The sequence below is a fragment of the Pinus tabuliformis genome, chromosome 5_2, assembly GCF_031772625.1.
Source record: "Pinus tabuliformis cultivar Carrire ecotype Pingquan chromosome 5_2, CPIR1, whole genome shotgun sequence".
Lineage (NCBI taxonomy): Eukaryota > Viridiplantae > Streptophyta > Pinopsida > Pinales > Pinaceae > Pinus > Pinus tabuliformis.
The window spans coordinates 754,870,651-755,159,008 of NC_142306.1; the positions used below are offsets into that span (position 1 = coordinate 754,870,651).

The 288,358-nt window shown below is 38.2% G+C and overlaps 1 protein-coding gene across 1 annotated transcript; it reads left to right on the forward strand.

The window, feature by feature from the left end:
• Positions 1-60,752: 60,752 nt before the first annotated feature.
• On the forward strand, positions 60,753-169,475 carry LOC149161451 (uncharacterized). The gene is made up of 4 exons (XM_089436997.1): positions 60,753-61,330; positions 61,828-62,057; positions 168,571-168,674; positions 168,985-169,475. The coding sequence occupies exons 1-4, from the start codon at positions 60,869-60,871 to the stop codon at positions 169,140-169,142; spliced, it is 954 nt and encodes a 317-aa protein (XP_089293123.1). The 5' UTR covers positions 60,753-60,868; the 3' UTR covers positions 169,143-169,475.
• The last annotated feature ends 118,883 nt before the right edge of the window (positions 169,476-288,358 follow it).

Consider the following 288,358-nt stretch of genomic DNA (forward strand, 5'->3'; position numbering starts at 1 on the left):
GTAAGTGCCACCCAAGCCAAGAAATTGATTAGTTCCAACAAGAAGTATGTTTTATTGTTTTTAAGAGAAAATCAGTCTGTAAAGGAGTCAATAAGAGGCAAGGCATCCCTAAAGGGGTGTAATAAGAAACAAAAACAACAATTGGAGGAGTTTTTATAGACATACAAGGACGTGTTCCGAGAGCCTAAAGCGTTACCTCCTAAGAGAGAAGTGGAGCACAAGATCTAGCTATTGCCAGACTCCCCATTGCCAAATATTGGGTTGTACAGGTAGTCTGCAATAGAAGCAAGTGAGGTGCTGGAACAAGGTGTCATTCGACCGAGTACATCACAGTGTGCGTCACCCATCATCATTGTGCCAAAGAAGGATGGGACTTGGCATATGTGTATAGATTACAGGTCGTTGAATAAAATCACGCTAAAAAACAAATACCCCCTGCCCAGGGTAGACAATTTTCTAGATCAATTGCAACAAGCAAAGTATTTCACCAAGTTGGACTTGAAGTCTGGATATCACCAGGTTCGAGTCAAAGAAGAAGATACATGGAAGACTGCTTTCAAAACCACGCAAGGTTTGTATGAGTGGTTAGTTATACCATTTGGCATATGTAATTCACCAACTACATTTATGATATTAATGAAGATGTATTGCGACCTATTATAGATTCATTTGTTATTGTCTATTTGGATGATATATTGGTATATAGGGTTACCTGGGAGGAGCATATTTCACATTTGACGAAGGTGTTGGAAACATTGAAGAAGCACTAGCTACTAGCACAACAGTCCTTTGTGTATTCGAGATATGCGGTTGGTGGAGGAGAATTGAAGATAGATCTTTCCATGATGGAAGCCATCATGAAATGGCTGGTGCCTACTAATGTTAAGGAGGTTAGGAGTTTCATTGGAGCAACACAATACCAGAAGAAATTCATAGCCTCGTTTTCAGTGGTAGCAACACCGCTTCACTCCATAACAGCAAGTGGCAAGAGTTTCCAGTGGGGAAAATGGTAGCAGAAGGCTTTCGATGAGTTAAAGAAGAAGATTAGTGAAGCACCAGTTCTATCATTACCAAACTTGCAACGAATCTTTGAAGTGGAGATAGATGCGAGTGGGTATGTTATGGGAGTTGTCTTGATGCAAGAAGGAAGGCATGTTTGCTACCATTCTGAAGTATTTCATGGGGCAGTTCTTAACTACCCTACCTACGATAAGGAGCTCTATGCCATGATGCAAGTTGTGAAGAAGTGGAAGCACTATCTAATGGGAAAGGAGACAATAATCCACATGGATCACCAACCATTACAATACTTGCAAGCCCAGAATAAGCTACAATAGACTAGGAATTACAAGTGGATGGGGTTTTTACAACAATTTCATTTGGTGATCAATTATAAGAAGAGCAGCACAAACAAGTTGGTTGATATTATTTCAAGGCCACCCACATCAAAGATTACAAATTTTGGGGGACTCTTATGCACATGGAGCCATTCCTCCATGGTGCACACAGATAGGCATATTTAGAAGATGGGGACTTCAAGGAGGTGTATCAGCAGTTGCAGAGTAAGAGTCATGTTCACGATGGCGACAACACCATTGACTACCATCTCCAAGATGGGTTACTCTACATGTTGGATAAGTTATGTGTTCCTAAAGTTGAGCATTTGTAGCTGATTAGAGAGGCTCACACCTCCAAGGTTACAGGGCACTTTGGTGTAGGGAAGACCATGGCTAACTTGAAAAGTTATGTGTATTGGCCCAAGATGCAAGAACAAGTAAATAGGTTCATAAAAGGATGCATGCTTTGTTGTACCAGCAAGCCTAACAACAGGAAACATGGTCTGTATCATCCCTTACCTGTACCTACTCGTCCTTGGGAAATCTTTTCCATGGACTTTGTGGGAGGTTTACCGACAACCAGGAAGGGACATGACTATTTATTCATGTTAGTTAACAGGTTCAACAAGATGTGTGTTCTGATGCCCTGTAAAAATACCTTCAACAGACAAGAAGTAGTAAACTTGTTCTTTGGACAGGTATGGGTGCACTTTGGGATACCAAGGAGCATCATTTCAGATAGGGACACAATATTTCTCAGTGCATTTTGGACTACATTGTGGGAGAAGATGAACACGAAGTTGAAGAGATCTACAACGTTCCATCCACAAATAGATGAGCAGACATAAGTAGTCAACAGGACTTTGGTGCAACTTATGAGGGGTTACAACCAGAGGCATCCAAAGACATGGGATGGAAATATGGTATATATACAACATTCTTATACTAGAGCAGTCCACACTTCTACAGGAAAGTCCCCATTTGAGACTTGTTTTGGATATTTTCCACCTTCACCATTGGATATTGCATTATGGACAACAAGGAGGAGTGAGGGAAGATCTTACAAGAGATGCTTTAAGCGTTGAAAATTTTATAGAGAAGATCAAACAGATCCATATAAAGGTACAAGAAACACTGCAAAAGTCGCAAGAGAAGTATAAGGCTAGACATGATTAGCACAGAATAGAGAAATCATTCAAGGTGGAAGAAAAACTATGGCTATAGTTGAACAAGGAAAGGCTACAGGGGTCTGGTAAGAAAAATCAAGGCTCATGGTCCCTTTGAGATACTGGAATAGGTGGGTGATAGTGGCTATCGACTGAGTTTACCACCATATATGTGCATTTACTCAGTTGTAAATGTAGAGAATTTGAAACTCTATGAGCCTTCCATGCTAGATCAGGAAAAGGAATAAGTCCCACCTTTTGTGGAGGATTTGGCACCAGACGCTCAGGCAGAGTTGACAGAAGATACAGTTTTGTAGAATAATTCCAGAACTACAATACAAGGGCAACAAGACCTTTGGCAGATTGGGTCAAAGGGACAACTTCCAGGCAAAGCTAAATGGTACACCAGAGAGAAGGTGGAGGAAAAATTTCCTCACCTCATTCAATAAAAACTTTTAGGGAGTAAAAGCCTCCCAAAATGGGGAGGTGTGATCCGAGTTGGATCATTATATTGTTTTTCATCCATCTCGATGCATTTGGAGTGGAAAAAGTGGAGGACTAAGCTCACGAGACCATTTTTACCGGCGGGATCCAGTTTGGTGAAACGTGGTCTAAAACCTTCTAGGAGCGTTTTGAGGCATCAAAACATGTTTTTTGGGGGGTAAAACTTTGTCTCTTAAGCATAGCACCCCTTTATGCTATTCTATACACATAAATCTTTTCAATGGCACAAGAATCACGTCAATCGGAGTCTGTATGCAAAATTGATGCCACTGAGAAGTTTACCATCCTGTTTTCATACCTATAGTTCGAGAGGATGTCGCGTGAGCCCCCATTATTCATGAAAAAGGGGCTAGCCACATGTTTTTGATGTAGAAGACTCTAGAAGAGTATTTTGTAACTCTAGTTAAGAGTTGATGTAGTCAAACTTAACCACTAGTAGGCTATTGGGCTATGTTATAACCGAGAAACTAGGACGAAGAGGCATTCAATTATTTTGAGAGAATTTGTTCCATAGATGAGAAAAGATAGATGGGAGAAATAGGAGGTAGAGAAAACATGTGCACTGTAGCAGCCCACGGGCCACAAACATTAATTCTTTTTATCTGTAGCCATATTTCCAGGTAAAGAAAGAGAGCGAAGCGGCCTCGCCTTACAGCTGGGTTTTCTCTTGAAAGGGTTTCCCAGAGAGCATATATTGTGTCTTATGTGTGTGTGATATTGTTTTATTCATTCTCTACTTTTCTGCATAATTTATATTCGCATGCATGAACTAATTACAGTGAAATCTACAAATCTATAAATTAAATGAAACTATAATAGTGTAGAATGTCATATTTTTAATATTATATTATCAGATCTATTGTGACAAATTGTCCAGTGGAATATCCACGACAGTTTACGGATCAATGAATGTCAATGTCATGGATTGGGTATTCCTTGTAAAGCCATAGAGACCCTCCATGCATCTTGTTGATGAGGAATTTTGTGCATTGCATCGTTGCTCCCACAATGTTGAATACTGGAAGACCCCGTAAATTTAGGAATGTCAACCTATGTAGTCCTCTCAAGTCCTCTCTAACTTTCATTGATTGGCTTCCATCAGGTTTGGTGAAAACTTTTGTGTAGAATTATCACTTGTGTTGGAAAATGGAACGAGTCTGAGAGATCATTTTCTAAAAACACAACCTTATCATACTTTCCATAGAGATTCTTAGTTTTTGTAATTCTTGAGTCTAGTTCAATGTCTAGAACAGAGATTACGCTCTTCGTCATGGTTGCAATGTGACAGGGATACACAAGGAACATTGGAGGCTTGGGCTTGGGCTAGAATCAGGGGAAATTTGATACAAACTCTAGATTTGGTAATTTGACCACCTTGGCTTTTGATACTGAGAGGCGTATTGTTGGCATGCAAATTAAATATAAAGGCTCGACACGATTTTTTTTAATTTGAGCACTTAGCTAATTAATACAACAACTTTCCCTACTCAATCCCAACTGTGGCATCAATAATTATGGCTAGCCGAACCTGACTCGGATGACACAAAAATTGGAAATAGAGGGTGGGAATGATGGGTAATTATGGTGCTATGATGGTAGGCACCTAGAAGTTGATGGGCGGATCGTGCCAGGGATATTATGGGAGAGATTTAGCCCAAATTCAAACTGACACAGGGAATTATTACTAATTATTATGGATACGACGACTAACACATGCAACTCCCCGACCACAAACGGCTGCAGAGGGGTGAAGCTACTTATGCAAGTGGAAGAACTAATGGAAATTTATTTGAGTTGTGGAAATATTTCAGGCGTGCACCATTCATCCATCCAGGCAGTAGGACTCCATCCAACTGTGCAAGCTTGACCACTCCTGATTCTTTGACTTCTGCAATTATGAATGGTCCCAACCAATGCATTTTCAGCTTTTCAGGGAACTTTAAGAACTTACTGTCGTATAGCAGAACATGTCCTCCAACTGTAAAAGATTTTCACTTGATGTGTCTATCATGCCATGCCTTCTGCATCTGCTTTTAAACAATTTGGTGGAAATCTTCCAGAAACCTAGCCTCGTCCAATTGCCATAGTTCCTCCAATCATTTTGGAATTGATTCATCCTCTGTCATGCAAGTGGCTTGCGCAATACAAATCTTCGATATCGTAAACTCGACAGGTACTACAACATATCATCCATACATTAGATAGAAGGGCGTATACTTGTGTAAGCGCTTGTCGATTATACAATAAGCCCAAAGTGTAGCTAGCATCCGTTCGTTCCAATCATCTATATTTGTCGAGCATATCTTGGTGAGTCTCCTCTCTAAGCTTTTGTTAAAAGCTTCCACCGTACCATTTGCTCGAGGGTGATACATAATTGTTTTATAGTGTTGTATCATAAAGTTTTGTAGTAATCAAACAATCATCTCATTATTGAAATGGGTCCCCTGGTCACTGGTGAGGCTTCAGAGGCACCCAAATCAAGTGATACTCTTCTCAAAGATGAATGTGGCGATAGTGTTTGCAATGCAATCTTTGACTAGTGAAACTTTAACCCATCTAGTAAGGTACTCTGTGGCGGTAATAGTATATTTGGCATGTGAGTGATGTGTTGGTGGGTTAATAGGTACCACAAAGTCGATTGCCCATTTCTCAAAGACTTTCAATGCTCATACTAGTTGTAAAGGCAATTCATCTTAATGTGATGTCTTTCCAACCCTTTGACAAATGTCACATTCCTTGGCATACTACTTTGCATCTCGAAAGAGTGTGGGCCATCGGATTCCTTACTGGAACATTTCCCTCATTGTGCCCTTCCCACAAACATGCCCACCCACAACTCCTGAATGAAATTCCCACAATACATCATGTCTCTCATGATCAAGAACACACCTTTGCAATATTTGATCAAGGCCCAACTTGTATAGTTGTCCTGCGATCAACTGGTAATCTGCAGCATGAACCACCATGTGCCTTCATTGTGTTGTTGTGTACCCCTCCAGGTATTTACCTGTGGCTATAAATGCTACAGTGTCCTCCAAGTAGTCTGGTATGGCTTCGACTTGAAATAGGTCGACATCTGGCAATTGATCATCCACTGACCCTCCAGCTTCACCTGACTCTAACCTCGAAAGGTGATCGGGGCCCATGTTCAATTTTCTTGACTTGATGATTACTTCAAATTTTGACTCTTGGAATAGAAGAATCCTTATACAAATCCTTCCTTTTGTTGATTTTTTAGTAGCTTGGGAGGTACTCCAAGCCCTAAGGTTTGTGGATTGGAGGACAAAGTGCCACAAGAGTCACTTGTGGGCCTAGAACCTAAGGTAAGGGTTTTTTAGCATGAGAAAATTTAAGGTTATAATGCTTGGCGTGCCGATTCCAACGCTCCAAAGATCATTCAAATCGGAGCTCTAGAAATGAAGTTATGATGTTTTTAAGTTGTCATTAATATTTGGACAAGACAAGTCATGTAGGCTTGAGGAATTCGTCCAATAGACATGACCCTTAATAAATTCATGGAGCCCTTCTATTAGTGTATAAATAGAAGGTGATGGAGGAGTCATTTTCTCATCCATTTGTGCAACTCACACCCACAAGAAGAGCTCAGATTCTCTCCCTTAGATGCAACAAGAGAACAAGAGGTCGAAATCTGTTTTAGGGCACCTTTTACAGGAGGTTGAAGTGCAGAAAGGAGGCTGCAACAAAGGAAGGGATAACATGGGAGTTTTGAGGACTGTTTGATGGAGGAGGAACCTTGTGCGAGGCACCCACAACCCCTAAGGGTTACTGTGAGTAGGTTGCAAGCCCTACCTGTTGTTTGTAGGGCAACGTAGGCATAGGTGGGGATTATTCTTGCCCATAACATTAGCAGCTAGCCAGGGAATTTTGTGAGGGTATGCAACGAGGTAATTTTAGGTACATTGAAGGATTGTAAGGGACTCTGGTGTGTTCCCGAACCAAACCCAAAATTGTAGCAAACTCAAATCAATAGCGTCGGTGTGTGTTGGGTTAAGGATATTGACTAGATTTGGATCAGAGTATTGCAACCCATCGAAGGAATGTATTGGAGTTGACTTGGGTGGCGAGAAGACTTAAATTAAGAGCATATTTCACAATGAAGAATTTGGCATCATTGGTTTCATGGAGGGAAACATGTTGATAGCCTAAAGTAGCCCTAGACGAGCTATCTTGAAGTGACAAAGAGGAGCTGAAGGTTCGGTGAAGTTTGGTGCTGAATTGCAGTGATTTGATGGAAAAAGGTGACTACTAGCCTGGCAATTTGGAGCTCAAGTATTGACCAACCTAGAAGAGTAGATTGGACCAGCCCGTGTACATGTAGTAGAAGTGACTTACAACAATGTTAGGTGGCAACCCTCCTAGAGTCTCGATGTGTTGTCCTTTGAAGGACTAAGGGGCACTTAGTGAGCAGTATGAGAGTGAAGGATGGGTAGGACAAGATAAGACATCAAAGTTGCAATGAAGTTTGTCATTGTATCTTGTATACCATAGACTATTGTATTATTCAGATTTCATTTAATATAACGAAGATTGGGTTGTACATTATTGTACAAAATTTGTTAAAAAATGTGCATACTTGTGTACATGTGATATACTGCTTTATATTTTCTGCTATGCAAAGTAGTTCTTGTTGAGATTCATGGTTTGGTGGAGTCAGAGATTTTAAGACTCTAACCTAGGCCCAAGATCGTGGAAATTCAACACCTTCAAGTACATGCTTCTTCACCAAGTACTTCATGGCAGAAATATCAATGAAGAATTTGAACGGACCCCTAAGAAGAAAATGCCAAAACTTTTGTAGCAAATACACCATCACAAGCATTTCATGCTCAATTGTGGTATAATTCGTTTTTGTTGTGGACAATTTTTTGTTAGCAAAGTAGATGGGGTGATCAAGATTTCCATCTTCGGGCTGAGCCATGACAAACCCAAGGCGACACCTGACGCGTTAATGTGAACATGGAATTGCTTGTTCCAATTTTGATAAACCATGATTGGTGCACTTGCTAGTTTTTCCTTTAGCACATTGAAACTAACTTCACATTCATTCGACCACACGAACTTCTCGACTTTCCTAAATAACTTCTCCAAAGGGGCAGTGATCGAGGCATAGTTGTAGATGTACCTCCTGTAATATCCTTTGTGTTCAAAGGTGGATCCCAGTTGTTTAACGCTTCTTGGCGAGGCCATATTCAGGATCATTGTGACCTTAGCGGGATCAACACATACTTCCTCTTTGCAGAGTACATGGCCCAAAAGTGTTTTAAAAGGGACAACAAATATGCACTTTTCTCAGGTTTAGGGAGATATACAACTGTCTACAATGGTCAAACATCACTTGGAGCAAACTAGAATGCTTCTTTTAGCAAACCGTAGATGGTCCAGTCATCCACGTAAAGTTCTAGAAACCTGTGAATATAATCCCTAAAGGAAACAATTACAATTCTTCAGAATACTCCTAGCATGTTCTTGAGTCCAAAAGGCATAACATGGTACGCATAAGATCCCCTATCAATGGTAAATGTGGTTTCATTCTTGTCTTCCTCCACAACCCAAACTTAATGGTAACCAAAGAATCCATCTATAAAAGAAGAAGCTTCGTTTCCTACCACATTGTCTAGAACTCCATCGTTGAATGTGGTGGGGAAGGGATCATGGACAGAGGCATTGTTCAAACTTTGGTAATCCACACAAACCCGAATTTCTTCAACATCCTTTTTGTTTTGTATAACAATTGGACTGAGCTGCTCAACCTCTTCAACTAGGAAGATAAGTCGTGTTGCCAACATCTTGTCTATCTCTTTCTTCGCCTTCTCTTTGACTATTAGATTTAGCCTATATGGTCACTGTTTCATTGGATTTGCATCAAGTTTAAGCACAATATTCATTTCCCCTAACTCTCGCTTAATCCCTTTAAGCTCCACAATAGACAAAGAGAACAAGTCTTCGTATTCTCTTAGGAGATCGAAGATTTCCTTGGTACTCTGCTCATCCTAGTAATCTCCAATTGAGGCTAATTTTGGCTTCTCATCAGTGCCAATGTTATGTTTCCACAACTTCAGAGGTAGTAGTTGTGGACCATCGGTTACAGGCCCATCTTCAACACTTTGTTCCCCCTCAATTTCCTTGAATGTCAGATGTCTCAATTCCTCCAAATCATCCTTAGCAAACTCTCGTTCTATCTTTCCACAAGCTACAACTTCATGGAATTTGGATTCATATATATGCTCAAAGGTGCTATGATCTATACATCCCTTAGTCAATTGTCCTGGCGTGAGAAAAACCCTTTTAACGACTTGCAAATTAGTTGTGATCTTTTCGTCACTATCTGCGAAGGAAAAGTCCTTGATAAATTGAGTTGCCATACAGTCCTAATCGCCATTCTGTCTTCTTTTCTCTTCCTTTACGTACCATGCCTTCAGAAATGTCCCAAGGTTGTGTACAAATTTGTGCGTCCACAAATCCTCTGGAAAACCTTCTCTTGTCCATTTGGCCTTACAATATTAACAATCTAAACTTTGAAACATGAACTATAAACTCAAAACGGGAACTCTCGCCCAAAAACCTCGAAAAAACATGAAAAACAGTGCTAAAAACGAAAAGTGCATATATTGGAACGATGGTTTTTTTTTAGGGTCAATTTTGAACATGTTTTAAAAATGGTAGTGAAAGCAATTTTTTTGTGGAAAAATTGTGCAAAAAACAGCCTGAAAATGAAAAGTGTTGATACTGGAATGATGGCTTTTTTTCTAGGGTCAATTTTCAACATTTATTTATTTATTATATCTATATATATACATACATATATATATATATATATATATATATATATATATATATATATATATATATATATATATATATATATATATATATATATATATATATATATATATATATATATATATATATGTATTAACTGAAACAGGTATGATTTATTTATTTGGAGAAAAGATTGGACTTACGCCATGGCAGCCATCATTACATTGCTTCTGTTTCTGTTTCTTGTGCTGTTACAATATGCAAGTTCCTCATGGATTACAGGGATGGAATGAGCTTTCGTCATTTATGAGGAGTTGTCCTTTCCCAAGAGTGCAGCCTTTGTTCGCCATCAGATCTGCTTCACTGTTCAAGTTTCTGAGGATATGGAGGAATTTGTAGGAGTCGAAGTCGAGCAGGACTCTCTTTAATCTGTTCAGAGTTTTGTTGAGACTTGCATTGTTGAACAATTTGCCCGTATTTAAATTTTTTATTAAGATCTCTGAGTCTCCAAAAGCTTGGAATTCTTTGTCTCCTCTGTCTCTGGCTATTTGACAAGCTTTGAGGAGGCCTAGGATCTCTGCTTGATTGTTGGTTTTCTGCCCGATGCCCCAGCAAAAGCTGTCCCTTCTTGATCCGTCTGGGGCATAGATGACCCCTCCAGCTCCTGCTGTCCCAGGATTGCCTTTGGAGGCTCCATCGAAGAAAATCGTGGTTATTTTTTGTTTTCGCCACCATTCTTGAATGGTGGCTTCGGAATCTCTTTTGCGCCATTCCGGATTCACTGCATGAGGGGCTGATAACTGCTTCCGAGGGTAGGGGGAGAGGGGGCCCAACCACCTCTCTTCTTCAGGGAGAAGCAAAGAGTCATCTGAAAAATATTGTTGTTGGGCTGCTTCCAGGAGGAAGGATTTGGCCTTTACCGCTGCCGAGAAAGGAGCTTGCAACTTTTCATTGAATATCAGGTCATTCCGGGTCAACCAGATCTGCCAGCATACAAATTTGGGGATAGCGTTCCAGACTTTTCTCCAAAAGGATTTGCTGGGGATTTTGTTGGGATAGCATTGATTCCATGAGTCAAATAGATCAGCAACAGAGTTAAAAGGGGGGATTGTGATTTGTACCTCATGAAGTATGAGTCATTTTTCTGTTCACTGGGGCCGCTTCTTCCAACAATTCTTCAACGGCGCGCTTCTACTGGTTTAGTCGATCTAGAACTCCAAAAAATTCCCAACCTTGCCAATCGTCGTGACAATCCCAATTGGACAATTCATAAACGCTATTTATCCCTGTGCGTTCCAGCCAGTTTTTTAGCTCTGCGATTTCTTCAATTTCCGCGAGGGGGTCTCGGTCCATTATTCTATCATGCCACAGGTTTGTTTGTTTGCCGTTCCCTGGAATCTTGTATGCCTTGCTTTTGAAGAAATTCAGACTTTTACTGCATAATTTCCAAACCTGAGTGCTGTTGCTTGTTTGAGCTGCCTGTAGATTTATGAGCGGCATCTCATGGGCGTACTTTGATTTTAGCGTGTCACAGACAGGATGCTTGGGGTCTTTGAATAGCTTTGTTGGGCTAATTTATGTTCCTAAATTAACACAAGTATTTAATATCAATCCGGGTTGTTTTATTCTTGGAGGCAAACCACTATTTGTGAAGATCTAATATAATCAATGCTTGAAAGATAAATGATTACAAACTAAGAAGAACTATATCTTAAAAACTCTTGATTCAATCAGCTTAAAAGAGGTAACATTGGAAGAGTTCTTGACTCAAGAAATCTACTTCCACCTCAAGTATTACTTCAATGAATTAGAGATTACAATCAAAGACTCAAGATGCATAAATCATACATGAAAAAGGCTCTTAACTTAAGAGACACTCAAAGCTTTCCATAGTAACTCATTCATCTCAAGATATAAATCTAAATGAAAACAAACCACTTGCATGTAAATGAAAGAGACTAATTCTAATTCACCATTTCATAGAGAGAATGCCCAACTTGAACATTTGTTTCCCAACTCAATTAGATGATGAATAAACCATTAACAAATGAAATCAATCACTATTCATAACCATGATACAATCTGAAATAAGACTTTGAAAAACTAAAGCTATCATCAACCAGATTTGCAATGAAATAAAACTAGTCTAACTTGGAAGTGTACTTAGCTTGGAGTGGGGGCCCTCCACCCTTGCCTTGCACACTTATGATGAAGATATCAGAAGCTTTAGATCAGAAAAACATCCATATATTGATCAGCAAAATGAAAGTAACATAAGTCTCCAACTCAAGTCTTCACACCAAAAATATTACAGCATAATAGTATCATATGTCAAGTGTGTTGAGCCATCAAAGTGTGGCTCTTAAATAAGGAATTCATGAAACCAACTGATCTAAAATCACTCTAACAATCATATCTACTTTAGTCCACCTATCCAAGTCGAATCCACCTTCCTCATCCCAAGAAATATGACTAATATCTTGGAATCCCAAAACAGCCCTATTTAGATGGGATTTCTGGATGACTAGTCATGATTGACTAGCTCCAAAAAGGCATAATAAAGCTCGATCTGTTGGAACCAAGCATAGGTGGCTTGGTCCTAGTTCCCAAGCTTTCTATTCATGCATCCCATTCGTGCTGAAGTGGCCTGCATCCATATCAACCATGAAGTGATTACGGGAATTTCTGAAATTGCCAAAATTGCACTTAAAATCAAACTTTAATAAAAACTTTAGTATTTGACAAATTAAAGTTAAATACCTGTTTAGACATCAAATATTCATTAAAATGGAATGAATGGAGTGGAAATAAAGGATAAATAGGTGTTTAGGTAAGTTTCTCAAAGCAAAAAGAAGATCAAAACTAAGGCCCAACATCTCTCCCTTGCTTATGTTCAAGCATGTCCCCATGCTTGCTTGCTCCTTTTGGAACTCCTGCCCTCTGAAGTTGATGTTGTACCTGTAGCTGCACCTCTGTTCACACAATCAAAATCTGTTCCCTGCTCAACCTTTAACATTGCCGTTTTTACCTTCTGTTTTTCATATTTGGCTTTCCACATATTTTTGTCTTTCAACCAATTGAATGCCTGTTTAGAAAGTAATTCATTTCTTCTTTTCAACCTGCTTATTTCTTCTTGCAACTTTTCATTTGTTTTGACCAACTGAGCATGGTCCTTTTTATGTGCCTTATTCTTTGTTTAGATTCCCTGTGTAAGGCAAACAATCAGCTGAATATGCTTTACTAACACATTATCCTCTGTTTTGTTTTTGAAGAAAATATATATATCTTAAGTAATAATCATGTTTCCTTGAATCAATTAACATGTATTACAAAAAAAAAATTTGCTCTCTGCCTCTCAACAAATCTTCAAAAACATATCTCTGCTCTCTGCCTCTCAACAAATCTTTTAAAAACATATCCCTGCTCTCTGCCTCTCAACAAATTTCCAAAAACATATGGACAAATGACTGTATATAATGTACAAATTCCTCTCGGCCTCTCATGAAAATTTAATTATATCACAGCAAAGTGTTCTGGCCTCTCACTGATTTCAAAAATAATGACTGTATGCAAGCAAATAGCTCTCGGCCTCACCGAATTCTTCAAAAACGATGACTGTATACACATAATACTCTCAGCCTCAAACGAATTCTCAAAAGAATGATGACTATATAAACAACTAATTGTTCTCGGCCTTGTGAACTTTCATCGTTTTTTTTCAAACAAGATCACTGTGTAAACAAAAAAAATGCTTGCGGCCTCAAATAAATTCTCATCGTTTTTTTCAAATACTTTGACTGTGTAAATAAAATGCTCGCGGCCTCAACAAATTCTCATTGTTTTTCAAACAAATTCACTGTGTAAATGCAGGGTCATAACCTAGAGGTCTCATCACAATCGCTCACCTCATATTCCTCACTGTTTATACCACACAAATGCTCAAACAAATAAAACACAGAGTCTATGAATCCTTGGTCTCAAGTGACAAACAATGCAAAGTCGATTTTCAACTAAGATTTACAGTCAATACAACATATTTGCAGACAATCCCACGCATTTCAATGGCACAAATATATGTATATATAGGCGCACAGTGAAGCATGAATGCGTTTGACTTGTTTTGACATGCACCCTACAGCATTCCTCTGTTCTATTTGACTGTCCTCACGGCATATACCAATGCGCATCTGTTACAGCTCATACATATATACAACAGCCTTCAAAATCTAATTTAATGCATTCTACAACGCATATCACAACACTCTGTTTGGTGGCAACTATGTATTCGTGTGCGCATATATGACAACCATGACCTCGGCGTTTTCTGTGACTACCACTATGATCTTTGCATACCAAACAATTGCATTTATGCCGACGGCTTAAAACCTAGCGCGCAGGTCAACAAATGTAAATGCAACGAGTGCAAGTGGCAGTTTCAACTAGCAACGGGTATGGCACTCCTTATTGCACTCGACGTTCAACAACCTCCGCACTATATGCATCGAATCACTGGACTGCCACCGTGTTATGCATGCATATTAACCTTTCTAAATGCCGGCGATTTTTACCATTAATTTACACCATAATCTACGCATTACAAACTGGTCAATCCATCCATACACGCAGTAGACTTGGGGTTATCCCGGATTTGGTGCTTACCTGATCTTTTGTGGCTGCGTGGGATGCAAACAGCGCTCCAATCCCTCCTTCTCCGGTCTCTCGAACTGGTGTCAAGGCAACCACTACCCGTGGGTTTAATGGCACTCACCCTATCTACAGTTCTAAGCGGATTTAGCTCAATTACTCACCTTATCTGCCTTTAGCACTCGGCTCTTTGCTCACACGATTCAGTTTTCTCCTTAAAAACTCTCTCCACACACTTCTTTCCCTCTTTGCTACGTCTCGGCTTCACACAACTTCTCTGAGCTCTTGGCAATGAAGACTGTGTTTTGAATCAACGCCGGGCGGTTTCTTTTGACCGTTTTTCACTTGTACCCAGCGCTCATTACTTGACAGCCGTGTTCTCATGGTTGTACCTCCGCCGTTTCATTACCCAATGGTCAAACGATGCCTTACCACCGTGTCCTCCTCGTACCTGTATGCTGTCCATCGTGGCACTCATGGCCGATCATTCCATGTAGCGTTGCACTGGTTATTGGTTGCCGTCGTCGTGCGTTCTCATTGCACTGACCTCTGCATATCATATTTCATTACGTGGCTGTTTGCATGGCTGTATGGTTATTACCATATTCGTTATGTAATAATATGCCAAACAGTTGTTATGATATTCGGTGAAGGTTTAAGGTTATGGTTGTATCATTTAAATGTTATACCATGTATACGACCGTCAAACCATATCATTACTCCTTACCTCTTACGGCTTCACTTGATTGCTGTGTTTGTTCATCATAACCCGCGGCCTTTTCATCACCATGTTGTATGCCTTTGTTTGTTGAATAATGCGCATTAGGTTATAGCATTAGGTTATAATATATATATCCGCTTCACTTGTTATTGCATACGCAATATGTTATACCATTTCGTTGATATATATATATATATTATATGTGCATACCTTATTTATTTTGCAATGTATTAGGTTATGCACAAAGTTTGAGCGCTCATATAGTTATAATATATGAACCTTAGCGCTCTTATAACCCTTGATATTTATGCTCAATACTTTGATATTCTCTTAGCGCATTTCTTTATATCAACTTTATAATTTTAAAATGACCATTGGGGTCATGTTTAAAATTATAACCATTCTAATGCTTTTGGGTTCATGTGCAGGTATAAAGATGTTGGTTTAGCTTGATTTCTTTTGCATTTAAGGAAAATACCTAGGGAAGTTTATGTATATGGAATGGAATGAAAAAGGGAATGTAAATGGTATTTGAATAGGGAATATAGATGGAATATGAATATGGAATGTAGATGAATATAGATGGAATATGAATATGAATGAATATTTGCAGGTACTAACGTCAATCAATACTAGAAGTTTCTAAAAAAATTTGAATTTCAAGCACAAAAATGGCTTATGAATATACTCCCTTGCTGTTGTTTGTACAGGTGGAATGTTGAATGTTGTTTGTACAGGTGGAATGTTGAATGTTGTGGATAAATGAAAAGTAGACTTTTATTGCTTCCTTGTTTACTCTGCTCCCTTTCTTGAATTTATTCAGGTCCCTTCAAATAATATTTCTCTTTTCAGGTCCCTTTTCAATGCCTTTGATAGATCATGTCGGCTCTGCTCTGGTTCTGCTGCAACTAAGTTTGCTTCAGGTCCCACTGAATAATGTTTCATCTCAGGTCCCTTCTGGTTCTAAAGTGGACAACACAATCCTTTAGCTGTGACAGCTAAAAGCTTGCTACAAAACTCTCCCTTGCTGAATGTTTGACTTGTCCTCAAGTCATGTGTGGAGAGGTCCTGCATTGAAAGTGTGAGAATAGTAAAGCATGGTTTTTTTTAGAATTCATAGAGTCCAAGTTGCCCTGGTTTTCCCCTATGAATTCGTGTTTGCCTAGTGCTAGTTTCCTAGTTTTCACCGGCAAACAGTTTATTTTTCATGTTTTGTTTTTTTTTTTTTCATATATATATATATATATATATTTTTTTTATTCTTTTTCTGAACTGGAAGATGGCATAGCCATGAATTCCAGTTCTGCTTCTTCTGTCAGTTGTTTCATGAATGTCTCTTTACTAATCGGCTGATGATAAACTTTCAGCCTATGACCATTTACAACAAATGAGGTGGGGTGTAATGAGTAGGGATGTATGAAAAGCTTATGGAAATAGGTTATATTGAAGTCATGATGTAGTAGTAAGTCTAGACTTCAACATGCTTGGTCATGGAGCTTAACATACAGTATGGATGATGAACAATATGAATCGAAATCATGAACAAATGATGATGATCAAATCATGAACAATATGAATTCAATATGAAAGGCTTCTTTGAAGATTGATGTGACTTGACATAGTACTGAACTTGACTGCTTCTTCTAATGATTGTCTTCTTGTCGTTTTGCCTTGATCTAGATCATGTTGTAGGGTAAAGTGGATGTTGTTGGTCAACATTGAAGAGCAATCTTCAAGAGTTTGAGTTTCATTGAATGAACTCAAGATCAGGTGTATCTTCACTTTTCTTTGACTTGAACATTTGTATTCATATTCTGAAATATGAATTTGATTTTGGAAAATTACTTCATCCATGGAGTTCACTCTTTCATTCTTCCTATGACCTGCAAAAACATAGCTCTTGCCTGCAATTCAACATTAGATGATGGAGGAAGAGAGGTGTACAGTCTCTCTTCTTCCAATAAACATGTAAATCATTACAAGCATTGCTTAGAAAACAAGTCCAAATATGATAGACAAACATAATGCATTTATTTACCCCTTTGAGGAATGGTGGCCAGCCTAGACCTCCTAGTGGTATTTTGTTTACAAAATATTTGTTTTATATCGAATTAGAGTGATTCCAAAGCCAAGTTTAAGTGAATTCATATGGCTAACTCCAGTATAAACAGGTTTTCAAAATGATTTCAAATGATATGGTAAAAATTATAAGGAGTGCCATGTTTGATAGAGCTGTTTGTTAATTTTTAACTAGACCAACAATCATTATTTGAAGCGTAACTTCTTTGATAAAGATCAGATCAATGTGATTCTACTTGGATATTAAAGTAGATTCATTTTTTTATTTCCAGTAGAAACAGATTTTAAAAATTTCTTAGGCTTGATATCACAAAATTGGTGATGAACAGACCTAGGAGGCAGAGTTTTACTATGCTGGTTTAAAGACATACAGTCACTAAATGTGGCATAACTTTTTCATTTCACCTCCAAATGGGATGATTCAAATTGTGTGTTAAACTAGACTTAAAGATATATCTCCCATATAAACAGGTTTTGAAAAGAAGATGATTTGGTATGTCAAATATGCCAATGAACAGTCAAGACCTAGAATTGTCACCATGCAGATTTTTCGACAAACAGTTAGTATTTCAAGAATAACTTTTTCATATGATACCTGATTGAAGTGATTCAAATTGATTTTGAAACTAGATTCAAAGGGCTATCTTCCCTATGAATTTCAGATAAAAATGTTTCCATTAGACACTTCAAATATAGGCTGTACTAACTCTGTTTTCAACATTTCACTTGAGACCTAGTTTTGATTTTGATCACATTTTTATTTATGATATGAATTGAGAACTTCAAAATGGATTTCAAAACTATATTTCAAGAGATATGTAAATAAACCATGATTTCAAAATGATCCTATATGGTTACCCAAAATAGGCTTGGTCTTACTGCATTTTACCATGTAGTCCTTTCAAATGAATATTGATCAATGATTTGAAGAAATTGTTTGAAACAAATTTATTATGGAAGTTTTATTGTGAATTCATTCTACTTGTTTATTTATTCTATTCTATCCTATTCTATTTTAACAAACTAATTCATTCTCTCAAGTATAAGAGAATTTCCAGTGCATCCATTTTCGTAACAAGATCATAAGTAAACTCATATCCAAATTTGAAAAATATACTTCAATGAAATTTTGGACATGAAAATTTGTTTGATCATAAAGATTTGATGAGAAAGAATGTTCAAGAATGGAGTAGTGTTGTAGCCTATTCTTTAACATCATCTTTTAGATCTTGTTGTTGAAAATGGATTTTATAGTTATTTTTTTTTTTTTGATTTTATGTTTTTGTTGGGGGGTTTTTTTTTGGAAACCTAATTTTAAGATTTCTAATTCTAGGCATAAAGAAACATAACTGAAAAGAAAGATGTAACTAATGTTTTTGTTTGTTTTGAATTTTATCTTTCTAATGACTATGCCGATTTTTGCCTCCCCGGCAACGGCGCCAAAATGTTGAGCTAATTTATGTTCCTAAATTAACACAAGTATTTAATATCAATCCGGGTTGTTTTATTCTTGGAGGCAAACCACTATTTGTGAAGATCTAATATAATCAATGCTTGAAAGATAAATGATTACAAACTAAGAAGAACTATATCTTAAAAACTCTTGATTCAATCAGCTTAAAAGAGGTAACATTGGAAGAGTTCTTGACTCAAGAAATCTACTTCCACCTCAAGTATTACTTCAATGAATTAGAGATTACAATCAAAGACTCAAGATGCATAAATCATACATGAAAAAGGCTCTTAACTTAAGAGACACTCAAAGCTTTCCATAGTAACTCATTCATCTCAAGATATAAATCTAAATGAAAACAAACCACTTGCATGTAAATGAAAGAGACTAATTCTAATTCACCATTTCATAGAGAGAATGCCCAACTTGAACATTTGTTTCCCAACTCAATTAGATGATGAATAAACCATTAACAAATGAAATCAATCACTATTCATAACCATGATACAATCTGAAATAAGACTTTGAAAAACTAAAGCTATCATCAACCAGATTTGCAATGAAATAAAACTAGTCTAACTTGGAAGTGTACTTAGCTTGGAGTGGGGGCCCTCCACCCTTGCCTTGCACACTTATGATGAAGATATCAGAAGCTTTAGATCAGCAAAACATCCATATATTGATCAGCAAAATGAAAGTAACATAAGTCTCCAACTCAAGTCTTCACACCAAAAATATTACAGCATAATAGTATCATATGTCAAGTGTGTTGAGCCATCAAAGTGTGGCTCTTAAATAAGGAATTCATGAAACCAACTGATCTAAAATCACTCTAACAATCATATCTACTTTAGTCCACCTATCCAAGTCGAATCCACCTTCCTCATCCCAAGAAATATGACTAATATCTTGGAATCCCAAAACAGCCCTATTTAGATGGGATTTCTGGATGACTAGTCATGATTGACTAGCTCCAAAAAGGCATAATAAAGCTCGATCTGTTGGAACCAAGCATAGGTGGCTTGGTCCTAGTTCCCAAGATTTCTATTCATGCATCCCATTCGTGCTGAAGTGGCCTGCATCCATATCAACCATGAAGTGATTACGGGAATTTCTGAAATTGCCAAAATTGCACTTAAAATCAAACTTTAATAAAAACTTTAGTATTTGACAAATTAAAGTTAAATACCTGTTTAGACATCAAATATTCATTAAAATGGAATGAATGGAGTGGAAATAAAGGATAAATAGGTGTTTAGGTAAGTTTCTCAAAGCAAAAAGAAGATCAAAACTAAGGCCCAACAAGCTTCCACATGATTTTGCCTCCCAACGCCAAGTTGACTGATGCAGGATCGTGGATTTGTAGTCCTCCCTCAGAAATTGAACGTTTGACCACGTCCCATTTCACTAAGTGAAATTTATTTTGATTTCCTTTCCCCCCTGCCAGAGGAAGTCACGGAGGATTTTGGAGATTTGATCCGTCAAACTTTTTGGGGTGAGTAGGAAGGCTGCTTGATAAATTGGGAGCGCAGATAACACACAATTGATCAGGATGACCTTGCCTCCTTTTGTGAGCCAATATCCTCCCCAGGCTGTGATTTTTGTTTTAATTTTGCTGATAATTTCGGACCACAGCGACCTCTTATTGAAGCCATTTGTGATGGGGAGGCCAAGGTATTTTATCTTCTCCCAATGGGCATGTCCGTTAAAGCCAAGAAGGTTAGAGATACTTGTGAGCTCTTGCTGCCCAATGTTCCAACCGTAGACTTCACTTTTTCTTTCATTGATAGAGGCTCCTGAAACCCTACAATAGCATTTAAGGACAGAGTCAAAGGCTTTGGCTATTCTAACAGAGGCACCTCCCAGGAGGAGAGAGTCATCCGCAAAGAGAGCGTGGTTCTGAGCTGGAGAGGTATTGGAGGGTTTGAGGCCAGGAAGGGAGCCTAAAACTTTTTCAGCTAATAGCTTTCTACTGAGGGAATCCGCCATCAGGATGTACAGGAAGGGAGAGAGCGGGCATCCTTGCCTGAGGCCTCTCTGGGCTTGGAAAAAAGAGGTAGGACGACCGTTTACAAGAGGGGAAATCCAGGGGTTGTGAGTACAGGCAGCGATGAGATTGACAAAATGGGGGGAGAAGCCATAGGAATGGAGGACTTTGTAAAGGAAGGAGCGATTGACTCGGTCAAAAGCATTGGCCATGTCAAGTTTTATCAGCATACCTTTTTCTTTTCGCTGTTTGCTTGAGTGAATTATCTCCTGCACTTGGATGACATTATCCAGGATGTGCCTGCCTTCTACAAAGCCACCTTGATTGCTGGAGATCAGCCTGTTGAGCAGTGGCTTGATCCTGTTTGCTAGAAGCTTTGCCAGAATTTTATAGGAGGCATTACAAAGCGATATTGGCCTAAATCTAGTGAAGGTTTCGGGGTTGGTTTCTTTAGGAATAAGGGCGAGGTAGGTGGAATTAGTTCCTCCTCCTACCTTGGCTTTTTTCATGAATCCTTTTATCATCTTTAAAAGATCCGCTTTGATGATGTCCCAGCAAGTCTTATAAAAGTGTATAGTGAATCCATCAGGCCCAGGGGCCTTATCTGAATCCATAGACCAGATGACTTTAATGATTTCTTCTTCAGTGATGGGATTAATGAGAGCGGAATTGTCTTCAAGGCTGACCAGGAGAGGAATGTTGGAGAGGAGATCAGCAGTTTCCTCCTCGTTGGCTTGATTACCTGCAGTGTAGAGATGTCTGAAATGTCTTTCAGCTGCCTCTTTTATCTAGCTGAACCCTTTACAGATCTGCCCCTCTGTTGTTGTTATTTCAAAGATATGGTTTCTAGAGAGTCTTGCTCGATATTGGCGATGGAAGAAGGAGGTGTTCCAGTCGCCAGCCTTCAGCGACAGATTTCGAGATTTGATTCTCTAGTACTCTTCCTCCATTCGGAAAGATCGAAATGATAACATTGAATTTTAACTTCTTTGTCAAGCAACGTTGGTGTGATATCTCTGCTTTCCATATCGACTTGCAGAGCCTCTAAAGACTGAACGATTTCTTTTCTTTGGCTGGTTGGATTTGGGGCAGGTTTCTTTATCCATTCCTTCAAGGCTTGCTTTGTGGCTTTGAGCTTCTATTCCCACACATAACTAGAGGACCCTGTAACAGATTTGGCCCATGTTGTTTTCACTATATCTATGAAGTCGTCCCTTTCTGTCCAAAGAGGGCTTAATCGAAAGGGGATTGGACCTAGGTCTTCTTCATTTTCCAGAATGAGCTGGACTGGTTTATGATCTGAGGTCAATTTGGGTAGGATTTTGGTGATAATTATCTTCTTGTTCATCATCAGAGCACCTTGGACTAGAAATTGGTCCAGACGAGCAGAAATATGATCCTCTCCCACTCTGTTGTTGGACCATGTGTAGAGCCCTTTGACCGGAATGAAATCGAGAAGATCCCACTATTGTATGAGGTCTTCCACCATGGGGAGCATGGGGTCTCTGCCGTTAGTTCCTCCCCTTTTTTCTTTGGATTTTAAAACAATGTTTAGATCCCCAGCAAGAATGATATTTCTTGGGGAGTGCTGCTCTAGGAATTCAAAAAGGGAGTTCCAACAGTCTCTCTTTTCAGAATATAGGACAGGTACATAAAGATTGAAGAGGGAGATGGTTAACTTACTTGTACAATGCATTAGTTCCGTGAAGATCCAGTGTTGGGTCTCATGGTATTTGTTCAGCTGGAAGAGATCTTCTGTCCAAAGAGTTGCGAGCCCTTCGGATGAGCCTCTTGAGCTGACTGCTCTTCCTGTGCTTTTCTTCCATTTCTTCTTGCTGATGTCTAGGAGGGCTTTCCCCTCTATCTTAGTCTCTTGGAGCATGAGAATGTCTAAGGGTTCTATTTTGAGAAGATCCTTGACCACTTCTGCTTTCGAGGGGTTACCCAGACCTCTACAGTTCCAAGAGACAAGGCGCATTATTTACCAGGGGTGGGGTGGGAGCCTCCCTTAGGGGGCCTGTTCTTGGAGTTTCTCCCGATAGACATCTTTATTCTGGGCTGGCTTCCTTGGGTTTTGAGCCTTTCCGCCTTCTCTTCCCTTGCTTCTCTACGGGATTTCCTGCCGCGTTTTCTTGTGGGTTGCTCGTAGGTTTCTTCCTCCGAGGAGTTGGAGCTATCAGCTGGTTTTTTCCTTGCTACATCTGCATATGAGGGATTGGAAGGGCTTCCTTGCGAGGCTTCCAGATGAGCCATTTCCTCATCTTCTTTGTTAGTGATAGGAGGAACAGTTTGATCCAAATTTTCCGGGACTATTGTGGCTGGCTTGCTCTGACTGTTTTCTTTGCCGTTTGAGTTCTTTTCTTGGGTGGGGTTGGAGCTGCTTGGTGTCTCTTTTGGAGTGCCTTTCCCGTTGCCTTTTTTATGATTGGTGGTTTTTTGTATTTGAGTCCATTGCTCGCCATTCTGTTTGTCTGGCTGTTCTTCCGCCTTTTTCTTGCAATGTTTGGCGAAGTGCCCGTAGCCATGGCAGTGTCTGCATTTAAATGGAAGTTGTTCATAATCCAACTCTTGGACATGCGTCCATCCCGAGACTGTAAGTTTAATGGCTTCCGACAAACCCTCCTCCAGGTCAACTTCAACACAGATGCGTGCACAAGAATATTGATCTTTTCTTGCAGCTTGATCTATATATTTTCCTAAGCCGTTGTCGATGATCTGAAGAGACTTCTGATTCCAGCAGTGGAGGGGGAGATGGGGAAGCCGCACCCACACCGGTACGGCAGATGGGACATCCTAAGCTGGATCGAAATCTAGTGACCATTTGTTGAGATATAGACCTTGGGGGCCCATAAAATAAGGTTCGTTTCTGAAGATTAGGCTTCTATCCTCTGCACTTTCAAAGACGAAGATGAAAAAACCTTTGCCTACGAAGTAGCTTTTTATTCCTTCTTTGATTACCGGCTTCCAATTCCTTCGTGTCCACTCCTCTACCGACTTGGGAGAGGGCCAGAGGCCCGTGAACTGACCTATGAGACCTCTCTCAGCAAGATTTAGAGCTGCTTTGTAGGTTTCTTCTTCGGGAAGGGCTACCGAGGGAATGAATTCCATCTTCTTGACGAACTTCTATTGAATGGCTGAGGGCGGACGCTTGCAGCTTGAGGCAATTATTGCTTTGAAAGCGATCACCTCTGGGGGAGGGGGTAGGGGAGGGTCCACTGAATCCGGGCCCCTAGAGGGCGGCATGGCTGGGCGCAGCAGGTCCGAAGCCTGATCCAACACTGGCAAAAGTGCTCAGCAAGGGAGATTTCTTCGCACAGTAAGAGAGGGCTGCCGAGAGGGTGGAGGCGGCCTAGATCGAGGGGATCAAGAGTGAGCAGGCCCAGCAGCAGGAGGCTGTTAGGCGGGGAGGCCATAGGAGGCAGCACCGGGGAGCTAGTCGGGCCGGCTAGGTCGAGCCAGCGCTAAGAGCGAAAAATAGATAAACATTAGTCCCAATTTTCAACATTTTTAAAAAATTGCATATAAAACCGAATTTAAAATTTAAAATTTCGATTTTTTTTTTTTTTTTTTTTAAGATTGTTAAAAAAAAAAAGAAAAAAAAAAGAAAGAAGAAGAAGAAGAAAAGAAAAGAAAAAGATTCACACTACCCTATAAAAATAAAAATATGATTTTGATTCAAATCATTTTTTTTATAAGGCTCATAAGATATTTCATTAAAAATACTTAAATATATATATATATATTTTATTTATTTATTTTATTTTATTTTATTTTTATTTATTTATTTATTTTTATTTTTTTTCTTTTTGAGTAAAACTAATTCTATTAATAAAAAGGAAAAATATTTACAATGTGACCGAAGTCATTACAACCCTGTGATAGCCAGAGTTTCCAGGACAAAACAGGTAAGAAAAACCAGAGCAGAACCCACGCAGGGGATCTTCATAGTGGAAAAAAACTACACAAAAAACATAAGAAATCTGAAGTAGCGTTAACATGGTGAACTTGCCCGATGATAGCCATGGCTTAACCCAAAAAACTATCGCCAGCAAGAGCATGCTACTCATCCTGTGGTTCTTCCACAACTCGACACCATTCGAATTCTGGCTCACCCATAGTTGGAGCAGCGACTTGATCAGAGGGACCAGGATCAACAGGCAGCATCTCTACATCCTGAGTGCTGCAACCCGGATCGTTCTGAACATGCTGCGACGGCACACCAATACCAAGCTGAATCGAAGGAGTAGGACCAGAGACTGCCCCAGAGCCCCCCGGATGAGAGTCTGAGTCCTCCATCTGAGTGGTCTCATAGAAAACCACTGTTATGTGAGCCGTTATCCGAGGCCGATGCAGGGAACTGTTGAAGGAGAAGATTGCAGAGCCGGTCGAGGAAGGAGGCCCACGGTAGTGACTGGAAGCACAACGCCGCCCTCTCCCGCTTCGAGTGCCTGGGTAACGACCAGTGAACAATTCACTAGAGGGGGCGGGTGAATCCGAAGACGAGCCTGTCGGAGCGCGCCAGGGTTGGCCTCTATGGCATCCCATACGTTGACAAAGTCGAGCCATCTTTGAGGGAGCAGTATAACAGATGTAGACAGGCTGAGCAATTGACCAAGACAATGACAGTGGCGCGCGGAGTTATAAAGACACAGAGTCCCGGGAGACACCCTACGAAGTCCTATTGCAAACGGGAGCCAATTGAGCATAGGGCAAAAAATTCCAGAGTGAGGATGAACAATCGGTGAATTGTTAGGACCAATCTTCCACCCCCCTGTAACAGTGACCAGGCCTAAGACCAGACGCTTGAACGAAGGGACATAGGCTGAGAGGAAACTACACAGAGACCACCCGCGAAAACCAAAGGCAAGAACAGAGACCCGGAGATGATAAACAGACACGAAAACCGCCAGACTATGATCCAGGACCCCCCAGAGGAGAGGGAGGAACAACAGGAGCTGCCTCTGGGGCCAAGAGACATCAGAGAGAGTTGTAAATTGAGCTAGAGCGAGGGGATGAGCCCAAAGAGACAACTCGCAAGACATCACCGCAAACTCAGAGCAGTGCCTCGCCTTATACTTGCTCGATCTTTCTCGAAAAGCCACTTCCATTACTACTGCATTGATGATCACCGTCATCTTTTGCAGGTTGTAGCGTGTGGGGGGAGGAGTCGTTGCAGAAGACAGGGAGAATGAGCCAGGGCCACCTGAAGGGGAGCTGCTATAACCTGCCTTACGCGCATGCCAAGCGCTCACACGATTGCCAATATTTAACGCGGCGTACTGGGTGGGCAGGTGTCGAGCTGCCTCACCCCACCCGAGTCTTTTCATATTGATTGCCGCCTCAGTTACCCGTATCCGGGGAAAAATACTTAAAAATATTAACATTATGTGTATGTCTTTTTAAATTGAATGTTTTAGTTTATATCCATACATCATACCCAGATATCTATATATATATATATATATATATATAACCAGTTTATTAATAGATGAAGGAACAATATACAAATATAAATATAATTTTGATTAAACTAAACAAATTAAATTTAAATTATTTTGTTTTAAATTTAAATTTAGAATATTTTATTTCAAATTTATTATAATATAATAGTAAGTGTTAGAAATTATTTTCATAAATATAATATAGTAATCGTAATATTTTATAATCTCCTAATTAATTTTATAACATTATTTTTTATTTTGATTTTGGTTAATAGGGATATGTTATTTTTTATGGAAAATATAATACATATAATTTTAAATTAATTTATAATTTAAATTTATGTTGTTAAATTATCAAACTCATTATACCTTTTATATTCTTAAAGTTTTTTAATTAATAATATTTAAAAATATTAACATTTTTATTTTTATTTTTATTTCTTTTTTTCTTCTTTTTTTTTTTTCTTCGGTTTTTTTTTTCTTTCTAAATTAGATATTTTAAATTATACTAATACATCATATAATTATTTTTATGCAATTAACACAAAATTAAAAACAAATATATTTTAAAATATATATAATATCACTTTAAGAAAAATTTCAATTATGTATTTGAGAAAACCTAGTGTTTATATTCACTTTTTCTTTAATATATGAATTTCACACCTTCGTATAATTATTATTATTATTTTATAAAATATTCGTGTTTTTTTTTAATGGGCCAGTGTTGCCCCGCCCAGGGCCGCGCCCCCATGGACGGTCAGGGGATAAAAAAACAAACAAACAAACTAGATTTCAAAAAAAAAAAAAAAAAATTAAAAACTACTAAAATAAAGATTAAAAACATTCTTAAAAACCTATATATATATATATTCCAAAAAAAAAACATTTAGAATTTAAAAAAAAATATAAGTATTTAAAAAAAAACAACAACAACAACAACAACCTTTTTTCTTAAAAAAAAAAAAACATTTTTATATTAAAAAAAATTAAAATTTCCATGATTTATTTTAACATTATTAAAAAAAAAAAACATTTTTTTTTTTTTAAATAAATATTATTTGTTTGAAAAAATTAAATGCATTTTTTTAATATCAATTTTCTTTTTGGATGGGCTAGGCTTACAGCCACGACACCCAGGGCTGCACCCCCACGAGCGGCCAAGCGGTTGCAGTCGCATCCCCACACAGGCAGTCGAGCGGCAGTTGGGCGATTCAAGGAATCGCTCGACCACCCATGGCGGCACGGCCCTGGGTGGCGCAGCGGAGGTTGGGCAATTCTAGGAATTGTGGCGGCCGAGCAGCGGTTGGGCAATTCTAGGAATTGCTCGGACGCCCGTGGCGGCATGACCCTGGGCGGCGCAGCTGCTTGCAACAGCGCCGCCCGTGGAGGAACGACCCTGGGCGGGGCAGCTGCTTGCAACGGCGCCGCCCGTGGCGACACGACACTGGGCAATGGCGCCGCCCGTGGTGGCACAACCCTGGGCGACGCAACTGCTTGCAGCGGCGCCGCCCAGGGTTGCACCCCCACTGGCAACCGAGCGGCGGTTGGGTGATTCCGAGAATCGCCCGGCTGCCCGTGGGGGTGCGGCCCTGGGCGACGTAGTTGCGGGAATCGCCAAGCCACCGCCCAGGGCCGCTCCCCCACGGGCGGCCAAGCAGTGGCCAGTTAGGGGAATCGCCCAACCGCCGCCCAGCCGCCCATGGGGGCGCGGCTGTAAACCCGACCCATTTAAAAAAAATTAAAAAACAAAAAAAAACAAAAAAACGAATATTTTATTAAAAATATGCATTAATTTTTTCAAACAAATAATATTTATTTAAAAAAAAAAATTAAATGTTTTTCTTTGTTATTAAAATATTTTTTTTTAATAATGTTAAAAAAAAATTAAATCCAAATTTTAAATTTTAAATTTTTTAATATAAAATTTAAAATGTTTTTTTTAATAAGATAATTTTTTTTTAAATGTTTTTAATCTTTATTTGTTTATTTATTTTTTTTGTAAGTTTTTTTTTTTTTAGTTTTTGTTAATGTTTTTTAAATTATTTTCTATTTTTACTTATTTAATTTTAGAGGTTTTTTTTTAATATATATATATTTATGTAAAAAAATTTGACATAAAAAAAATTTAACGTGTCAAAAATCATTAAATTTAGAAAATAATTATTCACATTTTATACATTAGAAAATTTAAAGTAAAAAAAGGTCTTTTAAAAAAGGGCATGATGCAGAATCACCGCTTTTTAAAATCAGCGTGCAAACCACTAACATTCTAAAACGTAATGTACATAAAAAAAATTTGAAGTGCCAAAAATCATGCTTAAAAAAAAGTATGTGTGTTCTGCATTGCCCCTTTTCAAAATCGGGTCACTTTTTCGCTATCTCTACGAAATGGGTAACAGTATCAGTTCTCGTTTCAAAGTTTACATTGTTTATTGCAGGTGTTGCCATGGTTCACAGCTTCCTCGGTTCTTAATGAAGTTTTTTGGGTAGCCCTCTTAATACTCAAATCTGACTCTCATCATTGTCTTAATCTCCTGCCATTCTCTAAGATGGTTGCGGTAAGACCCCCACCACCTCGCTGGTGTCACTTGTAAGGCAACATCTAGTTAGGGCACTTTGTGTTCTTCAGAGACGGTTGCATCAACTTCATTAAGAAAATCATTAACAGAGCCCATGTCATTGAAAATAAGGAATTCTTGTACCTCAGCACCAACCTAGTTGATGGGATGGATCGTGGCATAATGCCTAGTATTTATCTCGTGTTTGCCCTGCTGCCAGTTATCCCATGCAACCTCAGATTCGACCTTCGAGCTCTAAATGCTCCTCTAGCTGATTGATCCTTTTGTCATTAGATTAATATATTCTTCTCTTCTTCCCGTCGTTTGCTGGTATAGCTGATCCAACAACTCGGGTTATTCCCTATCATCTGTCGGTTGAGTGAACCTTAGTCCTTGGTATGGGTCTAGGGGCTAGATCACTCTAACTCCCTCCACTTCAAAGGTCATCAACTCCTTCTTTAGGTCAATTATCGCGTAATTCTCAAAGGCCCAGTCTATTCCAAGTAATGTCGGATAAGGGTCTTTGTCCCCCATAATATCTATTACTTCAAAGTCAGCATAAGTTTTCACCCTTGCTATGTCAAATTCTACATCTTCTAGCCTTCCAACTAAGAGTATACAATATTGATTTGCTATGTGTAGCTGAATTGGAGAGAACACCAACTTTGGCCTTCCCAAGGCTTCCCAGGTTTTCCTCAATAGGATAATTTGAGCCTAGGGCCAACATTGTATCCTTGATCTGAAAACCTGCAATCTGGGCATTAATCCAGAACTTCGTTTCTGTTCTCTTCTTGCTCTTGCACACCCTCGTGGAGATTTTGTTTTGGGTAAGTTAGCAGCTATGAATCCTTCCTCGACCGCCACATCCTTAACAACAACTTTAAGACTTTCCCATAACTGTGTGAGCATCTGATAGTCATTCACAATCTGCAAAAACAACCTGAACCATTTTGTTATGGGTTGAGAATTGGGTTGTGATAGGTCCAGGCTCCTAGCTTTTGAAAACCCGCAATCTGAGTAAAACTAATTCTATTAATAAAAAGGAAAAATATTTACAATGTGACCGAAGTCATTACAACCTTGTGATAGGCAGAGTTTCCAGGACAAAACAGGTAAGAAAAACCAGAGCAGAACCCACGTAAGGGATCTTCATAGTGGACAAAAACTACACAAAAAACATAAGAAATCCGTAGTAGCGTTAACATGGTGAACTTGCCCGATGATAGCCATGGCTTAACCCAAAAAATTGTCGCCAGCAAGAGCATGGTACTCATCCTGTGGTTCTTCCACAACCCGACACCATCCGAATTCTAGCTCACCCATAGTTGGAGCCGCGACCTGATCAGAGGGACCAGGATCGACAGGCAGCATCTCTGCATCCTGAGTGCTGCAACCCAGATCGTTCTGAACATGCTGCGACGCCACATCAATACTAAGCTGAATCGAAGGAGTAGGACCAGAGACTGCCCCAGAGCCCCCCGGATGAGAGTCTGAGTCCTCCATCTGAGTGGTCTCATAGAAAACCACTGTTATGTAAGCCGTTATCCGAGGCCGATGCAGGGAACTGTTGAAGGAGAAGATTGCAGAGCCGGTCGAGGAAGGAGACCCACGGTAGTGACTGGAAGCACAATGCCGCCCTCTCCCGCTTCGAGTGCCTGGGTAACGACCAATGAACAATTCACTAGAGGGGGCGGGTGAATTCGAAGACGAGCCTGTCGGAGCGCGCCAGGGTTGGCCTCTATGGCATCCCATACGTTGACAAAGTCGAGCCATCTTTGAGGGAGTAGTATAACAAATGTAGACAGGCTGAGCAATTGACCAAGACAATGACAGTGGCGCGTGGAGCTACAAAGACACAGAGTCCTAGGAGAGACCCTACGAAGTCTTATCGCCAACAGGAGCCAATTGAGCATAGGGCAAAAAATTCCAGAGTGAGGATGAGCAATCGGTGAAATGTTAAGACCAATCTTCCACCCCCCTGTAACAGTGACCAGGCCTAAGACCAGACGCTTGAACGAAGGGACATAGGCTGAGAGGAAACTACACAGATACCACCCGCGAAAACCAAAGGCAAGAACAGAGACCTGGAGATGATAAATAGACACGAAAACCGCCATACTATGATCCAGGACCCCCCAGAGGAGAGGGAGGAACAGCAGGAGCTGCCTCTGGGGCCAAGGGACTGCAGAGAGAGCTGTAAATTGAGCTGGAGCGATGGGATGAACCCAAAGAGACAACTCGCAAGACATCACCGCAAACTCAGAGCAGTGCCTCGCCTTATACTTGCTCGATCTTTCTCGAAAAGCCACTTCCATTACTACTGCATTGATGATCGCCGTCATCTTTTGCAAGTTGTAGCGTGCGGGGGGAGGAGCTGTTGCAGAGGACAGGGAGAATGAGCCAGGGCCACCTGAAGGGGAGCTGCTATAACCTGCCTTACGCGCATGCCAAGCGCTCACCCGATTGCCAATATTTAACGCGGCGTACTGGGTGGGCAGGTGTCGAGCTGCCTCGCCCCACCCCAGTCTTTTCATATTGATTGCTGCCTCAGTCACCCGCATCCGGGGAAAAATACTTAAAAATATTAACATTATGTGTATGTTTTTTTAAATTGAATGTTTTAGTTTATATCCATACATCATACACACACACATATATATATATAACCAGTTTATTAATAGATGAAGGAACAATATACAAATATAAATATAATTTTGATTAAACTAAACAAATTAAATTTAAATTATTTTGTTTTAAATTTAAATTTAAAATATTTTATTTCAAATTTATTATAATATAATAGTAAGTGTTAGAAATTGTTATTATAATCAATATAATTATTTTCATAAATATAATATAGTAATCGTAATATTTTATAATCTCCTAATTAATTTTATAAAATTAATTTTTATTTTGATTTTGGTTAATAAGGATATGTTATTTTTTATGGAAAATATAATACATATAATTTTAAATTAATTTATAATTTAAATTTATTTTGTTAAATTATCAAACTCATTATACTTTTTATATTCTTAAAGTTTTTTAATTAATAATATTTAAAAATATTAACATTTTTAATTTTAATTTTTTTTTATTTAATTTTTCTTTTTCTTTTTTTTCTAAATTAGATATTTTAAATTATACTAATACATCATATAATTATTTTTATGCAATTAACACAAAATTAAAAACAAATATATTTTAAAATATATATAATATCACTTTAATAAAAATTTCAATTATGTATTTAGAATTTGAGAAAACCTAGTGTTTATATTCACTTTTTCTTTAATATATGAATTTCACACCTTTGTATAATTATTATTATTATTTTATAAAATATTTGTGTTTTTTTTTTTTTAATGGGCCAGTGTTGCCCCACCCAGGGCCGCGCCCCCATGGACGGTGAGGGGATAAATGAAAACTTAAAAAAAAAACAAACAAACAAACAAACTAGATTTCAAAAAAAAAAAAAAAGGAAAAAAAGGTAGAAAATTAACCCAAAAAAAAAAAAAAAACTACTAAAATAAAGATTAGAAACATTTTTAAAAACCTAAATATATATATATATATATATTCAAAAAAAAAAAAACATTTAGAATTTTAAAAAAATATAAGTATTTTCAACAAAAAAACAACAACAACAACAACTTTTTTCTTAAAAAAAAAAACATTTTTATATTAAAAAAAAATTAAAATTTCCATTATTTTTTTTTAACATTATTAAAAAAAAAAACATTTGTGAGAGATTTTTCGGCGAAAATCACATGGAAAATCATTTGTCGACGTGTTTCGAACCAACTAGTGTGGTTCATCGTCAGGACAAGATGAAGAAACAGATCCAGCCTAGCAAGTTAAATAGTCTAAGCAGAGCCTCCAATGGCTAACTTGACCAACGGCTAGTTTGACTTTAGGACCCGGGTCAAAATTATTATTATATCATTTTTATAATAATAATTTTGACCCCGGTCCTAGAGTCAAACTAGCTGTTGGTCAAGTTAGCCGTTGGAGGCTCTGCTCAGACTATTTAACTTGCTAGGCTGGATCTGTTTCTTCATCTTGTCCTGACGATGAACCACACTAGTTGGTTCGAAACGCCTCGACGAATGATTTTCCATGTGTCTTTCGCCCAAAAATCTCTCACAAACTTGATATGGATCACAGAAGTCTGAACTCTATAATAAAAAACATTTAATTTTTTTTTTAAATAAATATTATTTGTTTGAAAAAATTAAATGAATTTTTTTAATATCAATTTTTTTTTGGATGGGCCAGGCTTACAGCCACGACACCCAGGGCTGCACCCCCACGAGCGGCCAAGCGGTTGCAGTCGCATCCCCACAGGCAGTCGAGCGGCAATTGGGCGATTCCAGGAATCGCTCGACCACCCATGGCGACACGGCCCTAGGTGGCGCAGCGACGGTTGGGCAATTCCAGGAATTGTGGCGGCCGAGCGGCGATTGGGCAATTCTAGGAATTGCTCGGCCGCCCGTGGCGGCACGACCCTGGGCAGCGCACGTGCTTGCAGCGGTGCCGTCCACGGTTGCACCCCCACTGGCAGCCAAGCGGCAGTTGGGCGATTCCGAGAATTGCCCGACCGCCAGTGGGGTTGCGGCCCTAGGCGGCCTAGTTGCGGGAATTGCCAAGCCACCGCCCAGGGCCGCTCCCCCACGGGCAGCCGAGCAGTGGCCAGTTAGGGGAATCGCCCAGCCGCCGCCCATGGGGGCGCCGCTGTAAGCCTGACCCATTAAAAAAAACAAAAAAAAAAACAAAACAAAATAAAAAAAACAAAACAAAATAAAAAAAACAAAACAAAACAAAACAAAAAATAAAAAAAAAAAAAAACGAATATTTTATTAAAAATATGCATTTAATTTTTTCAAACAAATAATATTTATTTAAAAAAAAAAAATTAAATGTTTTTCTTTGTTTTTAAAATATTTTTTTTTAATAATGTTAAAAAAAAATTAAATCCAAATTTTAAATTTTAAATTTTTTAATATGAAATTTAAAATGTTTTTTTAATAAAAAGATAACTTTTTTTAAAAATGTTTTTAATCTTCTTCTTCTTTTTTTTTTAATTATTTTCTATTTTTACTTATTTAATCTTAGAGTTTTTTTTTTTTTTTAATATCTATATATATATATATATGTTTATGTTTATGTAAAAAAAAAATTAACGTGTCAAAAATCATTAAATTTAGAAAATAATTATTTACATTTTATACATTAGAAAATTTAAATTCAAAAATAGGTCTTTTAAAAAAAGGGCATGATGCAGAATCACCACTTTTTAAAATGAGCGTGCAAACCACTAACATTCTAAAACGTAATGTACATAAAAAAATTTAAAGTGCCAAAAACCATGCTTAAAAAAATATGTGTGTTCTGCATTGCCCCTTTTCAAAATCGGGTCACTTTTTCGCTATCTCTACGAAATGGGTCAGGGGATAAACAAAAACTTAAAAAAGAAAAACAAACAAACTAGATTTCAAAAAAAAAAAGAGGAAAAAAAGGTAAAAAATTAACCAAAAAATAAATAAAAAATTAATAAAAGAAAGATTAAAAACATTTTTAAAAACCTAAATATATATATATTAAAAAAAAAAACATTTAGAATTTAAAAAAAATATAAGTATTTTCAAAAAAAACAACAACAACCTTTTTTCTTAAAAAAAAAACATTTTTATATTAAAAAAATTTAAAATTTCCATTTTTTTTAACATTATTTAAAAAAAACCTTTAATTTTTTTTTAAATAAATATTATTTGTTTGAAAAAATTAAATGCATTTTTTAATATCAATTTTTTTTTGGATGGGCCAGGGTTACAGCCACGACACCCAGGGCTGCACCCCCACGAGCGGCCAAGCGGTTGCAGTCGCATCCCCACAGGCAGTCGAGCGGCAGTTGGGCGATTCCAGGAATCGCTCGACCACCCATGGCGGCACGGCCCTGGGTGGCGCAATAGCAATTGGGCAATTCCAGGAATTGTGGCGGCCGAGCGGCGGTTGGGCAATTCTAGGAATTGCTCGGCCGCCCGTGGCGGCACGTCCCTGGGCGGCACAGCTGCTTGCAGCGGCGCCGCCCAAGGTTGCACCCCCACTGGTAGCCGAGTGGCGGTTGGGCGATTCCGAGAATCGCCTGGCCGCCCGTGGGGGTGCGGCCCTGGGCGGCGTAGTTGTGGGAATCGCCAAGCCACCGCCCAGGACCGCTCCCCCACGGGCGGCCGAGCAGTGGCCAGTTAGGGGAATCGCCCAACCGCCACCCAGCCACCCATGGGGGCGCGGCTGTAAGCCCAACCCATTTAAAAAAAAAAAAAAAAAAACAAAAAACAAAACAAAACAAACAAACAAAAAATAAAAAAACAAACAAACAAAAATACAAAAAAACGAATATTTTATTAAAAATATGCATTTAATTTTTTCAAACAAATAATATTTTTATTTTTTTTAAATTTAAATGTTTTTCTTTGTTTTTAAAATATTTTTTTTTAATAATGTTAAAAAAAATTAAATCCAAATTTTAAATTTTTTAATATAAAATTTAAAATGTTTTTTTTTAATAAAAAGATAATTATTTTTTTAATGTTTTTTTGTTTTGTTTTGTTTTTTTTTTTTACTTATTTAATTTTAGAGTTTTTTTTTAATATACATCTATATATATATTTATGTAAAAAAAATTGACATAAAAAAAATTTAACGTGTCAAAAATCATTAAATTTAGAAAATAATTATTTACATTTTATACATTAGAAAATTTAAAGTCAAAAATAGGTCTTTTAAAAAAAGGGCATGATGCAGAATCACCACTTTTTAAAATCAGTGTGCAAACCACTAACATTCTAAAATGTAATGTACATAAAAATTTAAAGTGCCAAAAACCATGCTTAAAAAAAATATGTGTGTTCTACATTGCCCCTTTTCAAAATCGGGTCACTTTTTCGCTATCTCTACAAAATGGGTAACAGTATCAGTTCTCGTTTCAAATTTTACAATGTTTATTGCAGGTGTTGCCAAGGTTCAAAGCTTCCCCAGTTCTTAATGAAGTTTTTTGGGTAGCCCTCTTAATACTCAAATCTGACTCTCATCATTGTCTTAATCTCCTGCCATTCTTTAAGATGGTTGCGGTAAGACCCCCACCACCTCGTTGGTGTCACTTGTAAGGCAACATCTAGTCAGGGCACTTTGTGTTCTTCAGAGACAGTTGCATCAACTTCATTAAGAAAATCATTAACAGAGCCCATGTCATTGAAAATAGGGAATTCTTGTACCTCAGTACCAACCTAGTTGATGGGATGGATCGTGGCATAATGCCTGGTATTTATCTCGTGTTTGCCCCGCTGCCAGTTATCCCATGCAACCTCAGATTCAACCTCCGAGCTCTAAATGCTCCTCTAGCTGATTGATCCTTTTGTCATTAGATTAATATATTCTTCTCTTCTTCCCGTCGTTCGCTGGTATAGCTGATCCAACAACTCGGCTTATTCCCTGTCATCTGTCGGTTGAGTGAACCTTAGTCCTTGGTATGGGTCTAGGGGCTAGATCACTCTAACTCCCTCCACTTCAAAGTTCATCAACTCCTTCTTTAGATCAATTATCGCGTAATTCTCAAAGGCCCAGTTTATTCCAAGTAATGTTGGATAAGGGTCTTTGTCCCCCATAATATCTATTACTTCAAAGTCAGCATAAGTTTTCACCCCTACTATGTCAAATTCTACATCTTCTAGCCTTCCAACTAAGAGTATACAATATTGATTTGCTATGTGTAGCTGAATTGGAGAGAACACCAACTTTGGCCTTCCCAAGGCTTCCCAGGTTTTCCTCAATAGGATAATTTGAGCCTAGGTCCAACATCGTATCCTTGATCTGAAAACCCACAATCTGGGCATTAATCCAGAACTTCGTTTCTGTTCTCTTCTTGTTCTTGCGCACCCTCATGGAGATTTTGTTTTGGGTAAGTTAGCAGCTACGAATCCTTCCTCGACCGCCACATCCTTAACAACAACTTTAAGACTTTCCCATAACTGTGTGAGCATCTGATAGTCATTCACAATCTGCAAAAACAACCTAAACCATTTTGTTATGGGTTGAGAATTGGGTTGTGATAGGTTAAGGCTCCTAGCTTTTGAAAACCCTGGTTGTTCTCCTTGGAGCTCACTTCTTAGCATCAATTTGTTAAAAGTCTATGCAGCTTCTTTGCAGTACTACTTCTGTCATCAAAATCATATGAGCTCTTTGGTGAGGCCAATTTTATGATCCTTGGATGTTCAGCTGCTCCGAAGTTAGTTGTGGTCTTCTTCCCTCCTCAGGTGACTATGTTAATGTTTGAGAGGGGAGCTGTATTAGGCGCACTTGTTTCAACATTGATTAAAGTTGCTCCCCTTCAACGGTTTCACTCTTCCCATCTGGAAATAAGTTTTGGACAATTTTCCGTCGCATTTGTGTTGACCCTGACCTGACAACACCAAGTTCTTCTGGGTAGCAGGTAGTCTCTTATGGCATACCCCTCCTAATCATAGTTGTAGCAACAGATTAGAACTCTACCTCATGTTCTTCCCCTACTTGTTCCTCCACCTCCTCGTCCTCAAGGAGTCTCATTGAACTGATAAGCAGATTGATCCAATCGATCATCTAGGGTGTCTAACGCTCTACACTGATCAATATGGTGAGTTGGTGAGTCACATAATTCACCAAAAGTGTTGTTTGGAACATTGGAATATTTCTGCATAATTGGACAAAATCAAGGTAGATGTCCATACGTTATGTATATTTCACAGTACTTCATTGGTGTTGCACTTTGTTGGTTCATAAATGCATGGAACTGAGTGCGCCCTGTGTATAGACCTTGCGTACCAATCTGTGCAACTCCAACAACGAGTAAAGGTGTGGACGACCTACCGGTACGGAGTGAGTGCTCGAGCCTCGCAACCTTGGGCACTTCGTGGTGTGGTGCCCATTGATATAACAATTTGTACACCATAAATGTGGTCGCGCAGGTCGTGTCGATTGCAGGTCCCTTAACTTCTCTCTAAGATCTAGAATCTAGCGTTGTAGTCCTGGGATAGAGGGGTCGTGCAAGGCTTCCCCCCACCCCCCTCTAGTCCTCATCTGGGTATCGAACCATAGCCTCAATTTGAGTTGCTTGCTCCAGGGTATCAATATTTTGTTGAGTCAACGACGTGCGAGTAAATGGTAACAACACTTTAATGAACCAATCTCGTTGATGATTGAGGTTAATCAGGCAGATCAACTTACCAGTTACATCTTTAAACCTTTGCATTAGCTCCCAGGTGGTTTCTCCTTCCCGCTACTTGATTTCCCATAACTCAAACAACCCCTGTTGGTTGGTTTGGGGAAGCTTAAACTCCATAACAAACTCGTGTCTGACTTCATCTACTGCTGGATTCCATTGTAATGCAGACCATTTGATGGACCATCTCAATGTTATCTCTCCAATGGTGGTTTGAAATTCAATCATCTTTGTAGCATCTGGAGTTTGGCGAGCCCTCCAGATAACTTCACATAGGTACCAATGTTTCTCTATGTCCTCATTTCCCCTACTAGAGAACTCAAGATATTGGGTAAAGGATCCCGCCATGTTTGATTGACCTTGTGGGATGAGTATAAATCCTTGAGAATTGGGTTGTGATGATCCTTGGAGACCTGTACTATTGTTACTATTTCTACTTCTAATGGTACTAACCTTGTAGGTAGCGTGCACACTATGAACCTTTATGACTTTGATCAGCTTAGATAAACATTGATCAGGGTTGTGATGAAGTACAAGGGGAAGGTTAGGGAGGTACTATTTGAGCTGTTGAGCAGGGAATCGCTACTCATGTGGGACACATAATTCTCGGAAAACAACCTTATCATGCTGAAGTGCATGTCATCATTCGGGCCTTCCTTGGGACCTATGAATCCCATTCCATCTAACATTCCCATCTTCGTTAACGGGGTGGAATCTATACTACTTCTCTGACCCTCTATCACTATGTCTCTCTCAACCTCTCTTGATAGACGAGCTTCCACACTAGCGTTATCCCCACCACTCTGCAACTTCTGTTGACTTCTTTCTCTTTCTTGTTCCTCTTGACTACCTAACACCGCTTTTGCTTGGTGTAGCTCTCTCCACCTTCTATAGATCTCCTATAGAGATCTATCTCACCATTCTTCAGTTATATGAACTCTCCTTTGTGCCCTCAAATCTTTGGCCTTTCAGAAGTCATTCATGTCCATTTCCTCAATATTTTCATAGCTCCTAGTTAGGTAGCATCCCTCCCCTTAGGTCCTTCCCCTAGTACCAGGGCTTTAAGTTTCCATGGGTGGGTTCTGGAATACCAACAAGTTCTCTTCTACCATCAAAACCTTAACCCATAGTGGAATTTCCTTCAGTAGTCTTCCCCGCAACCCTAACTTGAGCACGACCTCGGCCTAGGGAAGGATTGATGACCCTCCACAAAAAAACTCAATAATATATCCCTCTCATGTGGTTTGCACCCATAAATCAATAGCTCGCATGAGATGTATGTCAAGCCAATGTAGTTCAACAATATCTACTTGAGTCCAGGTACGAAGGGATTGACTCTATCCGCTGGTCTTTTTCTTTTATTTGTAATCTCCGCAGCTCCTCTGGGAACTTGCACGAGAAGATCTCGTATTGATCGCTTGCAAGTTTCACGTACAAGATTTATTCCTTTAGCTACTTCTCACCTTGACAACGGAGTTAAGCTTGTTGAGAAGCAAACCGATCTACTTGTTCATGCCACCAATCTTGCAGCTCTTAAAGATTATTGGCACCATATTCTAGACCCCTTTTGAAATTTTTAGTTCCTGCCAATGAAACCATTTGTTGGAGAAAAAATGATGGATGGGTTGAGACCCTCAGTTCAGAAACAAGGGCCAACAAAAACTCCATCATAGTTTAGCGTAACACCGACATTTTCACTCTATTAAGGAAGAATAAGGTATCTCACCTGAGGCGTGTCGTAACCTTACTTAGTTAAGGGGGTTGGAATTCAGTATCGAGAGAAATCGCATGGAGACTATAACACCCATTAAACCCAAGGCTAGAACATCAAAGGTGAAATCATGACAACTCAAGCATTCGAGAAGAAAATATACTCTACATATGTAGTCATAATAAAAATCTTAAAAGGCCACATCCAATCACACATGAAGATTCTTATATAACCTTGTAACTCCTTCTTCCATTAAATTCAATAAAATTACAACAATACATCAGGATTGAAGGCCTTCTTGACAGAACATAAACTAACATAACAAGATATTACATGAGCATGATAAGAGATAGTTCAGTAGGCTCCACAACAACATTTCGATGCAGTCCTTTTTTCTCCCCTCTGGCTTTGCCTTTTCCCTCTTTTGGCTGCCTCTGTTGCCCAACTATGTCTGGTTCCTTGGCTATCTGCATTCCTTTCAACTTGGCTACTACTGCTTGAGTCTTGGTTTCCCTGGTTGGTCCTCTACAACTGCTAGTCTTTGGCAGGTCTCTTCCCCTTCTTTGCATGTCCCCTCCATGACTTCCTAATGGTCACCTCTGGTCAAAATGTGGTCAATATTCAAACACATGTCACAACTTAGCTTTCAAAACGAATGACCCAACACTTTGGCATACATTAGATTTGGAGGAAGAAGGAAAAAGAAAGCATGAGAGAGCAAAGGAACAAGTGGATCATCGACTATAGTTGAATTTCTTTATAGGTATCAAGTTGCATGTATGGTTTCCTTTCTAGTTTTGGCATGCATGGTATATGTATGTCATTATTTGGTTATGATCTGTCATTGACATGGAGGATTGTCTGGATTAACAATGGGTTGCCTAGCCTTACCATTTCTTGGATCGCCATGTTGTTGTGGGTTTTTCCCCCTGTTGTTTATGATTGGTGCTCTGGTTCCTTATGGTTGTGGGTTGAGTCATTAGATCATGGAGCCGTTCATTGGAACAAATGCTTTGGAGCCCTGAGACAACTTGGGTTGAGTTACTACTCATGGAGCCTTGGTTGGACAAACGCTCTGGAGCCCTTGGTGGGTTGAGTTACTAGTTGTAGACCCTTGGTTGGACAAATGCTTTGGAGCCCTAGAACGTTGTGGGTTGAGTTATTAGTTTCTAGGGCCATGGTTGGGACAAATGCTCTTGAGCCCTAGATAACCTAGGCATAGACCAATTTTGTGGTGGTTAGTGATGTTCGACTGTGAGGTAGAATAACTGGTTGAGGTGAGGTTGTTTTTCCTTTGGAAGCCCTAGTTTGGTTTTTGTTGGTTTATTCCATGAGATCCCACATTCATGCTTGGAATATGGCACGAGCGTGATTGGCTGAAAGAGATATTTGGTTCATCCCAATCTATGGTCAAGTGGTAAGTGGAAGTCCCTAATATGGTTGGATTTGCATATGCTAATAAGAGCTCCTTTCCTCTTGCATTTCATAAGCATTTATACTTGTTAGTACGTGGCTTTGATGTATGTTCTATCATTGTTATTGTTTTGGTTATATGCTGGTTATAAGCATGGTTTCATGACATATTCTAGTTATGGCTCTTAACATGTTTTGATTGGTAAACGAATGGTTATTGAATGCATGACTTAATAGATGCTCTTGCAGCTATTGTGAGAGGGCATTAAACCTTCTCAACGATTCTCAGATAAGTATCAGACCCTTATGTTCAGATATGCATTCATGACCTATAGATTACATTTCCTCAAAGTGCTTGACAAAATGTTTGTCATGGTTAGGCCTGGTTAGGTCAAGTCCTTGTCTAAGGTTTGTGTTAATGGCTTTGTTCTAGTGTCATTTGTCATTTTTGAAAGTCTCATTAAGTTTTGGGCATTCATTGAGATTTGTGTTAATGGATCTGTTCTAGTGTCATTTGTCATTTCTAAAAGTCTCATTAAGTTTTGGGCATTCATTGAGATTTGTGTTAATGGCTTTGTTCTAGTGTCATTTGTCATTTCTAAAAGTCTCATTAAGTTTTGGGCATTCATTGAGATTCAAGCCCTAAAAAGGTGGCTCGGATTTAGAGGTCGCAGGCTCAGAACTGGGTAATCTAGACTGTAGTCGCTAGGAAGTAGGGTCATCAGAGCGACTAGAAGGTTACAATAGCCAGATTTCCTTGTTATCATAGTGACTCGAAGGTTATAGTCACTGGATTGCCTTGTCATCATAGTGACTGGGGCTCTAGATCGCTGAAAAAGAAAGTTAACTCAAGGTTTGGGCACCTCGAGTGGTTGTTTAGCTCCTCGGGGTCTTGTATCACTTAAGGGAAGTCAATAATTTTATAGTTGTCGATTCCACTTCCTTAAGTGTACTTGTGGAGTTGAGTCATGTCATAGTAGCTCCTCCTCTCATGTTTACCCTGGCAGGTTAGTGAAACTGGGTAGAGAAGGGAGGGGTGGTTATAAGGAGGATTAATCTAATTTGTTGTGCTTGTTATGACGGGTTTCAAATGTAATTGTTTTTTTATAAATTTTGTCGAATTTACACAACTCGACAGATAATAGTATCGGTAGGATGAGTATTTTTTGCTGATATCTGTGATTGGGTTCTTAGAAGAAAACTATCATTCCAGATGCTTTTGGAAAAATTGTTCATGTAACTCTCTCAAGTATTTCCTTGACGAGGCAAGGATTTAATGAAATCTAGTACTCTTAAGCAAAGTCTTTTGGTAGAAATCACATAAGATAAATTTTTGGCCGACGCGTTTCGAACCAACAAGTGTGGTTCAGCATCAGGACGAGATGAAGAGGCAGACCATGGAAAAGGTTTAAATAGAGAGCAATGTAGAGACATAATTTCGTGTAACGACTATATTTGAACAATAATATTTAAATTAATTGACTAATATATTAAAAACAAATATTATTAAGTAACGACTATATTAAATGGCTAGTTTTTGAAAAAAATAAATAAATAATGATATTAGTTTATTAAATATATTAATAGGTAACAACTATATTAAACGGCTAGTTTTTGAAAAATAATATTTAAATAATGATATTAGTTTATTAATTTATTAAAAAATATTAATAAGTAACGGCTATATTAAACGACTATATTAAATCTAGTACTTTTTTTGTTAAAAAAAAATTAATGTTCATGAAATATTACGTGAAAATATTTAAAGAAGAAATAATATGAGGAGGAAGTGCGATGTACCATCGTCAAGCGTCACCTTTTAGGGAGAACATGAACAACTGCATTTGAATGTCTTTCACATAAACTACGATGTTGTGTATACATTCATGGAAATCAGTCAAATGTCGAGCATGGTCGTCATCATCATCTTCACAAAATCAAGGGAGATAGTTGCCCAATACTATAGGTTTTAACCTTGTACAAAAATTACTTGCAAACAAATTCTTAAAACATAAAAATATACAATGGTGAGAACATAAAACAAATATACAACAATATTTTCCCCTGGACCCCAAAACCAAGAATACCAGATTGATTTTTCATTATATTCCTTTCAATGTTATAATACATATATGTACATGCTGAAGCATTCATAAGCCCCAATCCACTAACCCTCGATTAGAACATAACTGGGTTCCCTTGATCTAATCTATAAAATATCATGGTTAAAAAATTGTCATACCCAAAACCATGGGTAGGTATGCCCACCATCTTTGGCTCCGCACCCCATTCATGGTCTGCCCAACTATTATTGGGTCTGCATAAAATAAATAAAAAAATCTAGGGCACTGCCTTGGACCCTATGATGTGTGGAAAGAATATAACACACACCCAACATTCTCCCACTTGTTGTTTTCTTTACACATAGGGGATCGCAGGGGAACTTAGTCATTGGTCTATGGTTGCAATGCCCATTGTTTTTCTACACCAAGAAAACTTCTCAGTGCTCACATAATTTTTCAATGCATCTGCAACTTTCTTCAAAGTGTCCACCTTTACTAGCAACACCTTTTTGTCTTCAATCATATCCCTCACAAAATGATACTGAACATCAATGTGCTTTGTCTTTGAACGATAAGCAAGGTTCTTTGTCAAGAAAATTGCACTTTGGTTGTCGAAGTCTATCCTATAGCTCACTGTACCAACCCCATACTTGAACACAATCTCTGAAAACAAACTACTTCCTTGCTTGCATGAGTGGCTGCCACGTATTCAACCTCTGTAGTTGAAAGTGCCACTACAGACTATCTCTTGCTCATCCAATTGATTTCTCCTCCAAACAGGTTAAACACATCCCCACTTGTAGATCTTCTCCGATCTAGATCTCTAATATGCACCAACAAAGCCACGGATGTCCAAAACTTTGTCCAATCCTAGTCTTCCTTAGTAGCACAAACCATAATAACTACTGCCCTGCAAATACCTGAAAACCTGCTTCGTTGCTCTCCAATGCCCATTTCTTGGTTTTGACATAAACTTGCTCAATACTCCCACTACATGTGCAATGTTTGGTCTGGTACAGACCATTGCATACATCAAGCTACCAACTGTACTCGCATATGGAACATGGGTCACGTCCTCTTCCTTTTCTTGTGTCTTTGGACACTGTTCAATAGATAATTTTACACCTACATGAATAAGAACCTTAACCGGTCTACTATCTTTCATATTAAACCTCTGCAATATTGTCTCGACTTACTTTCTCTGGTTTAACCAGAGCTTCTTATTTTCTCGATCTTTTTTAATTTCCATGCCCAAACTATAGTTTGCAGCATGAAGATCCTTCTTGTCAAATTTGGAGGACAATTGGGTCTTCAAATCCTGGATAATTTCTTTGTCATTTCCAATCAACGACATATCATCCACATACAATACCAAGTAAAAAGCCCGGTCACCAATTAATTTAAAATACACACAATGATCCATTTTTCTCCTTATGAGGCCAAGTCCCTGTATATATGTATCAAATTTTTGATACCACATCCTTGGTGACTGCTTTAACCCATACAAAGACTTTTTCAATGTATAAACTAGTTCTTTCTCACCCTTCACTGCAAAGCCTTATGGTTGCTTCAAATAGATCTCTTCTTCTAGATTGCCATGAAGAAATATTGTCTTTACATCCATCTTTTCTGCCTCAAAATAAAAAGCAAAATCAACAAATAAGGGTAATATAATAGAAGATAATTTGGCAGTTTGGCAACAGGAGAAAAAATATCACCAAAATCAATTCCCAACACCTGGGAATAATCGTTTGCTACCAACCGAGCTTTGTATTTCTCCACCTTGCCGTCTACATTCATATTTTTCTTAAACACCCATTTGTTTCCAATGGGTTTCTTTACTGTCGGCAACTCCACCAGATCCCAAGACTCATTTTTGTCCAAAGATGCCATTTTATCAACCATGGCCTCTTTCCAGAGTTTTCCATCCTCTAAATTCACTACCTCCCTGATAATTCTTGGACCATCATCAATGATAGATAAAGCAAAATTTGAATAGAAAGCAAAAGAACTATACCTCTCTGGTTTCCTTCTCTCTCAAACTTATCTCCTCGATACTGGAGTTTGCGGCTCTCCCTCTTATGATTCTTCTTCTATTGTAGAGTATGATTCTTCCTCGTTCAACTCAAACTCTATATTGTCATGTTTATTTGGTAGGACTTCATGTTTAATAACATCTTTCACCTCTCTAAACACCACATCACGATTGTACACAACCTTCCTTGTTTATGGGTTCTAAAGATTATAACCTTTTAAACCATCCTTATACCCAATAAAGACACACCTTTCAGATTTATTATCCAACGTGGTTCTTTTCTCCTTTGGAACATGTAAATATGCATCACAACCAAATACCATTAGATGTGAAAGAGAAGATTTATTACTAGCCCATACCTCATATGGAGTCTTATCCTCCAATGTTGATGACGGTGATCAGTTAACCAGGTAACATGCAGTATCCACTGCCTTTGCCTAGAATTATTGTCCTAACCCAACACCACTAAGCATGCTTCTTGCCTTTTCCATCAATGTCATATTCATTATTTTTGCAACTCCATTTTGTTGAGGGGTGTATGGAGTAGTCTTCTATCGTGGTATACCATGCTTCTTACATAAATCTTCAAATTCCTTCTTGTAAAACTCTCCACCATTATATGTCCTCAACTAATCTTTTTCTTTGTCTGATTTTCCACTAGAGCCTTAAATTCTTTAAACCTTTCAAAGACTTCAGATTTATTCTTGAGGAAATATATGCACGTATTCCTCAAGAAGTCATATATAAATGATACATAGTACACATACTTCCCCAGTGATCGAACAGACATAGTTCTAATATCCCTTTCTTCCTCTTAGCACTAGAGGGGAAACTCACCTGATTCTGCTTCCCAGATACATAATATTCACAAAAATTGAAATCCAGAGATCAATTAGACATACCTTCTGCCATACCATTACCATGCAGTGTTTGATGGCCCTTCTCTCTAATGTATCCAAGTCTTTGATGCCATAGCATGGTCTTTTCTCCAGAGACCACTGGATTTTCAACTCCACTTTCAAGAACCACAAAACTGTTGCACCCATCAATAACAATGCTACCCATAAGCTTGTATAGAGTTCCAATTTGATATCCCACATCAATACCATTGCTCCCTAAACCATCTTGCAGGTATCTTTCTCGAATGTTATTTTTACACCTGCATCATCCATCTTGCTTATATAAATCATATTTTTGGCCAATGCAGGAATATGCAGAACATCATGAAGTGTTATAATCCTTCCACCTTGCAACTTCAACTTAACTTTTCTGCATCCCATGATTTTTGCCTTCCTGTCATCACATAGTAAGACATCACCACCATCATATTTCTCGTACTCACAAAACCACTCCCTGTGGGGAGTAAAGTGAAAGGATGCACATGAGTCAATCAACCATGCCTCACGATCTACATGTATACTTTAAGAATAATCCGAGTACACATCCCCACCTTCATTTAAGGTGGTTTTCACCTCTGCAAAAGGAGCATCATCAGATCCCTTTCCTTTTTCATAAACTTTAGATCTATAGTCCTTTTTGTAGTGCCCTTCCTTTCCTCATTTCCAGCATACCTTCACAGATTTTCCTAGAGATTTAGATCTCCCTCTAGATTTAGATCTCCCACTTGAGGACTTATTTTTGTTTCTATTATGTGACAATCATATCACAGATAAGGCATCTCCATTTTGGCTCTCCATATTTTTTCGTCTCATCTCCTCCACAAATAAGGATGAGACTATTTCATCAAACACCAAGGTAGTTGTATTACTACTTATAGCAGCAACTAAATTATCCCACAAATCTAGTAGAGAACATAATAGACTGATGCACTTATATTTGTCTGAAATTTTAATATCAACATATAACAACTAGCTTACCACAATATTAAAGATGTTCAAATGCTTTGTCACCTAGTCTCCATCATTCATTCTCAGGTTGTGCAACTTTTTATATATGAACAACTTGTTCACCGGAGACTTAGATTGATACAAAGTCCCTAACTTGTCCCACAAAGCCTTTGTCGTAGCTTCCCTCGATACATTCAACAATATTGAATCTATGAGACACAATCATATTGTGCTTTTTTCCTTCCGATCTAACTTCACCTAGTCTTCTGTGGACATTCCTGTTGATGGCATACCTGGATCTACAATGATCCACTGATCTCTATCCACCAACAGATCCTCCATCTTGAGCTTCCACAACTTAAAACTTTGTCCATTGAATTTCTCGATCTCTACCTTTCCACTATTCGTCATCTCCTTTTACCATAAGAATTGATCTCATATGTCTCCCACTGTAACAGGGTCTACCACATTCCGCACTTTAGCAGCATGATGTATGCAAAGGGTGTACTTTGGGGAAGTACACAAAATCCACTTTCCATGACTGCGGCAACAAAGCACATGTAGTCCTTGAAAGGATCCACTCTGATGTCTGTGGACCTTTCTCAATAGCCTCCACTACCAGGTACAAATATTTTGTCATTTTTATTTAAGACTTCTCACGAAAATGTTGGATCTTCTTCACGTGGAATAAAGATGGGACATTCTCCAATTTCGTAGAATTTAAGGCACTAGTTGAGAAAGAAAATGATAAGAAGGTGAAGGCTCTCATGAGCGATAATGGAGGTGAGTACGTGTTGAATGAATTTAATTTTTTGTGTGTGTAGGAGAAGGCATTCGACGAGAGTTTACAACACCACACAACCCACAACAAGATGGGGTTTCTGAGAGAAAGAACCATAACATTGTGGGAGCAACGAGGGCGATGTTGCATGACCAAGGTCTACCTCTACACTTGTGGGTCGAGGCATGCGATGCAAAAGTATATTTTCAAAACTAGAGTCCTCATCGGATTCTGGGCATGGTTACACCAAAGGAGGCATTCTCGGGGAGAAAGTTATATGTGTCACACTTCAGGATTTTTGGAGCCTCTATTTACTGCCATGTCTCCAAAGAATCAAGGAAGAAGCTAGAGTCATTAGCATAATTGGGGGTATTTATGGGTTACACATAATCTCCCCACAACTATCGTGTGTACTTGCCATCCCTCGGAATGATAGTTGTGCGAAGGGATGTAAAATTTTATGAGGAGAAAGTGATGCGGTGCTCTCTAGAGAGGGAGCTTCAGATCCTACCAGAAGAGGAGCTTGTAGCTCCAAAGGAGGAACCTCAAGAAGTTGTGGAGCAGCCACAAATTGAGGAGCGGAAAGTGGAGACAATCGCTCAAGCAGAACCATTGGCTCTAATGACTAATATTGTAGAGACTAAGCCATCCTCTTTCGAGGAAGCAATAGAGCAACATGTATGGGTTGATGCAATGGTGAAGGAATGCAAATGCATTGCAAAAGAACATTGTTTGGGAAGTGGTCCCAAGACTAATAGATAAATTAGTTGTGGGTTTGTGATGGATCTTCAAGGTAAAGCAGGCATCAAATGAAAGCATAGAGAAGTACAAGGCCATATTTTTGGCCAAAGAATACTCTCAAGTTAAAGGAATTGACTATGAGGAGACCTTTGCTCCAGTATCAAGGTACTCATCGATTAGATCAATTCTTGCTATGGTTGCACAAATGGGGTGGAAGATCCAGCAGATGGATGTAAAAACAACATTTCTCTATGGAGTTATTGAGGAGGAGGTGTACATTGAGCAACCAAAAGGCTTCGAGACTTTTGATCGAGAGTCTCATGTGTGCTGACTCAAGCAAGCATTGTACGGTCTTAAGCATGCACCTACTGCATGTGATGTAGGAGCATCCATATGTTCACATGTTGTGGCTAACAATAGATGAATTTCATTGACCTGAGTAGTCAAAGTCAGTTTTAATAGAGAGGGTTGGACCTCTCGAAGATTATCTTTACTTCATTATTGTAATAATTAGAATATTGTGTTATTTTTAGACTAAGAGATAAGTTGTTAGTATAGCTGTGTAATAGAGCTTGAGAATAGAGATTTAATTGTTAGATTGATTAAAATAGGGATCGAGTTGTTAATGCATTTAGGATAGGATTTTATTCATAAAAGAGAAAAGAATGTAATGATAGAGAGATTAGATGATTGAGAGATAGAGTGTGTAAGCGAGAGTTTGAGTGACAGAGATAGGGTTTGAGATTGAACAGAGGTCATACAAACTGTTGTAATCGAGCCTATTGAGTAATTGATTGAAGTGTGGTGTTGCGTGTTAATCCTGGTGTAGAAGTTCATTCATATCTATGTATCGGCGTTCTGGACTATAATCGGGTATTTTCCTTTGTTGAAACATTTTATTCATAAATCACAGTTGATTAAGTGTTAAAGGTTAATATTGTGGTTAAGTGTTAAACTTTCCTTAAGCACCTTATTAAAAGGTTTAATTTAAACACGTGGTTAGTATTTGATAAGCGGGAAATAATATATCGCGCGCTCAAGAAGTGGTAAGTGGTATTGTTACAAGTCTGTGCGATTAGCCTTAGAGGTCGACACATAGCACGTCAAAACTACTTTTCTTGCATGCTTCTGAAATGATAACGACCGTGCTAGAGTCCGCGCGAGATTGCGCGACGACCGTTAGATCAAGCGAGGTCAATCGACGGTGGTGATCGTTCAACCAGTTAGCGCGTGATACGACGCAATAACCATTGGATCTGAAGGAGAGAAACCGATAGTGCAGATTGAAGCGCTCGGTCAAAGGAAGAGTTAAAGTGGGATTGACGTTGATAGTAGAGCAAAGCAGGACCCTTAGGGGAAATTCCACGTAAAGAACATTTGTTTGCACGTAGTTGATTGGTTATAAAGTTAACCATTAGCCTATTTTAAGACTACCACCTCATTTCGTCAACCTCCTGCATCAGCATGGTACACCAATATCAATAGCTATCTCACCGGTTTGGGCTTCACCAAAAGTGAAGCGGATGCAAACCTCTATAATATTTTGGTAGAAGGTAAATTATTGATTATTGTCTTATATGTTGATGACTTAATTTTAACTAGTGATGAATAACTGATCAGATCTTGCAAGGAGGACCTTTCCAAAGAATTTGAAATGAAGGACATGGGTCTCATACACTACTTCCTCAGATTGGAAGTATAGTAAGGTGACAGGGAGTTGTTTGTATCTCAAGGAAAGTATGCAAATGAGATACTACATGGGTTCTGCATGGAGAGTTGCAAACCCATGGAGACACCTGTAGTGACCAAATGAATGAAGAAATATGCCACTTCAGGTGAGGAAGTGGATGCTACCATTTATCGGCATCTAGTGGGTGCACTGACATACCTTGTGAAAACACGACCAGATATATGGTTAGGCCAAACAATTAATTTTGGAGGGCAGCTAAGCATGTTCTACGATACCTCAGAGGCACTGCCCAGTTTAGACTATGGTACAAACAGGCAAAGGGAGTGATGTTGTGTGGATTCATAGATGCAGATTAGGCAGGGAGTCCATCAGGTCGAAAGAGTACATCACGTGGAATTTTCAGCGTTGGGTTCGCAACTATTTCATGGTACAACATGAAGCAAAGATATGTGGTGCTCAGCTCGACAGAAGCAGAATACATGGTTGCAAGTCAAGCAACACGTGAGGCGATTTGGATGAAAAATATACTTGTTGGATTGTTTGATCAGATGATGGATCCAACTATGATCTACTATGATAATCAGAGTTGCATCAAACACTCTCAGAATCTTGTTTTTCACGATAGATCCAAGCATATAGATATCTAGTATCACCATTGACGGTTGCGGTACATTCCGACAGAGGAACAAGATGTTGACATTTTGGCAAAGGACTCGTCAAGAGGGAAGTTTGAGTTCCACAGGTGCAGCATAGGGGTGGTAGATAATCCCTTTCTTAGTGAGAGGGAGTGTTGAAAAATGCAGAGAAAATTCTCAATTTGATTTTGCCTTTATTAAATTGAGAAAATTCAAATTTCCACATCAATAGACAACTTAAATGATGTTAGCTTATGTGACATGGCGTGTGTCACCCAATTTACTCAGTAAATTTGAGTTGGAGGAGCTAGAGTTCAGTTTTGCATGTGTGATTGCTAATTTGTAGCAATCAAGGTCAGTTATCTTAGGGTGATTTCAATTAAACTAGTTCCAACTTTTCGAGGAACTAGTGGAAGGTCAGTTAAGCAGTGGGACTTCAATGAAACTCGGTGATCATCTAGTTAATTGATCAATAAACCCAAAATAGCTAGTGCATGCAGAGAATTCAAGTTCCCTGGGCTTGACAGAGATTCCAAGGCAATGTATCATCAGTTGTAGACTAGTCTTTAGTGTATAGGCGTTGCATGCAGTTAGAGGACCAACCTAAAGGAATTGCACAATCAATTTGAGGAATTTCCTAAATAATTGGGGCCTAATTCCTCAAGGAACAACGCAAGGAAATAAGAGCTCAAGCAGAGGCAAATTTTGACTAAGCTTGAGTCAGAGCCTTTTAGTGAGCATAGAGATAGGTTATACACTTGCAAGTTGTGCTCAATTGAGCAAAGCATTTGTAATACATCTCTATTATTATGATTTAATGCAAGTAGGAATTGGGGTTTTTAATAGTTTTCTTTCCTCGGGAGAAATAGTTATTGCAAGTGTATGATTTCTTATTGTATGTCTAAAATTTTTGTTCTAGATTGTGATTTACTTTTCATAGAGCAGTTGAGTAGGCTTGTGTCTTGTGATCTTGATTAAAATTTCATGGGCAGTTGCAGATCTACATCATAATTTCTACACCTCTAGCCAATGATTTGTCCATAAATGCATCAACACATAGGGTCTTTTGTTGATTTATTCACAACTTCGTTTGTGAACAACTCTATACTGCCCACTCCCACTCCTCAAATCCTTTAGGACTTCTTCCCTTTATTGCCTTCCCACGCTGCTCCAATGAAGACAAACTTTGGCCCAAAGGGCTGCCACCTATCATTGCAAGATGTCCTTCTACAACAATGAACTTGGGGTGATCCAACTACTCACTTAGTTGTCCTTAGTCTTTCAAGGTGTCAACACTTGAGCTCTCCAAACTTACCCTCCTTACAACTATTAATGTCCTTCTTGCTAACTAATCTAAGGCTACTTTAAGAACCTACTTGTTTCCCTCCAAAAACCTTAAGATGCCCAACAACAATCTGTCCAACCTGGACCTTCTATCCATTAGCAATAAGACAACTTATACACATCAAACAACATACATTTTCCTTACTTATGGGATGGTGTATGCTACTATAGATGTTGATTCCTAGTTGCGACTTTTAACAGTCCCTGATAGCCCTCTCCTTATGCTCCAATAGTACTCCAATAGTTGTGACCTTGCCTCCACAATACTTCTGTACCTTTAGCCTTCCAAAACAAGGCTCTCGACCCTTTAGAAGCTGCCCAAAGAAGGCTCAACCTCCCTGTAAAACAACATATTCCCTGCGGTCCCAAACCAGAGATAAATATGCCACAAAACCACACCGAAAACCACCTAGATCTATATTTGTAGCCTCTACTTGCACTCTTGATCTACTCAGCCCTCAAATAGTAGTGAAAAAGTCACTAATCCAAGTACTTTTCCCCTTCGCTAGGGTCTCCTTAGATCTGCGACCACTTCAGATGTGTATCACATGAATTGTTTCTCTTTGGATGTGCTCTTCTAGCCTCAATGTCACCTTCTATTTATATGTCTTCCTTGGGCTTCAACAAACTGTCCTTGAGGGCACATTCTAAGCCTAGCTGACTTGTTCTTTGTGCCACAAGCCCACTTGAAACACATAAAAAAAATTATCTCATGATCCACATGGCCTATCTCGGTGCTACAAGTGGCTCCTTGCTCCTTTAAGGATGCCCTACAATCTCCAAGTGCTAAGTGTCTAAAACTCCTTGTGGTTTCACACTCGTAATCTTGGGTGCAAAGCCCACATGCTTGGGTTCTTAGCCCACAAGTCGATTTGTGGTGCCAATTCCTCCAAAATGTTGAACCATAAGGCTTGAAGTAACTCCCAAGCTACAAATCACAACATAGCCCACGAACCAGAGCCCTTAATAGCCAAAAGGAATCGACAAAGAATTATAGGAGGCATTGATAAATGGGCTTCGACCACCATGATGCTCATAGCTGGTGGGGAGTAGGCAAGATCCAAATTGGGAGGATTGAGCCAATGAAGGGTCCATTGAAGAGCCACAAGAGTTGAGCAACACAAAGGAGTGCCACAAAAGAACTTTGAATAACAGAAACCCATGAACTAGAGCCCATGACAACCCATGGGAGACAACGATGAATGGTAGGAGGCTTTGATGAATGACCTTTGTTCATTGTGATGCTCAAACCAACGATATGGAGTCGAGTCTTGAATTGTGAGTAAGGAACCATTAAAGCCTAGCAAGAAAAGTACTATTAGACTGAAGCTTGATCAAACCATCCCGCTGATCGAGAGGAAACATAATACTCTGAGTGAGAGCTGAAACATCAATGAGAAACTTGGGGTCCAACTGAGACCCCAAAACCACCATGCAAAAACGACAGTTTGTGGACTACCAATGGAGAGGAGGGTGGTTACACTGACCCTCTCGTTTTGAGAAATCCACTATAGATTGAGATATGGGCCAACCAAAGAATGCATGGAGGCTATCAAAATTGTAGGCATAATGGCCATTATCAGGCAGGATAAAGACACGAGGCATTGCTCACATCGATAACAAATTTACATAACTACCCACTAGGTTCAGAGACAAGATTGAAGAAGGATGCCAATGATCCATGACACGACCTCTAACCATAATTGAGGTAAGCCTCTTCACACAATAATTAGGCGACATGATGAACTAGGGAGCCGAGTGAGGGATGATGTACGATGACCATGGACAAGTTAATGCAAGCATCACTCGAGAATTAATCAAAATGTGCCAACCTATAGGAGAATATGAATGATGGGTCAAGTGGAAACCTGCTCCATGTGTCATCGTCATGGCATCAACGGGCATCGAGTTCAAGCACCCTCCATGAGGAAATAACAATAACATTATTTTTTGTTTGTCAAGTGGTCTGAATTCATCAGAGATTACATCAGGCTTGACCAATGGCTTGAGAAACCGTGACCCAGGGGCATCATTGGATTTTTGTCCATGAAGTTTCGAACTGGTGACCTTCACATCACAAAGTGACTTAACAGTATAGCCCATCATTGTCTCTTTTATACCTTGTGGGCAAAATAACAATAATATTTTAAAACAAAGTTATAATTAAATTAAATTCTATGATTTTATTTATTTATTTAAATTTTGGTAATGTAATATGTATAATGAGGTAATTGTTTACCAACCATTTAGTTTATATGGTTGCACTATCAATAAAGTTATAATTTAGTTGATTTTTATGATTATTTTATTTTATTTTAAGAACGTGAGATGTATCATGAAATAAGCGTTTTGATGCTTATCATGAATTGATGCTTATCAATGTACACTAGCCATTTAATTTATATGGTTGATCTAAATTCATAACCACGGAAATCCAACCACACATTACCATGAATATTCTTAACTTATAAATAGACTTTGTTACAATGGCTTAATAACACGACTTATTAATACCACATGCGCAAAAAACCATACCTTATGTCCATATGAGTTTTTGTTGTTGTTGTTCAATTAATCGATTTAATTAAAAGATCATAACTACTTTGAAAATAAATCTAACTTTTAATTTATGAATACTACTAAGAATATTCTAACATTTTTTGTGGAGGTTAAATCCCTATCATCTTTTTAATAATTGTTGATAATTGAATTAAAATTTTAGAAGCTTATTTCGAAATAAGCACTCCTTTTTGATTTCCTAAAAAGACACAATCCTTTTGACATAATTAAATATACGTGCTCTACCTACTATATCTATCTCATTTTAAACTCGAATTGAATCCACTACACATAAATCAAAACCCACTATGATGTACCTTCACAATTTAGATCATTTAAACTATCACTTAGTTGCAAAAGGGTAACTTCCATAACAAATGTGATCATTATTCTACTTAATTCGTACTCATTCCACTTTGTAGGTTTTGAATCCCTAACTCTCCAACTATGTTGGATGGACAAAAAAGGGGAACTCGGAAAAGCGAACAGTCTTCCTTGGCACCAAAGGTCCTTTCATGACTATGGCTATCTCTGCAACTCGTCTCCTTCAAATCTGTCATTCTTGTCTCTGACTTTCTACCTACCCTCTCATTGCTTTTGCTATTTCATTACTCTGAAGTGGTGCGAGTGATTGAGGTATATAAGATATGTACGTTGAAGTAGGTTGAAACTTTCTGAGGCAGGCCTTTGGTAATTCTGTTGACTATGTTCTGGTTGAATTTTGAAACTGTGCAATTAATCTTTGTGGTCTCGTGGACAATTTTTGAGTAGTCCACAGAAATTCTGAAGTCACTTTCCGAAGCAGATAGACCACCAGTTTGTAATATTATTAGGTTGATTAAATTAGAGTTAGGTTATTCTTCGTGGATGCAATCCAAAATAGCTCCAAAATATTGGAGCAGTCATAAGTAAAACAAAAATCCGTTGGGCAGTAGCAGCTGGACTTTTTGAGCAGACAACAAATATCCGTGGTCGAAAAGGATAGTGGAAGACAAACTTAGAGGACCCATTGGGAGGGAATAAAGCCCAACATTTTTCGGAGACATTTGATAAGTACATTGTATGAGAAATGCATTCAAACATGACAACAAGACAAGAAATTTCAGAACCTCTTGAAACAAATGATCTAGGATAAGTGAAAATTTCCTCATCAACCAAAGTTGGGAAGTGGGTTTAGGTCAATGCCAAATGAAGAATAACTTGTCTAAAGTGGGAGCAGAGAAGGAAAAAAGGGTCTCAAAGGGAAAGTACTCATATTGTTCGCAATAAGAAATATTCAAACAAGTCCCCTTTGCAAGCATGTGGCAACAACAGGTCCAGAGGACAATTCATTAATGATTTTGCCCTCTATAGTCCCACATCCACACCTCTCACCTGGTCATTTGATTTTTATGTGAAATAATTGTTAAGTGAAAAAAAGAGGTTGGATTTTTTAGAAGCTAAAGAGTAGGGAATAAATCATACAATTCATGTAACAACAGCTGAAAACAAGGATTTAACAGAAAGTAAAAAAGTTTTGAAGGAGCAAGTGGCATTGCTACAGGAAGATCTCCTGATAGGGAAGACATAATGGCAACGCATGAAGGCGGATGTGCAAAACATGAAGAAAGTTGTAGTTGAGAGCATAGAGGTAGTGAATGCGAAACCATCCTAGGATAAAGGGAAAGTGGTTGCCCAAATAGACAACCATGAAGAGATAGCAAGAGAATAAATGAAAGGAGGTCCCACAAAAGTTTCCAAAACTTGGGTGCAAGTTATTAGCAATTATGCTAATAGGGGAGGAGAAACAAACATTCGAGTTGGCAACATGCAAGATAGAGAAAGCAAGGAAAGGCAAGATACAACAACAAACATAATTATCAAAGGGGTGAAAGGCTATGGGAAAAATGAATGTACTCTTAACCTTGCAAGGGACTTCTTGAAAGACAAGCTGCTATGGCAAGGAAAAATATGCCAAGCATGGAGGGTAAGTGAGTTTAACGATGAGAGAGCTAGGCTCATAAAAGTCATCATGCCTAGCTTGTGTGATAAATATATCACTCTAAGCAAGAAGCAACCCTTGGGGGGTTCTTGCTTTTTTTTAGAAGAAGAATTAACTGTAGGACAACAAGAGGAAAGGAGTGGGGAAATGTCAAAGGTTCGGGCAACAAGAGACGATGGAAAGAGAACATGGATTTATAAAGGTAAAGTTGTGATAAAACGATTTGGACCTCCTTCCAAAAGAGGGCAGCAAGATGATAATAAAGAAGAGGCAATGAACTCTTTAGCAGGAAATCGGGAAGTAAGGTCAGTATGGGCAAGCAGGGACAAAAACTCAACTGTGAGTCTTGCATGTCAAAACAGATAGCAATCAAGTCACACCTAGGTTTCCTTAAGATTAGCATGTTGAAACTGTAGAGGTTGTCCATGGAGACGAGGAGTTGGGTTCAGGCCTATTGCGGAAGATAGAGACATAATTTGCCTCAGAGAAACACATGAGCATGAAGGGTGCAAGACACTTTTGTTTGAAGGGTACTAGAAGATGGCAGTGTGGAACAAGGCAACCAGGAATGGAAAAGGACACACGAAGTATTTGGCTAGAAAAAAGAAGGTCGTTTTATTTGGCTAGAAAAAAGAAGACTCAAATAAACAATTCTTTTGGTTTAAAATATAAGAAAATGGAAATCACATCAGAATTGCAACATGCTATTTTGCGACACAAATTTAAAAAATCTATAGAAGTAGAGGGCTTGACCACAAAGATCCCTTTGCACCCTTAAAAGCAGATATTGCAACATATTCTCAACTAGGTGAAGTCCTTATAGTGTGTGATTTCAATGCTAGGACTGCAAGTGAGCAAGCTAACATTCTTTGTTGTAAAGAAGACTATGACCCTATTTGGCTTCTAGAAGAGAGTAATCATCAATGTGAATGAATTTTAGAGGACAAGGGTTGCAATCTCTTTGGTGAACAATTGTTAACTCTATGTGGGGCTTTCGATTTAGTCATTTGTAATGGTTTGAATAGATGGAAAAAGTCCAGTAATTTCACTTGTAATACTTATAATGGAGCAAGTGTAGTAGATTATGTAATTTCCTTGCACAGTTTGTGTGAGAAAATGGAGGAAGTTTGGTTGGAGATTAATTTTGGGACTTAAAATTAGATCACAAGCCAATTTATTTAAGTTTCTCTTGGATCAGAAAGAAGCAGTTAGGGTAAAAAACTCAATGTGTTCAACAGAATCTCCCAAAGGGTAGAATTCTTTTGACTCTATAAAATTGTAATACCTTCAAAATAACGCTAGAGAGGCTCTTCGAGAAGGAGAAAATTGCATTTCATGACCTTCATAGTCACGAATTAACACATTTAATTTGAAGTGCACTTGCAGAGTGCAAAAGAGCAAACATTAAGAAGTCTGAAACAAATTGCTTCCCAATTAATGTTTGGTTTGATGAGGAATGCAAAAAGGCAAGGAGAATGTGGAAAGAGTCAAACAATGGTAACATAAAGCTCAAAGCTTACAAGCAGATATTAAGAAAGAAAAAGGTTGATTTCATGGTTTCGAGGAGAGAAGAACAAATCTTCCTTGGGTTAAATAACCCCAAATTATTTCAAAAGGAGCTTCAACTGAGAAAGTTGCAAACTGAAAACAATATTACAACTTCTAAATGGTTTGACTATGCAAGACAACTTTATGAGCAGGATCCCAAGGTTGACCCTCCTCCCTTGGGCAACATTGATACAAAACTCTTCACGATGCAAGAGGTAGAGATGGGTATCAAGAAGTTGGGTGCTGGAAAAGTAAAAGGCTTAGCTGAACTCCAAGCTAAGTATCTAAAGTGGGGCTTAAAAATGCTTACACCTCACGTTACAATTTTTTTCGATAACATCATACAACAAGGGTTCCCCGCGAATTGGACAACTAGTTTGGCAATACCTCCTTTCAAGAGTGGTGACGTCAATAATCCTTCCAATTATAAGACCATAATGATAAACCCCTCGTTTGCAAAGTTAGTTGGAAGCATGTTAGAAAATAAAATCAACAAGTGGGTAGAAGAAAGCGATAAACGTGCTAAAGGGAAAACAAGTTCTAGACCTAAACATTACACAGTTGATCATGGCATAACTTTAAGGCACATCGTTGAAAAAGTTTGGGAGAAAAAGGAAGAATCCTTTTGTTGCTTTGTTGATTTCAGAAAAGCCTTTGTTAGAGTTCCTAGGGATAAGTTTTGGCACAAAATGAAGGAAATTGGGGTTCCCAGGCATTTGAGAACAATGGTGCATATGTTGTATGAAGAGGTGAAAGTCAAAATTAGAACTTCAGTAGGCATTTTTGAAAGTTTTAGAAGCAATATCGGGGTCAAGCAAGGTTGCCCATTGTCTCCTACCTTTTTGGTTTATATATCGACAAGCTTGAAGAGTGGCTAAATTCGCAAGGGGGTGACGATATACATTTGGGCAAGTGTGTTATAAGGCTCCTTTTGTACGCAGATGACCTTATTTTGATTGCTAAATCTACTCTTGGTTTGAAAGAGCACTTACTTTTCCTTGAGCATTTTTGCAGAAGAGTGGGGATGCAAGTCAATATTAGCAAAACGAAAGTATTGGTTTTCTTTAACAAAGGAAATAAGTTCTTATTTGAAGGCAACATTATGGAAGAAGTTGTGGATTGTAAATACCTCATAATTGATTTCAACAGAAATCTAAATTGGGATGATTATGGAAAGAAAAGAACTTTGGGGGGTTGGAAAGCATTTTATGCTTTTCAAAATAGGTGTAGAGAGGCAAAGTCACGGGACTGGAAAACCACTCTAACTCTTTTTGGGCTTTTAGTGATTTCGGTGATTCTCTACCATTGTGAACTGTGCCAACAGTACATCCGACATGTAGTGGAAACAAATTGAGAAAATTCAGAAGCGTTTGACTACAAACAAATTCAAGATTAAGAGTGCAGTTCCTTGTTAAGTTAAACAGGGGGTGCTCCTATTGAAGCAATTGCTATGGTGCGAATCGTAAGATATTTAAAAAAAATGAGCAAATGGAAAATGGCAGATGGCCTAAGGTTGTGTTTAATGACATATTGTGCAAAAGAAAGAAGACTTAGATGTGGCATAATAAGAAATGATTTAGTAATGGGGTATTTGCTTGAGCATGTGTCCCACAAACAATAAAGAGATACAAGCCTTTGTTATGGATAAGTTCCACAAACGTACTTGGGAGAAGGAGAAAGAAGAAGTACTATCCTGAAGAGTTTAATCCCACTCATAATCATCAACAAAAAGTGTGCATAGGGGCCAATATTTATTGGAGAGCCAAAATTCTTATTGCTCAACTACCGACCAATTCTCATAAACTCCATTGTGAAACAGGGCACTGGAAAAGGCCAAAAGAAGTGCAGGAGGAAAGAGTATGTATTTTTTGCTCTTCTGAAAAAGTGGAAACATAAAAGAATTTCATTTTAGAATGCGAGGCCTTCAAAGACAACAGGGTAAGTTATGCAAATATTCTGGCAGCTAGCTCTTGGGATAATCTATTCAGCGAGCAGTTTGTCAAGAAGCTGAGAACGTTTATTGTGAGACTTCACAGGAAAATGGCTGAATACAAGAGCGAGATGGAGAAACAATTTGTCCCATAAGTTATCTAGCCTCATGGACGTTAAAATATTTTCTTTCCTTCTTTTTGTCATACAACTTTGTAAATGATCCATATCAACAATCTATTGAATGCAATTCCAATAGATACGTATAAGAAAAAATCCATATGTTAAGATATAAAAAAACATGTAATTTAACTAATAATTAATAAATAAAATGGTCCTTTTTCTAGACATTTTTGCACAAAATAAATTGGAGAGATTTTTCAGAATTTGTAATTTAAATAGTTCAATTTGCAAAGTGTAAATGCCTATGCATTCGTAAAAAGAGAAAGAAAGAAAAAAGAAAATAGAAAAAAAGTGTATTAAAAAAAAACAAAAAAAAAATATATAGTTTTGGTCCGTAGACAGAACATTCATTAAACAGCCCAATTCCATAGCGGAACACACAATAGGGTTAGACTGCGCCTAATAATAAGCGGCTAATAATAATAATGCCCCCTACTCGTTTTGGTGAGTAGACGGAACGTTTCCTTGCAACGCCCAAATCTATGGCGGAACACACAGCTTCATATCATGGACCCACCAACTCCTCCGAACCAGGCAGCCATGAGCACTTCACATTTCCCAACGGAAGGAACCACAGGCCCAATGGTGCTATTGCTCATACCCACTACAAAATACCAGCCGAAGATAACGATACAGGAAATGGGCCATGGATATCACCTTATGCCCAAGACAGCGAGAAAGTCCTAGGACTTCGTTTGGTCGATGCACTGGCTGGGGCTGTGGCTTCGTTGTTGAGAGCTTCACAGACAGTTCTTCGACTGGATTTCTGTAGGTCTGTTGCCCGGGAAAGCCCAAGTTTGTGGAGCAGACAAAGGAGAGAGCAGTTTTCTACCCGCCCCCCGTTACACGGGGATTCAAGAAACAGTGAACGGGAACCAGAAAAGCCAACTAGTAGATGGGTTCAAGGAATTGAGGGTGCTGGTGTTCGAATGAAACTCATGCAGGTATCCCATCTTGTGATTGTGTATTGTGTTGTCGAATACACTGTGACTGCAAATTTTCAATTATCCTTTTGCTGTTGTTGTATTTGGTTGTGCGCAATGCTGCATTGGGTGAATTGAATATGGACACTAGCCCGGTTCTGATATGTCTCAGGGTTGCCAAGCTCGAGGATGTATATCTTGAATTCACACAAATGATTAAAAAACGAAAATTGAACCTGGAGATATGTAACCTGAGCTTTGCAACCTCGATGTGCATATAAGACATGTTTTAGATGGTTTTGGGCTAGTACATAAATTGTGTGATTGCGCGTGTTTGCTCGATAACCATGTTTATTATATGCACATTAGGCTTGTGTCGATTGGGTGGGTGATTGAGATAGGGTAGCAAAGCAATGAAAAAAATGGTAAAAACATGCTTCAATCAAGAGGAAATTTTTTCAATGTAGGGAGAGGATAACAGTAATAAGAGAAATTGAGTGGCTATTCTTCGATTCCAGATATGGTACTTTCCTAAGGAGGAAACTGGAGAATCAAGTCTTCCTTGGGGATTGAATGTTGGATTCGGAGCCTGTATAAACATGGATAGATCTGGCTATCTTGCACTCAAAGCAAGGTTGCAGACTAAGTATGCAACTCTTCATATCTTGCCCTCACCATGTCTTGAGCTGCGGAGTAAGTTTCCAATTCCACTAGGCAGCGCGCCACTTGCTGTTAATATCAGATACAGGTATTGATTGGACAAGACTTGCTTTTGCATTTATGTTGTATTTTACCATTTTGAAAATTTTCAGCACTGGTAATAAATAAATTTATTGCACTGAAGTTGGGACATTGTACCAGTACATAGTTAGTATTCATCTAAGTCAGGCATACTGCAATCGGTTTCTTTGTTTTTCCTTTCTGATGGAATCAGTAGGATTTCTTGTTGCATGCATACTTGGAAAGTTATTGCTAGACAGTCGTTGTGACTCAAAATATAGTCTTTTAGATGAAGTTGTTTTTGCAAAACTTGGTTTACTAGCTGAAAATATTGCAGTACGTGAATAACTTTGGCCAATAAAAAAGCAAAACATGGCATATAGAATCCAAAACATCTTATTGTAAGGTAGTGAGGGACCATAGCTGAATCATTTCTTGTAGCAGATAGTAGTAATAGCATGACTCTCTGGCATTGCTGCACTGAAAAGTGATTTGTTTCTGTCAACATAGATATATTTGATTTACTGAAGAAATCTGAAAATTCCCTTATTACGATGGCAGAAGGCCAAAACCTTCCACCGCAAAATGTTGTATGAGAGATTGTAGTGGCCTAGGGCAATTTTTGACTAGGGTTCTCAAATAACTAGAGTTTGTATTCTGATTGGGGTATCTTAACCATTCAACAATTTTACTTTTATTTACAAACTAACCAGTCATTCCAGCACAAAGAACGTTTCTAGTATCACATTCATCAATATAATATATTATTAAACTTCAATTAGTCAAAGATGCAATAGCAGTCATATAACCCAATTCCACTGATAAATGAGTTCAATACGAATTTCAATTACTCTTGAGTTCTACCAATTTAATTATTACACAAATCCAACTATACAACGTTGACTTGACCAGCTTTGAATATATATTCGACTATTCTGAAATTCAATAGTTTCAACAATAAACAAACCTGACTACACTATGCGAATTTGAGAGAATCTTGTTAATATTATAACAATTCCTTGGCTCGAGATATTGTACCTCAATCTCACTTCGTAATTCCTGACTTTGCAGGCTCCTATCTGCCTTTAGGGAACTCCGACTCTTTGGAGACTGCAAAATAGTTCCTACCGAAACTTCCAGGATGTTCGGCCTCACTTCTTGTTACAAGATGCCCCACACGGAAGTTTTCAATCTTATCCTATTTACCTTATCATACAAAATTCAGTGTTGAATCATAATTTAATCATTGGATTCCCTTGCCCTTCGCTGCCCTTATGGAGTGGTTTTCCTGCGGCCAAGACAAGAAAATAGAACAGAGAACCTTCGCTGCAATTAACCACGGATCCCTTTGCCCTTTGCTGCTTCTATGGAGTGGGTTTCTTACGACCAAGTCAAAAATGGAATAGAGAACCTTCGTTTTAATTAATCACGGATCCCTTTGCCCTTAGCTATTTCTATGGAGTGGTTTTCCTGCAGCCAAGACAAGAGACAAAACAAAGAATCTTCACTGCCTTCCCAAAAGTAATTTTGTGCCGCAAAGGATCAAGGACAAACAAATATTCGCTGCTTCTCCAAATGGCACTCCTATGCTAGAATAAGAACCATGACCAAACAACACTTCATTGTCTCTCCAAAGCAGAATAAAGGACAAATAGAGAGGAGTCAACTAGGGTGGAACCTTTCACCACCAAAATTGACAAGAAGAAAGAGGTCTCAAAACCCTCAGAGCTAATGCTTAAGAAAGAAATGAATTGATCCACACTTGATGATCCAAATTGAATTCAATCCTCCTATATTTATAGATTTCCAAGAGGGGTCTCTTCTACTTAATTAATTGAGTAAATTTTACTCCAAACCTCAAATTTGGGTTTCTTTTCCCAACTACCCCAAAACTCGTGCAAAATTGGATATTTTGGGGTTTTGCCCTCTATTAAGGATTGTAGCGCACAGGGATCGATAGGCTATTACATCTTTCATTCATCCTCAATTCGTAGAGGACATTATAGTCCCCCCCGACTAAAATTGCTTGCCCTTAAGCAATTGCGGATTCGGGTGTTGCGAAACTCATTCTCCTTCCCATGTTGCGTCCTCCTTCGGTAGATTCTTCCATTTGATAAGGTTTTTTTGAATTGCTCTTCCTCTTAACTTCTTTTTTCGCATGGCCATGACTATTGCCGAAATCGGTTTTAGTTGTCCTACTTTGTCTAATGGTGGCAATTTGATAGAGGTGGTGATGTACTGTCCCACAACGTTCTTGAGGCACAACACATGGAATACATTATGGATTCTGCTGTCCCTCGGTAGTTCTAACTCATATGCTACTTCGGCAATCTTCCAGAGAACTTTGTAAGGCTCATAAAACTTAGGTTTCAGTTTTTCTGCGATGCTTTTCTTGAGTGTAGACTGCCTATAAGGCTGCAATCTCAAGAAACTAGGTCTCCTACCTCAAAGTTGCGTTCTATTCGATGTTGATTTGCGTACATTTTCTGCTGATTTTGAGCAACCTGCATATTTTCTTTGAGTACCCTGAGAATGTCCTGGCTCTCATGTATCCATGTTTTAGGAATAGGTGCCTTGTTGTCTCCAAAAATCTTCTTGATAAAGGCTAGTGCATTATAGCCACATAGTGCTTTGAAAGGTGTCATCCCAATGGATAAATGGTTGGTGGTATTATAACAATGCTCCCCAAGGTACAACCATTTGAGCCATGCTTTTTGCTGTCTGGTCACATAATTATGCCAGTACCCTTCAATCCACTTATTTACGATCTCTGTTTGCCCATCTGTTTGTGGGTGATAACTAGTGCCAGGGGTGAATTCTGTCCCCACTAGCCTAAAGAGCTCCTGCTAGGATCCTCTGATCCAAGTGGATGTTGGTGGCCACCCACCTATCCCATTTGGACCCCCACAACTATCTCTTTCAGTGTTTTTAGTTTCCTAAATTGCAGCACAATTTACTATTTTTAGCAGTTTTTTCGGGTCCTGAACTTCCGGAGCCGTTTTGAGGCCCTAAACGACGTTTTTTTGGGAATCTAATGTTGCCTCCCAAAGTGGTAGTACTCGGATAGATCTTTCTAACGAGCTATCGTATGCGTCAAACGGAGATCGTATGCCAAAGTTACGACCCCGGGAAATTGATGTACCAATTTACCCAAATGGGGCCCACAATTTGGCGTTTCATCTTCTAGGGTTAGGTTTTGGGATGTGAAGGGTTTTCCATTGTTTCTCAACAATAAATAGGCCTTTGAGCCTCATTGTAACACAGTTCAGAACAGTTCAGAGGCATGTAGCCGACACATCTCTTCTCAGAGATAAGCTACCATCGCCCTAGCTGGTTTATTTCCATTTCTGGTTGTAAGCATATTTCGGTATTTTCCGTTAATGAAATGAAGTAGTATTTCCGCTGCATCTCTGTATTTATGATTATCGCACCTCTGTATTTATGGTTATCTCTGTAATCTATTGCGTTCCTATTTAAATCCGGATCAGTGGTATCAGAGCGGTCTGCTTTTTCTCTGTTTTTCTTTGCATGTCCCCAACGAGGTCGGGATATAAGGAGTTAGGGCTTGAACTGGTTGAACCTTTGCAAGGCCAGCCTCGCAAATCCCGACGGCCTCCCATGGCGGATGAGAAGAAAGACGAGGGGGCAGGAGATGCTATCAAAATCTTGCTCGAAGAAGCGCTCAAGCGGCAAAGGAACGCGATGATGGATAGCTTTGCGCAGATCCTTCAGTGGCTACCCAGAGGCGACGCATTGGCTTCCAACAGCGACTCTGGAAACGCCACGCCATTTAAGGTACAAGTTAATTTTGAAATCCCCATCTTCGAGGGTCAAATAGATGCAGATGCCGTAGATAAATGGTTAAATCTGCTAGATGGGTATTTTTCTGTTCATGAATTTTCAAGTCAGGAAAAGATTGTTTTCGCTCTTGAGTCTTCTCAAAGCAGCCCCCCACGTCAAAGACTGGTGGGAAACCTACTGCGAGCAGAAGGATGAAAGTACAGACTCACTATTTTCAGCCGCACCCACTTGGAATGACTTCCGGGATGCCATCAAGGAGCAGTACTACCCTGTCAGAAGCTATGAGGACAAATACATCAAATGGACCACACTGCGTCAGGGACGAGACCAAGATGTGTCGGAGTTCACAGACATTTTTCATACCCTTCGCACATAGTTGGGTATCAAAGATTCTGAGCTGCATCTGGTACTGAAATACTGCGGCTGCCTACATAGATACATCCAGGAAGAGATGGGGTTCTTGAACATCTCCTCACTCGGCACAACATATTGATACGCTGTCAAAATCGAGCAAAAGTTCAAACAGAAGAAGCGCGACTTTGGATCTGCAAATCCGAAGCCCAAAGGACAAAGCCAAGGCGGGGTGACCCAAGACAACTCGTCAAAGCCGCAAGAAAAGAACAACACCATGAAGCCGAAGAAGGACACAGGGAAGTGGTGTGAGTTCCACAAGAGTCCCACTCATAACACAAGTGAGTGTCGGACCAAGCAGTCGTTGGTGGCTGAGTTGAAGGCTTCCTAATCAGATGCATGTTCCGACCCTGAGCCAGAACCCGACAAGGGGAATGGCAAAGGGAAGCAGATCATTGATGCGGATCCCAGCGCCACTGTTGCCACCACCAAGATCCAGAAAGATGAGCCCGAACATCTAGAGGAAGGGGAGCGTCTTTTCCACTCACAGATGTGGGTGAAGGGTTCGCCGCTACAATTCATTGTCGACAGTGGCAGCCAAAAGAACCTCGTTTCAGCAGAGGTCGTGAAGCAGTTGGGCCTATCGACTACACCACACCCACAGCCGTACAGTATCGGGTGGCTTCATGAAGGACGAGATCTCAAAGTTCGCCAGCAGTGTCGCCTTCCCTACAGCATCAAGCCCTTCACAGACGAGGTATTGTGTGATGTTACACCTCTGGATGTTTGTGATGTATTATTAGGCCAACCATACTTGTGGAGGCGACATGCTGTGTATGAGTCAAGGCCTCGTGCTGTCATTATTTCTTTAAATAATTCATTATACAGGATACCGGAGGTAGCCCCACCTACTGCCACATCTTTGATCACTGCTAAGAAAGGCAGCAAGCTCATCTCCCAGACCAGGAAATTTATCTGTCTGGTTCACTCCCAAAGTAAGGGGAAGATCGTTGCTACATCCATGACCCCTGCAAAGGGTTCCTCCATGCAGCAACAACAGCAAAGGGATACAGTCATGATAGAACACAGGAACAACTTCTCCTCACCCACAGAGATACCACACAAGTTTCAGGTGGGCAACAAAATCTCGTTGCATCTGCAGAGAGAACGCCTTACCAGAACCCATCAAAAGCTCAGACCACTCCGACATGGTCCTTACACCACTACCAAGGCTACGGGCAACAATGCTTTGAAGCACAACATTCCTTCATTCCTTTGCTTGCACCGAGTGTTCAATGTAGACCATTGTCGACCATGCTTTCCACCATTTCTGGACACATCAGAGATTGCAGAACAGCTCACCAGAGACCCAGCTCACCAGAGACCCAGCTCAGCAGAAGCTTCCTCATCTCAGGGAGGAACTCAACGCAATGGGGACTTCCTAAGTGGGGAGGAATGATCCAAGTGGATGTTGGTGGCCACCCACCTATCCCATTTGGACCCCCACATCTGTCTCTTTCAGTCTTTTCAGTTTCCTAAATTGCAGCACAATTTACTATTTTTAGCAGTTTTTCAGGTCCTGAACTTCCGGAGCCGTTTTGAGGCCCTAAACGACGTTTTTTTGGGAATCTGGGCCATTGCCTCCCAAAGTGGTAGTACTCGGATAGATCTTTCTAACGAGCTATCGCACGCGTCAAACGGAGATCGTATGCCAAAGTTACGACCCCGGGAAATTGATGTACCAATTTACCCAAACGGGGCCCACAATTTGGCGTTTCATCTTCTAGGGTTAGGTTTTGGGATGTGAAGGGTTTTCCATTGTTTCTCAACAATAAATAGGCCTTCGAGCCTCATTGTAACACAGTTCAGAACAGTTCAGAGGCATGTAGCCGACACATCTCTTCTCAGAGATAAGCTACCATTGCCCTAGCTGGTTTATTTCCATTTCTGGTTGTAAGCATATTTCGGTATTTTCCATTAATGAAATGAAGTATTATTTCCGCTGCATCTCTGTATTTATGATTATCACACCTCTGTATTTATGGTTATCTCTGTAATCTATTGCGGTCCTGTTTAAATCCGGATCATCCTCCCATAAACCTGCGTTCTTGATTGTTGACAATATTTTTAGGCAATCTGTGGAGTTTGAAGACTTCTTTGAAGAAGAGTTCCGCTACTTGTTTGGCTGAGTAGTCAGCTAAGATTGCAAAGAAGTGTGTGAATTGCGTCAATGTATCCACCACAATATAGATACAATCTTTTCCTTGCGTTTTGGGTAGCCTTGTGATGAAGTCCATTGAGATGCTCTCTTAGTGTTGTTTTGGAATTGGTAGAGGTTGGAGAGGCCCTGCAGGATGCGTGTGCTCGTCCTTATTCTACTGGCATGTCACACATTCCTCTTGACGTATTTCATCACATCTTCCTTGAGACCTTTCCATGAAAACCATTCCCTAACCTATCGATAGGTTTTGAAGAACCCTTGATGTCCAACTGATGGAATGTCATGCATAACCTTCAAAATCTTCTCCTTGAGGGCGGATTCAGGAACTAGGTATATCCTGTCTTTGTAGTAAATAATATTATTGTCTGTTTTGTACTTGTCATCTTGAATGATTCTATTGGTTAGTGCACATGCAAACTGGTGCTTGGTGTATTCTGCTAAAAGATGAGCCTTCCAATCTTCTGCGAGTTCTATGAGGGAACATGCTGACGATTTTATGGAAAGTGCATCGGCCACAACATTCCTCTTCCCCTTCACATACTCAATATCAAAATCATAGGCTTGGACTTTACTTACCCACTTTTGTTGCCGTTCGTTCAAGTCCTTCTACTCCAAGAAATGACGTAAGCCATTGTGGTCTGTCCTGACTATGAACCCATTTCCTATCAAATATTGTCTGAACTTTGCCAGAGCGTGCATGATAACGAGCATCTCTTTGTCGTATATGGAGTAAGGTCTCTCTGCTTCCTAAAGCATCCAACTTTCAAATGCAATGCAATGGCCCTTTTGCATTAAAACAACCCCTATTCCTTCCCTTGATGCATCACATTCTAATACAAAGGGTTGACTGAAATCGGGAAGGGCCAAGACTGGACATGAGTTCATCATTTCTTTGAGCTTGTTGAACATTTTGTCTACTACTTCTGTCCACATAAATGGTCCTTCCTTTGTCAAATTGGTTAATGGTGCATTTAATTGAGAGAACCCTTTGACAAATCACTAATAATAGCTGCAAATTCTGAAAAATCCTCGCAACTCTGTCAGATTCTTAGGTGTGGGCCAATCTAGTATTGCTTGAATCTTCTCTTGATGAACTTGTACTCCCTTTGCGCTAATTATATGTCCCAAATAGAAGACTTTTGTCATTCCAAATTTGCATTTTGACGCTTTGGCATAGAGTGACTGTTCTTGCATGATGCTCAAGATTTTATCAAAATGTTCCAAGTGGTCATCCCATGTCTTGCTGTAAATGAGAAGGTTGTCAAAAAATACTAATAAAACTTCCTTAGCTACTTGTTGAAGATGCTGTTCATGCAAGTTTGGAAAGTGGTGGGAGCATCGGTTAGTCCAAATGACATGACCAAAAACTCAAAGTGTCTGTAGTGGCGTTGGAATGTTGTTTTCAACGTCTTGATCTCAAACTCGGATTTGATGATACCTTGATCGTAAGTCAATCCTTGAAAAATATTCTGCTCCATGAAGCTTGTCTAGTAATTCATCGATCCTGGGAATAGGATACCTATTTTTGATGGTTTTCTTGTTAAGAGTTTGGTAATCAATACACATCCTCCACATGCTATCCTTCTTTTTCTCCAAAACCACGGATGAGGCGAATGGACTCGAACTAGGTCTGATACCATATCTAATAATTCTTGGATGGTCTTCTCTATCTCGTCTTTGAATTTCTTTAGATGTCGATATGGTATGGTGATTATGGGCATGGTCCCTTCTTCTAGTTCTATAGTTTGTTCAAGTCCTTTTTTAGGTGGCTCTCAAGGGAATATCACCAAATACCTGACCATGCTTGTCCAACACTCATTGAATGTTTGCTCTGTATTGTGTTTTGTCATCGCTGGGAGTCTTTTGGCTCGTAATCCTGCATTTTGCTGCATATGCTACATCTCCATGCCTAAAAATGGCCTTCATCCCGTTGAAAAATGTAACTAGGTTTGGTCTTCATAAATGTATTTGAGTCACAATGAAATGTATTTATTAAAAGAATGAAGAAAATATTATTATTATTATTATTATGACTTATTAAAGCATGGGTTTCATGCTTGGGTCATCTTGTTTTAGGTCAAAGTCCCCATTGAGGACTTCTAGGATTTATTCTGAGTCATTAGAGTCATTGTCCATTTAAAGAGACCCTTCTTGGGCTTTTGAATCATGTAAAAAGAATTAATATTGAGTCAAATATGCTATTTGTCCCCTCCACACCAAGTCGGCCTCAAGGAGATCAAGTCGGCTTCAAGAAGGGTAATTCGACCTCACTAGAAGGCTATATATACAGTGCAGTGCAATTCATTTGAGACACACAAGTTCGACTTACAAGCCAAGGCAACTAAAAAGTGCGAAGTTGGAAAAGAGTTGGAAAAAGGGTACGAAATTTGGAAGGAAGGAAGAAGACATCAAAATTGAAGTTTTTGGCCATCTATCTCTCACACGAGTGGAGTATCTAGGAAGATCAAAGTCTTTATTGCCAAGTCGAAGTTGTCGTTGTTACCTGTTGTTGGGTCGAAGTTGCTGCTAGGTCGAAGTTGTTGTTGAAGGGTTATCATTTGCAAGAGGGAAGAGAGCGCTGACTTGGTGTGGAGGAAGTCTTTGTTTAGGTCAAGAGTCTTGGATTATCTCGTGAAACTATTGAAGGAAGAATTGCTGACTAGGTTTTCCCCTAGATAGGGGTTTTGCCTTAGCTGTCCGCTTACATCTGGTGTCTTTGTGCTATTGTTTTGTTAATTGCTTGATGAACTAAAAGATAAAGGAAGAACATACAAATAAAAGAATCACAAGTAATTATCTATATAAGAAAATCTTTCTGCCTTTCTGATTTTCTAACATGGTATCAGAACTAAGGTGAAGAAGGAAAAAGGCAGTTTGAGGATCTACTAAAAGGAGTCTAAGAAACCTCAAAAGGATTGAGCAAGGGATCATATAAGGAGAGTTTACAAGGAAAGAAGCTTACTACCTTCAAGCACAACGTCTAACACAATAAAGGGAGAGAACAAATTAGAAGTAGCATCAAATTACAGGTCATGGAAAAAGAGAATTGACCTCATTCTTGAAAAGAACAAAGCCTTGGACTTGGTCAAAGGAAAAGTAAAGAAACCTACCGAAGGATCTAGTGATGCAGATAAAGTGAAGTTTAGAGAGTTAGAAATATTGGCTATGACACTGATGGTAGAAAATATAAAGGACAATCTTGTCCCATACATTTCCAACATAGACCATGCTCAAGAAATGTATGAAGCCTTATCAAAATTGTTCACTATCAAGAACATTGGTCAAGTGGCAAGTCTGAAGAATGAATTAAGGACCACAAAAATGACAAAAGATGACACTGTGGCTTCCTTCTTTGTAATGATAGCTAGGATTAGAGATGACCTTCAAGCCATAGATGAGATTGTACCAGAAAAAGAGCTAGTGATTACTGCATTATTGGGATTGCCACCTGTGAGAATTTCTGAATCTACACAACAGAAATCCTATTGCAATCACTGGTTTATCATCTCCTACTTGTTTTTACATTCAACAAATTGATGAAAAACACTACTGTAGACTACATTGACATACAGATCATAAACTAAAATAGATATGAGACAAAGACACAAGGGACATCATTATTTTTGGACAAACATCCCCAGAAAAATCAATGCAGGAAAACTGGTGCAACAACTTTGAGGGTTTGCTATTATTAAGTAGTAGTTCTGAATACAACTCTGTATGCCCTCTCGGCTACCCAGTTACAGAGATAAAATATACTGGCAGAAACCTAAGTGAGATTACCTCACTTCACTTGGCAAAATCCCTCTGATCCGACAACTAGACTAACTATCCCCGGCTACAACTGTGCTGCCCCTTCGCAGTAGCTGCGTGGGCCTACGTGGAGCACTCCGAGACACTGCTGTTGGAAATACTGAGAGGGGGGGGGAATCAATATTCCTTTTCAATTGTTACTTTTACCCGTTAGATCACTTATAATTGGAACACAAAATGAACAATAAGAATGAATACTTTTATTAATCTTAATAAATCAAGTACAATATTTGTGTAGGACTCCAACCCTAATTGAAGACACCAATATTCAATCTCCCAGGGTCCAACCTGTGTTTTGCCAAGCACCAACTTGGACTTCCCAAGGCTCCAACCTTGTCACTTTGAGGCACCAACCTCTAGGGCTCCAACCCTATCTCTGGTACAGGCACCAACCTGGTCTATTGAGGACTCATATCCTCTAGGGCTCCAACCCTATCTTCTTCTTTAGGCATCGACTTGGATTCTTGAGGACTCCGATCCTCTAGGGCTCCAACCCTATCCTTCAAGGCACCAACCTTGTTAATTCTGAGGCACCAACCCCAAGGGCTCCAACCCTATAGCTTTACTTTGTCAAGGTATGTTTGGTTGTACTTCACGGCTCCCTAGGTCTTCTTCACCGAGCCTTGTCAATCTTCAGCTTCACTGTAATCTTCACCCTACACCTGCATTTAGTCTCCACATGAAATTATCAATGACAACTGTGTCTTCACATGAAGGAGTCTCCACTATTCTTCATGTTACCTAAACTGAGTTTGCAAAGTTACCTCATGATGATTTCAACAATGCATCATGATCTTCAATAATGTCTCCAAGATCTGCTGAAGCTTTTCAACAAGATATCTTTAATAGACTGCACTAAGCCTCAATGTTTGCACAAAACAATTCTCTGTTTCGAGCCTCTGTTCTTACTATCGTGGTAACTGCGTCAGGAGTGACTGCTTCATGAGTAACTGCTTCAGGAGTGACTGCTTCAGGAGTAACTGCATCAGGAGTGACTGCTTCAGAGGAGTGACTGTCGCGGTTTGCACTTCTATGGATTAATTCATTACATGTCCAAGACTTTCAAAGATTAACCCAGTCAAAAGAATTTCTTTTCCTGCTCGACCTTTGGCTTCCTTCTGTTCCCGCTCGACCTTCGGCTTCCTTCTTTTCCACTTGACCTTCGGCTTCCTTCTTTTCTGTTCCTTCAAGTTCATGAGTTGTGAACTGTCACTTCTTCTCTGTGATAGATGCCCGATTCACCTACTTGAAGTGAAGCGTTTTAACTTGTATTTATATGAGTCTCACCAATAACCAAAAGACACGTTCATTGGGAGGAGAGGCCGACTTATGAGGTCGCATATTAAGAAAATATATCGGAGGGGCCTTTTGTTAATATTCATCAATTATAACATAAACTTTGTTATTTACGGAAATCACATAAGAGAGGCTATACCCATATTGGAGGTCCCACATGCCACGTCATTCCTTTAATCCCGCAATCACAACTTTCATGAAAATCAGAGGTTTTACAAGTTGTGCACATGCTCTGTCTTCCGATATTACATTGTCGATGCCCCTACTTCCGACGGAGCGGATGCGATATTATATTAAACCCATTTTGATAAATCGTCGTGTCCACAACCTTATCGCAATCGGAGGTTTTACACGTCATTCCTTTAAAACTCACGATATTGCGGATGCGATATTACATTAAGTCATGTTATAATGGTGCAGCGGGTCCACAATGCTATCGCAATTGGAGGATTTGAATGTAACATCCCTTTATGAATTGTGATATGAAAGTTTCGATATGTGGATGTGATATTACATTAGGGTTGTTACCATAAACTGTTCGGGTCCACATATCATATCACAATCAGAGTTTTAATGTGACAAGCCTTCATAACTTACAAAGGTTCCGATACGACGGATGCGATATTAATTAGGGCGTGTTATAATGGGACCATCGGGTCTGCAACTCATATCGCAATCGGGGATTTCAGTGTAATAAGGCTTCAAGATTCGTGATGCAATGGATGCAATATTTCAATAAAGGCGTATTGTAACAGAACCATCGGGTCCACAATGCTCCTCCGCTGTTTCTTCCTTTCGACTCTTACTCTTGGCTTGGCTTTCTTATGGATTTCAATGGCTATTCTTTAATGGCTTTCGATAGCTTTTCTTTGACTTCCGATAGCTCTTCTTTGATGGCCCTGTTCTTGACTTCCAATGGCTTCCCTAATGGCTTTTCTCCTTGGGTCTATTTCTTCTATTTTGTTTGTATATATATATATATTCAATCCACTTGGGTCCTCCATCTTATAATATCATCATATATCAAACTTTCATCACTATGAGTATTATGATTAATGGGCATCAGTGGGCAACATCACGTATCACAAGAATTTTGCATCACAAACACTGCCATATTGACATCAATGACAACCTTGATTAACAACTGCGTCAACTTTGCACTGCCTCCTCTGCTTCCTGGAGCTTTGACGTCAGCCTTCTCGACTGATCTGCTGCCCCACAGCTAGAATTTAGACTTTTGCAGGAGGGCAACTCTTCCCTTGTGCTGGCACTGCGTCAAGCAATGCGTGGGCCCACCTGGCCCAACGTCAACCTCCCTTGGTTCGCGCTGCCTCCTCTGGTGTATCTTTGCCTCTCTGCTGAGTATTCGGGGTCTCGGAGAAGATCTTCCAACCCCAACTATCCCTGCCCCTCTGCTGCAACTCAGATCACCTGTTCGACTTTCTTAGCAAACCTCGCCCCAGAAAAATCGAATTGACTGATCAACTTGGTGTATCTCCAACTGAACCTCAAGCCTCCTCTTATACTTTTCCTATTGATGAATCAACGACCGAGATTAAGTCTCTAATCAACGACTAAGATTAAAACAGACTTGATCCTCGTCTCTTAGAAGCTTCTCACCCATATTTTTATTGATACCCATCAATATTATTCTCTTCCTAAGTTTAGACTTAGGAACCCCATTAAAAATATTAATTATTTTAATAACTCAAAATCTGAGTGGAATTTCTCCAAACGAATTCTGGGTCTTGGAGATCTTATGTATTCTAGTCCCTCCACAAAATTTCGGAGCTAGAGCACATTCGATGCTACCCAAAATCAACACTCCCTCTTAGCGAGAAATGTGCTCTAGCAATACTTCCAATAGAAGCATCACCTTGATCCACAACATCGGTCCTCTGTGCTACTCATGCTTGGCTTGCTGCCCTTCATCCGCTGTACTGCTGCCCATGACACTGTCACTGCCACTGCTGCATCTGTTCTGCAACTCCCTCTCAATATGTTGCATCATGCTGCCCATAGCACTGCCACTGCTAACTGCTGCACTGCAACTCAGTTACTGAGAAGTAAGCAACTGAAAAAGCCACCCAAAAATTGACATGTGGGCAGTCTGGATACGTAATGATGCTGAAGCTACCTCTGCTGCTACTGCGTTGCTGCAATTTGCTCTGTGCTGACCCTTTGCTGCTGCAATTTGCTCTGTGCTGACCCTCTACTGCTACTACGCTGCTGCAATCTGCTCTGTTTTTCCCGCATTGTTGCAACCTCCACTTTGCTGCTTCAGATTCTGGCACTCTAGCTCTGCCACTATTGCTCCATCATCCCTCACACCAACTGACTCTCGTCATTCTGCTACTATCGTTAAGGGCTCCTGTAGCCGTATGTGATCAAAAAGTTTGGGCACCTCAAGAATCTTGCCCCTTTTGTAGTCCTCCTGACTACAACTCGATGTCGCCCCACCTCTTCCCCAGAGGTGCATGAGCACTCATGGCACAATCCTTGTCATCATCCTCCTTGTCAGCTTTCGCTGGAGCAACCTTCGAGTCAAAAGCCTCTTCTTGCTCTTCTTCCGGGGGCACTGAGTGGCGAAATGTCCTAGTTCCCCACACCTGAAGTATCTGACCTTGGATATATCCTCGGCTACAACTGCGCTGCCCCTTCGCAGTAGCTGCGTGGGCCTGCGTGGAGCACTTTGAGACACTGCGTCAGCTCTGCGCTGCCTCCTCTGCCTTTTGGAGCTCTGATGTCAGCGTTCTCGGCTGATCCTGCTGCTTCTCGGCTAGAATTCAGACTTCTGCAGGAGGGCAGCTCTTCCCCTGTGTTGGCACTGCGTCAAGAAATGCGTGGGCCCTCCTGGCCCAGCGTAAACCTCCCTTGGCTCGCGTTGCTTCCTCTGGTGTGCCTCTGCCTCTCTCTGCTGAGTATTCGGGGTCCCAAAGAAGATCCTCCAACCCCAATTATGCCTGCCTCTCCGTTGCAACTCAAGTCACCTGTTCGACTTTCTCAGCAAACTTTGCCCCAGAAAAATCGAACTGATTGATCAACTTGGTATATCTCCAATTAACCCTCAAGCCTCCTCTTAAACTTTTCCTGTTGATGAATCAACGACCGAGATTAAGTCCCTAATCAACGGCTAAGATTAAAACAGACTTGATCCTCGTCTCTTAGAAGCTTCTCATCCATATTTTTATTAATACCCATTAATATTTTTATTTTCCTAAGTTTAGACTTAGGAACCCCATTAAAAATATTAATTATTTTAATAACTCATAATCCGGGTGGAATTTCTGGGTCTTGGAGATGTTATGTATTCTAGCCCCTCCACAAAATTTCAGAGCTAGAGCACATCTGATGCTACCCAAAATCAGCACCACCTACTTGGAGTACTTTTGCTTTAGGACTCAATAGCTGTATATAAACTCCATCATTTGAACAATTATGGAATGCCTGCAGCCAAGAACAGATGAGAATCTCTTTAGTAACCAACAATGAAGAAGAGAAAGTTTCAAATGCATACTTCGCTTATCACAAGAAAGGAAACTTCAAGAAGTCAGAAGGGCCGAGAAGGAAGGTAGACATGTCCAAAATAGAATGCTACCAATGTCATAAACTAGGTCACTATAAAAGTGTCTATCCTGACAATCCAAAGAATAAGAAGAGGAATAGGGACCAAGCTAATGTTGTTGAAGAAGGATCTCCAAAGTCGAATAAAGCTGAAGAACTAGATATAAGGGACTTACACTACTAAGTCCTTTGCTCTAAGCTTTAGCTATTTCATTTTTTGATTTGTAGTATTTGTAGGTATAACATATTTTGGAAAAACATTTTTGAATTGTTTTTGTAAGGTTATAAGTATCCCTCAAGCTTGGAGGGAGCCCTCACCAACTTCCAAACATAAGTATGTTATTACCTTTTCATTTTTAGTTTTCCTTACTTATCTAAGTTTGTTTGCATAAAATACTAATCACATTTCTATTCATATTTTCCTTGTTTAGGAAAAACTAGCCGAAGACTCAAGGATTATGGAAGAAGGCCTCACAAAGACAAAGCATTGGAGTTACAAGGTTTGTTAAGAATCAAAAGGTATGCCTTAGACGATAAGATTTTACTCTTTTCATGATATTCATTCTTGATAAACTATTCTACATTACTAACATTATTGTGTGTAGCTCTCTTGAATCATAAAGATTCTTGATCAGGTGATTCATCATTAGATAAGTCTACCCTCCTTGTATCTTTGATTGTTCATATGGAACCCTAAAAAGGTTCTTTGTAAAAACCCTAACTTAAGGGTATGTCGATGATAATGTGTGAAATCCTAGCCTACTTAGGGTTATTGGTAAAGTTTAAAAGAATGCTATTCTTAATGTTTGAAGTTTTTAATAATGTCATGTTTGGGTTTTGGTATGATTATGAAAACCCTAACTTGTTAAGGTTGAATGGTGATGTCTGAAATTCTAACTTTTGAAGTATTGATAAATTAGGGTTTGTTGTGTTATGTATTGAAACCCTAGATCATTAGGGTTTGGTAGGTGTATAAATAAGACCCTTATACTGTCCTAGAAATGAAATTCTAGGTATATGTGTGTTTGTCTTATCAAAACCCTAGTCTGATCAAATTTGTTATATGTCTAACTTTGTGTCATTGGGTTTGACTAACACATGTTATGAGATACTTATGCATGATGATGGAATCTTAGATATATTTGTTGATCTAATTGTTGATGGTCATAAGTCCTAGGGTTTGGAACTAAGTCCTAGTCAAAGGTTGATTCTCTAGGATGATAGTTTTTTGTGAATTCTAGGGTTTTGTAACTAAACCTTTGTAGAAGCTCAATCCTCTAATATGTGATGACTAGTGTGATAATATGAGATTTGTGAAAGATTTTTGAAATCTGAAAATGTTAAAATTTGGGTACTAGAGGACAAGTGGTTCCCTAAGGCTTTGATCTTTGGCCTAGGGAAAAGTGTCCAAATTTATTTGTACTTTTCTCCTAAAGTGACTTTATAAGTGGTAAAGTCAATTTAATTTAAAAGTGACTTTATAAGTGGTAAAGTTACATTCTAATTTAAAGGTGACTTTATTAAAGTCAATGAAGAATTAGAAAGTGAAAAAGTGACTGTGGAAATAAAAGGCTAAGAGGATCTTTATTTAAGTGGGTGAGTTAAAAAATAGAAAGTGAGAATTAAATGCACATTTATTCTCATCCCTAGATCTAAATGAATCTCAACCATTAGATCTTAGGGTAACCCAAAAGGTCATTTAGAGAGTAAAAGGAGAAGAGGAGAAAAAGATAAATTCATTCTTTCATGAGCATTTGAGAGAAAGAGAAGAGAGAGCAAGGAGAAAATTTCTGAGTAGTGAGGAAGTGAAGGAGAGCAGCAAGAAGACATTTCAACAAATCTGGGCAGCAACATTTATTGGCATGCATCCCAAGGCAAAACTGTACAGCAGGAGAAAGGCACAAAAATCGAGGAAGAGGGACATCAACAAGGGCACGAATTTCGAGGCAGCTATATTGCTGAAATCCGTATAGTCCATACAACAGGTTTTAGGCACAATTTTCGAGGCAGGCCGTACAACATTTAATGCTGTTTTATTGCTGGAAAATTTTCTGTTTTGGCAGTTTGCTAATTGGTATGATTTTCGAGTCGGAGTTCAAGCACGAAAATCGAGATAAGTTGTAATTTGTGGTTGCTGGAATCTTCACTGTGTATTTCAGTTTCTCTGTAAAAGCATTTTCAAAAATAAAGAAGAGCTCTAAGGGGGTTTTTCCAGGGTCACATTGACCAAAAATCACTGTGTTATTTTCTATGTGGTTGTCATAATTTCACCGTGTTTTATTTCTGCAATTTCCACAGTTGTGAAATCTCTAAATTTGTGTTTTCAGAAAATATTGTCATTTCCAGATTTTAGAATTTTTATCATGCTTGGATTTAAAACTAAATGCATGGAGTGATAAGGAAAACTGATAATTGGAGTGGGGGTTGAAATTTTTCATTTTATCAGAGCTTGGTTGGTTGAAAAGTGCAGTTTGGGACAACAAAGTGAAAATTACAGCACGCTGATTTTTACACAAAACAAAAACGTGTACCACAAATGTGAAAATTTTAGTTTGGTAGGACAGTGAAACACGTCTTTGGGTTTGAGAGTTGAAGACAGGTTGGATGGGCCGAACAACTACAATGGATGGAAAGAGAGAATCCAGAGCATCTTTGAGGAAGTAGAAGTCAGGCATTATGGTAAATACCACACAGAATCTAGTAGCAGTACCTGCTGACCCTATACAGTTGGCAGAATTTAACAAAAAGAATGCTAAGGCAAAAAGATTGATTATGGAAGGAGTCAAAGATCATGTCATTCCTCATGTGGGAGGAAAGACTTATGCACATGAGATGTGGATAGCTTTGACTAGTCTTTACCAGAGCTCAAATGAAAACATAAAAACGGTCTTAAAGGGGAAACTGAAGGCCATTAAAATGACTAAGACTGACAGTGCTACATCATACCTCACAAAGATCACTTCAGTGAAAGATGAATTCGTAGTCGTAGGTGAGATCATTGCACCCACTGAGTTGGTGACGATTGCTTTGAATGGTCTTCCCAAGACTTGGGAGAATTTTGTGGATGGCATTATTGCACGGGGTAATCTTCCGAGATGGGAGAGGTTGTGGGATGATTGCATTCAGAATGAGATCAGAAAGAACCATCTTGGAGCAGCCAAACAGGTGGAGGAGGCTGACAATGTGGCATTGTTAGCAAAAGGCAAGAAGGGCAGAGCAAAGAAGCAAGCTTCCAACAGTGGAGGCAAAGGCAAAGGTAAGGGCAAGCAACAGAACAAGGAGAAGGACTATTCCAAAGTCAAATGTTGGAATTGTCAAAAGCTGGGACACTATGCTGTTGTGTTTCCGGAGAAGAAGAACAAGGAAGGGAGAGACAAACCCATGGCAGCTTCTGCAGAGATAGAGAGCTTCTCAGAGAGCTTTGATCGGGAGTTTGGGTTCATAGCTTGTGAGGCCACTAGTGCAGGATCACTGCCATACAGGTTCAGAGGGAGTGTGCACTCTCCACTACTAGCAGAGCATCTTTTAGCATTTGGTATGTTGACAGTGGCGCTTCCGCCATATGACAGGAGTCAGAGAGTACTTCTTAGAGCTTTCAGGGGATGATACTGATATGGAGGTAGTACTTGGTGGTGACAACATGGTTAGAGTAGTTGATGTGTGGACATTGACATTTGATGGGTGACCCAAACCTCCCTTGAAAGTGTCAGATGTTCTATATTTGCTTGGAATGAAGAAGAACCTGATATCCGTCTCAGCACTTGAGGATAGAGGGTATGATGTGTTGTTCAGGAGAGGGCAGGTGCTTATATATCCTAGGGGAACTCCAGCTTCTTCAGCTAGAGTGATTGGTGTGCGCCAGTGTACAAGTTCCCCTTCTAGCCCCTGATGGCATTGAGTAGCAGCACCCGAGACAGGACCAACATCAGATCTAACAGTTCAGAGTTGTGTGAAATTTGTTACCACAGGATGGGGCACATGTATCATGGGGCCTTGAGTACATTGCGGGAGATCACCACTGGTGTGCCAGATTTCAGTTCTGATCACCTTGATGTATGCAGAGGATGTGCTATGGGGAAGTTTGCCAGATCCCCTTTTCCCAGCAGTGACAACAGAGTGACCGAGATCCTTGACTTGATTCATACCGATGTGAGTGGTTAGATGTCTCATGTACCCTTGAGTGGCTATGAGTACTATGTTTTATTCATTGATGACCACTCGAGGAAGACCTGGATTTATTTCTTGAAGATCAAGAGCGAGGTCTTCAAGCGGTTTCAAGAGTTCAAAGCTCTTTTGGAGACCCAGACAGGTAGGAAGATCAAGGTCCTCAGGTCGGACAATGGAGGGGAGTATACCCTTGGTGAGTTTGTTGATTTTTGTGCTGAGGCAGGCATTAGGAGGGAGTTCACAGTTCCTTACAACCCCCAACAGAATGGGGTTGCGGAGAGGAAGAACAGATCCATTGTAGGGGCTGCCAAAGCCATGCTTCATGATCAAGGGTTACCTTTATTTTTGTGGGCAAAGGCTTGCAACACTGCTGTGTACTTGCAGAATAGGAGCCCACATCGTGCCTTGGGGAATGTGATTTCGGAGGAGGATTTTTCTGGGAAGAAGCCTGATGTTGGGCACTTTCGTATCTTTGGTGCCTTACATATTCCTATGTCCCCAAGGAGAACAGGACCAAGCTAGAGCCCACTGCAGACAAGGGCATCTTTGTGGGTTATAGCGAGACCTCGAAAGCTTATTGGATTTATATTCCTGTGCAGAGGAAAGTGATTGTCAGGTGGGATGTGAAGTTCGAGGAGGTGAGAGCTTTTAGGAGGTCACGAGAGTTAGAGTATCCAAAGTCACCAGCCCCTTAGGAGCAACTGAGTTAGTCACCAGGGTCCAGTGGTCAGGGATCAGGAGGTACATTGATTACAATGTCAGGTCCATCAGCGAGCAGTGGCTCTCAGATTCAGGTGGGTGGTTCTTTGGGCAGCATGCAGGGTAGTCCGCAGAGCAGTTCACAGGGTAGTTCACTAATGGACAGTTCGCATAGTACTTCAGCATCTACAGGCACAGATTCAGGCATGAGGTCAGTTAGCAGGCCTTCAGGAGTTCAGGCTTCTGATGATGATGAGGATTCTTTCACTCCGGTGGGAGAAGTGTGCTCAAGGAAGTGGAAGCCCAAGTGGCTTCAAGATACTTTGCGCGAGGCCACATCAGTTGCTGGGCCAAAGAGACAGGTTAGAGAGAGTAAACCACCTGAGTGGTTTTGTAGTTACATGGCATTGGTAACAAGCATTGTTGACTCCGAGCCTTCTAGTTATGAGGAGACAGCTAGCCAGCAGGTCTGGAGAGGCCATGATGGAGGAGTATTCTTCTATTATGAAGAACGATGTTTGGGAGGTAGTGCCGAGGCCTGGAGGTAAATCAATTGTTACTTCTAGATGGCTCTACAAGATAAAGCATGCTGCAGATGGCAGCATCGAGAAGTTCAAGGCTCGATTTGTGGCGAGAGCGTTCTCATAGGTAAAGGGAGTTGACTATGAGTAGACCTTCGCTCCCGTAGCTCGGTATACATCTATTCGCTCCATTATATCGATTGCAGCAGAGATGGGTTGGAAGATCCACCAAATGGATGTGAAGACTGCATTTCTCAATGGCTTCATTCAGGAGGAGGTTTATATTGAGCAGCGGCAGGGCTTTGAGGTGCATGGGAAGTAGTACCATGTATGTAGATTGAAAACGACACTCTATGGCCTGAGGCAAGCTCCTAGAGCTTGGTACTCGAGGATTGATACATACTTGCAAGAGTTGGGTTTCACAAAGATTGAGGCTGATCCGAACCTATACTTCATTGTGGTGGGTGAGGAGCCTCTCATTCTGGTGTTGTATGTTGATGACTTGATCATCATTGGTGCAGAAAGACTCATTGAGGGCTGCAAGAGAGATCTTGCTTCAGAGTTTGAGATGAAGGATATCGGCTTGATGCATTATTTTCTGGGATTGGAGGTGTGGCAGGAGGAGGGGCATTTCTTCCTGGGACAAGGGAAGTACATTGTGGATATTCTTAGCAGATTTCACATGGAACCCATGTCTACACCTATGATCACTAACTGGAAGAAGCTTCACGCTTCTGATTCCGAGTTGGTGGATCCTACTCTATACAGGCAACTAATTGGTAAATTGATGTATTTGGTCAACACTCGATCATATATATGTTTTGCAGTTAACACTATGAGTTACGTCATGTGTGAGCCTAGGAGAGTGCACTAGGTGGCTGCAAAACACATTCTTCGTTACTTGCAGGGCACTGTGGATTTTGGTCTGGATTATAGACAAGGTGATGGAGTGAGACTGGCAGGGTACACGGATTCAGATTGGGCAAGTTGTGCTTCAAATAGGAAGAGTACTTCCGGGTGCTGTTTTGGGTTGGGTTCGACAGTTGTGTTGTGGATCAGCCGGAAACAACAATCAGTTGCATTGAGCTCAGCTGAGGCAGAGTATATGGTTGCTAGTTTGGCTAATTGTGAGGCCATATGGCTTCGCAAGATGTTGTTTGGTTTATTTGGTTAGGCATTGAGACCTTCAGTAATTTACTGTGATAATCAGAGTTGCATAAAACTCACAGAGAATCCAGTTTTTCATGACAGGTCAAAGCATATTGAGATCAAGTATCACTTCATTAGAGACTATGTCCAAAAGGGAGCTATCAAGCTTGAGTATATTTCCACAAATGAGCAGGTAGCAGACATTTTCACCAAAGCCTTACCACGGGGTAAGCATGTCTACTTCAGAGACAAGATGGGAGTGGCGAGGAACACTTTCCTCGGTAAGAGGGAGTGTTAAAAATTTGTGTACCAGAGGACAAGTGGTTCCCTAAGGCTTTGATCTTTGGCTTAGGGAAAAGTGTCCAAATTTATTCGTACTTTTCTTCTAAAGTGACTTTATAAGTGGTAAAGTCAATTTAATTTAAAAGTGACTTTATAAGTGGTAAAGTTACATTCTAATTTAAAGGTGACTTTATTAAAGTCAATGAAGAATTAGAAAGTGAAAAAGTGACTATGGAAATAAAAGGCTAAGTGGGTCTTTATTTAAGTGGGTGAGTTAAAAAATAGAAAGTGAGAATTAAATGCACATTTATTCTCATCCCTAGATCTAAATGAATCTCAGCCATTAGATCTTAGGGTAACCCAAAAGGTCATTTAAAGAGTAAAAGGAGAAGAGAAGAGAAAAAGATAAATTCATTCTTTCATGAGCATTTGAGAGAAAGAGAAGAGAGAGCAAGGAGAAAATTTTTGAGCAGTGAGGAAGTGAAGGAGAGCAGCAAGAAGACATTTCAACAAATCTGGGTAGCAACATTTATTGGCACGCATCCCAAGGCAAAACCGTACAGCAAGAGAAAGGCACAGAAATCGAGGAGGGACAGCAACAAGGGCACAGATTTCGAGGCAAGTTTTGGGCACAAATTTCAAGGCAGTCATACTGCTGAAGTTTGTATGGTCTGTACAATAGGTTTTAGGCACAATTTTCGAGGTAGGTCGTACAACATTTAATGCTGTTTTATTGTTGGAAAAATTTCTGTTTTGGCAGTTCGCTGACTGGGATGATTTTTGAGGCAGAGTTCAAGCACGAAAATCGAGATAAGTTGTAATTTGTGGTTGATGGAATCTTTACTGTGTATTTTAGCGTCTTTGTAAAAGCATTTCCAGAAATAAAGAAGAGCTCTCAAACTGGTTTTCCTCAATAATTGTAGGGGGTTTTTCCAGGGTCACATTGACAAAAAATCACCGTGTTATTTTCTGTGTGTGGTTGTCATAATTTTACTGTGTTTTATATCTGCAATTTCAGCAGTTGTGAAATCTCTAAATTTGTGTTTTCAGAAAATATTGTCATTTCTAAATTTTAGAATTTTTATCATGCTTGGATTTAAAACTAAATGCATAGAGTGATAAGGAAAACTGATAACCAGAGTGGGGGTTGAAATTCTTCAAAAATTGAGCTGTGATTGGTTTTTGATTATTGAAGCTTACTGGCTCATGTATGCAATCTAGGATCTTGCACTAAATCCTAGTGGAAGTCTAACATTTAGTTTCTATAGTTGTTGGATGCATTGAACAACTATATTCATTTGAATTGCTTCTAGGGTTAGCAATATATTATAGTAGAGTATGTCATATTTCTGGAAGAAATTTTGAAGCCCTAAATATAATGAAGGTTGTTATCTTGTTTGAGATGCTCAAAGTCTTGATGATAAAGACTAGTGCTTATGACAAAAACACTAGCAAGAAGTTGAAAAGTATGTGTCTCTTGTTTGTGAACCTAACTAAATTTGGGTATTTGATGTTTAATGTCGAATGCTTCCTTTATTATATGATTCTGATATGGTTAACTTCATGCTTCTATAGATTTGGTTGTACTTGCTATCTAAGTTGTGTAGATAAATAATTTTCAAGATGGGGAAGATGCTCATAAATAAAGTTGATATGATAAGCATGATAAAGAAAGTTATATGAATGATGATGGTTATGATAACTTTGATGAGATGGATGGAAGGCAAGAAAGATCTCCAATTTCATAAGAAGAAGTTGATCTCCCTAAGTTAAGAGGGAGCCTGGATAAAATAAATCTCCGTAGTTAAGAGGGAGGGCATATCATAGTCATGGTGGACACCTTGAAAGAAAAAAGTGGAGAATGCACTTTGAGAGGCCGTTGAGATAGGAAAAGTAGGACCTATTTGTAGAATATTATGTTACATGTGAAGTAGGAAAGGAAGATGTATGATTGAGGAATCTTCTGTCAAGATTTGTTTAAAAGTCTTATTGTGATAAGTTGAGAAGCAACATCTAGTTGTTTGAAAGACCCCAGAGGTTTATGTTTACTTATGTACATTTGAAAGTTTGTTACTAATTGGGGATGTGTTTGTATAGGTAAATCTCTCATAGGTTTGATAGTGTGCTGGTTATAAGAGAGAGATTTGTTATCGATCTGTTTGATCTGGGAGGATTTGCTACAAATTAATCGGGAGTGTTGAGGCTTTGTGTTTGAGATACATTGCCTAGGAGGACATCCGACCGACACTACGTGTTGATGTCTAGATCCCGAAGTAGGGAGGGTGGCGTTGGTCATAGAGCTCTGACCTTGAATATGCACCTGGATTCTTGGGTTGATGGTTCGCAAATAAGCCTGATTGTACCTAGACCGATTGAAAGCTTTAGTCCATCTTAGTCCCACTCAGATAGATTGCCTTAGTCAGGAATCTAGTCTATGGCACCGTGAGTGCTTAAACTGTTGGAGGACCTTGGATAGATTGCCCTGGTCAGAAATCTAGTCCATGGCATTGCGGTGCCTAAACTCTTCATAGTTCATATGTTTTGAGATCTTCCATGTACTTGTATATGTAAGTATGAATACCTCCCTAGTTAAGAGGGAGTGTTGAAAAATGTAACTAGGTCCGACCTTCATAAATGTATTTGAGTCATAATGAAATGTATTTATTAAAAGAATGAAGAAAATATTATTATTATTATTATTATGACTTATTAAAGCACAGGTTTCATGCTTGGGACATTTGTTTTAGGTCAAAGTCCCCATTGAGGACTTCTAGGATTTATTCTAAGTCATTAGAGTCATTGTCCATTTAAAGAGACCCTTCTTGGGCTTTTGAATCTTGTAAAAAGAATTAATATTGAGTCAAATATGCTATTTGCACCCTCCACACCAAGTCGACCTCAAGGAGATCAAGTCGGCTTCAAAAAGGGTAATTTGATAGAAGGCTATATATACAGTCCAACGCAATTCATTTGAGACACACAAGTTTGACTTACAAGCTAAGGTAGCTAAAAGGTGCAAAGTTGGAAAAGAGCTCGAAAATGGGTACGAAATTTGGAAGGAAGGAAGAAGACATCAAAATTGAAGTTTTTGGCCATCTATCTCTCACATGAGTGGAGTATCTAGGAAGATCGAAGTCTTTATTGCTAAGTCGAAGTTGTTGCTGCTGCTAGTTGCTGGGTCAAAGTTGCTACTACAAGTTGTTGCTGCTAGGTTGAAGTTGCTGCTACAAGTTGTTGCTGCTAGGTTGAAGTTGCTGCTACAAGTTGTTGCTCCGAGGTTGAAGTCACCGTTGAAGGGTTATCATTTGCAAGAGGGAAGAGAGGGCTGACTTGGTGTGGAGGAAGTCTTTGTCTAGGTCAATAGTCTTGGATTATCTCGTGAAACTATTGAAGGAAAAATTGTTGACTGGGTTTTCTCCTAGATAGCGGTTTTGCTGTGGCTACCTGCCTAAATCTGGTGTCTTTGTGCTATTGTTTTGGTAATTGCTTGATGAACTAAAAGATAAAGAAGAACATAAAAATTAAAAAATGACAAGTAATTATCTATATAAGAAAATCTTTCTGCCTTTCTGATTTTCTAACATGGTACTAGAGTTAAGGTGAAGAAGGAAAAAGGTAGCTTGATGATCTATTGAAAGGAGTCTAAGAAACCTCAAAAGGATTGAGCAAGGGATCATATAAGGAGAGTTTATAAGGAAAGACCCTTACTACCTTCAAGGACAATGTCTAACACAATAAAGGGAGAGAACAAATTAGAAGGAGCATCAAATTACAGGTCATGGAAAAAGAGAATTGACCTCATTCTTGAAAAGAACAAAGTCTTGGATTTGGTCAAAGGAAAAGTAAAGAAACCTACCGAAGGATCTAGTGATGCAGATAAAGTGAAGTTTAGAGAGTCAAAAATACTGGCTATGACATTAATGGTAGAAAGTATAAAGGACAATCTTGTCCTGTACATTTCCAACATAGACCATGCTCAAGAGACGTATGAAGCCTTATCAAAATTGTTCGCTATCAAGAACATTGGTCAAGTAGCAAGTTTGAAGAATGAATTAAGGACCACAAAAATGACAAAAGATGACACTGTGGCCTTCTTCTTTGTAAGGATAGCTAAGATTAGAGATGACCTTCAAGCCTTAGATGAGATTATACCAGAGAAAGAGCTAGTGATTACTGCATTATCGGAATTGCCACCTGTTGTCGCACAAAATGTCTAGGCACTGCGACAACGGCTCAAATCGAGTGCTGTCACCTTGATCCCCAATCTCTCCGTTTAAGCTGTCTTCCTACAACAGGCTAAGGGTGGTAGACCCTATGGAAAAGTGGAATGAAAAAGAACTAGTTGGGAACCAGCCAGTTTGGGAGACACAGTGAAGCGATCAAGTACTTGATTTAGCAAGACCTATAGGATTTGATTAGATTATAAACGATTGATACCAGTGCCTTATGGAGTCAACGATCTTGCTAGGGAAATTAAGACCAAGTAATCGATTAGCAACTACTGCTTAGATGAATGACTATTTTATATGATATGCAGATCCTAAAATTAATGTGAGATGCAAGAATCTTGGTTAATTTTAGTTGAATGCCTATTTAAATGTGAATACTTCAATCCTTTCTGTGTTGAGCTTGATTTCGCAGTAATTGGCAGAGAGAAGATCAAGAGAAGCACACTAAGGTGTGATTAACGATACCTCTCCTGAAATTCTAACATACCCGATGCTTCCGACGCTGTAGAGAACTGTGGCTCTGACGACTGCAAGGTCACCGTTTTAAGTACTATTAAAACAGGCTTCTCAAGAAAAGACAGATGGAGATCTATCTGTCTATCGACCAAGCTTATGCTTGAAAGTAAATTTTATCTGTGAAAAATTAACTTATATGCAAATGCACCGGAAGATGAAATGAAGTTAGACTCAAGAATGGGAAAACACTTATGCCGCAAAAGCCCTCAATTACCCAAATGAAATGCTCGCCTTTTTTTAGATGAAGACTTGGAAAATAAACTCTTGAAGATACTATAGTTAAAATACTAGCTTATTTCAAATCTTCTTGATACAATTTAGCTCAAAGAGAACAAAAACAACTTTGCAATTCGATATTAATGTCAACAGATGCTAAAAAAATACTCAATTTATGAAACAAAGGATATGCAATTTATCACAATTCCATGACAGAGTACTTAATTTTCAGAAATTAATTTTCAGGACAACAGTAAGAAAAACCTTTATGACAGCAACAATATGACAATGAAAACAATAAGCTATCAATGATATCTTTATGCCAAAAATTTACCGAAATTTTTCTGAACTTGCTCACATGAATTATAAAAAATTTTCAGCTTGTTGTGATGTGATTTCTGGAATTATATAAGATCTGATATACTTATTACAATTAAAATATGAAATAAGCCTAATGATGAATGCCCAACTCAAGAAATTAATTTCTTAATGTATTAGACAACTTAGGAATTGATTTTAAGCTAACCCACATGAAATTTTTCCGCTGTTATATTTCAGACTTCAGAAACAGAATTATTCAGAGATAACAGTCACCCAAAATGTAGATTTAGGCCAAATTCTTGATACACATCAAACATAAATGACTTATTAATGTATTTAGCAATTTTTTAGTTAATTTCAAATCACTTAGATGTGTTTTTCACCACTATTAGATTTTAGAAAGGTATATCACTGTTGTAGCAAACAGTGAGGAAAATGGTAGTTTAGAGATCAAACCCTTAGGCCCTAGGCCTTGAAGATCACTTGCCCAAGTTGCCAAAAAAATTTCAATATCTGAAACACAAATTTGTACCAAATTTTCTGCAAAAACCCATCAATGGTTAGCTTCAGAAAATAAAATATTCAAATTAGAAATGGAGCAAGGGAATCTAGGGCAAATGAGAGCTAGCACTAGGCCCAATAGAACTAGCGTTGGGTTAGGAGAAGGCAGATTTGGGCCTAGGAGCCCCAAAACTTGAAACCCTTGTTCTGGAAAAAATTATTTTGCTTCAGATCTTCAGATTTATTGCAAAATCTTTAATGGATGACCTTGTAAAAAGATTTGGGATAAGATATTGCCCACCAGGGCCTAGATCTGTGTCAAAACCCCCAGATCTGCTTGAAAAACCTCAGATCTAAAGATTACTTGGCTGATTTCTCAGATCTATTCCTGCAAACAATCTTTGAGCCCAGATCTTGCCCTCCAGAGTCTAGATCTAGCTCAGATCTGAAGATTTTCTTGGCTGATTTTTCAGATCTATTCTTGCACACAATCTTTGAGCCCAGATCTTGCCCTCCAGGTTCTAGATCTAGCTCAGATTTGAAGTTTTACTTCGCTGATTTCTCAGATCTATTTCTGCACAAGTGAAGAGAAAAACCCAATACCCAATATGTACAAAAATAGAGAAAATTCCAAAACCCAAGTGTTAAAATTCAAAATTATGTTACAAAATTTCAGATTTACACAAGTAAATAACAGATCTATGCAAATAATTTATAGATCTATACAAATAATTTACAGATCTATCAGATCTGAGGAGTATGAGTCCAACTCCGCTCCCATATTTGATAATCTAAAGCTCTTAATAGCTAGATCTATCAAAATTTCCACAAAATATTTAAAAGATTTTGAAATTTTAGAGAGGTACTAGCCCAAAAATACCCTGCAGAAAAAGAATTATCGTTAGATAAATCCCGAGGCTTATATGAAGTAGGCTCTTCAGAAAATATGTGTTGAGAGTTGGCTGGTCCAACCAAGAACTATCCCCAAACGCTCAATGAGAACCTGAGAGATCTTTTGCAAACACTAGATCAACCATCAAATCAAGTAGAGAAATAGAACAATAATAAAATTATGAAGAAATAGAGATCCCTGCTACTTCAATCAAAATTAAAAATGTTACCCTAGATCCAACAAACTTAATAAGATACCTGTATTCGGATTATTCTAAGAGAGCTATTGATTGAAGAGGAACACTACATCACGTTGAAACCCCAAAGGCTTTTGCATTAATTCAAAAAAGTATACAAAAGAGCTTGAGAGCTTAGTACATGATCCAGAGATCGGATGACACTGACTGACAAATGACCTCCTATTTAAAGATAAATCCTCCAACGGCTAGTTCGAGCTGTTGGACACCTAATCCTAAATGGGTTCGTGTGGAAGCTGAATAGACTAAGTAGTCCAAGAGACCTTGGGATGTGAAACTCAACGGTCACAACAATGTACTATAAATGTATATCATTTGTCAATAAAATTGTACTCTCATGTTTTATCTTTCATATTTTCTCTTACTGCCCATGTGTGTTTAACATGGTATCAGAGCGGGCGAATTCTGGCCCTGCTCATATTTGAGTCACTGTTTACTTGTGGCCTTTTGTTGTGTTTCTCTCACCAGACCTATGCAGTGACCATTAATGTTATGTGGGTCGTGAACTCTCGGTGTAGTGATATTGCTAGTTGATTAATTCATGCGCTGGTGTTGAATTCGTTGTATATATTTGTGCTGGCATATGATAATTTTTGGTGCGTTGAATGAATGGTTGATTAATTCATGCGCTGGTGTTGAAGGCCGTGCAAAAACGTTGAGAGTTAAGAGTCCTGGCGTGTTGGCTCTGCCATCCCTGACATTCCTGACCTCTGAAATATGCAGGTCTCTATTTTTGGTCTCTGGCTATCCCGTTTGTCTATAAAACGTTTGCTGTTCATAAACGTTTGCTCTCTGAACATACATTGAATTAGAGCCTGGGCGCCCAAAGCCTGTCAGCGCTACTCATCCTCACCGGATTAAAAGTTGTCAGACCTGTCACTCTATCATTGTTTAAACTCTAACGCTCCACTGCTAGTGACTGAGACCCATTTCGCTGTTCTGGACCTGCATTGTTATCACAGCCGTCTGCAATAAATAAATGTGTTGAACGCTGCCCAGAATGGTAGCAGAGCCGTTTGATGAATGTCCGTTTGATGAACGCCCAGAATGGTACGTTACGCTGCCCGTTAATGCTGTCCCATCGGTATATGTTGAATGCTAATGGTAGCAGAGGCAAAGTCAAAGACAACCTCCACTCAAAGGTCGGATTTCTGCTGTTTAATTATTTTATTCCAGCGCAAAACGCTGATAAATAAAGAGGTCGATACTCCAGAAGCTGTTCCCACTTCTTAATTTATTGTGTATGGTGCATATTAGTTTTCTGATGCAATTGCCAATCGATTCTCAGAAGAATTGCCCGTTTTCATCTTTGAAATTCTCTAAAACGTCTGTTTCATCAGTGCATGACATTCTATAAGTATCAAATATATTTGTTAAAGTTATCTCAGCTCACTTATTTAACTGTCAAACGACATCAAGGGTATATTTTAGTCTCTCTGACCCGAAGAGACATTATATCGATGCATTCTGAGTGCCCGAAATCCCAACGCTGTAGAGTTGAGATCTTTAATGCCGGAATTTCTTGATCCGAGCCCGATGCCCGTTTCGTTCCAATATCTGCTAATCATCAATGAATGAGGTTTTAATGATCAATGTAATGGTTATGTAACGTATAACTGAAGAAAACGTTCGTTGAAAGACCAAAGAATACAACATAAGACGCATTTTAATGCAGAACAAACGACTTGCTCTTCGTGATTGGTAACCGAGAAATGTTATTCCATGTTAGAGTTCGTGTTGCGTTCTTCCCGGAAATGCATGGAGTCTACCCACAAATTTAAACGCTTTGAAGGTTGGTCAACCGTTACATTTCATCCTCTGCATGTGGTTCTGGACAACCGTTACATTGCCTCAAAGGTTTGGATCGTCGGATAGCTGGTAGCCTGATAGCCTGGTAGCCATATACCGATTAGATTGCGCACTGTGGAGGCTGTAGCAGCAGATACATTACATTCCCTGTCGAATTATAGTGCCCAAAGGAGACCGGATCATTTCTATTACAGAGATCGATCACTAAAATAAGAAGTCGCACTTCTCTTCCAATAACGTGGGTTCCAGTGTCTCTGCTCCACGTATTTTCCAGAATCCATCCAAGGAGAAATACGCATCAGAGAGGCCGAAGTTGGAGATTCGTGGTGTCAGCTTGAGAACAAAATCCATCTTGAGACAAATCACGGGTTTAGGGTTCCATCAATAAAGGCCGAGTGCATACTTTGGTGGCTGATAAATTACTGTTGGAAGGTCGAATGCATCAAACAATGAGTTGTATTTTCCACAAGTCCATATTATCTTTGCTGTAGCAGACTCTTTTAGAGATGCCAAGTTGAATTGGTTAAATGATTTTGGTGATTGAAGTCGAGGAGTTCTTGCATATTCATTTTCAGAAACTTCGTTTCAGTCCCGTGGCTTTAATTTGAGAAGACAGTTGGTTCCAGGCCTGAAGCAATCTTTCTAGAGTTGGTTCGTGACCTGCATAGGCCAACTTTGTATTTTCTACAGCGGCTCATCGCTGCCCGAGTCCACAATGAAGTTTGAATCTGCCATGGCGCATTGAATTTTTATGTGGTACACTGGATATCAAAGTCTTTTTAATGATTTTTGGTAGCATTTCTCATATTATACTGAAGGCAAAGCGACCAAGAGCTTTTAATATCATTACCACAAGACGGGTTTGTTTTCTAGTATGTGCGTTGAGCAGTGAGTCAAGTGTCTTTAGTCGGTAGTTATATCAGCAGGTGGTGAATTTATACTATGAAACCCTTGAAATTGCAACGTTGACCTGGTTTATATATCTGCATTGTTCCACATAAGATTATGAGATTATGTACAATTCTTTCTCTGGGAATCTGTAATCCCACAATTGTAGCTATTCCACATGTTATCATGAATGGTTACAGTCGCTATTGAACTTGACTATTCTTTTCCACTGGCCGAGAAAGTGAAGGAGTATTTGAAGGATTCAAGCAAGTTTGCAGTTGCTGCTGCCCCAGTGTGGCTTTGTATTTAAAATTCATTATAGTGCATTAATTCCTTGCTTCAACTGCTGCATAAAGAGTTTGGTGGGCTGATTGTAATCTTTTATGGAGAAAAGTTTTGTCGGTTGTTTTGTCAGAACATAATGCTGGTCATGAGTAAACTCTTATTTTCATGTAATGGATTGTAATCGGTGCTTGCTGGTTGAACTCTGATCATTTGCTGCACATGTATAAAGGATATTGCTGTGTACTGTGAGTAGGTATTACTTTTCTGCACTGAGTAGTAGTTGTAAGGTGTAAATCTGACATTGAAGGAAAAAAAATGGCTAGAATCAGTGAAGTATTAGAGTTCCTCAAAACTCTAATGTCGTCTACTACTCATGATACATTAAAAGTCAGCAAAGTTTCTCTCACAGATATTCAGGTCTGTCTACAAAATGCACAGGAAAAGATTGATTTTTTGCAGCTTGAATCACAGCTACAGCAAGAAGAGCTACATCAAAATAGACATCATTCTGAACCTGTTTTTGTTCAGAACATTGAGACAACCACCCATCAGCAGCAAGTCAATAATGTTACAGTTCATTCAAATAAAGCAGCAGTTGTAAATGCAGATGCAGAAACTCAGTCTGCACTTCCCAAGCCCATCATCAGACCTTGGGAACAGCTTGTCCACAACAAGCACAGAACTGGTCTTGGATATGACAAGGACTTGTCCTTTCATATTCCAGACTACTCCAAGCCCATTCAGTTTCAGAGTGCTGGATTTATTCATGACAGTTCACCTGCTCCTCATGACAGTTCACCTCCAGCTGTTCCAGATTCTACCCCTCTTCCACAACAACAACAACAACAACAAAAACAATAGATCGTGAAATGCCAACACTGTGACCGAGTTGGCCATATGAAAGATCACTGTTTTGATCTTCATCCATGTAAGCACTGTCATAAAACTAGCCATTCTTCACACAGATGCTTCAAAAACAAACGTCCTGCAAGAACAAAGATTCATCTTGGATGGATTGCTTCTTGGCAATGGGCATCAACAGCCAAGAAGATATTCCAAACACATGTCAGAACTTGTTCCAGAGTATTGAACAATCTTGCAGTTGAGTTTTCTCCATCATCTCACCTTGTATCTGACAGGGGGGGAAATGATGGTCATCTACAAGCTTCAAAGCCACATCAAGCGAGCATGAGCCACAACCCGCCACACTAGTTTCAGAGTTGTAGCCAGAAACAAAGATGCCCCTGAACATGCCTTCAGTTGGCAATCTGGGACACTTCCTCTAGCAGAAGACTTTAGCTTCTTGCCAGTTTTGGAAGAATTCCAGAAACAAAATTGAGAACACTTCCTCTAGCAGAAGACTCCAGCGTCTTGCCAGTTTTTGGAAGAGTTCCAGGAATTGCATTAAGCATTCTAGAGTTGTTGGTTATCCTTAAACCATCACAGGTTGAGACTTCCCTTTTCAGGTTGAAGTTCTCCCTTTTATGTGGGGTGAGACCTCCCTTTATTGGTTGAAGGTTTCCCTCTTCAAAACAATAGGAGCACTTCCTCTAGCAGAAAACTTCAGTTTCTTGCCAGTTTTGGAAGAGTTCCGGGAACTGCACTAAGCGTTCCAGTGTTGGTGGTCATCCTTAAACCACCGCCTTTTATACCAACATTTCATAGAGCACATTCAGCCTAGTGCTGCCATGCATTTTTTGCACATTTTGTATTACAACTCTCTTCTTGGACTCATACATAACCCTTCGGATTAAGGGGGGGAATGTTGGACACCTAATCCTAAATGGGTTCGTGTGGAAGCTGAATAGACTAAGTAGTCCAAGAGACCTTGGGATGTGAAACCCAACGGTCACAACAATATACTATAAATGTATATCATTTGTCAATAAAATTGTACTCTCATGTTTTATCTTTCATATTTTCTCTTACTGCTCATGTGTGTTTAACACGAGTGATTCTTGTCAAAGTGATCTCGATCGTTGATGAGGATCAAAATTTCTTTTAATCTCATTCGTCGAAATTTTAAATGTTGAGGAAATTTTGAATTTTTCAATTAAATGCATTTTAATAAATTCAAAAATTAAAATTTTGGATTTATTTCCTCAAAATTTTGACTTTGACTTAACCCCAGGGACCCAAGGCATAAAATTTAGCAAAATAATCAATTAACCTTAGTCCCTGGACCTGTTAAGATTTAATTTTTTAAAAGATCAACGAATTTTACCTCTAGAAAATTTAAATTTACCTAGGACCTAGGACCTATGAGGGGATAAATTATTTTTCTAACACTCAAGACATTTTATATCATGATTTTTTCATTTTTACATCTCAAGGGGGAGATCCCATTTGCAAAAGACCCTCACAGACTACCCAGTTTTGCGACACAAATATAATCTAGCAGATCAACTTTGTAATAAAATAACCTAACCAAATAGCTAGGATTATTCCCAAATTACTTTTACATAGACTCGATCTAAAACACTAGGACTCCCCTAAGATTCCAGTGACAAAATCCATTCCGGCTTTGGTGTAAGGCTGAAGAAAAACTTTGTCGACCATCCGAGAATGGATTGGTGAGACAAAAAAACCTTCCGAAATGTAGATCGTTACTAGAAAACTAGGTTTACCTAGGTGATTACATACACGACACAGATCTGTTGAGATTATTTACATTATACACATGCAAACTGGGTTTACATTATAAGATGATCCTCAGACTGATGATGATAGCTGGATGGCAGGAACACGTCAATCAGGCGCTATCCCTTTTGCGAAAAAGGGGGTGTACTGCTATGGGTTGTTGACACGTAGTGGTCAACACCACCTACTTGGAGTGCTTTTGCTTTAGGACTCAACAACTGGAAAGAAACTCCATCATTTGAACAATTATGGAATGCTGGTAGCCAAGAAGAGATGAGAATCTCTTTATTAACCAACAATGAAGAAGAGAAAGTTCTAAATGCATACTCCGCTTATCACAAGAAAGGAAACTTCGAGAAGTCATAAGGGCCAAGAAGGAAGGTAGATACGTCCAAAATAGAATGCTACCATTGTCAGAAAATGGGTCACTATAAAAGTCACTGTCTTGACAATCCAAAGAATAAGAAGAGGAACAAGGACCAAGTCAATGTTGCTAAAGAAGGATCTCCAAAGAAGACTAAAGCTGAAGAACTAGATATAAGGGACTTACACTACTAAGTCCTTTGCTCTAAGCTTTAGCTATTTCATTTTTAGATTTCTATTATTTGTAGGTTTAACATATTTTGGAAAAACATTTTTGAATTGTTTTTGTAAAGTTATAGGTATCCCTCAAGCTTGGAGGGAGCCCTCACCAACTTCCAAAGATAATTATCTTATTACCTTTTGATTTTTAGTTTTCCTTACTTATCTAAGTTTGTTTGCGTTAAATACTAATCATACTTCTATTCATATTTTCCTTGTTTAGGAAAAACTTGCTGAAGACTCAAGGATTATGGAAGAAGGCCTCATAAAGACAAAGCATTGGAGTTACAAGGTTTGTTAAGAAACAAAAGGTATGCCTTAGAAGATAAGATTTTACTCTTTTCATGATATTCATTCTTGATAAACTATTCTACATTACTAACATTATTGTGTCTTGCTTTCTTGTTAAAATTGGCAACCAGGGCAAAACTTCATGTGGGTCATCTTATTCATGGTTGATAATATTTTTATTAGATTCCTCTCGTCGAGAGGTGTAGAATTGATATAAAGATCATCCAATTCTGATAAGTATTCATGGAGATATGAATTTATTTTGATTATGGAATTATTATCAAGCCGACCTACAACTCATGTAGGCTCAGAAGCCCAACAGTCGCATCTATTCAAACACCAACGTTGTGTACAAATATAGGAGGATTTTTCCTCATTTGGACTCATCTCATCACATCTCTCTCTCTCTACTGCGCAGAAAAGAGTCTCTTCTCTATTGCGCAAAAAAGGGTCTCTCACACATGTGAAGCCGGAAGTTGTTGAACCTGAAGCTGCAACTGCAGATCCAATGTTTGACTAGCGTTGACCATCAAATCTCCTCCTTAGAACTGCGCTGTAGGTCCGTCTGGATCTCCTCTGAAAGCCGTAACTTTTGGTGGTGGAATCAAGTCAATCCGATGGACGGTTTGCAAGATATCGACTGCCTTAGTTTGAAGGACGCTGCTGAAACTGAAGCTGCAACTGCAGAAGTAAAGTTTGACCTGCGTGGACTAGAAGATCTCCTCATCTGAACTGCGCTGTAGGTTCATCTGAACCTCCTATGAAAATGACAACTTTTGGCGGTGGATCAAGTCAATCCAATGGACGGTTTGCAAGATATCGACTGCCCTAGTTTGAAGGGAGTTGCTGAAACTGAAGCTGCAACTGCAGAAGTAAAGTTTGACGTGTGTGGACTAGAAGATCTCCTCATCCGAACTGCACTGTAGGTTCATCTGAACCTCCTCTGGAAGCCGCAACTTTTGGTGGTGGAATCATGCCAATCCGACGGTCGGTTTGTGAGATATTGTCTACCCTAGTTTGATGATGAAGCTGCTCATGCTGATGCTGTTGATCTAGGGTTTGCTACTGCTGATATAAATCAGATTTATTGTACTATTTCTCTCTGCTGAATTATTGAAGATAAAAGAAGATTTGATCAAAGGGTTTCCCCACACATTGTGGGGTTTGTCCATGGCTAGCGACCACATCTTGTGTCTCTTGTCTTGGCTTGTTTTCTGTCGATCGTTTAATGTTTTATCTGCACTTTACTTTATGTACATGTGATTGCTAATTCGTGGAATATAATAAGAAAAAGAAGTAAATTGTTACAAGCATAGAACATACCATAACTTAACATGGTATCAGAGCTGAGGTGAAGACAAAGCCCGAGCAAGAGCAAGAGCAATCACTGAAGAGAAGATTGGCGAGGCTATCCTAAAAGAACTATGGGGTCCTCAACATTCTGCTGAAGGCAAGCTTCGTAAGAAAGATGACTATCACGGATGGAAGATGTCTATCGATCTAACACTAGAAGATCCGAGAGTGCTGGACCATGTAAGAGGCAATATTGTTGAACCTCCATCAAATGCATCCGCTGCTGCATGGAACAAATGGAAAACCGAAGTAGTCAAAATAGAAGATCATCTGGGATTTTATCGACAAGCACTTGGTGGCCTACATCTCTGAACTGGACACCTCCAAGGAAATCTACGATAGACTGGTGAGTTTATTTAAAGTTAATGATGCAAATTAAGTTTTGTTTCTTAGAAATAAACTGAGGGAAATCAAGAAGGGTAAATATGAGAGTATGAAAGCATACTTCTTAAGAATAACTGAGATCAAGAACGATCTCCTATTTATTGGGGAGGCTATTACTGACAGGGAAATGGCACTCATGACTCTTGGAGGATTACCATCCGAATGGTACGTGTTCAGGACTACTCTTCTGAACTATAATGTAATTCCTGGTTTCGAGGAATTAATGGCTAGATGCATTCAAGAAGAAACAAGGGAAGAAGAGCAAGAAATGCCCATGCCTAAAGGTCCTCCTGTTGCCTTTTATTCTCATGCTAAGAAAAGAAATATTTTCGGGACTAAATCAAAAGGAAAGGCTGGACCTAAGGGTGGAAGAAAATGACGATGTTACATCTGCGATAAAGCAGGTCACTATGCAAGGGAGTGCCCTGATAGAAAGGTCTCACATCAGGACGATGATCAAAATCCCTCTGATGGCAATCAAAGGAATGACAAATTCAATAGCAAAGGTAAGAGGAGAGCTGGGAATCGAGGAAGAGGACAACCATTCAAGAAGGCTAGAAATTCCAGGATGTATTAAATGCACTTGACCTCAAAAAGAACCTAGTGTCCATCTCGGCAATGGAAGACAAAGGCTACAAGGTAACCTTCAGCAATGGCAAGGTACGTGTATCGAAAAATAATGTTAAAGATGCCTTTACTCTTGGGTTTCGTGTTGATTCATTATATCAGGTCGATGGAAGTCCGCTAGGTATCATGTCTTATGACACATCTCTTTAGTCCGAACTTTGGCATCGGAGGTTTGCCCCCCTTCATTATAAAGCTATACTCGGTGTAAGACAAATGGTGACAGGGATGCCCGAATTCCGAGTAGAGAAAGAAGGTGTATGTCCAGGATGTGCCGAAGGAAAGCTCAAAAGGGGACCATTCCCCTCAAGCCAAAGCAAGACCTCCGATATATTACAGTTGGTTCACTCAGGCATATCTGAGGCTGGCATTAAGAGGGAGACTACTACACCACATACTCCTGAGCAGAATGGTGTGGCGGGAAGGAAGAACCGTATGATTGTGGAAGCTGTCCGGGCCATGCTACATGATCAAAGACTTCCGAAGTTTCTATGGGCTGAAACTACAAACACCGCCATATATGTACAAAATCGATGCCCTCATCAAGCATTGGGTTCTAAGACTCCTGAAGAAATGTTCACTGTCAGTCAAAGGGAAGTCGTGATTAGTCATGATGTCACTTTTGACGAAGATATGGCTCTCAGCAAGGTGGACAATCTTCCAACTTTGAGGAGCTCTCAAGAAGTCGACACCAGGGAACCGAAAGCAAAGGATGGTGAATCAATGCCTGATGTAGAAGAATTCATGGATCCAATTGATCCTCATCCACATGAGCCTTCCTCTTCTAGGAAGAGGTCTTCATGGCTTAGGGGGATACTTGATGATGCTGAAGGACATGTTGCACCCCAAGGAACCTTTTGTGAAAGTAAGAAACCTAACAGGTATCAGGGATACTTGACCATCATGAGCATGATCATACAAAATGAGCCTTCATCATTCTCAAATGTCATCAAGCATCAAGTATGTAAGGATGCTATGACCAAAGAATATGAGTCTATTATGAAGAATGATGTTTGAGAAGTAGTTCCCAACCCCAGGACAAAACAATTGTTACTTCCAAATGGCTTTACAAGATAAAGCATGCAACGGATGGAAGTACGGAAAAGTATAAGGCTTGTTTTGTTGCTCGTGGTTTCTCCCAGAAGGAAGGTATAGACTATGATATTTGCACCTTTTGCCAGATATACGACCATCTGCTTGATCAAAGCCCTTGTGGCTTCACAAGGATGGAACCTACATTAGATGGATAGACCGCGTTTTTGCCCGGTTCGATCAAAGAAGAGGTCTATGTGGAGCAACCTGAAGGATTTGAGATTTATGATTGAAAATCTCATGTATGCAGGTTGAAGAAGGCTCTCTATGGGCTGAAGCAAGCACCTCGAGCATGGTATGAGAGGATCGATAGCTACTTGATGAAGTTGGGATTCACTAGGAGTGAAGCCGATCCTAACCTTTACTTTAAGATTGAAGATGACAAACCTCTCAGACTGGTGCTGTACGTGGATGACCTCTTTCTAACAGGTGCATACCCTCTCATTCACAAATGTAAGAGGGAGTTGGCTTCTGAATTTGAAATGAAGAACCAAGGACTTGAAGTGTGGCAGAAGCCAAGGGAAATTTTCCTATCTCAAGTAAAATATGTGGTGAAGATTCTGAAAAGATTTGGTATGATGGACTGCAAGCTTGTGACTACCTCGAGGATCTTAACTTTCAGAAGTTATATGGTAGTGATGTCGAACCAGATTTGGGAAATGCCTCTGAGTTTCAAAAAAACTCATTCGCGTTGATGTTCTTGGTGAACCTCCGTCCGAACATATGTTTTGCAGTTAGCATTGTGAGCTCATATTTAGTTGAGCTTCACTAGATTGGTGCCAAGAATCTTCTGAGATGTCTTTAGGACACAATCTCTCATGGATTGAGATACACTGCATGATTATTCGAATGCTGATTAGGCAAGTAGTGTGGAGGATCACTGGAGCACTTTTAGTGTTGTTTCTCTTTGGATTCTGCTTCGATATAATGGATGAGCAGGAAGCAGAAGTCGGTTGCCATAAGCATCACTGAGACTAGATACATATCTACGAGTATGATCTCGTATGAAGCTGCCTGGTTGGGAAAGCTCTTCAATGAGCTGTTTGAACACATACCACTGTGATTCTCTGTAACAACTAGAGGTGGGATTCGATTACTGAGGAATCCCGTATTCGTCGATTGCTCCAGCAGATAGACATCATCTGGGATATGGTAAGTCAATGAGCAAGGAGGCTCCATTGCATTAAGATGATGTACAAGTCGATACACCTTGTCAAAGCCCCGAGGAAAGATCTAATCTGTGATTTTCCCCAACGACTTGGAGTCGTCAAGGAACCCTTGTACAAGGGTCCTGCATGTTGCATACATTGAGCTTTGGGAGCTCTGAGGACTTGCGGTTCTTACTGGAGCAACATACGACCACAGGGTGACTCACCCTCCCCTGGTGGTGTGCACTGGAACAAGATGATTCGCTCTCTTGTGGTACAAGATGATTCGCTCTCTTGTGGAATAGGATGATTTGCTCTCCTGTGTAGCAGGATGATGTGTTCTCTTGTGAGGCCTGGATTGATGTGTTCTCCATGGCGACTGTAGCAGGATTGATGTGTTCTCTTGTGAGGCCTGGATTGATGTGTTCTCCATGGCGACTGTAGCAGGATTGATGTGTTCTCCTGTGAGGCCCGGATTGATGTGTTCTCCATGGCAACTGTAGCAGAATTGATGTGTTCTCCTGTGAGGCCTGGATTGATGTGTTCTCCATGGCGGCTTGGATTGATGTGTTCTCCATGCCGATTGTAGCAGGATTGATGTGTTCTCCTGTGAGGACAGGATTGATTAGTTCTCCTCTCAAGGCATCCTACCCATGCAGTCTGGGACTCATGGGAAGTACCTCTCATCTGATCAATGAGCAGGGAAATGAAGTAAGGGACCATAGTAGTATCGATGGATGCATCGTTGTATCTACCGTACTCCCTATGCTAGGATGACCTCCATTGATCTGGGATCAATGATACTGGTTTGGGACTAGTGGTAGGAGTTGTACCATACTATGGCACTGACTTCAGGTCGGTTGAGACTGGTCTGGGACCAGTGGTACATACTCTTAGACTGACTTTGTGACAGTGCAGTACTGGTCTGGGACCAGTACATGGACTTTGTGACAGTGCAGTACTGGTCTGGGACCAGTGAGAGTGGTACATACTATGACGCTGACTTCGGGTCGGTTGAGACTGGTCTGGGACCAGTGGTACACTCTTTGAGACTGCGATACTGGTCTGGGACCAGTGGTAGGAGTGGTACTTACTATGAAGCTGACTTCGGGTTGGTTGAGACTGGTCTGGGACCAGTGGTATGCACTCTGAGACTGACTTTGAGTCAGTGGAGGATGATACTGGTCTGGGACCAGTGGAGTTGTACTCACTATGACGCTGACTTCGGGTTGGTTGAGACTGGTCTGCGACCAGTGGTACATACTCTGAGACTGACTTTGAGTCAGTATGATACATCCTCGATCATTTCTTCTTCTTCATAATTCGGACAAAAGCAGAGTAGAACAGAACAATGTAAGAGTAGAGCCGAATAGAGCAGAACAATACAGATCAGTACAAGGTAGAACAAGACAAAGCAGAACAGGCAGAATAGAGCAGAGCAGGGCAAGGGTCAGGCTGTACAGGGCAGTGCATTTGATGGATGAATAATAACGACCGATAGACAGATTGCAGATGAAGTTCTCCCTAGTTGAGAGGGAGTGTTAAAATTGGCAACCAGGGCAAAACTTCATGTGGGTCATCTTATTCATGGTTGATAATATTTTTATTAGATTCCTCTCGTCGAGAGGTGTAGGATTGATATAAAGATCATCCAATTCCGATAAGTATTCATGGAGATATGAATTTATTTTGATTATGGAATTATTATCAAGCCGACCTACAACTCATGTAGGCTCAGAAGCCCAACAGTGGCATCTATTCAAACACCAACGTTGTGTATAAATATAGGAGGACTTTTCCTCATTTGGACTCACTCATCTCATCACATCTCTTTCTTTATTTCGTAGAAAAGAGTCTCTTCTCTATTGCGCAAAAAAGGGTCTCTCTCTCACACATGTGAAGCCGAAAGCTGTTGAACCCGACGCTGCAACTGCAGATCCAAAGTTTGACCAGCATTGACCGTCAGATCTCCTCCTTAGAACTGTGCTGTACGTCCATCTGGATCTCTTTTGAAAGCCGCAACTTTTGGTGGTGGAATCAAGTCAATCCGATGGACGGTTTGCAAGATATCGACTGCCCTAGTTTGAAGGAAGCTGCTGAAACTGAAGCTGCAACTGCAGAAGTAAAGTTTGACCTGCGTGGACTAGAAGATCTCCTCATTTGAACTGCGCTGTAGGTTCATCTGAACCTCCTCTGAAAGCGACAACTTTTGGTGGTGGAATGAAGTCAATCCGATGGACGGTTTGCAAGATATCGACTGCCTTAGTTTGAAGGAAGCTGCTGAAACTGAAGCTGCAACTGCAGAAGTAAAGTTTGATCTGCGTGGACTAGAAGATCTCCTCATCCGAACCGCATTGTAGCTTCATCTGAACCTCCTCTGAAAGCCGCAACTTTTGGTGGTGGAATCATGCTGATCCGACGATCAGTTTGTGAGATATCATTTGCCCTAGTTTGATGATGAAGCCGCTCATGCTGATGTTGTTGATCTAGGGTTTTCTATTGCTGATATAAATCAGATTTATTGTACTATTTCTCTCTGCTGAATTATTGAAGATAAAAGAAGATTTGATCAAAGGGTTTCCCCACACATTGTGGGGTTTGTCCCTGGCTAGCGGCCACATCTTGTGTCTCTTGTCTTGGCTTGTTTTCTGTCGATCGTTTAATGTTCTATCTACACTTTACTTTATGTACATGTGAGTGCTGATCCGTGGAATATAATAAGAAAAAGAAGTAAACTGTTATAAGCATAAAACATACCATAACTTAACATTGAATCATAAAGATTATTGATCAGGCGATTCATCATTAGATAAATCTACCCTCCTCATATCTTTGATTGTTCTTATGGAACCCTAAAAAGGTTCTTTGTAAAAACCCTAACTTAAGGGTATGTCAATGATAATGTGTGAAACCCTACCCTACTTAGGGTTATTGGTAAAGTTTAAAAGAATGCTATTCTTAATGTGTCAAGTTTTTAATGATGTCATGTTTGGGTTTTGGTATGATTATGAAAACCCTAACTTGTTAAGGTTGGATTGTGATGTCTGAAATTCCAAACTTTTGAAGTATTGATAAATTAGGGTGAGCTGTGTTATGTATTGAAACTCTAGATCATTAGGGTTTGGTAGGGTGTGTAAGCAAGACCCTTATAATGTCATAGAAATGAAATCCTAGGTATATGTGTGTTTGTCCGATCAAAACCCTAGTCTGATCAAGTTTGTTATATGTCTAACTTTAACATATTGATATTTGTGTCATTGGGTTTGACTAATACATGTTATGAGATACTTATGCATGATGATGGAATCCTAGATATATGTATTGACCTAATTGTTGATGGTCATAAGTCCTATGGTTTGGAACTAAGTCCTAGTCAAAGGTTGATTCTCTAGGATGATAGTTTTTTGTGAATTCTAGGGTTTTGTAACTAAACCATAGTAGAAGCTCAATTCTCTAATATGTGATGAATAGTGTGATAATATGAGATTTATGAAAGATTGTTGAAATCTGAAATTGAGTTGTGATTGGTTTTTGATTATTGAAGCGTAATGGCTCATGTATGAAATCTAAGATCTTGTACTAAATCGTAGTGGAAGCATAACATATAAGTTCTTTAGTTGTTGGATGCATTGGACAACTATATTCATTTGAGTTTCTTCTAGGGTTTGCAATATATTATAGTAGAGTATGTCATACTTCTGGAAGAAATATTGAAGCCCTAAATATAATGAAGGTTGTTATCTTGTTTGATATGCTCAAAGTCTTGATGATAAAGTCTAGGGTTTATGACAAAAACCCTAGCAAGAAGTTGAAAAGTATGTGTCTCTTGTTTGTGAACCTAACTAAGTTTGGGTATTTGATGTTTAATGTCGAATGCTTCTTTTATTATATGATTCTAATATGGTTAACTTCATGCTTATATAGATTTGGTTGTACTTGCTATCTAAGTTGTGCGGGGACATGATCTTCAAGATGGTGAAAATGCTCATAAATAAAGTTGATATGATAAGCATGATAAAGAAAGTTATATGAATGATGATGGTCATGATAACTCTGATGAGAAGGATGGAAGGCATGAAAGATTCTCCAATGTCATAAGAAGAAGTTATAATATGGTTAACTTCATGCTTCTATAGATTTGGTTGTACTTGCTATCTAAGTTGTGCGGTGACATAATCTTCAAGATGGTGAAAATGCTCATAAATAAAGTTGATATGATAAGCATGATAAAGAAAGTTATATGAATGATGATGGTCATGATAACTTTGATGAGAAGGATGGAAGCCATGAAAGATTCTCCAATGTCATAAGAAGAAGTTGATCTCCCTAAGTTAAGAGGGAGCTTGGATAAAAGAAATCTCCCTAGTTAAGAGGGAGGGCATATCATAGTCATGATGGATACCTTGAAAGAAGAAATTGGAGAATGCACTTTGAGAGGCCGCTGAGATAAGAAAAGCAAGATCTGTTTGTAGAATATGTTGCTGCATGTGAAATAGGAAAGGAAGATGTATGATTGAGGAATCTTCTATAAAGATTCGTTTGAAAGTCCTATTGTGATAAATTGAGAAGCAACATCTAGTTGTTTGAAAGACCCCGAAGGCTTGTGTTTACTTATATACATCGAAAAGTTTGTTACTTATCGGGGTTGTGTTTGTAAAGGTAAATCACTCGTAAGTTTGATAACGTGCTGGTTACATGGGAGAGATTTGTTACCGATCTGTTTAATCGGGAGGATTTGCTACCGATTAATCAAGACTGTTGAGGCTTTGTGTGTGAGACTCATTGCCTGGGAGGACATTCGACTGACACTATGTGTTGATGTCTAGATCCAGAAGTAGGGAGGGTGACGTTGGTCATATAGCTCTGACCTCAGATACGCCCCTAGATCCTTGGGTTGATGGTTAATAAGTAAGCCTGATTGTACCTAGACTGGCTGAAAGCTTTAGTCCATCTTAGTCCCATTTGGATAGATTGCCCTAGTCAGGAATCTAGTCCATGGCACCATAAGTGCCTAAACGGTTGGAGGACCTTGGATAGATTGCCCTTGTCAGGAATGTAGTCCATGGCATTGCGCTATCTAAACTCTTCATAGTTCATATGCTTTGAGATCTTCCATGTACTTGTATATGTAAGTATGAATACCTCCCTCGTTAAGAGGGAGTGTTGAAAAATGTAACTAGGTTCAATTTTCATAAATGTATTTAAGTCACATTGAAATGTATTTATTAAAAGAATGAAAATATTTTTATTATTATTGTTATGACTTATTAAAGCCTGGGTTTCATGCTTGGGTCATCTTGTTTTAGGTCAAAGTCCCCATTGAGGACTTTAGGATTTATTCATAGTCATTAGAGTCATTGTTCATATAAGGGACCCTTCTTGGGCTTTTGAATAATGTAAAAATAATTAATATTGAGTCAAATATGCTATTTGTCCCCTGCACACCAAGTCGGCTTCAAGAATGGTAATTCACCCTCACTAGAAGGCTATATATACAATGAATTGCAATTCATTTGAGACACACAAGTTCGACTTACAAGCCAAAGTAGCTAAAAAGTGCGAAGTCGGAAAAGGGTTGGAAAAAGGGTATGAAATTTGGAAGGAAGGAAGAAGACATAAAAATCGAATTTTTTGGGCCATCTATCTCTCACAAGAGTGGAGTATCTAGGAATATCGAAGTCTTTATTGCCAAGTCAAAGTTGTTGCTGCTACCAGTCGCTGGGTTGAAGTTGCTGCTACAAGTTGTTGTTGCTAGGTTGAAGTTGCTGTTGAAGGGTTATCATTTGCAAGAGGGAAGAGAGGATTGACTTGGCGTGGAGGAAGTCTTTGTCTAGGTCAAGAGTCTTGGATTATCTAGTGAAACTATTGAAAGAAGAATTGTTGACTGGGTTTTCCCCTGGCTGTCTTCCTACATCTGGTGTCTTTGTACTATTGTTTTGGTAATTGCTTGATGAACTAAAAGATAAAAGAAGAACATAAAAATAAAAGAATCACAAGTAATTATCTATATAAGAAAATCTTTCTGTCTTTCTGATTTTCTAACACATCCTTTTGGCAGAAACAACGTGTGGTCCATCATTTGACATACCCCTCAAAACTCCTGTACGACCATTCAGTGCTTTAAATTCCATTTCCAATACTTGGTAGTCCATAGTGTGCTTTCCCAACAAATACAACCATTGAACCCTAATACTATATTAATATCTGCCAAATCAATTGCATAAATGTCACTAGTGAAAGTATAATTACCAAGTGTTATACTCAAACCTGGGATCATTCGTGTGCAATCCAAGTTTTACCCATCCACTACTATTACATCAAGGCCTTCAAACTCTTTTATGGGAACCCCTCTCTTTGCTACTAGAGCTGCATCAATGAAATTATGTGTAGCTCCCCCATCAATCAAAGCTATGATACGTTGTCCCTTGACGACTCCTTTGACCCTAAAGGTGTAATACCTGGGTGTTTCTGAAAGAGTCATAATCTTAACTTGTGGTCGAGATTTTTTTTTCTTCGCGTGGTTTTTCCTCCTGTTTAGCTTATTCCCGTGGGTGTTCTTCCTTGGTAATGTTAGGTTCAGTGGGTTCATCATTGCTAGGTGTGGATTCTTCTCCTTCTTCTTCGTCGTCAGAGAGCACTTCGAAGTAGTTAATCTTGCCCTTTTCTAAACAACAATGTCTAGGTTCCCATGGTTCCTTGCAAGTAAAACCTAACTTTTTCTTTTGTAGTTTGCTTTGGGTTTCCTCATCTAACCTATCCCTTTTTGGCAATCATGTTGAGGGGCCTTTTTCTCTTTACCTTTTGGGGGAATGAAAGGTTTGGGAGGGGCTTTAGATTTGTCTATTGCATTTCCCATATCACAGGTCTTCTCAATAGCCTCTTGAAGGGTTGTGGGATTGAATGCTTTTACCCAGCCTTGTAGTGGCTCAGATAAGTCCTTCGTAAAAAGCATGACTAATCTTTCTTCGGATATATTTGTTACCATGACAACGATACATTCAAATTCTGCAATGAACTCTTCATGCAATCCCATCTACTTGAGAAGTGTCAATCTCTGAAGTGGATGTTTAGGTTCTTTTCATCAAATCTTTCTATCAACCTTTGTGTAAAATCTTCATAAGAAGTAATGTTGGCATGCCCCAATGTTACTAGACCATGATACCACCATTCATGCACTTCCCCTTCTAGATGCAATGTGGCAAATTGGATTGTGTTTGCTTCTGCCATAGGGTTGAGCTTGAAGTAGGTGTCCAATTTTTGCACCCAAGCTCTTGCTGTACATTTAGATGACCCATCAAATGAGGGAAGGGAAAGTTTACTCACCTTGTGTATTAGATCAAAATTAGGTTGTCCCTTGGGTTTGTTTTTGAATCTGAAATTATTGTATTCATTGAAGGTCATGGTTGCTCACATGTTTTCTTCTAGCGCTGCATATTCCCGAAAGTAACTGTCCAACAATCTATTTGGTTCAACAACTTCTTGGTTTGCCACGACTTGATTATTCGTGAATTGAGGAAGCAACAGTTAGTGACTTCTTCTATTGGTTTCCCTGGTGTTAGGAGGACCAGGGTTATGATTCCCACTCCCTTCCATGTTAGATTTGTTGCCGCAAGCAACATTTTCATTTCTTATGAGATGAGTCACCAACTGAGCAAGTTGTTGCAGTCCTTGGGTCAATGTTTGCATTAACTGTTGTCCTCGCCGTTGCCCTTGTAATATCAAGTTTGATATTTCTGTCTATCCATGTATCAATACATGTAAGAGATCCTTGGTGTCGAGATTTCCTTGTTTCTCCTTACCCTCCATGGCTTCCTTGCGATTAACCTTATTCTTCCTTACTGTAGCATTACTTGTATATCCCGAAAACATACAAAGCACATAGGTTGGTAGGACTCCAACACTCTGATACCACTGTAGTGGCCTAGGGCGATTTTTGACTAGGGTTCTCAAATAACTAGAGTTTGTGTTCTGATTAGGGTTTCTTAACCATTCAACAATTTTCCTTTTATTTACAATCTAATCAACCATTCCAACACAAAGATCGTTGGCAGTGTCACATTCATCAATATAATATACTATTAAACTTTAATCAGCCAAATATGCAATAGTAGTCATCCAACCCAATTCCATTGTTAAATGAGTTCAATACGGATTTCAATTACTCTTGAGTTCTGTTGTCATACAAAATGTCTAGGCACCGCAACAAGGGCTCAGATCGGGGGCTGTCACCCTGATCCCCAATCTCTCTGTTTAAGTTGTCTCCCAACAACAAACTAAGGGGGGTGGACCCTATAGAAATGAAATGAAGGGGGACTATTTGGGAACCAACCAGTCTAAGAGACATAGTTGAGCGACCAAATATTTGTTTAGATCTAGCAAGACTTAAATGATTCAATTTAGACAATTGACACCAGTGCCTTGTAGAGTCAACTATCTTGCTAGGAAAATTAGGACCAAGTATAGGATGGACAACTGCTGCTAAGGAAAATGATATTATGATGAAAAGGATGCAAGATGCGATTATCTAAGGGATGAGTGAGTAGTCTTGAGTTAAGATTGCTTAAGGCTCAATTACTTAGTATTGATTAACTTTATGACAAGAGTACTTAATGAAATAAAGAGACAATCTTATACAAGACAAAATGCCAAATTTTAAAGTGCCAACAAGATATACAAGATAACCAAGATGCGATTGCTCGCTTATAAGATCTATGCTTTCAAGAGTGAACTGCCAATATGTCCAAAGGAAAGATTACCATCCACAATAGATACCCAATTAATGACAATAATGGCGATAAGAAAAGTTATTTACTTAGGACAATAGAGGCAATGATCTCTTAAAGGCAATGTAAGATACCAATGTCAATTATGAGATGGCCAATGAGGACAATTTGGATTTCCAACAAAGATGCCAATATGCTCATATCCAATTCAACAAGCTATTATGCAATCGACGTCAAATGAATTACTTAATGTAATCTTCAGATTATAAAACTCACAAGAAACAAAGATTTAGAGTTATAACAATGTTCTTGTAGAATTCAAAAGATAAATGGTGAGAGAAATATACTTCAGTCAATATATTTCTTACCCAATGTAGACAAATTATTTAGAGTACTTAAAATGACTTTACCATTCAGATCTTGAGAATTTAGGACAACAACAAATTAATTATATTTCAGTGAATTTCTTTTGATGCAAAGGAGCCAATTCAGTGCCTAAAATCACTATTTGCCACCAATGTACTTCTTATCCAACACTAATATTGAAATCTCAATTGCACACTCGGATTTGAGACAGCAGAAAAGCACTTATATTTCAGCAAACGGGTATGTTCAGAACAACAGTGAGGAATAAGGCAGTGACAAACAAGCCTGATCATAACAGTGATTTTAATACCAAGTCTTCAAAACAGTCTTAAAATTATCACTCCTTTTAAGGCTAGATTGGAAGCAAGCAAGCAATAAAAAAGCCTAGAGATTAATGATGACAACAGTCCTCCAAATCAATGAGATTACTAGCAATGCATGGACCCAGAAATGCAAATGATTTCCTAGTAAGGCATGTTGTTTGTTGATTACTTATTATGCCACTATATTAAGTATTTTATTTACCAATGGACTGTTGTAAGCTTCAACTCCAGATCTCAAGAAACCACTGCTAATCAAAAGATGAGCTTGTAAACTCAAAAAATACAACTATCTTACCTTGCTGTGGTTAGGCAGTAAGTAAATGAAGAGTTTAGAAGGCAAGAACTCATAAATCTTCCCAAATTTCTTCAAACTTCAACACTCCTGCAACCACTACAAACTATGCAAGAATTTCTGAAATAATAATCCAGAAGTTGAATTTTTGACCAAATTGAAGTGGAAATGATGGCTTGAAGGCTTGAGAGAAGGCTGCGTTAAGGAAATTAGGGACAACGTTGAGGTATGGAGGGAGTGTTGAGACTTTGAAGGGCCTAGAGGCCACACCAAGGGAGGAGTGAAGGCCGAGAGGAGCGGAGAAGAGTTTGAAGTCTGATAGAGGGCCGAGAGGAGAAGGGATAAAGGGTTAAGGGCTGAGTGAAGGAGATGGGAGCAACGACAAAGGAAAGGAGGCTACGAAGGAGGAGAAATGGTGAGGAAAGGCTGCAGTGAGCCTACAGAGGAGAAGAGACTGCAACACGGGAATTTGAGGGCAACCCAACCCAGAAAGGGGACTGCGTCAAGGTTAAGAGAGGCAGTGGAGGCTTGGGAGGAAAGGGGAAGATATGGAGAAGGGAATGAGGGCTGTCGCAAGCCTAATTTTTTTTTGAAATTTTGCCCAAAAAATTCTGAATTCCGATCTGAGATACTTCTGCCTTCAATCGTTCTCCAATAATTATTATCAAAATCCCAGATCTGAATGCTTCAATGAAAGATCTAATTGTTTTTTAACCCTGCAAACAAACTTTGAACTTAGATCTTGCCCTCGTGGGTCTAGATATGGATCAGATCTGAAGATATCCTTGGATAAATTTTTAGATGTATATCTGCACAAGAAAAAATGAAATACCCAATACCCAATATGTACAAAAATAGAGAAAATCTCAAAAACCCAAGTGTTAAAATTCAAAATTATGTTACAAAACTTTAGATCGACACAAGTAAATTACAAATCTATACAAACAATCTACAAATCTATTAGAGTTGAGGAGTATGAGTCCAATTCCGTTCCTAGATCTGTAGATTTATTGCTCTTTTTAGGCAGATCTAGCTATTTAGCACAATTTTTAAGAGAAATAATTTTAAAAGAGGTATTAGCCCAAAAAATCTTGCAAGAGAAGCTTCATTAGATAAATCCCGGGGTTTCAATCAAGAAGGCTCTTCACATCTTATGCCTTAGGAGTCGGTTGGTCCAACTGAGGACTTCCCCAAACACCCAGTTTTTAGAGTACGAATGATTTATGCAAACACTAGATCAAATTGTCAGATCGATAGAGATATAAATTAACAATATAATCTTCAAGAATTAGAGATACCTGCTAATTCAATCAAATTAAAATTGCTACCTTAGATCCAATAACCTTAAGCAAGATACCTGTGCAATAGATTATTCCACGAAAGCTATAAATTGACAATTTATAAATAATATTCAACAGAATATTAAAAACAATGTTACCATAAAATATCAGAGAGAAACACTATTATCAATAAAACCCCAAAGACTTTGCGTTGTTATTATTCTAGAAATATTTACAAGAGAGCTTCGAGAGTTAGTGCATGATCTAAAATATCAGATCATTTGAATGACAAATGACTTCTAATTTATAGATTAATTCTCCAACGATTAGTTGGTTTGATCTCCATCAAAGTAATCTCGATCGTTGAAAGATATTTAATTATCTTTAAATCTCCTCCGTCGAATTATTTTATTTTTGAGGAAATTCAAAATTTTCATTTAATTCAATTTTAATCAACTCAAAATTATTTTGAGTTGATTTCATCAAACCATTGACCTTTGACTTAACTACCAAGGTCCAAGGGTCCAAAATCTCTTGAAATTTTCAATATTCCCGTGGTCAGGGACCTCCAAAAATTAATTGCTCTAAGACCCACGAATTTTACCTTTTGGAGAATTAAATTTTCCTAGGACATAAAATTAAGTAAATTTCTGGCTTAGGATTTTGAGTTGATTTCGTCAAAAAATTGACCTTTGACTTAACTACCAAGGCCCAAGGGTCCAAAATCTCTTGAAATTTTCAATATTTCCTTGGTCAGGGACTTCCAAAATTAATTGCTCTAAGACCCACGAATTTTACCTTTTGGAGAATTAAATTTTCCTAGGACATAAAATTAATTAAATTTCTGGCTTAGGATTTAATTTATTTTTGCCAGGAAATTTAATTAATTGGCTCATGAGGGGATTAATAATTTTTCCAACTCTTATATAATTTAGCCATGGTGTCTGAATATGAGGGACCATGCACTAAAATATTTTTTACACCAGGATATTACAATTTAATACATGAAGGGGGAACATCCGTTCATTATAGATCCTCAATTATTTACCTAATTCTGCGACTCAAATATGATCTAGTAGACCAAGTGATTTGCAATAAAATAATTTAGCCAATTAGTTAAAATTATTCCCAAATCACTTTAAGAAAGATTCGACTAGAACACTAGGACTTACCTAAGATCTTGACGACAAAATCCACCCTAGATTTGGGGTGAGGTTGGAGGGAAAAACTCTGCCAATCATTCGTGTTTAGAAACACATGAATCAGTGAGACGAAAAACCTTTTAGGATAGAAATCGTCATCAAAAAAGTAGGATTACCTAGGTTGTTACATACATAAATGGTCTTACTAGGATCATTTATATTAGAAACTTGCAGAAGGGGTACAACTTATACAAAATAATGATCGAAGATGATGATGAAATCTGGATAATCTCATTGCTCGATCATGATGGAGTCTTCTTGCGAAAATGTACACTGCTATAGGGTAGTGGACGCGGAGTGGTCAACAAATTCAGCTAATTTAATTATTACACCAATCCAACTATACAATGTTGACTTGACCAACTTTGAATATATATTTGACTATTATGAAATTCAATAGGTTCAACAATTCAATAGACCTGACTATACTATGCGAATTTGAGAGAACCCTATTGATATTATAACAATTCCTTGGCTTAGGATATTGCACCTCGATCTCACTTTTCAATTCCTAACTTCGACAACTCCACTTGTGTTGGCTCCTGTCTGCGTTTAGGGAAATCCGACTCTTTGGAGATTGCATAATAGTGCCTACTAAAACTTTTAGGATGTTCAACCTCACTTCTCATTAGAAGATGCCTCACGCAGAAGTTTTCCAACCTTATCCTATTCATCTTATCATAGAGAATTCAACATTGAATCGTAAATTAATCACTAGATGATCTTGCCCTTCGCTGCCCTTATGGAGTGGTTTTCTTGCGGCCAAGACAAGAAAACAGAACAAAGAACCTTTCTATCAATTAATCATGGATCCCTTTGCCCTTCGCTGCTTCTATGGAGTAGGTTTCTTGTGGCCAAGACAAAAATGGAATAAAGAACCTTTGATGCAATTAATCTTCGCTGCCTTTCCAATAGTTCTGTGCTAGAACAAAGGATCAAGGACAAACAAATCTTCGCTGCCTTTCCAATAGTTCTGTGCTAGAACAAAGGATCAAGGACAAACAAATCTTCGTTGCTTCTCCAAACAATACTACTATGCCAAAATAAGAACGACGACCAAATAAAACTTCCTTTTTCTCTCCAGAGCATAATAAAGGACAAATAGAGAGGAGTCAACTAGGGTGGAGTCTTTCACCACCGAAGTTAACAAGAAGAAAGGGGTCTCAAAGCCCTTAGAGCTAATGCTTAAGAAAGAAATGAATTGATCCACACTTGATGATCCAAATTGAATTCAATCCTCCTATATTTATAGATTTCAAAGAGGGGTCTATTCAGCTTAATTGATTGAGTAAATTTTACTACAACTGTTGGCATTATGGCTAATGTGTTTCCCTTGATGGCAACTTGCTTGTCAAGTATATCCTTGATGTCAACTTGGTCACAATATGATGGTTACGGAACTAATGCAGACAACAGGTATTATGGTACAAATGTTACAGATGATATGGACAAAGAAATGGTAGTTCAGTGACAAACGGGTGACAAATGTAAAGTTTGAGAAAGTACACACAGTTCCTGTGAAGAAGGGTCGCGTACATACGCAGGTCTTGTGAGCAAAAGTTGCGCACATAATCTGAACCATGGAAATTTAGATACCATGGGTCATTACCATGGTACTTGGGGGTGATAATGTTTATTTGATCCCGTCAAAGAATATTGACGACTTTACCAAGGGATTTACTTGAGGTATTGGCTAAGGCAAAAACTATATAAGGAGATGGAGATCAAGGTGTTGAGTGTGCAAGTAATGGATTGTTTATGTGTTATCTGATTTGTGACCGGTGTGCACCAAGAACCAAGGAGATGGCTCCGATATGATAGATCCGAAAGTATAGTGAAGACTAATGAATGCACTTGCTTGATCTACTTGTGGTTGTGTAGTTAATAATGCTAGATCCGCGGTTATAATGATGGCATGATCTGAATGTGCTTACAGTAATATTTGATCTTGACAATGAAGGTTGTGGATTGTGAGTTGTGTTTGCAGCGAAGGTATGCTTCAATAATTTAAGATTTGTACACTGGGTTGCTTTTGAATAGTTGCGTACATACGTGGATCTGTTTTTGTTGAGTCGCGTATATATTTTGAGATTTGGTTTTCAGTATGTTGAGATCTGTACGCAGGTGTTGCACATTATAAGAGCGTATATACGCAGGTCTACTGAATAACAATCGCGTATATATTATGAAATAGATCTGATCAGGTTTTGCAGTGGTGCTTGATGATGATTGTTGATGAGTTCTGTTATATTTGCTAATGTCTGTCAATGATGTCTTGATTTGGATGGTTTATATTTGCTGTAGTTTGTTTGTGCATTGATCTGATCTAGTTGCACTGGTTGATTCAGTATATAGTGGGATGATGTTACAATGATACAGTTGGCTCAGTGATTGTATTTTAGATTCAGTATTCAATTTGGTATTGAGCATAATGTTGGGTGTGGGTCCAGTTTGAAAATATGATGAAAGGTGGCCTACAGTTTGTTTGATGTTTGAAAGGTGGATCCAGTATGAAATATTATGAAACGTGGTCCATGAAGGGATTTGAAGAACTTTACTCTTGAACAACTCCATGGGATCTTGACAACCTTTGAGATGAGGAGGGTACATCAGGTATGAGAGAAGCAACCGTCAAGGCCACATACAAAGTGAAAGGAAAGGAAAAGCCTAAAGTTACAAGCTACATTTTAAATGGGGAAGAAGTAATTTTCATGAGAAAGTTGCAAGTGGGAACTGGTAAATTCAAAGATAAGCTTCCCTTTAAATGTTTTGCTTATGGAAGAGTAGGTCACTATGCATCCAAATGTCCATATTAAGAAAATCATGATAAGAAAAAAAAATGAAAGGATGTTGACATGAATGCCAAAAAGAAGTTTTCTGTCAAGAAAAGCTTTTATTCTAATGAAGATAGTCAAAGCACATCTAATGATCAAGAAGATTCATATTCATATTCTAACACTTGCTATCAAATACTTATGGCTCTTGAAGATCAATCAACTAGTGAATCAGATAGTTGTGAAGAAGATGATTTAATGAAAACATTGAAAGAAAATGATAGATTCAGGAATGCAAACAAAGAACTGAAACAAAAGAGAGTAGTATGTTCGAGGAATTAAACATGTTGAGAATGCACTTGGAAGCAATCAATAGAAGAACAAAAGTCTTAGCAAAACAACTTCAAGAAAAGGAAAGGCATTGTGAAAAATTAGAATAAGAAGTTGTGTCTCTAAAGAAAGATTATGAGAAAATCAACAAATGGGTAAAGGCATCTGAATCACTAGAGAAGATTATCAATGAACAACGCTCTCCTCTAATAAAGACAGACATTGGATACAACCACATGGCTCCAGATTCACAATGTAATGATAAGAACAACCAACATAAGGTTTTTCAAAAGAAAATTGAATCAAATCACACATCTTAAACGAAATCACCTACATCAAAGTCAAGATTAGTCCCTAGGCATAAATGATGGTCTCATGGATACTGTTTTTCTTGTAACCTATTTGGGCATAATGCCACTGATTTTAGGTGAAGTCAACATTTTACATTCTTTACGCAGTTTTTATGAAAGACAGTCGCGTGTATACGCGATATTTGATCTAGACAGTCGCGTGTATACGCGATATTTTATCTAGACAGTCACGTATTCTTCTATGTGATGAAAAACAAGTGGCACATATTAAGGGAGAGCTTCTCATATGCTTCCATCAGAGTTCATTATTGGCATTTTGGTTCTAGCATTGATTTGTTACAATCTATTGATGATGCCCATATGCAGCTTAGGAATGTGTTGGTTTATGATGAGGTTATGATTTGTTGCAAAATGATATCGCTGCTGTTGAAATGGTTCTTTGGTGCATTTGCTGACTGATGGATATGATGTGATCAAAATTATTGGTGAAAAGTTGGCATAGGTTTAGGGGAGCATCTACTATGCTTCTAATGATTCATTGTTGGCATTATGGTCTTCTTTAGTACTCCTTGTTTGCATGGTGTTGTCTATGATGAGTACATGGTTATTGCTACTATCTATTTAAAACACATGTTGCTGTCACTATGTCATGAGCTATTAATGATGCATTAATTGAATGTGGTGAAGTTATGGATGATGTCTATATGTTGCTTGAGTTGCACTACTTGGTGAAGTTGTTAATGGTGTGTTAATCCTACTCTATACACTTACTCATGAAGATTTGTATCTTGAAGATGTTGGTGATGCTACCAATCAGTTCTATGATTTGTGATGCTTGAGATACTCTTTGTTTGCACATTGATGCATGTATATGCTACCTATCGTGTTGTGGTTCAAGAGATTGATATTGCTGCTTGAGGATTGTGGCTCTTCCTATATATGGAGAGAGTGTGTTGACCTTGATGACATGAGGTTAAGGGGATGAGTTGCTGACAATGCTTTATTGTACTATCTTATGCTTTTGTTATATTTGCTTGATGATGCTTTGAAGCATTGTACATTTGGTCACATATTGATGATATTGGAGAAATTGATGCTACACTGTCTTATCTTACATGTTGAGGATATTCATGTTGTCGTCTATGTTGCTGCTATCAGATGTTTATATTGCAGATTCCTATATGGTGCATGGTGGTTGCTGATGACTATCATGATTTTGCAATCTCATTGTCGAGATCCCTGTTTTTGGTTATAAGTGTCATATATGTTTCTTGATGTAAAGGTTATGTAAAGACCCATGTTGTAAATCATTGTAAAATTCAATCATGTATGGGCCATTAGGATCAAGTCATGCTATGTATGTAATCCCATTATTTTGGGACATTGATGTAAAATTTGGGTCCAATATGTAAACCTAATATGTTGGGTGTCTGATGTCATCATAAGTCATTGGTGATAGGAAAGGTCATATTTGGTTGAGTCATAAAGTCTTGTACTCTATTGAATATCTTCAGAAGGTTCAGCATATGCTTAGGGGAGCATGGTCAATATGTAGATTTCATTATTCATATTCAGCAGATCAGACCTACAACAGTGAACACTACAAGGGAAATGCTTCATTCTGCCCTTGATGTCAAAAGGGGAGAGAAGCTTGGTGTTTGGAGAGAGTGTTTGGAAATAATACTTTGTGTTTGCAGGTGGTGTCCAAACACCAAAGTGGTTGCCATCAAGTCTAAAGGGGGAGATTGGTGGCATTATGGCTAATGTGTTGTCCTTGATGGCAATCTGCTTGTCAAATATATTCTTGATGTCAACTTGGTTACAATATGATGGTTATGGAACTAATGCAGATAACATGTATTATGGTACAAATGTTACAGAGGATATGGACAGAGAAATGGCAGTTTAGTGACAGATGGATGACAAAAGTAAAGTTTGAGAAAGTAGAAGGGTCACATACATACGTAGGCCTTGTGAGCAAAAGTTGCGTACATAATTCGAACAATGGGAATATGGATAACAGGAGTCATTACCATGGTACTTGGCCATAGTAATTGAGGCGAGAACATTTATTTGATCTCGTCAAAGAATACTAACGACTATACCAAGGGATTTGCCTGAGGTATTGGCTAACGAAAAAACTATATAAGGAGATGGAGATCAAGGCGTGTGCAAGTAATGGATTGTTTATGTGTTATTTGATCTAAAACTGTTGTGCACCAGGAAGCAAGGAGATGGAGATCAAGGTGTGTGCAAGTAATTGATTGTTTATGTGTTATTTGATCTGAAACCGTTGTGCACCAGGAAGCAAGGAGATGGCTCAGATCTGATAGATCTGAAAGGATAGTGAAGACTAATGAATACACTTGCTTGATCTACTTATGGTTGTGTAGTTAATAATGCTAGATTTGTGGTTATGATGATGGTATGATCTGAATGTGTTTATAGTAATATGTGATCTTGACAGTGAAGGTCGCGGAATGTGAGTTGTGTTTGCAACGAAGGTATGCTTTAGTAATTTAAGATTTGTATGCTAGGTTGCTTGTGAATAGTCGTGTGCATACGCGAATATGTTTTTGTTGAGTCGCGTATATATTCTGAGATTTATTTTTCAGTATGTTGAGATATGTACGTAGGTGTTACACATTATAAGAGCGTATATACACAGGTCTACTGAATATGAGTCGTGTATATATTCTGAGATATATCTGGTCAGGGTTTGCAGTGTTGCTTGATGATGACCGTTGATGACTTCTGTTATATCTGCGGATGTCTGTTAATGATGTCTTGATCTGGATGGTTTACATATGCTATAGTTTGGTTATGCGTTGATTTGATCTAGTTGCAATGGTTGATTCAGTATATTGTGAGATAATGTTACAGTGATATAGTTTTTTTAGTGATTGTATTTCAAATTCAGTGTTTAGTTTGGTATTGAGCATAATGTTGGGTGTGGGTCCAGTTTGAAAATATGATGAAAGGTAGCCTACAGGTTGTATGATGTTTGAAAAGTGGATCCAGTATGAAATATTATGAAACGTGGTCCACGAAGGGTGCTGAGGGTTGGAGCCTTCAATAAGGGAGTCAGAGCTTCCTTCCAGTGGTAGCTGGTAAATTTGTTCAGGGAGTAGGTGCTCCCTTCCGGTAGGAGCCGGTAAACAAGATTAGGGGGTTGTAGCTCCCTTCCAGTGGGTGTTGGAGAATAAGTGGAGGTTGTAGCCTCCTGTAGGTGGGTGCCTGCATGCTGGTAAGAGTCTGCCCCAATACAATATTGTTGTAGCGGCTACAACCACCCTCCAAAATTTTGGCCTACACCCAATTTCAGAGCCTCCCTTGAGAGTTTCCCTTGATGACTGCACACACTCGGGTTCACTCCGTGAGCTCGTGTGAGTCTTCGCATCCACCCTGCTTGTTCTTTTTACCCAAGTTTTGCATGTTGTTGTCAAAGTCATGCTTGCGACCATGTTCTGGTCATGCTCAAGGTCTTCGCTTCGTGTGTACTTGTTGTGTTTGCTATGAAAACATCTGTCGCACTCACACACAGAGTCACATTCACTGTCGCGCAAGCGTCGTCACGGTCGACCAACAATCAATCACAAGTGTTGCGCTTGTCGCTTGTGTCGTCGGTTAGTCATGTTGAACATGTGTGTCTGGATAGTTTGAGTTGTCTCGTCGTCGAGTCATGTAAGCGTGTGTTTGCAGGATCACATATGCATCTTTCACTCGTTCACACACTTGGTCATTTTGCTGAAGTTCTGACGACCGGACTCCCCTCTGATAGTCGAACGCATCACCCTACCATCGACTCGATCGACTGTCACCTAGAACAACGCAGAAGCACCGAGCAAGTCATTTCAAGCTGTGTTGCCCGCAAGCAAATCAATCCAACTTTATGCTGGTCAACTGGAGAGTTTGACCCGACAGCGACCTCGGGACTCACTCCCCTCAAAAATTGCGCAGAGGCTACAAACCTTGCCCGCTCTGTTGACTGAAAATTGCGCAGACAAACCGGATAGACACCCAGTGCCCGTCCTTGTCTCCCTCAGAAAATTGCGCAGTTTTTCTAGCCAGGCCTCTCGACAGTTGACCGATTGCTCACCCAGAAAATTGCGTAGTTTCATGAGCAAGCTCTCTGCTACCTAGCAATCTGCTCAGCTCAAAAACTGCGCAGAGGTGATCAGTAGGTTAGCCTCCCAACACCAACGCAGTTTTTCTCGGCAACAGACTGCTAGTTCCCTCCAGGAATTGCGCAGTTTTTGTTGTCAAGCACCAACGATTGACTGCCAGTTCCCCTCAGGAATTGCGCAGTTTTTGTTGCCAGTGACCCAGCAACAAATTGCTAGTTCCTCCAGGAATTGCGCAGTTTTTGCTCCCAGTGTCCCAGTTGCCAGTTCCCTCCAGGAATTGTGCAGCTTTGGCTGCCAAGCTCCCTCTGCCCGCTCGTTCCAGAAACTGTGCAGATTTTGCTTGCCCAACCTTCCTATAGCCCAAACTGTCCCCCTAAAAAACTGCGCAGTTTTGTCCTCCAACTGAGCCAGACCTCGCGGACAGTCACTGTCGATATGGATTTCCCATCTTCATCACCCAGTGACTCTTGCGCAGTTTACATCAGCAATGCTCGGAGCCTCCATCCCGCCTCGCAACCTTGTTGCCTCTCCCGGTCACCTGCATCCGAAATGATCACGTATCATGGTAGACTAGGACGTTTTTGGATTTGATGTTGTCTCGGCATGAGTGACCGTAGCAGCAGGTACACAGACAAACATGGCATGACGACAAATGAGATGAACGAAGGGAGCACATGTAGAGGGACATGTTCACCAACGGACGAACAAATGATGGATGCAAAGAGATGCACTCGTGAACGGATGATCATGCAAAGATGTGTTCGCGGATGGACGGACGAGCAAACATGCAAGATGTGCTCATGGACGAACGAATGAACGAACGTGTACCTTTCGCGAATAGATGAACTTGCCAAGCCTTCCAACATACAAGCAATGAGCAACGTGCAAAAGCAACATCAAGCGAACCAACGATTGTCGAAGACTTCGCGCACTTTGCCATGTGGAGGTGAAGCTGTGACACACCACGAGGACATCCATCACCCAACAACACTGTAGCTCGACATGCACACTAGTAGCAACACGAATGTACCAGCACTGTCATGTCGAGTCAAGTCATGAGTCATGTTGTCCACATTTCTTCTGTGGTCCATACTGTCTATCAATGTAATGAACGTGGAAGTCCAAGAGACCCACTTGTTGTAAAAAGAGTCATGTAAAGTCGAAGAGTCTTGGAAGTCAAACAGTCATGAGGGTAGTCGAACAGCCACAAGGGTCAGTTTCACCGTTGGTTATAAATACCCCCTCATTTGTACGTGCAAAGGACTTTTCACCTCAGTTCCTCCCACATAGCCAAGAGAGTTTGTAATCTTTTCTTTGAGGAGTAAGTAGTGGCTCCAACGCCCCGCCCACGGGGTTAGTGATGTATGGTGTAATGATGTGTCTTGGAACTTTCGCTTAATTCAGAAGCCTGCTAACATGCGAACACGTTTTCACACATGTATTGTAACTGTTGAATTTTAAACACTTGTGATGCATGTTGCTTTAAACTGTGTTTCACATTTGAACTAATTCACTTGTTGTAATACATAATCTATTAATGAAAATGTGCTGTATATTTTGTTAACGTTGTCCTGCCCATGGTGGCTATCTCCCCTGACATCCGTGTGGACTGTTCCTCTGGAAGTTGTGGATGCCTTGTTGTGTTGTGTGTTCCTAGCAGAGTTGGGACTTCCTCCCAACTGACTTGGGACTCACTCTCACCCTTTCCCTCTACAGTAAAAGAACCATTGACACAAGTAACACTTACAATCACCAGGCACGCGAACCTCACTTCTCGAAGACAAAGCAGATCACTCTCCTGTGCTGACAAGCAAGAGTTGAGACAAATATTTAAGATAATGGCAACCAGGCCATCATACCGGATGGGACTTCCACACCAAACGGTGTGAGGTCTAGTCGGGACTTCATACCGGGGTGATCCCCTGAATGTTGGCGGGTCCAGTGCCGTCAACAAATATGTAATGCTGATTTTCTTTATAAGAAAGAAGACAGAGACGACGACAACGGTGGATTTGTCCCACATTGGGTTTCCACCGAAAATCCTGGTGTTTATATGTGTTGATGTGTTGCTTATATGTTGTGATTTATTTGCTCTTTACTGCATACTAAATGACTGATGAAATTAATAATGCAATGGTAAAGTTAAACATCAGATGGAAAGTATGAAAAATAAGTAAACTGGATATACGCTGTTTTCCTTCACCGAGGTCGCGTACACATGCTGGTTGCATAAAGAACAATAGTGTATAGAATTCAGAGTATGAAATGAAAATCAGGAATCACAAGTATGAAAATTACTTGCTGAAATAAACACAAATATGAAATTGTCCTCTAAAATCTTATTTCTAAATTGACCTCCATGCCTGATTAATGATTGCAACCCAAAAAAGATGAATATGTTAGGGTCTCACAAATCGTAACTCTTCCTCCGAAACACACCCTTCAGACTCGGGGGAGCCCATATGTCTCTCTGCTGTAATATCCCTTAGGGGAAATTTACCTTTAGAGTTTGGAAAGAGCACATGACAAGATTCAAATTCTAGCTGTTATCACAATATACTTCCAATTTTTGCAACCAAAGACAATATTGAATGCAATAAGATAGTGTGACCAGTAATTAGCAACTTATCCACATGGAGATTAATCCAGCAGATACATAATGAGTTTAAGTTCACAGTCCTCACAATTTTCACGTCATAGAATAAGTCTCAATATTTTCTATTACATTAGCTATTGTCCTAATGCTTCTAGGTGTTGTTGAGAAATCTAGGGGTAGCTAGATTAAGTGATTTCCCTTACTTTGATAACTGCTTGTTATATCTTTTTACTTATCTTGATTAACTTCTTTTATTATGGTGTTCTTATCATCAAACAACTATCAAACAATAAAGAACAATGAGAGAAGAGGACACAAGATATACACTATAAGCCAGGGCCAAAACCTCTCTTTTTGAGAGGAAAACCCACAAGAATTATTCTCTTCTTATAGAACTTCAATGGACGAATTCCAAGACGTATGACACTTGACCAAGACTCCTCCAAGACCAAGTCAACCTTCCTTCTCGATTTGCACAAATTCGAACAACAAACTTCGACCTTCCAACACCTTTTTTAGCAACTTCAAACCCTAGCAACAATTTTTGCAACTTCGACCTAGTAGATCACAACTTTGGCCTTGATGCAGCTTCATAGCTTCGACCTTGCAGCTTCACAACTTCATAGCTTCGACATTGCAGCTTCATAGTTTCGACCTAGAAGCAACTTCACAACTTCGACCTTGCAGCTTCACAACTTCAAAATTGTCTTGCCTAGTAACTGTAGAAACCTTAACACAAGAGAGAGAGGGAGGCCCAAAACTTTCATCTTGTTCTTCTTCTTCTTTTTTCGTCCCTTTTCCATCTTCTATCTTAGTTGATCGAACTTGCTTGAGTGTGTATCCAAATAAGGTCTAGTTCCTTCTTATTTATAGACTTTTGAGGGGTATAAATTGCTATCTTTAGGCCAACTTGTCCCTTCATGTAGGCCGAGTTGATCTTTGTGCCATGGCGAGGTCTTGGAGGGCCTTTTGACTTTCTTTTGACTCAAATAAATTTCCTTCACAATATGTAACATGCCCAAAAGGGTCTTTCATACATGACAATGACTTAATTGACTTGTAGACTCAATGACAAGCCCTAGAAGCACTTAATGGGTGTTTGACCTAAATATAAATTTCCCTTGAGCATGAGACCCATGCCTTAAGAAATACAATAATAAATTTATTTTTTTCTTTTCATTAAATACGTAAAAATCATAATTACATATGTCATTATGAAGATTGAATCTAGTTACATATTTCAACACTCCCTCTTAACTAGGGAGGTATTCATAATCCATACAAGGTACTTGGACATTCACGATCTGAAGAATTCTCATAAGAAGAGTTGGATTGGTAACCCATTTGTTTAACATCATACCAAGCAACGTTGTCACATAGCAAGGCCTTGACTAACAACTCTATCTCTCCACAAGATCAGAGCACAATGCTGGCAAGACCAATGACTGATAGACACCATCGTCATTGTCTCTCAAGGCACATACCCCACCCGGGTGTTCACAGGGTATGTCCTTCTAGGGCTATTCTTATCTTGGATGCCCTACCACATCCTCAAAGAGTGTTGGATGCCAGATGGTTACCCAATCCTCCATTCTTTCTTCACAATATGAAGACAAGAATGATGTGTCTATCTCTCCCTCTTAACCAGGGACTTGCTTCCAAGCGCCCTCTTAACTAGGGACTTGTTTCCAACAACAACTTTCTGCCTTTGGTGGAGATCATGGGACCTTTAGCTACTTGTAGAGGTCGTCCATTCGATGTCATGACTTTCATCTTCATCTTGTAGGGTATTGACCATCCATCACTTTCCTTCATGAGCCATGTCAATCATGTCATCCTTTTCTTCATCAGAAATTGATCTTCTAATCCACATTTGGCTTTTCTTCATACAACTACCTCTTCCAAGTCATGTTTCCTTTAGGATCTTTCATCCAACCACATGAGTGCTAGTTGTAGATAACATCTACAACTCTCTTTCGATTGCCCTGTATCAATCCATTCAGATGTTGTTCAAAAATAAAAAATGAACATCAAATCAAAGTTACCTTTTGTGATGGCCTTTCATCATGACATCTTGCTTGCAACATCAACGCCCTGCATACATATTGACACATCTCCAAGATATTCAGTGTCAAGGGTCTCCTTCCTTTCGAGATTTCGTCAGTCTTCATACCTTTTCCATGGAGATATCATGGTCAATTATTCTAGTCATCGGATGTTGATTTCCTTTTCTATGTGACCATAGTGCATCTTTCATGGTCTCTTCTTTCTTTCTTCACATATTGCTCCCCAGGAAATTCTATCCATAGTTCCTTCATCTTTGTCAACCACCTCATATTCCATATGAGGACATATTGTGTTGATTTCATCTTTTCAATATATGAATCATGCCTTCATGCATATTTTCAATGGAAGAGATCCCTTTCCTTTGATCATACTCATTAGGTAGAGCATTCAACCATGCTATCTGCAACTATATGATGACATGACTTAATCTATCAAACATATGCATACATACCTCTTTTCTTCTTTTGGTCATCTAGCCTTCCTTCGACAACTTTCTTTCCTTGATTGAGAGTACTTCAACCATCTTGACACTCTGCACTCTTTTGTTACCATACCATCATTCTTGCACACAATGAATCCCATACAAGGTGGAATTCTCAATGAGACACTTGCTGCTTAAGAGAGGTGAACCTTCTAATGAAGATTCCAACGGAGGAACTTGATTATCCTCATCCTGCAAATTCTCCTTCCCAACGATGATGATGTATGGTGAACCCTATGCTAGATGACTTTCTTCTACCCATAAGTACTATTTATGCTTTCAATGAGTCTACCAAGAGCTCCTTTGATGATTGCTATAGACTTCTACTTCAACTATCTTTCAAGCTTCTTATAGTGATGTCATGAGCTCTTGCTTCAATCGTATGCTATTATGATGCCACTCCTAAGAATGATGCATCCTATCATGCTTCTAATGTTTCCTACCATGATAGCTATACTAAAAAGAACTTAGTGGGGGATATTATCTCAATCATAGTAGAGATCTTTTACTTCCTCTTTCTTTGACTTCTTTTCAGCTTCTTCCACTTCTTTGGTGATATGAGCTTCTTCCCTTCCTCTTTTGTTGTCCTTCTTAAATTTAGGATAATTTCTGTTGTAGTGCCCATATTCATGACAACCATAACATTGGATTTTCGACATATCCTTCTTGTTCTTTTTCTGAGGACCAAACCTTCCTTTCTTCTTAGCCATGGCAGCAAATGCTTGTGCTTGCTAGTTTGATCCTACATCGCTTTTTTCCTTTAACCCAGTTTCTTCAATTTTACATAATGACCAAAGTTCATTGAATGGGGTAGCTTCCTTCTTTTCATAAATGATTGATGTAAAGTTGCCCCATTCCTCGGGTAGTAAGCACTATGGTGGTGATTTCTTTATCATACATTATTTCTCCCAAGTCTTGTAGTTTGTCTCTTATTTCTGATACCCTCATAAAGTATGAGGCTATTCCATCTTCATTTGATATCTTCATCTTGTAGAGTTCTTGTCTTAATGATATCACTTTTCCAACAGTACTTACGAAGAATAATTTTACTAGTTTATCGTATATATCTTTTGATGTCTCCAACTTCGAGACATAGGGTATGAGGGGATCTTTGATGGATTCTATAAGGATCCTTTGAGCCCTTACTTCCCCTTTCATGTACTTTGCTAGAGCATGAGCTTCTTCCTTTGGAGGCTTAATAATTGATCCCTTAACATGTTCAACGACTTCATTTTCTATGAGGATCAAATTTGTTCTCTTCTTTCATGCAAGAAAGTTTGATGACCCAACCAACTTGTTGCTTTCCTTGCAAAATGAAGTCATTTTGATAGTAGATTCAATCATAAATATAAAGGTACGTACTTGTCAAATGAAGATGCTCCTTCATGATAATATCTTCAACTTGATGCCTTCTTGATTTTGATGATGATGTTGATAATAAAAGATGTATTCCTTCAAAGGTGATCTTTCAAAGAGAGGGAGACCACCTTGATTCCTTGATGATGATGACAACGCCTCTTCTTGCTTCCCTTGAATGTAGAGACTTCAAGATGCTTCAATGTGTAGTCCTTCTAAGTAGGGTCCTTGAGATCTTCTTTGATGATGATGTGCGAGCTTCCCAACAATGCTTCAAGTGAGAAACCCTTCTTTTGATAAACTAGGGTTTTGAGGTCTTCTTTGCTTGTACTCTGTTCTTGTGAATGTCTTCTTGATGGTACGATGTCAATGTATTGATCTTCCTTGATAATCCTTTCGATAGTCCTTCTAGTGCTTCGACCTTTGAGTGTCCTTTTAGCTGCCTTCCTTTGTCTTGTCACCTTAGCTCTCTAACCATGTTGAGAAATCTAGGGGCAGCTAGATTAGGTGATTTTTCTTACTTTGATAATTGCTTGTGATATCTTTTTACTTATCTTGATTAGCTACTTTAATTGTTGTGTTCTTATCATCAAACAACTCTCAAACAATAAAGAACAATGAGACAAGAGGACACAAAATATAGGCCATCAACTAGGGCCAAAACCTCTCCTTTTGAGAGGAAAACCCACAAGAATTATTCTCCTTATAGAACTTCAATTGACGAATTCCAAGACCTATGACATTTGACCAAGACTCCTCCAAGACCAAGTCAACCTTCCTTCTTGATTGCACAACTTCCAACAACAAACTTTGACCTTCCAACACCTTCTTCAACAACTTCGAACTCCAACAACAATTTCTGCAACTTCGACCTAGTAGATTCACAACTTCGGCCTTGATGCAACTTCACAACTTCGACCTTGTAGCTTCACAACTTCAACCTAGAAGCAACTTCACAACGTCGACCTTGCAGCTTCACAACTTCGACCTAGAAGCAACTTTATAGCTTCTACCTTGCAACTTCATAGCTTCGGCCTGGAAGAAACTTCACAGTTTCAATATTTTGTCTTTCTCACTAACTGTAGAAACTCTAACACAAGAGAGAGACAGAGGCCCAAAACTTTGATCTTGCTCTTCTTCTTTTTTCACCCCTTTTTCAGCTTCTATCTTAGGAGATCGAACTTGCTTGAGTGTGTATCCAAATGAGGTTGAGTTCTTTCTTATTTATAGGTTTTTGAGGGGTACAAATTGCTATCTTTAGGCCGACTTATTCCTTCATGTTGGCTGACTTGGTCTTTGTGCCATGACGAGGTCTTGAAGGCCCTTTTGACTTTATTTTGACTCAAATAATTTTTCTTTACAATATGTAATATGCCCAAAAGGGTCTTTCATACATGACAATGACCCAATTGACTTGTAGACTCAATGACAAGCCCTAGAAGCACTCAATGGGTGCTTGACCTAAAAATAATTTTCCCTTAAGCATGAAACCCATGCCTAAAGAATAACAATAATAAATTTATTTTTCTCTTTTCATTAAATACATAAAAGTCATAATTACATGTCATTATGAAGACCGAATGTAGTTATTTTAACAGGTGGGACCTTCATCCAACCTTTTGTTACCTCTAGACTTCATTTATCACAATATGCTGCTGCATACCTGCACAGAAGCAATCCAATGCCTAACCCCCAGTTGCTGCCACAAAACTCTTTGGGAAGGGTTACTGGTAATGATGTTTCTGTTCTTGAATTAACCTGGATTTCCCTAAACAAATCCTTACTCAAATATGACACAAAAACCCTCACTGCTTCAAAGGAAGTCTGGCCGATGATTTGCTGTTCAAACAGACGCCCAAAGCCCATGTTTCAACCAACCTTTGATAACTCTTTGTTGCCAACCAGTTAGAGTTTGTTGGCCACAATAGTTAGACATTGTTGGCCAAGCTGCCTCAGAACTCCTTGAATCAGCCCGAATTTGCCCAAGTAGATTCTCCCTGCATCGGTCAGCATCAAGAGACTACACAGTTGCCCTGACCACAAGAAGATGTCCTACACTGCCTCAGGAAATGCCATTGGATGGGTCATAACCTCAGGGAGAAGGAATGATAGTTATTTGCTGCCAATGAGAGTCTTAGACCCATAGAAAACACTTTGCTGCCTCAGATAGGGTTTAGTGTCCTATTGGTGGTCCATTGTCACATAAACCACTTCAAGTTTGCTGCTGCCTTAGTTAGGGCTTCAAGTGTCCAATGCTGCCACAAAAGTGTGGCTTCAGGGCCCCCGTGTTGAAATTTTGTAGTTATGGTTGGTATTCATAATTAATGTTTTAGCCCTTCAAATATATGTAATAATAAATTCCAAACATGTTCTTCATGTTGACCTCAAAAGGGAAAATTTTAAATTTGTGAAATTTGAGTTTTTGGCTTCAAGAAAGTCAAGTCGGTCCTCCAAGGCGGCCTACCCCATGTCACACCTATTCGGCGTCCCAGGATCACTAATATAAAGACATTCGACCTCCTCCCTTGGACACAATTTGGATCACACAAGAATAAGAACATCTGCTCATCTAAGCGAAGAAGAAACAAGATAAGAAGGCTGAAGTTGATCTATCAAGTTGACCAAACTCTCTTTCTCTCTCGGTTTGACCTCGCACATGTCGCATTTATCTCTGTTTTGATTGCACTTTAAGTTCGCATGTGTGGAGAAGGACCGAATTTCTTTTGATCAGTTTGTTATGCAATGGACTGAGTTTTTTTATGGTGACAGAAGAGGTCGAAATTTGACCTATTTGATCAAGGGCAGACTGAATCTCTTTAGTAGAAGTTCAACACTCAACTTGTGAATAAGTTTAACCAAGTTTGACCTGGGTTGTTTTGCTGGTCAGTTTGACTAGAAGGATGACTGTACCCAAGTCCGAATTTAAAACAGTGCCACAGCACTAAATTACAGTTACAGGCCTGAGTTGCAGTGTTGCAGGATTGAGTTGCAGAGCTATAAGTCCGAATTCTTCAGGGTAAGCTCTGTAACGAACTCCAGAAAATAGGTGCAGCTACAGGACCGAGATGTATAGGACTTTTTCTGAGATCTTTCAGCCCTTAAAATAGAATTAGCTTTTCACTGTCAACTATCAAAGCTCCTTCAAGAAGACTGTCTACACCTGTTACTGGTCAAAGGTTTAATGATAAGGGATATCTGCCCCCGAACAGTGATCTTTTAGTCCTTCTCGGCCTCTGTCCTGCTTCTCTGTGTTTTGTTCGAATTCTGTATCTTCTTCACCGAAATTTATATCCAAGAAATGAGGTCCGAACCTCTATAAATAGTGTTTTTGCAAGGCAAAACGAAAAGGCACGTCCAAGTATGGAGGCCGACTTGAATCCTTGAGCATAGGTCGGCTCAATATCAGAAATATATTTTTTAACTTGAAAATTCAATATCTCACAAACTACTAGGAGTTTCAAGACAAATAAGGGCTCATTAGAAAGGAAAAAATATACTCTACAAGATGGTATAGGATTCATGTTGATAGGATGCCTCCAAGATGTCCAATTTTATTTTTCTTTGCAACTGTCCTTGAATTTTTATGTACAAAATGTGATTTGGACAGCAAGGGCTTCTTCATTGTCATATGTCACCAAGTGTTTTTAAGTGAGGTCTCCACTTGTTATGTCTTTAATCATCACATGTCATCAAGTGATCTCCAATTCCTTCATTGTCCATGTCATCAAATGTAATGTCACCATATACATCATCATGTGTGCCATTAATGTCACCATGTCATCAAGATAGTGCAGTGATATGTTATAGTGCAGCATCATTAGGAAAGTTCCAAACTAGTCTTCCAACCATCAAATGAGATCTTCCACGTCATCATATAGTCTTCCAATCATGTCATCAAGACCATCATCAAGTGTGGTCATTCATCAAGTGTATGACATCATCATCTAGAACCAGGCATCTCAAGAATATTTGCCATCTTGGTCAATGCCATATTGACATCAATGACAACCTTGATTAACAAACAATATGTGGTATATTGATTCAAAAGCTTCCTTCCACATGGCCGGGAACATGAAGAGTTTCAACCACTTGAAGGAGAAGGACATGTGGGGTCAGATTGATCTAGGAGATGATGGTCAATACGCAGCTAGAGGAGTTGGTACTGTCAACTTTCAGAGGGAGTCGGGTAACTCCTTTCATCTCAGGGATGTTCTCTATGGTCCAGGATTGAGGCAAAATCTTGTTTCGGTAGCTACCCTTGAGAACAAGGGTTATGATATCATCTTCAACAGAGGTAAGGTGTACCTCCAACACTTAGCTTTTGGATGGAAGAAGCTTCTGGATGGAAGAAGCAGATAGGTGTGAGGGTGAAGAATCTCTACAAGTTGCAGGTAGAGACAGGTGCAGCCTGGAGCAGCAAGGCAGGTAGTGCATAGAGTAGAGATGTGGTGGTTGAGCGAGAGCATGATAAATCTCGGAAGATGGAGCCTCAACCAATATCTTGGTTTCAGTCTAAGCTAGTTGGCAATTGGGTTGACCAAGAGGATGATGATGATGAGGACAATAGCCCAGGGTGAGTGGAGGCAACCACTCAGTCAAAGACTCCCAGTATAGGGAGAGTTTGAGTCAAGTCGGCAAAGGATTTTGTTAAGGGAGCTCAAAAGGGAGTTGAGTCTTGTAGCATCAAGTAGCAGACACCCAAGTACACATGGTACATGGCACTTATGAGAGCTAGGAGATGATGGTCAGTATGCAGCTAGAGGAGTTGGTACTGTTAGCTTTCAGAGGGAGTTGGGTAATTCCCTTCATCTCAGGGATGTTCTCTATGTTCTAGGATTGAGGCAGAATCTTGTTTTGGTAGCTACCCTTGAGGACAAGGGTTATGATATCATCTTCAACAAAGGTAAGGTGTACCTCCAACACTTAGCTTCTGGATGTAAGAAGCAGATAGGTGTGAGGGTGAAGAATCTCTACAAGTTGCAGGTAGAGACAGGTGCAACCTTGAGCAGCAAGGCATATAGGGAATAGAGTAGAGATGTGGTGGTTGAGCGAGAGCATGATAAAGCTCTGAAGATGGAGCCTCAACCAATATCTTGGTTTCAGCCTAAGCTAGTTGGCAGTGGGGCTGACCAACAGGATGATAATGAGGAGGACAATAGCCCAGGGCGAGTGGAGGGAACCACTTAGTCAAAGACTCCCAGTATAAGGAGAGTTCGAGCCAAGTGGGCAAAGGATTTTGTTAAGGGAGCTCAAAAGAGAGTTGAGTCTCCTAGAGTCAAGAAGCAGACACCCAAGTACACATGGTACATGGCACTTATGAGAGCTAGGAGATGATGGTTAGTATGCAACTAGAGGAGTTGGTACTGCCAGCTTTCAGAGGGAGTTGGGTAATTCCCTTCATCTCAGGGATGTTCTCTATGTTCTAGGATTGAGGCAGAATCTTGTTTTGGTAGCTACCCTTAAGGACAAGGGTTATGATATCATTTTCAACAGAGGTAAGGTGTACCTCCAACACTTAGCTTCTGGATGTAAGAAGCAGATAGGTGTGAGGGTGAAGAATCTCTATAAGTTGCAAGTAGAGACAGGTGCAACCTTGAGCAGCAAGGCAGTTAGTGCATAGAGTAGAGATGTGGTGGTTTAGTGAGAGCATGATAAAGCTCTGTAGATGGAGCCTTAGCCAATACCTTGGTTTTAGTCTAAGCTAGTTGGCAGTTGGGCTGACTAGCAGGATGATGAGGATGAGGTCCATAACCCAGTGTGAGTGGAGGCAACCACCCAGTGAAAGACTCCCAGAGAGTTCGAGCCAAGTGGGCAAAGGATTTTGTTAAGGGAGTTCAAAAGAGAGTTGAGTCTCCTTGCATCAAGAAGCAGACACCCAGGTACATATGGTACATGGCACTCATGACTAAAGTGTTGGACTTGCAGAGCATGGTGGGAAATAACGGGTCTTTAAAGTAGTAACTGTAGAAGAAAGCAAGGAAGTCTTCTAGTTCAAAGGGAGGAGCTGCAACAACGAAGAACTTGGTAGAGTTGAAGACAGATCCAAGTGGACGAGGTTCTTCCAGGGACAACTTCCTCGCTAAGAGGGAGTGTTGAAAATATTAGCAAGAAAAGGGTTCCTTGATTTGTGCCTTAATAATAGGAGCCAAAACAAGTTCCTTCTTGTCCATTGCTCGAGTTCTTTAAAATTAGGAGATTCCCTATAAATTAGGATGCATTCCTATAATTTAGGAATCAGTGCCTAAAAACTAGGACAAGTTAGGATGTAGTTAATTGATATGTCGAAATTGAAAGTCGAGTTCTTGATTTTCTATTGTGAATTGAATGAGGAAAAATACAAGTGATTGTGTTTCAAGTGGTTGACTTGAAATAGGACGAGTTACATGAGCAGTTAACTCATGCTAACTCATAGGAGCCAAAACAAGTTCCTTCTTGTGCATGTCTCGAGTTCTTAAAAATGAGGAGATTCCCTATAAATTAGGATGCTTTCCTATAATTTAGGAATTAGTCCCTAAAAACTAGGACGAGTTAGGATGTAGTTAATTAATGTGTCGAAATTGAAAGTCAAGTTCTTGATTTTCTAGTGTGAATTGAATGAGGAAAAATACAAGTGATTGAGTTTCAAGTGGTTGACTTGAAATAGGACGAGTTGCATGAGCAGTTAACTCATGCTAACTCAATCATTAACAAAATCATTCCTTTTAGAAAACTCACTAATTTTAACCATTCAAATTGCCTTTAAAAGTAGGAACGAAGACACAAGTTTAATCATTGTTTTGGTGAGCATGAGTTGGTGAGACCCAGCAATAAGAAGCACGAGTTTGTGCATGGAGCTTGTGAGAGAAGAGTGTGCAAGAGAAGTTTGTGCACAAATTGGTAGAGGGAAGCAGAGATCAACAATCTTGCAGGTGTTTCAAGCTTAGTTATAGCAAAGAAATTAGATTGGTTTCTATTGAGACAAAGTTATTTTGTAAGGGATTTATTGGTCAATTTTTCTATCCCTTACAAAGTTATTTTGTAAGGGATTTATTGGTTTTCCCGGTTGGGTTCCCTAGTAAAAAAAATTGTCTTGAATTGTGTGACTGTGTTTTATTCTCTGTTCCTATTCCGCTGCACTCTAGAAGAGAAATTTTGTGTTTATGTGAGAAGAAGTTTAATTTCAGATTGCTCATATTAGCAGATCAAAATTTCATGGATTTTCTACATCCCACACATTGTTCTTCATAATGGACTCATATTCTTCGGCCACAATATCCTTCCATACTTGTTCTTTCATTGCTTTTTCAAAAGTGCGTGGTTCAACCTGTATCATGTTGCTCATTGCTACAACATATCCCTCATATCAATGTGGCTTCTTGCTCTCCCTGAAGGTTCCTTTTGCAATAACATGTCTCTCAACATCTTGTAAAGTGTCATGAAGCCGTAGTGGTCTCTTTTGGGAAGGAGGATCACACGAAGGGGGATTCAAGGGGTCCATGGGTTCCATGGGATCATCAACAACACCAGTCTTTGGCTTAGGCATACGAGAGTCTTCTTGTACATCCATGGCATCATCCCTTCTTCCAACATTGGCAGGGGGAGGAGTGCCCCTTGCTTTCCCAAGGGAAACATCTTCATCAAATATCACATCCTTGCTAAACTCTATATTTCTTTGACTAGGTACATATATTCCATAAGCTTTAAAATTTTCACAATAACCTATAAAAGTAGCTTTCTTTCCTGAAGCTTCTAGCTTGTTCCTCTTGTCCTTTGGCACATGAAAGTAAATGGGGCAACGAAAGATCCTCTAGTGTCCAACATCAAGCTTTACACTTGTGAAACTTCTTCGAGAGTCTTGTCACCCAAGGCATGATGAGGAATCCTATTTTGAACATAGACGACAATGTTAGTAACTTCTCCCCATAAAAACTTCGACAACTTTTAATCATGCAACATAGCTCGGGCAAATTCCATGATAGTCCCGTTTTTCTTTTCAGCTACTTCATTTTGCTCAGGGTAATAAGGTACGATGGTCTTCTTCTTGATTCTTGCTAAAGTCAATGAACTCATTTGAAATGAATTCTCCTCCATTATTAGACCTGAAGATTTTGATCCTCTTCCCTGTTTGATTCTCCAGTAGGGCCTTGTAGTCCTTAAACATGTCTAATCCTTGGTCCTTGTTATTCAAGAAGAAAATCCATGTCTTGCGGGAGAAGTCATCGACAATGATTATATAGTATTGGTAGCCACCAAGAGAGGTTACCGACATGGGTCCCCACAAATCCGAATGTATGAGTTTCCATTGGTCTTGCTTCTGCCTAAAGGGAATGGTCCCCTTACATGTTTTCCATTGACACATCCTTGACAAACTCCATCATGATGTGCGTGAATCTCAGCATCCCTGAAACCATGCTTCTCACATGAGGCAAGGCTTTGTAGTGAAGGTGTGCAAATCTTCGGTGCCACAGTTCACATTGATGATTACTATCATGGACCAATGCTCAAATTGATCTTCCATTGACTTTATAAAGGCCTTCGATTCTTGATCCCAAAGTGAAGGCATCCCTTAAGCGAGATTCTATTGGCCAAGTAAGGACCTTTCCATTTATAAAAGAAACTTTCATTCCTTTATCCTTCGAGGCAGATATAGACATAAGATGCTTTTTCAATCTCGGTACATTCAAAACATCCTGTAGATGTATAGTTTGACGATGATCCAAATGAAATGAAACAGAGCCAAACCCCTTCACAAGATAAGTAGAATTGTCCCCAAGAATGATCTTCAAATTTGTCTCCCTCTCAACCATGTTTGGGAGGACTTCACAATAACTAGTGAAGTGTCTAGTAGCCTCACTATCTACTGACCAGCTATCAAATGAATCTAGAGGAGAGGAACTAGAAAGAGTAGAAATAATAAAATATTTGGATTGAGTTCCAGATGTATTATTATCACACTTTGAATTCCTTGATCTCCTTGGAGGATGGTGACCTTCTTCATGAGTAATAGGAGCTTCTCTTCTTCTTTTATTCTTAAACCTGTTGTTGTTGAAGCCACAATTGTTGTTGTAGGACCTTGGAGCATTTTATTTCCTGGATAGTGTCAGTAGTGACCATGCTTGTGGCAATTGTAGCATTGAACTTGTGGTCTCTCCTTTCTATATCTTCTATTAAAGTCCTTGGATGCCGGAGCAGGATTTCTCGAGCTAGATGGTCCTCCTCTTTCTTTCCTTTTCTTGGCTTGAACAACAAATGCAGTGGGTTCCTTTTTTTCATGCTTTTGAATTCTCCCTCTAGAGATCATCCTAGTTTCCTCTTGAGTGCACTTGCCCAATAGCTCATCAAATGAAGGAAACCTGTCATTGTTGCTAATGGTTGTAATAAATGTTTCCCAAATCGTAGGAAGACCTCCAAGGGTGATTAGAACCAACTCTCTATCAGATGTAATCTCTCCAATAGACAAAAGTTGATCCTTGAGTTGAGATATCCTCATGAAGTATGATTGAATGGTCTCCCCCTTATTCATCTTGATGTCCTTGAGTTGATTCTTCAAAGAAAGAATATGGCTCAAGTTGTTGACCTCATACATCCCAACTAGCTTATCATACATTTCCTTAGACTTCTTCAACTTTGAAACATAAGTGATCAAATGATCTCTCAAAGAATCAATAATGATTTTCTTAGCTTTGACCTCACCTTTCTTGTACTTGGACTTGACAACAATAGAAGCATTCTTCGGAGGCTCAAGTACCTTTCCTTCAACATATTCCAAAACATCATTCTCCTCCAAAGTCAAATCCATCCTGGCTCTCTAGACAACATAGTTAGATGAGTCATTTAGCTTCTCTTCAATCTTGAAGTATGAGGTAGTCATCTTGACCAAGTCAAATGTTCTTCAACAACAAATAAGATATCATCAAAGGGTGATTGCTCTTTTCTCCTTGGGCTTGTCTTCACCTTAACTCTGTTTCCATGTTAATTTTCCAATGTTCTATGTCACAATCACTTAGACAATTTCTTCTTTCAATAGCAATCACTTTTCCAATTAATTTCAATCACCCAATGACAATAAGTAATTGCAATAAACAATATGCACAATAGAAGACAATTTAGATTAATAGAGACAAAGATTTTTGGTGAAAGACCAGGGAAAAGACCCAAGGGGGAAAACCCTAACTAGATTCTTCTTCTATTAGATGTTCATCAAATGTTCAACAAAGAGATACATAGTCCAAGTCATCAACAAATATTCAAAGTTCAAAGCCTTGATTTTCAAGTCTACTAATCCAATATCCAATCAATATGAGCAATATAGTCAAATTTGGTCAAACAATAATTTTGCAATTTTCTGTCAAAGTCAATGTTACCGCTCAAACTAGCAGAGGTCCTATGAGGGGATCCTAAAAGGGAAACTACTAGGTCAAGGGCAACAATGGAGCGATAGCCCATTGTCACCTCAGCTAAGGCTCCTTGCTCTTTATAGACTTTCACTGATGGGAGGAGACCCGGTATAAAGGGAATCACAAGATGAGTAGGTCAATGAAAGGATAAGGAGTGATTCCTAAGGCCTATTCACAAGAGAGACTCAATTGTATGGTTTGCTTGCTCGGGAAGCAAGGTGATAGGCTCTCTAGGAAGGGCTAAGAGGGTCTTTGAGGTTAGGGTTTGAGAGTATATCTTATCAAGGAAGCCCCTAGACTCAAAAGGCCCTATGAATGCTTGGCTTCTAAGTGATCTTTGTGGAATTGGAGTCAACAAGTTGCGGGACCACAAAGGGCCAAGTGGACCCAAAATTAGGTCAAGGGTATGGAGTTGATCAACTAAGGATGTACTTGACCTAATTAGGGAAGGGAAGAGGATCAAGGAAATAATCTTCTTTTGATGATTTAATGCAATGATCCTAATGAGGACACTAGCCAAGGGAAAACTAGGGCAAGAAATGGTCCTTGAGCTAGGGCTTGCTATATCTCAAGATCCCACTGTCGGATTTGCTTCAAATTTGGAGGGCCTCCAAAGCAACCTAGCGCAGTTGTGGACGAAAAATCAAAGTGTTTGGATGGCTAGATTGTGAGATAATTGATGTCCTAGGTGACCTATGTAGGCTAGGCTAGGCTAGGCTCATATCAAGCTAGTTCGATATCTCTAAGGAAGTTGGAGAAGTGCAAAGTGGGTCTAAGGAAGCCAAATGAATTGCGAGTTGGGTGGAGTCTAAGGAGAAGAAGAAAAATGAAATTTTGGTGCCTCTCTCTCTGTTTCATTCCCTAGTTTGGGAGATCAAAGTCTTCCAAGTTTTCCTAATTTCGAAAGTTGCTACATAGTCGAAGTTGCTGGAAGAGAGGTCGAAGATCTGGGATGCGGACTTGGTGTGGAGGGAAGGTTTGGTCTTTGTCTAGGGTGAAGAGTCTCAAAGAATACTATTGAAAGGAAGAGAATTTTGATTGGGTTTTCCCTTCGAGGGGGGTTTTGCCTTGGCATAGTGCCTACATCTGGTGTCCATTGTTTTATGTGCTATTGCTTTGGTAATTGCTTGATGAACTAAAAGAAAGAAGATATAAAGAATTGTAATAACAAATCAAGAACATCACAAGTAATTATCAAGAATAAGAAAATCTTTCTGCCTTTCTGATTTTCTAACATGGTATCAGAGTTTTGGTAAAGAAAGAAGAAAAAGGCAGCCTCAAGCACTTGATCAAGAAACCATTCAAAAGGATTATGTAAGGGAAAGAGTCTACTATATTCAAAGAAGATGTCTAACACAATCAAGGGAGAGAATAAACTTGAAGGTGCCTCAAATTATAAGTCTTGGAAAAAGAGGATTGACCTCATCCTTCAAAAGAACAAAGTAGTTGACTTGGTCAAAGGAAAAGTTAAGAAGACTACAGATGACTCTAATGATGTCGACAAAGTAAAATTCAAAGAATTAGAATTGGTGGCCATGACTCTAATGGTAGAAGGAATAAAGGACAATCTTGTCCCATTTATAGCCAACATCAATCATGCTCAGGAAATGTATGAATCCTTGTCAAAGTTATTCACTATTAAGAACATTGGTCAAGTGACAAGCTCGAAGAATGAATTAAGGACCACAAAGATGACTAAAGAAGATACAATGGCCTCCTTCTTTGTGAAGATAGCAAGAATCAGAGCTGATCTTTTAGCCATTGATGAAATTGTTCCAGACAAAGAACTCATGATCACTGCTCTATTAGGATTGCCACCTACTTGGGGTGCATTTGTTGCAGGTCTTAATAGTTGGAAGGAAGCTCCCACTTTTGAAGAACTATGGACTGCCTGCAGTCAGGAAGAATTGAGGATCTCATTCGTTGCCAATTCTGAAGATGTTTCAAATGTCTACACTAAATACAAAGGAAAGAAATCGAAAGGGCCAAGGAAGAAAGTAGACATGTCCAAAGTAGAATGCTATCAATGTCATAAGAAGGGTCACTACAGGAGTGACTGTCCCGACAATCCAAGAAACAAGAAGAGAGAAAGAGATCAAGCTAATGTTGCTGAAGAGGAAGACCTAAAGAAAGCCAAATGCGAAAAATCTGAGATAAGGGACTTACACTACTAAGTCCTTTTCTTGTAGCCTTAGATATCTTATTTTGTATTTTTGATGTTTAAAATTTATAGGTTTTAACATGTTTTTGGAAAATACTTTTTCTTTTGTTTATATAAGTTTATAGGTATCCCTCAAGCTTTGGAGGGAGCCCCCAATGACTCCCAAAGATAAGTATCTCATATCTTTTTAGTTTTTGGTTTCATGTACTCAGTTGGTTTTGATTGTATTAAATGCTAATCACCATTTTCCCTATATTGTTTTGATTGAGAAGACATTTGCTATATCCTCAAGGAGTATGGAAGAAAGCCACTCAAGATAAGGTTTTTCAAGAAACAAAGGTATGCCTTAAACTTTAAAACGTTGATTTCTTTATAGTAAATCTTTATTCATTTGACAATCTATTACTAACATTGTTGTGTCTAGCTGTATTGAATCATATTGATTCTTTTTCTGGGTGGTTCATCAATTGATAAATCTACCCCACTCCTATTCTTAACTGATTTTATAGAACCCTAGACAAGTTCTCTGGAAAACCCTAATCTAAGGGTACACTGACAATGTGTGAAACCCTAACTTGCTTAGGGTTATTGTGAAATGCTATTTGAAGTTCTTGTTGATGATCTCATGTCTAGGATTTCGGTATGACCATGAAATCTTAACTTCTTAGGGTTGAATGATATTTGTCTGAGATCTTGAACCTTTGAAATTTTGGAATAGTAGGGTTTGCTTTGCTAAGTTATGAAACCTTAGATCTTTAGGGTTTGATTGAGCCTATAAGCAAAACCTTTGTTGTGTGTTTAAAGTAAGACCCTAGGAATGAAGCCCTAGTTATATATGTGTAAATTTGGTCGAAACCCTAGCTTGGTCTAGTTCAGTATATGTCTAATGTATTAATGTTATCTGACATATGATATGCTTATGCATGATAACGAATTCCTAGATATCTGTGTTGACCTATTTATTGATGGTCATAAGTCTCAGGGTTTAATACAAGTCGTCTGAACATTCTAGGATGATGATATTTGGAAATCTAGGGTTTTGCAGTTAAACCCTAGTAGTAGTTAAATTCTCTAGTATGTGTCATATAATAATTTGAGATCGATTTATATAATGATTGTTGAGATTGTGAAAATGAAATTCTTGGGTTTTGGAGTTAAACCTTAGTTGTAGTGAAAATATCTGATGACAATGTGATAATTTGAGATTTGTGTAAGATTGTTGAAATATGAGTTTTAGTAGTAATTGATGGTTGATTGCAAAATCTAGGGCTTGTAACTAATTGTAGTGGAAGCTGGTCATGTTAATGACTAAGCTGTGATTGGTTTTGATTGATTCTTTTGTATAAATTCTATGATTTGTATGAATCCCTAGTGGAGAGTCTAACATATGAATTCTAAAAGTTGTTAGATGCCTTGTAGATCTATATTTTTTTGAATTAGGGTTTGCTATATGTTGTAGTAGGGTGTCACATCTTTGAAAGAAACATTGGAACCCTAGATGGAATGAAAATTGTTATGAAGGAGTCTAGGGTTTATGACAAAGTCCCTAACAAGATGTTGAAGAGTATGTGTCTCTTCTTTAAGTCTGGGTATCTAATATATGTAAGGTTGAAATGCTTTCGTAATTCTGATATGACTAACCTCATGCTTCTATAGAATTGGTTGTACTTGCAATCTATGTCATGCAGGTACACAAACTTCAATATGGTGAAGATCTTCGTTGATGTAATAAGCATGATGTGGATGATGATAACTGCATTGAATTGGTTGGAAGCCACAAAAGATTCTTCGATGTCGAAGAAAAGAAGTTGATCTCCCTGGGTTAAGAAGGAGTCTGAGTAAGAAAGATCTCCCTGAGATTAAGAGGGAGTCTGGATAAAAAGATGCTCCCTGGTTGAGAGGGAGGGCATAACATAGTTATGATGGGAGAATGAATTTTGAAGGATATGTTGTTGCATGAGAAGTAGGAAAGGAAAGTGTATGAAGAAGGAATCTTCTGTCAAAGATTGGGTCGATAGTCCTACTATGTTGAGAAGCAACATCTGAAAGACCCCGAAGGTTTGTATTTGATTATGTACATGTGAAAGTATATTATTGATTGGCGTTGTGTTTGTACAGATGAATCTCTCGAAGGTGTTTGATAGCATGCTAGTTACCAATCAACTTGATTGGGAGAGATTGGTTATCCTTAGTCTGCTGGATCAAGGAGTGTTGAGGCTTTGTGAGTGAAGCATTGCCTGGGAGGACATCTGGCCAACACTTTGTGTTGATATCTAGGTCTAGAAGATGGAAAAGGTGGTGGAATCTAGTCCGTGGCATTGCGATGCCTAAATTGTTGAGAGACCAATGGATAGATTGCCTTGGTCAGGAATCTAGTCCATGGCATTGCGGGGCCTAAAGTTCTTCATGGTTCATATAGTCGAGATCTTCCTTTTACTTGTATATGTGAATACCTCCCTGGTTAAGAGGGAGTGTTGGAAACTGTAACTAGGTTCGGTTTTCATTAAATGTATTTGAGTTATTTTGTAATGTACTTGTCAAAAGAATAAAGAAAATAATTATTTAATTATTATTGTGACTTATTAAAGCATGAGTTTCATGCTTGGGTCACCATGTTTTAGGTCAAAGTTCCCATTGAGGACTTCTAGGATTTATTCCGGGTCAGTAGAGTCATTGTAGTTTTAAAGAGACCCTTCTTGGGCTTTTGAATCATGTAAAAAGGTTTAGTATTGAGTCAAATATAATTTATGTATCCTCCACATCAAGTCGGCCTACAAGAGAGCAAGGCGGCCTAAGGACATCAATTTGATCTCCCTTGAAGCCCATAAATATAAGCAAGTTGAATTCATTTGGAGTATCTCATCTCAAGCTAGTTCGATATCTCTAAGGAAGCTGGAGAAGTGCAAAGTGGGTCTAGGGAAGCCAAAAGAAGTGCAAGTTGGGTGGAGTCTAAGGAGAAGAAGAAAAATGAAATTTTGGTGCCTCTCTCTCTATTTCGTGCCCTAGTTTTGGAGATCGAAGTCTTCCAAGTTTTCTTGATGTAGGACGCTGCTTGATGCCGGAAGCTGCTACATAGTCGAAGTTGCTAGAAGAGAGGTCGAAACTCTGGGAGGTTGACTTGGTGTGGAGGGAAGGTTTGGTCTTTGTCTAGGGTGAAGAGTCTCGAAGAATACTATTGAAAGGAAGAGAATTTTCATTGGGTTTTCCCCTCGAGGGGCGGTTTTCCCTGACATAGTGCCTACACCTGGTGTCCATTGTTTTATGTGGTATTGCTTTGGTAATTGCTTGATGAACTAAAAGAAAGAAGACGTAAAGAATCGTAATAACAAATCAAGAACATCACAAGTAATTATCAAGAATAAGAAAATCTTTCTGTCTTTCTGATTTTCTAACAACCTTAGGGATTGTAGGCTTCTCCAAGGATGGAATTTCTCCCTCAGCTGCCAAATTTCAACACTGCAAACTCATCCCATGATCTAGGTAGTCCATTAAGTGCAGTAGTTACAAGTTCATTCTCAGAGATGTCTTCATCAATTGCTTGAAGTTGGTATCTTAGTTGAGAGATTCTTACAAAATATGAAGCGACAGTGGCATCATTTGTCATCCTCACATTGCGAAGTTGATTCTTCAAACTCATGACTTGACCAATGTTGTTGATTGTTAATAAATTAGTTAGGACATCATACATTGCCTTTGAAGATTCAAGCTTTCCAATATAGGGAATTTGGTGATCTCTAATGGAATCAATAATGAGGCTCATGGTAGTGATGTCATCCTCGAATTTCTCTTTTCCAACATTATCCATTGATTCTACAATCTTGCCCTTCACAATATCCAAAACTTTGTTCTTTACATGAATAAGATCGATTCTAGTTTTCCAAGCTCTGAAATTTGAAGCCCCTTTTAACTTGTTCTATGATTTCTTAGAAGAAGCCATGGATAGAGATCAACAAGAAGGACTCAACAATAGTGATCTCAATCTTCAAGAGTGATCTCAGTGTTCCTTTCTTCGCCAAAGCTATGATACCATGTTGATTTTTCCAGTATATCATTAAGCGATTATACTTTATAAATTTAACCATATAAAAGTAGTATAACGATGGAGATCACATTTCACAAAGAGAGCACAAGATTTAACTTGGGAAAACCCACTAAGGGGAAAAACCCAACAATCTTTTCAACACCTAGAATTTGAGTCAACAACTAGGTCAAACTGACCTTCAACAAATCTATGGTTAAACCTGGTCAAACCCTTCAAGTCAAGCCTTCCAAATTTGATCCAACGACTCGCCTTCTTGTTCCACCCTAGGCCAAATTTCGACCTCCCAGAAATTGCTATAAACCTAGAATTTCGGCCACCTGCAACTATCTTGAAAATTTGGCCCTGCCACGACGACTATCCAAAAAATAGTGCAAACTGGAGAGAGAGAATACTTCCGCATGTCCAAGCTAGATAGAAAGAGAAAGAGATGAATTCATCCACCTTTTTCATCCTCCTTGTCCTTATCCTTCACTTGGATGCTCAAAAGATTCTTGCTTGAGAGAAGTGGAATTACTGCCCTGTGGAGGAGGTCAAACTGCCTTTATATAGTGTTCTGCTGGGTCGAATGGTTGTCTTTTGCTTGGCCAACTTGATTTGGAGGGAGTCTGCTTTGACAAATTTTGGAGCCAAAAATTCAATTTCGAAAATTGTTTTTTTTTTCTTTCAAGTCCAAATGGACATGACTCAAAAATATATTTTTCTTTTGACTCTAGCATGAAGAACATGTTTTACAATAATCATATAAATACATCAAGGGCTAAAATATACATTATGAAGACCGACCATAGTTACAAAATTTAACACACACTTCCATTGGTAGGTCCCCATTTGAAACTTGTTTTGGATATTTGCCGCCTTCACCTTTGGATCTTGCATATGGACAACAAGGAGTGGGGGAGGATCTTATGGGGATGCCTTGAGGGCTAAAGAATTTGTAGAGAAGAGCAAACAAATACATATACAAGTGCAAGAGATACTGGAGAAGTTACAAGAAAAATACAAGGCTAGGCATGATCAGCACAAAGCAAAGGAATTGTTCAAGATGAGAGAGAGAATATGGCTATAGTTGAACAAGGAGAGGCTACATGGTCCTGGTAAGAAAATCAAGGCTTTGCGGTATGGTCTCTTTGAAATACTAGAAAAGGTGGGTGATAATGCCTATTGACTCAATTTACTACCATATATGTGAATTTACTCAAGTGTGAATGTAGAGAATTTGAAGCTTTATGAGCCTTCCATGCTAGATCAAGAAGAGGAATAGGTCCTACCTTCTGCAGAGGATTTGGCAACAGATGCTCAAGCAGAGTTGGTAGAAGATACCCTTTTGCAAAAGAGGTCCATAACTACAAGACAGGGGTAGCATGACCTTTGGTAGATTGGGTTGAAAGGAAAACTTCTAGGCAAAACTAAATGGTACATCGAGAGGTGGAGGAAAAATTTCCTCACTTTATTCAGTAGAATCTATTGGGCACCAAAAGCCTCCCAAAATGGGGAGTTGTGATCCGGATTGGATCATTATATTGTTTTTCATCCATATTGACACTTTAAGAGTGGAAAAAGTGGATGAATTAGTTCATAGGACCATTTTTACCGATGGGAACAGGTTTGGCAAATTGAGTTCTGAAAACTTGCAGGGGCATTTTGAGGCATCAAATGACATTTTGGGGGGTAAAATTTTGCCACTTTAGCGTAGCACCCTTTTGTCATATTCTACACATAGAGACCTTTCCAACGACACAAGAATTGCCTCAATCTCTAAGTTACTAGGAAACAAAAACAAATATGGAAACAAATTCACTAGAATTTTGAAAAGCTAGGATCTGGATACAGTGGGGAAACACCACGTATACAAAATAAGGTAATATTTTTTTTTTAAATTTTAAAAAAACCATTCATGAATGGCAACATTAGAACTGAAATCATTAGTTAATTCATAAATTTGAAGATTGAAATCACGATGCACTGTGCTTTATACAAAAAGGATAAATGTTTATACAAAATTGAGTGTCTCATCAATGAATCACTCTATTGATATGATATACACTAGGTCTAACTACATGTCAAAAAATGGCTCTATATGCTTATCAATTTAATATTTCAACTCTATATCTTAACCAACCTGTCATCTTTCTTGACATTCCCATCTAAAAGTTCCCGTCTAGTTATAATGGTAAATGAATATTGTACATTGTTTGAGAATATGTTATAGTTTGTGTATCATATTGTTCAAAGAGGACTCTTCACCTAGAGTTGGATGGGATTGATCTACTTAAATTATTAATAACACAACCATCCTTTGCATGCTATATAGCTCCATATGCTTATCAATTTAATATTTCAACTCTATATCTTAACCAACCTGTCATCTTTCTTGACATTCCCATCTAAAAGTTCCCGTCTAGTTATAATGGTAAATGAATATTGTACATTGTTTGAGAATATGTTATAGTTTGTGTATCATATTGTTCAAAGAGGACTCTTCACCTAGAGTTGGATGGGATTGATCTACTTAAATTATTAATAACACAACCATCCTTTGCATGCTATATATTATTATCTATGTATTGTCTTAAAGCTTGTTAGCATTATCAAAAATTGAAATTAACATTTTGATATGTCAAACCTTTCCTAGTAGTAGTGTCATGTGCTACACAACCTATAGGTATTTAATAACTTATACAACTATACAACATACATATTACTAATAAGTGATCTAATTAAAAATCTAAATAGAATATTAAAAAAAAAGACCAAAATCTCTAATGTTATTGGGATTTGGAGTGTGAGAGCTAATTGACATAGGATCCATTTCATTAGCATGGGATTTGTTTTCGGGTTTGAAGGATCCGTTTATGTGATGGATCCTACGTGGATTTGGGTGTATTCGTAATCGTATCCAAAAAGCGGATCCGCTAATCTAACGTCAAGACCTCGAGGATTTGGTAACATAGCTCAATCGGAATTCATATGCAAAAGTGATGCCACTCAGAAGTTGACCTTCCTATTTTCACTACCATAATTTGAGAGGATGCCACGTCAACCTCCATTATTCATGGAAAACTGGCTATCCACATGATTATGATAAAGAAGACTCTAAAAGAGTTCATATTGTAATTCTGGTTAAGAGTTGAGGTAGTCAAACCTAACCACTGGTAGCCTATCAGGCTGTGTTATAAACCAAGTCACTAGGAGGAAAAGGGTTTCCTTTCTTTCGAGTGCATTTGTTCCATAAATGAGAAAAAATAGCCGAGAGGGATATGAGATAGAGCACATAGAGAGGATTTGTGCACTGTATTAGCCCACAAGCCATAGGCCAAATGTCTTTGTACTCTCAACAATTTTCTATTCAGGGAAAGAGAGCTGAGCGCCCTCACCTTCCAATTGGATTTTCTCTCGAAAGGGTTTCCCAGGTCATATCTTATGTCAAATCGTGGGTTGTGAGTTTTTATTTCACCATTGTCTATATTCTGCATAATTTAAATTTGCATGCTTACACAATTAACAATTATCTACAAATCCATAAATCTAAAGAGAAATAAACCCTAATAGTGTAGATTTCAGATATTTAAATATAATTTTATCATATTTGTTGTGATGAAATGTCCAGTGGAATATCCATAGCAGTTTACTGATCAATAGCCAATGAATGTAAAATATTAGTTTTCATATATTCTAATAAACTTCTCATTTCATTTTTTAGTGAGATTTGTTGTTGTAGGTTTTGAAGATTGTAGGGCAAAACTTTTGCCATCCTGCCATCCTTATTCCTTTGCTAGCAAATCTGGAGAAGTTTTTGAACACTTGATTTATGTCATCATATTTTTAATAAAAGATATCTCCATTAGCAAGGAGTTTCAAAGTCTTCATAAACCCTTCTCCTACTCTTTCTCACTAGACAACACCTTTTCCCACTAGGTCTATAGGAAGAAAGCTCAGACCGATATATATCTACATGCCAACTCATTGTACCACCTGTCCCACAAAAGTGTTGTCCTAAACAACTTAGTTACATAGGCTTTTTGTATTTCTGACAATAACTATTTAGAACAAGAAAAAACTTATCTTGGAGAAGTGCTCCAAGATGGCAGTTGTTCTATCACCTGAATATAGAACCTTTCTCAATGCCAACCATTGCCAGTGCTTACCTTCCCTTTATTGCCAAATCCTCCAAAAAGGTAACATGAAAATATTTTCAAACTCAAAAAAAAAAACACATTTCATTCTGTCAAGGACAAAAGTGATCCCCTCCAACTCTAAGGTGTGTAATATGTATAAAATCCCTTGTTTCTGTGTTTCCTACAATGGTCAAATTGCCTGTGCTGTCCAAGCTAGACTTAAAGAACACATCACTGTCAGTAACCACAAATTCGTTAACAATTCTACCATAGTTGAACACTCCCATTGCACAAAACACCACATTTTTTTTGACAAAACCAAAATTTTAACCAAAACCCAATGTTAATCCACTAGACTTTCTAGAGAGGCTTTGAAATGGAAAATCACCCTAACAACATTGGTAGAGAATATGGTTACAAAATAGCCAATCATGGAATCCTATCATAAGATCTTATTTCGCATCTCATCTTTTTTATCCCACCTCTTCCACTTCATTATCTTTATGCCTTTAACTTTTCCACTTATAGCGTTTCTTATCCTTTCCACTCAGTCTAATTGAAGGATTTTATGGATAGTGACTTTGGTTAATCCATCGGAAAATATTTAAGATAATTTATTTGGAGATAGAGGTAATGTTTGAAGTGGCCCGTGTTGGAAAATGTAACTAGGTTCGATCTTCATTAATGTATTTGAGTCATCATGTAATGTACTTGTCAAAAGAATAAAGAAAAGAATTATTATTATTATTATTATTATTATGACCTTTTAAAGCATGGGTTTCATGCTTGGGTCATCATGTTTTAGGTCAAAGTCCCCATTGAGGACTTGTAGGATTTATTCTGAGTTAATAGAGTCATTGTACTTTTGAAGAGACCCTTCTTGGGCTTTTAGATCATGTGAAAGGTTTAGTATTGAGTCAAAAATGAAATATGTTGCCTCCACACCAAGTTGGCATCAAGGAGGCTATTTGACCTCACCTAAAGGCTATAAAAGAAGAGGTTCGAATCCATTTGGAGGAGAACATCTCAAGCAAGTTCGATATCTCCCTGGAAGCCGAAAAGTGCGAAGTGAAGGAAGAGGGCTAAATAAGTGCAGGTTTGGTCAAGGTGAAAGAAGAAATGAAAATCAAAATGTTGGTTCATCTCTCTCTCCCTCGTGCCCTAGATTGGAAGATCGAAGTTCTCTTGTTGATGCCACTACCAGTTGCTGCATGTTGTTGCTGCTAGAACAAGTATAGGTTGAAGTTGCTGTTGTTGGGTGTTGCTGCATGAGGAAGTTGTATTGGGCCAAGATCGAAGTCTCCAAAGCAAGGTCGAAGTTACTGGGTCCAAGAAAGTGCTACATAGTGCTACTATTGCTGCTGCTGCTGCCAGGTCAAACATGATCATCTGCAAAGGAAGAAGAAGGCTGACTTGGTGTGGAGGAAAGTTTGTATCAAGGTCTAGAGTCTTGGATTATCTCAAGAAAACTATTGAAGGAAGAATTATTGATTGGGTTTTCCCCTAGAGAGGGGTTTTTCCGTCGCTGTGTGCCTATATCTGGTGTTGATTGATTTATGTGCTATGGCTTTGGTAATTGCTTAATGAACTAAAAGGAAAGAGGATATAAAGGAAATCTAATAAGAAATCAAGAACATCACAAGTAATTATCAAGTATAAGAAAATCATTTTGCCTTTCTAATTTTCTAACAGCCTGAAGCTACTGGAAATGCTAACAATGCCCTAAATAGGAACCACTGTAGTAAGACTATATGAAATGGGTATTTCATATACCGAAGTACATTTTCACGTAGGCAACTTCTTGCTGAAATTTTGATGTTCTATGTTGTTACAATCACTTAAATCCAAAACTTCTTTATGCTGCAAAATATGGTAGATAAAACATAAACCATATAAACCATATGCACAATGGAAGACAGTCAAGAACTCAATGAGACACAGAGAAGTTAGGTCAATGACCAGGGCAAAACCCACAAGGAGAAAACCCAACCAGATTCTTTTTCTATTAGTATTCAATTGTTCAACAAAGATACAAAGTACAATGAGGGAATGAAGGTGGTCACCCAAATTTGAAGAAAATCTCTGATATCAGTAGCTGATGCAAACACCGAATCACTTTGGTTCTCCAAGGTCTGCTCTTGCTCTTCAAGACTCTCTTTCTCTCTCAATCTTCCACTAGACTCTCAAACTCTCTCTTTTTCAAGTTTGAATTCTCCTTTCACAAGCACAAGTAAGTGTGTCAAGTGAGGAGGAGAGGCACAAATATATAGGAAGAGCAAGGAGGTCGAATTCATGAAGGAGTAACTCCTATGCCTTGAGGAGGAGTTACATATGCCAAAATAGGAGTGTAAATTATGCCATAAAGAAGAGGAGTGTAACTTATGGATTTAGGAGAGAAGTGTAACTTATGCATTAAAGAGGTGTAAAAGGAATCTTTTTATGACGAGTCATTAAAGTGTGTAAGAGAGTGTAAGAGGTGCCTAAGAGCATTAAAGAGAGAGAGGACATAATCCATTGAGAGAGAGAGAGAGAGGAATGAATCCATTAAGAGAGAGAGAGAGTAACATATGCATTAATTGAGGGGAGTTACATATGACATGATTGAGAGACTTGAATTTTTTTCTAATAATAATATAATAATATCATAAAGATGTTGAAATTTGGTACCGGAGGACAGGGGGTTCCCTTAGGCTTTGATCTTTGGCCTAGGGAAAAGTGTCCAAAAGAATTTAATTTTTCTCCTAAAGTAACTTTATAATTTTTATAAAGTTAAATCTAATTTAAAAGTGACTTGAAGTGATAAAGTTACTAAGTCTAATTTTAAAGTGACTTTTATAAAGTCAATGAAAAATTAGAAAGGAAAAGTGACTTTGGAAATAAATGACTAAGTGGGTCTTTATTAAAGTGGGGTGAATTAAAAAATAAAAAGTGAGATTTAAATGAGCATTTAATCTCAGCCATTGATCTAAATCTATTTCAGCCATTGGATTTAGGGATCACCCAAAAGTCACTTAGGGTTGGGTTAAGGGAGGAAAAAGAGAAAAAGATCATTCATTCTTTCATGAGCAGATTGGGAGAAGGAGAGCAAGAGAGCAAGGGAGATTTCTGGACAGGAAGGAGAAGGAGGCAGCAGTTTGGCACACATACCAAGGCAGCACTTCAGCAAATCTGTACAGCTTAAAGAGCAAGCAGTAAAAGACAGATTTTTGTGTGCAAACAGGGAAAAATTGATTTTTTAGGCACGAATTTCGAGGAGGTGATTTTCTGCACAGAAACCGAGGTCTGACCGTACAGTCCGTACAATTCGTACAACATTTTCCAGATTGTCTATTAGGCTGAAAACATATAAGTTTTGGTTGCTGGAAATTTCTGTTTTGCTGAAAATTTTCTCACTGTAAAAATCATTTTCCAAAAATAAAGAAGAGCTCTCTAACTGGTTTTCCCCAAGAGTTGTAGGGGGTTTTTCCAGGGTCAAGTTGACAAAAAATCTCAGTGTTTAAATGTGTTTTAATGGCTGTTTATTACTGCTGATTTTTAATTCTGCAATTTCCAGTATTCTGTAAAATTTCCAGAATTTGTGTTTTCAACAATATTTATTTTTTCCAGCTTGTTGAATGTATGGTTATGGGAAAGGGCATTTAACTACGTGGGAGAAATAAGGTGAAACTGAAAACTGGGGTGGGAAAACAAAAATTTCTACAAAAGAGGATAATAGTAATAATAATAATAATATTGATGATTAAGTTAAAAATTAAACAATTAAGATTGATTAAGGACAAGTCAAGTGATTTTCCATCATATATAAATGATTATGAATTGATGGAAAGTGATTTACTATTTTTGGAAAGTCATGGTTGCAAGGATAGACATGAATTTCTATTTTTAGAAAGTCACTTTAGAAAGGTTGGAAATGAAATTTTATTCAAGGTAATTCATCCCATAGTTGTCAGTTTTCAACTCTCCCTCTCAGCTACGGAGGAATTTCTTTCTGATACAAGGATCTCGGCTATTTTTGCTTTGGAAAAATGATGTTACAATCTAATGAAGAAGAATCATCATAGGGGAGATACATCCATCACCCTATCCACACTTAGGGGGATCCACTTGTAAACACATGACAAGGATCTTGCACATCCAAGGCTCGTCATTGCTTGGGGGGATCCACTTGTCAACACATGACAAGGATCTTGCTCATCCAAGGCTCATCACAACTTGGGGGGATCCACTTGTCAACACATGACAAGGATCTCGCACATCCATGGCTCATCACTGCTTGGGGAGATCCACTTGTCAACACATGACAAGGATCTCACTCATCCAAGGTTCATCATTGCTTGGGGGATCCACTTGTCAATACATGACAAGGATCTCGCTCATCCAAGGCTCATCACTACTTGGGGGGATCCAATTGTCAACACATGATAAGGATCTCACACATCCAAGGCTTATCATCCATGACCGCCCTCTCTAGGAAGGCTCATATTTGTCAGTCCAAGTTGCTCTCTAAAAACCAAGAACTTTCCTTTCGGTAAAGGTTTGGTAAGAATGTCAGCGATGTGGTCATCAATCGATATATGATGAAGTCTTACTGCTCCTCTTTGCACCATATCCTGGATATAGTGATGTTTGATCTCAATGTGTTTGGACTTTTCATGGAACACAGGATTTTCAGCAAGTTGAATCCCACTCTTATTGTCACAGTAAATTACTGTAGTATCCAATACTTGCTCAAACAACTCTCCAAAGAGCTTCCTTAGCCATACCTCCTCACAACTTTCCATGCTAGCAACAATGTATTCTGCTTCAGCCGTGCTAAGGGAAACTAACTTTTGCTTTCTACTCATCCAAGATATCATGGCAAATATTGAGTTGAAGCAACACCTTGATGTGCTCTTTCTGTCAGGAGAGTTACCAGCCCAATCAACATCAGAGTATCCATGTAAACTTACATCTTCGGCAATATATCTCAATCGAAGATTGATGGTCCCATGCAGTATACCTCAATACACGCTTTGCGGAAACTCAGTGTGCATGAGCAGACTTAATCATTAATTGACTCAAAGTATTGACGACAAAGCATATATCTGGTCTGGTGTTCACTAAGAACATCAGTGCCCCAATCAGTTGATGGTACTCAGAAGGATTAGCCAAATCAGGGCCTGCAACTTTACCACAAAGCTTCATGAAATTCATTTCCATTGGATTATTCATGAACTTACACTCGGTCATGCCAAAACTTTCTAGTAGTTTGACAACATATTTTCCTTGAGAAAGGAAAATCTCACCAGATTTTTTCCATACCTCTAGGTCCAGAAAGTAGTGCATCAAACCAAGATCTTTCATTTCAATTTCAAAAGCTAACTCCCTCTTACACTGGAGAATAAGAGTTTCATTACTGGTTAGAAATAAATCATCAACATACAATACCAAAATCAAAGGCATACCTTGGACTGCCTTAAAGCAAAGATTTGGATCTGCATTGCTTCTGGTAAAACCAAGCTTCATCAAGAAGCTATCTATGCGTGCATACCAAGCTCTTGCAGCTTGCTTCAAATCATAGAGGGATTTCTTCAACCTATACACATGAGTGTTTGGATCATGTACGTCAAAGCCTTGTGACTGCTCCACAATCATGTACGTCAAAGCCTTGTGACTGCTCCACAAATACTTCTTCTTTAATGAAGCCATGAAAAAAAGCAGTGTTCACATCCATTTGGTGAAGAGACCATCCTTGGCTAGCAGCTAGAGCTACAATAGATCGAATGGTGGTGTAACGGGCAACAGGTGCAAAAATTTCGTCATAGTCTATTCCCTCTTTCTGAGAGAAACCTCTAGCCACAAATCTAGCTTTATATTTTTCAATACTACCATCAACACCATGTTTAATTTTATACAACCATTTAGAAGATACAACAGATTTACCTTGGGGTCTTGGAACCACTTCCCATACATCATTATGAATGATGGATTCATATTCTTCAGCCATTGCATCTTTCCACACTTGGGCCTTTACAACTTCTTCAAAAGTGCATGGTTCAACTTGAATAATGTTGCTCATGGCTACAACATATCCTTGGAACCGACAAGGTTTCTTGCTTTCTCTGAAAGTTCCTCTAGGGGCAACATGTTTATCAACATCTTGAAGAGTGTCACAAAGCCATAAAGGTCTCTTTTTATTAGAAGAAGGATCACATGGAGGAGGATCCATGGGCTCCATGGGTTCATCAACAAGATCAGTTTTAGCTTCAAGATCTTCTTGTACTTCAAATACATCATCTTGACTATCAACATTAGCAGGAGGAGGAGGAGTGTCTCTTGCTTTTCCAAGAGCTGCATCTTCATCAAATGTTACATCCCTTCTAAATTCTATATTTCTTTGACCAGGTACATACATTCTATAAGCTTTAGAATTCTCACAATAATCAACAAACATACCTTTCTTACCTAGAGCTTCCAATTTGTTCCTTTTCTCTTTTGGGACATGGAAGTAGACAAAATAGCCAATGATCGTCAGGTGCCCAACTTTGGGCTTCTCGCTAGTGAAGATTTCTTTAGGAGTCTTGTTGTTTAGGGCACGATGAGGAGATATATTTTGGACATAGACAACTGTGTTCACAACTTCTCCCCATATAAATTTTGGCAATTTTTGATCATGCAACATAACTTTGACTGCTTCCATGATAGTTCTATTCTTTCTCTTGGCCACACCATTTTGTTCTGGGTTATATGGTACATTGGTCTCTTTTCTGATTCTAGCTTCTTTGTAGAAGTCAATGAAATCACTGGAAGTGAACTATTCTCCATCATTAGATCTGAAAGTTTTGATCTACTTTCCTGTTTGTTTTTCTACTAGAGCTTTGTAATCTCTGAACATGTTAAAAGTTTCTTTTATTTTTCAGAAAATAAATCCATGTTTTGGGAGAAAAATCATCTACAAAGATAATATAATACAAGTAATCACGAAGAGAAGTTATAGGCATTGGTCCACATAATTCAGAATGTACAAGATGCAATACCTTTGCTTGAAGGGAATGGTCCATTCACTTGCTTTTTGCTTGCGCATCCTTGGCAAACGCCATCATGATCAGATTTGATTTCCGACAGTCCGGAAACCGTCTTTCTCACATGAGGTAATCTTTGTAGTGCAAGTGAGTGAACCTTTGGTGCCAAAGTTCACTTTGATGGTTGATGTCATGGATTAGTCCATAAATAGGTCTTCCATTGATTTTGGCTAGACTTTGTGTTAAAATTGGCAACTAGGGCCAAACTCCACCTTGGACAACTCATATGATGAAGCTGATATTTTATTGGATTCCTCTTTCTGAGAGGTGTAGGATTGATCTAAAGATCATCTCATTTTGACATGTACAAATGTAATTATGAATTTATTTCTTTTATGGACAAATTGTCAAGGTCGGTCAACAAACTAATGTAGGCTCAGAAGCCCAAAAGTCATGTCTTTTCATCCTCAACATTGCATATAAATAGGAGCATCTACCTCATTTGGACACTCATCATCACTCACATATCTCTCTCTCTCCTCATTTGATTGGGTCGTATGGATTTCTGGGCAACTTTCTCTCCTCCAGATGTTTGGAGGGTTGACTGTACTTTTCTGTTTTCTGCATTGACCAAGTTGCAACAAGTTTGACCAGTATTGACCGGGCAACAATGGACCTTGTTTGACTGTGTTTTTTTTGGGAGGAATTTTGTTTGGGCAGGCCGCATTTCTTGGCACAAATTTTGAGGTTTTCTATGCTGTTTGACTAACGTTGACTGCAGGTTTGACTCTGCGTTCACTGAGTTTGACAAACTTTTTCTAGACTGTTTTGGGTTGATTCAGATTGTTCTTGTAGGCTGAATTGGCTGGGTTTGACTGAGCTGATTTGGAGGAGTAATTCTGCTAAGTTGACAAACGTTGAATTTCTGGTTAGGACATCCTGTTGACTGCAGTTTGACTGGACAGATTTGACTGTGTTTGGGCAAGTGAATTTTGTATATTGCACTCTCTCTTTGCTGAACTTTTGAAGAATAATAAGAAGATTTGATCAAAGGGTTTTCCCCACATTGGGGTTTTTCCCTGGCATTCGCCAAATATTGTGTCCTCTTGTCTTGGCTTGTCTTCTACTTTTTATTTATGTTCTATCTGCATTTACTATCATGTTAATGTGATTACTAATCTGGAAATTGATATTGGGCTAATAAGAAAAATTGAAGTAAATTGCTCTTAAGCATAGAACATACCATTGTTATCTAAAATTAACATGGTATCAACACTGAGGTGAAGACAAAGCCCAAGCAAGAGTGAAAAGACCAACCAATGAGAAGAGAAATCACTGAGATTTGTTGGATAAGGACAAGATTCATTGGCCACTACATCTTACTTCAAACCTGATGACAAGCTCAATGATAAGTCTGATTATCATGCATAGAAGATGTCCCTTGATTTGACTTTGGAAGAGCAGGATGTTATGGACTATGTGCAGGGAAATATTACTGAACCGCCTTCAAATGCACCGACTGCCGCTAAAACACAGTACAAGAAAGGTGAAGTCAAAGCTAAGAAGATCATCAAGGATTCTATTAATAAGCATTTGGTTGCATACATCTCTGATTTGAACACATCCTAAGAGATGTATGACAGATTGGTTGGCATGTTCAAGGTTAGCAATGCAAACCAAGTCCTCTTTCTAAAAAACAAATTGAAGGACATACAAAAGGGAAGAGGCGAAGATATCCAATCCTACTTCATGAGGATTATCGAGATAAAAAATGATCTTCTTTCAATTGGAGAAGTTATTGCTGATAGGGAGCTCACTCTCATTACCCTTGAAGGTCTCCCTTGTGAATGGCATGTGTTCGACACACCTATCCTCAACAATGACAGGTTTCCAGGTTTTGATGAATTGTTGACTAGATGTATTCAAGAAAAGACAAGGATGGTGGAGAGGGACATGCCTTTAAATAGGAATGATCTTACTGCATTCTCTGCTCATGCTAAAAAGAAGAACAATACAGGTTCAAAGAAGCAATGTCAAGGAAGACTGGATTCAAAGATGGAAGGAAGGGAAGATGCTTCATTTGTAACAGGTTTGGCTACTATGCCAGGGAGTGTCCTAATAGAAGGGATACACCTCGGGATGATGACAACAACAACCACAACAATTTCAGGGGCAACAACAATCAAAGGAATGGTAGGTTCAACAACAAAGGAAAAAGGAATGCTCCTGCTACTCAACATGGAAATGGTCGACCTCCCAAAAGATCAAGAAACTCTAGGTATGATGAATCTAATGTTGTAGATAACAAGCAAAAATAATTTTATCTTATATCTTCCCTCTCTATTGCCTCTCCTCCGGACACCTTGGGAAATTGGTTGATTGATAGTGGTGCCTCAAGGCACTTCACTGGGTATAAGGAAGCTCTTTCAAATCTGATAGAAAAGGATACAAATTTGAAATCATTCTTGAGGACAATGCCATCTATCCTGTGAAAGGAGTTGAGAATGCTACTCTTCAATTGAATCAAGGTAACACCATTCATCTACAAGAAGTACTATATGTACCCGATCTAAAGAAGAACTTGGTATCTATCTCGATGATGGAAGACAAAGGATTCAAGGTGGCATTAATTGATGGAAAGGTACGTGTTTGGAAAATAAATTTCAAACAAGCATTTACTCTTGGATTCAGGGTTGACAATTTATATCAAGTTGGAGGAAGTCCTCTAGGAGCTATGTCTTGGGACATATCTCTTCAATCCGAACTATGGCATTGGAGGTTTGCTCATCTTCATTATAAGGCTCTACCCGATGTGAGGAAGATGGTGACAAGTATGCCCAAATTTAAAGTGGAACATGAAGGTGTTTGTCAGGGATGTGCCAAAGGAAAACACACAACAGGACAATTCCCCTCAAGTGATAGCAAGAGTACTGACATTTTGCAATTGGTTCATTCTGGTCTATCTGGGAAGAAGATCAAAATATTGAGGACCGATAATGGAACTGAGTATGAATCAAATGAATTCAATGACAATTGTAGAGAAGATGGCATTAAGAGGGAGACTACTACTGCATATACTCATGAGCAAAATGGTGTTGCTGAAAGGACGAATCTTTCTATTATAGAAACCACTTGTGCCATGCTTCATGATCAAGGCCTTTCGAAGTTCCTATGGGGAGAAGCTGCCAACACTGCTGTGTATGTTCAAAATAGATGCCCACATCAAGCATTGGACTCAAAAACCCTTGAAGAAGTTTTCATCGGTAAGAAACCTGATGTTTCTCACTTTAGAATTTTTGGTAATCTCGTGTATTTTCATGTGCCGAAAGAAAAGAGAAGCAAATTGGATGCATCTAGGAAGAAAGGAACATTTGTGGGCTATAGTGAAACTTCCAAGGCATATAGGATCTATGTGCCTGGTCAAAAGGAAGTGGAGATAAGTCATGATGTCACCTTAGATGAAGATGCTACCCTTGGGAAGATTAACAACCTTCCTATTCCAAGGAAGGACAAAGAAGCAGATATAGGAAAACAGGGAGAATCACAGGATGAGCCGATGCCCGATGTTGAAGAATCAATGGATCCCATTGATCCACCTCCTCATGAGCCCTCCTCTTCAAACAAGAAACCCTCTTGGCTTAGGGAAACTCTCGTAGATGCCGAGAGACATATTGCACCAAGGGGGACATTTCGTGAAAGTAAGAAGCCAAATAGGTACCAAGGGTACTTAACTGCCATGAACACCATTATTCAAACTGAACCTTGCACATTCGAAGAAGATGTGAAGCACCAAGTATGGAAGGATGCTATGAATGAAGAGTATGAGTCGATTATGAAGTATGATGTCGGGGATGTGGTCCTTAGACCCTAGGACAAATTTGTTGTCACCTCTAAATGGCTCTACAAGATCAAGCATGGAGCTGATGGAAGTGCTGAAAAGTTCAAGGCCAGATTTGTTGCTTGAGGCTTCTCTCGAAAAGAAGGTGTGGACTATGATGAGGTATTTGCACCAGTTGCCCGATATACCACCATCCATTCGATTATAGCCCCTTGCTGCCTCGCAAGGATGGAACCTATACCAGATAGATGTCAAGATCGCCTTCTTGCATGGTTCACTTAGGGAGGAAGTCTATGTAGAACAACTTGAGGGGTTCGAAGTCCAAGATCGAAAGAGACATGTATGTAGCTTGAAGAAAGCCCTCTGTGGGATGAAGCAAGCACCTCAGGCTTGGTATGAGAGGATTGACAACTATCTAATGAAGCTGGGATTTACAAGAAGTAAAGCTGATCCAAACCTTTACTTTAAGGTTGAGAATGACAAAGCTCTCATCTTGGTACTTTATGTGGACGATCTCTTTCTGATAGGTGCAGACCCTCTCATTCATCAATGCAAGAGGGAATTGGCCTCCGAGTTCGAGATGAAGGATCTAGGACTGATGCATTATTTCCTAGGATTGGAGGTCTAGTAAAAGGCAGGTGAGATTTTCCTTTCTCAAGGAAAATACATTGTGAAGTTACTTGAAAGATTTGGGATGGTGGATTGCAAGTCCGTGACTACTCCGATGGAACTTAACTTCCAGAAGTTATGCAAAAGCGCTGCTGGGCCTGATTTGGGAAATCCTTCTGAGTATCGTCAACTCGTGGGGGCCCTGATGTTCTTGGTGAACTCCCATCTAGACATATGCTTTGCAGTAAATACATTGAGTCAATTTATGGTCGAGCCTCATCACATACATTGGATTGCTGCCAAGAATCTTCTGAGATATCTTCGGGGCACAATCACCTATGGACTGAGATACACTGCCAGGAATGTGAGGCTCCATGGTTATTCTGATGCTAACTGGGTTGATAGTGTGGTGGATTGTAAGAGCACATCGGGATGTTGCTTCTCACTAGGTTTTGCTTCGATATCCTGGATGAGCAGGAAGCAGAAATCGGTTGCTTTGAGCACCGTTGAGGCCGAATATATTGTTGCTAGTATGGCCTCCTGTGAAGCTGTTTGGTTGAGGAAGTTGTTTAGTGAGCTGTTTAGACATCTGCTGGATATCACTGTGATCTTCTGTGACAACCAAAGTGGGATTCGTCTTTCGGAGAATCCCATGTTTCATGACCGCTCCAAGCATATTGATATCAGGTACCACTTTATCTGAGATATGGTACAACGGGGAGCAATAAGGCTCCATCACATTGGGACTGATGATCAGGTCACAGATATTCTTATGAAGCCCTTGGGGAAGGTCAAATTCTTAACCTTCCGTGAACGACTTGCTGTCATGGAGAGACCCTCTTATGAGGGTCATGTTTGAGTTGGATATTGAGCTCTGGGAGCTCCGGGGGGCTTTGGGTACTTCTTGGAGTGATGAGCGACCATAGGGTGAGTGGTTCACTTTCCCTTGTGATACTTCATGTTGATTGATATATGCATAGGATCAATGGTTTACCTTCTCCTATGGCATATGAGCAGGTTGAGTGGTTCACCTTCTCTTGCTTGTACATCCTACCCATGCAGTCCGAGACTCATGGGAAGTACCTCTCATCTGGCTAATGAGTAGGGAAATGAGGATAGGGACCATAGTACTACCGATGGACGCATCGTGTACTACCATACTCCTTATGCTAGGATGTTTGATATTGATCTGGGATCAGTGGAGACTGACTTTAGGTTAGTGGAGAGTGGTATGATACACTCTCAATCATTGGAAACTGACTGGTCAGTGGAGAGTGGTATGACACACTCTCGATAATTTCTTCTTCATTATTTCTTCATGGTCTAGCAGATTAGAGCAGAGTATAATAGGGATGTCAGAGATGGCACAGATTGACTCATGATTTGGCAAATAGAGTTCTCCCTAGTTGAGAGGAAGTGTTAAAATCGGCAACTAGGGCAAAAATCCACCTTGGACAGCTCATATGATGAAGCTGATATTTTTATTGGATTCCTCTTTCCGAGAGGTGTAGGGTTGATCTAAAGATCATCTCATTTTGACATGTACAAATGAAATTATGAATTTATTCTTTTATGGACAAATTGTCAAGGTCAGCCAACAAACTAATGTAGGCTCAAAAGCCCAAAAGTCATGTCTTTTCATCCTCAAAGTTGCATATAAATAGAAGGAGCATCTACCTCATTTGGGCACTCGTCATCACTCTCATATCTCTCTCTCTGTCCTCATCTGATTGGGTCGTATGGATTTCTAGGTAGCTTTCTCTTCTCCACATGTGTGAAGGGCTGACTGTACTTTTTTGTTTTCTGCATTGACCAAGTTGCAATGAGTTTGACCAACGTTGACCAGGCAACAATTGACCTTGTTTGACTATGTTTTTCTTGGGAGAAATTTTGTTTGGGTAGGCCGCATTTCTTGGCACAAATTTCAAGGTTTTCTGGGCTGTTTGACCAGCGTTGACCACAGGTTTGACTCTACGTTGATCGAGTTTGAAAGACTTTCTAGACTGTTTTGGGTTGATTTAGACTGTTCTTGTAGGCTAAATTGGTTGGGTTTGACTGAGCTGATTTGGAGGAGTAATTTTGCTAAGTTGACCAACATTGACTTTATGGTTAGGGCATCCTGTTGACTGTAGTTTGACTAGACAGTTTTCACTGTGTTTGGGAAAGTGAATTTTTTATATTGTACTCTCTCTGTGCTGAACTTTTGGAGAATAATAAGAAGATTTGATCAAAGGGTTTTCCCCACATTGGGGTTTTTCCCTGGCATTTGCCAAATATTGTGTCCTCTTGTCTTGGCTCGTCTTCTGCTTTTTTTTTTATGTTCTATCTGCATTTACTATCATGTTAATGTGATTGCTAATCTGGAAATTGATATTGGGCTAATAAGAAAAATTGAAGTAAATTGCTCTTAAGCATAGAACATACCATTGTTATCTAAAATTAACACCTTCACACCTAGATCCCAGAGTCAGGGCATCTCTCATGTTGGATCTCGATGGCCAAGTGAGAAATTTACCATTTATGAAAGCAACTTTCATTCCTTTATCTTCTAAAGCTAATATGGACACAAGATTCTTCTTTAAACCGTAAACATATAAAACTCCTTGAAGAGTCAAAGTTTAACCTTGATCTAGATGGAAAGAAACGAAACTAGATCCATTTATGGGATGTGTAGAGTTATCTCCAAGAATTATCTTCAAATTTGTCTTCCTCTCGACCAAATTAGAGAGTACTTCTTTGTAACCAGTAAAGTGCCTTAAAGCACCACTATCAACCAACTATCACAAGAATCTGCAGGAGATGAACTAGAAAGAGCATAAACAAGAAAGTACTCTGATTGAGTCTCAGCTGCATTATTATCATACCTTTGGTTCCTTGAGGAACGATAGTTTTCTCTGCGAGCCAAAGGAGCTTCTCTTCTTCTTCTATAATCAAATTTGTTGGAGCGATTGTTGAAGTTGGATTTTGGTGCTTTTTTGTTTTTTGAACAGTCACAAGCATAGTGGCCATGCTTGTGACAATTGTAGCATTTGACTTTTGATAAGTCTCTGGTCCATTGAGAGGCGCTGTTGGGAGCTGACTTTCTTGAATAGTACATTCCTCTTCTTCCTTTCTTCTTCTTGCCTTGTACAACAAAGGCAATAGGTTCTCCCTTCTCATGCTTGGGAATCCTCCCTTTGGAAATCATTCTGAATTCTTCTTGAATACACTTTCCCAGGAGCTCATCAAATGTAGGAAACTTGTCATTATTATTGATAGTAGTAATACAAGTTCCCAAGAAGAAGGAAGACCTCCAAGCATAATCGGTACCAGTGCTTTATCAGAAACAACTTCACCAGAAGTTGACAACTGATCTTTGATTTTCGATATCCTCATGAAGTATGTTTTTTAGGGTTTCTCCTCTCTTCATCTTAACATCCTTGAGCTAATTCTTCAGAGCAATAATTTGACTCAAGTTGTTCACTTGATACATTCCAATCAACTTGTCACACATTTCTTTGGCTTTCTTCAAATTGGAAACATAATTGATGAGATGGTCTCCAAGAGAGTCAAGGATAATCTTTTTAGCCTTGACTTCTCCTTTATTGTATCTGCAAGGTTGCACGAAACGGGGAAACAGGTACGAGTTTCCGAAACGGGAAGCGATACGAAACGCGACCTCCCCAAATTTTGGAAACGGGGAAACGCGAATATATATATATATATATATATATATATATATATATAGGAATTTAAGAAATATGTGCAATCATAAAGCATATATGATACATTCTAATTTATTAGATTATGATAAAATTGTCAATTGTCAATGCATAGACTATAAGTATCTAAATTTACATCACATTTACTCATGAATAATCACATAATGAAAATAGAAATATCCAAAATCAGCCACGAGAAATTTCTAATTTTTTGTCTCGTGGTTGATTGGGAGTCTCCTCCTACATAGTCGAATGACCTTAGTGCTCTTGATTAAATACAAGTTTCATACCCTAGTACCTTACATTCTCTTGATTATTGGGAGTCTCCCCTGCATAGAGGGCTTTGTTCTCTCGATTAAATACAAGTTCCATACCCTAGTACATGATAAAATCCAATGGAAACATTGAAATCCCCCAATCCTGAAATCCTGAAAAACAGATAAGTCTGCTGGATTTTGAGTAAGATCTAAAATTCTACTTTCTCCATATGAAATCCAATGACGGCGAAACCACTCTCAAACATCCTGAGTCATTTCATTCTTAAACATTACCATGAACTGCATATCAACACTAGGGCAAACAAATGTAAGAGATCTACATTAGAAAAAAAAATTAAAAAACAAATGTTTTTTTGGGGGAAACGTGGCCCGTACGGCCTGGAAACGCGTTTCCGGCCGTACGGCCACGTTTCCGTATCGGGAAATGTGGCTGTACGGCCGGAAACGCGTTTCCAGGCCGTACGGTACGGGAAACGCGTATCGTTTCGTTTCCCCTGGCGAAACGCCCCCTAGGGCCACGTTTCCTGCAACTTAGTGTATCTGGCCTTGATAACAACATTGGAGTTTTCAGCTGGTTCTACTACCTTTCCTTCAACATATTCTAGAACATCGTGTTCCTCAAGAGAATATCTAATTTGAGCTTCCATGGGAAGAATTTTGAAGCATCAACCAACTTCTCTTCATTCTTAAAGTAGGAGGAAGACATATTGATCTGCTCAAAATTTCAGCAACAGATAGAAAGGGACAACAAAAGATATTTCAGCTGTAAATGAGATATTTTAGTAGCAAAATGGAAGAGAAATTTCAGCAGAAAATGAGCAGTAAGTAGAAGGAACAACAAGAGATATTTCAGCCAAAAGAGAGTTGCAAATGGAACAGAAAACAAGCTATATTTCAGCAGAAAGAAAGTTGCAAATGGAACAAACAACAAGGTATATTTCAGGAGAAAAGGAGCTGCAAATGGAGTAGACAACAAACTATATTTTAGCAGAAAGAGAGCTGCAAATGGAGCAGACAACAAGCTATATTTCAGCAGAAAATGAGATGCAAATGGAGTAGACAACAAAAGATATTTCAGTAGAAAGAGTGTTGGAATTGGGGTTGATAGCAAGAGATATTCCAGTGGAAAGAGAGCTGGAAATGGAACTTATCTTCTTGAGCTTGTCTTCACCAAAACTCTGTTACAATCACTTAAATCCAGAACTTTATGCTACAAAATATGTTAAGTAATTGTAGATAGGAAAAACTAGGGAAAAACCCACAAGGGGAAAACCCAACCAAATTCTTCTTCTATTAGAATTCAATTGTTCAACAGAGATACAAAGTACAATATGAGAATGATGAAGTTCACCCAAATTTGAAGAAGATCTTTGATAGCAGTAGTTGATGCAAACACTAAATCATTTTGGCTCTCTGAGATCTGCTCTTGCTCTTCAATACTCTCTCTCTCTCAATCTTCCTCTAGACTCTCAAACTCCCTATTTCTCAGTTTGAATTCTCCTTTCACAAGCACAAGTAAGTGTGTCAAGTGAGGATGAGAGGCACACATATATAGGAAGAGCAAGGAGGTTGAATTCATGAGGGAGTAACTCCTATGCATTGAGGAGTTACATATGCCAAAATAGGAGTGTAACTTATGCCATAAAGAAGAGGAGTGTAACTTATGCATTTAGGAGAGAAGTGTAACTTATGCATTAAAGAGGTGTAAGAGGAATCTTTTTATGGTGACTCGTTCAAGTGTGTAAGAGAGTGTAAGAAGTGCGAAACAACATTAAAGGGAGAGGAATGAATTGATTAAGAGAGAGAGAGAGTAACATATGCATTAATTGAGGGGAGTTACATATGACATGATTGAGAGACTTGAATTTATTTTTAATATTAATATAATAATATCATAAAGAGGATAATTGTAATAATAATAATAATAATAATAATATTGATGATTAAATTAAAATTTAAACAACTGAGATTGATTAAGGACAAGTTAAGTGATTTTCCATTGTATATATATGATTATGAATTGATGGAAAATGATTTATTATTTTTGGAAAGTCATGGTTGCAAGGATAGACATGATTTTCTATTTTTAGAAAGTCACTTTAAAAAGGTCGGAAATGAAATTTTATTCAAGGAAATTCATCCCATAGCTGTCAATTTTCAACACTTCCTATATCTTGTCGACATAAAATAATATATCCATCTCTGAAAGTGTCATTTCCAATAAGAATATTTTTTATGTTTCAAGCCAAATTTCTGAAATAAGATGGTGCATACCTTATTTCAGGACAGCTCAAATTCTAACCTTTCCCATTATAAGAAAAGACAGCTAATTCCATTCTTTTCTGCTATCATTGGTGAGAAGAGATTCACAAACATGCAATTTTTGAGACTATCTTTATTTAATGAAAAAATCTCTTTACCCTTGATTCCAAGCTAGTGAAGCTCATGGTTCTACTGTAACTTGGTTATTATACACTCACATTCTCACTGTGGTTTGGGAGGTCTGGATTGGCTGCTTACAGATTTCATTTGGCCGAATTTGCTATTTTTTCATTGCTTTGTTGGAATGCTGCATATATTAACTGAAAAATATTGGATTTAAAAAGATAATTGTGTGCTTTCCATGCAGATGTGCAATGTTGAGGTGATCCCTTATTGTCAGAATTATACCACGTTAGCTGAAACTTTTTCATCATACCATGTTAACTGAAATGTTCTCATCTGGAAGATGTATAAGAAGAAAGATATCAACAAATAGATTAATATGAAAAAAGGTCTTTTCCTTCTTCAAGATCCTTCAAGTCAGACTGTGTATATTGTTTACGAGGAGAATGATATTTGTGAATTTTTTATCAATTGTTCTATGTTGCAACTATTACTTCAACAATATCCAATAGCATCCACTTTATTCTTCAATTAACCAATGACACTAGAGCAATAGTAGATAGAACAATTATACAAGTGCACAATGAAAGACAACCAAGAGACAAGAGGCACAATATTTGGTCAGTGACCAGGGAAAAACCCTTTGCAAATCTTCTTCTATTAGATTGTCTTCAGATGTTCATCAGAGAGAGTACAACATCCAAGAGTTGTCAAAGTCAAGCTTTTACTAGCCAATATCCAATCAATTTAATTGTCAAGTCAATATACCATTGTCAAAATGATGAGGAAGAGTCAAATCTGGTCAACTGTCAAATCTGCAAAATAGGCAACAGCAGATGACTGCTCTAACCAGTCAAGTCAACAGCAGTCAAATCATGGTCAAATCTGCTCCAATTTAATTCGGTCAATTCCCAGTCAATGCTGCCTCTTTTGTTGGTCAAAGATCAGTCAAAATAGCTCCAAAAACTTTGGTCAAATTTGGTCAATGGAGAGAGAAAATGTACAGCTAAGTTATGTGGTCAAACCTATGGTCAACAGCAGTCAAACTCCACAAAATGCCCCGATTTTAGTGCTAAAAAATGTGGCCTGATGGGACAGACCGGCAAGAAAAATCAAAGTCAAAAGGCTCCTTTTGACCCTTGGTCAACACTGGTCAAACTTCAACTGGAGAAAAAGTCAATGCAGGTTAAAGGTGGTCTAGCTGCTTTAGAGTTTCGTCCTTCCTCACTGAATTCGGCTTCCTTAATCAGATCCAAAATCCAAGAAAACCAAGCTGAACCAAATGCCCAATCACCAAATGTCAAAGATGCCAAAGAGAGAAGTCAAAGATGCCCAAGGAGAAACTCGCACATGTGGAGAGAGAGCTGCTTCAGACCTATTCAAACCAATCCAAACAAGAGAGAGAAGAAGAGATGTTGTTGTGATGTGTCCAAATGAGCTTGAGATCACTTGTATTTATGTGTTGGAGGAGGGCTAATTTTTCCTTAGGCCGACCTTGACAAAGTGTGCAACTTTGGGCTTCACTTCAAAAATACACTTTCCCATGTCCGAATCAAGTGCTTCAAAGGTCAAAATTGGTCCTCTCAGAAAGAAGAATCTAGTCCCATGATTGGAATTTGTCACTGAGCTGCCAAATTAACAATATTAGCATAGGGATTGATGTCAAAATTGGTCTTTTCCAGCTTCAAGATCTGCCAAGTCATGCCTTGTGTGTATTGTTTTCCAGTGCTTGATTTGGCAGTCTCTGCATCATCTTTTGTTTCTTGAGAGTATTGCAATGATTATGTTTATTCTATGTTGAGATTGATGAACCAAATGACTTTAACCAATATGAAACATCAGTGGTAGCATGCTATGGATGAAACAGGGCAATATGGCTTCTTTGATGCAATCCCTTCTTAATTTCTCATGTTCAGGATCCCTCTCACCAATCTAGAAAATATTTGGGAATCACCATCAGCTTATTTGACGCTGAATTTTTGCAGTCAACCGGGGACAGGGTTTCACCTTACTCCAGGAGGTTGGTATTGAGTTCTTACTCAATAAGAACTTCTTTCAATTTTTTTTGTCTGTATTAGAGTTTAACTTAGCATCAAAATGTTTTAAGTGCTCAGTAAGGCCTTTCAAGCCTAACCTTTCTAGCAAAGTTAAAAAGAACCTTACCTGAGAAGAGGTCAGGTAAGACTAAATTGTGCTAATATAGGATGAGTTTATGTGAGAATTAAGAAAACATCAATTTTTTGCTATGCTTGTGTTTCTGCATCCATGTTAAGTTCCTTTGTTTGCTTCTAAGAAGCAATTAAATACTACTGATTTGGTTGGGATTTCAGCTCTAGAGTTTGATGAACATGTATTGCAAATTGGGGAATACACAAAAATGCGTGTGGCAGCTTCAGTACTATTTCCAAGGAGGATTCCTCCAGTGGATGGAGAACAGCCTTTCAAGATCAGCATTCATCGGTTAGGACTCAAGACAAGATTGATGTAGATGTTACTGAGTCTTACCATTGTGAATTTTTTATGGAAGTTAGACCCTCTGACAACTTTTATAATAAGGTAGCAAGAGTAATATATTTGGTGTACAGGATGTCAGTCAAGAGGTTGTATGGGATTGAACCCTACAGACACTTTATGACTATATGGTTGATCCAAGTGGTTAAAAAATAATTTTGACCTTCATAAATTTCTATGTATCGGACCAATTAAAACATATATTATGCATATATATTATGCTGAAATGGATTTTAAATTTTTAGACTATCCTATGAAAGCGAATCTTGCATATTTCATGCCTCAAGAGGGGGTGCCTTTAAGTTGTATACTATCAGAGAAAGTGGCTATGAGCAATTCTGATCTTATCAGATTTGATATTCTGTGGATATATTGTGCTGCAAAATTAAGTGTATTAAACTAGAAAAATACTACAAAATAAGTGGTGTTAACTTATCCCTTTCAGAAATCAGCAGAGAGAAAAATACATGCTAAGTTCAGCAAACACATTAGACTGAAACCAATTTAAACCAAAACGTATGTATCATTCGATAAGTGCATCTGAAAAGGTGCGCCGCATGCTATTTGCAGCTTTACTATCCCTGTCAAGTACATGGGATGATGTTTTAAGCTCATATCTTAGAAGGCCAATAGTGATGAAGGTGCCACCTTTAACACCTACAGATTGATAAGCTGATTCAGGGGAATAATTGTGTCTCCAAGAAGCTCTAAATGCCTGTATGAAGATCTGTGAATTAATCCATTATAGTCAAATCCTGGAAGGGCTGTTGCTGCTGTCTATAAAATTTTCATGATTGGTCCAGAAAGCATCCTTAACACACATGAAAACTCCTTGTCTAGTCATAGGGAATCGACAAAAGGGTTAAAGGCAATATTCCAAGCAAACAACAAACAAAGTCATTGCCAATGATTCAAATAATGCATGCACCATACAGAGTGAGCCCACTAATGCTTGTACATTCTACCAACTAACATTAACATTACTGGCTTCCATAGCAAAGCTGAGATATCCAAACGACTAGCTTTTCTCCCTTTTTTAAAACACAGTAAGTCACAATGTCTGTTGTTTGGAATTCCCACAACATTGAATGATGTTTCAGGTACCTCTGGAATAAATTCTAATGAGAAGACAGGAATGGAGCTACCTTTGAGTTATAATGAATCATTAACTCAGAATTCAGTGGGTAATCTGCCCATCTACAAAATTTGTTTGACTGCATTATGGAGTTGTGTTACCAGCCCACTCACTTTTCCTAAATGACGGTAACGGTGAGGGTTGAAGATGTTCTGCTGTTGAGTGTGGTGAAACTAGTAACGTGTTATAATCCTTGCTACCTATGTATAAAAGTTTTCCACCAGATATTCCTCAGCCCCCACAGGATGATTTTTACCCTCATTGTCCAAGATGTCCAATGGGTATGTAGTGAATTACAAGGGTTTAAAAGATTTGAAAACAAAGGGGTAATTGGTCAGGTGAACTGGTGAAAGACATTGGTCCTCTTGGTGGAGGTCCTTGTTCAAACCCCATGGAGGACATGTTTAGGTGATAAAGCTAATAAAATGTACTCCGTACTGCCCCACAAAAATGCATAAACATATACAAATACCAGGAGAAAAGGAGAAGTTATTTTAAAGGAATTTTCTGTATTTGATCATATTAATTATGTGTACATTTACAAAAACCAGGAGTAAGGAAAGGTTATGTCAAAGGAAGGAGTAAGGAAAGGTTATGTCAAAGGAAGTTTGTGTGTTTGATCATATTAAAAGATCTTATATGTTTGTCTTAAGGAAAAGTGCTTGATGACTGTACTAGCCTGGAGCCATATGGTAGTCACGAAAGAAAAGTTCTCGCTGACTATGTTGAGAAATCAATGCTAGTAGGATTAGGGTTGGATTTCTCTTTCTTGATAATTACTTGTGAAGTATGTTGGCTTCTTTTACTTATTTGTTATATTATCTTTCATCAAGCAATTACCAAATTATGTGTCCATGAAGATCACAAAAACACAAGACACAAGATGTAGGCACTCTGCCAGGGCAAAACCCCTATCTAGGAGAAAACCCAAGGAAAATCTCTTTTTGCAATAGTTTTCTTTGAGACTCTTCTACCTAGACAAAGACCTCCTCCACACCAAACCAACCTCTCCTTCTTCGATCCAACCTTCGACCTAGTAGCAACAACACTTCGACCTTAACAACTTCGACTTGGTAGCTTCCGACATTAGCAACAACTTCGACCTTGACTAGGAGACTTCGATCTCCCAAACCAACCCACACGAGAGAGAGAGAGAGGTACCAAAATTTTGATTTTCTTCTTCCCTTCCTCCTTGATCAAACTCACACTTCTTTTGGACCCTTCAACTTCGCACGTCTTCCTAGCTTCCAGCTTCCAAAGATCGAATTATGCTTGAGAGAGTGAGATGCTCAAATGAAGTCCAACTGCCTTGTATATATAGCCTTCTAATGAGGTTGAATTGCCTTCCTTGAGGCCGGCTTGATCTTTATGAGGCCGACTTGGTGTGGAGGTTACATAATTTATTTTTGCCTAAAACTTAATTCTTTTTACATCCTTTGAAAGCCCAAGAAGGGTCTCATAAAATAGACAATGATTATATTGACTCTTTATTGACCCTAGGAGTCCTCAATGGGGACTTTGACTAATAAAATGATGACCCAAGCATGAAACCCATGCTTTAATAAGTCATTGTAACAATAATATAAATTCTTTTAACAAATACATTTTATGAAGAACGAACTTAGTTATATTTTTCAACACTCCCTCTTAACTAGGGAGGTATTCATACGAAAGATCTCAACTATATAAACTATGAAGAGTTTAGGCACCACAATGCCATGGACTAGATCCCTGACCAGGGTAATCTATCCAAGGTCTCTCAACAGTCTAGGCACCGCAATGCCATGGACTAGATTCCTGACCAGGGGAATCTATCCAAGTGGGACTAAGATGGACTAAAGCTTTCAGCGTTTCTAGGTACCATCAGGCTTACTTGCTAACCATCAACCCATGGATTGTTGATTTGGGGTAGCATCAGATGTGTTCTACCCACAAAATTTGGTGGAGAGGTTGGGGCACATGAGATCTCCAATACCCAGAAAGGGTTTGGGCAAATTCTAAACAGTTTAGAAGATATTAAAATAATTAATATTTTTAATGGAGTCCCTAAGTCTAAACTTAGGGAAATTAAAATATTAATGTGAATTAATATGAAACTGTGTGAAAATGGTCCAAAAGACATGGATCAAGCCAGATCTAATCTTAGCGGTTGATTAGGGACTTAATCTCGGCTGTTGATATGTCAACGAGAAAAGTATAAGATGAGGCTTGAGGGTCACTTGGAGAGGACACCAGAGTGATCAATCATTCTATTCTCTAGAGCGGGGTTTGCTAAGAGAGATAGAATCAATGATTAGAGTTACAGCTGAGGGGCATTGAGTACAGAGAGACAGAGAGGCAGAGATAGTGTGGGGAGAGCAGCGCAGGAGCTAGAGAGAGTGACGCAGTAGTAGCCAGGGCTCATGCAGGGCTACGTAGAGGTAGCTGGGAGTTGCGCAGAGCTTTAGAGATGCCAGTGTTGCTGATGCAGAGGGCCAGGAAGTTGACGCAGGTCCTCCTAAGGCCGACGCAGACCCATTCAGGGTGACATAGGGCCAACGCTGGGCAGAGAGGGGCTGACGCAGTCCAGAAAGGCAGACGCTGGGGTGTCTGGGGCAGATTGGAGCTGAGGAGCTGCCAAAGGGTTTATCCAGGGTTTCAACTAGGACATTTGTCTCAGACTGAGAGGTACTATTGCCAAGGAAATTCTCTGTTGGGTAAGCCGGATTTGGCATCCAGATTGTACTTTGAAATTGCTTAATAAGAAAACCTTCAGATAGCTGCACCAGTGTTCTCGCATTGGGTTTTTTAAGGGACACTGTTAAAAAAATAACAGTGTCATTTGGTGTGATTGTTTCTGTTTCCTTCAGTTGATGATCTGTAATATGTTGAGCGTGCACTAGTGTTTATTTTTAGTATTTACATTGTAAATAACTTGTTAAGTAACGGAACAAGTAGGTAGGAATAAGCCAATAAAGTGCATGGAGTGTTTCTAACTGGTAGACTTAGAAACTTCAACATGGTATTGGAACATGATTGCAGATCACAGGAGAACTGAGGACATCAGCCGAGTGGAGCAATAACAGCAGAAAACAGTTGTCCTGAGGTGACATAAGCTGTTTCTAGCAGAGCAGCAACAAGAGAAGGGTGACGCAGTACTTGCGTCATCAAAGGTGAGCCAAGAAGAGGCAGCGCAAAGGCTAAGGAAGGGAAAGGGAGCCCCAAGCAGAGCCACACAAAAACTAGGAGGGCTGACGCAGTCGGCTGAGGAGGCCGGGTTGCTGGTGCCAGGATTGTGCAGAGCCTAGGAGCTCTCACCTTCATGTTGCTGGGGTTTAGAAGGCTGTGGGAACGTTGACGAGTGGAGCTGGTGAGGTACTGTAGTCAGAACAGTACCTGACAGGGCAAGGTAAGAGGAGGGAGTTGCTGCCGAGGGTTTCTAGCCGAGAAACCCGGATCAATGGTGCGGTTGCACATATGATCACAGTAGGGGGCATCTCGACGTTGGTAGAAGGATTTCCAGGTGGGAAATCGGGCCTTAGAGGGAGTCCAGAAGAGAACTTCCATACGGGAAGTAGAGAGACTCAACAGGGGTCGAAACGAGAACTTCCAGACGGGAAGTAGAGAGACTCAGCAGGAGTTGTACCGAGAACTTCCAGACGGGAAGTGATGAGACTCAGCAAGAGTCAAACCGAGAACTTCCAGGCAAGAAGTAGAGAGACTCAGTAGGGGTCGAACAGAGAACTTCTAGACGGGAAGTAGACTCAGCAGGAGTTGAACAGAGAACTTCCAGGCGGGAAGTAGAGAGACTCGGAGGAGTCAACAAGAAGAGCAGAGAGGTGGCCATGAATGGGCTGAGGGATCAGGACAGGTTGGATGAGGCATCCAATTTTGTCATCTGGAAGGCCAGGATGCTTTCTGTTCTGTGTGCCATGAGTGCTCATGTTCCATTTCAGAAAAAGTGGGGAGACATCGAGCTGTAGTCAGGTGGACTACAGGCGATGAGGGGTAGGATCCTCAAGGTACCCAGCCTCTTGGATTAGACCTTGCTACGGGAGCCCCGAAGAGGTGTAGCAAGACTGGTTGATGTGGGTAGAGACAGATGCAGATGAAGCGATAGAGAGAGCTACAGTGTAGGAGTCTCGAGACAGCGCGAGGCTAGCAGGTTGCAGCAGTGCGAGAGACATGTGAGTGTTGCACCAGTGCAGGATGGCACAAAGAGGTGTGCAACGGTGCGAGATGCAGGGAGTTGTTGCAGCAGCGCAGAGGTCAGAAAGGGAGCACTTGTCAGTGGTAGAGGTAGCTTCAACATCATGAGGGTCTCTAGCCCAACAGAGAGGTCAGAGTTGGGAGATCAGTTACTTACTTCTTAGTAACTGAGTTGTAGTGCAGCAGTGGGCAGCACGATGCATCATGATGAGAGGAGGTGCAGTGCGGATGCAGTGCTGGGAGAAAGGACCAACGACAGCACGGATGCAGAGGGAGCTGTCGTACAAATGCAACAGTGGCAGTGGCAGAACCATAGGCAACAGTACATGATACAACAGTGCAGAGGATGGTGGGTAGTAGGCCCAACATCAACACAGGGACTGATGCTGGATGATCAGGGTGATACTCAGTGAGGAGTATTACTAGAGCACACTCCTCGCTAAGGGGGAATGTTGATTTGGGGTAGCATTAGATGTGCTCTAGCCACAAAATTTGGTGGAGAGGTTGGGGCACATGAGATCTCCAATACCCAGAAAGGGTTTGGGCAGATTTTAAACAATTCAGGAGATATTAAAATAATTAATATTTTTAATGGAGTCCCTAAGTCTAAACTTAGGGAAATTAAAATATTAATGGGAATTAATATGAAACTATGTTAGAATAGTCCAAAAGACATGGATCAAGCCAGATCTAATCTTAGTCGTTGATTAGGGACTTAGTCTCGACCGTTTGTATGTCAACGAGAAAAGTATAAGAGGAGGCTTGAGGGTCACTTGGAGAGGACACCAAAGTGATCAGTCATTCTATTCTCTAGAGCGGGGTTTGCTAAGAGGGATAGAATCAGTGATCGGAGTTGCAGCTGAGGGGCATTGAGTACAAAGAGACAGAGATAGTGCTGGGAGAGCAACATAAGAACTAGAGAGAGTGACGCAGTAGCAGCCAGGGCTCACGCAGGGCCATGCAGAGGTAACTGGGAGCTGCGCAGAGCTTTAGAGAGGCTAGCGTTGCTGATGTAGAGGGCTAGAAGGTTGACGCAGGGCCTCCTAAGGCTGATGCAGATCCATTCAGGGTGACGCAGGGCCAGTGCTGGGCAGAGAGGGGTTGACACAGTGCAGAAAGGTGGACGCTGGGGTTTCTGGGGCAGATTGGAGCCGAGGAGCTGCCGGAGGGTTTATCCGGGGTTTCAGTTGGGACATTTGTCTCAGACTGAGAGGTACTACTGCCACGAAATTTCTTTGTTGGGTAAGCCGGATTTGGCACCCAGATTGTACTATGAAATTGCTTAAAAAGAAAACCCTCAGATAGCTGCACCGGTTTTCTCGCATTGGGTTTTTCCGGGGACATTAGTCCAAAAATAACGGTGTCATTTGGTGTGATTGTTTCTGTTTCCTTTAGTTGATGATTTGTAATATGTTGAGCATGCACTAGTGTTTATTTTCAGTATTTACATTGTAAATAACTTGTTAAGTAACGGAACAAGTAGGTAGGAATAAATTAGTAAAGTGCATGGAGGGTTTCTAACTGGTAGACTTAGAAACTTCAACATGGATCTTGGTGCGTATCTGAGGTTAGAGCCCCATGACCAACACCACCCTCCCTACTTAGGGACCCATACATCAACTCATAATGTCGGCCATATGTCCTCCCAGGCAATGTGTCTCACACACAAGGCCTCAACAAATCTCTTCCAAACTTTTATCATCGTCAACAAATTCAACAATATCAACTAGAACAAGCATGCCTCTAAGATACTCAAACTTCTTATTAAGAAGAGACTTTGTTAGTATATCAACTATCTGATTGTCTGCCAGGGCATATTCTAGCTTCACGATCCCATGCTGCACCAAGTTCCTAATATAGTGGAACTTATTGTTGATATGCTTCGTCCTAGCATGAAACACAAGATCTCCAAACATCTTGATACAACTTTGATTATCACAATTAATCATAGTAGGATCTAGAGGCTTCTTGAACAAATCTGTCAGAAGCTTCCACAACCATACAACCTCCTTTCCTACTTCACATGCAACCACTTACTCTGCTTCAATACTACTCAAGGCAATGAGATCTTGCTTTCTAATCATCCATGAGATCATGGCATATCCCAAACTAAATCATCCTCAGGTAGTGCTCCTTCCATCGGTTTCATTGCCACCCCAATTTGAATCTGTGAAGCCAATCAACTTGACTTCCTTGCTATTGTACTTTAGGCAGTGATGTATCGTACCACGAAGATATCTCAATATATGCTTGGAAGCTATCCAGTGATCATGACGAGGCTCCTTTTGAAACTAACTAAGTATGTTCACAACAAAACATATATCAGACCTAATATTTAGCAGATACATCAGAGAACCATACCAATTGACGATAGGAGGTAGGATCCGCAACACTTGAGTTAGAGTTCCTCAACTTCTTGAGATTGGTGATCATAGGAGTAGTCATGGGCTTGGAATCCATCATCCCAAATTTCTGTAACAACTTTTTTATGTACTTTCCTTGCCCCAAATATCTCCCCAGGATTTTGCCATACTTCATTACCTAGGTAATAGTGCATCAATCCTAGATCCTTCATCTCAAATTGGGCTGCCAACATCTTCTTACATTCTTGTATTCTTCTCTCCACACCTGTGATGAATAGAGCATCCACATACAATAGAATAATGGCTGGCTCATTATTCAAAACCTTGATGTAGATATTAGGATCAACGAAACTCTTCACGAACCCAATTCTTAGAAGGTATGCATCTATTCTTGCCTACCATGCCCTAGGAGCTTGCTTCAAACCATATGGGGCCTTCTTGAGTCTACAAACATGAGTGTTCCTATTATTTTCTTCAAAGCCTTCGGGTTGCTCAATATATACTTCCTAATCGATGGTCCCATTTCTTCACGTCCATTTGATGGATGTTCCATCCCATTTTAGCAGCCAACGAAACCAAAGATCTAATAGCAGTATACCTTGCAGTGGGTGCAAAGGTTTCTTCATAATCTCTGCCTTCCTTTTGAGAGAAACCTCTTGCAACAAATATGGCCTTGTATTTATCTATACTTCCATCAACAACGTGTTTGATCTTGTAGATCCATTTTGAGATGACAACCTATTTGTCACTAGGTCTAGGAACGATTTCCCAAACCCTATTCTTCATGATGGATTGATATTCTTCCTACATAGCTTTCTTTCATACTTCTTGATGAGCAACTTCTTCAAATGTAAATGGTTCTGCTTCAATTAGTCTTATCATATATGTAGCGTAGCCAAAATATCTCTTTGACCTTTTGCTTTCCCTGAAGGTTCCTTTCGCTGCTCCATGCCCTTCAACATCTTCAAGAGTGGCTTTTAACCAATTTGGCCTCTTCCTTGTGCTTGGTATGACCATAACTTGAATAGGCTTACTTGGTCCTTTTTCTTCCTCTTGAATTGTAGAATGGTTTTCAGGTTGTACTTCTTCTTCTTCAAATATGGGTAGATCCCTGTCATCAAAATCAATAGGAATATCCTTCGATCTTTTGTAGGCTTGATTCTCATCAAATATATCGTCCTTGCTTACTTCAATTTGTCTCCCTTAATGTAAATTCTATATGCCTTTGAGGAGAGACTATATCCAACAAAGATCCCTTTGATGCTTGTAGAATCCAGCTTCTTTCACTTGTCCTTTGGAACATGGATATATGTAGGACTACCAAAGATTCAGAGATGGTCCACACTCGGCTTCTTTCCTGTGAATGCTTCCTTGGGTGTTATATTATCGAGAATTCTATGAGGACTTCTATTTTGGATATATATTGCTGTCATTATTGCTTCTCCCAATAGAAACTTTGGCAAATCTTGATCAAGTAGCATTGTTTGTACACCTTCTTCAATTCTCCTATTCTTTCTTTCGGCCACTCCATTTTGTTCGAGATAGTAAGGAACGATAAGCTCCTTAATTCTTGCTTCTTTATAATATGCAATTAATTCTTTAGAAGTGTATTCCCCACCATTGTCAGATCTCAAGGTTTTTATCTTTCTTTCAGTTAGAGTTTCCACTTTGCATCTAAACTCCTTGAATTTCTCAAATACTTCATCTTTTTTCTTGAGAAGATAAAGTCATGTCTTTCTAGAGTGATCATCAATAAATGCTACATAGTAAAGATGACCTCCAAGTGATTTGTCAGACATGGGCCCACACACATCATAATGTATGAGGTCTAATATTTCTTTAGACCTTGTTTCACTATTTGAAAATGGTTTTCTTGTATGTTTTCCCAAAGAGCATCCCTTGCAAACTCCTTCACGATCTTCTTTGATATTGGGGATGCCATGAACTAGATGTTTAAGAGTAGGAATGCCTTTGTAGTGAAGATGACCATATCTTCTATGCCACAACTCAATAGGAAATATTTCCATATGAACTAGGGCTTGTGGAGGTGGTGTAATGACTCTGTGCAAACTTCCTTCACAAACTCCAATGACCCTAACTTTATCAATACTAGAATCTTTTCCCTAGACCAAGACCTTTCCATCAACAAAAACAACTCTATCCCCTTTATCTTCTAAGCAAGAAATTGAAAGAAAACTCTTTTTTGAAATCTAGAACATATAGTATGTTGTTGAGATGTAGTTTTGCTCCATTCTCCAACTTCAAAGATGTAGATCCCAGGCCTCTAACAACATATCCTTTGTTGTCTCCCAATTCCACTGCATGAGAGGATGGTTCCTTTGATAGAGTTTGTAGTTGCTTACTGTCCCCTGTCATATGCCCTGATGCCACACTGTTAATGATCAATGCATTATCATCATTTGTAAGCGCATCTAAGAACCCTTGACTTTTGACCTTGTTGAATAAGTAGTAGGCAATCTTCTTGATCCATCTTCCTATAGAAGTGAATCCCATTCTTATCATAGAGGGAGTAATCATTTGCTTTAAGCCAATGAAGCGATCTTCAATCTTCTTTGACCTTAGCTCTGATACCATGTTGAGGAATCAATGCTAGTAGGATTAGGGTTGGATTTCTCTTTCTTGATAATCACTTATGAATTATGTTGGCTTCTTTTACAGATTTTTTATATTATCTTTCATTAAGAAATTACCAAATTATGTGTGCATGAAGATAAAAAAAACACAAAGCACAAGATGTAGGCACTCTGCCAGGACAAAACCCCTATTTGGGGGAAAACCTAGTAAAATTCTCTTCCTTCAATAGTTTTCCTTGAGACTCTTCTACCTAGACAAAGACCTCCTCCACACCAAACCAACCTCTCCTTTTTCGATCCTAGCAACAAGTACACTTCGATCTTAATAGCATCGACTTGGCAACTTTCAGCATCAACAACAACTTTGACTTTGACGAGGAGACTTCGATCTCCCAAACCAGACCACACGAGAGAGAGAGAGAGAGAGAGAGGTACCAAAATTTCGATTTTCTTCTTCCCTTCCTCGACAAAACTCGCACTTTTTTTGGACCCTTCAACTTCGCACTTCTTCCCAGGTTCCAAAGATCGAACTATGCTTGAGAGAGTGAGATGTTCAAATGAAGTCGAATTGCCTTGTATATATAGCCTTCTAATGAGGTCGAATTGCCTTCCATGAGGTCGACTTGGTGTGGAGGTTACATAATTTATTTTTGACTAAAAAATAATTCTTTTTACATCGTTTGAAAGCCCAAGAAGGGTCTCAGAAAATATACAATGACTCTATTGACTCTTTATTAATTGTTAAAATTGGCAACTAGGTCCAAACCCATGTGAGTCTTCTTATTTATGGCAGATGATATTTTTCTTGGATTCCTCTCGTCGAAAGGTGTAGGATTGATCTAAAGATCATCCGATTTCGACATGTATTCATGGAGATATGAATTTATTTGTTTTATGTGACAATTTGTCAAGGTTGGCTAGCAACTAAATTGCCTCCATCTATCCTCAATGTTTTAGTATAAATAGACGTGGCCTTCAAGTCACTTTGATACACACACTCTTGTGATCTCTCTTCATTCTGTTTTGGGTTTGATGAAGAGATCTAGAGGGAGTGCCCTAGGATATACGCTCGCTGCCATGAGGTGCCCTAGACGTGGAAGAAAAAGGGTCTTCTTGAAGATCCTACATTGTCCTAATTTACAATCAATGAAGCAAGTCCTAATCACATTTTCTGAGATGACAAATATAGTGTGTAGGAAGGAGTGCTTTGTATAGGAAGGAGGGCTTTGTATTGGGTGCAGGCAACATGATCACATGCCACCACAGGCAGTCAAGGACTCGAGTAAGGGAGCCACATTCAAGAAAGCAAAGAGCACACATTCAAGATATCGCATGGAAAGGCAGGGTTTGACTGCACCTCAGCTAGGGTATTAGGTGCAACCATGACCAGAACTCATAAGCATAATATAGACACAGATCAGATCAATATACTGCCTATGAATCAATGCTTAGATGGACAAGGAAGTATAAATCTCGGATGGGGTTACTGCAGTAAGGTCTAAACTTCATGGAGACCTAACCCTTAGTATGACAGTTTTCACATTACATGGATAAGGTATGACAAGTATGCAGTCATGGTATTCCTGTAGAGTACTAGGTACAAGGATGAGCAGTCATCGATCTGTTCTATAGATCACATCTCTGTATATAAAGAAAAAGTAGTACCAAAGCTCCGACAATTTGATAATGAAGGAATGCAACTAGGTCTATTCAATGAGAAGTAGTAATCACTGTCTCAGTAATGATAAGGATATAAGATACAATCATCATGATGAAGACTTCAATGAAGACTTCGTTGACATAATGAAATGACTGTATAATAGAGATATAAGTGCATCTATGATAACATAGAGATCACAGTGAAGATCTCAATGGATTGCGTTGACATGGTAAAGAAGCAACAATGAAGATCTCAGTGATACTGTAGTAATGGCATGAATGGTGCAACATGACAATGGTGCAACATAATGATGATGAATGGTGCAGCATAGTGCAACATGAACGGTGCAACATAGTGCAACATGACAATGGTGCAACATAATGATGATGAATGGTGCAACAATAGTGTAGAATGAATGGTGCAACATAGTGCGACATAATGATGATGAATGGTGCAACATAGTGCGACATAATGATGATGAATGGTGCAACAATAATGCAACATGAATGGTGCAACATAGTGCAGCATGGTGCAACACAATCATGATTGTATGCAGTATGATGAGTGCAACATAGTGTAATGAAGTGCAACACATCGATGGGTACAACTCAGTGATGGGAGCAACACAATGATGAGAACAACTCAGTGATGGGAGCAACATAGTGATGAGAAAAATTGAGTGATGGGTGCAACATTGTGATGGAATCCCCTTGGAGAATCAGTTGAAGCAGTATGCCTTCACCTGAGTTCACATCAACTACCTCATGTGTTATCTTCTTAGTGAAGATCTCAGCTCTTATTTTGACAAGTCAAAATGGTGACTTCTAATGTATATGTACTATCTCTCTCTCTGTTGAACTATTGAAGAACATAAGAAGAATTGATCAAGGGTTTCCCCACATTGGGGCTTGTCCCTGGTTGGCGCCACATCTTGTGTCCTCTTGTCTTGGCTTGTTTTTTGTGATTTATGTTTATGTTCTATTTTCATTTTACTATCATGCTAAATGTGATTGCTAATCTGGAATTGATATTGAGCTAATATGGAAAATTGAAGTAAATTTGCTCTTAGCATAGAACATACCTAAAATTAACTTGGTATCGGAGCTGAGGCGAAGACAAAGCCCAAGCAAGAGTGAAAGAGCAATCACCGAAGACAGTTGGACAAGGTCAAAAGGCTTAACGGGTTTCTCATCCCTCTTCAAATTCACCAATGGTGAAGTCGAAGCAAAGAAGATTATCAAAGTGGCGCAACGCAGGCATTTGGTGGCCTACCTAAAGGTCACTTCAGTGGGAAGTCCAGATCTAAGGGTGGAAGGAAAGGCAGATGCCTTGCTTGCAATGAGTTTGGCCATTATGTGAAAGAGTGTCAGAATAGAAGGGACACATCATTTGATGATGATAACAATCATTCCAAGGGAATCTTCAATGATTAAAGGAATGACATGTACAATGACAAAGGAATAAAACGAATGCAGGTCATCAAGGAAATGGCCCACTCTTCAAGGAAAGCAAGAAACTCCAGGTATGAAGAATCAAATGTTGTTTCTGAGTATTATCTTAGGTCGGCCCTCTCCATTGGACTCGTTGGGAAAATTGATAGTGGTGCCTCAAGGCACTTCACTGAATTCAGGGAAGCTCTCTCTAATTTAATAGAGAAGGAAACAATCATGGAGATTATTCTTGGAGACAATGGCACCTATCTCAGAAAGGGTGCAGGGAATATTTCTCTTCAAATGGATCAGGGTAACTTGCAAGAATTTCTTTATGTACTTGATCTCAAAAGGAACTTGGTGTCCATTTCAGAAATGGAAGTCAAAGTTTCAAGGTGGCATTCATTGATGGAAATGTACGTGTTTGAAAAAGGAATTTTTCAAGATGCTTTTACTCTTGGGTTTAGGGTTGGCAATTTGTATCAAGTTGCAGGAAGTTCATTGGGGACCATGTCGGTTGACACATACATTCTATAGCACCGAAGGTCTGCCCATGTTCATTGTGGGGCCCTACCCGATGTGAGACAGATGGTGACAGGGATGCTTGAATTCAAGAAGAGCATGAAGGTACATGCTCGAGATGTACCAAAGGAAATCTTACAAAGGGGACCATTCCCCTCATGTAATAGCAAGACCTCAGATGTGGAAAACCAGAGGGGTTTGAGATTCATGATCGGGAATCTCATATATGCAGGTGAAAGAAAGCCCTCTATGGCTTGAAGCAAGCTCCATGGGCTTGGTATGAAAGGATAAGCAACTATATTATGAAGCTGAGATTCACTAGGAGTGAAGCCGATCCAAACCATTTCTTGAAGGTTGTGGATGATAGACCTCTCATACTGGCACCTTATGAGGACGACCTCTTTCTAACATGTGCAGACCCTCTCATTTGCAAAAGTAAGAGGGGGTTGGATTTCGGATTGGAAATGGTAAACTGCAAGCTCGTGACTACCTCGATGAAGCCTAACTTTAAGAAGTTATGTGGTAGTGATGCTGGACCTGATTTGGGAAATGCCTCTAAGTTTCATAAACTCATACTAGCATTAATGTTCTTGGTGAACACCCGTCCGAATATATGTTTTGCAGTTAGTATGTTGAGCTCATATATGGTTGAGCCTCACTGGATTGGTGCCAAGAATCATTTGAGATATCTTTAGGGCACAATCTCTCATGGACTTAGATACACTGCCGGAAATGTGAAGCTGCATGATTATTCCGATGCTAATTAGGCAGGTAGTGTGGAGGATCGAAAGAACACTTTTGGGTTCTGGTTCTCTTTGGGTTCTGCTTTGGTATCCTGGATGAGAACGAAGTAGAAGTCGGTTGCTTTGAGAACCGCTGAGGCCGAATACATAGTTACGAGTATGACCTCGTGTAACGCTGTCTGGTTGTGGAAGCTCTTCTGTGCGCTGTTTGGACACATGCTGAATACCATCATGACAACTATAGGGGGATTCGATTATTGAGGAATCTCGTGTTCTATGATTGCTCCAAGCATATCGACATTAGGTACCACTTTATGTGGGATATGGTACATCAAAGAGCAAGAAGGCTCCATCGTATTGGGAATGACGTGCAGGCCGCCGATATTCTGTCGAAGTCCCTGTGAAAGGTCAAATTATTGACTTTCCGAGAACGACTAGGAGTCATGGAGAGACTCTCTCCTATGGGTCCTGTATGATATGGACAATGAGCTTTGGGAGATCCGAGGGGCTTGGGGGTACATCTTGGAGCGATGAGCAACCATAGGGTGAGTGGCTCAACCTTCCCCTAGTGGTCTGCTATGTAGGCAGGATGAGTGGTTTATCCTTCTCCTGCTGAGGCACAATCATAGGGTGAGTGGTTCAACCTTCCCCTAGTGATTTGTTGTGTACAGGGTGATTGGTTCAAACTTCACCCAAATTCCTTGTGGCGACATGTAGGCAGGATGAGTGGTTTATCCTTCCCCTGCTGAGACATCCTACCCATGCAGTCTGGGACTCATGGGAAGTACCTCTCATCTGGCCAATGAGTAGGGAAATGAGGATATTGAGCATAGTAGTACCGATGGACGCATCGTGTTACTAACGTACTCCCTCGCTAGGATGATATTGATCTGGGATCAATTGGAACTGACTTCGGGTCAGTAAGAGTGATATAACTCACTCTCTTTTGGAACTGATTTTGGATCAGTAAGAGTGGTATGATACACTCTCTTTATTTGGAACTGATTTCGGATCAGTAAGAGTGGTATGACACACTCTCTTTATTGGAACCGACTTTAGGTTAGTAAGAGTGGTATGAGACACTCTCTTTTATATGTGACTAACTTCGGGTCAGTAGAGGATGGTATGATACATTCTCGATCGCTTCTTCTTTTTCATATTTCAACAGAGCAGAGCAAAGCAATGAATGGCACTGATGGCAAAGATACTACAAGTCTGGCAGATGTATTAGCAGATGGAGTTCTCCCTAGTTGAGAGGGAGTGTTAAAATTGGAAACTAAGGCCAAACTCCATGTGGGTCTTCTTATTTATGGAAGCAAATATTTTTCATCAGTAAGAGTGGTATGGCACACTCTCTTTATTGGAACCGACTTTAGGTCAGTAAGAGTGGTATGAGACACTCTCTTTTATATGTGACTAACTTCGGGTCAGTAGAGGATGGTATGATACATTCTCGATCGCTTCTTCTTTTTCATATTTCAACAGAGCAAAGCAAAGCAATGCATGGCACTGATGGCAAAGATACTACAGTCTGGCAGATGTATTAGTAGATGGAGTTCTCCCTAGTTGAGAGGGAGTGTTAAAATTGGAAACTAAGGCCAAAATCCATGTGGGTCTTCTTATTTATGGAAGCATATATTTTTCTTGGATTCCTCTCGTCGAGAGGTGTAGGATTGATCTAAAGATCATTCGATTTCGACATGTATTCATGGAGATATGAATTTATTTGTTTTATGCAACAATTCGTCAAGGTTAGCCAACAACCAAATTGCCCCCATCTATCCTCAACGTTTTATTATAAATAGAGGTGGCCTTCAAGTCACTTTGATACACACTTTCTTGTTATCTCTCTTTTTTGTTTGTTTTGGGTTTGGTGAAGAAGAGATCTAGAGGGAGTTCCCTAGGATATACGTTGGCCTAATAGTGCCTTAACACTGCCATGAAGTGCCCTAGACGTGGAAGAAAAAGGGTCTTCTTGAAGATCCTACGTTGACCTAATTTACAGTCAATGAAGCAATCCCTAATCACATTTTCTGAGATGACAAGTATAGGGTGCCAGAAGGAGTGCTTTGTATAGGAAGGAGGGCTTCGTATTGGGTGCAGGCAACATGATCACATGCCACCACAGCCAGTCAAGGACTCGGGTAAGGGAGCCACAGTCAAGAAGGCAAAGAGCACACATTCAAGATCTCGCATGGAAATGCAGGGTCTGAATGCACCTCAGCTAGGGTATTAGGTGCAGTCATGACCAGAACTCATAAGCATAATATAGACGCAAATCAAATTGATATACTGCCTATGAATCAATGCTCAGATGGACAAGGAAGTATAGATTTCGGATGGGGTTACTGCAGTAAGGTCTAAACTTCATGGAGACCTAACCCTTAGTATGACAGTCTTCGCATTACATGGATAAGGCATGACAAGTATGTAGTCATGATATTCCTGTAGAGTACTAGGTACGAGGATGAGCAATCATGGATCTGTTCTATAGATCACATCTCTGTCTATAAGGAAAAAGCAGTACCAAAGCTCCAACAATCTGATAATGAAGGAATGTAACTAGGTCTATTCAATAGTAATCACTGTCTCAGTAATGATAAGGATATAAGATACAGTCATCATGATGAAGACTTCAATGTAGACTTCGTTGACATAATGAAATGACTGTCATAATAGAGATCTTAGTGCATCTATGAAAACATAGAGATCACAGTGAAGGTCTCAATGGATCATGTTGACATGGTAAAGAAGCAACAATGAAGACCTCAGTGATACTGTAGTAATGGCTTGAATGGTGCAACATAGTGTAGCATGACAGTGGTGCAACATAATGATGATGAATGGTGCAACAATAGTGCAACATGACAGTGGCGCAACATAATGATGATGAATGGTGCAACAATAGTGCAGAATGAATGGTGCAACAATAGTGCAGTGTGAATGGTGCAACATAGTGCAGCATGGTGCAACACAATGATGATTGTATGCGGTATGATGAGTGCAACATAGTGTAATGAAGTGTAGCACAGTGATGGGTGCAGCTCAGTGATGGGAGCAACACAGTGATGAGAACAACTCAGTGATGGGTGCAACTCAGTGATGGGAGCAACACAGTGATGAGAACAACTCAGTGATGGGTGCAACACTGTGATGGGTGCAACATAGTGAAGCAGCATGCCTTCACCTGAATTCACATCAGCTACCTCATGTGTTATCTTCTTAGTGAAGATCTTTGCTCTTATTTTGACAAGTCAAAATGTTGACTTCTGATGTATATGTACTATCTCTCTCTCTGCTGAACTATGGAACAACATAAGAAGAATTGATTAAGGGTTTCCCCACATTGGGGTTTGTCCTTGGCTGTCGCCACATCTTGTGTCCTCTTGTCTTGGCTTGTTTTTTGCGATTTATGTTTATGTTCTATCTGCATTTTACTATAATACTAAATGTGATTGCTAATCTGGAATTGATATTGAGCTAATATGGAAAATTGAAGTAAATTTGCTCTTAGCGTAGAACATACCTAAAATTAACATTAATCCTAGGAGCCCTTAATGGGGACTTTGACTTATAAAATGATGACCCAAACATGAAACCCATGCTTTAACAAGTCACTGTAACAATAATATAAATTCTTTTGACAAATACATTTTATGAAGACTGAACCTAGTTACATTTTTTAACGGACTATACTATCTTGGGGCCATATAAACCCAGTTCTGATAATTGTCGATAGGCCTTAATTGCAATGTTCTGGAACAAATTCGTCCACTCGAGCGTTATAAGCAATTCCATGGGAGATCACACATCTAGCTGATGCAATACTATGTGGGTGTCTTTCTTTTCTACTGGCAACAATTTAGCGCTTAAATCCATCTTGTTATTACACTTCTTTGCCCGTGATATGTAGAGATTGGTTAGTGGAGATGAAACATAGGCACTAGGGAAGAGTGAAGAAAATATTGCTCTGTACTATTTTCATGGTGATACCATCCCAACACTCTTGCACCTTGACATATTCAATGGCCATTCAACCTCTTTCTAGGCTTTGTTCAATATTGGAATTGTACTTTTAGGATACAATTTTTTAATGGTACACACCCTTTTTAATCCATAGATGATACTTAACTCCAACAATGTTGAAGAATGTAACTAGGTTTGGTCTTCGTGATTGTATTTGAGTCATACTGAAATGTATTTATCAAAAGTAAGAAAAATAAATTATTATTATTATTATTATTATGACTTATTAAAGCATGGGTTTCATGCTTGGGTCATCATGTTTTAGGTCAAAGTCTCCATTGAGGACTTCTAGGATTTATACTGAGTCATTAGAGTCATTGTCCATTTAAAGAGACCCTTCTTGGGCTTTTGAATCATGTAAAAAGAATTTACATTGAGTTAAACAAGTCATTTGTCTCCTCCACACCAAGTCAGCCTACATCAGGGTAATTCGAACTCCACAAGAGGCTATATAAGAGTGTAGTTCGATTCATTTGGAGACACACTCAACAAGTTTGATATTTAAGAAGAGGAAGCAATAAAAAGTGCCAAGAAGGAGAAGAATAGCAAAAGAGGATTAAATCTAAGTTTCTGGGTCATCTCTCTCACTCATGTGAATTCACTGAGATATTACTGAAAAATCAAAATTTCTACTGCAGGTCGAAGTTGCTACTGCTAAAGTCGAAGCTGTTGCTACGGTCGAAGTTGCCACTGCATCAAGGTCGAAGTTGTTACTGCTGCTAGATCAAAGTTTCTGCTGATCGAAATGTTACTGCTACTACTAGTGCTACTCTAGGTTGAAGATATTAGTGGAAGGTCATCATATGCAAAAGAAGGGAAGGGCTGACTTGGTGATTGGAGGAAGTATGTGTCTAGAGTCTTGGATTATCTCGTAAAAATATTGAAGGAAGAGTTGACTGGGTTTTCCCGTGGCTGTCCACCTACATCTGGTGTCCTTCATCTTCATGTTACGATTTTGGTAATTGTTTGATGAACTAAAGTAAACAAATAACACAAAAAGCTAATAAGAAAATAAGAATATCACAAGTAATTATCATCATAAGAAATTTTTTTTGCCTTTTTGATTTTCTAACATGGTATCAAAGCTCAGGTAAAGAAAAGAAAAGGCAGCTTGAAGATCTATTGAAAGGAGAATAAAGAAGTCTCAAGAAGCTGAATTATGGATATCAAAGGGAATCATATAAAGAAAGAAGCCTACTATCTTCAAGAAACATGTCTAACTCAATAAAGGGAGACAACAAACTAGAAGGAGCATCCAATTATAGGTCATGGAAAAAGAGGATAAATCTCATCCTCAAAAAGAACAATGTCTTGGATCTTGTCAAAGGAAAAGTGAAGAAGTCTACAAAGGAATCAAGTGATGTTGGGAAAACTAAGTTTAGAGAGCTAGAAATATTGACTATGATCCTAATGGTAGATGGTATAAAGGATAATCTTATCCCATACATTTCCAACATAGACTCTGCTCAAGAAATGTATGAAGCCTTATCCAAATTGTTCACCATCAAGAATCTTGGTCAAGTTGCAAGTCTTAAGAATGAACTAAGGACCATAAATATGACAAAGGATGATATTGTGGCTTCCTTATTTGTAAGGATAGTTAGAATTAGAGATAATCTCCAAGCTATAGATAAGATAGTACCTGAAAAATAGCTCGTGATTGCTGGACTATTGGGATTACCACCCTCTTGGAGTGCCTTTGCTTCAGGGATCAATAGTTGGAGGGAAACTCCTACATTCGAGGAATTATGGAATGCATGCAGTCAAGAAGAAGTAATAATTTCATTAGTAAGCAACAAAGAGAATGAAGAAGAGAAAATTTCAAATTCCTACTCTGCTCATCACAAGAACAAAGGAACCTTCAAGAAGTCTAAAGGGCCAAGAAGGAAGGTAGACCCTTCCAAGATAGAAAGTTACCAGTGCCATAAAATGGGTCACTATAAAAGTGATTGTCCTGAAAATCCTAGGAATAAAAAGAGAAATAGGGATTAAGCAAATGTTGTTGAAGAAGGATCTACAAAGAAGAACAAGGCCGAAGAATCAGAAATAAAAAACTTACACTATTAAGTCCTCTACTCTAAATTTTGATTATTTTCGTTTATGCTTTGATTTCTAGAATTTATAGATTTAACATACTTTGGAAAAACATTTTTAAATTGTTTTGTTAAAGTTATAGGTATCCCACGAGATTGGATTAAGAGGAAGCCTTCACCATTTTCCAAAGATAAGTATCTTACTCCTTGTATTACATTTTTATATTTGGTTTCTCTTTCTTATCTAGATGTGTTTGTATTAGTTGCTAATTACATTTATTTTGTATTTTTCTTGTTTAGGAAAGGGTTCGCTGAATACTCAAAGGTTGTGGAGGAGACCTCACAAAACAAAAGTCCTATTGCAAGAAAAGTTCTTCAAGAATTGATGTCCTACAAGGTTTGTTAAGAAACAACTCAAAGGTACGTCCTATATCATAAGTCATGTTCATGATAAAGGTATATTCATTCTTTTTAACAATATGTTGTAAATTGCTAACATTGTTGTGCCTAGCTTTGAATCATAAAGATTCTTGATAGGGTGATTAATGATTAGATAAATCTACCCTCATTTTAATCATTCATCATTATGTGGAACCTAAAAAGGTTCTCCGTAAAACCCTAACCTAAGGGTATGTTGATGCTAATGTGAAAACCCTAGTCCACATAGGGCTATCTAGAAAGCACTATTCTTTTGATGTTTAGAGTTTTGATGGTAATGACATGTTTGAGTTTTGATACTGTCATAAAAACCCTAGTCGTTTAGGGTTTGCTGTGTATTGAAATCCTAATCTTTTAAGGGTGGAAGGTAATGTCGATATATTGAATTCATAGACATTGAGGTTTTGGTAAATTAGGGTTTATGAGCAAAGCCCTTATATGAAAAAATCCCTAGGTATAAGTTTGTTCTTCTGATCAAATCCTTAGCCTGATCAAGGTTGTTATATGTCTAATGTGTTATTATTTGTGTCATTGGGTTTGCCTGATATATGTTGTTTTGATATGCTTGTGTATGATGATGAAATCCTAGATATGTATATATGCTAACCTAATTGTTGATGGTCATAAGTCCTAAGGTTTGTAACTAAGCCCTAGTCAAAGTTTGATATTCCAGGATGATATTGTTTAGCCTTGATGACGAATCTAGGGTTTACAACAAACCCTAGTAGAAGTTGGTCATGTTGTTGATTTGTGTTGTATTTTGATTGTTGAAGCTTAATGTCTCATGTATGGAATCTAGGGTTTGCACTAAATCTTAGTAGAAGTCTAACATATGAATTCTAAAAGTTGTTAGATGCATTACTTGTTTGAATTGCTTCTAGGGTTAGCAATATGTCATAGAAGAGTCTGTCGTATTTCTGAAGGAAATATTGAGTCTCTTGATATAATGAGACTAATATCTTGATTGTGTTTTGATGATGGGATCTAGGATTTGTAACAAATCCCAAGCAAAAGAATTTGAAGTATAGAAGTATATTCTCTTGCTGATTATGAATCTAACTAAGTTTAGGTATTTGATTTATAAAGTCTAAATATTCCATTATTGTATGATTTTGATATAGTGAACTTCATGCTTCTATATATTTGGATGTACTTGTTGTTTAAGTTATAAAGGTACATAATCTTAAAGATATTGAAGATGATTGTAAGTAAAGTTGATTTGATTGATAAGCATGATGAATGATGATGATCAAGATGACTTTGACAAGAAGAGTGGAAGCCATGAAATATTCTTCGATGTCATAGAAAGTAGTTGATCTCCCTAAGTTAAGAGGGAGCTTGGATAAAAGAACGGGTATATCTCCCAAGTTGAGAAGGAGGGCATGATATATACCTTGAAGAAGAAATTGGAGAATGTATATTGAGGTGTTGCTGAAAGAAGGAAGGTAAGATCTGGTTATAAGAACATGTTGCTGAATGTAAAGTAGGAAAGGCGGTGGTATAAGGAAACTTCAGTCAAGCCTCTAAGCCCTACTGTGATAAACTGTGAAGCAACATCAAGATGTTTGAAGACCTCAAAGGTTTGTGTTTACTTATGTGTATTTGAAAGTTTGTTATTGATTGGGGTTGTGTTTGTACAGGTAAATATCTTGAAGTTTTGGGAGCATGTCTTGCATGTTTGTTGTTGCCGATCTGTTTGACTGTGAGAGATTTGTTACCGATTTGAATAATCAAGGTGTTGAGGCTTTGTGTGTGATACACATTTCCTAGGAGGACATCTAGTCGACATTATGTGTTGATGTCTAGTTCTTGAAGTAGGGAGGGTGGCATTGGTCATAGAGCTATGACCTTGCATTACACACCTGGATCCTTGGGTTGATGGTTAACAAGTAAGCCTGATGGTACCTAGAGTAGTTGAAAGCTTTAGTCCATCTTAGTCCCACCCAGATAGATTGCCTTGGTCAGTAATCTAGTCCATGACACTGTGAGTGCCTAAACTATTGAAGGACTTGCATAGATTGCCCTGGTCAGGAATCTAGTCCATGGCATCGCGATGCCTAAACTCTTCATGGTTTGTGTGTTTTGAGATCTTCCTTGTACTTGTATATGTCATTATGAATACCTCCCTAGTTAAGAGGGAGCATTGAAGAATGTAACTAGGTTCGTTCTTCATGATTGTATTTGAATCATAATGAAATGTATTTATCAAAAGTAAGAATTTATTAATATTATTATTATGACTTATTAAAGCATGAGTTTCATTCTTAGGTCATCATATTTTAGGTCAAAGTCCCCATTAAGGAATTCTAGGATTTATACTGAGTCATTACAGTCATTGTCCATTTAAAGAGACCCTTCTTGGGCTTTTGTATCATGTAATTTTTTTTTTATATTGAGTTAAATAAGTCATCTGTCTCCTCCACACCAAGTCGACCCTCACCTGTTCAAGTCGATCTACATTAGGGTAATTCAAACTCTAGAAGAGGTTATATATTAGTGTAGTTCGATTCATTTGGAGACACACTCAACAAGTTTGATATCTAAGAAGAGAAAGCGGTAAAAAGTGTAAAAAAGGAGAAGAATAACATAAGAGGATTTAATCGATGTTTCTGGGTCATCTCTCTCTCATTCATGTGAATTCATTGTGCTATTATTGAAAAATCGAAATTTATTCTGCTAGGTTGAAGCTGCTGCATCAAGGTCAAAGTTGCTATGACCAAAGTTGAAGTTGTTGCTAAGGTCGAAGTTGCTACTGCATCAAGGTTGAAGTTGTTACTGCTGCTAGATAGAAGTTTTTGCTGATCGAAGTATTGCTGCTACTACTAGTGTTGCTCTAGGTCGAAGATATTACTAGAAGGTCATTATCTGCAGAAGAAGGGAAGGGCTGACTTGGTGATTATAGGAAGTCTGTGTCTAGAGTCTTTGATTATCTCGTAAAACTATTGAAGGAAGAGCTGACTGGGTTTTTACCTAGATAGAGATTTATCCCTGGCTGTCCGCCTACATCTGGTGTCCTTGATCTTCATTTATGGTTTTGGTAATTGCTTGATGAACTAAAGTAAAAGAAAACACAAGAAAGTTAAATAAGAAGATAAGAATATCGCAAGTAATTATCACCATAAGAAAACATCTCTTCCTTTTTGATTGTCTAACAAGAATAACCATATTATTAATTGCATTAAGAAAGCAACATTAACAAACAATGGCCATACTAACATGGTTGTGTCTCTAAGTGATTTGACTTGGGTATCCCTTAGGCTAGAAAGAATAATTAACTTATGGACCACGATCTTCTTGGCGTTTCATCAAATGATTATTGTATTTTTATCCTAACTAAACGCTGTATTTATAGTCCTATTCTATCAAATAGGAATCCAATACCATTCTTGTGAAAGAAAAGGAATGATGACTAGGTTTTTTTTTGGCTACTACTACAACTACAATGGGACTTGAATGAATCCTTTGTATCAGAAGTACATCAATCTGTTTATGAAAGAAAATCTAGTGAAAGGAATTTTAAATCTGGATAAAATATTGGACATGAACTTGTTATTCAATGACAACTGGGGAATTCACCTGAGAGAGTATTGAGAGTTCCATATTTGTTAGGACCGTGACAATCTTGCAGCATATGTTAATTGAGATGCCTATTGTTTGCATGTCTTGTATAATCAAAAGATATTAGTTGTTATGGAGGTTAATTATATACAAAAGTGTTTTTATAAAGCATCTGCCGTAAACCGCGCTTTTCTTCTATCAAGCGATAAATGAATGTAAACTTATCAAAAACGAAAAGGAAAAAAATTGTATAAAATAAGATAATTTTATTAATATGCACTAGGTCAGTGGGATCAGAGGATACTATCAGTTGCTACTAAACACCAAGTTTCTACAACAATCTTAGAGCTAATGTTATATAAGTACAAGAGATATGAATGACAACAAAAGAATCAAAATATTAAGTGCTAGCCAAACTCTAAGAGGCACGTGGTCTTAACTCAACATGAACATCATAGCTGAAATAAAAAATATAGGACACAAAAGGAGAAGAGGTATCCATGTCCTTGTTAATCACTATGAAGGATCAATGTGAAGTTTGATGATGTTTCCGAGAGAGTCCCTTCGGCTTGAAGGCATGAGAAATTGAGTGAGAAACTGTCTCTACTAACATTAGAGGTTAATGAGAAGAATCTCATGATGGATTTATGGTTGCTCAAGTTGACTTGGGAGACCATACCTTGTTGGGGTTGATTTGGATTTGCAAGCCATGCAAGAGGAATTCAGTTGTCTCAAATTTCTATTTCCATTTGACCCATGAGGGTGGGAATTTTCTCTAATAGAGATATGATGAAAGAAAAGAGTAATGAGTTGAATAGATTTTGGCCTAGAGAGGCCCTCCAACATCTCTACCTTATGGATAACCACCTTTCTGACAATAATGCGTGACATCTTTGATCAATACAACAAAATAAGGTCATGAGGGAACCACTTGAGTCTCAAAATAAATAGTGAAACCTCCGACAAATCGTAGTATTTGGGGCACTTGAAGGCAAAGTGTTCTCTATACTTAGTCTCTTGGAAATCACATTATTGGCATTGAAAATGGTTGTTATTGACGTCAAAGGCTGTCCAAATGAAAGAGGAAATTACATAGTCAAATAACATATTCTGAGACCTTTCCAACAATATATGTGACTCCCTCTAATTTCATAGGAATGAGGAGATATGGAATATTTTGTCAAGATGACCCAACCGAAGTACAAACATACCCTAATTGGATACCCCATATTTGAAGGCAATTTTTTTCCAATTACCTAGGTCAAATGGAAGCATAGGATATATGGTTGGAAAGCTTATTCTGAGACCTTTCCAATGATAAATGACACACCTTTTAACTCTTCACAATTGAGGAGAAATGAATTTTTGAATATTCACTATACATTTTTCCAGTGACACTAGTTGGGCCAGCGAACGAATCGATGGACCCTAACCCAACATCCAAACACATTCTAAATGGACGTGAAAAGGAGTGTTTCTAACCACTCGACTCAAACATTCGATTTTGCGTTCAGGAGAGTGAAGGAGCAGGTTCAAAATTCATACCTCATGAAGCAAGAAGAAGTGAAGTGAAGTAGAGTGGAGGCAACTTTCTATGGAAGGGTTTTGGCACATATTTTGAAGGGATTTTGGCGTTGTTCTTGGGAAGGGTTTTTGGTTTGTTTGAGGCATGTTTTTGAGGGTCAAGTATAGGTGTCTTTGGAGGTCGAGTAGGCCAAGTTATAGTGAGGAGAAGGTCGAGTTTTAGGCATGTCTTAAGGACGAGTTGTAGTTCTAATTTGAGGGCCAAGTTTTGTCCCTATGGAGGTTGAGTTTCATGCATGAGTACTACTATTTGAAGGCTGAGTTTCAGGGGATGAGTTATGTTGGTTGAAGGCCGAGTTTCAAGGCCGAATTATGATATTTGAAGATATAGTTCATGCTTGGTTTGGAGGCCAAGCCCTGGTGTCTTGAAGGCCAAGATTAACCTTGATTTGAAGTTCAAGTTTTGGTCTATTGAACACTAAGCTTAGATTGGAGCCTGCAATTATTTTAAGTTTTTCTTCCTAAGGATTGGTGTCCTCATATTCTTGAGAGTTTAGAGTCTGCAATTTTTGTAAGTTGGTGCTTACAAAGGATTGGTGTCCTCACAGGGGATTGTAACAAATCAAAGATTGTGTTCCAGTATTTCTTCTTCAAATTTTGATTTACACTTTAATCTCTGTGTTCACACATTGTCAAATTTTGATTTACACTTTAATCTCTATGTTCATACATTGTGGATGATTGATTATGTGATGTGAATTCAATTTCAAGATTAATTAAGTGAAAAATGTGAAAAATTGTCGAAAGTTACAAAATATTGATTCACCACCCCTCTTAGTATTTCCAACAAATGGTAGAGTCTTTGATATCTTGAGATGTGGTTGGCCATCTCAATTTTTAGGTGATATGAGCACACCTTGAAATGGGTCAATGGGAGCTTAAAGACATGAACCCAATGACAATTAATGTAGGTGGGATAAACAAAAAGACTATCTTTGAATGATATATGTTGCTCATAATGAATGGCCATATTAGGACCAAGAGTTCGAGGGAGGAACCCAGTTCAAACAAAATAATTAGCACATTATCTAACGACAAGAGAAAATTGAAAGACAATTCGTATTACATTTTCATGCATATATGTTTTTAATATGAATATTTTTATGGATTTTACTTAGGTACCAATAAAATATGAAATTTTTTAATGTATATATCAACATCAATGTGGTTTTCACTATTTACTTTACATTAATAAAATGCTAAATAACCATTCTTAACAAATACTTTGGGGTGATGGTTAGAATTTTCTTTATCTTATATGGATTAAAAAAATAGAAATTAAAATAATATGTGACACTATTTACTTTACATTAATAAAATGCTAAATAACCATTCTTAACAAATACTTTGGGGTGATGGTTAGAATTTTCTTTATCTTATATGGATTAAAAAAAATAGAAATTAAAATAATATGTGACATATTATTGAAGCATCACATGCCCATGCAATTGTTGTTTTTTAGTAAGTTAAACTATTTTATTATTAATTTAAAACATATTACATAGGTAGATGAGTTAGCAATTTGAAATTGGCTATCAAACTTGCAGTGTATGTACACACTCAACCATGTAATGTTTTGTCAGTCCTTAAGTGTCTGATTTGGGTTATATTTCTGAAAAGATTAGTTAAGGGATAAGATAATATGCAAATAGTTATTTGTATGCCACGAATCTTTAATAACATATCTCTTTTGACTCATAGGTGCTAGTAGAAGCATCCCATAATACCTGCTCTTAACTTGTAAATAAGGGATGAATCCTTCATTTGGATCATTTGCTTGTGAAATGTCATAGCTAAGCTCTACATATGCTCTCTTTTTATGTCTCTATGCAACCTTGAATATCATAAATAGATCAACTCATTTGTATAAGTCTGGTCTATGAGTGGGTACGATCTCTCATTGCGAGTCATGTGCTATGTGAGATAAAAAAAATTTGTCTATAATTCTAGAGTCTAGTATGTAAAATCTGATTCTATGGAGAAGCGATTTAGTGAAGTGGTATCAGAGACAAGTCGTTTGGATCTTAGCGTGCTTTTTTCATTTGTAAGAAGTATTGTGTAGATAATCCAAGTTCGTATCGAAATTCTCTAGTATTTATCATATGTGTTGTTCTATGCTCCTATCATCATTTGGCTATCTGTATGAGTAGACTATCTACAATACATTATTATGAGTATAATGATAGTTAAGATAAATGGTGGAAAAATTAGAGGATTGTGGGGTGTGAGGCATAAGTGTCAGTTGAATCCATGTGACTAAAAGGTGTGTTGGACAAACTGTTCCTAGTTCAGATTTGTGTCATCCTTCCTCTTCCTTTCTTGAGGTCACTCGTTTATCAAGCAAGAGCCAAAGATGCTTCGATGGACCATTCCATGGATAACATAAACATCATAGAAGTATCTACTCTACGTAGGATTCCTATGTCCTTAATCTAGGAACTACGAGATTCTTCATTGTCTATAACAAACTCAGATTGAAGCATAATATCCATAAGTGAGCATGCCTCCACAACACATTAAGAATTGGCTCCTATTGACCCAAACGATGTTTATCACCATAAATGGTGGAGCTATTTTTGACACTCATTTATAAAGACTCAGTTTGTAGACATACCATACTCCACTCAAGATGATCCTACATATCAACCTTCTCGTTTGAGATATTATTGTTAGGTCCCTATAATACTAGTGATTTCCTCATTACTATTGTAGTTGTATCCCTTATTAATATTGTTGAGCCCCTATTGTCCTCATATTTTTATTACTGTGCCCCATAGAATCCCTCTATTGTTATTTATGTGGCTTTATATTGTTATTGTTAGGTCGGTTGGGTTATATTGTGACTCCATAGACTCCTATATATAGAAATGAGGTTTTGTCATTTGAATCATCGAAGAATTGTTCATTTGTGTAATGTAAAGGAGGTTGCCCCCTCGAAGAGGCTGAATTCTAAGACATTGATCTCTCTTTTCTATCTTTTTGTGAGCTGGTTTCATAACATTTGGTATCAGAGCTTTGGATTCTAGGGTTTTGATGTTCCAAATAGGTCATTGTGGCATCTTCGCTATAACTTTTTTCTGCGACGTTTCAGAAGCAAAAAAAAAAACCCATTTGAGACGAAATTGCATTGAACCTGGGTATGAATTTCAGAGCTTTTCGCACTATATTTACAGAGATATGATATGAGGAAGTTGGTTTTTTTGCAGACTCCTGAATTACATTACAAACAGGTGACCTGGGGAAAATCGTCATAACCTTCTCTTTGAGCATCAGATTGAAATTTTGTAAGAAGGTACAGAAAGAGGACGGACTGTAGTTTCTTCTATATATTTTTCAGTGCCATAGGTTGAAACAGTGACACGTGGCACTTCATACAAGTTCACTCTTCTGGAAAGGTCTATAATCAGGTCATCTTGGGAGATTGTGCATAACTCTTTCTTGGAGAATCCAATTTGGATCAGACTGGTGGCATTGGAAAGAGGACGCAGAGGGCTACTACAGGTTGCAATTTCAGAACTGGATGATCCGAAATTACAGAGATACATCAGATTCAATACCAAGCTCCTACAAAGTGAAAAAAGGTGTGTAGTTTTTTTTAAATTTTTGCTTAAACATGGTTTGAAAAATTAGTTTGAAGGAATTCAAAGGGCATAGTAAAGCATTATTATCGGTAATTGATGCTCCGAGGAAAGAAAATGCAAACACCTAGTAAGCAACCTGAAAGCTCTAGCATGACTCATGAAGAAGAGGAAGAAATGCAACATGATATATCAAAATTACGAGACCAAGTGCAACAAGCGTCACTTGCACAAAAAGTAATAGAATCTAAGATGAAAGATGTAGAAGCTAAGGTGGATGGTTTAAAGAAAGATGTCGAAACTAAGATGGAATGTTTAAAGAAAGGTGTAGAAGCTAAGATGGATGGCATGGAAGCTATAAGATGAATGGCATGGATGCTAAAGTGGATGGCATGGATGATAAGATGGAAGAATTGAAGATAAATATGAATAAGTTGCTACAAGAAATGGTCACTAATGGTGAAAGGGTAGTAAAGGAAACTCATGATGAGAACAAAAAAAAATGTTAATCATGATTCCATAGACTCTAATGTTGGATCGAAGACCTACCATATTCCAAAAATCGATATGAAGAAGTTTGATGGCAAGGATCCCGCAACATGGATATTACAGATGGAGCAATTTTTCGATCTCAGTAATGTGAAAAACACACAAAAGGTACGTATTGCAACTTTATTTTTGGAACCAAATCAATTTGTATGGTATCAATGGCTTTGCTCTCGTAAACAAATTATCACTTGGGCAATTTTTACGGAAGAATTGACAACACATTATGAGGATACAAAAAGCAACATTTTTTTTAGCCAATTGATAAGTCTCAAACAAAAGGGTTCAATAATGGAGCATATTGAGGGGTTCCAAAAATTGAACATAAGGGTAAAAAATATTCCAGAGGAGCATATGATTGATGTGTTCATAGGGACTTTAAAGGATAATATCCAACATGATGTTCGCCTTTGGGAACCTGATTCATTAGAGAAGGCATTCAGGTTAGCAAGAAAAATGGAAAGCAAAATTATGGCAACCAGGAAGCATACCAGTCATAACTATAAAGATGGAAGTGTTGTTACCCCTAGCCTTCAACAATCTATAAGGTTGACACCAAAACAATTGGAAGAAAAAAGAGCAAAAGTGCTTTGTTACAGTTGTGATAGCAAATACACTAAAGGTCATAAGTGTGCTGAAAAGAAATTATTCTACATAGATTGTGAAGAGGAAGAAGAAAAGGAGCAAGAAAGGTCAAAGAAAGAGGATATACTCCAGGAACAAAGCTTAGATAAAGAAGAAATGAATTCGACCATATCTTGTAATGCATTGGCTGGAATTACCACTCCTCAAACCATCAAGATAGAAGGACAAATCAAGAAGAAAAAGGTAATAGCGTTGATTGATTCAGGAAGTACCCACAATTTTATTCATTGTAAGGTAGCAAAAGAATTGAATTGCTTCCTATATCCAGCATCAGAGTGTCAAGTGATGATTGCAAATGGAGGAACGATAAACTGCTCTGGAAAGTGCCATAATATCAAGCTATCCATGGGAGAATATGTATTGACTAGCCCAATGCTTTCCATTCCAATGGGAGGTGCTGATGTTGTACTAGGAGTCTAATGGTTACAATCCTTGGGTACAATAGCTTTTAATTTTCAAGAACTTTTCATGAAATTTTCTGCCGAAGGAAAGGAAGTTGAATTAAGGGGTATTGCAGGGAAACCGGGAAAGATAATCAGCTCTAACGGAATGAGAAACCTTCTAAAAAAGGAAAAAAAAGGTGTAATTGCTCAATTATGTTCGCTAGAAGTTTCCACATCAGAATCATCTATTTCTCTAGATCTCCAAAAAGTCTTGGACAATCATTCCAAGGTATTTGAGACTCCCAAAGGTCTCCCACCTATTCGTAATCATGATCATGCTATTTATTTGATTCCAGGAAGTATTCCTCCAAATATCAGGCCGTACAAATATCCCCATGCCCAAAAGAGTGAAATTGAACATATGGTTGCATAAATGCTAGAGGCTGGTATAATTCAACCTAGTCAAAGTTCTTTCTCTGCTCCAGTAGTATTGGTGCACAAGAAGGATGGATCATGGCACATGTGTCCGGATTATAGGGAGCTCAACAAGCTCACTATTAAAGATAGGTTTCCCATTCCATTCATTGATGAATTACTGGATGAATTGCATGGATCGATTTACTTCACCAAGTTGGATCTTCGTTCAGGATATCATCAAATCAGAATGAAAACTGAAGACATTCCGAAAACAACATTTAGAACTCATGAGGGTCATTATGAATTTTTGGTCATGCCTTTTGGCATTACCAATGCACCTTCTACATTTCAAGGTTTGATGAATTCCATTTTCAAACCCTTCCTTAGAAAATTTGTGTTAGTATTTTTTGATGATATACTAATCTACAAGTCTTGGAAGGATCATGTTGAACATGTTGACAGGGTGTTACAACTATTGGAGGAGAAACAATTATATGCAAAAAGATCCAAATGTTTCTTTGGAGTACAAGAGGTGGAATATCTGGGTCATATTGTATCTCATGAAGGAGTTAAGGTAGACCCTAGCAAAATTAAAACCATTAAGCATCTGCGAGGATTTCTCGGGTTGACAGGGTATTGTCGCAAGTTTGTTAAGAATTATGGGAGAATAGTAGCACCTCTAACAACATTATTGAAGAAAAATGCATTTTCATGGACTCCAGAAGCAACAAAGGCCTTCGAACATCTTAAAGAGGCAATGTGCCAAGCACCGGTCTTAGCTACACCGGACTTCACAAAAACCTTTATTGTGGAATGTGATGCTTTAGGAAATGGAATTGGTGCTGTTTTAATGCAAGATGAAAGACCCATTGCTTTTGAAAGTCGTCCAATCAAGGGAAAGTTTTTACACAAAGCTATTTATGGGAAGGAAATGTTGGCAATACTACATGCACTCAAGAAATGGCGACCCTACCTAATGGGAAGACACTTCAAGGTAAAAACGGATCATGATAGCCTTAAATACCTTTTAGAACAAAGATTATCCTCTGAAGAGCAACAAAAGTGGGTCACAAAGATGTTGGGTTATGACTTTGAAATCATCTACAAAAAATGGAAGCAAAATGTGGTGGCAGATGCACTCTCAAGAAAGGATGAGGATGTGGAAGCATTGCTGTGCGCCATTTCTATTATCCAACCAGATTGGATAAACGAAGCAAGGGAGGAATGGAAGAATGATTAAGAATTATGGGCACTTATTCGAAAGTTACAACAAGATTCCAGTACATCTGATACATTTAGCTGGAAAAATGATTCGTTATGGTACAAAGATCGCTTATACCTTTGTAAGAATTCGCAACTCAAACAAAAAATTCTTATGGAATTGCACACTTCTCCCTTAGGAGGGCACTCAGGATTTTTAAAAACTTACCACAAGGTTAAGAAGGAATTTTTTTGGGATGGCCTTAAATCAGATATTCAAAAGTTGTGGCGGAATGTTTGGTTTGCCAACAAAATAAAGTTGAAACAATTAAGACCCCGGGTCTATTACAACCTTTATCCATTCCAAGCCAACGATGGGAGGAGGTTTCAATGGATTTTATCACAGGTTTACCCAAGTCTGAGGGAAAGAGTGTCATCATGGTGGTAGTTGACAGACTTACCAAGTATGCACACTTTTGTGCATTATCACATCCATTTAAAGCCAGTACAGTTTCTACTGCATTTAAGGAAACAATTCAAAAGCTACATGGAAACCCAAAGATTGTTGTAAGTGACAGAGATCCCATTTTCACTGGAAATTTTTGGAAAAAATTATTTTCTTGCTTGGTAATCAGTTAGCTCATAGCTCATCTTATCATCCTCAATCTGATGGGCAAACTGAGATAGTAAACAAATGTTTGGAAGGATATCTTCGTTGCTTTGTATCTGATAAACAAACACAATGGGTCAAATGGTTGCCTCTGGCAGAATGGTGGTATAACACTTCCTTCCATACAGCAACAAAAATGACCCCATTTATGGCACTTTATGGATATCAGCCACCATCCATCACATCATATTTAAGAGAAAATTCCAAGGTTCAAGTAGTGGAACATCACATCGAACATCAACAACAAGTCCTCCAACTCTTAAAGGATAACCTCATGTTGGCACATAATAGAATGAAACAACAGGCAGATCAACATCGCAACGAAAGAAGTTTTGATGTAGGTGATTGGGTATTCCTACGGCTACAACCATATAAACAAATGTCCCTCAAGCAAGCTAAGAAGGATATTAAATTATCACCAAAGTATTATGGTCCGTACAAGGTGTTGCAAAAGATTGGTACTATGGCATACAAATTGGAGCTTCTTGCAACGTTTCGAGTGCACCCAGTTTTCCATGTTCCATGTTTAAAGAAGATTATAAGCGATAAGCTCCGAGTTCAAACAATATTGCCAGAACTTGACGAGGAAGGAAAAATTATATTGGAATAGGAAGCAGTTACAGAAACAAGAACTCGACAATTACGAAATCGATCAATTTCAGAGCATCTCATTAAGTGGAAGAACTTATCCGCTGAAGATTCCACATGGGAGGATGAGAATTTTATACAAAAGCATCCATAACTACTTAAGTGTTGAGGACAACACTTTTTTGAAGGAGAGGGGCATGTTAGGTCCCTATAATACTAGTGATTACCCCATTACTATTGTAGTTGTATCCCTTATTAATATTGTTGAGCCCCTATTGTCCCCATATTTTTATTACTGTGCCCCATAGAATTCCTCTTGTTATTTTTGTGGCTTTATATTATTATTGTTAGGTCGGCTAGGTTATATTGTGACTCCATAGACTCCTATATATAGAAAGGAGGTTTTGTCATTTGAATCATCAAAGAATTGTTCATTTGTGTAATGTAAAGGAGGTTGCCCCCTCGAAGAGGCTGAATTCTAAGGCGTTGATCTCTCTTTTCTATCTTTTTGTGAGCTGGTTTCATAACAACTATAAACTGGGCTAAATCCCAAGGTTTTTTGTATGCTCTTTTAGGAGCTATAAAATTTGGGTTAGGACCCCTTGTTCATCCTTTTCTTTTAGTTTCTTCTTTATGTGGATTAATAGATACTAGACATAATACATTTTTAGATGAACTTATTGGAGGATTTTCTACAGTTTTCCATGATGGACCAACATTTACCCCCATATTTCCCAAATATTTTGTTGTTGTGGATGACCCCTATATTTATTACTTGCTGAAAGATTACATATTTCCCAGAGGATTTGACAAGTCCATTAATTCCCACATCATTCGATTAAATTCTATGGTTATTGCTCCCTTTGGAAATGATACCCTCCCTCCTTTCATAAAATCTGTACAAACCACTTCGCGCTTGATCCGTAAACTATCGTAGATATTCCACTGGACAATTTATCACTACAAATCTGATAATAATATATTAAAATTCTGCATTTTTACACTATTACAATTTTATTAAACTTCTAGATCTGTAGATTTAACTGTAATTAGTGCATGCATGCGAATAAAAATTATGTTAAAACATAGAGAACGAAAAAATAAGCTCACACACACATAAGACACAAGGTATACTATGGGAAACCCTTTCGGGAGAAAACTTGGTTGGATGGTGAGGCCGCTTCACTCTCTTTCTCTGTTTGGAAAATAAGGTTGCATTTACAAAAAGGCAATGCATGTGGCCCATAGGCTACTATAGTGCAAAGATCTTCTCTGTGTTCTCTACCTCCTATCTCTCTTGGCTATCTTTGCCCAACTATGGAACAAAAGCTCTTGAAAGAATTGGAATGCCCCTTCCTCCTAGTGGCCCGATTATAACACCGCTTGATAACCTACTAGTGGTTAAGTTTGACTATATCAAATCTTAACTATAATTACAATATAAACTCTTCTAAAGTCTTTTACATTGCAAATATGTGACTAGCTCCTTTTCAATGAATAATGGGCGCTGACGTGACATTCTCCCGAATTATAGGTGTGAAAATAGAAAGGTCAACTTCTGAGTGGCATAACTTTTGCATACAGACTTTGATTGATGCGCTTCTAGCACTGTTGGAAATATCTATGTGTCTAGAATAACATGAAAATATGCTACGCTATAGGGGAAAAGTTTTACCCCCCCAAAACGTCGTTTGATGCCTCAAAACAATCCCAAAAGGTTTCAGACCTTGTTTCGCCAAACTTGATCCTGCCGGTAAAAACAATCCCATGAGTTGATTCCTCCACTTTTTTCACTTTGAATGCATTGAGATGGATGAAAAAAATATAATGATCCAATCCGGATCACACCTCCCCATTTTGGGAGGATTTTGGTCCCCAAAATATTTTACTGAATGAGGTGAGGAAATTTTTCCTCCACCTTCTCTCTGGTGTACCATTTAGCTTTGCTTGGAATTTGTCCCTTCAACCCAATTCGCCAAATGTCATGCTTCCCCTGTCTTGTAGTTTTGTACCTCTTCTGCAAAACTGTGTCTTATGTCAACTCTGCCCAAGCATCTGGTGCCAAATCCTCCATAGAAGGTAGGACCTGTTCCTCTTCCTGATCTAGCATGGAAGGCTCATAGAGTTTCAAATTATCCACATTCACAACTGAGTAAATGCACATATATGGTGGTAAACTGAGTCGATAGACATTATCACCCACCTTTTCCAATATCTCAAAGGGACCATACCTGAGAGCCTTGATTTTCTTACCAGGCCCCTGCAGCCTCTCCTTGTTCAACTGTAGCCATACTCTGTCTCCCACCTTGAACGATTTCTCTGTTTTGTGTTGATCATGCTTGACCTTATACTTCTCTTGCAACTTTTGCAGTGTTTCTTATACCTGTAGATGAATTTGCCTGATCTTCTTTATAAATTTTTCATCCTTCAATGCATATCCTGTAAGATCTTCACTCACTCCTCCTTGCTGCCCATATGCAATATCCAAAGGTGAAGGTGGAGAATATCCAAAACAAGTCTTAAACGGGGACTTTCTTGTAGAAGTGTGGACTGCTCTATTGTAAGAATGTTGTATATATACTCTATTTTCATCCCAGGTCTTTAGATGCTTCTGGTTATATCCCCTCAGAAATTGCACCAAAGTCCTATTGACTACTTATGTTTGCCCATCAGTTTGTGGATGGAATGTTGTATATCTCTTCAACTTTGTGTCCATCTTCTCCTACTATGTAGTCGAGAATGCACTGAGAAATCTTGTATCCTTGTTTGAAATGATGCTCCTTGGTATCCCAAAGTGCACCTAGAACTATCCAAAGAACAAGTTTGATGCTTCTTGTTTGCTAATGGTCTTTTTATAGGGCATCATAACACACATCTTTACTAAACCTACCAACTACCAAGAACAGGTAGTCATGTCCCTTCTTGGTTGTCGGTAAACCTCCAACAAAGTCCATGGAAATGCTTTTCCAAGGACGAGTAGGTACAAGTAAGGGATGATATAGACCCTGTTTCCTGTTGCTAGGCTTGCTGCTACAACAAAGCATGCATCCTCTTATGAACCTAGCTACCTTCTCTTGCATCTTGGGCCAATACACATACCTCTGCAAGTTAGCCACACTATTCCATACACTAAAGTGCCCTACAACCTTGGAGGTGTAAGCCTCTCTAATCAGCTGCGAATGCTCACCTTTAAGAACACATAACTTATCTAACCTATAGAGTAACCCATCTTGGAGATGGTAGTTGTTGTCGCATAGAATGGCTAGGCACCACGACAACGGTTCAGATCAGGGGTTGTCACTCTAATCCCCAATCTCTCCATTTGAGTTGTCTCCCAATAACAGACTAAGCAGGGTAGACCCTATGGAAACGGAATCAAGGAAGATTTGTTGGGAACCAACCAATATGGGAGACACAACTAAGCAACTAATACTTGTTTAGATTGCGCAAGATTTTGAAAGATTCGATTTGATTTTAGGAAAGTGATACTAGTACCTTGTGGAGTCAACTATCTTGTGAAGGTAATAAAGTTTAAGTAATGGATGGAAAATCACTGCTAAACGATTTAATTATCTTATATGAAACGAAAAACTTAAAGCTATGTGAAATGAAAAGACTTGGTTAGTTTTAGTTAAATATCCGTTCTAAGTTTGATTCTTTAATGTTTCTATCGACCAAGCTTATGCTTGAAAGTAAAATTTCAATGTGCAAATACTAGCTTAGTATGCAAATGCAATGTGAAATGATGTGATGGAAAAAGAAGGACGTAAAATATGAGTTATTTTTGAAATATGTTGTGTGTCTTTTAACTTAATGCTTATAAAAATGATCTTAATGTGAAAACAAATACTTATAACAACAATGTAAAATATGAAGCTTGCACAAGTGATTAATGAAAACGTAATAGGAAACCAATGTAAAATGTTGGAAATAAAACACTTTATATTCAGAAATCCATTTGTTATGAGGTACTCAATCAAAGATCATTAGATGCGTAAGTAAAACTAAATTAGTCCTACTTGAATGAGCATGTAAACACAAATGTACTATATGAATTAAATTAATTGTTTAAAGTCTGAAATATCAGTTCTAGTAATCTGCTCTTAAAACAAATGACAATGACATCAATTTATTTTAAACGAGTGGTCCTATTACAATGCAAGTTTCAGGGTTTTTGTGTAACAACATAAATTTCAAATGACACACTGATAACTAATAATTTGGAAAATTTCTGAGTTTAACTATTTCCAATCTAGTGGTGCATTTAATCTTGAAACTTAAAAATAAATTACTAAAAAAACAGTTAAATAATGTTTAGAAATTTGTCCATTAGCATGCAAAAATTCCTGAAAATAATTCTATTTCTGAAACTTTACTGCAGTAAGAGATGCAAACTAAATTTACTGTTAGACTTCAGCTAATTGAAATTCTATACCAGTATTAGCCTTGCTTTCAATTAGATAAATGAAATGGGGTAAGGGTTTAGAGGATGTGCACCAGTTAGCCCTTAGGGGCTTGAAGATACTTGGAGATAAGCTGCCCAAGTCACTGAAGATCCTCAGATCCAGATGCTAACTTAGAAATCTTTTTGAGAAATTTTTTATGGAAATTTTATGGAAAAATTAGTGAAAAAATTATGATGAAGAGGCTGCAAGGATGAAAGGCTTGAGGCCAATAAAGGGAGGCCGAGAAGGAAGGGGAGGCCGAGAGGAGGATGAGGGAGAAGAGGCAACGAGGGAGAGGGAGAAAGGGCAGCGAGGGAGCCGAGGGTATAATGAAAAGGGAGGAGGCTGTAAGGAGTAGGGGAAGGAGGAGAAGGGATGCCAAGAAAGGGAGGTGAGGAAGGCTGAGAGGAGATGGAGAAATAAGGGAGGTCATGAAGAAGAAGAGGGAGGCTGAGAAGGAGGGGAGTCGAGAAGGGAAGAAGGAGGAGGGCTATAAGGAGGGAGGCTGAGAGCTAGAAGGGGAGGCTGAGAAGGAAAAGGGAGGCCGTGAGCTAGAAGGCCATAAGGGAGGCCGAGAGAAAAGAAAAGGCCAGTGTAGGGCCTTTAGGCCCAAAAAAAAATGATTTGCCCAAGATCTTTACCAAAATTTGTAGAACCCAGATCGAGTTTCCTTTTTGAAAATTTTATTCAACTTGCAAATAAAATGGAGATCAGATCTTGCCCTCTGGGGCCTAGATCTATCTCTAAAATCCATGAAAATCATCGGTTTTCCTCAGATCTGTTCCTGCACAAACTTAAGATAGAAAACCCCAAAACATGTATATACGAAAAATATGAAATACCCAAAACCCCAATGAATTAAAAAAATGAAATGTACAAATTTACAATAATATTCTATAGATCTAGCAGATCTGTAGATCAAAGCCTTCTTTTAGCTGGATCTAAACAATTTTACACAAATTTATAAATAAACTGGAAATTTTAAAGAGGCACAAGCCCAAGAAAACCTTAAAAATAAAATATTTTGTAAGTAGGCTCTTTAGATTTTGTAATTCGAGAGTCGGTTTAGCTGAGGACTTCCCCAAATGCCCAAATCTTGAATAATAACTTCCGCAAACTTAGATCTAATTGTTATATGAATAAAGATTCAAAATAATCAAATCATCAATAAATAGAGATACCTGTTATTTCTATTAAATCAAAATGATATTTTAAAAACACAGAAATCTATGCAAGATACCTGTACACAGATCAATCCTCAAAGGCTATTATCTAGGAAATACAAATAAAAACAACAGAGTATTAAAAACAATATTACTACATAAATATGTAAGAGGAACACCACGGTTGGAAACTCCAAATCTTTGCGTTTGATTAACCAAAAAAAAGTTACAAGAATTTTCTTAGAGGAAGTACACGATTCAATGATTGGATCCAAATAATGGAGCAAGACCTCTAATTTATAGATAAATTTTCCAACAACTAGATACCTTGATCACCGTCAAAGCAATTTTAACCGTTGATGAAGATCAAATGATCTTTTAATCATCACCGTTGAAATAAAGTTACTTTTTGAGGAAATTCGAATTTCACTTTTAGTTTCCTTTTAATTAACTAAAAAATGATTATTTTGAGTTAATTGCTTAAAAAAATTGACTTGTATTTAACTACAATGGCCCAAGGGTCCAAAATATATTGAAATTTTCAATATTCCCTTGGTCGGGAACCTCAAAAAATTAAAAACTTTAAAATCCACGAAATTTAAATGTTGGAGGATTTAATTTTTCCTAGGACTTAAATTAATTAAATTCTGGGTTTAGCATTTTAATTTATTTTAGCGGGAGAATGTAATTAATTGACTCATAAGGGGATTAATATTTTTTCCAACTCTCTAATATTTAGTCATGGTGTCTAATTCTGAGGGACCATGCTCTAAATATTTTTTACATCAAGATATTACAATTAAATACATGAAGGGGGAACACCCGTTCGTTATAGACCCTCAATATTTACCCATTTCTGTGACAAAAATATGATTTAGTAGACTAAGTGACTTGTAATAAAATAATCTAACCAAATAGGTAGAATTATTCCCAAATCACTTTTACAAAAACTTGATAAATAACACTGGAACTCATTTAAGATCCCGATGACAAAATGCAACCTAGCTTTGGGGTGAGGCTAGAGGGAAAATCTCTGTCGATCATCCATGTTTAGAAACACACATGAATCAGTGAGTCGAAAAACCTCCTAGGATAGAAATCATTATCAAAAAAATAAATTTACTTTGGTTGTTATTGTTGAAAAAAATGTAACTAGGTCCGGTTTTCATGACATTGATTTTTGTAAACAAGGAAAATATTTTTTTATTATACCTTGCTGCATGGGTTTCATGAGCAAGAAGTTTATTTATTTAGTAGTGGCTCCCATTGAGAGCCTTAAGATAAGTGAAAGTGTCAATGCCATGTATCAAGAAGCTCTTCTTGAGCATGAGAAAAATACGAGTCCATAGAAATGACAAGTAGCCCTCCAAGACAAGCACAATCCTCCAAGACGAGCATAAGAAGAAGTCTGCAAGCTAGACGATGAAGAAGAAAAGTCATGTTGGCCTCAATACATATATAACTATCAAGTTGGCTCATAAGGATCTCGGTGAAGTATAGACACATTCATCACTATAATCATGACATCAATCATGATCCTGATGCAGATGAAGATGTCGATGAGAATATCTCTTATGTGATTTTTACTGAAAGATGCTGTTATAATTATTATGGATCACAAAAGTCTAAACTCAAAAATATTGGTTATAATCTGAGTGAAGATAAGATGCAAATGTCAGTGCATTGGTGAATACATGTTATGTAAGATTGCAACTATGATTCGGTGAAGGCAGAGCTATGATAAGACAATCATGATCTCAGTGAATTCAGGAGCAGACCTCATGGATATCTCAATGGTATGGTGAAGACCTTGGTGAAAGTGCAACAATGATGTTGCATAAATAAATATATCAATAGTACAACAAAAATGATGATATCAACAGTGACAAGGAAGAAGAACAGTGTCTTGGTGTTGGAGTGGCAGAGAGGATCAAGTGTCAAGGTCTTGGTGTTCGTCAATTGGAATCTCTATAAGAAAAATTACGTGCGGGTATTCCTCTCCAAGAGGGAGAGGTTTTGGCCCTGACAGAATGCCAACTTCTTGAGTTCTTGTTGTTAGGGCATTCTGATACCATAGGCTCTAATGCCTCATTCTTTCTCCTATTGTGTCATATTTGTATATCTTTCAATCCTATCCCAAGTTGTTCTTAAGGGGGGATGTTAGGATATTCCCATACATAGGAAATAGTTAAGTATAACTTGGTCTAGTGTAGAGTTAGGCAAAGTGTGCTTCTTTACTATGTACTTTTGTAACTTACAATCCGACGGTCACGATATGTTCTAGACATGAAGTGATCCGATGATTCATTCTCTCATCGGCATTACCGACACTTGATCCGTGCCATAACACCCGATTGGTCCATGATCTCTATTTAAAGAGCATGGAGGGTCATTTGTAAATTTTCTTTCTTTGATTAATAAATTTCCTGAAGTGGCCGCATTGGCTCAAGCCGTGGAATATTTCCCTCTTTGAGGGTTTTAACCACGTCAAGAATAATGGTGTATCGATCTGTGATCTGTTTGTGAGCGGTGTCCTTTGGTGTTCTATCTGACGAACTTACCCTGTAAATTCCTACATGGTATCAGAGCTATTTGAGGGCCGCATCCATTGGTGATCCAAATCCGAAGTTGTTACAACTGCATCCGACTGTCGTTGTTTAGATCTACTATTTCTGACTACTTTCGGGCTGAGAGGACTGCTCTATTGTGTTAGGAGCATTTGTTCCAGTGATGAACCCCTTTCGTTTCACGCGAAAATGTTTCTGGTAACCCTAACTACGTCATTTTTAAGATCTGGAGGTATACAATGTTTATTTGCAGTTTTAGTTATTCATTTATCTGTTTATTTCAATTTATTTGGCTATCTATTTTTTATTACTGGATCTATACCGTTCATTTTTGTGTATACTCTTTTCCTCACGACTCTATGCGATTTGGGCAAATCAGAAACATAAATGAATGATTTTTCTCATGCGTATGCTCTTTTCCGCTGCATCTTAGTGTGATCTCAGAAAATCAGAAACATTGATTAAAATATTTAGTTTCCAAGAAAAGCTAACTTGAAGCCATAAGGTTTGGTTTTTTTTGCATGTTCGTGTTGGGTTGTGTGTTTTTTGTTTTGTAGACAAAAAATGTTTTTTCAAGTAAGCACACACTCCAAAGCTTCAGTGACTAAAAAAAAACTCCTTCGTCTTTTCCAAAAATTACTAACCTTTTAAACTAGCTCACTTGGTCCAAAGTTACTTTATGAGAATAGAGGTCTTGGGTTCAAGTCTTTTTTTTGGTTGAGTTCATTTTTCAAAAAACACATGTAACTTATGTTTTAAAGTTACTTTATGTAAAATAATTCTCATCCATTATAAAAAGTGAGTCACTTATAATTCTAAAGTCTCTTTATCTTTTATTTAAGTTACAATTTGGTGTTAGCTCATAAAGTACCATTGTAAAAGTGACATTCACTTATTTATAAAAGTGGGTCACATATATTTTTTTAAAAAGTAAGCTAATTAGATTAAGTTTGTAAAGGGGAGATTTTTTTAAAATATAACATTATCATTCACTTTTGCACATTCACATACTTCGTCGACATCTTCAATAAATTTTCTTCAAAAAACCATAACTTCTTCATTCAGAAGCCGTTTTCAGAGCCATTTTTTTTTAATCGACCTAATTTTTTTGAATGGTAAATTCCCACACTTGTGTCTTTTTTTTGATATTAGTTTGATGAAGTAAACACACACACTAATAATAAGAAGAACATCAAGCTAAGATAAATTGTAAAAAGCACTTCACAAATTGTTATCAAGTCTAGAAGAATCTTACTAATGCTAACTGCCCTAGATTCTTCAACATGGTATCAGAGCTAAGGTGTTGAAGTCAAATGAAGGGAAGCAAAAGAGATATACAAGGATATGTCTTCAAGGATATCAAAGCATGTTGAAAGGATTAAAAGGGCAAGTATACAACAAATGGGTCTACAACAGAGATGGAGTATCAACTTTAGTAATTACAATCATGCACTCATGGTCAGGTTGATGGAGTATATCAGTGATCCTCATTTCTTGATCACTGAACTTTCTCCATGCCATAAAATATAGTTTCAGGTATATATATATATATATATTGTAGAAGTAATCCAAGGAATACCTCTCACAATCCATGATTACATCACTGTCTCAATATAGTTATTACATCAAGGTAGTTTCGGCGATGAGACAGTCTATCTATACAATACCACCCGCAATTTAGTTATGTTAGTCATTGACAAGTTTGGGCTCTCAATACATTGCCTCTCTACACAATGCACATAGACATCACTGTGCAATGCCATATCAATATACTTGTCACAATCTCGAATTCTGTTTATGATTATGATCTCAGTAGCATGGTGCTTGGATTAGAACATATTATCACGAACATGTCAACAATATGTTGAAGTCAAAAGTACCTTAAAATGAATTGGGAGGGTTGTGAAGAAGTCTCAATAATGTCAACAACACAGATGTCATGATACTAGAAGGCCTCCAAGGAAGTCATGATGAAAGGATACTAATGATGAGCAACTCAAGCAAAAGAAGCATCAAGGTGAAGATCTCCTCTTCACACACCAAGCAAGTATCTTTGAATTTTATAATCAGATTTGGTTAAATGATTTCATGATTGCAAGGGGATTTATAAATCGGTTAGATAATTGAAAGTCCTTGCATAGAATAAGGAGGATTGTCATAATCCTCATAGAAAAGAGAAATGATTGATATTTATGGAACAGTCTATGAAGGTCAAGTAGTGTTTGAATCCATCAAGGTCTATGAAGGTCAATCATTGTTTGAATCCATCAAGAGATTGATAGGATTCATATGATATCACTCAAGTCCTCTCATACCTAAATAGCAGAAGAGGAGACATAAAGAGAGATATATGAAATGCTAGATATACTCTCGGAATTTAAAGTAAAGAAGGTCACTTAGACCTATACAATAGTAAAGGTATCAGAGAATGAAGGAATAACTTCATGAAGAAATATGAAGGTAGTCATCATTGATGAGCAAGGTAACAAATATCAATGAACAAAGAAGGTTACCTCACCCGACAATTTGTGGTCTCTGTTCTAGATAGAGAAAGACAAGTTGCAGTCTATAGTATTACAAGATAAAAGAATTCAACCATGTGCATAAAGGAAAGGCAAGGTTGATCCTCAATAAGTATATTTAAGATTCAATGCTATAGAAAGATTTTGGAAGCTCATATCACTGAAATATGGAGGAAGCTAAAGATAAGGGCCAAGGAAAGAGGGAGTATCAAATCTCTTCTATGAGTAAGATAGTATCCCTCACAAAAGGATCCTATCATAAGCTCCTATATCTTGAGTTACAAGATATGACAATGATAATAAGATGCATCATGGCATCATGAAAGCATTAGAAGCAAGAGCTCGTGACATCACCATGGGAATCATGAAGGACAAAAATGAAAAAATCCACGATAGTCAAATATGAAGGATATAGCTCTTGGGAATCTCATTGAACATTAAAGAAAATAAAGATGTCATCCAGGACAAGGCTCATCATACATGCAAGATCCTCAAGGTTCTCTAATGGAATCCTCATCGAAGGGTTCACTAATCTAGAGAGGAAGCAAGTGTTTCATCAGGAACTCCAACTTATAGAATTCATGAGATAATGGTGTGATGACATGAAGCAGATCAAGGGATTGAAGGGATTGAAGATCTCTTCAATCAAGGAAGCTGTTGGAAGAAGCCTAGATGACCTAAAGGTAAAATGAGGTATGTATGCTTGTATTTAATGTTATAATGTCATGTCATATGGTTGCAGGTTACAATGGATCATTACTTCTATCTTGATAAGCATGATCAAGAGAAAAAGGATCTTCTCCTCTGAAAGAATGCAAGAAGGCATACGTCACACTAGATGAAATCAACATAATATGTCCTCATATGAAGTATGAGATAGTTGACTAAGAAACTCTGATCAAATATCTGAGAAATGGAATGTGTGAGGAAGGAAGAGATCATGAGATATGCAACCATGATGAAGGCAATCAACGTCCAAAAATACCAAGAAGATCTGACTAGGGAATCTCTCGGAAAGATATGAAGACTCTGATGAAAGTTTGAAAAATGAAGACCCTTGATAGTGGATATCTTTGGGAGATGTGTCAATATGTGTGCATGATGTTGATCCCTATAAGATGTCATGATAAAGAGCCATCTCGTAAGGTATGATTTGATTCAATATGATGTTTTTATTTCTTGAATAATATTTGGATAATGTAGGGCTATTCGAAAAAGAGTTGTAAATACAAGTACAACTAGCATTCATGTGTTGGATGGAAGAAGCATGATGAGAAAGAAGTAGTCATACAATGAAGGTTCCAGATATGAAAAATGCCTCTTTCCATGAAGAAAGGAATGACATTATGAACTAAGGAGGAAAGTGATTGATGGCTGCTACCCTACAAGGAAGAAGCTCAACTAAATTTCATGACATCAAGAAGAGAAGTTGATCAAGTAGTTGAAGTACCCATGAAGAAGAAGCTGTTGATGTATAAAAGAGTCCCTAGCTAAGAGGGAGCTCTGAAAGGTCCTTGATCAAGAGGGAGTTTGAATTAGATCACCCATGATTACAAAGGAGTGACAATTGTGTTTTTCCATTTCATGTGTCATGCACTAGACCAGGACTAACATCCATAAGTCTAGATGAAGGCCATGAATGGAAATATATACACATGATAGACACAACATTGTTGTCTTCAGTTGGGAAGAAAGAATGGGAGGATTGGGTAATCATCTGGCATTCGATACTCTTTGAGGATGTGTAGGGAATCCAAGATAAGAGTAGGCAAGAGGATCGATATTCTCTAAGGGCTGGGAACCCAAGATAAGAATAGTCCTAGAAGGTCATACTCAATGAACATTCAGGTGGGTATGTACCTTGAGAGACAATGCTGAAGGTGTCTATAAATCATTGGTCTCGCCAACATTGTAGCTCATGGTCTCATGGAGAGATGGAGCTATTACTCAAGTCCTTGCACTATGACAATGTTGATTGATATGATGCTATACAGATGGGATTACCAATCAGTTTCTTCTTATGAGAAATTCTTCAGATTGAGAATAACCAAGTACCATTGTAAATACCTCCCTAGTTAAGAGGGAGTGTTGAAGAAAAGGGTAACTAGGTTCAATATTTGTCAGTGTAATTTTGATCTTTGTACTTGTCAAGAAAAATAATTATTTTTTATAAATTATATGAATGGGTTTCTTGCTCATTCTATAGGTCTAGGTGTTGGAAACATTGGGGGGGCGGGGGGGGGTGGGGGGGGCGAGGTTAATCAATATTCCTTTTCAATTGTTACTTTTATCAGTTAGATCACTTATATTTAGAACACAAAATGAACAATAAGAATACATGCTTTTATTAATTTATTCAATAAATCAAGTACAATATATGTAGGGATCCAACCTTAGGTGAAGACACCAAACTTCGATCTCCCAGGCTCCAACCTGTATTTTCCAAGCACCAACTTGGACTTCCAAGGCTCCAACCTTGTCAATTTTGAGGCACCAACCTCAAGGGCTCCAACCCTATATTTAATTTCGGCTCCGCCTGGTTTCTTGAGGACTCCGATCCTCTAGGTCTCTAATCCTATCCTATCCTCCAAGGCACCAACCTTGTCTTTTCGAGGCTCCAACCCTCACTTTACTTTTTCAAGATGTATTTGGTTATACTCCACAGCTCCCAATGTCTTCTTTAACGAATCAATCTTCAGCTCTGTTGTCACTTAACATCTATGTCACATCATCAATGACAACCTTGTTTTGTTAGAAGGTGTCACCACTGCTCTTCATTGTACCCAAAACAAGTTTCTTAAGGTTACATCATAAGGTCTTCATCGTGGGTCTTTCAAGACTGTCTCCAATAGCCTTCAATAGGTTTGTACAATGTCCTTTAACAAGCAGTTTTACCAAGACTTCAACTTCAAGAGTACTTGGTTCAAGGCCTACTCAATTAGGTTCCTCAATTTTCACTAAGGGAATCTTCAAGACTACTTCAAGATAGCTTCAACAAGTCCTCAACAATGCTTAAATAAGATGCTCCAAAAAGGCCTAGGTAAGAAGTTTGCACAAAAGATCTTTCAAGGTCTTACCGTTGTCTTCAAGAACTTGTCTAGAGGATGTCCTCAATCTTCTATAAATTCCTTCAACAAGACTGCTACAAGTATGTTTCGGGATTGCTCCAGATTCATTTCAAAGGCTGCTCCCTTCAACAAAGACTGCTTCCTTCAACAAAAACTGCTTTTAGATCCAAGTCTTCATGTTCTTCACTGTGCAGATACTTCCTTGCTCCAAACGATGCTGATCACTCGTCCAAGATCTTGTGGTCTTCACACAAGTTTGAGCTTCCAAATTTTACGAGTTATGAGTGAGGATAGGTCTGGTGTTACACCCTTGAGGCTTCCAAGGTGAGTCCGAAGTGCTGAAGCTACATGTACACAGGCGAATGTTTGTTATCTATGTAATTCGAGTCACCACAGGATTCACAGTCAACAAAAATCGATCTTGAAGTTTGCAATATACTAGAATTGTTTTTAGAGGTGACAATCCACCACACTGTTGTAATCCGAGTTCTCAACTGCAATTAAACCAAACCTTTCAATGACTTGTAGGTAGATTTTATTCAAGGGATTCGAACATGCTTTCTTGTCACTTGTCCAAGAATATGGCAGCTTGCTGTCACACGTCCAAAGTAGCTGCAATTATTTACCACAGGTTTAATACATATGCTATAGATCCACACAGTTCTGGGTGTAATCACTTTCCACAGGTATGCCGAGCAGTTTCCTTCCACAAAGTCGAGAACCAAACCAGACAAAAAAAACATCAATGCTCTTCTGCTTTGTGTCCCTCTCTTTTTATCTCCTTTGCGGGGCTATTTCCTTCTCGCAGCTATCTTTGAATATCTCACTGAAAAGGATGATCTGGTATGGAAAGAATTCGAGTCATATATTTATAATGGCTGCTCTTGAAGAGTCACAACTTATGGTGAGCGAATATGTGAAATGGAGCCGAATTGTATGAAGCTAACTATATAAATATTTTTTAAATTTAATTAAACTTTGTGATGGTGGGGTCGTGTAATATGTCTTAGCATGGAGTTGTTTAGCGTTATATATAACACTCCCTTTTTAATTTGAAAAATATGCATGCCATGGATGTAGTATTATAAAGGTTTTATTGATGTATTTAAATATATGCTCGATATGTGTTAACGTCCAATGCATGTGGTAAATACATTTTTATTTATTGTTTATATATATATAGTGATTTCTACCCTCTTTTTTGGGTTTTATTTTGGTCACCCCTCGAAGGTCAAGACAAGACATAACATATATATATATATATATAGAGAGAGAGAGAGAGAGAGAGAGAGAGATTTCTACCCTCTTTTTTTGGGTTTTATTTTGGTCACCCCTCAAAGGTCAAGACAAGACATAACATAGTTACTGATCAAACAGGGACTATTACCTCAAAACGGGTACTCAAGCCCAAAAAATAAAAATAAAAATAAAAAAACAGCCCAAAAATAAAGTGTATCGCCATTTTTTTTCAAAGTAATTTTCAATATTTTTAAAAAATAACAGTAAAAAACAATAAAAACCATTTTGTTTGGTGCAAAAAATAAAGTTTTTTGTTTTGTTTTTGATTTGTTTGTTTTGCTTGTTTATTTTGTTTTTGTTTATATTTTGATTTTTTTAAGGGTATATTGTCAACATTTTTTAATGACGTTAAAAACAAAATATTGTGACTTTGGAAAACTTTAAATTTTCAATGATTTTCAAGTAGGACATTAACGATAAAATGTCAGGTTTTTGAAAACCCTTAAAATTCCAAAGATTTTTAAGCATAACATTAAATTTAAAATAACACTTCTTTGAAATACCTTAAAATGGCAACAATTTTCAAGCATGATGCTAAGAAAAAATATTTTTAATTGTTTTCAACCATAACATTAAAGATAACATATCACAACCTAGAAAAACATTAAAATATTGACAATTTTTCAACCAGGGAATTAAAACCAAAGATATTGACTACAAAACAATCTTAAATTTTCAAAATATTTCAAGCATGGCATTATGGAAAAATTTTATGACAAAAACTTTAAAAATGAACACGTGAATGAAAGAGTTATTATACCGAGAGTGTTTTTTTTAAAATGCTAAATGTATAGCGATTTTGAAATTTTAGCTTAAGACAACTTGATAGATTGCCTTTTTTTTTTGGTGGGTAAATTAGCTATCAAATTGACACACAGTGTAGGTGAGCTCAACCCATTGTAATGAAAACTTAAAGACCAAATATGAAATTAAAGAGTTATTATACCGAGAGTGTTTTTTTTAAAATGCTAAATGTATAGCGATTTTGAAATTTTAGCCTAAGACAACTTGATAGATTGCCTTTTTTTTGGCGGGTAAATTAGCTATCAAATTGACACACAGTGTAGGGGAGCTCAACCCATTGTAATGAAAACTTAAAGACCAAATATGAAATTAACACATTGTGGGGCAGACTCGATTCATTATAACGAAAAATTTAAAATTAGCTATCAAATTGCACATAATGGGATCGGGTTGCTAGACAAACATTGACATAGATCCTACAATATATATATATAAGAAAACAAAAATTCAAATATTGAAAAAAAACACAAAAATTCAAAAATAAAATAAAAATTCAAATACTGCAAAAAATAAAAATAAAAAATAATAACAAGTAATAAAACATAAAAAAAACATGACAAAAAAATTGAATATAAAAAATATATATTAATGACATAAAAAAAACTATAGATGTAAAAAAAATTAACCATACCATGTAAAAAAAAGAAAAAAAGAAAAAAAGAAAAAGAAGAAGAGTAAAATAAAATAGAATTAAAAAAAAAAGTAGAAAAGAAAAATTACAAAAATAAAATACAAAAAAAATTAAAAACTTAAAAAAAAAAAAAATTCCCCGGCGACCCCGAGGCCCAATCGGCCACGGGTGGCAAAAGGACGATTCATGACAAAAAATGAATTAAATTTCATAAAATATATAAAAATATTAAAAAAACAAAAACAAACCATAAAAAAGAAAAGAAAAGAAAAGAAAAACAACTTTTAAAAATGTAAAATTTAAATAAAAAATAAATAAATAAAACAACATAAAAAACTTTTAAAAATGTAAAATTTAAATAAAAAATAAATAAATAAAACAACATAAAAAATAAACAAATAAATTAATATATATATATATATATATATATATATATATAATATAAGAAAAAGTAAATAAAAAATAAAATCAACTTTTAAAAAAAATGTTAAATAACTAGCATTTGCACCAGATGTTGCAAAGGAAACGCCGTAAGGCAATAGATAACATATAACACTATGTAAGGCAATAGATAGCATATAATACTAATTAGCTAAGTAAGGCAATAGATAGCATATAACACTAATTAACACTTCTTTGACAATTGTTGAAAGACAAAAAAAAAGATCAACAAAAAGCAAGGACCATGCTATATGCAATACATGCTTCTTAGCCTTACAAATCATGAGTCATATGTCATATAACACTAATTAATGCTTCTAGCGTATCACACTAATTAATGCTTCTTTGACAACTGTTGAAAGACAAAAAAAGAGATCAAGAAAAGGAAAGGACCATGCTATAATGAAAACAAATTAATGCTTCTTTGACAAGTGTTGAAAGAGAAAAAAAATCAAGAAAAGGCAAAGGACCATGCTATAATGAAAACAAATTAATGCTTCTTTGACAAGTGTTGAAAGAGAAAAAAAAAATCAAGAAAAGGCAAAGGACCATGCTATAATGAAAACAAATTAATGCTTCTTTGACAAGTGTTGAAAGAGAAAAAAAGATCAAGAAAAGGCAAAGACCATGCTATAATGAAATCTTACTGCAATACATGCTTGCTTAGCCTTACAAATGTCATATAACACTAATTTAATGCTTCTTTGTCACCTGTTGAAAGACAAAAAACAAAGATCAAGAAAAGGCAAGGACCATGCCATAATGAAAACAAAATAATGGTTCTTTGACAAGTGTTGAAAGAGAAAAAAAAGATCAAGAAAAGGCAAAGACCATGCTATAATGAAATCTTACTGCAATACATGCTTCCTTAGCCTTAGAAATCATGAGTCCTTAAGAAGGAAAAAAGAATAATCAAAATTCTTTAACATATTATTTCTATTTTTGAAAATTAGTTAGAGAAGCATTTCCAGATCACCATAGTTTTTCTAGCTTAATGGGTCAAGAAGGTTGGTAGCTTGACATCTATTTTGACAAACTGAATCTTCCCATGGTGTTTTGGGAATAAGCTAATGCCCAGTTTCATTATGAAGCTCAAGAGAATTATTTCTTATCTTAGAAATGTTCATTTTCTTCTTAACACTAGTAAAGATAGATAAATAATTATAGTTTTCAATATTAGAGTTGATCAACTCCGTATAATATCTTAGTTTCCCTTTTCCCCTTATCTCTTTATCGCTCCATAAATCCTAAATTTGGGAATCCAAGTCCCATTTGTAAATTGAAATTGACTTTCTATAAGTCCAACTATGAAACTTATATTATAATGCTCCTACATCATTATTTTATATTTATAAATATTTTGATTTTTAATTGTATATTTATTAATTAAATTAATTAAATTTTTAATACTTATTAATTATACCTTTTATATAGATTTTATGCTTATCAATATGAATTTTTATTCTTTTTGTTTCTTTTAATGTGATAGGTTTGTAATTATATTAATAAAAATGAAATTACAATATAACAATATGAATTGAATCCGTATATTATTTATTATTAATATATTTTAATTCAATGAATATTATGTTTTATGATTATTAGATGTATTTTAATGTAATGTTCCATGATAATATCTCCCAGCAGACCAATGATTTTTAATTTTTTTTATTTAAACCATATATTTTTAAAGAAACGGCTAAGAAATAAATGGTCGAAAAAAGGATACAATTTCTCGCAAATTGATTTAATTTAGACATTAAGTTTAAAAAAACATATATAAATAAAATTATATTTCAATTTTTTTAATTAATTAAGAAACGTTCAAAATAGGGAATAAAATAAAACTTATGCTTCTTTAATATCCAAACTTTAACTTTTGAACACTATTTTATCAATAAACCGTTTTATTCAAACTCGGTATGTGGTCTTGGTTCAAAGGCTATAGTTCTATGTATTTCCGTAAAAGGCCTGTGACCTGTTGTATTGCAAAAGTAAGTTAGGGGACAGGTGGGAAGCCAATCCCACATGTTATTAATTAAATTGTATGCGACAATCTTTACATCTTCTGATGATATGATCCTCTTGGGTACAAAACACAAGTGATCTCCCACTCCTACCCAGCATTCCCGTAGAAAATCCAATTCAAAAGGAACTCGAAAACCCTTTTCATAAAGCCAATCCAAATGAATTCTCATCAGATGTTGTTTCATCCATTCCTTGCACAACAAAGAAGATATTCGTGCAATCTCCACCCATTCGAATGACTCTTGCTTCAGCTGCCACACAATAATCGACACATCCATCCCATCTCCTTGTTCAAAATCGGCAGGCATCGTTCTGGGTATGCTACAAAATGCACAGGAATGGGGTTGCCAGAGGCTACAGCTGAATCGTTTACCTCTAACGGGATGCTAAAACATGCAAACGTCTTAATCCATTACAATCTTTGGGAGTATTTGTAATTGTAATTAACACTTATTTCTGCCTAAAACGGTTAAATACTGAAAAATACATTTGCTTTCTCGGTGGGGAGTTAACCAGGAATAATAGTGAAACACACAGTGGAATAAGTGCCATGTTTCCAAAAAAACACACAGAAATTGGTCAACTACTTACAAGTCAGAAAGATTTGGCTTTGTGCTGGTAACTTATTTAATAAAACAAAGTATGAATAATTTAGATTTTTCAAGCAGTAATTTTGGATGTTTATTTAAAATTTAGTTATAATCTAGCTTTCTTTATATAAATCACAAATTTAAATTCCGAATTCTTCACAATATAATACTTCAGGGTTTTTGGGATACAGTTAATACAACATTTTCAACAACAAAACATCTAAATTTAACATGAAAATTGTTTTATCCAATTTATATATAAATCACAAATTTAAATTCCGAATTCTTCACAACATAATACTTCAGGGTTTTTGGGATACAGTTAATACAACATTTTCAACAACAAAACATCTAAATTTAACATGAAAATTGTTTTATCCAATTTCAACTAAAAATTCCAAAATATAAAATAATCAAACTGACGCTCAATTTTTCCACTGCCATATTCTTCAAACTATGACTCCCAGTGATAGTTTTCTAAAATAAGAAACATGGGCAATAATCCATATCTGCACAAGTGCAACTGTAAGTACCCTTATTATGTTTTCCGAAATCTGAGTATAAGGATTCCATAGACTGCCAATATTCTATCCATCTGCGATCAAACAGAGTTAGAGCTTCTTCATATGAACAACCACAACAATGTTTCCTGCGATCAAACAGAGTTGGAGCTTCTTCATATGAACAACCACAACAATGTTTCTCTGCTATCAACCATGCAAAGACCCTGCCATTTTCAAGCGCATAAGCTAGCACATAAGCGAATTCGAATTAAAAGGATCTGGTAGATTAACTTCTTGGTATGAAGAACTATAGGAATGCTTCTATGCAATCAACCTTGCAAGCGAAACCCCCTCTCTACTTTTATGGATAATGTCTTATGAATGTGAGCCTACCATTATTTAGCCCATTGTATCCAACCGAATGGATCTTGAAGATAGGCTTCAAATCTAATAGTTATATCTCAGAGATTAAGTGCTTACCCAGTTTGGATCTGTACCTTGGATGATTACTTGAATTTCCATCGATACACTTTTCAAAAGATAGAAAGGCTTTTGAACAACAAAAATAGATATTAGGCAAACTTTTGAACCTCTAGAAGTTGGAAGTTGTAACCTTCTTCCCTGAGTTTTATCAAAACGATTTCTTAAGTCTCATTACAAAATAAACCTAGTTAAAAAACATTTGAGGATGCTTTGCTCTGCCAGTTTTTAAAGATTTAGTTTACATAACTAATTATAATATAACAAAACAAAAATATTTATAATATAACAAAAGAACAAAACATATTTAGCTTCCTCAAAACGATTTCTTATGTCTTATTACAAAATAAACCTAGTTAAGAAACATTTGAGGATGCTTCGCTCTGCCATTTTTTAAAGATTTAGTTTACATAACTAATTATAATATAACAAAAGAACAAAATGTATTTAGCTTTCTGAAAAATCTGTGAAGCATTCAAATTGCAAACTTATAAATCCAACCAATTCCTGTCACACTATCCAAATAATTTCTAGATTCTCATTACAACAAAAAAAACCCATTGAAAAATCTGTGAAGCATTCAAATTGCAAACTTATAAATCCAACCAATTCCTGTCACACTATCCAAATAATTTCTAGATTCTCATTACAACAAAAAAACCCATTGAAAAATCTGTGAAGCATTCAAATTGCAAACTTATAAATCCAACCAATTCTTGTCACACTATCCAAATAATTCCTAGATTCTCATTACAACAAAAAAAACCCATTGAAAAATCTGTGAAGCATTCAAATTGAAAACTTATAAATCCAACCAATTCCTGTCACACTATCCAAATAATTTCTAGATTCTCATTACAACAAAAAACCCCATTGAAAAATCTGTGAAGCATTCAAATTGCAAACTTATAAATCCAACCAATTCCTGTCACACTATCCAGATAATTTCTAGATTCTCATTACAACAAAAAAAACCCATAGGATGCCTCGCTTTGCTAATTTTTGTTAGAGTTGTTTTGTGGTTTATGGTTTTTCCCATGGTATTTATTTATGATAGAGATTATTTATAGACTAAAAAATCTATATTAAATTGTCTTGCTGACCAGTGGGAACAAACAACAATGTTGTTAGACGCCACAATTTCACAATTTCTATAGGTACTCTGTAATCCTAACATTTTTCAAGATTTTGATTTACGTAATAAATCATAATATAACAAAAATTATTTAACCTACTACAAATAAGTTCATAACACACTCATATTTTACAGATTTAAAACTAAAACTTATAATTCCAACCCATTCTCAACCAATTCGTACTAGATTTTAATAGAAATAATTAGGAAAAATATCCAAAATAAACCTACAGAAATAATTAGGAAAAATATCCAAAATAAACCTAAACCAAACATATGGAATGTTTAAATGTGGAAATTTTTTCCATACTTCTTTTTAATGATGTACCTCTGCACCAACCATTACAACAACTAATTTATGCTTATTTCATATTTACATTAACTTACGCCAACCATTACCATCCATTACCATGGATAATTTATGTTTATTTCATTGTTACAATAACGTACTTCAATACATACATAATGAAAGCTTTAGCTTGACGCAAGGTAGTAGAAATTATCACCGCCGAATTCCACAGAATATATTTTTACTTCATCATACATCATTACATAAAGAGTACCTCACATAATAACTTGTCCCCCATATGCCCTGTGTACATGAAGTTCAGAGCAGAAGCCTCTGCAAGGGAAGTAGTTGCTACCCATATGTATGTTAGTTAAGGGCGTGGCTGGAGCAACTAGCTTCACCTCCAAAATCCAACCGGGTCATGCGTTGCTGCATATAAATTAACATCAACAGCGAAAATGTTACTGGTCATATAAACTGGAAGAAACAACAATAGATAATTGAAAACCCTAGATTCATATAAAAGCTCAGTTGCAGTACCTCCTGTCGACGATGATCTGGAAATGGATGGGGATATTTACTTAAATAATTGTTCACACTTCCAAATCGTTCAACAACTTCCCGTTTTATTTCCCTAATCACCACTGTGCCCTTTGGACACTGACTGGGTTCAATTTGAATGAGTCTAAAGTTAATTACAGTCTTTGAAGTATTGAGCTCGTTTGATTTTATCCTTCCATCATTCAACGCTGCAACATTCTCCTTATCCTTCCATCATCCTCTTCAACCTGTTGTTTCCACACTTTATTCAAACGCGCCCACTCTTCATCTATTTGCTTTTTTTCCAAACCCTTGTCAATGTAATTTTTGAATTTCGGTTTCTAATTTCTTTGAAATTTAAAATATACTGAGAACACTAAGCTGTGATACCCGCTGCTGAAAATTTCCATATTTAATAGATATTTGATCGACAAATATAACACATAGGAAGGTTTGTCTAGACTTATCCTGCGTATGAAAGGAAGAGAAAACAAGCAATCAGAAAAACACTATGAGAAAAATATATTAAAAAGTTGGAGTCATGGGGTTGGAGGTGAGGACCTAATATTTGTGGACTGGTGGAGGATTAGCATACTTGATGTATTCATCAATACTCATTTCACGCGGGTCTGGCCAGACTCCAGAAGCCAAAGCATCAAAAAGCCCCAAAACACTTATCACAAGATTTTCCCTTCATTCCAGATCTCAGATGACCCTGCAAGACTTTATAATTTAAGTAGGCTTCTCAGAACTAATATTTCTAATATTGGAAAAGAGTAACCTACATTTTCACTCCTATCATCTGCACTTTCACTCCTATTCTTGTCCAAGGCACTCCTATCATCTGCACTTTCATTCTTATTCTTCTCCAAGGCAAGGAGCACCTTCATTTTGTAACCTTAGTGCAAAAGAAACATCTTCATATTTTGGAATTCACAAATACTGTTGGATAGAGTTTCCCCCTGATAATTAATCATATGAAAATTCTGCAAATTCGTCATATGTCCCATCTTTTGGAGAATAACAACTCTCCCCCCATATGCCTTGTGTACATGAAGTTCAGAGCAGAAGCCTCTACAGGGGAAGCAGTTGCTACCCATATGTATGTTAGTTAAGGGTGTGGCTGGAGCAACCAGCTTCACCTCCAAAATCCAAACGGGTCACGCGTTGCTGCATATAAATTAACATCAACAACGAAAATGTTACTGGTCATATAAACTGGAAGAAACAACAACAAATAATTGAAAACCCTAGATTCATATAAAAGCTCAGTTGCAGTACCCCCTGTCGACGACGATCTGGAAATGGATGGGGATATTTACTTAAATAATTGCTCACACTTCCAAATCGTTCAACAACTTCCTGTTTTATTTCCCTAATTGCCATTATGCCCTTTGGACACTGACTGGGTTCAATTTGAATGAGTCTAAAGTTAATTACTATCTTTGAAGTATTGAGCTCGTCTGATTTTATCCTTCCATCATCCGAACGCTGCAACATTCTCCTTATCCTTCCATCATCCTCTTCAGCTTGTTGTTTCCACACTTTATTCAAACGCGCCCACTCTTCATCTATCTGCGTTTTTTCCAAACCCTTGTCAATGTAATTTTTGAATTTCGGTTTCTAATTTCTTTGAAATTTAAAATATACCGAGAACATTAAGCTCTTATACCCGCTGCTGAAAATTTCCATATTTAATAGATATTTGATCTGCAAATATACTGCATAGGAAGGTTTGTCCAAACTTATCCTACGTATGAAAGGAAGAGAAAACAAGCAATCAGAAAAAAATTATGAGAAAAATATATTAAAAAGTTGGAGTCATGGGGTTGGAGGTGAGGACCTGATATTTGTGGACTGGTGGAGGATTAGCATACTTGATGTATTCATCAATACTCATTTCGTGTGGGTCTGGCCCGACTCTAGAAGCCAAAGCATCAAAAAGCCCCAAAACACTTATCACAAGATTGTCCCTTCATTCCAGATCTCAGATGACCCTGCAAGACTTTCTAATTTAAGTAGGTTTCTCAGAACTAATATTTCTAATATTGGAAAAGAGTAACCTACACTGTCACTCCTATCATCTACACTTTCACTCCTATTCTTGTCCAAGGCACTCTTATCATCTGCACTTTCATTCTTATTCTTGTCCAAGGCAAGGAGCACCTTCAATTTGTAACCTGAGTGCAAAAGCAACATCTTCATATTTTGGAATTCACAAATACTGTTGGGTAGAGTTTCCCCCTGATAATTAATCAGATGAAAATTCTGCAACTTCTTCATATGTCCCATCTTTTGGAGAATAACATGCTCGGGTGCTACAAAATCTCTTTCTGCATTTGCATCTGCATCATATTCTAATGTTAAGTTTCTCGTCTCCAACCAAGCAACCTCTGTATCCACTTTATTTTCTGATGTTATCACTGTGGTCAACTCTGTTAGATTGGAGAGCTTTGAAAGATCCTCCACACTCACTGCACAAACAGACTCCATTAATGGAAAGATGAGAGTGTTCAATGAAGTGAGTTGAGAAAGATCTTTTGGAAGCTCATTTAGACTGTAGCATGCATCCAATTTGAGATGCTTTAGATTCTTGAGCTTTCCTATCTGACTGGGCAATGAACGCAATGCCAAACAAGAACTAAGATTCAAAACTTGAAGGTTAGATAGAGTGCAAAGGCTGTCAGGCAAATCAACAAGTTTGGTGCACCTGGCCAAGTTAAGAAACTTAAGCTGCTGAAGTTGCTGCACTGTGTCTGGAAATGTTCCTATGGATGTGCGCGACAAATCCAAAACCTTCAGAGACTTGATGTCTGAGAAAAATCTTTCTGGAATCTTTTCCAACTGGTTATTAGAGGCTAATACCAAACTCTCAAGCTTTGAACATTTCAAATCATTTGGAAGATCCTTTATAGCAGTATGGCCAACCGATATGCGTCTGCAATCCCTCGTCTCTCCTTCACTAGGAAAGTTTTGCAACTTTTGACCTGCTAAAAATAAGCATTTCTCCTGGTCTTGGCTGCCTATGTAAATCGCCATTTCACGGAGAGCTTCGTGAATCTTTAAATACTCCATTGTATGATAGTCACCATCAACAATATACTCCAGACTCCAGCAAGAACCTACTTACCAATACTTTTATGCAATGCCACCCAACATCCATCAAATAAGGTGTCTCTGCCCTGTCAAGTAACCCTTCAGCGTCCCATACTCGCACCAGCATCTCCACAGGAATTTCCTTATCTCCAAGAAATGATACACAACTTAGAAAACATTTATGTAGATGGGAATCAGACAGATCATTAAAACTCCATCTTAACTGTTGATAAATCTCTGCTTCAATGTTCGTCTGGCTCCTTTGGAAGGAAGTATTTGTGCTTTCCAAAAACTTCAATGCTCTTTCCCAATCATTTTGAGTCTTTTCACAAATCTACATTGATGGCCAATGACAAACCTTTGTAGATCGAGGAATATTTTTTTGGCTATAGTCTCTATATTCTCTGGAACAACTTTATCTGCAAAAGCTCCTCTTCTAAATAATTTCCAGCCCTCCTCTGAGGACAAGGGTTTTATTTCCAGAAAATCCTTTGCCCCCATTTTTTCAACAACTTCTCTGTTGCGGTTGGAGACTAAGAGTTTGCTACCATTATCATCCCCAATATTGACGCCCACTTCATTAAGATCTATTTCATTCGACATGTTGTCTAATATCAGAAGAAATCTCTTTCTCTCCAGAGAAGCATTCAATTTCATTTTCCGTGTCTCAGCCATAGAAATCCCTTCCAGACTTAGATTCAGTGCCTCAGCGATGGAATCCTGCAATTGTTCAATCTCAAAGCTCCCAAAAACTGTAACCCAAATGAAGACATCAAAGAAACCACTGACCTCTTTCTTGTAGTAATTGTAGATGATTTTGAGTAGGGACATCTTTCCCACTCCCGATCTACCATATACGCTGATTTTGTGACCTTTGCGAGGACTTTCCTCCAGCCATTTCTGCAGCTGTCCCCAGGCAGATTGAAAGGCCGACTCGATGAAGTCGGAGTCGTGCAGAGCTTGAAGAAGGCGCTGAGATCGAGGCACAATCTACTCAGTGTTGGAGGTCATGAAAAGCATAATGGGAATTGCCAAGGAATTCTTCGAAATGCCTTTGGAAGACTCGTGTGTAAGTTCTTTGTTCTATGCATTTGGTAGCTAAAGGGAGCAGTCCTCCCCTGCCCTGCCGCGCAAGCTTTTGAGCAGGGACGTCTTTCCCACTCTTGATATACCATATACGCCAATTTTGCGACCTTTGCAAGGCCTTTCCTCCATCCTTTTCTACAGCTGTCCCCAGGCAGATTAAAAGGCCGACTCGATGAAGCCGGAGATGGGCAGAGCTTGAAGAAGGCGTTGAGATCAATCACTGGATCTGCTACTAGACTGTTGTTCCAGAGGTTGTATGTATTTTTCCCTAACTGTGTAACTGTTCTCCTTTCTCCTTTCTTAACTAATTATTAATCCAAGGGCATAAACAATTTTAATCGTCTAACATCCAATCCGACGCTCCAAACCGAGACACATGGCAATTTGGGAAATTGATTTTAGAGGGGAACGCCTTACGGCGTAATTACGAAAAAATAAAATAAAATAAAATTAAAATTAAAAAAATTCGAAAAAATTAAAAAATTAAATTAAAAAAAAAATTAAATGGAAAAAAAACTATATTATAAAATTTAAATTATAAAAAAATAAAAATAAAAAATAAAAATATTTAAATTTAAAAATTATTATTATTATTATTATTTTTTTAATATATAAAAAATTGAAAAACAAACTTAAAAAAAAAAAAAAACCCTTAAATTAAAATTAAAAAAATTTAAATTTAAAAAAAAAATTAATCAAATAATCTCCTAAAAATTAAACTATTAAAATTAATCAAATAAAATTTGTTGTAAAATAAAAACTTATTACAATAAATTACAAAACCCCAATAAACATAAGAATTTCAAAGAAAACTTAGAAACAAACTAATTGCATAAAATTAAACTAATCAATAGTCAATGTATTAAAAGGAAGCAATTTACTCAAACACCTCCCCCTTAAAACGTAGATAAATAAAAACTTAATTACAAATAAACAAAAGTGAAAATATATAAGCAACTTATTAATGTAAATAAACCTATTAGAGTAGTTGAATAAACAATCCAAACTACAAATTAAACTATTAGAATTAATCTCCTACAAATTAAACTATTAAAATTAATTTAATTAAAATTTTTTGAAAAATAAAAAACTCATTAAAATAAAATAAAAAACCTAAAAACATAATAATTTTAAAGAAAACCTAGTAACAAGCTAATTGCATAAACTGAAATTAATTAATAATCAAAGTATTAAAAAACAATTTACTAAACCCCTCTCCCCTAAAACATAGATAAATTAAAACTTAATGATAAATAAAAATTTAAAATAAGAAGAACAATTGATTATAGTAAATAAACCTAGTACATTAGTTGAATAAACAAACTAATTAGATTAACTTAAATTAAGCAACAACTCAAATTAAGAAACACAATTTATAAACATAAATAACTGTTTTTAATTAGAATAAAAAGTTAAAGAATCATTATTATTAAGAATAAGAATATAAAAAAAAAATGAAAGCAATTTAACAAATTATTAAAACAATTAAATATTAGAAGTAAATGTATTAACAATCAAAATAATAATAATAATAAATTGAAATTAAAATTATTTAGATCGTCGGCTTCCCAACTTGAAAACTCGCCTAACCATATTTATGGCTCTCACTCCTCTTCTTTGTAAATCAGTCTTGATGATGAGTCTTGGTTTAGACTCGAAATGTTGACAAATAAAAGATGAAGATTGTGGAATATCCGAATTAAGTTTCTCAAAAACCACACCACAAAAATCTGCAAACCATTAAAAAAATTTTAAAAATAAATAAAAAAATAAAAAAATAATTAAAAAAACAATAAAAAAAACAATGAAAACTCCGTCCTCCCTCACCGCCCTCCTGAACCCTCTCCTCTCCTCTCCCTCACCCCCCTCCTCTCCCCACCTCGGACCTCCCCCACCTGACCACTGCCCTCCTTCCCCTCCCCTTCCTTCACCCCTTGGCCCTCACCTCTCCTCTCCCCGACCCCCGCGCACACCCGTCCCCTACCCACTCGGGCCCTCGGCAAGCAGCCAAGAGGCTGCACGCTGGGGGCCTGGGTGAGGAGGGGAAGGGGGTACGCAGGGGTCGAGGGGAGGGGAGGGGAGAGGTGAGGGCCAACAGGTGAGAGAACGGGGTGGAGTTGGGTGGGTGAGGAGGAAGGGGGAGGGAGAGGGGGCGGCTGAGGGTGGCAAGAGGATGGGGGTGAGGGAGGGGAGAGGGGAGCGGTCGAGAGAGGGGTGAGGCAGGGCGCGAGGAGGGGTTTTAATTTTTTTTTTTAAATTATTTAATTTTATTTTATTTTTAAATGTTTTGAATTATTATTATTATTATTATTTTGTTTTTAATTTGATTTGATTTGATGTTATTTCATTATTTTTATAATTTTAATGTAAGAAAATAATTCATAAATTCTTATGATATTATATTTTTTATTTTGTTTATTTAAATTATCTAATTTAAATATATATATTTTTTATTTTTTTAATTTTGGTAATTATTTTAAGTTTGTTTATTTGTTTGTTTTTGTTTTGTTTTTTGTTTTTTGTTTTTTTTTTGTTTTGTTTTGTTTTTTGTTTTTTTGTTTTTTTTTTGTTTTTTGTTTTGTTTTTGTTTTTGTTTTGTTTTGTTTTTGTTTTTTTTTTTTGTTTTTTTTTTTTTGTTTTTTTGTTTTTTTTTTTTTTTTTTTAACTTAAAAAAATGTTTTTATATTTGTGTTTTTTTAAATTATATTTTTTTCAATGATTTTTTAATTTATTTTTTGATAATTTTTGTTTGTTTTTTTTTCATTAAGTTTTTATTCAATTTTTTTTTTTTTTTTAAGAGTTAATTTTGGTTTTTTATTTTTTATTTTTTACATTTTTATAGGTTTTTTGTTTTTTTTTTTTTTAAATATTTTTTTGTATTTGATTTTTTTTTTGGTCATGTTTTTTATTTTTATGTTTTATGGTTTTTTTTGTTTGTTTCTTATGTTTTATTTTATTTTATTATTATATATTTTTATGTTTTATTACTAACATGTTTTTATTAATTTTATTTTTGTCATGTTTTATGTTTTTTTTTTACATTTTTATAAGTATTTTGTTTTTTTTTTTTTTTTTTTTTTTTTTTTATATTACTAACATGAAAATCACGGTGATCATGTGGAACCTGAGAGTCCGCGCGCAGAGGAGCAGAGGGCGAAACTAGGGTTTCTGATGTTCTGATCCCGTTGCAGGGCTGGAAGTGGTCATTTCTCGTTTCGCAGCACTGTTACGAAAAGGTCAAGAGCTGACCGACCGGATGGGGGCAGAGGGGTCCAGTGGGACCCCTACTTTCAAACAGATAATCATGCAGAAGCAGAGGCAAAATAAGAAGGAAGGGGTCAGGATTTCTGGGCTTGACAATAACAAGCAGAACGGCAGGAGGAATAAGGAGAAAATACAAGGGGAAACTGACAAGCCAGACAACACAACGGAAGGCAAAGGCAAAGGGGATGAAAGCTTGACAGGAACTAAAGACAAAATCGCCTCAATAATTAAATCAACAGAGAACGAGGAGCGACAAACAGAAGAAAACAGGGAGCAAACAGATAATAGGCAAGGAAAGTCGGAGAAGGAGGGGGAGACAAGCACAAGCCCCAATAGATACTCTTCATCAAATGGGGTCTGCAAACCAAAAAAGACTGACAACCTCAGGGTAGTAATAACTGACCCAGAGATTCAGGCATACAGAGAGCACATGGCAGAACATGCTGTCATTTGCAAATTTATGGGCATTTGGCCATCTGAAAGAACTCTTTGTCAATGGATTAGACAACAATGGAAGCCGAGGGGGGATGTTAAACTTCATTTGGGAGCCAAAGGATTCTTCACGGTTGTATTCTCCAACCTAGAAGACAAGGATAGAATTTTTGAGGGTGGCCCATACTTTTTGGCTTCAGCTGGTCTGTACATGCGACCATGGAAACCAAACTTCGTCCCAGAGAAAGAATCTTTTACTCAAGTCCCAATCTGGATTCGTTTGTTCTCTCTCCCAATAGATTATTGGGGTCTGAATTCCTTGAAAGAAATTGGTAACCAGTTGGGAACATTTATCAAGGCCTCAGAAGCAACATTACAAAAGAGATACACATCTTACGCCAGAATATGTGTTGAAATGGACGTCTCCGGGGCACTGCATGAGGGGCTCTGGCTTGAATACAGGGACGAGGACTATTTTCAGGCCATAGACTACGAGCAGATTCCCTTCCGGTGTTGCAAATGTCATGAACATGGGCATTTGATGAGAGATTGCCCTATGATTAGGAAGGAAGTAGAGACCGAAACAGCACAAGCCAACAAAGACAAAGAAACCTTCATAAAACCTAAGTCTAGACAGAGAGCTAACAGAAGGAAGAATAATAAAGGTAATACAGATAGAAACAACCACAGCAACTCTTTTGCGATCTTAGATCTTGAAACAGATTCGGAGGACAAGCACAAAACCCTAACATCAGATGCAGGGCATGATGAAAAGGAAGAACCAACCAGGGAAGGAACGGATGAAGGCGACCTCAACAACGAAGTCCAAATGCAGGAGAGAACAGAAGAGACGGAAGAGGAAACCGATATGCTAACCAGTGATGGAGGAAGCGAGGATCAAGAGTTGGAAGAGGCGCTAGCCAGGGAGGGGATGAATCTACCAGTAATTGCTGAGAACTGGAAGGCTCGAGGAATAGAAAATGCACCGGAAGAAGAAATCAAGAAGGTAAACGACCTGTTCATAGCAAGGCAAAAAGCAGAATTAGAAAAGCAAAACAGGAAGCTAGGTATAGTAAAAGGCAATAGCCTCCACTCGAAAAGTCTTCTTTGGAAATCATCCAGCTCAAAGCAGAAGAAAAGAAGAGGCCGTAGAACTAGTGGTGAAGTTCTACAGGAGCTAGGCATGATAATGATAAACTCAGGGAAGATGAAGGCGCTTAGCGCTTTCCCGTCCTACCAATAAAATTTAGTTAAACATGAAGATCATCTCGTGGAATGCAAGAGGGCTTAACAGCCATGCAAAACACAGAATCTTAAAGCGGAAAATCCAGAAATATAGACCGGAAATTATATTCTTACAAGAAACTAAATGCAACAACTCTAGCATGAACAGTCTATGTAAGAAGCTTGGGAGAAATTTAGAAGTTTTAGAGATTGAGAGCCAGGGACGAGAAGGAGGCCTTGCAACACTATGGGATACAAGGGAAATCCAGATTATCTCAGCTGAGGCGAACAAACACTTCATAGCGGTGGAAATTCAACCCACAGGTAACTCTGAGTCTTACCTATGCATCAATATTTATGGTCCTCAGAAATTAGAAGATAAAATAAATTTTTTGAATTCAATAACCAGACTTATTGAACGATATCCAAGGTCTAAGTGTATTCTGGGGGGTGATTTCAATATGATAACCACCCTTCTGGAAAAAAAAGGGGGTCTAAGGAAACTTAACAGGGACGCGGAAGCCTTCACAAGTTTCATTGAGACTGTCAGATTGGTAGACATATACCCCAAGAGTGGCAAGTTTACCTGGAACAACAGAAGGGGGGGAGAGAGGTTGATAGCTTCTCGCTTGGATAGATTTTTGATCTCAGAAAGCATAATAATGGATGGTATCACAGCAGAATCAGATATCCTTCCAAGTGGTGGGTCGGATCATTGGCCAATCTCGCTTATTGTTGAAGTTCAGGGCACTCCAAGGAATAAACCATTTAGATTTGAAAAATTTTGGTTAGACCACCCTAACTTCCTCAAGATGGTTGAGAAATGGTGGTCTGAACCTTTGGAGGCAAGAGGTTCCAAAATGTTTAATCTACAAAAGAGGCTGAAAGCAACTAAAGAAAGGATAAAAGAGTGGAATAGAACGGTTTTTGGAAACATCATCCAGGAGAAAGCCATTCTAGAGAGCAAATTGGAACAGATTCACAGAGATGGGGCAGCAGGCATCCACAGTGAGGAAGCTGTTGAGCAGGAAAAAGTTCTTTCACAGCAGTGGCACAGCAGATGTATGCAAGAAGAGATACTTTGGAAACAGAAATCTAGAATCCAGTGGCTAAAAGAGGGGGAGCAGAATACTAAATTTTTTCACAGGTCGGCTCTAGACCATAGAAGTGCTAACAAGATTCTTGAGTTAAAAAACAATGCAGGGGAGATACTAAAGAATCACAATGACATATCTGCTCTGCTCTCGGATCACTTCAGCTCAATTGCACAGGAACCGCATATAAATAGAGAGGAGGCCATCAAGGAACTTACAGCAGCCATTCCTAAATCCATCACCTCAGATCAGAATTGGGCCCTTAGCAGGGAAATCTCTCTGGAAGAGGTGGAGGAGGCAATTAGGAATATGCCTAACGATAAAGCACCAGGTCCAGATGGATTTACCATCAACTTCTACAAGGCTTGTTGGAACATTGTTAAGCAGGAGGTCTCGGAGGTAGTTGAGGATTCCAGACGCTCAGGAACTATTCTAAAATCCATCAACTCCACCTTTTTAGCGCTCATTCCTAAGGTTGAAGAAGCAAAGACACCTGATAAATTCAGACCTATTGCCCTATGTAATGTTATATATAAAATTATTTCAAAAGTCATAGCCAATAGATTAAAGTCGATTCTTCCTGGTATCATATCGGAAGAGCAATCGGGCTACGTTGAGGGTAGACAAATTTTAGATAACATCTTGTTAGCGCAGGAGATGATCCACTCACTTCATTCAAGAAAAGAAGCAGGAATGCTAATGCAGTTAGATTTATCAAAAGCTTATGACAAAGTAAGCTGGAGATACCTTGAAGCTGTATTGGATGCATTCGGTTTCTGCAGGGAATGGATCAAGTGGATACTTGCTCTCATCAAATCTCCAAGATATTCAATCCTTGTCAATGGCGCTCCCTCAGCTCCTTTCACTCCTTCGCGGGGAATAAGACAGGGTGATCCTCTATCCCCTTTCCTATTCGTGATCCTAATGGAAGGACTAAGCAGAATCATAGCCAAGAAGAAAGCAGAAGGATCCATAAAAGGTCTGCAACCGATAAGATCGATACCAGCCACAACACATCAACAGTTTGTGGACGACACCATGTTACACGGTATACCCACAGTGAAGGAGGCTTTGGCTTATAGGGGTATCCTTGATCTCTTCAGCAGAGCCTCTGGTATGGAGATTAATTTCTCTAAGTCTACAATCTTTTTCTTCAACACTCATCCGGCAATTCAAGCTCACCTGTCCCAGCTTCTTGGATTCAGGATTGGTTCCCTGCCTTCGAAATATCTAGGTGCTCCCCTGACTCTGAAACCTTGGCAGAAAGCTCACTGGGAGAAGGTTCTAGCCAACATGGAGAAAAAATGCAAGCATTGGACGCACAGAGCTCTAAACCTTGCGGGTAGACTTATCTTAACCAAGGCTGTTCTACAGGCAATTCCGCAATATTTACTTTCTATGCTTCCAGCTCCCAAGGGCATTCTGCAGCAAATGAGAACTATTCAGAGATCCTTTTTATGGAATGGGAATGGAGATAAGAAGAAATGGGCGTTGGTGGCGTGGAATAAGCTATGCCAGCCAAAATCTATGGGGGGGCTGAACTTAGTAGATCCTTCAGTGGTCAACAGAACCTGTGGAGCTAAGATATGGTGGAAATGGATTAAAGAACCCAATTTACCTTGGGCGAGGCATTGGAAGGAGAAGTACACTCCAGATTGTGATACTCAGGACCTCATAAGACTACAGGAAGTCCCGGAAGGTTCGTCAATATGGAACCATGCCAGGAATAATAGGAGCTTAGTACAGGAGCATAGCTTTTGGGAGATTCGCAACGGAAGGCTTGCCCTGTTCTGGGAAGATGCTTGGCAGCAATTCCCTAAACTGGACACCCCAGAGCTATCTTCCCTCAAGCGAATAAGTCAAAACGAGGGTAGATACAGAGTTAATCAATATTGGATTCAAAGCAGTAGGGATCCGATCTGGAGGGAGTGGATTAATTTAAATCCTGTTAGCACAGAGGAGAACAACGAAAGCATTCAGCAATTCAATGAGAGAATCCTCAAAAGAAAGATTCGAAAAACTGAAGAAGATGATAAGCTGAGATGGGGTTTAAAAGGCAATGGAAATTTCTCATTAAAAGAAGCTAGGGATATAATAGAAAAGGAAGAACAGGTAGAAGCCGTGCCCTGGTGCAACAAAGTTTGGGACAACCTATTCTGGCCGAAAATCAGGACCTTCCTCTGGCTTCTAATGAGAAACAAAACTCTAACCTGGGACAACTTATGCAAGAAAGGATTCAGGGGACCCTCAAGATGCCCTATGTGCCTCGTCGAAGAGGAAACTATAAACCACCTGTTTAATGCATGTGAATGGGCAAATCAATTATGGAGCTGGATGGAAGGAATTCTCAGCAGTTCTGACCGAGATAGAGAATCCATTCACAGAACCATTCTAAATTGGAAAAAAAACTTCTCCAACATACTAAGAGTCAACAGCATATGGAAGTCTGTTCCAGGCTTCTTACTGTGGTCAATTTGGAAGGAACGTAACCGTAGAATATTTCAAGATGAACACAGGAACATAGAATTCTCTAAAGATAATATATTAACTAACATTCAACAGTTAATTCAGACAAAATGCAGAGAGGAATATAACGAGAAACCTTCAGCTCAGGACTTACGCATCCTGAAGTGCTTTCGACTGGAAGCTACCAGCAGCATCACAGCTTCGAGACACAGAACGCAACCATCCTCACAGATCGACAAATGGCAGTGTCCGCCGGAAGGGGGCTTGAAGCTGAATTTTGATGGGGCCTCGAGAGGTAATCCCGGCAAGGTAGGAATTGGAGGTGCAATACGAAACCAGCACGGAGAAATTCTGCATATATATTATAGAGCGCTTGGGGAAAGCACGAATAATGAGATGGAATTTGCGGCGCTTGAGCATGGTCTGAGAATTTTAAAATCCCTACGAAAATGCAATGTAATTGTGGAAGGGGATTCATCACTGGTTATATCAACAGCTAAGAGAATTCAAGGAGGCACTAAGGCGAACAAAGCCACGAAACACTGGAGGCTCGCCAAGGTGACGGAGAATATTGCAGAACTTATGGCTGGAATGAAAGGTTTAGTCTTTCATACGGTCAGGCGTAAGGCAAACGGGCTGGCGGACTACCTGGCGAATTGTGGCGTGGACAATCAGGACAGGGGTTGGGACAGTTGTTGGCAGGAAGTGGACTGCCCGAACCTGAAGGCGAGATGTTTACAGCTGGCACAACAAGATTTAAACGAAACCGACCGGGCTTGACCGGCAACGGTTTCTGTTTCCGGCACCGTATATCTGGAAATACCGGTAACAACATGGGTTTTCATCACGGGAGCTGGACGACTAGACAGAAGCGGCGGTTGTCTTTATGGCAAGAGAAGGCCAAATTTGAAGACTATCATTATAGTTCATGCCACAAAAGACACCGTAGAGTCCGCTTGAGAGGAAGGGACACTTGGCACGACCTTGATGGGAAGGAAATCAACAACATTTATGTCAGGTCTGGGAAGAGCTGCTTGATTTGTGCGGATATCTTCCGAATTAATAACGAGAGTACCTCCACTCTGCATCGGAGGGAAGAGCGCATCATGGGAAACTCTGTGGAAAATAGCTATTTAACAGAGAGTCGAGGCTCTGGTTCTTTCACCTCAGTTCAAGGTATTGCGAGAGACCGCCACTTTTCTGTCTGTAGACGTGATCACCGCGATAAGATTAGAGGGTATAGCATGGAGGCGGGGAGTTGTAGGTGTTCGGCGGCTAACCAAGAGCTACGAACAGCGCAGAACATGTACGAGACCAGAGCAGCAGCTAGGAGCAAACGCAAGATCGCGGAACTGGAAGCTTCTGTGAAAGAGGAAGAAACGCAGCGAACCGAGGAGAACATTGCGGAGGAGGTTGACTGGTTACATGACCCGGGCACTCCCTCTAAAAGAGCCACTCAATATGTTCGGACTAAAGCGGAGAGCTGGAGAATCAAAACCCTCCTTGCGAGAGCCCTGGACTCAAAGGACGAAGGGAAGCAGCATTCTGGGAAGGGGAACTCCCCATCGGAGGATCAGTTAGCAAAAATACATGAAATCCATGAATCGCTGGATCGAAGAATTTCCACAGTGCATGATGCAGTGGAAACTGTCAACAAGAAATTGACTCTGCTCATCAGGCTTCTTCGGCAAACTCTGAGCCCGGATCCCCTGGTGCAGCAGAGCAAGATGAAGGAAGCACAGGAATTCCAGTCCATGCAAGATATGCAGGCCAGAGTTGACAAGCATGTTCTGGACGTGGGCTTAGATACAGTCAGTCGAATTGGCAGTTTTCCTTAGTATTTTCATTCTGTTTTTCTTCTGTCTTCTGTCAAGGCTTCGGCCTTATGCTAGATCGTTATGTTACTCTGTTTCTGTCCAAGTTTTGATAGTGTCGTGGCAATATGTAACAACTTTAAGAGTAGGCCGCCCTGCGAGGTGAGCATCTTGGTTTTGAAAGTTCAGGGCTTGCTGTCAGCTCTGGTAAAATGGTCTTTCTAAGGTTTCGTTCTGCTTCGGCAGACTTTTTTGTAACATATTTTGTTCTATAATATACATATCTGACTTACAAAAAAAAAAACATGAAAATCACTAACATTTAAAAAAAATATCCACACTTAATTGATTAGAAAATTTAAAGTGTAAAAACTAAGCCCTTTAAACAAAAAGGGTTGATGTTCATCAACACCTTTCAAAATCAAGATGAAAATCACTATAAAAAAAAATGTTCACACTTGATACATAAAAAAATTAAAATGTCAAAAATAAGCCCTCTAAAAAAAATGTGTTGATGCTGAATCAACACTTTTCAAAATCAACATGAAAATCAATAACATTTAAAAAAATTGTTCACACTTGATATATAAAAAAATTTAAAGTGACAAAAACATGCTTCAAATTTTTTTTTTGTATTTTGAATCACCATTTTTCAAAATCGAGTTATTTTTTGCTACCTCAAAAAACGGGTACTAGATCATTTTCTCATTTGATTGGTAACTATGTTACATATTCTTGTAGGATTTTTCATCAACACCCTTCCATAAAATTAGGGTTAGGGTTTGTTTTCAACAATTACTTAGGAACACCCTTTCATCAAATTAGGGTTAGGGTTTACTTTCAACAAAGACTAAGGTTTCATGCACTTAGGATCTAGGGTTTGGGTTCTCCAACAAGGCTAGGGTTTAGTAAAGCTAGGGATAGGTTTATGTATCACAAGAATACTTTCCATCTCAACAACGCCATATTGACATCAATGACAACCTTGATTAACACTAGGAAAGTCAAGGAGTCAAATCATATTGAAGAAGCTCTTCTTGAGCATCTATGTAATAAACATGAGTCAACCTAGTGTCAAGCAACGCTCCAAGACAAGCACCATCCTTCAAAGAAGAAGCTTGCAAACAAAGTGAAGAAAAGACATAATGTCAGCCTGCAAAAATATATTAATGACTAAAGGATGACATGTCGGTTCACTTGGATAAGTCGGCTCAAACTAGAGACATGATCACTATATATACCCAGCTGGGGTATCCGCAAAAGACAAGAAGAAATCTAGGATAAGGCTCTGAAATTCTTGGATAGGTGCAGGATGAAATCTCGGACGGGTACATGATAGAATCTCGGATAGGTGCATGATAGTAAGGTCCATTCTCGGTGATAGTTATAATGAAGTCCTCACATATTTCTTTGCTATCTCGGCCTAGTCATAGGGTTACAGTAATGGTTTCGGCCTTCATAAGGATCTCGGTGAAGTATAGACACAATCATCACTATAATCATGACATCAATCATGATCCTAATGCAGATGAAGATCTCAATTATAATCTGAGTGAAGATAAGATGCAAATTTCAGTGCATTGGTGAATACATGTTATGTAAGAGTGCAACTATGATTTTAGTGAAGGCAAAGCTATGATAAGACAATCATGATCTCAGTGAATCCAGGAACATACATCATGGAGATCTCAGTGGTATGGTGAAGACCTTGGTGAAAGTGCAACAATGATGTTGCAGCAATAAAGATCTCAATAGTGCAACAATAATGATGATATCAGTAGTGACAAGGAAGAAGAATGGTGTCTTGGTCTTGGAGTGGCAGAGAGGGTAAAGTATCAAGGTCTTGGTGTTCGTCAATTGGAATCTCTATAAGAAGAATTACGTGCGGGTTTTCCTCTCCAAGAGGGAGAGGTTTTGGCCTTGGAAGAATGCCAACTTATTGAGTTCTTTTCTCTTTGTTTTGATAGCAGTTTGATGAAGTAAACACACACACTAATAATAAGAAGAAGATCAAGCTAAGATAAATTGTTAAAATCACTTCACAAATTGTTATCAAGTCTAGAAGAATATTACTAATGCTAACTGCCCTAGTTTCTTCAGCATTTTCGACATACTAAACATAGTCATAATTTCGGTAAGTGGCAATCATGGTCTCGGTCATAATGAAGGAAAGATCATGATCTCGATATAGCTCTCACGCAGTATAGAGACCTTGTTAACATAGTTAAGATATCAAGTGAGAGTGCAACAATGATCTAAGTGAAGGAGAAACTATGGTGCAACACCAATGATATTTTTGTTCTGCTAAAGTCCTCAATGAAGGCGCAAAAATGATGAAGATTTTGATGGTGCAAACCTTTTTTTTTAACAAGGTCGTTTACTGATGTATTATAAAACTTCAAGGAGCAAGTCTTGTTACATAAGATGAGAAGAACAGTGAGGGGAGGATCCAAAATGGGTACGCAGACCCTTGATCCTTGTCGGAAGACTTGTGGATTGAGATTTGAAAAAGATAACGGCTATATTGCCGTACAAACAGGCCTACTAGAAAGCAAAATTTACAAGACATAGAACAAGTTACAGTTGCTGGTTTACAGAATCATCGGGCTGAGGCTCCTTTTTTTCACTGATCTTTGTCGAGGCCTCTGCGTGCATGCTTTGAGTCATTGCTTTTATGTGAGCAATAGCTTCTTCCAGGTGGTTGCATTTTTCTTTGAGACCTTCAATCTCCGCTTTCTGTTTCTCCAGCTTTTTCCTTTTTGATTTACTGTCAGCTTGAAATTCTTCCTTGAGGTCGTTAAAGTGTTTTACGAATCAGGCGATCATGAAATAGTGGGCTTTGCACAGTGTGCAACTGCTGTTGGTGATTACTCGCTCCAAGGGGTTCTCTGCTGGATCACACTCCACTGGATTCTCTTCCATTTCGATTCCTCTCTTGGAGAAAGCTTGATGAAGTTGGAGCAGAGGGAAATACTGGGGGAAGCAGAAGGGAGTGGGGAGATGGGGGAGGGAAGAAGGGGAGATCTGGCAGAAAGCGTGGGCCTGTAAAAGGGACACTGAGGGGAGGCAGCCGACAACAGAGATAAAAATGATATGAAGGGGATAGAACAGGGGGAAGGAAGAGACTAGGGAGGAAGAGTGCGCAGAAAGGGGAGGGCGCTGTTTTAAACAACCAGAGCGACAGTTAGCGAGAAAGCATGAAGAAACACGAAAGACACATCGATTACCACTGAGATCGGAGGGAGACAACTTTCTTTCGAAGCTGGTCGCAGAGCCCAATCTGGAACTGAGGAACACCGGGGACTTTCTGAAGAGAATCGGGCCTTTACTCTTTTGGTCTTGAAGAGCTGAAGCTCTGAGCTGAATGGAGAATGAGGTTCCCTGGTGAATATAAAGCAGGTCGAGAGACTGGTCGTCCAAATCTGATGCGTGATGCGTAGGGATTTTGCTGGTCTTGTGATCATGCCTTGGATTTTTTATGCAGTCGGTGTAGATTTTGATGAGACTGGCGCCTAACTTCTGCTTGGAAATGTCACGGGAACTCTGACTGAGCTTGATCCCGTACCTGTTTGTTTTGACAGTGGAGATTTCCTTTGCAGCCTTCAGGATGAGGAGGATGCCAATGTCAGAAGGGGTGGAGACTGCGGATGGCTTGTCGATTTTGGGAGAAAGGGCAGACGGGATAATGAGATGGCTGATATGACCGAAATTCAGAGAATTTGCTGAAGGATGGGTCGAGTTACGGGATTGGCTTATCATAAATATTGTCATTCTCTCGGACCTGTCCAATGATTCTATTAACTGCCCTGTTGGCAAATGAATCAGCTTCTGTGTTATTATTCCTCAGTACGTGTTTGAAACTGGTATCTCCCATATGACTTATATTATTCATGATCCTTAGTTTGATGTTGCTGAGAGCCTTTTTTTTGAATTCTCCCCCTGTAGCCAGAGCAACAATCACAATTGCCGAGTCACCCAGAATGATTGGGTTCTGAACTTGCATCTGCTTCATAATGCTTGTGCCTAAAAGGAGGCTGTAAGCCTCTGCCATGTTATTTGACATTTGACCCAGGCCCCATTCATAGGTTATGAGAGTTTTTCCATACTGATCTTTTATAATTCCCCCTGCCCCTGCTTTCCCCGGATTGTTTTTTGAGGCTCCATCAAACTGGAGAGTGGTTCTCTTTTGCTCATGAATCCATTGGTTTATGTCTTCCTTGGTGCCCCTAAGTTTCCAATTGTTCCCCCTCTTGCCAGCTGTGGAAGGGGGTTGCTTATTTTTGTCATAACTTAGGCAGAATTTATTGAACCAGTCTTCCTCATCTTTCTGCCAGCTGGATCGATCCGGTTGAGAGACAGAGTTGGCGCTTATTATCTCGGAGACAAGGCCCATAGTTTTTGCCAAGGTGCGAGCTGGGTTTGGCTTCTGGTCGTTGAAGATGCAATTATTCCTGGTGAGCCAAATTTGCCAGCTGAGCGTTGAGGGTATACAGTAGAAAGCTGGTCGAAGGTCTCTCTTATTTTCAATGGAATGATGAGTTGATTCCAGCAACTTTGGGCATAAGGGCAGTCTAAAAAGAGGTGTTGGCTGCTTTCCTCCTCAGCACGGCAGAGACAGCAGATTGAGGGACCATGAATACCTCTTTTTTTGAGATTCTCAGTCGTAAGGATCTTGCCTTTGAGAAGAGTCCAGTTGAAGAATTTGACCTTTGGAAGGCATTCTGATTTCCACACCGCTGTACAAAGATTCCAGTTACCTAGAGCAGAGCTTGCCTAAAGAAGTTTGTACCCATCTTTAACAGTGAAGTTTCCTCCGCTAGGGTCCCATATGAACCTGTCGCAAGCCTCTTTGTTTATGGGAGCTGATCCTGAAAGGGAGATCTTAAGGTCTGCCCATTGATCCCTGAGGTTATTTGGGAGAGGTAGGTCCTTCCAATCAAGCCAACTATTTTGATCCCATAGGGAGATGTCATAAAGAGAGTTCAAATTTTTTGCTTCCATCCAAGTTTTCAAGGTGCTGAACTGCTGAAGAAGATTTCTTGGCTTTGCTCCCATAATTCTGTCCGTCCATATATTTATTTCTTTTCCATTGCCCGACGATTTTGAAATGTGATTTCTGAATTGAGGGAGTACTTTTTTGATGAGTTTCCAGACTGGAGTGCAAGGTCTTTCTACGATTACTTCAGAGAGGACATTAGAGTTCGGCCCATTGAGGTATTTCCTCTTCATAGCCTCCACCCACCAGGAGCCTTTTCCTATGAGCATTCTCCAGATCAGTTTAAATCCCATTGCTTTGTTAGAGAGACTTGGAATTTTGATGGCTAGGCCCCCTTTTTCGAAGGGGAGGGTAACTTGATCCCATCTGACTAGGCTGAATTTTTTCGAGTCTTGCTTCCCTCCCTGCCAGAGGAAACTTCTCATAATTAACTCCATGTGCTTATGGGCACTAGCGGGAGCCAAAGTTACTGCATATTGATATATGGGGAGAGCGGAGAGGAGAGCCTTAATGAGAGTAGTTCTACTGGCCAAATTTAGCCAGGACAGCCCCCAGCTTTGGAGAAGTCCTCTCATTTTTTCTATGTGCTTAACCCAAATTTCAGACTTGACTATTTCTTTTGCTAAGGGCAGACCCAGATATGAGAAGTGACTCCAATTCCTTTGAACTGGGATGTCCATGATCAAGGAGATTCTTTGCATGATTTGAAGAGGGACATTCCAAGTGTATATTTTACATTTTTTGTTGTTTAGCCTTCCCCCTGATGCTGCCAGGAAGGAGTCCAGAGTTTTCTTGAATCTTTTTGCCATTAAGCTTGAGGCTCCCTAAATTAAAAGGGTGTCATCTGCAAAGAGCGAATGATTAATTTATTTAATCCCTCTCTCTATGCTGATCCCTGTGATCTCCTTTTTCTTGCGGAGTTTTTCCAGATGGATGCTCAAGGTTTCAACCATAATGATATATAAGAAGGGAGAGAGGGGGAAGCCTTGCCTCAGTCCCCTAGTGCTTCTAAAGTAGCTGTTGGGTCTGCCATTTATGAGGGGGGCAGTCCAAGGGTTTGAGATGCACTCCATGGTGATGCTTATGAATTTGTTGGAGATCCCGAATTTTCTGAGGACGTCTGCCAGGAAGTGATGATCGACCCTGTCAAAGGCGTTTGCCATGTCCAATTTTATAATCATACCTCTTTCTTTTCTGTTGATGCTACTGTGAATTGCTTCTTGGATCAATATGACGTTGTCCGTTATTTGTCTATGGGGGACAAATCCGCCTTGATTCTCTGATATAAGGTAGGGAAGGAGCTTTTTTAGCCTGTTAGCCAGAATTTTAGTAACTATCTTGTATGAGACGTTGCAAAGAGAAATAGGTCTAAAATGGTCAAAGGAGAGGGGATTGAGGTCCTTGGGGATGAGAGCAAGGTGGGAGGATTTAGTGTTTTCCCCCATCTTGAATTTTTTAAAGACATTTTTTACCATCCTGACATAATATTTTTTTATTGTGTCCCAGTGATTCCTGTAGAAGGCGACAGTGAAACCGTCGGGTCCCGGAGCCTTATCCGGTTGCATGCTGAAGGTCGCCAACCTGATCTCCTCCTCTGAAACATCCTGGTCCAGGTCTCTATTTTGCAGTTCAGAAATTTTTCTCTCGACTGGTCTGAGAAAATCCGTGCTGTTCGAAGTCTGAGGGACTGCTGATAATAAGGATTTGAAGTGGCTGTGCGCTGCCTCTTTGATTTCCTCTTGTTCGCTGATTTCTTTCCCCTCTGCCATGATTTTATCGATTTGATTTCCGGCTCGTCTGATCTTTATGTTGTTGTGAAAGAAGGAGGTGTTTTTGTCTCCAGCTCTGAGCCAAAGACATCTCGATTTCTGTCTTTGTTCTTCTTCCTTGATGGTGCAAGCCTTAGTGGTGCAACAATGATGATGATATCAAGCAGTGGAAAAGAAGAGGATTGGTGTCTTAGTCTTGGAGTGGCTAAATAGGTTAAGGGTCATGGTCTTGGTATTCATCAATTAGAATCTTTATAAGAAGAATTTTATTTGGGTTTTCCTCTCCAAGAGGGAGAGGGTTTGGACCTGGCAGAAAGCCAAGATATTGTGTTCTTGTCTCTTTGTTTTGGTAGCTATTTGATGAACTAAAGAAGACACACTCTAATATTAATGCTAATAAGAAAAAGTTAAATACCTCACAAATAATTATCATGCTAAGAAGAATCTCATTAACTACATTAGTCCTAGATTCTTCAACATGGTATCAGAGCTAAGGTGTCGAAGTCAAAGGAAAGGCAACAAAAGATACATACAATGATTACTCTTCAAGAAGGGAATCAAAGCAAGGTTGAAGAGCTTTGTCAAGATTAAAGAATTAGTCTACAATAGCAGTCTACAACAACAATCAATAATCAATCTAAAACAACAAGAACATTTGTCTCCATAGTCATCATAAAAAGGCCACCAAGAACCTCATCAAGTTGTATACAAATCAAGGTAACTCAAAGGACCTCAAAACAAAGATCACATCATCTTGGAACAGGTTGAAATCCTAGAAGCAGTCCTAATCTATACTACAAAAGAAGGCAAAACATATTAAAGGCAAGAAGGCATTATCATCTCCAAGGTTATAAAAATCAAGCAAGGATCATCTCCTTGCCCTAGAATAAGATCATTTGAGAAAGAAACCAATCATCCTCAAAAGGAGAAACCTATTATATTGAGGAAAGACTCATTCATTCAAAAGGTCTTCCAAGAAGAAGAAGAACTAATATATCGTCTTCGACCATCATCAAAGAAATCAAGGTGAAGATTTCATCTTCACATGACAAGTAAGTATCTTTTCAATTTATAAATTTGGTTAAATGGCTTCATGATTACAAGGACATCTATAGGTTGGTTGGGTAATCAAGATTCCTTACATGAAGAAGGATGATGGACATAGTCCTCTAAGTAGTTGAAATCATTAAACATATCAAAAGGTCTTCTTTGAATTTATGGAAATGGATACTTATGAAAGATCCCCTCACATAGAAATATTGGTGACATCGAAGTGATGAATATGATAAAATCATTCTTTGAATGTGTAATGAAGAAGGTCACATGGAATATGATCTACATGAAAGTAAAGGGTATCAAAGGATGTAGGATATCTTCATAATGTCTCATCTACAAGATCTAGGAAGGCATATAACCACCATTGATCTATAATGCACTAACATATAATCAAGGTAAAAAATATCCATGGGATAAGAAAGTTACATCACTCTACAACTTATGGTCTCTATGCTAAATAGAGAAAGATAAGTTGATGACAAAAGTATTTAAGGTTAAAATAACTCAACCATGTGCAGAAAGGAAAGGCAAGTTTGGTCATGAAGCAAGACAAAATAAGTATAGCTAAGATTCAATGCTATGGAAATATTTTGGAAGCTCATATCACCAAATAGATGGAGTAAGCTGAAGAAAATGGCCAAGAAAATAGGGAGTAAAAAATCTCTCCTATGAGTAAGATGGTATCCCTCACAAAAGGGTCCTATCATAAGCTTCTGTCATAAGATATGATAATGATGATAAGATGCATCGTGGCATCATGGAAGCATTAGAAACAAGAGCTCGTGACATCACGATGGGAATCATAATGGAAAAAATCAATAACAAACAAAACATGAAGGATATAGATCTTGGGAACCTCAATGGACATTGAAGGAAAGAGTCATCTAGGATGAGGCTCATCATACATCAAGTCCAAAAGGAAACATATGCTAGTTGGGGATATACAAGATCCTCAAAATTCTTTGATGGAATCCTCATCGGAGGGTTCACTAATATAGAGAGGAAGCAAGTGTTTCAACAAGAAATCCAACTTATGGAATCCTTGAGATAATGGTGTGATGACATAAAGTAGATAAAGGGATTGAAGATCTTTTCAATCAAGAAAGATGCTGGAAGAAGCCTCCATGACCTGAAGGTAAAATAAGGTATGTATGCTTGTGTTTAATATTATAATGTCATGACATATGGTTGCAGGAAACATGGATCATTGCTTCTATCTTAAGAAGCATGATCAAGAGAAAAAGGATCTCCTCCTATGAAAGGATGCAGGAAGGCATAAGTCACACTAGATGAAATCAACGTAATATGTTCTCATATGAAGTATGAGATGGTTGATTACAATGAAGAAAATCTGATTGAAAGCTAATGGGAATGGAATGTGTCAGGAAGGAAGAGATCATGAGATATGCAACCTTGATGAAGGAGATCAACATCCAAAATATCAAGAAGACTTGACTAGAAAATCAATGGGTAAGATATGAAGACTCTGATGAAAAAGATGAAGACCCTTGAAAATGGATATCTTTGGGAGATGTGTCAACATGTATGCAGGATGCTGATACCTACATAAATATGTCACGATGAAGATCCATCTCGTAAGGTATGATCTGATGTAACATGATGTTTTGATTTCTTGAATAATATCAAGATAATGCAGGGCTACTCGAACAAGAGATTTAAATACAAGTGCAAGTAGCATTCATGTGATGGATGGAAGAAGCAAGATGAGAAAGAAGTAGTTATATAATGAAGATTCCAGATATGAAGAAATCCACTTTTCATGAATAAATGAATGACATGACGAACTAAGGAGGAATGTGATCTATGGCTATTGCCCTACAAGGAAGAAGATCAACTAAATTTCATGACATCAAGGAGAGAAGTTGATCAAGCAGCTAAAGAACCTACGAAGAAGAAGTTGTTGATGTATAAAAGAGTCCCTAGCTAAGAGGGAGCTCTGACAAGTTCCTGATTAAAAGGGAGCTTGGGCAAGTTTCTGATCAGAGGGAGCTTGGGCATATATTCCCCAGTTAAGAGGGAGAGATAGACACAACATTCTTGTCTTCACTTTGGAAGAAAGAATGGAGGGTTGGGTAATCATCTGGCATCCGATGCTCTTTGAGGATGTGTAGGGCATCTAAGAGAAGAGTAGGCAAGAGGACCTATATTCTTTGAGGGCTGGGAACCCAAGATAAGAATAGTCATAGATGTCATACTTAGTGAACATCCGGGTGGGTATGTACCTTGAGAGACAATGATGAAGGTGTCTATAATCATTGGTCTCACCAACATTGTGCTCTGATCTAATAAGAGATAAAGTCGTCAGTCAAGGCCTTGCCATGGAAACATTGTTGGTTACTATGATGCTATACAGATGGGTTACCAATCTAATTATTCTTATGAGAAATTCTTCAGATTGTGAATGACCAAGTACCATCATGAATATCTCCCTTGTTAAGAGGGAGTGTTGAAGAAAGTGTAAATAGGTTCGGACTTCATGACATTGATTGTTATAAACAAGGAAAATGAATTTCTTATTATACCTTGATGCATGGGTTTCATGAGAAAAAAGTTTAATTATTTAGTAGTGGCTCCCATTGAGAGCCTTAAGATAAGTCAAAGATTCAATGTCATGTATTAAGAAGCTCTTCTTGAGCATGAGAAAAATACAAGTCTATAGAAATGGCAAGTAACCCTCCAAGACAAGCACAAGAAGAAGTCTGCAAGCTAAACGATGAAGAAGGACACTCATGTCGGCCTCAATACATATATAACTGTCAAGTCAGATCATAAAAGGTGACACCTGTTCAGTGGATATGTCGACTTATTTATGGAGACATAACAACTATAAATAGGCGTGTAGGGTCACCACATAAAGGCATATTTTTAGACATTCTTCAACTTTGGATAAGGAGAAGAGATATCTTCGCATACATCTCTGAAGTCTCGGTCAAGCACAATGGTACAAAGTCTCGGATGAGGTGTAGAATAGTAAACACAAGTATCTAAAACTTCGGGTGTAATTATAATAAGTAATTATAGTATGACCTTCTCGGTAGTAGCACTCTCAACATAGCTATAACAATGAAGCTCTCAGTATAGGAAGAGAATCATAATCACATTCTTGGCATAAGTATGATAATAAGGATCTTAGTGCTACACTCAACATTCTCTCTAGAGAGTTGCAGCCTCCATATGGTTGTGATAAGAAGAAGCTCGGTGATCCCATAGTGATGCATTTTCGACATACAAAACACAGTCATAATTTCGGTAAAGTAGCAATCATGGTCTCGGTCATAATGAAGGAAAGATCATGATCTCGGTATAGCTCTAATTTAATTTAATTTTTATTTTATTTTTACCAAATCAAAATGATTACAAGACATTACAACATCACTACATACTTGGTTGGAGGGTGACTTTCTAGTCAACTAAATTTGAACCTCTTATTATTTTTTAATTGAGCCCACATGTAAATGTTTAAAAACATTTACACCACTACAATAATTTAAAAAATGTCATAAAATAAATTATTTGTAAATATTTTGATTTTGAAGTGCGTTATGGTTTTTGGGAAAGTGGTATTGATAAATCATGGTATTGGCCCATAGTATTGTAACAAATCCTATTTACAAGTTAATAATATTCATAGTAAAATGCAGTGAATATTCATGGTTAAGAATCTTGTCATATTGTATGTTTATTAAAAGTACTAAGATTTAATTTAAAATAAAATAAAAATAAAATATTATAGTTTTTTTTAAATGAGTTATGGTTTTTGGGTATGTGGTAATGATAAGCCATGGTATTGGCCCATGCTATTGTAAGAAAGCCTATTTAGAAGTTAATAATGTCCATGGTAAAATAAGGTCAAATGAGGGTGAATATTCAAGGTTAAGAATTTTGTTATGTTGTAAATATTATTTTTTATGTGCTTATTAATGAAAATTATGTTATGGAATCTATATTTTAAGTCATATGGTAAAATGGATGTAAATGTATTATTACTAGTTATATTGTAAGAAAGTTTATTTAGAAGTTAATAATGTCCATGGTAAAATAAAGTAAAATGAGGATGAATATTCAAGATTAAAAATTTTGTTATATTGTAAATATTAATTTTTTATGTGCTTATTAATTAAAATTATGTTATGGAATATGTATTTTAAGTCATATGGTAAAATGAATGTAAATATTTGATTACTAGTTATATGTTATATATTTTAATGTAATATGTATAGTATAATTTCTTTTATCTAAAATATTATTTATAATTTATTAATGAAAACAAAATTATAATAAAAAACTAATTTAAAAATATTTACTAAACTATAAATTAATTAAAAGATTCTTATTAATTTTTATTAAATATTAGTAATATTTAAATTACTTTTATAAATCTTATAATATATAAGCATAAAAAAAACATTAAATTATATGTAAACTTAGTAAATTTTCTTAAAAAAGAAAACTCATTTCACCAAAATTTATATAATATCATTACTTGATCCATATATATTAAAGTTGTACATATATTTTTTTTGTTTTAGAACACTTAAATTACTTTTATAAATCTTATAATATATAACCATCAAAAACATTAAATTATATGTAAACTTAGTAAATTTTCTTGAAAAAGAAAACGTGTTTCACCAAAATTTATATAATATCATTACTTGATCCATATATATTAAGGTTGTATATATATTTATTTGTTTTAGAACACTTAATATATTTCATGGTAAGTTAATATACAACTGAGATCATTATAGCAATTTATTATTCACATATTTCATAAAAGTAATTTGGGACGATCCAAAATATATACCTGAACCTTTTTTTTCATTAATATTAGAGATAAAGAAATTGAAGTTGTCATAAAAATCTAAAAAATTGTGAAATAGTTATTAACGTTATCTCACTAATGTCAATTCTTTTTTTTTCAAAAATTTGATAATAAATAATGGTAATTGCCAAACATAAATTATATAATGGTATTAAATTTTCTTAAGAAAAGAAAGAGCTAGTTACTCAAAAATTCACGATAAAGCCAATTTTTCTTTTTATTCCACAATTGAGAATATCTCTTTGTAATTTCTTCCTACAATAAACATTGCCACCATTTTAACAACAATGTTTTCTCTACTTTATATATTTGTTATTGGACAACCATAAACACTTAATTTTTGAAGTGTCTTCACACCCATAACTCTTTGGTAATTATTTAATATTGTACATGCCATTATAGTAAATATTCTAAGTGAAGCCATTACACCTTCTTAGATCATAGGCAACTCATCTGATGTAGGTAGCTAAACAAGAGAAAATGTTTCCAAGAAAGAAAATACTCTTTTGTAACTAAATTTTATTAGAAACTTACTTTAGAATAGTAAATAATCTTTAATTACTTCAAACTCTTGAGTTTAGGTAAATATGGAAATTCTTCTAAGAAAATAACAACCAACGAATTTAAAATAGCCCAAATATTTGAAAGTCATAAAAGTTATAATTCATTTTAACTAAGAGAAAGCATTCTAATAATACTAGTCTTCTCGAAAGCATTATAATAATACTAGTCTTCTCGATTTTCACATGTTTCTTATGTTGTTGGGTAGAATTTCCATATTTTGAGTGACAATGTGGAGGAGTTCATTGGTGTCATGTTTTTTAGTGTACCATCCCTAATAATTCCCCATTATTTTGTGGTTGTAATTTTTTAAGTTGTGATAAACTTGTCAAATGTGTTGTGATAGAAGCTGGTTTTTTCCATCTAGTATGTTCCTTATCTTTGTTCCAAACAACCTTGTTGTCCTTGACCATATTCTGCTCTCTCGACTATGCAATTTTTTTCCATATAATGTTTTTTTTATGCTTTTCCATCATATCAAAATCTATTTTAGTTTGACCATATCTATTTTTTTAAATGGTTTGGAATATGCAAATATCCTATAACATTTTCTTTTACTTTGAACATATATTTCTTTGCCATTTGGAAATTTTCAAACACAGAACTCTATTTTGTTTCCACTGTATTACTTTCTTTCACTTTTTAAGATAAGAAAATGATTTTACTTTTCACTTTTCTACACATGCAAATTAATTTACTTTCACAGTAAACCTTTTTTCTTACTTTTTCGGAAAATGCAAACTTTCTTTCCATACTTCTTTGGAATATGTAATTTTTTGCCGGGCTTTATTTTACCATGATTATATATTTGTTTACTTTTAATTTTTTTAATTATAACTATATATAATAAAAATGATTACTATTCAAATAATTATTATTTAACAAAACTTGTATCATTTCTATTTTTATTTTCAGAAAATCGTTTCTTTTCAATTTAGATATAAAAAAATATTATTTATAGTTCTAATTGTCTTTAATAAAATTATATATTTAATTTTAATTTAACACTTTAAACCACATATTTTTCTCTTATTTATTCATTTATTATAATATTTTTTTAATTATTTATAATAATAACTTATTATTACATTTTAAAACATATATATGCAAATACTTTTATAGTTATTTTAAATGTGAACGCGGATTTTAGAGCTACTTTGCCTAATTCATTTTTAATTGTCAGTTTTCCTTTTCTCACAAGTGGGCTTTATCTTTTTTCGTTGTACTAAATGACCAATGTTATAGATCAAATTTGTTGATTGGAATATTTATTGATTAATTTATTTTAAAATATTAATATTATAAATATAATTATTATATAAAAAATTTTGTGATATTGAAATAATTCTATGGAGTTTTACTTTATCCCTATTAAATTTAAATAATGGACATAGTGTTCACTTGAAGTTTTGGAGCTTCTTTGGAGAGGGTATCAATTGATGTGTAAAATTGAGTGCACTAAAAGGAGTTCAAGGCTTTCTGTCACATCTGTGGACACCTATCTACGCTCAATAAAAAAAATTATACTTTAAAACACCACATAAGGTTCATCGCAAGATAATAAACGAGTGATTATACGTATCATTCGAGTGTAATAACTTTTTGGGTACCTTTGGGATTATGAAGGTTCAGATGGTGATGGTTACATAATTAAAACGCCGGGACTGTCGATCGCAGGCAATCAACATCGCAATTCTGTTGGATAGTGATAGTCCATTCGTCCTCGCTGATCCATTCTCAGTGGCCATTGCCGCGACGAACCAGATTCAGCGGGCAGAACAGAGAGAGGTCCGGCTATAATTAAGCATTCACCCATGATTGATTTATGACTACAAACACAGGTTTCAGTTTCAGAAGAACATTATTAAAGGGCAAACCAATATTTCCGACCCCATTAATACCTTGGTACAAGTTCAAATTTCGAATTTGGGCCGAGCGGGTCTTGTGTTTCGTATGAGGCCATTTCATGGATATCATGGGCCTATTTTAGGCATGCTTCCGCATTTCATGACCATCAATACAAACAGCCAGATGGATGGATAATAATCATATCATGAACATCTCCATAACTATTAACCAGAAAGAGTTCGCCTGAAAATTAAGTATATCGATTGACTGGTAAATAGATGTCAGAGTTCCCATGTACCGATGTACTTAGAAGGTGCATTAATAGAGCTATAGAGGTGAAAATAGCTCTTGCCATTGTGAAGAGCATGTGAAAAAAAATATAAAGCACAATCGCAGCTGCCTTAAACCACCGTGTTTGCGTTGAACAATCATTCCGTGTTATAGTAACAGTGAGTGTTTGCCGTAACTCTGGAGTCGTGTTTACGTTGAATTATCATTCTGTGTTATAGTACAGTGAATGCGTAACTCGTAACTCGGAGTCAACGCTTTTCATGTTGGAAAGTCGAAAGGCATAGTCACTCACAATTTTAAATATTTCTCAGGTTATCATATGATTGTTCGGAGTGATTTTTTTATAAAGATTTTTATATAAAAATATTTATATATAAAAAGTTTTTTATATTAAAAAATAATCAAAAGTTTTATTTATAAAGAAATTTTTATAATTTTTTTTTATAAAAGGAGGTTATGTAAGCTTGTAAAAAAGAAAAATTTAAGGTTTTTGAAAATAAATTTTTGGAGAAATATGGTTTTCTCAAATTTCCAATTTTAGTTCTCATTGTTTACAAGAAAGGATTATGATGTGTGGGTCATTAAGATGACAATCACGTTGCAAGCACATAATATTTGGGATTATGTCTATCTTGGGTTTTTAGAACCTAAGAATAAAGCAAAAGAACAAGCTCTCATAATACAGAGAGGGAACAATGGAAGAAACACAAAAAGAAGAATGCACAAGAGTTTCAGCGTATTTAGCAGGGAGTGGATCGAGCAGTGTTCTGGAAGATCATGATCACGTCTTCAGCGAAAGTAGCATGTGATAGTTTGGCGACAAACTATACAAGTATGGACAAAGTCAATATTGTTAAGTTGCAAAATACCAGGAGAGATTTTGAAAGTCTGTAGATGAAGGAGATAGGACATCAATTCTTTCATGAATCGGGTCATAACTGTCGTAAATCAATTAAAAATTTATGGTGAAAACATTAAAGATCAAATAGTGGTTGAGAAGATCCTCAGATCTTTGTTTACCAAATTTGATGTTGTGGTAACAGCCATAGAAAAAGCCAAGAATTTGGCATCATTGACAGTTGATGAGTTCATGGGATCACTTCTATCGCATGAGGCAAGGATAGACAGAAATAAGGATTCCACTTCAAATACCACTTTTAAAAATGAGGTTTCTATTTCAAGAGACAGAGATCAAGACAGAAGTAGATCGAGAGGCAGAGGATGAAGAGGAAGATATGGTGGTCAGAGAGATGGCCGAGAAGAGAATGAACATGAAAGTGGAAGCAACTACTTCAACAAAAATCAAAGAGTTGACAAATCAAAGGTGAGATGTTATTATTGCAATAAATTTGGTCATTATGTTCGTGCTTGCAGGAAGAAAATAGCTGATCAAGGGAACCAAAGAGCTAATGTCACTACAGAGAGTTCTAACTCCATGTTTTTAACTTTCCATACCATGCATGAACCATCTGCTAGTGTGTGGCTATTAGACAGTAGTTGTAATGTCTCATAATAATAATAATAATAAAAATAAAAATAATATAATATAAGATTAAAATATAAGAAAATAAATGATAAACAATAAAAAAATATAATAACAGTACATAAATAATAAATAATGAAGAAAATATAATAATAATAAATAAATAAAAAATATAATAATAATAAATAAATAAAATAGTAAATAACAATACTAGAGTTCTAAATAAATATAAATATAAATAAATTATCAAATTAGTAAAAATAAGTAAAATTATCAAAAGTAAAAACGAATAAAATTAGAAAGAATTATATTAAGAGAATTACTAAATTAAGTTAAACTTAAAATAAAAAAATAAAAGTTGCATGTTGACACATGGAATGTGTGCATGCTATTCCCTTTCCAATGTTTACTCTATTTAATAGACGGTGAGGAAGATGAGAGATCATTCCATGATTCCATTATCTATTGTCTTGGGAGAAAAGTGTTGTGAGACAAAGGATTTCTTGGCAATAGTACGTTGATTGAGGGCTCGAGGGTGGCTAGTTGTAGCAAGATTTTGTGCAATTGAGCCTGCGGTTGGGTGGAGAGTCGTCCCCAAAACTTTGTTACAGTTAGCAAGATTCAAATAACATTCAACTCCGAAATTACAAGTAAAGAATATCATCGCTACAAGTAAGTTACTTTTGCTCCTATTTCTTAAAAATTCTATGTTAATTAGTTGAAGAGAGGTGTGTTGATTGTAAATCACATAATTGATCTAATTAGTTGCATGTTTTAATTTTAAGGTTGTTACATATGGTATCAGAGCGGGTTTCAACTATATGTGACCTATAAATTAAAAAAAATGCAAACAAACAAAACAAATAAACAACTTAATTAAATTTATAAGTAATGAAGAAAAAATTTAAACAAAATAAATTCGAGAAATAAATACAATTTTATTGTTTTTATAATACGTAGCAAAGAGCTGGAGGACAGCTGCGATTATACAGGATATTGAAGGTCAGATGAGGCGGGTCGACTATATTACAATCAATCATGTTCTGCGACGAGGCAATAGAGCGGCCGATTACTTGGCCAATTGGGCATGTGGGGGATCGAATCGGATGTTGGATGGAAGATGGGTGGGATTACAGGAGGAGCCGCGGTGGCATGACCTGGCAGCTATATTACGGCAAGACAATCATGAGGCGAATGGGGTGGATAGGACTGCTTAGCTGCCTTCCTATAATGATTTCGAACGGAAACGACAAGCACATTTATGATGACACTGGAGGTCTGAAGAATAGAAGTGGTAAAATTTTAATATGGCGGAATGAATATCTGCAGGCATGCGACGACATGCTCATCCCAAGGACGATTGCAGGGCAGGTACTGAGGTGGGAGCGCGGTGGCGTCAGGAGGACAGGGATCGCATCACATCAGGATCCAAGCCCTGCAACGTGTAATAATCAGCAGGCTTGGGCAATAACTAACACTCCCGTGGGAAGGTGGTCGCGCGAGGTTATAATGCTGCATGGACGGGTTATGAGTTTGCGTGATGGTAGATGGAGAGCGGTAGATTTAATACCTGTGGCTAGTCGAGCGGGAGTAGGATTCATAGTCACTCTGAATATACGACCAGAGTGGGAAGGCGGTCTGCTGTTAGTGTTGGAGCAGAGTCCGGTGAACTGGATAACGACCTTCTTGCTTACCATTATGGCAGATAATCCAGGCCGCAGTGAGGGTAGGAGAACACGTAGTCAGGGAGCCACTCTGGAAGAGAAAGGGAAGCAGGTGGTTGATGAATCCTTGCCTCCCATTTACCTGGACATACCTGAAGATTCGGAAGAGCTGGAAGTGGATATTCGGGAGTTTTTTGCAGAGGATAACCCGCACAAGACCTCGGGTGGAAAAGTTGGCAAGTGGATGAGACATTCGGTTCCAGTGGACGCCAGGGATGATACAGAGAGTGACTCGGAAAATGATGAAGAGGAAGACGATGGACGGCGAGGTGGAGGTCGAGGGCGACGGGGGCGAGGACGAGTGCGGGGTAGAGGGAAGTTTGCAGGGCGAGGAGGGAACCGAGCCTATGAGGATGGCTCAGGCAGTGGGGTTCGAGGTCGGGCAAAAAAGGATATGCGGCGGAAATTACAGGAGGCAGAGGTGGCCTACACAAAGGAAACCAATTACAAAATACGGAGGATTATAGACAAGTTGGAAGAAGAGGCAATGCAGGATCAATCTGACCCTGAGATGGCAGATTGGGAGACTTATCTCCCTGATCCGGGACATACCAGAGGGCGGATGTCCCTCTATAAGCAGTCCTTGCATGTATATTGGGGTATGAAACGTTTACTTGCCAAGGCCCTGGAACAAGTAGCAGTTGAAATGGTGGAGCTAGCTCAAGGCATGCCTACCTTTAAAAGAGAACTGAAGAATATACAAATGACTCTTCTCATGCAGGATAGGAAGATGGATCAGCTGATCCAGTTGTTCAAAGCCAGTGGAATAGCGGTTAAGACAGAAAATGCAGTCAAGAGTGATGCCATGAAGCAGTAGACATGCCAGCTGCTGACAAGAGGTTCTTTGCATGAAATTTTTGCTATTTTCAGATAGTAGATGTTTTGTTTACAGTGCTGAACAGTATGGTTATATTTCCAGCTCTTAATAGTATGTTTTTAGGTAGAATAGCCGGTTTTTTAGTATGGTTTGACAAACTGAACTTATACTTCTTTTGGATGGCGGTTATATACTTTCGAAGGCCACCCGGTTTCCCTGTTGGGCGGGTATTTTTATTTATATATTTTAATATAAGAAAGATGGTAAGATATTAAGAAGTTTGATTGGTTATATATATATATATATATATATATATATATTATTTTTGAAAAAAAACATAGAAATAAGAAATTATTTTAGTGAATTAGGATAAGGTATTAATAAATATTATATATATATATTTCATTGATTAATATAATGACTTGAAAGATATTTTGTAATATAAATTTGACTTTATATAATGATATTTTTAATTAAAAATTTGATGCAAGGATTGAGATCAAATAACATTGTCTTTTGTAAAAAATGTTTTTATGTGTTTAACTGTAGTGTATATTTTTTTCCAAGGAAAAAAAGCGAACTTTTTATTAAAAAAATAAAAAGTTACAAGCATATGCATTAAGCATTCAATTTGGTTGTGTGAAAGAAGATCATACAGCCTGCAATGTACATTACTGTCTAAAAGCAGAAAGAGAGAGAGTTGTTCCAAATTTCCGGAGAGCAGCCTAAAGGAAAAACAGTTGGCCTAAGTCTTCCTGCCCTTCTTCTTCTCCACTTTTCTCCAACCATCCATGTTAGGGGTGGAGTCAATAAGGGTAACTGGTTTTCCGTCGTAATCATTGGTTGCTCCTTATCTGAATCCGATCCTTCAGGACCGTGACTTCGTTTATTACCACTTATTTCCAGCTCAAGCTCTTGTTCATTTTCCTCATCAATCTCCTTGTCCTTATTGTCCTGATTTTTATCCTTTTCTGTATTTTGTTCTTCTTTTTTTTGCTGTAGTTGCCTTCTTAAGTGCGACGTCTATATTCTGCCATCCTTTCGGCTTCCTTTGTTGTTGCTTGCTCTTGTTGTGGCTTGGACATGCATTGTACAGATGACCTGTTTGTTGACATCCCCGACATCTGAATGTTGTATTCTCATAGTCCAAAGATTGTTCCCACTGTGTATTATTGAAATTCAGGATGATGCTCTCAGGTAGTCCTCGGCTGAGATCTACCTCGACACATATTCTGGAAAAAGTAAATATTCCTTTTATGTGTCTCTCTCCATCTATCTTTAATATTCTCCCCAGGGCATTTCCAATTGCTATTAGGACCTTTGAATGCCAAAAATGTAATGAAAGATTATGCATCCTAACCCATACTGGCATCCTTGAAACCACCATGGTGTTAGCATCAAATTCAGGAAACCAAAGGGTAATAAACAGTCCAGCACTGCCCCAAAACCATGGCCCTTGGTTGAGAACTGTTTCCTTTTCTTCCTCTATATCAAAACATACTATAAAAAACCCTTTAGGGTATAGGTAGATTTGGCACTTTTTTGTCCAAACCGAGTAGATCCATTGATACAATGCATCAGTTCTAGGCCAAAAGCCATTAAATCTACAAATAACTGCATTTTTTTGTAGATCTGAATAAATGTTTTCTACCTCTGGTATTTCGATGGAGATGGATGGGCTCTCCGACATTTGATCTACAATGTACTGCCCTGGAGGTTCAGTGACAGTTGTGGTGGTTTTTCCTTTGCCCTTCACTGCTTCCTTAAACAACCCTTTGCTTTGCTAGCTAGTTCCAGCGTTTACGGCTCCTCCTCGTAATCTCATATTGAGAAAGATTGTGGATCCTGGCTTGATGTTGTATTCTTGCATGGTTCTGCATTCCTGCAATGATATGCCCTCATTTAACAGGTGTTGTTCTTTAGCTGAGTAGCCAGTTTGATCGGCGATATTGTTCTTCAGATCTGAAACCCTGTCGCTGTCGTATGTCCAGATCACGATTGTGGTTCCTTTTGGCGTTTTAACAAAGATTTGAAACCCCGACCTAGCACTCTAGGGTGGCTCTATTCTTGTCGGATCTGAGCCATTCAACTCCGTATCTGAGAGAGGTTCCAGATAAAACCCTGGGTCGAAAGAACATTCGCCCGCGCTCTCCATTTTTTCCTTTTCAGTTGGGCAGAGGGATGGCTTGGCGCGTCTATGCCTCCCGATCTGGGCTTGGGACGGGCCTTCCAGTCTGCTATATGCCTGATCTGTCAGATTGAAGGCGAATCTGAGAGAAAATTCCTTTCCATAGTAGAAAGGATCTACCCGGGTCCATACAAAAGCCATGCAGAGGCAACGTTTTCAAACTCGGGTTTTGTATCGGCGATCAGCCACTCGCAGGGGAGGGCGATTGTCTCAGGCGTGATAGATCTGAGTTCGTACCTTGTCAAGTGGTTCAGTTTGCCGGCTTGAAGATCCCCGCAGCCTCTCTTCACCTCACAGTATTCTGCTTCGCGCTCTTCCTTCCCTTTTCTGCGCTTCCTTCTCAGTGACTCAGAGACGTCAACAGATCGCTGAATGGCTCGAGTGATAGATCCCTCTACAAAGAACTTGGATGCAGCTCCGCCGTTGCTTTTGCTCATTGACTCTCGTCCCACGTAACCGGGTTGCAGAACGAGTGCAGACGCGTGAGGGTTCATGGCTCGGACCTTGAATCGAAACCTCGGGAGTATTCCAGCCAGGGATTGACTTCCCTCTAACTTTCGACTATAGTATATATATATATATATATATATATATATATATATATATATATATATACAAGTAAGAAATATGAGCAAAAGCAATTTATATGTAGCGATGATATTCTTTACTTGTAATTTCAGAGTTGAATGTTATTTGAATCCTGCTAACCGCAACAAAGTTTTGGGGACGACTCTCCACCAAAACGTAGACTCAATTGCACAAAATATTGCTACAACTGGCCACCCCCGAGCCCTTAATCAACGTACTACTGCCAGGGAATCCTTTGTTTCACAACACTTTTCTTCCAAGGGAATGGATAATGGAATCATGGAATGATCTCTCGTCTTCCTCACCGTCTATTAAATAGAGCAAATATTGGAAGGGGAACCACATGCACACATTCCATATGTCAACATGCAACTTTTATTTCTTTACTTTAAGTTTAACTTAATTTAGCAATTCTCTTAACATAATTATTTCTAATTTTATTCTTTTTTACTTTTGATAACTTTACTTATTTTTACTATTTTTATAGTTCTCTTAATTTAAATATTTCTTATTTTATTTTACTTTTTGTTAACTTTACTAGATTTTACTATTTTTATAGTTTATTTTATTTATATTTATTTAGAACTCTAGTATTGTTATTTAATATTTTATTTATTTATTATTATTATATATTTTTCATTATTTATTATTTATTTACTATTATTATATATTTTTTATTGTTAATCATTTATTTTCTTATATTTTAATGTTATATTATATTATTTATTATTTTTATTATTATTAGGGGACATTACATAGTTCTCGTATAGCTCTTGAGGGGCTATGGAACCATCTTGAGGAGGCCAAGTGCCTGATGTTGTAGGCTAGGTGCCTATTATTGGATTGGGATGCCGAAGTCTAGTGGGGGTGTAGGGATTTCGATGCCTGGGGCTGTGCGCCTTAGTAGTTGTGGAAGGAGTGTGCCAGTGTTGCGAGATGCTCGAAGTCATTGAGCACGTATCGGATGCCTGCCTTGGGGCAGATGAGGTTTGAGTCAGGGGTGAGCCTTGAGGCAAGCCTTGGACTAGGATACAAACTGGGGAGGCTTATGCCTGGTTCCGAAAGTGGGAAAAATGACAGAGATTCCTTGAGATTTCCCATGTGTTGTGAAAACTTTCGATGCCTGCTGGTTATACTAGTTTAGCAGAGGGTGTAGGGCAAACATGAAGTAATAAATAATTAAATAAATAAAATGTTAAATAATTCAATTTAACTTTGGGACGAAGTTCCTTAAAGATGGGGAGTATGTAATGTCCCATAATAATAATAAAAATAATAAATAATATAATATTAAAATATAAGAAAATAAATGATAAACAATAAAGAAAATATAATAATAGTAAATAGATAATATACGATGAAGAAAATATAATAACAATAAATAAATAAAATAGTAAATAACAATACTAGAATTCTAAATAATATAAATAAAAATAAACTATAAAATAGTAAAAATAAGTAAAATTAACAAAAAGTAAAATAAAATAAGAAAGAGTTAAATTAAGAGAACTATAAAAATAGTAAAAATAAGTAAAGTTATCAAAAGTAAAAAGGAATAAAATAAGAAATAATTATATTAAGAGAATTACTAAATTAAGTTAAACTTAAAATAAAGAAATAAAAGTTGCATGTTGACACATGGAATGTGTGCATGCGGTTCCCCTTCTAATGTTTGCTCTATTTAATAGACGGTGAGAGAGATGAGAGATCATTCCATGATTCCATCATCCATTATCTTGGAAGAAAAGTGTTGTGAGACAAAGGATTCCCTGGTAGTAGTACATTGATTGAGGGCTTGGGGGTGGCCAGTTGTAGCAAGATTTTGTGCAACTGAGCCTACGGTTGGGTGGGGAGTCGTCCCCAAAACTTTGTTGCGGTTAGAAATATTCAAATAACATTCAAATCCGAAATTACAAGTAAGAAATATCATCGCTACAGGTAAGTTTTTTTTTCTCCTATTTCTTAAAAATTCTATGCTAATTAGTTGAAGAGAGGTGTGTTGATTGTAAATCACATAATTGATCTAATTAGTTGCATGTTTTAATTTTGGGGTTGTTACAGTGGTTGCAGTAACCACATGACAGGAAACAAGGATTTGGTTGCAAATTTCAATCAATCTATGAAAATAGAGGTAAAGTTGGGAATTGACAAGACTGTGGAAGTAGATGACAAAGGAGTGGTCAACATTCTGACCAAGAAGGCGGAGCCAAAGACAATCTCAGAGGTATATTATGTTCATAGTCTCAAACTTAATTTGACAAGTGTTGGTTAATTGACACAGAAATTATACAGAGTTATCTTTCAAGGTTAACAATGTGTTATATATGCTAAGCCCCCAAGCAAGCAGCTGATAGAAAAGGTGCAGATGACAAGGAAAAAACTCTTTCCTCTAATTATGAATTACAATGGTCAGGTGAGTTCTTTTACAGTTGCATGTTCTGATGATTATTGGTTATGGCACTTTCGATTTGGACACTTGCACCTTTCTGGTTTAAGATTGTTGCAACAGAAACATATGGTTAGAGGATTACCTCCCATCAAAGAATCTACTAGTACTTGTCAGTGTTGCATCTTGGGAAAGAAATAACATGAAATTTTTCCAAAGGGATTTGCATACAGAGCAAAAAAACCTCTTGAGCTAGTGCATACAGACTTGTGTGGACCTATGAGGACATAGTCGATTGGTGGAAGTTGTTACTTCCTTACTTTCATTAACGATTATAGTAGAAAAACTTGGGTTTACTTCTTGAAGTAGAAGTCTGAAACTTTTACAAAGTGCAGAGAATTCAAAGCCTTAGTAGAGAACGAAAGTGATCAACAGATCAAGGTATTGAGGTCAGATCATGGTGGAGAATATGACTCAAAGGCATTCCATGATTACTGCAAATAACATGGAACAACATGGAATCAAAAGACAATTTACAACCAGGCACACACCACAACAGAATGGTGTAGCAGAGAGAAAGAACAGAACAATTATGAACATGGTAAGAAGCATGTTGAAAGTCAGAAACTTGTCTAATGAGTATTGGGCAAAAGTAGTTGCATGTGCTATTTATGTGATCAACAGATCTCCTACAAAGAGTGTGATGAACAGAGTACCAGAACAAGCACGGTCAGGCATGTATTGTAACATATCTCATCTCAGAGTATTTAGATGTGTAGCTTATGCACATGTGCCTAAGGAGCGAAGAGGCAAATTGGATGATAACAGTGAAAACTGCATATTCACAGGTTATTGTGAGCAATCAAAAGCTTACAAATTGTATAACCCTGTCACAAAGAAGACCATAATTAGTAGAGATGTTGTGTTCAAAGAACAAGAGTCATAGAATGGAACTGTAGATAAAATAGTTGATGCACAAGTGCCACTGATGGAAGAAAATGATGTAGCAGAAATGGGGCAGCAAGAATCACCGGTGAAGACACCAAACATAGACACACCAACAAGGACCCCAAGATTTTCAGAGTAGCATGGATCTTCAAGTAGATCAACAGATCAAGATTCTCCCAACAATCAATCAGGTGATGAATCAAGCAATGGTAAGAGAAAGATGAGAAGTTTTAAATATATTTATGATGATTTGGATGTTAGTTCAAATTTTGCATTATTGTCATTCCAACCTTCTTAGCTTGAAGAAGCAATCAGAGATGAAAATTGGGTTCAAGCCATGGATGAAGAAATTGAAGCTATTGAAAAGAATGATACATGGGATTTGATTGATTTACCAAAGGAAAAAAATCTCATTGATGTAAAGTGGGTGTACAAGGTGAAGCTGAATGAGAAAGGTAAAATTGACAGATTCAAAGGTAGACTTGTAGCAAAAGGATTCTCGCGGCAACCAGGAATAGAATTTGGAGAAACGTTTGCTCTGGTAGCTAGATTGGATACTGTAAGAGCAGTTCTAGCCACAACAGCTCTGAAAAAGTGGAAAGTATATCAGATTGATGTGAAATCAACCTTCTTGAATGGAATTCTAGAAGAAGAAATTTATGTGCAACAACCTCTAGGTTATGAAGTTGAAGGTAATGAAGATAAAGTTTACATGTTGAAGAAAGCGCTCTATGGACTAAAGCAAGCACTTAGAACTCGGTATAATAGAATCAACAACTACAAGATTAAGAATGGATTTTGCAGAAGCAACATTGAACCTACCTTATACACAAAGGTAAATGAGCTTGGACATATTTTAATTGTTTTATTATATGCTGATGACATGATTTTTTCTGGTGATTTTGAGATAGATGAATTTAAAGAAGCCATGATGAAATAATTTGAGATGACAGATCTTGGTTTCATGAAATATTTTCTTGGCATAGAAGTTGAGCAGTCTGATAAAGGAATTTTTATTTGTCAAAAAAAATATGGCAAAGATTTGTCGAAAAGATTTAGTATGGAAAATTGCAAATCTATCCCTACACCAGTTGCAATAGGTACAAAGCTAAGCAAGGATGATGAAGGATCAAATGTCAATCCAACTCTATTCGAAATATTTGATCGCAACCTCATGTATCTCACAGATACAAGACTAGATATCATGCAAGGAGTGAGTTTGATTTCCAAATTTATGGAGACTCCAAAAGACACACATTGGAGTGCAGGAAAAAGAATTCTGAAATACATAGTAGGAACTAGAGATTGTGGCATAATGTATGTAAGCACATAAAACAAGGATTTGATTGGATACATAGATAGCGATTTTGCAGGATGTTTGGATGATAGGAAGAGCACTTTTAGTTATGTGTTCCACCTTGGTTCAGGTGTGATTTCATGGGCATCTAAGAAGCAGCCCATTGTGACACTTTCGTCAACAGAAGGAAAATATGTAGCAGCAACATCAACAACATGTCAAGTAGCGTGGTTAAGAAGAGTATTTGATGGACTTGAGCAGAAACAACAAGCATCAACAACAATATATTGTGACAACACCTCGGCGATTGCACTATCTATGAATAGTGTGTTTCATAAAAAGAGAAAGCATATTGATACTAGATATCACTTTATTAGAGAACTTGTGAGCAATGGAGAAGTTCACTTCAAGCCTTGTAAATCTAGCGATCAATTGGCTAATATATTTACTAAGTCATTAGCACAAGATGTGCTTGAGTTTCATATAATAAACTTGGGTGTTGTAAGCCTAGCTGAGACATAGATCAACAGACATGTTTGAGTTGTCATAAGTTATGTTTTAGTTTAGCAATCGTAATTAAGGGGGAGCGTTAAAATAAGATAATTACTCCTACATGAGGAGTTGGCTAAACATAGAGAGTCGGTTAACTGAGTGATTGAGTGTTTGAGTGTTGAGTCAAGTCGAGTTTAAGTGATAGATGAATTTTAGTGTGTGGTTGCATGTCAAGTTATTTTAGGCAAGTTGTTAGTTGGAAAAGGATAAATGCCCTTCACTGGGTTATTGTAAGCATCATGTTTTGTGTGATTAATAGAAGAGCCAAAACTCATGTTTTATGTGTGAATTCATGCTTTGTCTCCTCCACCTTTCCAACAATGGCGACAATCCTATTGCAACAACGAAGCCAGAGGTCAAGAAAGAAGAGAAGGCTCCCGAAGAGAAGGATTCTCATGAGGGTATGGGGTTTATTTTGTTTGACTAAGGTGGTGGAGCCGTATCGCCTGAAATGGTACCTATATTTTTTTGGAGGAGATTCTTAGCTTTAGATTAATTTATTTCATTTGATTGTGTAACACAACATTTGTAGGAATTGTGTGTTCCCGCAACTGAGATACGGTCATGAATTATATCTTCAATGAAGGAGATGGTTATGGTTATAGTAGCCATGTGTATTTGGAGTTTTCACCCTTCTTATTCAAGCTTTGAAATTTTCTTGATGTTTTGAATCATAATTAATAGTCGTATTTGTTGGTACTGAATTATATTATAGGTAGGAGGTGCGTGTTTGGATGATTCTTCTAGAAAGAGGGTTGTCATCCAACCTTATAGAGGTGTGAAGGATTCTGGAATAGGGAGGGAGGGAGTGAGATATGCCATGGAAGATATGTTGGTTACCAAGGTCCTTGTAATGAAAAATGTAGGAAATATCTAAAGGAAAGCATAGTCATAAGACTTTGGATTGTATTTCCTGTGCATTTGTAGATACTTCATTCATCTTTATGAACTAATCCAATGCAGAAGACATATTTCTATCTGTACATATTATTGTGGGTTTAAGCACACATTGAAATGATTTTATCTATTTATTTATAAATTTTTTGGGTCATGTTTCTATGAAGGAGTAGGATTTGTAACCCAAAACTGGGCCATGTTTTACAGAATATGGAAATATTGACCTAACAAAAGATTTGTGAGATATAGATGTCTTTTATATATTTATTTTTATTTGTAACTCCACATTTTTTCTTGGCAAGATGAGGTTAAAATCTTGGGGTGCCACATCAGGAATTCTTGAGTAGAACTTGGACTGGGTGCATTGAAAACCAAACCTGGTTATTGTGGTAAACTCCCACTAGATCACTATTGGAGTGGACTTGCATAGACTGTTCAATGAGGCACTGTCCCTGTCAAGCAGAGTAAATGCAATGCAAGCTTAAAAAGTAGGTTTATGACACACAAGTTTAGGGAAATGCAAAGTTAAATAACTTGGCCCCTTATATTCATTGTTGCTATCAAATTGACTTGAAAGAAGGATTCAACCTTCCCTTGTGAAACTTGAAATTGCTGAAGATATTGAAATGGAGATTTCCACACTGGACATATTGTTTTGAATTTTTTGGTTTTCATTCCTCATCAAAGGAAATCTTGTAGGTAGTGAAACCAAAAAATTAAGACAATTACTTAAGATGGAAAAAGTAATTTATCATTCCCTTGCTGAGATGATAAAACACCTATGTACAATATATATTGAAAGCATTAAGTTGTCAAATTAAGGAATGATCCATGCATACAACTATAATATCTGGACTTAAATATCCATAATATCCACGGGAATAATCATTTAGTATAGAGAGGACAAAACTCTCAACAAGGGATGCCATTGTGAAGAGAGAGACTCATATCATCAACCAACTCCAATATAAACAATAACAAGAGTCAATGTGTAGTCATCCATGACAAACTGCAATGGAAAATTGAAAAACTATTTCAGTGCGTATCGTTTTTCAGTGTGTATCGATCTTTCATTGATGTATGGATCATCAATGGGCATTGTAAATACCATGGATCATGTCATCTTCCTCAACCTAGTGAGCATCATTCGTTGGTTCTTGGTTTTGTTTGCTTGTATCCATTAGAGCTTCTAATATTTATGTCCTGGATACCTTGGATTGAAGGTCAAAATGATTTCTTTTCTTCCTTGGCATTTGTTCCTATTTCTCCCAATTTTTTTTTACCAAAAACATTTATAGTTAGCATGTGTTTGTGGGCTCAAATTGAATGAAAAAGTCACACAATAGACATTGATATGAACAATGCATCCAAGCTATAAATAGAATGTTATGAGTAACTACAAGGCAAATATTACAATCATGAAGAAAAATACCTCAAATGAGGTTTGTAGAATTGTAGGTCTTCGTGATGATGATGATGATGATGCAACAAAAATTATAGGATAAAACCTTTTTACCAAAAAATTTTATAGTTAGCATGTGTTTGTGGGCTCAAATTGAATGAAACAAGTCACACAACAGATGTTGATGTGAACAATGCATCCAAGCTAGATATAGAATGTTACCAGTAACTACAAGGCAAATATTATAATCATGAAGAAAATACCTCAAATGAGGTTTGTAGAATTGTAGGTTTTCGTGATGATGATGATGCAACAACAATTATAGGATATATTATTGTATTTCATTTGAATTTAGTTCTCATAAATTTCTATTTTTATTTTGAATATTGATTTTTTTAGTGGAATAGTGATGTTAAATTATGAATAATTTTGAATGTTGAATTTCACTATGTAATCCTGATGGAGAATGATGAATACATTCACCTTTAATTTTTAATTTTTTATCTTTGTAACAATGCAAATTTAGAAGTTTTCATTTGATTTATTTTGAAATTGAAATTCATATGTAGTTTTGAGACTATCATGTTGAGTGAAAAGGAAATTTGTAACGAAATTTGTTGTTTTGATATTTATAAATTTAAATTTACGAATATACAACAAGATAAATGAGGTAACAAGAATATCAATAGAGAAGTGTGTTACTTTCACAATTTTAAATCAAAATTTATAGGAATGTGAAATCAAAATTTATAGGGAATAAGAATGAGGGTTTTTTTTTTTGTTTTTACTGGGGGAAGAATTATGTAGGTTTAATAGGTCCTTAGTGATGAATATGGGGAAATAATTATGTCTAATAGCTCTTTAATTGAATAGCACACTAAGAACTTTAAAATGCTTGACTAAGTATTTAGGTTTCTAGCTATCTTATAAGTAAAATAAAAACTATAGTAATATTTGTCTCTTAGATTATGAAACCCGTGAACTTTTTAAAGAGAAAACATAATATAAAGATATCACAATTAATATAAAAATATCAAAATTAACTATGAGAATGTCCACTTGGATGGGAGATGAGACTGGATCACAAGAGAGATTGGATCATCGTTTTCTTCATTGCTATGGAAGTTCAAGTTGACACTTCTTGGTTGCATTGATTTTTTTTTTTTCATTTTGTTGACCTATTGCTGCAAGACATTAATACGCATATTTTTTTTATCTTAAGCTCAATTCTTTTCAACCAATACTTTATCTATTATGTTTTTTATCTCACAATATAAATCCATCATCTACATGTATTTATTGAAAATGTTTGAGAATGTTTGGAGTGATCTCAGGAACCCATTACCAAATATTCTCCGCCACTTCAACATTTGATAAGAATTTATGTTGAACCTGTGTCTCTTGTTTTCCACATCTATCTCTTCACAAGTAGTTTGAGAGGTAAACTCCTAATAGCAAATTGCAGAGGCCACTGCATTGGTTTCAGCTCGAGTTCAAGGAGAGGGATGTAAATCCTGTTATGACCTTGGTCGAAGTGAGAATGTCCTTGGTGAGGTGTTATAAGTGAGAATGTCCTTGTTGAGGTGTTATAAGTTGTAGGGAGTAGGATAGGAAAGAGATATAACGACTAACAGTTTGGAAAAATAGAAAATGGAACCCAACGACCATTATGTGGAAACAAAGAGCTAACAGAAACAAGGTATAGCGGAAAGTCACTTGTCATAAATTGAAGAACAGGTAGTGAAGTGGGGAGAGGAAGAAGGTGTGAAGAAGATGTAGTGAAGTGGGGAGAGGAAGCATGTGTGAAGAAGAGGTAGTGAAGTGGGCAGAGGAAGCAAATGTGAAGAAGATGTATTGAAGTGGGGAGAGGAAGCATGTGTGAAGAAGAGGTAGTGAAGTGGGGAGAGGAAGCAGGAGCGAAACCCAAGCAGTTTGTACGAAAAGAATAGAGGATTTTGTGGAGGGGACAAAGCTTCATAGATAAGTAAAATAAAGGATGGAAACAATGAAAAAAATAAAAAAGTTGTAAGGATACTTACCTAAAGCGGGCTTCACAGGAAAAGATTAAAAATAATTGTAGAATTGATGGCCATTTGATGCCATGATGAGTAGCAGAGGATCCTCATCCTTAATGCAAAATTGTAAGCATTCCAGATGAATCAATCTTTGAATGCAGGGTGAATCGCGAAAATGAGAAGTGACCAACCTTACTACTGAGTGACTACATTCTCGTAAGAATAATCTTTAACCATATCGGTTGTTCCTAAGCCATGAGCAGGGGAGGTGATGTAATTCACATATGAGGAAAATAACTCGTTAACAATGAATATAGAGCAAGAATTTGTAACCTAAATACCTCTTGAACATGACACTAAGCTAGAAGGTGGTAACAAGTTATGACAAGGGAATACACTATTGAGAGTATGAATGTGGATGAGGTGTAAATGGAATAATGATAATATTGGAGATGAAAGAGCCTATGTGGTATTTAACGTTATTCATTTTTTTTTAATTAAGTGTACTCTTATGAAAATTGTGCTTGACCATTTCTAATTACAATCTCGATGCTAAATTTTGATTGAAAATTTAAATAAAATATTCATATTAAATATTAAATATTTTCAATCAAAATATTTACATATTAAATATATATATATATATATATATATATATTTTAAATAAAATTTTGAGTTTTTTTGTAAGCTTAGTAGGGCCTTTCATTTGAAAAAAGTAGGTTACATACATGAAATGTATTCCGTGGCCTCAACCTGGCCAGTGGGAAACTAAGTCTGTTGGCCATCAGAATGCATTATAAGACATCCAAAATATGAGGATCTTAAGTCTGTCACACAAAGCCTTATAGGACATAATATATATAAACGAGTTCACCCTTAACATGTTAGCATAAGTACTACTAGCCGACATATACATCATCAAAATAAACAAAAAGAAAGTTGAGCGGCTTGCTACTACTCATCAGAGGAATCTACCGGAGTTGGGTCCTTAGCGTTGGAACCTGGTAATTCTGATAGAGGAAGGCACTGAATGTGCTTCTCAATATGACCAAGGCAAACATTTTGGTGCAGAATTTGAAATTGGACAAGTTAAAAATATATCTGAATTTCATGGAAACAGGGGTGAGATTTAATGGAACCTGTAAAATCCATAATAGCTTGGGCTATTATACAATTCATCATCCATTATATATGCACTGTCTGTTTACATTTAGTGAGCCTCACTCGGGTATGGCCTAAATTAGGAACTAGTAACTGCCAATCCTCCATCTGCACTTCATTCTTACTCTATGGTTAAGGTATGTCTCCCATGCCATAATAAACTGCTTCACCTGAGCAGGAGTACCTGCATTATACACTTGAGTCACTGCATTCATATGTTGGGTGTCATTTTTTCTACCACTCCATCTCAGCGGCTACGATGAGGAGGATCCTCATCCACCCCAGTGCCCACCCATTCGACTGTGATCCTGACCCCCATTTCCTGATGGACTAGCACCCGAAGATGGCTGAGCCATATCTATTCACCACCACTTCACCATCGTGTACTTGTCCACCCAACCAAACCACCAACTAGGAAAATACCAGCGGTGTGCAGGCTAAGCGGGATCCCAAACTAATTAGACCTGATACATATATTGATGAAAAGAACAGGAAGCAAATGACATTAGGCCTGAGCCATACAAGAATATAATAGGTCAAGAGGGCCAGCCACCGACGTCGCTTGTTTCCAATCCCTAACACCTTGTGCTCAGGCATATCTCGTGACAGAAAGAAATCAGGGATGGTTTGTCTCCACAAAGGGAAGGAGGTATAGACCAGCTCCTCAAGCCAATTCCCATATATAAACACACGTTGTAATAACTAAAACACCTTCCAAAATTTTGGCTTGCACTTAAATTTCGGAGCCTTCCTTGGTCTTTCCCTCTATTTCCGCAAACACTTGAGCTCATTTCATGAGCTTTCTTAGAGTCTTTTCACCCCTTTTGGTTGTTTGATCATTTGTCATCTTTTGGCATGTTTGATTGTTTTACTATGCTTGCAGTCCTTTTCTGGTGATTTTGAAGGTTGGTCTTTCTGTATTCGATTTAACCTAGATATGTAAATATCCATCACACTCATACATAAAGTTTTCAACATTGTTGCACAAGTGTCGTCACAGTTATCCTAAAGTCTATCTCAAGTGTCACACTTGTTCCTTTGTGTTAAGACTATCACACAAAGGGTAATGCTTTGTCTTTTTGTGTTGATGGTCCATGTTGCCATGTCGTCGATGTATGCTAAGTGTGTGATCACAATTTCAAGTTCCTCATAAGTTCACTTTCTTCCCGCACTTAGCTATTTCTCTGAAAATGCTTCTAACCGAGTAACTCACTTTCACAAGATTTCCACTGAACTGCGCACTGCGCAATCTCAACTCTCAATGATGTAACCTTGCTTCCTAAAACTATGTAGTGCGCAGTCATTGTCCCCCAGGATAGTTTCACTGCATAATTCCAGAGATGAGCAACCTTCCTTCATCCCTATAATTGCGCAGTAACTCCTCCTAGCCTGACCTGAACTACACATTTCGCAAGATCAATCCTAAAGTATCCTTCCTTACCTACTAGAACCCCAAAATAGGTAGATAACTAGTCCTTCCTTTCCTCTCAGAACTTCGAATAAGTGTCCCTCAACGTCCTCCCTCAACTAGGACTCACTGAACTCAAAAACTATGCAAATCTATCCTCTAGGCCCCTCAGCTTCCCAGTCCTACCTTTCCTTTTAAAAATGTAGAGACTTGCCTCCCAGGGTCCCATCTCACATCAACCATTGACTATCTTAACTACGCAATTTTGTCTTTGAGTGACCCCTGTGCAATATTTCCTTGTAGTGAGGGTTGTGCTTAGAAGTTCCTGAACCAATCTTGATCTGCACTTTGCATAGTCTCAGTGACCAACCTCCCTCCCTACCACCTGGAACTGTGCAATGCACAGTTATTGAGCCCTCTTTCCCAACCTCTCACCTATCCCAGGCCCAGTCCATGGATAATAATGCATCATCTTATACTAGGGAGATTTTTTCGATTGATGTCGTCCCATCGTGAGTGAATTGCAGGAACAGGTACATGATTAGATCATGGTGAGATGATGAAGAAGGAGAAGAAGGAGAAAACATGCTATAAGAATCACTTACAGCTAGATGAACAAAGAAGATTATCAATAACAAGCAAAGGGAACACATGCATCCAAGAACATCTTTATCACTCAGCAACACAACGACTTGACATTGCCACCTCATCCAGCTAGTCCATGTCAATAGTATCATGTCATGTCATGAGTTTTCAAAGGCCACATCATTATTATGAGCCATGTCTATTGCAAATTGAATGTAATGTAAAGTAAAGTGGAAGTCCAATGGATACACATGAATATGAAGAGTCATGTCAGTTAAAAAGTCATAGGAAATTGAACAGTCATGAGGGTAGTCAAAGGGTCACAAGGGTCAAGCGTCATCCCTTGGTTATTTATACCCACTCATTGTATGAGCAAAGGGAATTTTCACCTTGGATCCTCCTGCAAAGCATAGAGAGTTATAGTCATTTCTTTTAGGAGCAAGGAGTGGCTCCAATGTCCTACTACCGGGGCTAGTGATTTATAATGTGAATATGTGTCTTCGAACTTTTTCTTAATTATAGAAGCCTTTTCAGGCCAGCATTTTCCATGGACGACTTATGGGTGTTTGTAAGACTATTCTGTGAGCATTTGTATTTCATTTTCATTTTCCCATGTACTAAGATAGTTGAATTGTTTCGGTTGTTTTAGTGCTTATCTTGTTTGGAATGTGTTGTAATGGTTGTTATTATTGTCTCATCCTTGTGGACTATTCCACATGATACTAGACAAACATATCCTTAATCATGGATTGTAATGACCGTCACATCCGCTGTGGACTAATCCGCTGGATGGTAGACAAATATTTCCCTGTTAATTGGTTGTAATGATTGTTGCATCTGTTGTGGACTATTCCGTTGGATGTTGGACAGGCCTTTTTGGTTCACGTGTGTCTCTTCCTGGGTGGTAATATTACCTCTCAATTAGAGGCTCACCTTTCTCCCCCTTTTTGCAGTAAGATAACCTTGAAATAGTTAAGTTGCACATTCATTAGGCACACTCACCTTATTGTTGGAAGATACCATTGCATCACTCTCCTGTGTTGATAGCTAGAGCCAAGGCATATATTTGAAGATTTGGAAACCGAGACTTTATGCCAGATGGGACTCTTACACCAAATAGTGTGAAATCTAATTGGGACTTCATATCGGGGAGTTCCCCTTGGTTGACGGATTTCCAACACCGTCAACAAAATGGCGCTAGATAATAGGCTATGCCTATAGAGTCTGGTTTGAATCTCTTATTTAAAATGGATATTCCCCAAATCATCATCCCGTGATGTTTTTCTAAAGATATTAATTGTACCATCCCTAAGGAAGCTATTCATGACCTATCCAAATTTAAGTTTGATGGTGAGGGTGAAACAAATTTTCGTGAACATTTGTTCAAGTTGTCCAACTTTGTTTTTTTCATAGAATATGTTCCAAATATGTCATGCCTAGATTACTCACCCTCACATTTGAAGGTCATGTTAGTCAATAGTTTCATACATTACCCATTGATTCTATCTATTCATTTGATCATCTTGCCAAGATCTTGCTTAAAGATTTCAATAAATATAATCACCAATATGTTTGTGAAAGAATTCGTCTTTTAAGAATGAAGCTTGATGAATCAATTGAGGATTTTTATGATCGGTTCCTTCACCTCTATTACGAAATTCCTAAAAAAAATTGAACTTGTATTTCTTGAAATGAGAGTTTGAGCGCTTGGTTCATGTCTCCTTATAAGGTGAGATTTAACCTCCTATTTTCCCTTCTTCACAAACCTTGTGAATCATGAGGCACTTTAAATTTTAGAGGAGGAGCTTACTACCCCTTTTGTTCCTTGTCCTCCTCCTTTATTAGTCCCAATGTGGGTGCCTCCTTGCAGTGATTATAAAACTGGGAACTCTGCGAATCAAATCTCCATTCCATCTTCTCATTCTTATCCCTCTTCAATGGAGGAAATTACAGAATGGCTCATGAAGCCTACGATGAAGAATCACTCCTCTATTACGCAAGAGGATTACATTGTTCACAAATTTAATTGTAAGGTTGATCCATATCTATGTTATCCTCTATCTTCTTCACATCCTGACTCTTTGACCATGACCCGCTTGATCACTTTCCTTCACCAACTAGTTCTTCACATTCTCTTGATTCTCAAGGTGCTAGCTCAAATTGATATTAGGTAAGGGGCAGTCATATTACGCGGGTAAAGGAGAAGAAAGGCGGGGACACTTTCAATTTTTCCTCTCTATTTCGAAACCTTCCATGTTAAAACAATGAGTTTCCATTTTTGAACGATTCTCGATTTGCTAATCTCAGTGGAAAATCCAATGCAATCAATTCTTTCAATCAACCCCCAGCCTTGGGAAGTAATTTTAATATTCTTGTATGCCATGACGAATGCCCAAGCACATTGTATGATCTTCAGTTCCTCATGAAGATTTTAATTTAGATCTAGAATTTGGTTCGGTTAAAGAAGATGTTCATATCGAAAGTTCCTCTTCACCTCACTTTCCCTTGTGTCCTACCATTCACAACACTCCTATGTGTGATGAAGATACTCCATGCTCTTCAGTTTATTCATCCGATGAATTATCACCTCGATTGACCCAAGGCGATGAGGTTGTCCATGATGAAATTGAAAACAGTCAAAGCACAAAGAACTCTTCCCACCCCTGATCATCTATTTCTTTTGCATGAAAATAACTCTTCAAATCAACTTCATCATGAGATATCACCAATTAATTTATCTTTGAATATGATATCAGAAGAGCTTCTCTAATTGAGTAATCTGATTGTTGAATTTGAAAAGTCCAGTGAGACCTGTGAAAAAGATTGTTTCAATCTGGTGAGTAGTTTTGAAATGAGTAACAACAACTATCCTCAAACCATGCATGATATGGTTCAAGCTTCAAAATGTGATTCTATGATCCTAGAAAGTTTTGGAACCTACCAGGGAGTGGAGGCACTTCAACTTTTGTTGATGGTTATGTCAGGATCTTACTACTCTAGTAAGCCACCCGAACAAAATTGGATCAGGCTTTTCTCACACAATCTGTCTATCAGCATGGTTTCACTCGATCTGGATTTCTGCGTGAAAAGTGTTTTGTATTCTGGGTGAGATCTTTCAAATTTTCAAGATTTTACTTCTGACCGAATTCAATAATCTGTTACAGTTCATTCGTCTTCACGCAAATATATCACATCAAAATCAGATTGAGAATTGTCATCTCTCATAAAGTCACGAAGTTGTGAAGTTGATCATCTCAAGGACTATCTTTGCTCGCAAGAATCATACTTATCAAATTTATCCCTTAATGGTCAGCTCCTCGGTCTTCTTGCGAATCTTATATTGAAAATTTGTCCTCTCATCACACCAGAAATCTCCTTGAGTGATAATGAATGCACAAGTTGTCACACAAATCAAGTTCTTCTCCATTCACCATGCCTCAACTGGTCTCATGCATTCGTGGTGCTAACATCCTTTTTAAACTATTTTGATGACTATGATGCTTGTATAATTGGTCACCAGTTGTAGGAAGGTGGTCTGTCATATCTGGCTTGCAAGGAACTTGGTTTGATTTTTCAGAGCATTCGCAAGATTGTTCAAATTGATTTTTCTTTGTTTATTGCAAACTAGGAATTTGATGCTTCAAACAACTCATTTGATCAATTCTCTATCTTTGGTGACTGTCATTCAGCTTATCATTTTCCCATCATCACATCAAATGTTAGTTGTTTCACACCATTTGGTATTCGTTGTTCAACATATCTCTATTCATAATTATGTCAAGAAGGTGGGGCACTTCAGCCTTCGTTGATGGTTATGGCAGGTCATCACTGTCTTGTCATGACTTCCGAGAATGATCCGATCTATTTTACCTTACAAGATTCCCATCGTGATATCACTTCTTGAATAAAAAATTCATCTGTTCCAAGATTACAGGGTTTTTAGGAGGGCCATCACAAATTTTATGATCCAATTGCAAAATGGATAGAACAATCTTACCTAGCAAAAAAAAATAAGCAACAAGTTTCGATCGTTCCTCACACGTGCTAAGGAGATCAATGTAGATGAAGACATATCCACAAGAAGCTTCTGAGGTTTGTTTAAAAATGGTATTCATCAAAAAGCTAAGCACATGAATTGGATGAAAGTAGTGGTTGTGGGACTCCTTTTCGCCCACATGAAAAACCTTCCTTTTCCTGTGCATGTTTTTCAAGTTTCTATATCTTTTGTGGCACATCACTTTATATTTGTTTTAATCGATTGTATCTTTGTGAATGTAGGTTGGGAACAACTATGATGGCTTCATTGGAAATTTCATTACACGTGACCTCGACCTTCTAGCTGTTAGCTTACTAGTAGGATTAGTTGCATTATTAGCTTTCCCTTTCTTTCACTCATTCTACACTCGTTTTCCATAGTCTGTCCTCAATTCCTTATTCTGATTCTACATCATGTTTTCTTTCGCCATTTTATTTTCTTATCTTGTACTTTTGTTTCCTTATTGTGTGTTTCTTTCTTCTTGTCTTGTTTTCCTTTTTTGTTGGGTTTTATTTTTTGCTTTCTACATGTAAATAAGTGTTGTGCCTTACTTCGTTTCAACTTCCAATTGTGTGTGTGGCTGAAGGTCAAAGAGTCTTGTGACATTGCGACACTTGGCTAGTCCTATGTCCGTCTTCTTTGTATTGGTTATAAATTTTCTCCGATGAAGTTTTGACGGAAAATACGATCCATCCGTAAGGAGATTTTTGGTCCAACCATGAACCTATGTCCAGTCTAGAAACCTCATGCCTATACTCAATTTTCTGCTTTGGTGTTTTCAAGCTTATCCAACTAGTAGAAATGGAGAAGGTTAAAATCTAAATGATAAAACCTAAATAAGAGGTATTTATATGCTTCTCTAAAGGAACAACCTCTCCTGCTCTCAATAAGTTGGAATCCCTCTTCTGCCCCAAAATAAATAAGTGTCGATGCACAACTCTCTTTAAATAAATAAATAAAGGTGAAAGAAGAGAAAGGCTTCCTGTGTATAGAGGTGAAATAGGCAACTCCACTAGGGTATTTTCCAGGCTCATTGGCAGTGGAGCAATTATTATGTTCCTACATGACTCCACTGAGGTGTTGTCTAGGTCTGCTGGTAGTGGAGCAACACCAGAGATGAAAAACTATACTATGGAAATATTAAGCTCGTGAGCTAAACTACCCTTCCCAATTTTAAACATTGTGATATGGCTGAATCTTATGTTGTTTTCAACTGAAAAGGTACAAAGGGAACCATGTCTTCCCATGGGGTAAATGGGGAAGCCAAAGTAATTTTTACGATGAATCAATACTCCCTGAAGGACCAAGGCCTTGAACTAGAAAATGAACCAAGACAGAGAAGATGGTATTCAACTAGTGTGTTGGGAAGTGTTGTAGGGGCTACAACACCCTCCAAAATTCTGGCTTGCACTTAACTTTCAGAGCCTTCCATGGTCTTTCCCTCTATTTTTGCAAACACTTGAGCTCATTTCATAAGATTTTTTAGTGTCTTTTCACCACTTTTTTTTGTTTGATCAATTGTCATCTTTTTGCACATTTGATTGTTTTACCATGCTTGTGATCCTTTTCTAATGATTTCTAAGGTTTGCCTTTGATTATTCGATTTTTCCTAGCTATGTATACATCCATCAAAATCATACACAAATTTTTAAGCATTGTCACACAAGTGTCGTCATAGTTGTCCTAAAGTCTATCTCAAGTGTCACACTTGTCGCTTGTTTGTGTTAAGACAGTCACACAGAGGGTAATGATTTATCTTGTTGTTCCATTGGTCCATGTTGTGTGTCATCAAAGTATGCTAAGTGTGTGATCACAATTTCAAGTTCCTCACAAGTTCACTTTCTTCCCCCACTTAGTCGTTTCTTCGAAAATCCTTCCGATGGGCAACTCACTTTCACCAGATCCCGATTGAACTACACAATGTGCAGTCTCAACCCTCAGGGATGCAACGCTTTTGACTAGAAATTCACAGTGCAAAGACACTATCCCCTAGGGTAGTTACAGTGCACAATTCCAGAGCTGAGCAACCTTCCTTCATCCCCAAAATTGAACAGTAACTCCTCCCAGCCCGACCTGAACTACGCATTTTTCAAGATCAATCCTCAAGTGTTCTCCCTTTCCTACTAGAACCGCAAAATACATAGAGAACCAAGCCTGCCTTGCCTCTCAAAACTATGCAAAAGTCTCCCCCAGTGTCCTCACTCAGTCGATACTCATTGATCTCAAGAACTATGCAGATTTGTCCTCTAGGCCCCTTTGTTGCCCAGTCCTGCCTTACCTCTGAAAACTATGCAGACCTGCCTCCCAGAGTCCCACCCTGCATCAACCACTGACTATCTTAATTGTGCAATCATGTCTCCTATTTTCCCTACGCATTTTTTCCCCGTAGTGAGGACTGTGCTCAGAATTTATTCAGCTAAGCCTGCGCTGTGTTCTGCATAGTATCAGTGATGAACCTCCCTCCTTGCCACCTGAAATTGTGCAATGCACAACTGGGTCCTCTTTCCCAACCTGTCACCTATCCTAGGCCCAGTCCATGGATAAAAATGCATCATCTTAGACTAGGGATTTTTTTATTGATGTCGTCCCATCATGAGTGAATTGAAGGAATAGGTACACGGTTAGATCATGGCGAGACAATGAAGAAGGAGAAGAAGAAGCAAACATGCTAGAAGAGGCACTTACAGTTGGACGAACAAAGAATCTTATCAAGAACAAGAAAATGGAACACATGAAAGCAACCATCTCTTAAGACCGAAGATCATTGAAGACCCCATATCATAAAGCTATGTGGAAGAGAAGAGAAGCACATCCAAGAACACATCTATCGCTCAGCAACACAATAGCTTGACATTGCCACCTCAGGTATATAGCCCATGTTAGCAGTTTCATGGAAAGTCATGTCATGAGTTTTCAAAGGCCACATCACTATTATGATCCATGTCTATTGTAAATTGAATGTAATGTAAAGTGGAAGTCCAATGGAAACACATGAATATGAAGAGTTGTGTCAGTTGAAAAGTCATAGGAAGTTGAACAGTCATGAGGGTAGTCAAAGAGTCATAAGGGTCAAGCATCATCCCTTGGTTATTTATACCCCTTCATTATATGAGCAAAGGGACTTTTCACCTTGTCTCCTCCCACAAAGTATAGAGAGTTTCAATCACTTCTTTGAGGAGAAAGGAGTGGCTCCATTGTCCCACTACTGGGGCTAGTGATGTATAATGTGAATATGTGTCTTGGAACTTTTTATTAATTACAGAATCCTTTTCAGGCCAACACTTTTCCATGCATAACTTTTGGATGTTTGCAAGACTATTTTGTGAGAATTTGTATTTAATGTTCATTTTCACATGTACTAATATAGTTGAACTATTTCAATTGTTTTATTGCTTATCTTGTTGGGAATGTGTTGTAATGGTTGTTACTACTGTCTCATCCTTGTGGACTATTCCGCAGGATACTAGACATACATATCCTTACTCATCGATTGTAATAACTGTCACATCCGATGTGGACTACTCCACTGGATGGTAGACAAACCTTTCCTTGTTCATTAGTTGTAATGATTGTCGCATCCGCTATGGAATATTCCACTCAATGTTGGACATGCCTTTCTGGTCCACGTGTGTTTCTTCCTAGGTGGTACTATTACCTATCACTTAGAGGCTCACCATTCTCCCCCTTTTTCAACAAGAGAACCTTGAAACAATTATGTTGTACACTCACAAGCACACTCACCTTACTGTTTGAAGATACCATTACATGACTCTCTTGAGCTCACATCTAGAGCCAAGGTAGATCTTTGAGGATTTGGAAACCGATCCTTTATACCAAATGGGAATCCTACACCAAACAATGTGAGGCTAATGGGACTTCATATCAAGGAGACCCCCTTGGTTGACGAATTTCGAACACTGTCAACAACACACCTAAACGATATAAAACCAGAAACGATGAGGTAAAAGATACTTTCAGAAGACAGTCTGTTCAAACATAGAATTAACCATTTCCATTAGGCAAACATTCTTTCCATAAAAGACAAGTAACCCAAATTGTTTCATACATTCCCATTTGAAGCAATAAAATACCATATAAGACGGACATCGACATAGAAACAACAAAAGCAATATAAAATTTAGCCACACAAACGTGCTCGCCTATTGAGCAAGCATTTCCAAGTCGCACAATCATCCAATTACAGGAGGGGTCGACTACCTTGCACGCAACTGTCATAATTATAGTTTTTCATGGGTGGAGAGGGGAGAAAGAAGATAGAGCATACTTATATACCAATGCGATGAACCTGAAGCTAATTTTTTCACGTAGGTGGAACCTCCCTTTCGAGCTTACCACTAGAAAATAGAGACCTAGACACCTCCACTTTATGCTTGAAACCAAACTGCACCACAGAGCGACTGCATGAGATGGGTTGCGTGCCTTCGCCACCTAGAGGTTAAGCACGTGACGAAGAATTAATCCCACCTTAAACTCTCCCATGTGATCTACCTCCTCTCCATCATGTTTACACATACAATGTATTGGCAGGAGCTACCCTTCTGCTCTGCCTCCCATCATATCACCTTTTAATGAGAGTCCCAAGGGGGACTATGAGCTGTCACACACCTCGACCAGGGATATTGATTATTTTCTTCATCATTTTCCTCGTTATGAGGGCCATCTTGAGACATAATTGAGAGCAACGAATCCAAGTCTCCAGGATGGTTGTCCATCCAAGGGACATCAAGGGTTGTTTCCATTGGAGACATCCCCAGTTAGCCAAAAAGTTAGCAACCTTATTACCCTAGCTAAGCACATGCCAGGGAATAATATAATCAAAGAAGGGGAGGAGAGAACTTATATCCTAAACCAAATGGTCCATCCTCCAACTCTTACTAAGCTTTTCCCAACTGGTGCCATGGTTTAGATTTTTAATAATCTTAATTACCAGGTTAGAGTCTCCTTCCACTACCAATTTTTTGAATCCTTCTCGTCTTGCAATGAGAAGCCCATGTTTGACTATATTGAATTCGGCTTCATTATTACTTGTAAATCCAAAATCAGCAGGATAGACGTGGACAACCCGAACCTTGGAGTCTCAGAAAAGGCCACGAAAAGTTACATCTCCAAGGTTGCCTTTGGGGGACCCATCAAAATTAAGCTTGAGGAAACCAGTAGGAGGGGCTGAAAATTTTGATGGAGAGGATTTGGGGGAGATTAAGAGCTTCCAGGAAGATGGAGAAAGAATCTTAGGTGCAAGATTCAAATATGTTATGATCCGAGCTTCGTGAGGCGCGACTTGTCAATCGTCTGGATGTCATTTATCAACTAGAATTGTTTCTCTTATGTTTGGATAACTATGGCCCATTCTTCTAATTGAGAGAGGCGATGGTTTTTAAAATCCCTCTGATTCCTTTCTTTCTAGAGTGACCAAAGGAGGAAACCTTGTCCAATGTTCCAGGCTCTATTCAAGAAAGGGTAGAAAAGATGCCATTTCTCCATATTTCTAGAGAGGATTTAATACTAGTAATTTCACGATCCACATACCCAAATAATTGTTCCATATATCGCCAAATTTGGTCAACAAAGGGGAATAAGTTGAGAAGGTGTTCCATATCCTTATTATTAGATTCACACACAATGAATAATGAAGTTCCCTGAACACATATTTTTTGGAGTTATACCAAGTGAGAATTCTTCGCTGACACACCAACTAGAGGAAGTATGATACTTTCAGCCAGAATTGTCCCATCCAAATTTTCCTCCATATGGGGTTTCCATGATCTTGAGGCTCTTCGGTGGCTAATATTTAGGGTTCCTTAATAGAAAACATTCCTTTGGTTGTGTAAACTCACCTGCTAATATTAGGGCCTTTAAGGGTGGCCAACTTTTTGGATTGGAGTTTTCTGTCCAACAAAATCCATTGATCAGAATTTGGGGAGTTAGGCCAATCCTGTTTCTCTTTCCATTTCCTCTAGGTAGTGTTCAAGGAGGGTTTCTAGTGTTTCTCCACTCTTATGCAATTTTGGCTATTTGTGTAAAGAAATAAATTTTCCAAATCCTGTCGGCTAAATAGTTTTTCTCTTTGCTGCCAGGAGTCCTTCCAAAAAAGAGCTCATCTTCCATCTTGAATTTCCAAAAAGGTATGAGAGCGTATAAGATCTTTATTGGCCAATGCTAAGTTCCATATCGAGGACCCTCTCGGGGTATTTTGGATTCTTAATAATTATTAAGCTGAGGTGGGCATTTGATATTTTCTTGTCCATATGGTTTTCCACGTATCCTACCCACCCTGTATTCATCTCCACCAGATTTTTGACCCCATAAATTGATTCGGAATATATGTTTCTCTCGAATCAAGACCCCCTATAGTATTAGGTATGATGATGTTTTCCTAGGAGATGAGAGCCTATTTTTTTGCCTCCTGGGCCCCTCACACAAAAAACTTCTTAAAGATATCCACTGTGACAGCGCATGAGGATTTTGGGGCAGGCAAACCTAAAAAGTGATAGATAGGCATTGATTGAAGCACTGCCTTATTAAGAACCACCCGACCAATGATATGAGAGCCTGAAATGACTAGGATTGAAGTCTAGATTGGATATGATCCAGAAGCAGTTTCCAGCATGAAGTTCTGAGTGAGTTTAACACTAGGGGGATCCCTAAGTATTTGGAGGGTAAGGATCTTATACTAAACCCCAAGATCTGGGCTAGAAAGGACTAAGTAGGGGCTGAGGTATTAAAGAAGAAGATATTAGATTTTTCATTGTTAATCAAGGTACTTGAGGCCTACATGAATTCATGAAGAATGGCTTTGATTACAATGGCTTCGCGAAGAGCTACCTTGCAGAAAAGCATAATATCATCAAAAAATTGTTGATGAATTAAAGGAAGATCATTACCCAAAGATGAATATCGTGAAGAGAACCCAATTGGACATCACATTTAATATAATGACCTATACCTTTTGCAACAAGAATTAAGAGGAAGGGAGAGAGAGGATCACCTTACTGCAAACCTCTAGAGGGGTTAAAGGTTCACAACAGGGAACCAATTGATTAAGATCGAAAACATAGGGGAGGAGATGAGGGAGGAAACCTTTTCTATCCACTGAAACTCAAAACCAAAGGATTTCAAAATGTTTAAAAGGAAGGGCCAACTAAGATGGTCATAATCTTTTGAGAGATCCAGTTTGATAAGCATGCCTTTAGCTTTGAGGTGTTTAAGAGAATGAACCACTTCCTAAGATGTGATGATGCCATCTAAGATTTGGCGACCTTGAAAAAATCTAGTTTGCTCCGGGAAGATTAGAGAAGGAAAAAGAGGTTTCAGTCTCTTGAAAATGATCATGGAGATGATTTTATAGATGAGATTACATAATGAAATCATCCTAAAGCCTCGAGGTTCCTCAAATTGAGCGGATTTTGGGATTAAAGCAATAAAGGTAGAGTTAAGAGCTAGATTTACTTGTCGGGAACATTGAGATTCCTCCACTACCTCTAGGATATCATGGCCCATGAAATCCCACGTTGGTTAAAAGAAATCCGCTATGAAGCCATCTGGTCCAGGTGCTTTGTTCTTAGCCATCCCCTTGGCCGCTTCTACTTCTTCCATTGTGATAACCCGCATGAGTGCCAAGTTTTGGTCCCTAGTCACCAAATGAGGGATATGTCTCATAAGTCACTGGATAGCTTCAGATATATCGTGGTTAGGTTCGAATTTTTAAATTTTAGTAAAAAAATAAATTTTACATTTTTTAAACTTACTTTATTTTATATAGATTATATTTTTGTATTAAAAATTAGAAAAAAAAATTCTCATTTAACTATGAGATAAAAATTGTTAAAATAATATTGAGATAAAATGTTCTTGATTATTGTATTTAAAAATGTGATGTAAAATGTAGTTGTGAATCGGTGGGGAGCTCACGGGAATGACTGTCATGGCTAGGGTTGTAGACTGTAAACCTTGAAGTCTTTGTAGCTCAATATCGCAAACGAACAAAGCAATCGACCATACCTACCACGAGCAGGTTGACTCACAGAGAAATGAGTGCAGTAACAGGGGGGGAGAGATCCCCTCCTACAAGAATGTAGCAGTGGGAGAAACAAGAAATCACAAAACCACAGTGACTAGTCACTAAGGAGGTGGAAGAAAAGGCCCTCTAGTTCTGGGTGCCTAATTGCAAGCAAAAATGAGGGATTGGTGTTTTCCTAGGGCCACGAAAAAGGAAAGATTCATCATACCCAATAACAAAATGAAAGTTTATAGGAAATACATGAAATATCATGCCCTAATATGAAAGTTTATTGGGTTTTGGCAGGAAGAAAGGGATTTGGTCAAATGGATCCATTATAAATGGTAGGCAAAAGGTCATATAGAGCTAAATCTAGGAGCCAAAGGCTTCTTCACAGTAAAATTATCCAATTTGGAAGATAAGGAACGAGTCTTTGAAGGAGGCCCCTACTTTTTCAACAACAAAGGTATCTTTATGAGGCACTAAGAGGAATGCTACAACCCAGATCGGGAAAAAATCCCAGCAGCACCAGTTTGGGTTCGATTATTTTCTCTGCTAGACGACTTTTGGGACCCATAGATCCTTGAAGGCATTGGAAACTCCATTGGGAACTTCATCAAGGTTGCAGACTCCACCAGAAACAAAAGATACATGTCATACACTCAGATTTTTGTTTATACGAACATAACATAGGCATTGCCAGAATTCATAGACTTGGAATACCACGATGAGGTGTAATAGCAGCTTCTAGACTATGAGCACATACCCTTTAGATGCTACAGGTTCCAAGAGTATGGACATATGTTTCGTGCATTCCCTTTGAACAAGAAAGGACTGCCAAAAACCTCTAATGCTAGTGGGGAAAACAGATAAAAAGAAGATGCAGAGGGATTCCAAGAAGTCCAGAGAAGAAAAAGAAATCAGGGACCAAGTGGAAAGGGCCTTCGCGATCACAATTGCTATGAGATTCTATAGGAGGGCGAGGAAAGTGTCAAAACCTCTCTGTCAAATATGGGCCCATAAACCCAACCAAACCCGGA

Coding starts and splice junctions, on each gene's coding strand:
- LOC149161451 (XM_089436997.1), top strand. CDS start 60,869: ATGGCGGAACACACAGCTTCATATCATGGACCCACCAACTCCTCCGAA. Junction 61,331..61,827: donor TTCGAATGAAACTCATGCAG/GTATCCCATCTT, acceptor CTTCGATTCCAG/ATATGGTACTTTCCTAAGGA. Junction 168,675..168,984: donor GTTTCACCTTACTCCAGGAG/GTTGGTATTGAG, acceptor TTGGGATTTCAG/CTCTAGAGTTTGATGAACAT.